Source organism: Sorex fumeus, unplaced genomic scaffold, assembly GCF_029834395.1.
Source record: "Sorex fumeus unplaced genomic scaffold, SorFum_2.1 ptg000122l, whole genome shotgun sequence".
Taxonomy (NCBI): Eukaryota; Metazoa; Chordata; class Mammalia; order Eulipotyphla; family Soricidae; genus Sorex; species Sorex fumeus.
Genome location: NW_026606179.1, coordinates 37,713,336 through 37,975,362, shown reverse-complemented (window position 1 = coordinate 37,975,362; position 262,027 = coordinate 37,713,336). Strand labels below are relative to the sequence as shown.

At 47.4% G+C, this 262,027-nt stretch overlaps 4 protein-coding genes across 4 annotated transcripts; all 4 read right to left on the bottom strand.

Annotated features, from left to right (window-relative positions):
• Nucleotides 1-8,404: 8,404 nt before the first annotated feature.
• On the bottom strand, nt 8,405-56,567 carry SLC6A2 (solute carrier family 6 member 2). The gene is made up of 14 exons (XM_056136712.1): nt 56,288-56,567; nt 43,968-44,099; nt 39,875-40,112; nt 25,982-26,120; nt 17,887-18,021; nt 16,582-16,685; nt 15,298-15,422; nt 14,170-14,282; nt 11,948-12,076; nt 11,686-11,785; nt 9,831-9,931; nt 9,296-9,463; nt 8,953-9,024; nt 8,405-8,428 (listed from the first exon to the last, which is right to left on the bottom strand). The coding sequence occupies exons 1-14, from the start codon at nt 56,565-56,567 to the stop codon at nt 8,405-8,407; spliced, it is 1,860 nt and encodes a 619-aa protein (XP_055992687.1).
• A 53,764-nt stretch (nt 56,568-110,331) lies between these two features.
• LPCAT2 (lysophosphatidylcholine acyltransferase 2) lies at nt 110,332-195,905 on the bottom strand. Its single transcript, XM_056136593.1, has 14 exons — nt 195,729-195,905; nt 185,186-185,325; nt 183,031-183,248; nt 179,538-179,650; nt 176,662-176,722; nt 175,692-175,750; nt 174,258-174,292; nt 171,249-171,303; nt 157,281-157,363; nt 153,925-154,050; nt 152,320-152,473; nt 127,027-127,125; nt 121,180-121,318; nt 110,332-112,060 (listed from the first exon to the last, which is right to left on the bottom strand). The coding sequence occupies exons 1-14, from the start codon at nt 195,897-195,899 to the stop codon at nt 111,876-111,878; spliced, it is 1,638 nt and encodes a 545-aa protein (XP_055992568.1). The 5' UTR covers nt 195,900-195,905; the 3' UTR covers nt 110,332-111,875.
• CAPNS2 (calpain small subunit 2) lies at nt 136,244-137,011 on the bottom strand. The gene has a single exon (XM_056136594.1). The coding sequence runs from the start codon at nt 137,009-137,011 to the stop codon at nt 136,244-136,246; it is 768 nt and encodes a 255-aa protein (XP_055992569.1).
• A 2,410-nt stretch (nt 195,906-198,315) lies between the features above and the next one.
• Nucleotides 198,316-227,240, bottom strand: MMP2 (matrix metallopeptidase 2). Its single transcript, XM_056136346.1, has 13 exons — nt 227,046-227,240; nt 223,014-223,240; nt 221,756-221,904; nt 220,631-220,759; nt 220,284-220,457; nt 216,743-216,916; nt 215,294-215,467; nt 212,544-212,699; nt 211,048-211,189; nt 204,503-204,639; nt 203,838-203,997; nt 200,380-200,489; nt 198,316-198,919 (listed from the first exon to the last, which is right to left on the bottom strand). Exons 1-13 carry the CDS (start codon nt 227,181-227,183, stop codon nt 198,816-198,818), a joined length of 1,974 nt encoding a protein of 657 aa, XP_055992321.1. The 5' UTR covers nt 227,184-227,240; the 3' UTR covers nt 198,316-198,815.
• Between the last annotated feature and the right edge of the window lie 34,787 nt (nt 227,241-262,027).

The following is a 262,027-nucleotide window of genomic DNA, read 5'->3' as shown; positions in this document are numbered from 1 at the left end:
TAGTGTGCTCCGCCCAGGCTTTTCCAGCATAGGGCTGGGACTGTCCCCTCTGGCGTGTCCCTTGGGAAGGACTCAACAATGCCTCGTCTCCCCGAAGCACCCCAGTCTGTCCACCTCAGCGGCCCAGGAAATGCCCAGCCTGATCCAAGACCCCTGGCTCCTCCCCTTGTCCTTATTTCCTGAAGGCACTGTGCCCCCTGCTCATAGGGACACTCCACATTCCAGGAGGGCAGCCGGAGAGATAGTACAGGCCCTTGTCTTACCTGAAACTGACCCTGGTTCGATCCCCAGCATCCCCCTATGGTCCCTGCAGGCCCGCCAGGAGTGGCCCCTGAGCCAGAGCCAGGAGGACGCCCTGAGCACCACCAGTTGTGGTCCCCACATGGAAAAGAAATAAAACCCTTCTGTTCAAGACCCAAACAAAGAACTCTAGGAAAAATACTGGGGAAAATCACTGGGGCTTTCAAGACACAGCAGTGCCTTCAAGCAGTTGTGGGGACTCTGGGTGTGGTGTGTGGTGGTGGTGGTGGGGGGGGGTCACCTCTGCTGTTTGACTGCAACGCCACGTTCCTGAGTGCAACGCCAGAGTGCACAGCCGTATTCTCCCACACCGGAAGTCGTGTGATGGTCTGGTTTAGGGCTTGTCCTGGGCTCCGGCTTCACCACCTCGGCCCCTTGCTGACTGATGAGTCTCTGCTGCCCTCTTGTGGCCAGGGTCCACCTAGCCACGCTTGCTTCTGAGATGCAGCCAGGACCCTATCCCAGACCTGAGTCCCTATTCCAGGCCCTGCACCACGTGGCATTGATAAGCCGCAGTCCCGGACAGGCCAGGAATCCCCACATTCAGACTGGCCTCTTAGCCTTCTGCAGTTGCTAGATTGTGACCTAATGCAGGGACTGGCTGGGAAGGAGCCCCCCACCCCATCTTTTTTTTTTTTTTTTTTGCTCTCTCTCCTGCAAAGGGAGATTCAGTGTTTCCTGTGACTTCTCCAGCCTGAAAGACAGAACAAACCCAGTTTCTGGCACTTTTGAGGTTCAGGAAAATGCAGTTCTCACAGTATTTCTCTGCAAAGGTGTCGCCCTGGTGACACCTGGAAGCTGTCAGACGCCCGAGTGTTCTCTTACGCTCCTCCACAGAGTTCTATTTTCACCTTTCTCTGTCCATGCCCTGCCCCTGGGGGGTCTGGAAGCTGCACTCTGTAAGGGTCTGGACCAGTCCCTGCCATGGGCTTTGGCCACCAAATATGGCAGAAGCAACACGGGGCACCAGCTCTCAGCTTGGGCTTCTTGAGATTTGTTCCAGGCCTCTCACTCTCGTGAACAAATGTGACCAAGTCCAGGCCAGTCTGTTGGACAATGTGGCACCATGTGGCCGGGAGTTAATCCAAAGTAGATTATTGAAAACCTGCTACCCAGGGTGATGAGGCTCAGCCCGGCTGTGAGCACACAAGACGGACCAATCCAGGAGCTGAGCCTCGGCATCTGCAGAATCTTATGGGGATGGGGGTGGGGTGCTAGTTTGTTACACAGCATAGCTCATAGATACAGTGTATAACAGTCAAGTACACCTTGCCAGTCACAGCCGCCATCTAATCTAAAACTTTTCAGTGGGGGGAGGAAGGCAGAGGGACAAAGGGAGGGAGAGAAAGAGAAAGAGGGGGGAGAGAGGGGTGGGAGAGAGAGAGAGAGAGAGAGAGAGAGAGAGAGAGAGAGAGAGAGAGAGGTCAATGAGTTGAGCACTTGCTTTGCATGCAGGAAGCCTGAGTTCAATCCCCAGCACCACATGGTCCCCTGAATACTACTGGGAGCACAGAACCAGGAGTAGTCTTCAAGCACCACTGGGTATGGCCCAAATCTACATAAAAACCCAAATGTCTGACTTTTCTGTCTCTCCATAGATTCCAGAAGAAAGTTTCTTGTCCTGGGAGGACCCACACCTTCCAGATCTTACTCTCCTGAGCAGGTCTTCTGTCCGTCGCCCCCCCCCCCCCTCCCGCTGAACTCCTACAGATTGGGCAGCCCCGTCCCACTGTCATTGCCCCTGTTCTCTTGACCTGAGATTCCCCACTCAGGATTCAGCTCTAGGGCCCTGGGGATCCTCTCGAGTCTTGGCAGATGTTGAAGAGAGGGTGTCTGTGCAAGACCTCTACACAGGTGGCCTTGTTCCTCTCGTCTCAGCTGGCCATGTGCCCAGACACTGAAGAAATGGTGGCTGTGCCTTCTGTCCCCAAGTCGTTGGTACTTGAGAGGTTTCAACAAGTGGTGGTTGAGTTTATGACAGATTAGGGAAGGTGGGGGGTTTGGGTTTGGTTTTTGATTTTTTTAAAGGAGAGACAACTTTTAAAGAGATGGTGACTGGCCATGGGGTGCAGCCCGGGGGTGGGGGTAGAGTAGGGTGGGACACACACCTGCAGGGGTGATTGAAGCTAAGGGAGGGGGAAGGGAGGGGAAGGGGAGGGGAGGTGGCAAAGAGCCTGGGACCCCTCGGAGCTTGGACCCTCGTGGAGCTTGGACCCCCACAGAGCTTGAAACCTCCCACCCCATGGAGTTTGGATTTCCCCATGGAGCTTGGACCCTCACAGAGCTTGGACTCCTGTACAGCTTGGATGCACACAGACTTGGATCCACCCTCGGAGCTCCGAAGCCTGCAGCTGGCTCTTGGCACACGGCACCTCCCACCATTTCTCTCCTTCTTGGAACCAGGAGCTTCTGTGGCTTCCAGTTCCTTCCTGGTACCAAGTGGGACTCTGGCAATGAATGGATGAAAGAATCTACCCAGGATGTAACAACACAGAATCAACTGGATCTTTTCAACTAGACAACAATCGGTTTCACTCCCTGAGTTCACAGAAGAGTGGAGGGTTCAAATAGATCCAGGGGGTCCCACCAACTCCCCCTAGTCCTTCCTGCATCTCTGTTTGGCTGCAGGGTATATGTTGGCGCCCTCTGGTGGCCAATGAGATGTGATGTGTAAAGTTCTAGTAACAGAGTCACTAGCAGGCCAACAAGGTCTACTAATTAAATGCCTGGGGCCCCGGCCTTGTCCAAGGTGCTGATATCCTCTGGGTCTCTGCCCTGCGGTTCCAGGGCTGCTCACCCTGGGGTCACTCTATTCCCTTTCAACAACTCTAGAGACTCCTTGGTCACTGTTCCCTACTGGTTCCAGTTCCCAAAATGTCCCTCTACATTGTATTGCCCAGCAAACATCCCTAATCTTCCCTCCAACCCTTGTGGTCCATGGTGGGGCATGAGAAATGGCAGTTGTGGAGCATCCCCCTACGTTGGGGTCCCGGGAAGACCTCAAACATCAGTCCTACCCTCTCTCTCCTGCTCTTGATGGGGTGTTGATTGGAGACGGGTTCAGGATTCCAGGGTGACTACAGGGGACCTCTGGAAAGAGGTGGGCCAAGGACAGACACATAACGGGTCCTGGAAATGGGTAGTGTAGATTGTGTAGGGTGTGTCGACTTGTGGGATGTGTAATGTAGACTTCAGATGGTGAATAGACTAGGTTGGGTATGTAGTGTAGACTGGGTATGTTATATAGATTTATAGGGTGTGTAGTGTCGACTGGTTAGGGTATATAGTATTGGTATGAAGAGTGTACCGGCCGGAATAGTGTGTAGCGTAGACTGGGTATGGTGTGCAAACTGTGTACAATATATAGTGTAGACTGGGTAGGGTTGTAGATTGGGTAGGGTGTGTACTGATTCTGGGCAGGGGGTGTAGACTGGGAAGGGTGTGTAGACTAGGTAGGCTATGTAGACCATATAGGGTGTTTAGATTGTGTAGGGTGTATAGATGCATAGGGTGTGTAATGTGTTCTTGTAGGGTTTAGTAGAGACTTACAGTGTGTATATTGTAGACTGGGTAGGGGTGTAGATTGTGTAAGGTGCACAGTGTATATTTGTAAGGAGTATAGTATAGACTTGGTGAGGTGTATAGTATAAAGTGGGTAAGGTGCGTAGTGTAGACTCTGTAGGGTGTGTAGACTAGATAAGGCGTATAGTGTAGACTGGGTAGGTTGTGTAATGTAGGTGGGGTAGGGTGTGTAGTATAGACTGGGTAAGATGTTTAGTGTAGATTGAGTAGGGTGTATAGTGTGTAGTGTAGACTGGGTAGGGTGTCTAGTGAACACTGGGTAGGGTATGTAGTGTAGATTGAGACAGATATGTAGTGTGGACTGGGTAGTGTGTAGTGTAGACTGGGTAGGGTGTGCCCAGCTCCACTGTGCCCGAGTACTGAACCTTCAGACCTGCAGAGTTGGGCTGAGTCTTTCTGGGAGTGGCCCAGGCCCCCCCCCCGAGCACTGCTCAGAGGCCCCCACCACAAGACCCCTCTACGCCAACACCTTACCACAGGCAGGCCCAGTCCTCAGCAGGAAGGGCCTTCATGGTAGAGCATCCTCTCCCCAAACATGCACACAGCACCCAGCAGCAAACTCGGTGCAACAGCAGGCTCGGAGCCCCTGGAAATAGGCAGACGCAGGCAGACCCCGCACTGGGCATCTCAGCTCGAGGTCAACCCAATGACAGCCCATCTCAGAGCAAGACTCACAGACTCCCCTCCTCCAGCCTCCAGCGGACAGTCATAAGAGTGGGCCACCCGTGGGCCACTGTGGTCAGACACTCTTTGTCATCCACTGGTGGCTGATTGCAGACAGACCTATTAACCTCCCATCACTGGTTGGGAGCATCTGACCATTTGGCCCAAAGAACCCGACTCATGACACACGGCTCGGGGAGACCCTTTATTTTTCTGTACACAGATTGGTTTTCCATGAAGACAACAGCTTTTTAAAAGAAATCCACACCAGACACAGATACCAGCATGGCTTGGGAGCAGCCCGTGACCCAGAGGCGGTGCCCTTGAACTGTCCTTATGTACACGGAGGTGGAGGGGCTGGGGGAGGAGACAGGGACGCCCAATCAGTGTCCCCCGACTCCGGACTGTGGCAAGCCTGACAACCGGGCACACTCAGTGCCCCATCCACAGAACCGGGCATCCTGGGGGCAGACGAGAGAATGGCAACAAGGCACCCCGGGATCAAAAACCAAGACTGAACTTTCATTCTTACTACTCATTCTTCCTGGCTTAGATGGGAGCGGGGGAGGGGGGAATCAAAGTTCTGGTGACCAGAAATCTGACGTTCTTCTGCACGGGAGACTGAGGGCTTGACTTTGGCATGTCTTCTGCTGAAAGGTACATTTCCAGCCTTGTACAGGAGGTACAGGAGCACAAGAGCATTGTCCGGAAGAGGGTGAATTTACTTCTGATGGGCGGATCCTCTGAGTGATGGACAGACACAGTCCTTGCTGTGATGGACAAAGAATTCGGAAGCCCAGAGACTTGCAGTGTCTCACCACAGGACTCCCCTTCCCCACCCCACCCCCATCAGCACACAGCCCACCAGGATCTGTGTGTCTTAAGTGCTGTGCTGCTTCAGTGCACCCCACACCTTCTCTGTTCATCTCCATTCCAGGGTCCTTCAAGAAAACAAACTTACAAATGAAAGGCGCCTGGTGGGCTTCCTTTCTGAGAACTGACTTCTTTGGTAAGAAGGCTTCCTGTAGCCTCACGTCATGGCAGCCAGTGACTACCCCGACTTGGCAGGAACCCCCTGTGAGAATTAAGGCAGCTCGGGGGACTTTGATCTGGCAGGATATTGGCAAGAGCTGGCAGGGGCCCCATATTCTGTCTCCTTGGGTTTCCAGAAGCGTGAGGAACAGGGAGGCAGAATAGCTAAGTTGAATGTGCTGGTCAGAAATAGATTGGCACATAATGCTTAAAAAAATGGATAAAATATCAAACATCATATACTCAGAAGCACCCCGACCTTGGGTATTCTCTACCATAAAAAAAAAGTGAAATTATGACAGAGTTAAAACACACACATTTTCTCTCCTTAAAAGTGAATGCTGGGGGCTGGAGCAATAGCACAGAGGGTAGGGCGTTTGCCTTGTGCGTGGCCGACCCAGGTTCAATTCCCAGCATCCCATATGGTCCCCTGCGCTTTGCTAGGAGTAACTCCTGAGTGCAGAGCCAGGAGTAACCTTTGTGCATTGTCAGGTGTGACGCTCCCCCAAAAAAAGTGGATGCAAGGAGGGGGGAAGGACTCCCAGCAGCTCCGCCAGAGTCCCTGGGGATTCCTGGGTGCACCCCCCTCCCCCCGACTCCGGAGCCCCTGTCTGTGGCCAGGCAGCACCATTGCGTGATTCGGTGTGGGTGGGCTAGCATCACATCTCATACTTGCCTTGTCCCAGGACAGAAAAATCACCTGCACACGGGTATTTGTGTGTATGGGGGTGGGTAGGTGGGTTTTGAAAGAGGGAAATGCAGATGTGCAGATGGGGGGCGTGCCAGGACCCCCAGGCTCTTCTCAGGGTGCCTTCAGCCCCCAGCACCCACCCTCCGCCCAGACTGCTGTTCCAAGAAGCAGTCTTCTCTTGTAAAGGCAGCAGCGGGGGAGGCCAGCATGGAGGACCCCCTCCTCATCCTTCCTTCAGGCTCGGCTCTCCTACTGAGGCTTCGGGAGGAGACTTAGCCTGCAGGGAATTTCCATCTGCTCTGGGCTGAACTTTGAGGGACCCCACCTGGGGGTGCTGATGGGTCCCTTAGGAGCTGAGGGATCTTGAATGGGAATGAATGAAAGGCTGTGCCTTGGTCTTCTCCCCTGGGGATTACAGACACCGGCACACAGCCCCCCCCCCCCCTCCATGGTCCCAGGACCCCCAGGGAGAAAATGAGCTTTGCCTTGAGGATTTAGGTCACTTTTGGGGGCAGTTCCACACCCCCAGGGACAGTCATTCCTGCTCAGATCCCAGACCCCACCTTCTCGTTCCACTTCCTTTGTCCATTTCCAGATATGCCTTCTGGGCGGGGGGTGGGGGGGGGGAGGGCTCAGAGCCCCTGGGTCTGTCTCAGAGACAGAGCCCCTCTTTCTTTTCTCTAAAGAATTACCTAAGAACTCTGACTTGTAAGCCTCCGAGAGGAAATACCTCCCCGTTCCCCGCTGCTCCCCAGAGATTGCCCATGGAGAGGCGGGTCTCGGGGACACCCTCATTCTAGGCAGTTTTGAGGTTGTATATTCCGACGCCCTCAAAGGGAAGTGGCCTCTTGTTTTGCTAATTTTTTTGCCAAGATTCTTCCCCCACCATCAGCACAAGACCCTACGGGTCTAGATTCCCAACAAGGGCCCAAGACTCTGCAACTTGAAGCAGAAACCCCCAACCAAAACGACCCACTTTGCCAAACTAGCGCCCACACGGCTCCCAAGGAACAGAAACAAAGCACCAGCTTCCCCACCAGAGGGCGCCACCTGTAAGGTAAGAGAAAGGTGGTGGTGGTGGGGAATTCTCTAACTGGGTCCCACCTGTCTCACTAGGAATCGCGCTTTCATGAGGGGGTCCCCTGGGGCTGCTCAATGATTTCCCTGCCCACCAAGGTGCCACGGGGAGTCCAGGAGAAGACACCAGGCAGCTTGCAGAGCCATTTCTGGCCCTGTGAGCCCAGGGCGTCTGCCCTGTAGATGTCCCAGGGAGTTACTCTGTGGTGTCTAGACAGAAAAAACAGGACTGCCTGTTCCCCGGGGAACCCAGGGGCCCTGTGAGGCCAGCAGAGACCCCCCCACGGTGAAGGCAGCCTCCCCTCCACCGCCTCTCTGCCCAGGAGTCTCAGGAGCCAAGCATGGGGGCCTGGGGTGGTGGTCTCTGTGCCCCCCTGGCCTGGCAGGAGGAAGGTTTGCCTGTGCTTAAGGAGACCCAGCCTCATTCCACCTGTTCCACCCCCGCCTCTGGATCTTCTGGCCACCTGCAGAGGGAAGAATGTTCCAGAAGAGGTACAGATCAACCACAGTGAAAACCGTGATGTTTCCTGCTCACTTAAGGGACAAGTATCCCAGGTCCCCTGGTTGAGCTGGGTAGGTGCTTCCTGTCCCCAGGCCCAGCCTTGCTCATGAGGGGGTTTGGGTTGGGGGTTGTTGGACCCTCTCTCCGATTGGGGGCTCCGAAGGCTTCTTCTGGGGCCCAAAGTGCAAGCCCACGTGGTAGGAAAAGTCTGGCCAAGCTGAACTCTGTCAGCTGGCCCCCCACCACACACACACACACACACACACACACACACACACACACACACACACACACAGACCCCGAGTGGCTGATGCCTCCCCTAGACCCAAGAAGTTCGAGAGAACTTCCGGTTTCCGGTTCCCACCCCTCTTCCCTGTAAGCTTTCCCACCACACTCCCGGCCAGACAACAGAAGGTGACTAAGAACCACAAAACCAAGTGCAAGTAGGACAAGAGAAGGAGGGGTGGGAGAGGACATCTTCCAGGAGGGGACCCCGACAAGGCGTCCGTCCGGGGAGCGGCGGTGCAGGTACTTGTCGGGGGTCTCTGTGGGCGAGCTCAGATGGCCAGCCAGTGCTGTAGCTGCAGACAAAGGTGGGGTGCCCGTCAGGGGCTGTGGAGGAACAGGGGTACTGTAGGGACGGGAACCACCCTATCCCTCACCTGGCACCAGGACAGGCAGGGAATTCCTGGGGGATCCTACAGCAAAGCAACTTTCCCATCTGCAGCAGGACGGCTCCCTGGGACCCTCCACCCCCAACATCCCAATGTTGCTGGCAGCCTGACCAGAAATTGGGGTCCTGGCTTCATTCTGGGAGCTGGTGTGGCTGTGTGGGCACCAACCTCAGGGGGCAGTTATTTTGGGAAAGGGTGAAGCTGAGACCCACAAGGTCCTGTGGCATCCTCAGCCGGGTTGGGTGATACTTATTGGGGCATCCGAGGGGTCAGGGTGCAGAAGGGAGGGCGAGTACCTGTCTCTCTCTCCCTCACCCCTGCCATACATGCATCTCTGCCCTGGGCTTTCTTGGGTGCTGTCCTGGGCACTGGGCATAGCCAGAAGCCCCCTCCCCCCTCCCCACTTCATACACCTGGACATCCCCGCTCACCTGAAACTGTCTGATGTCGCGCTGGGCCACCAGGTGGTGCTCGTTCTCTGGCGTGACACCGTAGGCCAACCTCTGTGAGTGAGAGAGGGAGGGAGGAGCCCCCCCACCCACCCCAGGCTGCTCAGTGATACCCTGATACCACCAGCCCCCGAATATATTCCTCTAATGTGAGAACCATGGCTTGGCGGCGGGAGGGGGAGGGCGGCAAAGAGGTGGACTGGCCTAGTGGCCCGTGTGCCCCGCTCCCCACAACACACACCCCTGCTACAGGCTTGACTCAGGAGGACGCCCCTCCTGCCCTCTCCCGCCCTTACAGCAAACCCCCCACCCCATTCCAGCTCACCTCCCAGACGGAGCCCCGAAGGGTGAGGAACTTGTACACGATGTAGGTGGGCACCAGCGCCATGGAGGACAGCGCCACGCCCCAGCCCACCCAGTTGGCCCAGGGCGGGAAGACATAATCATCGTAGGTGAGCGGCTTGGAGTTGATGATGCTCACCACCACCACGAACTGGGGGAGGGGAGGGGGGCAGAGCAGGCGTCAGAGAAGGGGTGCAGGGGGGGTGGTCAGGAGGAGGGGGGAGGGGGGCGGTGGGGGAGGGAGGAAGGGGAGCAAAGGAGACTAAGACAGCAGCCAGGAGAGGTGGTGAGCTCGGCTGGCTGAAGGGTCAGCACACAGTCCGGGGTTCCCGTGGCAGAAGCCCAGCGCGGGGCAATCAGAACCCCCAGAACCTCCTCACTTGAGGTGTAAACAAACCCACTCTATGTGCACCCTGGGCACAGCATCTCCTTCCCAGGACCCCTCCCCCTCATGCTGGGTCCAGCCCCCACAGGACACCCCCCACGCCCCCGGTCCGCCTGACGCCCACCCAACGCACCAGGAGGAAGGCAGGGCTGACGAACTTCCAGCACAGTCTCCAGTACAGGCCGGGCCTGAACCCCATCATCTGCTGGATGTCACTGCTGAACCTGTCCACACCTGCACACATACACACAGGTCCAGCACTGAGGTTCCCCCCCCCCCAGCCTCCCGGAGACCCCCAGAGTTCGTCTCAGGGGCATCTGCCCCAGGCTGCACCCAGGGATCTGGCTCCAAGCTCATGACCCCTTCTTTTATGAAAAGCAAGTTCCTTGTTGACTTGATTTCCATAGCATTAGTTGGCAAGAATGAACATTTGCTTTAGGGTTCACCAAAGTGTCACTATCCTTCTACCAGGTCCAGGGGACCCTCCTCGTCCTCAGCACCCCCTGCATGGTCTGGTTCGGGGGGGGGGGGTGGTAATTAAACACTGTCCGGTAGCCCACACAAGTTAGGCCAACTTGTACCTAACTCTTTCTCTTAGCAGCAGAGTATAGGGGTTCAGTAGAGTAAGGGGCCAAGGAGGGGCCCATTTCCACCCACAGGACCCCAATAAGGCTAATTTGAAGACACACATGCCCACCTCAGTTCATTCTCTACAAACAGGCCTCTCTGGGGCTGGAGCGGCTGTACAGTGGGTAGGACACTCGCCTCACCTGCTGTCTCACCCCAATCCCAGCACCGTGTCTGCCCCCACTCATCTCTTCCAGGAGAGCCACCTCATCCCCGAGCCAGGAATAGACCCCGAGTACACAGCGGGCACGCTCCTGGCATGGGTCAGGGTGATGGCTCCCAGCCCACGAGGGCAGACAGGATGTGGGCAGAGGGACAGTCCCATCACCACACTCACCCGCTTGGCACTCTCGGGCGTCATACCCAGAAGGAACTGCAGGATGAGCTCATCCTGCAGTTCCCCTGGAGTTTGAGCCCCACAGTACACGTGTTGTGGTGTGAGCCCGTCCCGAGCAATATCTGTGACTCTCTGAAGCATGGTCTGCCGCTTCTGTGGAAGTCCAGCAGAACTGGGCATCTTGGCACCATTGTTTTTGACTTGCTTTGTTCTATGGGGGAGGGTGCCGGGGCTCCTCCCAGAACTCTTGTTGCAGTTCAGTGCCCGGGTCTGAGGGGCCGGAGGTGCAGGGGCATAGCCGGGCCACCCTCGTGGCACTCACAGATCCTCCAGGACCACACGGGGCTATGTCCGGGGGACTGTGGGGCACAGTGTGTGCTTTAGCCCTGTGCTCTCTCTGCTGTTCTTAGAACTCCACCACCCGTGAAAGGGCTTGGAGCACTGTAACATTCCCTTCTTTAAAAAAAAAAACCTGTTTAGGTGTTTTTGGGCCACACCAGGCTCAGAGCTCAGGGGGACGTATGTGCAGCCGAGGGCTGAACCAGGCTCAACTGTGTGCAAGGCAAGTGCCTTAACCCCCTTACTAATTCTTCTGTCTACAGTTTTTATGGGCCAGAGCAATAGCACAGCGGTAGGGCGTTTGCCTTGCACGCAGCTAACCCGGCTGAGCCGGGTTCGATTCCTCCACCCCTCTCGGAGAGCCCGGCAAGCTACCGAGAGTATCTCACCTGCATGGCAAAGCCTGGCAAGCTACCCGTGAATTATTCTATATGCCAGACACAGTAACAACAAGTCTCACAGTGGAGATGTTACTGGGCCCGCTGATGAACAATGAGAGGACAGTGCTATAGTGCGTGCAGTGCTACAGTTTTTACAGCTGAGCCTGAAAGCTCTGTCCAAGGATTCCATGCAGAGCTGAGCTCTAGGCGAGCTGATTCTGAGCGTCGGCTGCTCCCTCCCTTCCCTTCCCTTCTCCAGTGGAAGGCTCCAGCCTTCTCCCGTGGTAGGTGGCGCCCAGACCTACCATAGAACCACGAAACGCCGACGGCCTCCATGAGCACAGCAAAGAGAATGGACGTCCCCGCCGCGAAGGTGTCCAGCAGCGTCAGCACGTAGATCCCACCCTGGCCAGGGACAGGGGATGCTTGAGACACCCTCTCCTCCCCAGAGCCAGAAGGGACCACCACTGATCCCCCCCTTCATTCACAGGGTCCGACTGACTTCCTTTGGCTCCCCCTGAGCTCCTAGCCCAACCCAGGTGACCCCTAAAACTACCCCCTCCTCACCTTGGTTATGCAAAACAGGGCCAGGAGGAAGGTGCCAAAGGTGACCCCGAAGGTGAAGAGTTTCCGGTGCCTCTTCAGAACCTGGAAGTCGTCGGCCAGGCCGGTGATGACCGCCTCCATGCCTCCCATCTGCAGGGACCCGGGTGGGGGTAGGGGTGCAGGAGTGAGGGTGCCCCGGTCTCGGGCCTGGCTCCCCAGACTCACATGTGACCACTCACTCGTGTCTGCAGAAGTTGGGGTATCAGGGGCTTCCCTCCTCTCCTCTCCCCAGTCCCCAAGGGACTCAGCAGCCACCCACAAGGGCCCGTGGGTGCTGCTTTCCTGCTTCCTGTCCTTGTCCCTTGGCCTGAGTGGGCATGGTGAGCCCCTGGAGAGCCACGGGGCCTGAGTGCACCCCAAATGTAGGTGATGGACTAGGGCTTCCTGGAGGAGCAGCCAGAGTGAGGCCTACAGAAGCTGCTGACAGGGGCTGGGGCTGCTTCTTGGAGTACCGGGAAAGGAGACGTCCACACCCCCAGGCACCTGGGCTCCAATACCAGGTGGTCCCTAGGATGGCCACGGCCTCCTCTGAATAACGTTCTTGTGCTTGTTTAAAGTGACACCCAGGCCTGTGAGGGTGGGAGACAGCTGCAGCCACTGCTGTCACCTGTGTTCTCAGGCAGCCTCCAGCCAGGAGTCCTCCCTGCCTGCCAGTCCGAACACCTACCGGGGACCCAGAAGGACCAGGACAGGTGCCCTGTTTGAAGGTCCTGCCTTCACAGCCTCGCAGGATTGGCAGAGGCGAGTCTCTAGTTGGACACAGGAGTAGAAGCCAAAAGTCTAAAACACCATGATGTGGGGGCCAAAGAGGGGAGCACCAGGGACTGAGTGCGCACTATGCCCCCGAGGGGTACTCAGGGACCCAGTGCTCATCCTGGGGGAGTGCTGATCAGTGCCAGGGCCTGGAGATTTGGTGTTTCCTGGGCCCCGTGATGCTGGAGATTGCCTGGGCCACTTTGGTGATGCTCAGGGGCCTCTAGGGTTGCACCCCGATGATGCTCAGGGAACCACATGGTGCTGGGAATTCAACAGGATTGTTCTGTTGAAAAACGACACCGTAACCACTTCTTACCTCTGCAGACCTAGGACTGTCCTCCATGGAAATAGCACCCGGGTCCTACAAGGCCCTGATGGGAACTTCAGACTGAGTAGCATGCATGCATGTTTGCATGTGCACACGTGCTCATGGATGTCTATGTGCTTACACACACATGCATATTGCATATCACTATCACTATTACTATCACCTCGTTGTTCATGGATTTGCTCGAGCGGGCCCAGGAATGTCTCCATTCGTCCCTGTCACGTGTTAGTATAGCCCGATGACATACTGGGGGCTCTTTCAGGGTCAGGGAATGAGAACCATCACTGTTACTCTTTTTGGCATATTGAGTACACCATGGGTAGCTTGCCAGGCTCTGCCATGAGGGTGGGATACTCTCGGTAGCTTGCTGGGCTCTCCGAGAAGGAGAGCAGCCTCTAATTACCTCTATAGGTGTTCCCAATCAGGATATGTATGTGGGCATATGTATGTGGGCATGATACTCTCAGTAGCCTGGCGGGTTCTCTGAGAGCGAGAACTAGAGAATAAGAGGTCTTATTATATATATCAATAAATATTGCATATGTATAATATGTAGAATATTATATATAATAATAATATATAATAATATATATCACGAGCGATAGCACAGCGGGAAGGGTGTTTGCCTTGCACGCAGCCAACCCGGCTTACCTGAGTTCGATTCCTCCACCTCTCTCAGAGAGCCCGGCAAGCTATCGAGAGTATCTCGCCCACACAGCAAAGCCTGGCAAGCTCCCCGTGATGTATTCGATATGCCAAACACAGTAACAAGTCTCACAATGGAGATGTTACTGGGCCCGCTTGAGCAAATTGATGAAAAACGGGAGGACAGTGCTACAAATATTGCATATGTGCGGCATATTTTGTAGATGGATGTACGTGGGTGTTCACATGTTTGTGCGTGCATGCAAATATGTGCTCTATTTTGTGTGCATGTGTGCACTGGTGAATATGCATGTGTATGCATGTTGTATGCATCTGTGTATGTGTTTACATGTGCACACATAAGTGTGTCCATGTAAGTGCGTGTGTGTGTGTGTGTGTGTGTGTGTGTGTGTGTGGCGGGGTCTAGTCCTGACACGCAGAGCAAAGTCCTCACCGAGCTGTCGATCCCCAGGGCCAGGAGCATGATGAAGAACACAATAGCCCAGAACGTGGACCCTGACAGGGTGGAGATGGCTTCAGGGTACAGGATGAAGACCAGGCCGGCACCTGAGAGAAAGGACACGGGCTCGTCAGGGGCTGGGCTAGGGCTAGCCGCACACAGCCGGTGACTGAGGGACTGGGCCAGGGCTGACTGCACATAGTAGGTGACTGGGGAACTGGGCTGGGGGCTGGTGCTACATACAGTAGATGACTGGGAGCCTGGGCCGGGGGCTGGTGCTGCACGCAGTAGATGACTGGGGCTGCGTTTGGAGACCAACCTGCCCTGGGCCTGTCTATTTGCTCAGTTCCATGTGGGCAGTACAAAGCTGGGTCTGAGAGGACAGAGAACAGCAGACACCCTCAGGACGGTGCAGCCCAGAGAGCCTGTCCCTGGGAGCTGACGGGTGACCAGCTGCAGGGCACACCTCTGGCAGGACTCTCTTCTTCTGGAAGTGTGTGTCCCTCCTGTGAGGGGGAGCCCTTCTCAGCTCTCAGCTTTCTGGGACTGGGACTCTCTGAGCATATGGGAGTGGCAGGGGAGGCCCCGCCAAGAGGGGTGTGTTGAGGGAGGGGCGTGTTGGGGCATCGTCGCTCACTGGCAGGCAGGCGACTCTGGATCTCGGTCTGCCCCTCTCTGAAGTGGTGCCGGGCACACGGTCTTGCTGTGTTCTGAGCAATCCGTGCAGGGTCCGGGGGCCCAGCACTGCGGAAGGCAGTGTGGGGACTCCAGCATCCGCCCTGCACAGCCTGACTCCAAGGAAGTTCTCATGACCCACTTGGGACCCAGGAGCATGGCCAGAATCCCCCATGGACTGACTCAGAGAAACCCAGTAAGTGGGCAGTTTGGAGAGACCCCAGGCTATGTGCGGAAACCAGCTTCATGGTCAGCCTCATGGGAGGGCATGCCTCATGGCAGAGGAGAGGGGGGACCCCCCCTCTTCTTCCTTCCCTCCTCTTCCTCCTCTTCACCTACTTCTCTTTCCCCTCCTTCTTCCCCTCCCCCTTCTCCTCTCTCCCCTCCCCACCTCCCCTCCTCCCTTCCTCCTCCTTCAGCGCTGGTCTCACTGGTCTCCCTGCTCACCTTCGGTGGCCACGTCCTCAATGTTGACCTTGTGCTCGTGGGCCATGTAGCCAAGGATGGAGAAGATGGCAAAGCCAGAGATGAAACTGGTGACACAGTTGATGGTGCTGGTGAGCAGAGCATCCCTGGGGAAGAAGCACGGTGAGGTCCAGGCCCTGTTATTGGGGCCCTCTAGGGATCATCACATATACTCCCGTCTCTGCCTCCTCTTCCTGCTGCTGCCCCCACCCAGTGCCTCCATCACTGATCACTGCTCAGTGCCTGCGGGGACCAGGAACTCCCTGGTGTGGCATTGTGATAGAGTGTGGTATTGGCTGGTGTGGTAGAGCTGACACCCAGGCTCTCCTTCCTCCTCAGCCTTCCTGACACCCTCCCAGCTTTGGGTCCTTTTGCCTTCTCACCCAGTCATCAAGGACTTTGCTAAACTGCTCAACCTTGCTTTTAGAATGCTCTATGTGATGCCTCAACATGCATTTTTTTTTATATCACACCCACCAGTGCTCAGGACTTACTCCTGGCTCTGTGCTCAGGTATCACTTCTGATGGGGGTCAGAGAACCCTAGGGGACACCAGGGATTGAACCCAGGTTGACCACGTGCAAGGCAAGCACCCTCCCTGCTGTACTATCGCTCCAGCCCAACACACATTTGAGAAAGTACAGTGCCTTTCTCCCACTGTCTTCATACGCTGCTCACTCCTGTCAGTGCCCTCTCTAGCCCCCCAGGGCTCACCCCAAATGCGCCCCCATGACCCAGCAGAGAGATCACCCAGAGTCCTCAGCCTCCTTAGAATCTATCTCGTACCAAAGAAACTGGCAGTTCTTCCTGGAGCTTCTGAGAGAGACTGAGGGAGGAGGCCCAGTTGGTGCTGATGGTGGGAGCCTCCCTGCTCCCAGCCCACAGGAGGCAGCGAGACTTTGGGCTTTTGGAAACCCTGAGCTCCCACAACCAGTGGGCATCTGAGGGGCAAAGGTTCACAGTGAGCCTCTGTGCCAGTTCCACATCCAGGACCCCTGTGGGGCAGTGGCCTCAGCTTTCTGGTCTCCCCCTAACCCCAGTCTCTGGTGAGGAGGCGCCCTGACAGACGCATCCACGGGAGCAGTCACGAGCCTTGAGTTCCTCGGAAGCCCAGAACTCTCGCCTCTGCCCCATTTTACAGGATCAGAAAACACAAGGAGGAAAAAAAAAATGAACTTGTCCAACCCAGAGCATTCTCTCCCCTCCCCCACCTCTGGCCCCAGGAGCCAGCCCCAAGATTCAGAGCTTTCCAGAGCTCTAAGCTTACCTGTAGCAATTGTTGTCAAATTTGTTGTAACTGGCAAAGGCGATCAAGACGCCAAATCCAGCCCCCAAGGAGAAAAATATCTGTGTGGCGGCATCGATCCAGACCTGGGATGGGTAGACACAGCACTGACCATGACTGCCTGGTCCCCACAGCACAGGGTCATCCCTCCCTGCCTCATGCTAGGACAGTCAGGCGCCCCTGGGAGCTCTGGAACTAGGAAACAGCCCCCACTCCTGCCCGGATGTCTGGGACAGAACAAGGGCAGAGGGAGACTGAGTTGGCTCCAGATCTTATCTCCTGACTGCGGTGGTCAGGTGGTCAGGAGTCGCTCTCCTGGACCCACTCATTGGCTGCCCTGAGTTTTGAGGAACGCCAGGCTAAGAGGCACAGGATGAATGAAGTGAGTGGAGGAGGGTTGGGACCATCCCAGCAGTTTCAGTGACAGCATCTGTGGAAAGAAGGTGAGATTCCCCATTGCCTGCTCTGGCTGCAGACAATGGCAGCGGTTTGGAGTTCTACTGGGTCCATGGTGGGTACTGCGAGCACAGAGACTGAAGTCTGCACATTCAAGTCTGTCCTTCTCCGGCCTCTCGGCTTCCTGCTCTAGCCCTGGACCATTTCCTCTCCATTGCAGTTTCCTCAAATGTTTAGTGGGGGGTAATTTTAAGGACTGCATATTATTGCACAATTGTGCAGATCTTAGGCAACCCACAATTTTTGCCAAAAAGTGTGAGTACAATCATTACATAAGCATTCTAAAAGAAAAAAAAAAACAGTGTGGGGCCGGAGAGAGAATACAGTGGGTAAGCTCTAAGCTTACCTGTAGCAATTGTCTCACGTGACTTGAAACTATTCCATGTCCTGGGTCCCTCCAGGACAATCTCTGTTCCCCTCACCCCTGCTTGAGACTCTACTCCCAGTGTCCCCCAGGTCATGAGGTTTGCTGGAGGAGGCTGCCTGTGGGGGTCAGCAGGGCCATGTACCCCCCAGGGCTCAGATGCTGCTCCTGGTGTTGGCTGGTTTCTGGGGTGGTGCAAAAAGGCCAAGGTTACAGGGGCTGAGAGGGAAATTCAGCTAGTGGCTGTGGTGAATGGGGGTGGGAGGGTGGGGCATGGCCTGGAGTATGGGGCTCACTCTCCTTGAACAAGGATATTCAGTGGTCTCCCCACAATCACAGACACTAAAACTGAAAATCACGTGTTGGTGCCAAGCACAAAGGGCTTATACAGAGATGCCACCATGCCAGCCATGCCACCCAGGTGAGTTCCACCTGAACCCTCCGCCCGTGGCCGGGCCCGCACTGACCGTGGCCTCCTTGAGGCGATAGAAGTCTATGTGCAGGTAGGCGCTGATGCCGTTGGAGGCACCCGGCAGCGTGATGCCGTGGACCAGCAGGACGAAGAGCACGAGGTAAGGCAGTGTAGCTGTGATCCACACCACCTGTGGGGACAAAAGTTGGCATGAGGGCGGCTGCTTCACTCTGCGGGCTCCTGGGTGGTGGCAGGCACTCTCCAGGAGCCAGTCACACCTTCCCATATGGCACAAGCATGACCCATAACAGCTCCCAGCTGGGATGGGCCACAGCCCAGAGCAACTGGAAATGAGCCCAGTTAAGGCATTACCCACCCACCCCCGCCCTAGGGGGACAAAGAAGCCACCAAAGTGAAGGGCAGAAAGACAAAGACAAGGTTCTCACAGCACAGTGCCTATGGCCCTCTGGCCACGTTTCCTGATGGCATGACACTGCCCAGTAGAACCAAGAACAGCCCCTTTCCCGCCTTCCCAGCAAACCTCGGACTAGCTCTTCTCCCATGCTTAGAGGGCCAAGAGGTGCACGGTTGCAGCTGGTGCTCTGCCATCCTTCACCTCACTGGGGACAGGTATGGGGCAGAGACAATGGATTCTGAACACATTTGGGAAAAAATCACCCCAGGACCACAAAGAGACAGCCAGAGTTAGAACAGAGGAGGAGGACGGGGGCAGGAGACATCGTGTGGCTCTGCAGGAGCCTGCCCACCCGTTAAAACACTCTGGGGATTAAGGATAAGAATGTCCAGGTCCAGAGGCTTGAACGGTAGTGCAGTGGGAGGGCATTGGTCTTGCACACGGCTGACCCAGGTTTGGTCCCCGGCACTCCAGATGATCTCCAAGCACCTCCAGAAGTGACTCCTGAGTGCAGAACCAGGAGAAAGCCCTAAGCATCACCAGGTATGATCCCTCATACCTAAAAAGAATGTCCAAGTCCAGATTTTGTTCTTGGGAGCAACTTCACATCACTCGTGAAAGCTCCCTGATGATGTTAATTCATAGATGGGCTTGAGAATCACTGTGATGGTGGATGAGATCTTGCACAGAGACTCCCCAAGCACAACACTGGGGCAGGCCCAGGTGGCCTGTTCCCAAGGAAAACTCAACTCAAAGACACTTGCTGAAGTACTAGAGAAGCTCTGAACTCCCAGAGCTCAGGCACTACCCACCCCCAGAATTTTCACCAGATCGAGGAAGAGAAGAAAGTCCAGAGAAAGTTCTTTGGGAAATTCTGAAAAATCACAGGCTCCTTACAAAAACCAAGATGTGGAAAATAAAGTCATGACTGGGATTCTATTCTCTGCGTGTCTTTCTCCCTAGTCCATCAGCTCCTTGGCTGCAAGATTTCCATATTTCTCAAACTTGTCTCCCTAGTCTGTGGCACACCACACATGGTTGCCTTAAAATAATATTTATTGGATGAGTGGATGCATGACTGGAGAGTGGTACAGAAAGATGACTGGAAGGAGGGGTGGATGGATGATTGCATGCTTAGGAATGTAGTTGAGTCGACGGTGAATGGATGGTAGGTGGGTAAATGAATGAGTGGATGAGTGGGTTAATGATACCTCAGAGGGTTCATAAATGGCTTAGTTGGTCAAATAATGAATAAAAGAAGTGGCAAGTGAATGAAAGAACAAATGTAATTGAGTGCATCCGTCACAGTCCTGGCATCTGAAGGAATCAGGAGAGAAATCAGACTCCACTGTCTTGCGTTAACCAGCGATTCTTTCACTGAGCAATCTTTGCAAAAGTGTCCTCAGACATCTGTTTTCTCTGGTGGTGGGAGGCAGGGGGGGCAGAAACAAGGAAGACAAATAGCCAAAACAAGTGAGGAAGAGATGGAGCCTTGGCAAGTGAAGTCACCACATCTGGGGGTGGGGGGTGGGGGGGTGAGAGGAGGACTTACGGGATTTCTGGGTTTATCCTCCCAAACTCAGTTAGACAAATAGGTCTTTCTCCTTGGCAAGGCATGAAGAGGAGCCTGGGGACCTTCACGGGGGGTCCTAACTGCTCTGTTCCCCTACAACTCGTGTCAACAGCTGCGGTTCCATTGTTCATCCCTGAAGACTGGCTGAGCTCACACTCCATCCATCTCAAAACAACATCCCAAGTTCTGAGTCCAGGAGGCTCCTATAGGGTCTGGAAGAAGCCCCGAGTTGGCGATGCCTGAGGCTCTAACATGGATCCAATTTCCTCAGGGAACATGTTAGGACATGACTGAGCTCATCCCGAATGCAGTCAAACACCAAGAGAGAAGAGTTTACTCATGGGCACATATTCAAAGCTCAACCCTGTGAATTCAGCTGTTAGTTCTGGGAACTGGTGATGGAAGTGAGTTCAGTTGCTTCAAGTCTTGTTTGCAAAGAAAGGTTCCTGGGTCCCGGCACCCCAGCCTGTTTCTGCTCACACTAGACCTGGCCTCTCCACCCCATGCAGCTCTGCTCTCATATGTCTCACCGTGGTAGTGCATCTCTGGCCACTAGGACCCATTTTTGGTCATTCCTTGCGCACATGATGAAGGCAGCCACAAGAAGCCCAGGGAGGCAGACAGATAGGACAGTGGGCAAGGTACTTGTCTTGCATGCAACTGGCCTGGGTTCGATCCCAGGCAAGCCATATGGTCTTTTGAGCACGACCAGGAGTGATCCCCTGAGCTCAGAGCCAGGAATGAGCCCCAAGAACAGCTGGGTGGCGGCGTCACCCGAATGAAAACAAAGCCCAAACAAACAGCCCATGGGTTTTGCAAGTACCCTTAATCCCTAAGGGAAGTCATTAAACATTTTTTTTCATTGCCTCAAATCTAAATTCCTACCTACCTCTTATCCCTGTGGATTCTGGTTAGAATGTTTGTGGTTCTAGATGTCAAACTCAATCCAAAGGAATCAAATCACACAGAGGGAAACCTTAAGTCCAGAGAAGAAGAAACTTCCCAATGAAGAGAGTTCTCTAAAGATGGAAAAGTTGTCTAAAGAGGGGCTACGGGTTCCCTGATGCTGAAGATGAGGAAACTATGGCAGGGATAAGGGCTTCAGGCAGAGATTTGTTTGGATCAAGGAGAGCCCGGGTGCGAGCAACAGCGGCAGCAATGCTTGGGAATGTGTCTCCAGTGCCAACCCTATCTGGAATACTGAGTCACATCTCAGAGAAGGCTCCAGGCATTGGACTGTAACAAGCCCTGCTTGTGTTTCGATGGTACAGTAAAGAGGAGAAGCTCAGCCCTGTGTCACCGGATTCTCAACTCTAACAGGGAGATGGTGAATACTCATGTTCCCAATACAATCTCTGCTGATTCAGGACATACGATCCTCTGAACTGGGCTTCAAGACATTTATTCATAAAAAGCCCAACCATAGCATACGAGGTGCGGCAGATATAAGATACACTTTAAAAAACCACTAAAACACTGAGCTTTAGGCATTTGACCATGACTCATTGCAAATGATGCCACGCATTAGGATCCAGAGACTGACTGGACCAGCCTCAACTGATACACCAGTGGCAAGACTTGACCCGAATTACCAAAATTACCATATTTCACTGTATAATCATCTCCACCACATAATCAGTAAACACTGTTGGTGTTTTTGTTTTTTGTTTTTTTTTTGCAGTAATACTGGCAAACATTTTGTTAAAGCTTCACCTAAGGGTTGCATCCCACTTTTGGACTTAAAATTTGCCCTAAAAATTAGTGGCAAGTATTCAGTGAAACACAGTAACACTGAACTCAAATATAACCAACCTTCTTCTTTCTACTTAAATATTCTGCAGTTCGGGTTTTTTTTGAGTTGGTCCAGTTTTCTCTCTCCCCAATTCCAATAGTTTTGCCAGCACTGAAAAAGTTCTGTCTCTCCCCATCCCCTAAGCAGCTCAGAGCCTGGCCAGGAAGGAGAAGAGCCTGGAGGCTAGTCCTGGGCAGTTATAAGACTTGACTTAATTCTAGGCAGAGGGGGCCTTAGGGTCCCTGGAAGTTCCATCTCACATGCTAGCAGATTGGGTGGGAGCCTGGTCCACTCCTCCCTGTCCCATAGGAACTTGACAGAGTGGGAAAGCTCTGAGTAAGGAGCAGGACATTGGCAGGGGTGCTGCTAAAGGAACAAAGACCATTTCTGAGCAAACTCCAGCATCCAGTCCCATCAGGACATTCTTTTCTCCCTCCCCCTACAACCCTCATGTTGAGATGGTTCCCACTTTGTAGGTGAGGACAGTGAAGCTTAAGGTATTTCTTAAGCTGCAAGGGTACCAGGATTCCAACCCAGGTGGTCTGAACAAAGCACCATGTTCTTTTCTGGCCACACCCAGTGATGCTCAGAGCTTACCCTGACTCTGACTCAGGGATCACTCTGGGGGGTGGTGTCAGGGATCAAACTCGGGTCTGCTAAGGGCAAGGCAGATGCCCTACCCACTGTCCTATCGCTCCAGCCCAGAAAAACCATGCCTTTAATGGCTCACCTATTGAGTCTTTGTGGCTATGGTTCAAGTCCTAGCTATGCTAAGGACAATTGCAAACCCTGGTCCCTCTCCACCCCCCTAGGGTCCTCAGAGAAGGCCCCTGAGTACCGCCAGCAGCTCAAAATCAGATTACTGGCTGTACTATCCTTTTACAGGACTGTGGTTGCTACATGCTGGGAGCCAAGCATGCCCAGGTGGAGAGATGACAGAATTACTGGTGGGGGGAGGGACTGCATGTGGCCCTGTGTGTACACTGGCCCTCTCCCTCCACTGAATATGACTAACTCCTGGCTCTGGCATTCACCTTCTCTCCTGGTGTGCAAAATGAACAAGGACAGGAGGTGATCTGGGGTCCTCCTGCTCCCATAATCAGACCCCTTTTCTCACTGTCTCTAGTCAGGATCACATACCTTTCCCCTGATGCAGAGCCTGCATTTGCCAAGGGGCAAATATGAACATTTGCAACCCATTTTTTTTTAAGACCAGCTCTATGGCTAAGAAAGTCAAACTTGAGTTCCACATGCAATCTGGAAAGAAATCAACAATGCTCTCAGTTTTCTCTCTCTCTCTCTCTCTCTCTCTCTCTCTCTCTCTCTCTCTCTCTCTCTCTCTCTCTTTGTCACAACTGGTGATGTACAGAGGTTACTCCTGGCTCTTCACTCAGGAATTACTACTGGCGGTGCTCGGGGGACCATATAGGATGACGGGAATCGAACCCGGGTTGGCCATGTGCAGGCAAATGCCCTACCCACTGTGCCATCGTCCAGCCCCTGCTCTCAGTTTTCTCATGAGCCACTTCATAAAAGGAATTCAAGCCAGGGCACAGGAATGTCTGAAGCAATGATCCCCATTCTAGAAAGTTCCCTCTCAGAATTATTGGTAGCTCTTGCCTGCTCAGGCCAGAGCACAGGATGTGCCTGCTGTGAACTATCAGTTGATGCCTGTAAGGGGTCATAGTTCTCATTCCTGGTGTTCCTGCCTGGGGCGGGGATGGGGTGGGGGTGGGGGACTTTTCCTGCAACACTCTTGTCCCCACCCCTCAGGGGAGAAAACGATTTGTGCATTTGGCATTTGCACCAAAAGCTCGGGCTCTGCTCTGGCCAAGTCCCACACGAGATGGAACATCCCCTTTGTGAACAATGGTAAGGAACTTAATTTTGGGTGCAGTATGAGAAGCCTCATATTCATGTTAGTAGCAGCAGTAAAGGCAGTTCTGTTGAGTTATAGCTCCTGCCAAGGTCCAGAGTATTCTGCCCCGCCAAGCCCCCTCCCCCCCCCCCCCCCCGCCCCACCACACACGCACACCCGATGCCCAGAAAAGACCCACAGAGGTTGGTGAAAGTTCTCCCTGCGTGTCTCTATCTCCATGACTTAGCTCAGGCAGTTCCTTCCATGAAATGTCCTTCCCCTTCTACTTTCCTCTGTCCTCAGAAACCTCCCCAAGTGCCACATGGCAGATGCTCTCAGTTCAAAGAGGTTCCTTCTCCCACCAATGCCACATCTTGTGCCTTTTTTGACTGTGGTAGTGGTAGGAAGAACGTCGTATCTCATGTCAACCACATGTTAAAATATCCATAAACATATGAACCACGATGACTGAAATACAGATTCCCCCAAGACAGCTCCTCCTGGACCATGTGCAATGCACTCAGCTTTTAACTTTCCTATTTCATTTCTAAAAATTGTTGGTGACAAACTGCTCAAAAAACAAAAAACTTGAGGGACCAGAGTGATAGTACAGCGGCTAAGACACTTGCCTTGCATACAGCCAACATAGATTTGATCCATGGCACTCCAAAGGCTTCCCCAAGTCTGCCATGAGTGATCTCTGAGCACAAAGTCAGGAGAAAGCCCTGACCTCTGCCAGTTGTGACCCCCGATTCCTCCGCCCCTCTCGGAGAGCCCGGCAAGTTACCGAGAGTATTCGATATGCCAGACACAGTAACAACAAAGTCTCCAATGGAGACGTTACTGGGCCCGCTCGAGCAAAACAAAAATAAAACAAATAAAATTGAGTTGAATCCAAAAGAACATTTAAGGAAGGTCTTTAAACTGATTTACTCCCCTACTCTTCCTTTCTTCCTACCTTCCCTCCTTTCCTTATTCATTCTTTAGTGCACCTTGACTCAAGACCTATTGTGAGTCAGGAGCTGGGGTGATCTGCACTTAGTGTGGATTCTTCCTAGAGCAAACATTATGTCTCCAAGACGCCAAGAGGAGTTCTACTCCAAATTCTTCCTGGCACACGTCTTTCCCAAGGACGGCCTGGACCTCAACACTTCTTTAGTCAAGAGCATGACCAAAGATTCCAGGAGCACCAGAGAATACTGCAGTTCAATCTCACTTCCCCAAATCAGTGACCAAATGAGTGAAGATGCTCATATGTTCACACTTACCTGGTGATGGTATACAGCTGACTTGTGAACCCCAGTGAATCCATACTTGGCCACAAATGACTCTGGGCTTTGCCACAAGACTTACCTTGGCCAGCATGAGGATGAGTTCAGCAGCAAGCATGATGCAAGTAGAGACTAGAGTTGCTATTTGCACAATGGGGCTTGTCTGCTTGGAACCTGCTCTTAGAACTCAGCTGCCATGCTGCAAGAGGCCCAGCCATGGGGAGAGGTTATGTGGAAACCACCCAAATAGGCATCTATTGCTCCAGAGTGCACTCCCAGCCAACAGCTATGACAATGCACATAGGCTGTCATCTAGTTCCAGCTAGACCCCCCACCCCACAGGCCATACAATGTAGACTAGAAGAACCACCCAGAAAATTCCAGTTGGCCCACAAAATTATGAGTGGTCATAAATGTTATTTTAAATCATGGATTTAATATAGGAAATTTGCTCATGGTGCTAGCTAATCAAACCCTGGAAAGAATATTTCCCAACAATAACCTCTTTAATATTACCAAATTCTAGACAGACCCTGCAAGCGTACAGATGGTGGTAGTGGGGTTATCTTGATGCTACTAAGCCTAAGAATCAAAATAGACTATGATCTGAGTACATTCCACCCCAATGGGGCAATACTGCAAGGTCAGAAAGCCAACTCTCGCCAAGCTCTGCTAAGTCACCCAATTCTGAATCCCCCCAGCCCCCACCCAAGGACAACAAGAACTTAAAGGGTACTCAGCCTTGGATCAGAGGAAACACAAAGTCAAGAACCATCTACATCCTTTTAAAGAACTTTCACCTTAACTTTTAAATTCAGGAGAGGAAACCATGGGTTTTAGAAATGAAACATGATTCTATCCTAAAGGTAGACGCAATTATTGGCATAAAGTTTTAAAACTTTTTCAAACAGTTTAAGCATGTAAGACTTAGGAAGGATGTGTACACAGATTTCTGGGGCCCCAGAGCACCCCATTGGTGGTCTCTGCTCTGCAGGAAGAAAGCCTGAGGATCTCTGACCCACTTGCATCCCTCACTCTATAGCTGGAGAGATGGGCTTGGGGGAAAGAAAGGGAGCTACATTCAGGATCACCCCAGCTCCTCCGTAAGTGGGCATTCTGCAAGCCCAGCTTTTGTTCTTCCAGTTCCTTCCTTGTTCAACACCTGCTGGTTCTACAGCTAGAAAACTGATGCTTGTCCTTTGGGGCCAACCTCCCAACTGAACGAGGAGCAAAGATCTCACCTTCCCCGAGGTCTTCACTCCTTTCCAGAGGCTGAAGTAAAGAATGATGACAACCACCACGAGGCAGAGCAGGAGCTGCCACTGGGGCAGACCGATGTCGCGGATCCCAGCACTCTCGTGAAGGTGGAGCACACCGCGCCTGCATGAAGGAGAGGCGTCGGAACCGGAAGACAGCATCAGGGAGTGGGGCACGGGCCTTGGGCATAGGCCGGTCCCCCAAAGTGCACATTGATGTCACCTCAACCACCCTTTCTCTGCACCCCGTGGGTCTGCTCTGTACCACCCATCATCTGCGGAGACCCCCTTCAAAGCCTGTGTCTTGAACAGCACCACAAACGTCCAGTCTCCCAAGCATCTCGAGCGCTGCGTGTACCGGTCTAGGGGAAAGGATGGTAAAGCAGTGCTTTGCCCCCAAAGCACACCCACACAGGGTTTCTCAACTGGTTCTGTCCAGGACTCCTTTGGTAACTGTTTCCTTCCTTTGCACCCTTACCCCAACCTACTGGTTTGCCCCCTAGTCTTATACTGTGTCCCTCATATTCACAATTTCCACTTGTGGCCCCCTTGGTATATCCTGGGGGCCTCCAGGTGGTGCTTCTGGTTGAGAAATGCTGGTCTGGAGTGATGATTTCTGTGGGTGGGATCCTGGAACTGATGATGCGTGACTGTGCTGGGGAATGACTGGGAAAGGAAGCAGGAATCCTGGCATCTCACCTCCCAGAGGTCCACAAACTTATCTGGCCTGCTGACTCATTTTTAGAAAAGAAAAAAAAAACCCTCGCATTCTCATTCCTTCAAAGTGACATTATTTAAGTGAACAAACAGAAAACAATTCCCCTAAATTGTACCCGAGACCATTAGGGTTCTCTGGGATCATTCCAGCAGTCCCTGGGAGGTGGTGTGGACTTTGGCAAATGTTGCTCTGAAGGACAGATAGATAGATACACATAGAGCATGTGGCAACCAAGTGTTCTCTGGTGTATAATGGCCAGGTGACTGAGGGGAGGGATCCTGGGTCTAGAGACAGACAAGAGAGAATAACTCTCCTGTTTGGGAAGATCTCCTAAAGGTAAAGAGGTACAAATCTTGTGCTGTGGGTTTTTTAACCAATAGAAGTGCATGCACATGTTCATCCAAGGATGTGCTCCAGGATGCTTATAGCAGTGTTACCCAACATCATAACTCCAAATACAAAATACTCAATTACCCATGAGCAGGAGTGGGGAGGGATACTGAGATATGGAGAAAATGGAATATTTGACGATGATTTTTTTTCTACATGGATAGATTGTACATGACTATTAGAAAGGACTCAAGCCACAAAGACAACTTCCCAAAGGGTCCATTCATATAAAGAATAGACAGATCCAGGCTAAGAATGAGAAGTTGGGAAGGTAAGTTGGGGAGGGGTGAGGGGTAAAGTCCCACTCAGGGGGACTTCTGGGACACCAACCACATCTGTTTCTGGATCCGGCTCTACTGCCATGGCTGTGCTGTACATGGTATCCACTGAGATGCCCCTTAAGGCTATCTACTCTGTCCCTCTTCAAGAAAAGCAAATTGGCACCATGAGACTGTAAGGGTATCTTCCATCTATAATGCAGGACCAGCATACAGAACTGATTTGTAAACAAATCACTCAAGTGCTAACTCAAAGCGAATCAATCAACTAGGATCTGAGCAAAGCCAGGGCCCCACTCGAAAGCAGCTGATTCATCAACGCAGACTAGTTTTAGCTCAGAGTCATTTCAAAGGCCACAGGCATTGTTCTTCCTCTGAGGCCAGCTTTCACCCCCAAGGACAGGCCAATGGCGGCATTGCACAGATTGCAGCTGATATGCTGATGGATACTCAACTGTCTGTCTCTTCTCTCTCTCCCTCTTCCTTCTCTTTCCCCTCTAAGAGAAACATGCAAAAAGAAAATGATCTGGCACCCCAGCTGATTCTAGGGGGCAGCCAAAGGTAAGACTCACCAAACTCCAGGCCCATCCAAGGGCAGGTGGAGACAACATGAGGCTTCCAGAAACTTCCTCTACTCTCCTGGAAAAATTAAACTGGCATTCTGAATTCAGCCAGGAGGTTTGGACATGCTCCTAAAAAGTGGGTTAGAATGACTGTGGAAGGCTGGGTCTCTAGTCAGTCCATAAAATAATATCAGAGACAGGATTGCTCCTCTTACGGGGAGTGGACTACCTCTCCCTGCCACCGGCATCAGAAGTGTTGGACTTTGCTGAATACAGTGAGCCCCGTGGACACATCTGGGAACTTGGTAAGCAGAAGCGTCATCTGTTGCCTGACCAATGAAGAGTGGTGGCTCCCACCAACACAGGGTCTGTTTCACCCATTCATTCAGCTACTCAAGCTCAATATCTAACTTTGATATCTTTGAATTTGATTTAATATCAAATTTGATACTAACTAATGTGACTTCAATTAAAAAAATAAGTGAAGGTGGCCCAATGACACAAACTTCCAGTTACTAAGTTAATGAGGAGGATGTGATGGGTGCCAGGTTACGAGAGCCAACAGTCCCAGGCTGCCTGTTCCTAAGAGCTCACAAGTTCTTGTCACAAGACAAAACCAAGTGTCTGTGTGTGGTCAGGAGACTTCTGGAGGCAGGCACTTGTAATACACAGGGATGGGGAACGATCCTGTAGTACCTCTACCCTGAGACAAGTGTAACAACAACAACAACAACAAATCAAAGAACAAAATTGATGTCTTGCAAGAATGTGAGGAATCCAAAAGGCAGTAGGGTCACTGGAATCAGATGGCCTTGAGCTGACATCTTGGGGCCCTGTCATCAGTATCAGGGTGGCTGGAGTCATTCCACTGATTCCTCAGCTCTTTCTGTACATCACAAGGGAACTGGGCATGTATGGGGCTGGATACGGGGTCTGTGGGCAGATGGGTGAGGACTCTGGCCAGCCGAGGTCTCAGGCACTGGGACACTTGGAGGAACAATGATTCTCGTGGTACGACAAAGCTCAAAGCTCATGGGGATTCAATGATGAAAGGTGAGTTGGTGCTAGAACTCCAGCTGAGAGTCACTTCATGACCATTAAGACTGAGCTCCACTTAGGACTCCAGGAGGAAGCCTGGTGACTCTGTGGAGTGGGTGACATGGGGCTTCCCTGTATTCAGAGACCAGAGAGCTGGCAAAAAGTATGATATGATCCTGTGAGAGTAAAGGAGCACTAGGGTGGGTGGGAAAGGATCATTATGACTTACAAAGTCCCTCATCCTTATCCCGAGTTCCCCCTTCCTCAGACCCCTGGCTGATGCCGCAGCTTCAGACCCATCAGATGAAGGCAGACCCAGTAGTGTTGACCCTAAGGCATCTCTGCTCCTCGCTTCTGCCCCATGGCCTGTTTCAAATGACCCCGTATCCTCTTCTGGGGGTCATGGGGGATTCATGGAAAAGTTCTCCATCTCCTCCTCCCCCAGTCTTTTTCTGTAAATCCAGGGTCTGGACTGCCATAGAACGATCCATCAAAATCTTCATTCCCCAGTCCCCCAGACCTGAGGTTCCTTATCACCCCAAACAGCTGTTCTCCCTGCAGGACTGGGCTCAGGACAGCATCTGGCCTCCCAGGGACACTTGGCCAGGCCTGGGGACATTCTTGGTTGGCCCATGGATTGGGGAGGAGGAGGATGCTAACATCTACGGTCCAGGAATGCAGCTGACATGCACCCGGTGGCAGGTAGCCCCTCCCCCACATAGACAGATTCAGACCCAAATGTCAAAAATGCCAGGCGTGTGAGATCTTGGGTCAGAGGGCAGGAGCGTGTTTCAGATTCTGACGTGGTTCTCCGAGCTCCTTGGCCAAGTTCTCCCCCTGCCTGGGGCTCCCAGCTAGCAGCCAGGAGGCTGCTTATCGTCCTTAAGCCTGGAACGCTCTCATCCCTCTGAACCAGCCTGGAACTTTCTGTTCCTTCTGTCTAGAATACACTTCCCAGCCCAGGATGTCTGGTAAATTCCTCATCCCCTTGGTCAGGAGAGAGGTCCTGTGATCATGCCCTTGGTGGGACCCATCGAGAGAAATGACGAAGCCATGCGGGGAGGGTCTTACAGCAGGGAGGGGATCTGAATGGGTTGGGATCTGGAAACAGAAACAGGATTGCTAAGAGCCCTTCCAGGCTGAACCTTGTTCCCCTCACAGGTAGGGGGAGGAGGGGAGGGTGTGTCTGGTGATGTCACCCACCAGTTGTCCAGTTCGACTATTAAAGTGATAACACTTAGTGGGAGAGCATGTGCTTCGCTCTGGGTCCAAATCCCTACACCACCCCCAAAAGGGGGGGAGGGGAGTGGGAGGAGAAAAAAATTAACAACCACGAAAATAAAAAGGACTGAAGAGATAGTAGAGATAGTATAACAGGAAGGACACTGGCCTTGCATGCATCTGACCTGGTTCAGTCCCTGACACCCCGTATGGTCCTCTGAGCACTGCCAGAGTGGTCCCCGAGAGTCGAACAAAGAGTAAGCTCTGAGCACAACCAGGTGTGGCCCCAAACCAAATACAATGACAATCAAATAAAAAAAAAAGGCTTCAAACTCACTGAACTTACCCTGAAACTGGGTAACATGACACTCACATCCGAACCACAGTCACAATGTCCCCAGGGAACTGGGCATGTATGTGATAGCTCATCTGGGATGCAGGGACTGGTCTGAGCTCATAGTGCTGAGAAGACCCATCTCCAGAGCACAGTCCCCAGAAGAGAAGGTCTAGATGTCCCCACACAGCCTCACACGGCAGGGGCTGTGCTTGGGATGGGCTGCACAGGCATCTTCCAGCATTTGAAGGGCAGTGAATGGTCCCTGGGATGTGTATGGCCCAGGCTTTCCGGACACCAGAGGCCAAACAGGCCCAGTTCCTGCCTTGACATTGAAACTTAGAGTGTCAGTGAGGTAGGGAGGGGCGTGCTCTTCCTCACCAGGACTGGGGAGGGGTAGCAGCTCGTGCTTACAAAGGGTGCCCATTCACAGACCAAGCAACTGCCCGTCCAAGTTTCCTTGTGCCGCCAGCTGTTTGGCTTCAGGCCCGGAGCCCGGGGAGAATAGTGGTTTTGTTCCCTTGAATGATGGGTTCAATCCGTCTGCTTAAATGAGTACAAGATGGTAACAAACTGGCCAGCAGCTCTGCCACAAGAGAACAAGCCCCTGCCTCCTCAGACTCTGATGGGGGTCCTGCAAGTGGGATCCCCACTCAGGTTGGTGATGGGTTAAAAGCAGGAATAATCACATCAAAGGGCCATGGGTCCCTCAAAACAAAACCCAGAGGTTGGGTAAGAGTGATAGTACAGTGGGTAGACCGTTTGCCTTGCACATGGCTGACCTGGGTTCAATACCCAGCATCCCACAGTATCCTCCAAGCCCATCAGGAGTGATCTCTGAACACAGAGCCACGAGTGAGCTTTGAGCACTTCCAGGTGTGATCCACCCCCTTACCTTCCTACCTCCTGCAAAATAAACCCAGACGAAATCAATAAGCCTCAGGAGTCCCAAAAGCAGGGGCAAGGAGAGAAGGGAAATCATATGAGGGGTTGATATCTGCCACAGATGCCCCGGTCACCCGATCCAGACACAAGCTATGGGGCATTGGCAGGGCAAGAAGACCTGCTTGTGCCACAGGGGAGAGCCTTGGTCAGAGAAGCTGGATCCAGATCCGGCTTTTCGGCTCAACTATACCCAAGTCTCCAGGTGCCCCTCTGCAAAATGCGTATAATTTCTCACCTCCACCAATGGGAAGAAGAGGTGCATAATGTCTGGTTCTTGGTAATGATAACTTGAGATAAAGCAGGGAGAGCAGCCCACAGAGCGGCTAGAGATTAGGACGCATGTAAAGTCTGGGTTCAGTTTCCAACACTATGGTGTCCCCAGCTTTGCTGGGAGGTCCCCAAGCATTGCTGAGGCTAACCTGGTCGATCCCAGCAGCATGGCATTCTCAACCCTAGCACTGAGTGTTGTTAGACTGGTGCTGGGTCTCCTTAGCACTGCATGGAATAAAGTAGAACAGAGTGTGGAGAGAAGGGGAGAGGAAGGAAGGGGTGGGACGGGAGAGAGGAGGAAAGGAGAGCAGCAAGGAGGGGAGGAAAGAGGAGCTATAGGGTCAGAGTTATAGTACAGAGGGCAGGGTGCCCTGGATGGAATCCAGCTTCTATTCTCAGCATCCCATGTGGTCCTCACCCAGGAGTGATCCCTGAGTGCAGAGCCAGGAGTAAGTCCTGAGTACCACTGGATGTGGCCCGAAAACCAAAAAGAAAGAAAAAAGGGAAGTTGGGGGAGAAAGAAGGGGGGAGGGGGAGGTTGAGAAGAGGAGATAAGAGGAAGCTGCTCATATAAGCTCTGGGTTCTGCGCCCCACCTCCCTTCCTCCCCGGGCCGAGAATGTCATCTCTTGCCCCATTCTGCTCAGAGTTGAGCGAGAGGTGGGTTAGGGTGTTTAGGGTGTTACTAAAGTAACCAGGGCCTCGGAACCCCAGCTCACCCCCCAACTCCTGCTGAGGGGTCTTAATGGCCAGCAGGGACAGACCTGATGGTCATGACACTGTTAGAGGAGGAATCAAATAAGAACCAGACTGGAGACAAGACTATCATCTTCCACTGTATTTATAAGGACATAGATTGCCCAGAGCATGGAGAAGATGTCTGCTTTCCGTTTATGGCAAGATTCTTGTAATGGCGAGCGTGGGAACTGTGCTCTGGATGGGCAGCGCGCCTGCCCAGCTCCCAGTACCGTTTCCTGGACCAAACCTGTTCACTAACCAGGGAACCTCAAGCCACCCGACCCTGCACTTCTCACAGGCCCTGGGATTTTCCAAGGAGATACTCCTGGGAAGGGCAGAGAAGGCCTGAGAATTTCTCCAATGTAACTCTGCCTGCCAGCAAGATATGTGTGTGTATATGTGTGTGTGAGTGTGTGTATGTGTGAGTGTGTGTATTTGTGTGAGTGTGTGTATGTGTGTGAGTGTATTAGTGTGTGTATGTGTATGTCTGTGAGTGTGTGAGCGTAAGTTTTTGTATGTGTGCATGTGTGTATGTGTGTGTGAGTTTGTGTATGTGTGAGTGTGTGTATGTGTGTGAGTGTGTGAATGTGTGTATGTGTGTGTGTATGTGTAAGTATGTGTGAGTGTGTGTATGTGTATGTGTGAGTGTGTAGTGTGTGAGTGTATGTGTGAGTGTATAGTGAGCATGTATGTGTGAGTGTGTGTGAGTGTGTATGTGTGAGTGTGTGTGAGTTTGTGTATGTGTGAGTGTGTGAGTCTGTGTGAGTCTGTGTGAGTTCGTGTATGTGTGTGTGAGTCTGTATGTGTGAGTTTGTGCGTGTGCTTGTGTGAGTCTGTGTGTGAGTATGTGTATGTATGAGTGTGTGTATGTGTGTATGTGTGAGTGAGTGTGTGTGTGAGTGTGTGTATGTGTGAGTGTGTGTGTATGTGTGAGTGTGTGTATGTGTAAGTGTGTGTGTATGTGTTTGTAGGGCATCAAGGCTCCTGAGCAAGACTCAGCCAACTTGGGGGACTACCCTTGGGGATACTGAGCTAATGGGGTCAGACAGTTTATTGCTTGGGCCTGGCGATGTGGCACAACTCTGGGCCAGAGGTGCTGAGGGCCACCAGGATCATCCCATGCTGCTTGGGGAGCTCAGGGTGGACGGGTTCAAATGTCATCAGGCACACACCCCTGAGCCTGAGCTCTCTCTCCGGCCCCAGCAAGAAGCTTCTTCTGCTGAGTCTTCAGGGTGCGGCTTCCAAGACTCACCAGATGATTATAGTTGCTGTTCTGAACCCCCCACACATCCGCTACACCCAGACTGACAGTCTTAGGGTCTCTGAGCATCAGCTCAAGGTATCAGAAAGATCTTCAGGGGGACACGAACAGGTGGAGTGGGAGAGGGACAAGGGGACACGGTGGAAGGGAGCTGACCTAGGAGGGTGTGGTGTTGGATGTTTTTTGCATGAACCTCAACCATTATCTATATTGTAAATCATAGTGCTGAAAATAAAATTTTAAAAAGAGACAAAAATAAAAAAATAAAGTTCTTCAGGTGATTGCAACACACAGTCAAAAACTGAAGATCACGGGACTGAGAGCCTGGTTTGGAGTCAGCTTGCTGGGGTCCAAACCCACTTCAAATGCTGTTTCTGACTCAGGCCAAGTTGCTTCCGACCCATTTTCTCCTCCAGGGGCTTTGAGCACTGTGAGACCACCGGGTTGGCAGGACAAGATGGGTGAGAAAAGCACTTTGACTCTGGCCAATTGTGGGTGGAGAGTGTGGTTGGGCCCAGAGCAGCGTTTGTCCATCTCAGACCCTCAGAACAGAGTGTGCACTGAACACAGAGGGGAGGAGAGCCCCAGGGTCCCACTGCCTGTCCAGGTGGAATTCAGAGCAGAGAGAGCCAGACTCCTTCAGGACAGTGGGGAAGGAGAGGGTCCTGACCTCATACTCGGCGCCCGGGCTGTGCCAGCCACCTGGGCACCAGTCTGAGCTCCACCCACCACCAGGCAGGGCAGCCAGCCAGAGAGTCATGGTTCCATCTGCAAAGTGCATCTTCCATGGCAGCCTTCTTGCGTGTGCATGAAGGTTAAGGGTTCCAGAAACCTTGAGGAGGTATGAAACTTAAAATCATAATCATCTATGCAAAGAGACCAGATAGGCCAGTGGTTGGCTGTGCCCACCAGGGGGAAGAAGACAGGGAAGGCGCCAGGACTGAATCTCACATTATGTAACAGCAGGGTTGGAGAGACAGTACAGCAGGTAGGGCATTTGACTTATATATGGCTGATCTGTATTTCACCCTCCGGCATCCCATATGGTCCCCTGAGCAGCACCAGGAGTGATCCCTGAGCACAGAGCACAGAGCCCTGAGTACTGTCAAATATGGTTCAAAAACAAACAAACAAACAAACAACAACAAAACCTAACAGCATCAACTCAGTACCTTGGAGGGGAGGAATGGAAGTGGGCTACTGATGCAGTTAGAACTGGAAGACAACTGGGGATCCTTCCTACCCCCCCAAAAAATAAAACCCTACAAACACAGGAAACTCTACATACCTGCTGGGAGTCTAGAGGAAGCGGAGGTGGTGGCAGTGAGCATGCAAGCCAGGAACCTCGGTGTCATGTGAACGGTGGCCCTTTGAGGATAGTTCCTGGGCCCTGGACCCTTGGCCCTCTAGTTCCCAAGTCTGAAGAGGAAACTCATGTTTCTAAGCCACTTGGAAGAGAACGGAATCTCCCCGGCCCCATTGCATTGAAACAGCAGGTGCAAGTGGTCCTAATTTCTGGCTTATCCAACTCCTCCATAGACCCTGGGTTAGGGAATGCTTGGGGCAGAAGGAGATCCACCCACAGCTTTGGAGTTGGGGGTTTTGTCTTTTCTCATTCTTCAGAGCTGCACTGTCTTATGTAGGAGCCACCGGGCACAGGGGATGAACAAGGGGATAATTAAAATGAGAGACAGTGTGACAGTCAGTTCCTCTTCCTACTGGCCTGTCTCTCTCTCTCTCTCACCTGGTGTGTCCTCATGCACAGAACCTGACAGATGGAGGGTGTTTTGGGCACTGGGAAAGCTGACTCATGGTCTTCAAATTCTCCCACCTAGCCCAGCCAAATCTGGGTTGTGACCTGTTTGGGTACGCTTGTGAGATTCTGAGGGCGAAACTAACGCCATGACAAGCTGAAGCTAACATTAAGTCTCAACTAGGCCTCAGTCTCTGTTTCCCTGGAGCAGGACTTGCAGTTTCTGGTAAACTCCCAGTTGAGTAATTTGCCAAGATAAGAAATTGGGCTGACTGTCCTCGCCGGGACCCCTTGGAGGGGAGCAGGTTGAGCTTTCCTCCCCGCCCTGACCAGGGCTCCAGCAGCCAAAGACCTCCAGGACCAGCCACCACCATGCTGAGACCACTCTCCACACACATGAAGGTACTGGCAGAGGGACAAAGTCACACGGGTTCCGGGGCCGAGATCTCCAAGCCTACTCGGATTTGGGTCGAGCATCCTCCACCCAGGTCCTCCAAATTCCAGTAGGTGGGGGTCACACCCACCAACTGGCCTCCTGGCGCCGTGTAATCCCATCAACGGCCAAGACTCAGAGACTATAAAAACCAGCTCCCGGAACCGCGTGGCCGCATTCGCGGCCACGCGACATCTTATTATAACATCTTATTATCTCATTCCTACTTTGGACAAACTGCAGGCTACCGAATGTAACCTGCCCACACGGCAGAGTCTGGCAAACTCCCCGTGGCATACCCAATATGCCAAATACCAGTAACAATGATGGATCTCATTCTCCTAAAGAGCCTTGAATATAATCTCAGGGCTAGGATGAAGGAGACATTACTGGGACCTGCTCGGGGCAATCGACGAATAACAGGATGATTTGTGATTTGTGATTTTGTGAAGAAATTGAGCAGCTGGGTCTGGCCGGTCACGAAGGGTCACTGAACCCTCCTTAGAAACTGTTGCTAATCACTGCCTAATTGCTGATGCTAAAAATAGATCCTTATATAAATTGCTTCTTAACTCTGAATTCTATATAAACTGCTTGTGACTTGGAGTCAGGGTCCTTGTCAAGACTCCACTGTGTTGCATGAGACTTGGGCCCTAGCTTGAGCTAGCGCTGGCTTGGGCTAGTAATAAAGTTCCTTTGCTTTTGCATTATCATGTGTGAAACTTGGTCTCTCAATTGGGGATTTGAAACTTGGGCACAACAATTTAACAGTCTGTGTGTGTGTGTGTGTGTGTGTTAAGGTAAAATTAAAAAAAAAAGCGACCATGCAACAGAGACACAGGGCCCACCAGCCCAAAGTTACTTCCTCCCTGTCTGGGGTCACACCACACTCAGTGTGCCGGGGGTTTGCTCCCAAATCAGTGCTCCGGGATTGAATCCAGGACTCCTACGTGCTAAGCCCATGCTCTAGCTCTGTGCTCCATTGCCCAGGCTTCCTCTGCAGTGTTCTACAGGATAGTGTACCCGCTTCCTATGGTTCACAGGTTAACCCAGAACTATTTATCTGCTAAGACTGGGACAGGGGTATGGGATGCTACAATGAGTCTCACAGGGGACCTGGGGGAGAAAGACCAGAGATGCTCCATTCTGAGAAGACCACCACCAACAGACTGGAAACAAACAGACCATCATTCACTTTGAGATGCAAAAGGGCTGGGGATGTGGTGAAGTGGTGGCCATAGCCTTGCGTGCTCAAGGTCTTGGGTTCAAGGCCTTCTCTTTCACCTTCCCCTACTACTGCTACTACAGCGAGAGGCCCCAGGCCCCACTCATGTAGTTCCACAGTCATGGTTTCCTAAGAAAATGGAGTAGAGCCTGATGGGCTGCAAGGGGCTGCAACATAAATCAGGCCGCTGCTGGTCTCAAATCACAGGACAAACCAAATGCCCATGTCTGAGTCCCACCAAAAGGAGTGAGTGAGTGAGTGAGTGAGTGAGTGAGTGAGTGAGTGAGTGAGTGAACAATTAGGGAAGAAGGGACTCTTGTTCCTGTTGGTCAGAGGGATGGTGGGATAGAAATCACAATTACACAAACACTAGAGTGATCATCTTGACTGGCAAGAATCACCAAAGGGCATAAGGCTGTTACCCCAAAGTAGGATGAGATAGAGTGAGAAGGGAGATATTTCCATAATCTCAAGGAAGAACCCCTCTGCTAAGAAGATACTAATTACAAAGAGAACAATGTGACCTCTCCGCGGGAAGAACTGCCGACACACCTGAGCCAAGGGATCGAGTGTCGCAGGCCCAGGAACAAGACAGCATCATATCCCGGTGAGAATGGCAGGACCATGGGTGCCACCTCATCACTGCCAGATTCTTGATCTGCAATGTGTAAGCAGGATAAAACTAACGCCTCTGAGGTCTGCTGTACAGACACACTGACCAGGCTTTGTCAGTAGTCTCAAGACTATGACACTCAAGAGAAGATCACTGAAATCCCCACAATGGGAGAACAGGAAGGAGCCGTGATGGTTAATCCCCAGAGGACTCTCACCGGCAGAGAGACCTCAGCAGGAAATGGCCAAGTCCCAGTCTGAACAGACGAGTTAGCAGGCAGTAATGGCTCTTGCCCCGACTCCAGTCCCTGCACTGAGGTTAGGTAGATGCAGTGAGTCTTAGTGAAACCATGGAAGCCACCCAGATATCCTCCTAATGCAGCATTGCAGCCTCTAAGTGGTTTCCATAAGTAGAGGGGTTTGGTTGGGAGAGAGAAGGGACCACTCTGACAATCACGATCACGATCACAACCATCCTGTTGTTCGTCGATTGCCTCGAGCAGGCCCCAGTAACATCTCCTTCGTCCTAGCCCTGAGATTTTTTAAAAAGTGCCATATTCAAGGCTCTTTCAGGGTTAGGAGAATGAGCCCCATCATTGTTACTGGTACTTAGCATATTGGGTACACCACGGGGAGTTTGCCAGACTCTGCCGCGTGTGCAGGTTACATTCAGTAGCCTGCCATTTTGTCCAAAGTAAGAACTCTGACAATGATAGTTGGAAATGACCACACTGGACAAGAATTTAGTGCTGAGAGTAGGGTAAAGGGATGTGATAACTTGTCAGTACCTGTATTGGAAACCATAATGGAGAGAGAAAGAGATAGAGAGAGATTGAGAGAGAGAAATAGAGAGACAGAGGACCTGACATAGAGTAGAGGTAGGCTGGGGCAGGTGGTAGGGGATGGGGTGGTGGCAGGTGACTGGGGACATTGGTGGTGGGAAATATACACTGGTGAAGGGACAGGTGTTGGAAGATTGTATGACTGAAACCCAATCATGAGCAACTTTGTGACTGATTCTCACAGTGATTAAAATAATAATATTTTTGAAAAAGTTCCACCATAAATATATCTTTTGAAGCACGTTCTCTCTGCCACCATGCATCAATGCTCACCTTCCCACCTGTGGCCTAAAGTCTTCCTGTGCTGCCCTCAGTTGACCTGTATCCCCTTCCATTTTACTTACAATTCCTGACTCCTTTTCCCCCCAAATCCACAGAGTGACAGCCATGGGGTGGGCCCAACAACTGCTGTGCGATCAGACCCATTTGGTTTCAGCTCCACCAGTAAGCCCTTAGCTCCGCCTCTGGTTGACTTTATCAGCTCAACATCTCTCTCCTCTCATCCCAGGTCATCTGTGCTAAAATTCCTTGCCTTTCCACACCCCAACCTCTTCCCCCCTTGAACTTGAACATACCCAAGTTCAGCTTCTTACATTCCTGAAAATGTGGGATATTCTATTCCTCCTGAAAATGTGGTACTACCCCTTGTAAATTGTTCTTGCTTTCTTTTTTTCCCTTTTTCTTTCTTTTTCTTCTTTTTTTTTTGTTTTTTTTTTTTTTGGGCCATGACCAGTGATGCTCAGGGGTTACCCCTGACTCTACACTCAGGAATTACTCCTGGAGGTGCTTGGGGGACCATATGAGATGCTGGGAATTGAATCCAGGTTGGCCTCGTGCAAAGCAAATACCCTCCCCACTGTACTATCACTCCAGCCCTTGTTCTCGCTTTTTTTTTCTTTTTGGGTCACACCCAACGATGCACAGGGGTTACTCCTGGCTGTTCATGCACTCAGGAATTTCTCCTGGCGGTGCTCAGGGGACCATATGGGATGCTGGGAATTGAACCCGGGCTGGCCGCGTGCAAGGCAAACGCCCTACCCGCTGCGCTATTGCTCCAGTCCCATTCTTGCTTTCTTACTTGTTTGCCAGGGCCCTGCGCCTTATGCTCCGGCACCTGCATGACTTCCCCGATTGCCTGAATCCTCCATTCCTAGCCCCAGGTTAGGTCTGGGCAGGCTGCTCAACAGAACATTACAGTTGGGACTTGGGCTCAGGCTCTGCCTGACCCTTGTTTCTGCGAACACCGGGGGTGACTTACTCGTAAAACTCGGCAGCCGGAGTGAACTTGTACTTGGAGTACTTCGTGTGGTTGCCCAGCACGGAGGCATTGAGGAGCTTGGGGTCGGTGCAGTTGGGGCTGTTCCAGGCATGGCCGCAGTCAGTCCAAGGCAGGTTGAAGGTGAAGGAGGAGAAGAGGTAGTAGAGAGACCAGGCGATGATGACATTGTAATAGAAGCCCACGTAGATGGCGATGAGGATCACGGCATAGCCGACGCCTGGGGCCGGCACAGAATGGGCTCAGGACTGGCTGTCTCAAGCCCGGATCCCCAGGTTCCCTGAAGAGCTGCTTCCAACCAGAACAACAGACCCTCTACCTCCCTTGCTCTGTAGCAAACACCTTCATGTTATGTGCTCCTGAGGCACCCCACCTCTTTGCTATGGGAGGGAACGTCCTGGTTTTTAGGGCAGTCCTGGGTCTTGCAACATGGGTGTTATGAGAGACATCCGGTTATCTGGTCTGACCCCCACCCTTCGAGTACCTGTATCTGAATTCCTTGCTCAGGGGCAGAAAAACCAGTTATTTTGCAATGCAGGTTCCTATTAAGCTAAGCTAAATTAATTCTGGTGGTGGTCCATTTTGGGCCTGTCCCTCACAGGGAGCCCCTCTGCCCATTTGCTGCCAGGACTGAGTCCCTCCAGGGTGATAAGGCCAGAGATTGCCAACTTGCCCTGCAGGAAGACCAGCACCCTCTTCCGGCAAGGAAAAGCTGGATCAGGCACCAGTTCTGAGCACCCCAGTCCCCGTCGGGCAGGATGATATGGTATGCAGACACTCTCTGGTGGAATGGACTCCTTGCCCATAGAGGTACTGGCTTATGAGCTTGTCTCCCCACCCTGGCACTTCCTGGCATCACCTCCAAAAGAATTCCTTACTCTGATATCACTGTCGGTACCTATTTCTGGAGAACCCCAAAGTAGTACCCCAGTTGGGCCCTGGGTCCTCTGGTGCAAACTCCTCTGCCTAATGCATGGGGAGCCTCTTTGGGCAAGGTCTATGCCTGTGGCCTCCACTAGATGTAGCTCTAGTTTGCTCGGCCCTGTGTTAATGGAGCAAGAACAATTCTTGGTCGGTGAGGTCTGGGGGCAGCTTATCTTCTACTTCCTTGATGGAGGCATAAGCATATGGCCTGGATCAGGCCAGGCCACATTCTGTTTCCCCACAGCCAGTCATTGGCTGGGAGGTGGACATGATCATGGAAATAAAAACCCAGGACACTGTTTTTCTGGCACCTTTACTGAAAGATGAAGCTAGACAGAGTGCTATTGTTTTGCATTGACAAGGCTCGTAGGATATAATCATATTGTTACTGATGGTCACAACTGCTAGGAGCTGACTAGAAAGTGCCTGAGGTTGAGTCTAACAAAGAAATCAGAGCTGAGATGGAGAAACACTGAGAAAGTTGGAGCCTGGCGTGATGGTACAGCAGGTAGGGAGTTTTCCTTGTACACAGCTGATCCAGGTTTGATCCCTGGTACCTGAGATGGTCCCCTGAGAACTACCAGGAGGGATCCCTGAGCTTATAACCAGGAGTAATCCTTGAGCACAGCTGAGTGTGACTCAGAGCAAAACAACCCCAAAACCACATTGTGAAAGTATCCGCCTAATAGTCAAATACCTGGCTCCAGATGGCCCTGGCTCTTATCACTAAGTAAGAAGAAAAAAAGTAAAGTAAGAAGCCCTACTTTCTTTTTTCTGGATGAAAACTGCTTTAAACGGGACCTCTGGAAAGTAAAGCAAAAATTTCTACTAGCACACATGTCTTAGAAGCCCTGGGACCAGCTTGTTTCTGCTCTAAGACGGAGCACACAGGAAGTGTTCAGGGAGCAAGGGCCAGCTGAGAGGAGTCTCGTGGGAGTTCCCAGTCCTCTGACTGGTACTCGGAGACACTCATTCTTACCCCACACCCTTCTCACAGCTGCAGTGGGGTGGAAGCAGTGGTTGCCATGGTCACTTTGTCCCGCTATGCCCCGAGTTCCATGGGGAAGCAGTCTCTTTTTGTTGCTGAGCTGTGAGGAGTGAGTACTGTTGTGCTCAGGATCGAGGCAGCTTTCTGGCTGGGCTCCATTTTCCCTCTATATGCTGGGGAATGAAAGCTGGGAGCTCCTGACCTGTACTTCCAAGTACTGGCCCGAGGGAGAATGCCCACTCCTTCCTCAGGCAGTAGAGCTTGGACTGGAGCCCAAGAGACCACCCTTTCAGGCTGCAGCTGTTCCTGACACACCAGATGCTTCCTGGGGAGCTGAATTTTGTTTGTTTTTTGCGTGTTTAAGGGCCACACCCAGCAGTGTTCAGAACTTACTCCTGGCTCTGTGCTCAGGGATCCCTCCTGATGGTTTCAAGGGATGTGGTGCCGGGGATCGAACTTGAATTGGCTGCATGCAAGATAAGTCCCTCCCCCTGGTACTATCTCTCGGGCCCAAACAATTGCTAGTCTTGTTTCTTTATTTTGAAAGGGGCCAACCCAGAGTGTTGAGCAAGGATTTGGGGGGGGGGCAGCACAAATTCTCTCCTAGCAGTGCCCAGAATCAAACTTGGTGACTCATGGGTGCTAGACACATGCTTTCTACTTGAGCCTCAGCTGTTGGTGAACACTGAGCACACCTGATCCTACAAATACCTTCGAACACCACGAGGAAGCTGGTCTACCGCACCCCCCATCTTTTTTGCTTTTTTGGAAACAGGATACAGTTTTATTTTATTTCGTGGAATTGGGAGCCACCCCCAGGGCTGCTCAGGGGCTGCCCCTGGCTCTGTACTCAGGAAGGACACCTGGCTGCACTCGGGGAAACTGTATGTGGTGTCACGGATGCGAATCAGCCTCTTGCAGCCTCAGCGGTTGCTGCCTGGTGAGCATCACATCTCCTGTCCTAGCAATCTGGTCCCTCAGAACTCTCCTTTGTAGCAGATTCCCCAGAGACAACACAAAAGTCTCTCATTAAAAAATAACTTGGGAGGCTGGAGCGATAGCGCATCTGGTAGGGCTTTTGCCTTGTAAGCGGCTGACCCAGGTTTGATTCCCAACATGGTCCTCTGAGCACCACCAGGAGTAATTCCTGAGTGCAGAGCCAGGAGTAACCCCTCTGCATCGCCGGGTGTGACCCAAAAAGCAATAATAATAATAATAATAATAATAATAATAATAATAGGTAAAGGTAAAGGCCCTCCCGTTGTTCATCGATTTGCTCGAGCGGGCCCAGTAACGTCTCCATTGGAGACTTTGTTGTTACTGTGTCTAGCATCGTTCGCCTTACAAGCGGCCAACATGGCCGACCCGAGTTTGATTCCTCCGCCCCTCTCGGAGAGCCCGGCAAGCTACCAAGAGTATTCGATATGCCAAACACAGTAACAACAAAGTCTCCAGTGGAGACGTTACTGGGCCCGCTCGAGCAAATTGACGATCAACGGGAGGGCCTCAGGGCTGGAGCGATAGCACAGCGGGTAGGGCGTTCGCCTTACACGCGGCCAACATGGCCGACCCGAGTTCAATTCCTCCGCCCCTCTCGGAGAGCCCGGCAAGCTACCGAGAGTATTCGATATGCTAATAATAATAATAATAATAATAATATTTTGGGGGCCTCCTGAGTGGTACACAGTGGGCCCGAGTGCCACTCCTGGCAATACTCGGCAATAGAACAGCATTCCTCAGGAGAGTTCAAAGGGGCTGCTGGCCCCGGCAATGTTGGGGATTTCCCTGTCCCCCTGGCAGAGACTAAGGGCCTCCAGGACTCTGTAAACCTGTATTTTTTTTCTTTTTTTTTGTGGAGGTTCCCAGTGATATTTGGCCAGTTGAGTGAGATGGTTCAACACTCAGGCCCAGCAATGCAGTGTTACTTGGGCCAAGCTGTCCTGGCCACGATGCAAGGCAAGGGCTTAATCCCGAGGCCCTGTACAGTCCTTTGAGTAACGTCCCCAACCTAAACCCAGAAGGGTTTTATCCTCAGTCTGTGGCCGGGTGCTAATCTACTGGTATGAAAGAAATGAAAACCACTGCTTGAAACATCTGATTGTCTCTCCCCGCCTCCCCCCGCCCCGACCCATCTCCCCCACCACTCCCGCACACACACTTTACCTTTGAAGAATGGACAGATCTTCCACACCGTGGCTGCCCCCTCCCGGTTGTACTGGCCCAGCGCCAGCTCCATGTAGAACAGAGGCATACCCGCGATGATGAGGAAGAGGGTGTACGGGATGAGGAAGGCCCCTGGAAGACACACAGGCAGAGTGTGAGTCCCCAGAAGCCTGACCGGCATCTGCCAGGGCCACCCAGCCACACTCGCATGCCTGCTGTGCCTCAGTGGGGGTGGCAGGAGGTAGATCGTTGTGCCGGGTAATGATCCCCACTGTCAGAAGAGAAATTACCGCTGTGATCACAGCTGCAGTCCTGAGGGTTTGCGATGGAATTAGGAATATCTTGGCTCATCTAAGTTGAAAAAGATTTGCTTCTTTTGGTTTGTTCTGGGTTTTGTTAAGGTTTTTTTTGAGGGGCCATACCCAGTGGTGCTCAAGGGGTTAATCCTGGCTCTTTGCTCAGGGATCACTCCTGGTGGGCCCGGGGGACCTATAGGGTGCTGGGAATCGAACCCAGGTTGGCAGTGTACAAAGAAAGCACCCTATCCGCTGCACTCTCTCTCCAGGTCCTGAACAGATTTGTTTTTTGGAGGATCCTCTAGTCTCTGATACACAAGCTCACAGCTCTATAACCTGTGGAGAGGTGGAAGGAGAAATGCTGCAGAATTTAGCACAGCGGTAGGGCATTTGCCTTGCGCGCAGCCAGCCTGGCCAAGCCGGGTTCGATTCCTCCGCCCCTCTTGGAGAGTCTGGCAAGCTACCCAGAGTATTCAATATGCCAGACACAGTAACAAGAAGTTTCACAATGGAGACGTTACTGGGCCTGCTCGAGCAAATCGATGAACAATGGGAGGGCAGCATACAGCGTACTATTCATTACACACAGAGGGCTGTCTTTCAGGGATCCTCATTCTCAGGCATACCCACCCCCCATACTCTCCCTTTGACAAGTGAGAAAACTGAATCCGGAATGAGAACACACCTCAAACCCTATAGAACTGAGCTTCTGATTTTGCTCTTACTGATATCATTGTAAGGTGATCTCCAAAATAGTCTCCCGGGATTCTTCTAGAATCTTCACTACAACTCACAGCCTTAACACGGAGATGGGGAGCCCCAGGGAAAAGTGAGGGCCTGGCAGGGAATCGTTACCATTTGCATCGCGGGTGAGTGACAGGAACTGGGATCCAGCCCAAGACGCCCAGCCAGGGCTCACCCAGTTCCAAGCTGAAGGGAAACCCTGCAGCTAATTGGCTGGAAATGCAAGTCCCTGGGCAAGGGAGATGCCCACCTGGAATGCCACAGAAACTAGAGGGGGCCCTTGGCAACTGGTGGTCATGCATCCCTGGGAGCTAGCCTGGCGTGACTAGATTCATCTCTGGGTTCTAGAGAATTCTCTGCTTATGAACTGCAAAGTTACCAGGAGACTCGCAGAGACGCATGAAACATCAGCGCAGGTGACCAGTGTGGTCAGAGCGGAAGATCAGTTCCTTTCATCTGATGCGTGGGCGGTGTCTGGTCAGAGTCACACTCTTCTTGCCTCTGCCTTTGACCCGGATATGGTTCCCATGGAAACCCACACTCTGGGAACTCCCCTCCACTCCACCCCCACCCCTGCAGTGTGGAAACTGAAGCCAGTGAAGAATTGCATGACAGCAACATTCCCGCTGTGCCCTGGGCCTTTTCCGTGCAGTCTCATCTACCTACTCAGCCACAGAGTTGCACCATTCCATTTGACAGATGTGAAAACTGAGGCTTGTGGAATCCCAGACCTCTTAGGAGAAGGCATAAAGCCTTGGGCCTTATGCTCCGAGACTTAGTCTCTCTGTGGCAGGTGATCAGTAGGGTGGGAACAGGAAGGAAAGCACGGGAAAGTGAGAACACCCCTGGACCCTGAGCACTGGTGCCTGGGATCCAGGCAACCTGCTCAGAAGCCATATTTCAGAGGAAGAAATTGGGGCTTGAAGACATGCAGAGACTTGCCAGCTCACCCCGGCTGACACTGGGGACTGGAATTTGTACCCAGGTCTGCTGGTGCCAGAGCCCTCGAGCCGTCCCCAGCACACCTCAAGCTGTTTCCAGCACACCGCAGCTTCCAAAATGTTCTAACCCCAGATATAGGACATGAGTTGGGAGACAGTCTGATGGGGGAGGGTGTTCTGTAACATGCTGAGTCACTTGACCTTAAGTCATAGGTAAGTCCTCCTCCAGGCTGAACTTCTTTGAAGTGACCCCTTGCCAACCTCTCTGCTCCCCTATTTACTCCTTGCTGCCCAGATCTACGCACATCCCATGCCGAGCCCAGATCTGGAGCAGGTGATGGGACTAATGTGAATGAGACCAGCACAGCAGGTGGAGGGGAGGCTGGGAGAGGTGAAAGCAGCAAGTCCCGTTAAAGAGCCATTGTGATAGACACACACTAAGCTTTCACGCAATCCCTCACTCAAAGCCATCCGGGAGAGACAATCACCGCTATTCCTGTTTCACGGATGAGAAACCGAGGCTTAGGAAGTTTAAGGTACCAATCCTGTTCAAACTAGTAAAGATGTCGCTTGGCTTCAAACCCTGGACCTGTCTCCATCCTCCTCCTCTGGCCACCTGCCATTTACTCGCCCTTGGAGGCTTGGAACCAGGAGAAATAGACCTCTCCCTGGTTTCCTAAGCTGGAGGACTGGAATAATGATCTATGAGACAATGGGGAAGAAGAGGGCTGGCATCAGTGCTTCGATCTTGGCCCTCTGATCGCCAGAGGCTACACAATGTTCTTTTCTGCAAAGAAGGGAAAGGACAATGTGGGCCCATTAACTGGCTGCGTCACTCTGAACGGAGCTTTCTCAACGCCAAGTTTGGCATGGCACTTGCCAACAAATAGGTAAGGGGGCCACCCAGGCTGAGGGTCCACCCCTCATGCACAGCCTGGGAGGCACAGTGAAGGGAGAGAAGGTGGTGTTGGGCCGCAGTGCCCAGGTGCTTCTGGGTGTGGGCCAGCCTGTGCTTCCAGTGGAAAACTTTCCCAGAAAAACCAAGAAAGACACTATAACTAAGCAGAAATGGAGAGAGCTGCCCAGTGGGCAGAGACTTATCTGAGGTCAGTGGAGGATGTGCTCTCAGAAGCAGCCTTGCAGCAGCTTCCAAGAAACTAAGGCTGGAACTTCCAGCAGTTATAGCCCCACCACGCCCAGAACTTCACCTCCCATGGCCCTGTGACATCTTCCTGTGTGCAGTCTCAACCCATCAACCACCCTCCCACAGGGCTGGAGATCTGAGATCTTAGGGCCTGTGACCCCAGAATACTCTCATGGTTTTGGAACATTCTACCTATGTGAGTACATGTAGGTAGCTGAAACGCAGGCAGGGCAATAACTCCTGAGGTTCTCAACTCCTAAGTCCCCAGCACAAAGACAGGTACACACATGCATGCTGGCATATACCCCTGCTAAGGTTCACCCACATACCTGGGTATATCCCCCACACACTCGAGGGACACAGCTTTCAACTGTGAAAGGCACTTTGAATGGGCAATTTTTTTTAAAGGCAGCTGGGCCTCCCCCTCCCAAGTTCAAAACATACTGCCAGACAGCCCACCGTTACTGGCTACTACACTGGCCCCAAGAGGGTTCTGGAATCCTCTGTGGCAAATGCCAAGTTGCTCTTGGTGCCGAGTTGTGAGTGGAGGGTACGGAGCAGATCCATGCAGACAGGAGCTCAGGAGAGAGGGGAGCAAGTCTGGAAACAGCACTGAGCAGAGGGGAATTGCGAGGAGGGGGATGGAGTGCGATCACTGCAGGGAGAAAAGGGTTCCCTAGGATCTGGTGACATCAGCTCTATTTGTAGAGGACAGGAGTCCCCAAACCATGGCTTCTTACCATGCCTTAATATGTAACAGGAGGCCCTTGGCGCCTGGGCCCACAGCTCAGTAAGGGGCTGTCTGCCCACTTCTTCCACTGAGCCTAAAAAACTTTGAGTAAAGCCCAAGCCAGCCAGACTTACCTTTCTCCCCTCACACCTTGTGGGCACTCAACAGAAGACAAGGATACTCCCCACAGCCCACTGGGAGTGGGGTCAAAGATCTGTACCCTCTTGTCTTCTTAGAGATGACTGACCAGACCTGAGATTTGCTTAAAAGGCTGAGTACAGGCCGTATGCAGGAGACTTGGATTCGATCTTTGTTACCATATGGTCCCCTGAGCTTTGCTGGGAGTAGCCCCTGAACACTGCCAGGTGTGGCCCCTAAATAAACAGACTGAAAGAAGACGGGCCAGGCTCCAGTTGGTAAAGGAACTTACCCTGTGAGCCTGTCTAGGCTCCCAGACCTCTGTCATGAGCTTGTTACAAAGTTCAAATATGATCCTGCACCCTTCAGAGCTCCATCTGGAACATGGACCCCCTGTTTGCTCCCAACTTGCTTCTTTCTGACCTCAGCTGCCCTGTCTATTCACCAGACTCCTTTGGGCCCAAAGAAGCTGGGAGGAAGGAGCAGGTTGGAGGCCCACACAGGTCTCAGAGGAGTTGGGGTGTTTGGACAGGGAGTTCCAGAGTCTAGAGACTTGGGGTGGGGGTGGGAGGCACCCCCTGCATTCTCCTGGCCCTGTGAGAGAGGGAGGAAGGCAGTGTGGAGGTCTCCAAAGCTCAGACCCTAGGCAGACCCCAGAGACCTTACAAAATTAACATATTTGGTCCTGACACAGAACTCCTAAAACCCCTTGTCACTTCCCGGGTGATGGAAGTGTCTTGGGTCCCAATGACCTGTGAACCTGTGGTGAGTTCTGGAGATGGGTGCTTCCAAGTTCATCACCATGAAAGGCCCAGCTGTGATGAGAAGCTGGCAGCCCCATGATTGGGCGAGGGAAGAAGGATGGGAGATTGAGTTAATATTGATTAGATGCTAAAAATAAAAAAATCTCCAATGGCGACAGAGATGTGGATCATGGAAGGATGTTATAGACACATAATGAATGTTATGTAGCTGCGAGCAATGATGAAATCATGCAGTTCCCAGCAACCTGGACTAGAGCATAAGAGGTTAAGTGAAGCCAGTGACAGAAGGGTAAATACCAGATAACCTCATTAATCTATGGTGTGCAGAGTAACAGGGTGAGGGAATACGGGGTATCAATGGGAGGATTCCTAGGTCACTCTTGACCCCGTAGTATAGAAATGAGAGCAAGGGAAGGAAAGAAATCAAGGGGTGGAGTAAGAAGAGGCAGATGGGGCAGTAACAGGGGTAGAGTCCAGGGTCCCGGGCACTGTCATGGTGTTACATGTATTTATCTAAATCTCAGAATCAGCAGTGCGGAAAACACGAGCTCCAAATTACAAACAGCCAAACCTAAAACAGTGCTGGTCATGAAGGGCAGGCTTGGGGATGGGAGGGAATCTGAGGACATTGGTGGGAAGAATTTGGCCCTTGATGGTGGGACTAGTGCTGGCACATTGCACTCCTGGAACTCAACTATAAACAACTTTGCAAATCACATTTACACAAAAAAAATCCATTTAGCAATTCTCCAGAGAGATAGCACTTGCCTTGCCCACAGCCAACCTGAGTTTGATCCCCAGAATTCCATATGGTCCTCGGAGCCCCACCAGGAGTGATTTCTGAGTGCAGAGCCAGGAGTAAGCCCTGAGCACAGCCAGTTGTGGCCCAAAAGCCTCCAAAAAGAGAAGGTTGGGAGAATCTCTGGGGTGTGAACACAGGAGGGTCACCTAGCCCAGCCCCAGGGGCAGAAGCTCCTGGGTGGGTTCAGAAGACTAGACCCTCAAGCCCCTCATCTGACCATTCATCTGTTCCCTCTACAAAGTCTAGCTGCTGTGTTTGAGTGCTGCCTTCACCACACCCCTTTCTCCCCCTGCAGCCTTCACCTCTAAACCCCTGCATTTTCCCTGTCCTTAGTGCTCCAACCGAGCCAGTCTTCTCCATGGCCATCCTTCATGCCCTAGCAACCAGGCATCACGGCATTGCCAGCTAAGCTGCTGCAGGAAAACCCTCCAGTTCCTCCTGTTCCTCCAATAAAACTAGTTTGTCCAGCAGATGCTCCACCACAGACACAGCAGCTGGCCAGGAGGTGCCCTCTCACAGGTCCTGCACCCCAAGTCTGATCTTCTCCTGGGCTCCTCCATGACCCTGGGGGCCTTATTGTCTTCAAGGTGCTGGCATCTCAGCCCAGGTACTGCCCTCCCCATCTTCAGACCTTGCCTGGCACTGTCCAGGCTGGAATAATCTAGACACTCCCTGGACCACCCTTGCTGCTGTTCTGGGTGTGCACACAGGAGACAGTTGCTCCTGTGACCTCTCTCCTTCCCTGTGCGTTCCTCCAGCTAGCCTCCAACAGCCCCGGAGATGAAGCCCTGCCCCTTTAAAATGGGCAATGCAGGTGGAAGACAAGGGCATAAACTTCCTTATATGAAGGCTCTCCCTCTGCTGAGAACCTTCCGGGTCTGGATCTGATTTGGGGGGATTTTTTTTTGAGGAGGAGGCTCTTAAGCAGTGCTCAGGTGGCCTAAGGGTTTCCTGAGTGATTATCAGCCAACTGGCTTTGTGGTTTCTGACAAGGGCTTGAGGGCTAGAGCGATAGCACAGCAGTAGGGTGTTTGCCTTGCACGCAGCCAACATGGCCGACCCGAGTTCGATTCCTCCGCCCCTCTCGAAGAGCCTGGCAAGCTACCGAGAGTATCTCGCCCACACGGCAGAGCCTGGCAAGCTCCCAGTGATGTATTCGATATGCCAGACACAGTAACAACAAAGTCTCCAATGGAGACATTACTGGGCCCACTCGAGGGCCTTTACCTTTACCTTTACCAGTTCCTGTGATGTTGGGGATCTCCAGGGCTACCTGGTGGTGCAGATGGGGGAGGATCTCAAGGGCTGCATTTGGTGATGCCCAGGGGACCACTTGGTGTTGGGGATGAAACCCGGGTCAGAAATATTTGCATCTGGGGGCCTCCGGAAGGTGCTGGGTTCCCCTCTCCTCCATATTTTACTACAAAAGAGAGTCTCCAGAACTATGTCGTCGAGGAAATCATGGTTCATGAGGAAGAGAGCAGGATCTCCCCTCCTCTTTTGGAAGGGGATGCATCTAATCATCGACTCCAGCACAGAGAGAACATTGGGGGGTGTCTGCAACAGAGACTGAGCTCCCCACGGATGACAGGAATCGCCCTCTGCTCATCGCTGCATCCCTCACATATGACAGGCTCTTGGTAAATGGCTTTAGGATTAAATAAATGGATTCTAACAGTGACTCCCAGCGAAGATGCCACTGTGAAAAGCTCTGAGCCATTCCATACCACTTCACGAAGTGACAATCTTCCTCAGGTGGCTGGGTTTGGAGTCTCAGGCCATGATGTAAGATGCAGCCCTCAGAAATCCTATCTTGTTGGTAATAGACCCCAGATCTTTTCTGCTCAACCAAGCAAGGGACCAAGTCACAATAAAGGCCCCCAGCAAAGCCTCACTCTGTTCCAGCCAGAGACAGCAAACACCTCAGTCCAAGGCCCACCCAGCAGCCTGGGTCATGTGCATCTGAACTCCACAGTGTCAGACAGCAGGGACATGTGCCCCTGTGGTCAGACACCAAGTTTGCCAACACCTGCCACAGACATTTTGATCATGAGACTCTGAACTTCCATGAAGATGAACGGGAACCCCAACAGGTTCTGTCTTGGGCCAGAGAGAGCGCCCCAGGGCTGTGTGCTTAGCATGCAGGTGGCCCACTTCTATCCCCAGCACCACAGGGTTCCCCAAGCACCACCCAGTGTGAGCCCTGTATCAGAATTCCCTATCTCCTGCATGGGGATGTCATGCAGGAACGTGAATTTCCACTTTGCAGGTAAGGAAATGACATCAGGACAAGGCTCAATTCTCAGGATAGGGGCAGGAGGAATCCACAGACTCTTGACTCAGGGCTCCCAACATAGGATTTCTTAGGGCTGCATCTTACCTCCTGCCCTGAGACCCCAAATCCAGATACCCAAGGAAGACCACTACTGCAAACAGTGGTGTGGAAAGGCTCAAGGCTTTTTTTCACAGTGGCAACTTGCATGGGAGTCACTATTGGGAGTCATTTCTTTTATCCCAATGTATTACAACTTTGGCTTAATTCCCTGTCATCAGGTTCCTCTTAGAATCCTTTCCATGCTCTCCTAGGTCAGGACCCCGTTGGCTTCAGCCTGGCCTGCCATCAGACACTCCACAGCGAATCGGAGCAGCAACGTTTCTTGAACTCCAACTCAGGAACAGTCACTGCTTTGGGTCTTTGCCTGTGAAATGTCTCATGTCATGTCACCTCACAGAAACTGCATTGCTCACCTCTTTCACACAAGGAAATGGAGGCCTAGATAGGGGACCCAAACTGCCTGTGGCTGCAAGTCCGGGAAACGTAACTCTGGGACTCCACTGTGGGTCTGTCTTAGCCCCGAGGCCATGATGTTGCTCTGGAAGCTCAGGGCTGTCATCCAGACAGCCTCGAGCAGAAACTGAGGGGACTGCAAGCAACCTCTCTGTTGGCAGAGAGACATCTACCCATTCTGCCCCCTGAGACTGGCATAGCCCCAACTCATAACCACAGGTACAGAAAAAAAAATCTAGAACCTGAAAGAGGTCCCACTGCCTGGCACTGTCTCTTCCAAAAAAGATTTGTACCAGGCGCTGGAATTTCCCAGAGTAACTTACCTCCCCAGGAAGCCTCTTATCCCCACGTACCCCAGCAGCTGGCCCTCATGAAGATGTTCAGACAGGCTGCTCCAAATTCAGTGATTCATTCAGAGCCTGTGAGCCTGAGCCTGGGACTCAACTTCGGCACCTTAATTGTCTCATAACCCCCTGAAGATGGGGCCAGCATTTGAGCTGCCCAGGAGGATGGTGTTGGGCTGCAGCATCTTTTAGGACTTGGGTCTTTTCACTCCTTCAACCCATAGAAGCGTGTGGAATCCCTTTGGGATCAGGGTCATTTCTCGGGCATTAGAAATACAGAGGTCCAAAGCCCACCGTCTCCGTCCTCCACGTGCCCTCTCCTGCTCGGGAGACACTCAAAAGAGACCCAACAACTCAGATGGGCCATGTTCCAGCCAGCCACTGGAAGGTGGGATTTTGGGACAAGCCAGCTCCACCTTGCCCTAGGTAACTGCTATAGTACCTCCATACAGCAGGTGTCCGTGTATTTGTACAGGGTCCCAGGATAGCATCTGCATACAGTAGGTGCTCTGTTTATGTAGTCAGGGTCCCAGGATAACACCTGTATACAGCAGGCGCTCTGTGTATGTGGCCAGGGTCCCATGATTGCACTTGCATACAGTAGGTATGCAGGAACCCTAGTATCCAGGGTTCCAGGATAGCACCTGCATATAGCAAGTGCTCTGTGTATATGGTCAGGGTCCCAGGGTAGCACCTGCATAAAGTAGGTGCTCTATGTAAGTATTGAGGGTTCCAGGATGGCACCTGCTTACAGCAGGCACTCTGTATTTGTCCAGGGTCCCAGGATAGCATCTACATAGAACAGGTGCTTCGTGTAATGTAGCCAGGGTCCCAGCATAGCACCTGAACACAGTAGGTCCTCCTTGTATGTGGCCAGGGTCCCAGGATAGCAACTGCATACAGCAGGTGCTATGTTGATGGCCAGGGTCTGGGGAGACCACAGCCCAGAGTGCCTCTCAGCCCCAATTTTTCATTTAGAGGACATGTTTGACAGGCTCTTTGGGGTGCTTTTTGTCTCATCCAACCCTCACCATGTTCATCCTGGCATCACTTGGGCTGTTAAATGGGCGGGGGGGGGGGGGGTGCGTGCAGGCCAGGAGCCGTGCTGAGCCAGGCACTGCCCAGGAATAGGATAGGTCTGGGGGTCATCTCAGTCTCCTCCCTGCCTTCCATCTTAGTGGGGCTCAGAGGCAAGCTGTGTCTTGCTGGGATGAAATGGACTTTTGGTGCCTCTCACTATGCCAGGTCAACCCCTGCCAGCCAACTTTCCCATGTCTGGGGCCACCCTCAGGATAAGGGAAGGCCTGGTCTCGGCAAGCTATGTCCCAGCAGGTGCAAGCATGTTCCCAAGGGTGGCTGTGAGTTAGCATGGGGGGGCACCTTAGACATGGAGGTGTGAAAGGGGGTTGCCCTGCCCCATGGCACTAGCTGCAGACATGCTCACCCAAAGGGGAAATTTACTGGTATCGCATCCCACCCTGTGCCTGGCATTCTAGGGCATCACACCCAGTGGCAACTTCCTCTTCACCTTATCTCCCCCAGCCAGCCCGCACTCCTGCCTCAGAGACAGTCCCAAATGCTCCCCACCAGCTGCTCCTCGGTTCTTACCACATCCCCTCCTCTCTACCTTCCCTGAACAGCCCCTCTGAGGTCTTGAGGGGGAGCATTGGCCCCAAGACACCACACCTCACCCTACTGGCAGGAGAAATAGTGGCAGCCTCTGTTCCCCAGGGCCAGACACCATCAGCGTCCACCCTCATCGACCCCTCGGGTGAGCCCCGCCATGTCCCCTTAACAGGCGACAAAGTGGAGACTGATCGCATTGTCCAATGTCACACTCTGGAAGCTGGAGGACAGGGAGCCCGAGCCCAGACCCTTAACCACAAGGCACTGACCCCTCCACACCTCTGAGGCTCCCCTCTTCTGTGGAGACTACAGAGGGCTCTCTGCTCCTCCTGGAGGTAACCTTGGGTTTTTGAGAATTTGAACATTTTCACCCCTTTTTTTCAACCCATAGAAGTGTGTGGAATCTCTTTGGGATCAGGGTCATTTCTTGGGCATTAGAAATACAGAGGTCCAAGGTCTACAGTCTCTGCCCTCCACATGCCCTCTCTTGCTCGGGAGACACTCAAAAGAGACCCAACAACTCGGATGGGCCACGTTCCAGTCAGCCACTGGAAGGTGGGATCTGGGGACAAACCAGTTCCACCTTGCTCTAGGTAACTTCTATAGCACCTGCATACAGCAGGTACTCCGTGTATGTGTCCAGGGTCCCAGGATACACTGGGTGTATACACTAGGTGTTCTGTGTATGTGGCCAGGGTCCCAGGATAGCACCTGCATACAGCAGGTGCTATGTTGATGGCCAGGGTCTGGGGAGCCTTTCAGCACTAAATATTCACCTAGTGGACAAGTCTGACAGGCTGTTTGGGGTGCTTTTCATTTCATCACCACCTCATGACAATGGGGTGTTTTGCGATGGCCACTGGAGGGGACCACACACCCGAACAGGGGCTGTGGTAGCTCATCCTCAGAGGTCACTGCGGTCGAACCTAGCATGGATCCTACATTGCACAGAACCAAGTATATAATCAAACACTGCGGGTTATGTATCAACTCTCCTGCTGCGTAGTGACACAGTTTTAGGGGTCCCTGAGGGTGTGCACAGCGTCCCTCAGTGTGGTTTTCCTTCCTGAGCCTTCTGTCAGCTGAAAACACACATAATCTGCATCCCAAGTTCCCTGCAGCCACAGGTCCTGACCAGAGGTTCTCTGGAGGAGCAGGTGAGACAGTCCCACCTCTCTGTTATCCCTTCCTGTGTGACACCCCAAACAAGTGTCCAGCCCAGGGACAGACCAAGGTGAGGAAGCAACAGCAGGTTCCTAGGGCACCAGCTCCCACCTCTCTCCTCACCTCACTCTCCCCCTCCTGAGTCAGTGCCCTAGACAGGAGGGTCCCCATGGAAAGAGAAAAGTTTCCAGAATGGCCCCCTCCTCTCACTTGCCAACTTCTGCCTCCAAGTCATTCTCCCGCTGGGGAAATGCAGGGTACCCCAAACTTATTCCAGCACAGGGAAAAGACTGGGATGTTTTGGGAACTCTGGAAGTAAAAGCCCTTGGTTAGGAGCGAGGGTCCTCACACCCAATCTTCTACGCTGCCTGCCACCCCGGATTCTCTCTTTCCTCCGCTTCCGGTTCCTCCAACCGCAGGGAACCCAATTGCTCTGCTTTTTGGGGTGGAGGGCCCCTATCCCAGTCCTATAGGAGAGCTGAATTGGGGGTCACTGTGTACCTGATTGGCTCATGCCAAGGCCATTTCTGGTTCCCTTCAAATCTTCAACTCCCTTCCTCTATCATAACTGTGGATACTCCCCCAGCCTGTCATCCCCTAAACGTGCCCGGGATCCCCTAAACGTTCCTCTAGGCCCTTGCGGTGATGCCTCTATTTCCCCCTTCCATTGGGACGCCAACCCCAACTCCGCGCGACCCCCACAGTCCTCTCCTGAGCTCCAGATTGACCGGCCAGCAGCTTCTGCTGATGCCTGCAGGACCGCAGCTCCTCTCCTGGCCACCGTGGAGCACAGGTGACTTCCCAAGTCCAACCTCCACCCAGCCCGACCCTGGGCTCACCTCCACCATTCTTGTAGCAGAGGTAAGGGAAGCGCCAGACATTGGCCAGGTCCACGGAGAAGCCGACCACCGACAGTAGGAAGTCTATCTTCTTGCTCCAGGTCTCCCGGGGCTGCGCGTCGTCGCCGCGGGACGCCAGGAGGCACTGGACGCCGTTGCGCTCTTTCACCACCAGCAACTCCGCCGCCGCTGCCTTGCGCGCCCGCACGGGCTGCTCGGAGTCCGGGGCCGCCCCGCCGTTCTCGGGCTGCACCTGCGGGTTCATCCGTGCCAGCAGCATGGGTGCGGCTGGCCACGCGGGACGTCAGCGGGACTGTGAGCGCGCCGAGGCTCTGTGCTGAGAAAAGGCGACACGGGTGGTCAGCGGGACATTCGGGCCCTTGCGCGCGCCTTCGAGACCTCCCGGGAGCGCAGACGACACCGCGGTCCGTGCGCGCCGGGTTCCCAGAACCGGGCGCGCGTCGGTCAGGGAAATTTGCAACGAGAAGTGATGTTTTCCGGGGACTGGGGCGCAACTCAGAGGTGGAGACCGCCCCTGCCCGCCCTCTGGGTCCGGGTAAAGACCCCGCGGGGCTTCCCTCCTTCGCCCTCTCCCTCTGCCCCAGAAGGAACGGCGGGGTGTGGACACGCCCAGGCTGAGGGTTCCCGGGACAGCTTGCAGCCGCCTCCCCTCGGCTTGGGTCTGCGCCACCTCCAGCGGCTCCAGGAGCCTCCCCGACACTTCAGCCTCTCGGCTCTGCCAAACTCCGACGCTATTCAGTACCGCGCGCCTCCTCCGGAGCCTCCCCGGACACCTAAGCCGGGCCCCGTGCGCAGGGCGCACTCACTTGTCCGGCCGTGCGTCCCTCCTGTCCCGGACCCGCCCGGCCTCGGCAGCGGTGGGGCGCGGACTGGGGCTGGACTCCACCGCGTGGCGCTCGGGCGCGGCCCGCGGAGCGCTGGAGACTGCCGGGGGGCTGCCGGCGAGGGCGGGCTGGCTGCTTCTGGCCGCGTCGGGCGGGGGCCAGGCTGGTAATGTAGCCTGCGCCCCAGGTAACGCGCCGATTGCATTAACCCCGCGCCGGGCCCGCTCCGTCTGGAGCCTGTTAGCGCTAATGGAGACTGACAGCGCGGCCGGGATGGGCAGTGGCTGGGACGAGGCGCGGGCTCGGGGGGCGGCGGGCGCTGCGCTCCGGGAGACACAGGGAACTCGGCCCTCGATCCCTTTCCAGCAGCACACCTCGGGGCACTCCGGCTCTGACCTCCGACCAGGGGGAAGGAGTGGGACACCCCGAGCTAGGGTCTGTGTCACCGGGACTTAGAAGAGGACAGGAAAGGACCAGAGCATCAGCTGGTCCCCCCCCCCCCCGCCCCTCCCCACCTTCCCTACCCCGAGTTGCTGCATCCACAGAACAGGAATGCCCAGTACCTCGGTGCCTAGCAGGAAGAAGGCCGGCCGGCCAAGGGGCTTATTTGGTGGATTTGCACTGGCGTGGGGGATGAAAGGTCACAACCCAGCATTTACTTCTGCAGCTTTGGGAGAAGGGGGTGGGGGGATGGGGCCATACCCATCAGTGCTCAGAGCTTACTCCTGCCTCTGTGCTCAGGGATCACTCCTGGCCTAGCTCTTGAAGACCCTTTGTAATGCTGGAGATCGAACCCAGTGAACTTTGTGCAAGGCAAGCTCCTTGCCCACAGAACCATCTCTCTACTGTACCTCTACAGCTTCTCATTTGGCTGGTAAAGTTCTGGGCTTGTCTGAGAACAATAACTTCTTCACTCATTCGTGCATTCCTGTCTGGGTTCCTATGTACCAGGCACTATTCTTGGCTCTGTCTCTGCTGTTGAAGGGATAATCACGCAAAAAAAAAAAAGAAGACGAAGAAGAAGAAAAGAAAAGAAAGGAGAGGAAGATAAAAAAGAAAAAGAAAAAAGGAAAGAAAGAAAGAAAGAAAGAAAGAAAGAACTGACATGAGATAGCAGACAATCTGTCTGGGGGTGGTCAGAGGCATCCACACTAAGTTATTACAGGGAATATATATGAAAAGGAAAGAACTGCTATGGGAGACAAGATTTGGTAAGGAAATGGGGCAGAGGGGGCCGGTTGGCAGAGTCAGGTTGTGTTAAGGGAATTTGAGAAGGCAACAATTAAACAAGGAGTGGTTCATTTGGAGTTGCCATTAATTCCTCCTTCCACTCACTCACTGACCTCTTTATTCAACCCTCTTCATTCCTCCTTCATTCACTCCTTCATTCCTCTTCAACCCTCACTCATTCATCCCATAGGCGTGTCCGTGTCTGCCTTAGACCTGAACAGTGCTGGTGGATGGAGTTCTGAAGCAAGTTCCTTCCTTCAGGGAGCACCTGGTCCAGAAAGGGGTGTCCATCAGAATCAAAAGTGCTAGGATTGGCTGAGTCCATAGGGGAGGGAGAGTGGGGTGGAGCTAGACGAGTCCATCAGATTTGCTCTTCCAAGCCCATGTTCTCCCTTGAACGCATATCTGGCTTTGCTTGTCTCTATTTGTCTCGATGTCTCTTTGCTTGCCGGGCTTTTTCCACTCTGGAGAAGCCTGTGTTCTCTGTTCTCTCTTGAACATTTATTTTCTCTTCCTCGCCCCTCAATGTCTTTATTTTTTAAATTAAATAACCATAAATTACAAAGTTACACAGATATTCATTATTGCATTTCAGGTTTATAATGTTCCAATGCCAATCTCTTCACCAGTGTCCACACCCCCCATCCCGCCCCAATGACAGGCACTTTCCCCGTTCCCCATTGTCCTAATGTTCCTTTCCCTAACTAAGACTCCCCCTTCCCATAGCCCCACCCCACTCCAGTGGCAAGCTTCTTACTAAGGACCAATTCTCTTGCTCATCATTTTTATTGCCGTTGGCATTTGACATTTCCCTAGGAAGTTCCCATGTAGCCCACATATGAGAGAGATCATTCTGTGTCTGGGCTGGAGCGATAGCACAGCAGGTAGGGCATTTGCCTTGCACACAGCCAACATGGTTGACTCGAGTTCAATTCCTCTGCCCCTCTCAGAGAGCCCGGCAAGCTACCAAGAGTATCTTGCCTGCACAGCAAAGCCTGGCAAGCTACCCGTGACGTATTCGATATGCCAAACACAGTAACAAGTCTCACAATGTTACTGGGCCCGCTCAAGCAAATCGATGAACAACAGGAGGACCATGACTGTGACCATTCTGTGTCTGTCCCTCTCATTGCCTAACTTCACTCAACAGGATGCTCTCCAGATCCAACCATAGAGCACAAATTACATGACTTTTTATTTTCTTCTGGCCCCATAGTATTCCATTTTGTATATATACCATAGTTTTTTTTTCCTAGTCATCTGTTCTTACTTCCCTCACATCTTTCTAAGTAACTTTCATTCAGTAAGAACTATCTTGCTTCCCTGTCACTGTCACTGTCCTCCCATTGTTCATCGATTTGCTCGAGCGGGCCCAGTAACGTCTCCATTGGAGACTTTGTTGTTATTGTGTTTGGCATATCGAATACATCATGGGTAGCTTGCCGGGCTTCCCTAAAAATAAACAAATAAGGCCAGGATGGCGAGGGAGAAGGGGTGATCCAAGATGGATTCATAGGGGTGGGTAAGAGTTTGGAACCCCCCCCAACCACACACACACACACACACACACACATACTGGCCTTTATGCTCTTTCAATATCCCCAGTATCCCTGATTCAACCCTCCAGTCCTACCCCGCAGAACTTTACAAGTGCTCTTCTCTCTGAGTGGTCCAATCTTACTTCTCTGGTCCCTTCCTGAACATTTGAATATAAGTCAACACACACTCGACTTTGTTGTGTCTGTTTGTTTATGATTCACTCCTGGTGCCCTGTGAGCTCCATGAGGGCATAGAACTTGGCAGTACTGTGCCCGCCCAAGATCCTGGATCCTCCCTCCCAGGGCATCAAAGAGTATGTGAAACAAATGAGCTCTTGACGGTATATGGGATATTGAAGAGAACTTCAAGGATTAACAGGACCAAATGTCCTCCATTATTAAGTGGGCATGAGAGGTCTCCCCTGGACTTCTGGGGTGATGATTGGAGAGAGAGCTCAAGGGTATCCAGAATCCCAGATGTTCACATCTCAGGACTTTGTCTTGCTTGAGACTCAGGGATTTTCTTGACCAAGCACAAGGAAAACAGGAACACAACCAGGATCCCATTTGTTTAGGATGGAGTGTTTAGGGACCAATCACAGGTTGGAAGCAACAAAACAAGAATGAGAACCCACATGACCAGGTTCCTCACCCCTAGATTCTGGATGGATTCCTCACCCCCTGGTAGTCATGTCCCCCTCTGACCTGCTACCCCCTGCCCTGCCCATGCCGGGAAATTCCACCTCTCAATATCCTGAGAATCCCCCACTTATGGGCAAGCCGGCTCCTGGCTGATGGTCGTTTCCAGTATCTTTCCAGCCCCATGATATTCACCAGCTGCAGGAGCTCTTTCTAAAACTCACATCTGATCACCTCCCTCTCCTGCCCGAAACTCCTCAGAGAGACAACAACACATCCGTGTGATTGAATTAACTCTGGGTGGAGGTAATGTTATTTTCTTCCTTATACTTTTCTGTATCTGCCAACTTTTCTACAATGAACACTTGATATTTATGCAATCAGAAGGAGATAACCCGCAATTTCTTAAAATCCTCCAATCTTTCCCAGATAATATCTAAACATCTCGGAGGCAAGAGAGACAAGATACTGCCTGTCTACTTAACCACATTTCTTGCTTTTCTGATTCTCTCCTCTTAGACAAACCCTTTGCCATCTCCAAAATAAACTTCATTTTCTATAAATTGGGGGAGAATGCACAACTATCAGCATTACCCCAATACCAGGCGCTTTTTACACTTTTTTATGGATTTTTAAATCTACTTTTTGCATCTTTCTCATGTCTACCGAGAAACCTCCTAGGCAGCCTTCAAAAGCTCATGTATGTCACCTTCACTAAAAAGAAATCTTATTGGGGCTGGAGCGATAGCACAACGGGTAGGGCGTTTGCCTTGCACGCAGCCGACCTGGGTTTGATTCCCAGTATCCCATATGGTCCTCTGAGTACCACCAGGAGTAACTCCTGAGTGCAGAGCCAGGAGTAACCCCTGTGCTTTGCCAGGTGTGACCCAAAAAGCAAAAAAAAAAAAAAAAAAAAAAAAAAAAAGAAAGAAAGAAATCTTCTCTGACAATCCCCTCACTTCACAGGCTAGATTCTCCTTCTAAGGAGGTTGCATGTATTTGTCTAGCCATGACCATGCCTTCCACACCACCACCTGGATTAACATTTGGTCCTGTTAATCCTTGAAGTTCTCTTCAATATCCCATATACCGACAATATCTACTATCTTGTTACATAACTGTGGCTTCTTCTTCTTCTTCCTTTTTTTTTCTTTTCGGGTCATACCCAGCGATGCTGAGGGGTTACTCTTAGCTCTGCACTCAGGAATTACTCCTGGCGGTGCTTGGGGGACCCTATAGAATTCCAGGGATTGAACCCAGGTCAGGCACGTGCAAGGCGAACGCCCTACCCGCTGTACTATTGTTCCATCCCCAGCTGTGGAAAATAAGTATTAGATGCATCCTCACTAATGAACTCAGTTTGGGGTATTTGATTAAGAGTTTGGGTATTAAAGGGAATGCCCTGCCACAGAGGCAGGGTGGGATGAGGGGATGGGGGGGTGGGAGGGATACTGGGACCCGTGGTGGTGGAAAATTGGCACTGGTGGAGGGATGGGTATTTGATCATTTTATAATTGAAATCCAAGCACAAAAATTTGTAAGTTTACAACTGTACCTCATGGTGTTTCACAACTGTACCTCATGGTGTTTCACTAATGAAATTTTTTTTTAATTATATTAAAAAAAGAGTTTGGGTACTGATTAGGACTGTTCATCTCATATTTTTACAGAATCACACCCTGAAATGAAGGTTCAAATTCATTGATAAGGGAGGTGTGGTATGTGGGGTGGGGAGGTGGGTGAATCCTGGGGGCATAGGGGACCTGAGGCAGGAGAGAGACAGGGACCTGAGGGGTAGTAAGGAGCAGCTACCTGGTGCTTGGTCTTGCTGGGAACCCTGGGGACACTGTCCAAAGAACCCTCAAAGCAGTTCTGTTCTTGGACCAGAAAACCAAAATATTATCCCTAGAGGCTGCTCAGGGGTGTTGCCAGGATAAAAGTCTTCTCACAAAGTCCCAGGTAGTGGAAGCCTGGTGGGTGTAAGGACAGGAGCTGTGATTGACAGCAGTGTGGGCGGGAACTGCCAGTGTCTACTACAGGAAGGGAGAGAGGGGGTTGCAGCTGGGATGACCCTCTTCCCTCCCCCCTTACACAGATGTGTAGGCTACCAGATCAATCACTAAGTCCTCAGAGTTCCATCTTATGTTTCTGACATTTCTGGGGGACCAGGGGGACCAACTAGAGTAGGCTAGAGGGGAAGGCTTCCCCCTCTCTGGTTCAGGCTCCAAGAGTCATGGGGCCATGTGGCTTCACTCTAGGCCCTGTGTCCTGGCCCTCCAAGGGCCTGAGGGCAAGTGGATAGGGCGGTGGCTGGAGCATTAGCAGAGTTAATGGGATTGCTGGGAGGCATCACTTCCATTTACCATGGCCTTGGTGACACAGGCCATGGGCACCAGTCCAGCTTGTCCTTCTCCTTGCAGACATCAAGACCCTGACACAGAGGCTGCACTGGAGGACACTTGGAACACAAGGAGTTGAAGTGTCCTAAGGATTATTTCAGAACAAATCGCCCCCCCCACCCCAACACGCATGCACACACACACAAACTCAAACCCACATACACATACGGCTGACAGGAGAACTGAGGCCAGAGAGGAGGGCTTCCTGTATGTGTATTCCCACCCTCACTCATTCCCCCTCTCCCACCCTTCTCTTCCTTCTTTTCTCCTTCCTTCCCTCCTCTTTCCCTCCCTTCTTACCTCGTTCTTTTTCCTTCTTCCCTTCTTACTTCTCTCTCCCTCCCCTCTCTTTCCTTTCTTCCCCTTTTCCTTGCTCTTTTTCTCTTCCTTCCTTATCTCCTTCCCTCCCTCCTTCTTTTCTTGCTCCTTCCCACCTTTCTTCCTTCCCCTTTGCTTTTTCTTTCTTCTTTCCTTCTTTTCCTCTTTTCTCTTGCTTACCTCTTCCCTCCTTCCTTTTTTTCTTCTTTTCTCCTTCCATTCTCCTACCTTTCTTTCTTCCTTCTCTTTTTTTTATTTTTGCTTTGTTTTACTTGTTTGTTTTCAGTTCACAGATAATAGAGCTGCATCTTTGAGGCTGACCTGCCTTGAGATCCTTGGTCATTAGTGTAATTGTGTTGCGGGCTGGAGGGATAGCACAGCGGTAGGGCGTTCGCCTTACAAGTGGCCAACATGGCCGACCCGAGTTTGATTCCTCCGCCCCTCTCGGAGAGCCCGGCAAGCTACCGAGAGTATTCTATATGCCAGACACAGTAACAACAAAGTCTCCAATGGAGACGTTACTGGGCCCGCTCGAGCAAATCGACGATCAACGGGAGGGCCTTTACCTTTACCTTTACCTTTACCTTTACCTTTAAAAATAGCATAAAGTCCCTCTCCCACCAAAACCTGAAATCATCTTCTTTTAGAATATTCTTCAACTAAAGACATCCTCACCCATCCTGGGTTCTTGAGGCTTTTAACCCACCTCTGCGTGGCTTAGCTCTCAAATTTTTCTCTACTGAGGTCTTATACCAACTGACCAACAGCACCCGCAGGGACTGCAAGGATTGGTGGACAAGCCTGTATTGGTCAGTCTAAAAAAGAATTCCAATGCACATCCCATTCTATCAATCACTAAAAGATCTCAGATACAAGACTCAAGTTGGGAACCAGGGACTAAAAAAAGCAAGTAAAACACCTGAACACTCTGGATAAGAAATGCATACTGAAACTAGGTAAAGGACCAAACATGATAACCTCTCAGTACCTATATTGCAAATGATAATGCCCAAAGGGTGGAGGGGGGAGAGGAGAAGTCCCTGGAGGGAGTGGAGGTGGGTGGCAGGTGGCAAGAGGAATACTGGGACATTGGTGATAGGAAATGAACATGTGGAGAGATGAGTGATGGAATATTGTATGACTGAAACCCGTTCATGAACAGCTTTGTAACTGTGTATTTCATGATGACCCAATTAAAAAGTTTAAAAAAAATCCTGAACTCACAAAGGTCAGGTATCTGGCCACTAATGAACTACACATATATGTCCCTTCTCTGCCTGGACCAACCTACAGACAAGCCATCTCCAACAGAGCTCATCAAAGGCACCTTGACCTCTCCATCCTGACTTTTCCAAAACCTGCTTCTCCAAGGCTGACTCCCTGATTTGGATGGTGTCATCCTTCTAGTTTTATCTGATCAAAAAGTTGGAACTCAGCCATATCTCCTTTGCATGTATTCTCACAATCAGTCATGCTACAAAATCTGTTGCCTCTAAATCAGATCCACTTTCCTCACCTCCATGGTGACGGCTCTATTCCAGGCTATGACTGACCTCACTGGGACCAGTGGCAATTTCTGGTGGTTTCTGTCCTTCATAACCCTGGATTTAGACTCCTCAGAGCCACCAGAAAGACCTTTGGGAAAAGAATTCAGAACCTACTACTCTCTCTCCCTTTATCGCCTCTTTGAGTAGAAACTCCAAAGAACTTCCATGACCAGTCTGAATGAATAAGCAAATGAATCACTTGTTATGCTTGCCAACAGGGCCAGCAGAGCCTATGGCCCTTGTGGGAACCAAGGTAAGATAGGGAGAGAGATGCTTGGGATCAGGAGTAAATGGTGGGATGGCAGGAAGAGCACTGTGCTGGGAGTTTAAAGCCTTGGGTCCTGACACTTACTCCACTGCTTTCAGGCTTAGTGGTGATGGTCAAGTCCATCAGCAATGGAGAGACCAATGAATGGACCATGTGGAGAATAAAGAAGGACCAAGGGGAGGTAAGTCAGAGATGACTGTGAAGGGAGAAAGGAAGGGAATTGTTCTCCACAAAGGGACTGAGTCTCCTGGAGGGAAAGGGGTATTTTCCCCCTTAAAGGCGTCCTTTGAGCTTAAGGTGTCATATGGATTCTGTGTGGGACTCACACCTAGATGAGGTCTCTCCCCAGGACAGAGAGGGATGGGGTCAGCAGTCCAGCATGAGCCATGGCACACATTTCTGTCGACTTGGGGACTAAGAGCAGGTCAGGACTCAGGAACTCTCAAACCCAGGTATAGTTGGATGGGGCACAGGGCTTTCTTGAGACGGTGCACTAAAGTGGGGAATCTTCTAGAAACATGAACCTGCACACAGAATTTCTAAAGTTAGCCTGAATATTGTCAATCAGAAAAAAACATATTCAGATTGCAGTTAAAAAAGTAATATAAAAATGTAATATATTACTATATATACCTACATAGTAACATATTACAGATTATATAGTAACAGATTACAGTTTAAAAAGTAATACAAAAAAGTAATATATAAAAAAGTAATATATTACTATATACACCTATACAGAACCTACTCTCCATAAATTATTGTGTTTAAGTAAAGTTTTAAACATTAAAAAAGTTATAAAAAAAAAACCTTACCCTCCACCCCCGGAAGAGGAATTATTTCCAGTACCCTACTGGAAGTGTTTCCAGTACCCTACCATGCTGGGGTTTTCCCTTCCCTCCCCTCAGCATGTCTCAGCTCCCCTTTCCTCCTCTCCAAGGTACCCATTATCCTGAACTTAGAAAGCACTCATCTCTTTGTTTCTCTTTGCATTGTGATCACCTACAAATAAACATTAGTTCCCCCTTAACCCTGGGTAATACAGACTGAGGCCTCCAATGGATGCCTGATGCCATCGGTAGCCTCTCACCCTCTGGTAGGATGTCTCAGTTAAAAGTCGTTGAGATGTTTGGAGACTTCCCTTTGAACAATATGAAATATAATGATACCAGGCCCTCTAATAGTTACCCTTTTCTCAAGGTTGACTGGGATTTTTAAAAAATCTCATCATTGTGGGGCTGGAGGATAGCACAGCGGGTAGGGCCTTGCATGCGGCCAACCCGGGTTTGAATCCCAGCATCCCATACGGTCCTCTGAACACCTCCAGGAGTAATTCCTGAGTGCAGAGCCAAGAGTAATCCCTGTGCATCACCGGGTGTGACCCCAAAAAGCAAAAAAATAACCTCATCATTGTTTTAGTGAAACAATATTAAGCCAAAGGTTATTATGAAAGAACTTGTTGGCAATACTCTATTTTTGCCTACCCATCTATGCTGATGATCAAGTTTGAATCACAAATTAGACATAATAAAAATATTAACAGCAATAATTAGCAATAAAACAGAACAAGTAGAACAATATACTTCAATGTAAGTTAGGTGGATGTAACCTTTCTCTCTTTCTCTCTGTCTCTGTATCTCTCTCTCTCTCTCTCTCTCTCTCTCTCAATATCCCATTGTATGTGGTTGGGACTCTGGTTGACTGTGGATAGCAGAAACCACAGAAAGTGGAGCCACGGATAAGGGTTGCCCACTGTGTCTGAGTAGCACAGTATTTCTTGTCCTTTAACTTTACATAGAAGGGTTTATATTACAAATATGGTCCTGTGGCTTCTTTGGCTGAATATAATATTTTTGACTTTCATCCATGATGGTGGAATTAGCTGCTCATCACTCATTTTCATTGCACAAATTCATTCTATTATATGAACAACCACAAATAATCTATTCATTCAACTGTGGAAAGACATTGGATTGTTTATGAGTTTTAAATTATTTCAAATAATACTGCCAATAAACTTTTAAAATGATTTCAAATAATACTGCCAATAAACTTTTACTTGGACACCTTTAATGTGCATGTTCAAGAATTTCTTGAGGTCCTGTATGTAGGTATACATTTATGGGGCTTTGGGGGGTATTGTAGGGGTTCAGCTTTATCAAGTAATAAAAAAAAATTAATTTCTGTAGTCGCCATCAATGGAAACTCCCATTAGCAGTGTTATTTCTTTTGCCAGTATTTTAAGTATGCTTTTAATATACATTTCCCTGATTTCTAATGCCTTTCTGAGTATTTTCATGTGCTTTGGGTCATTTATGTTCCTTTTTATTTAGTGAAATGAAGACATACCAATTTTCTATTAATTTCTTAGTCTTTTTTTATGGATTTTCCTATGGCTCAGTTCTTAGCATATTCTAGATCAAAGTCTTTGTAGTTCAGTTGCAAACATCTTTTCCTCATTACAAATCTCCTTTCTCTATATGATGAGGTGACAGTTTTACTCTTTATTTTCATCTTTAATGCACAAAAAGTTGATTTTGTATAGAGTTGAGGTAGGGATTCCATTTCCTTTTTTTTCCATACAAATAACAATTTAAAAAGTTGTCTTGGCACATTTAGTAGCCATATTTTTTTTTTGCTCTGATTGGAAGAAAATGCTCTAGCCAAACCAACTTTACCTTAGGGTTTGATTCTGGGCTTTTGTTTCTGCTCCACTGGTCTGTTTGTTTTTGCTTGAGCAATACCTCATTGTCTTATTAACATTCTTTTCTAAGTACAAACTTTCAATTATGAGATGAATACATTCTGGAGATCTAAAGTACAGCTTGTTGACTACCATTAACAATACCATATTGTATATTTCAAATTTGCTAAAACAGTAGATTTTATCTGTCCTCTCAACTACTCTCACACAAAGGTAACTGTGTGAGTTGATAGATGTATTCATCAATTTAGTTGTGCTAGTCATATAATGTATTATATACATATGTAAATCACAACATTTTCCACTTTAAATATATATACAGTTTTATTTGTTAGTTATACCCCAATAAGCCCTGAATAAACTTACTTTCTAATAATGTTTCCTAAGTGATAGGGCAGTGATATACAGATTATTTTCTTTAGCAATATTCTTGCATCTAAATTTCAGAATCAGATTGCTGAATTCCTTTTTTTTTTCTTTAAAAAAATCCCTTTGGAATTTTAATTGTGATTGCATTGAGTTAATAGGTCAATTTGGGAGGAATTGGAATTTTTATAGTATTCTGTCTTCCCATTCAAGAACACAGTACATATTTCCATGTATTTATTGTCTTTTCTATACATAGAATTTTATTTTTATTGGTGTTTTGGGCTACACCCTGCAATTCTCAGGGGATATTCTTTGCTCTGCACTTAGAATTTACTCCTGGAGGTGCTTGGAAGACCTTATGGGATGCTGGGGATCAAACTAGGGTCAGCCCCCTGCAAGGCAAGTGACCTACTCACAGTAGTATCCCTCCAAACCCCTACACAACATTTTATATAGTGTTAGAGGTGATTTTCAGATTTCTGAATGAAATCCATAGTGAATCCCTTACAAATGGTGGTGGTTAGCCTCAGTGCTCTCTTTTCTTTTTCGTTTTGTATTTTGGGCTAACCTGGTGGTGCCCAGGAATTACTCCTTGATCTGTGCTCAGGTATTACTCCGAGTATTGCTCAAGGGATCACATGGGGTGCTAGGGCAGGGTGCAAGCTAAATGTCCTACCTGCTGTATATCATTCCCGCCTTTTCTCTCTCTCTTTTTTCCATTAGAAAACACTTTCCAGTGGATTCACCACTCAGATGCGTTAAGGGAGTCCTCCACCTTCTTGCTCACCCCACAGCCCCCACTGGGACTGAGTCCTAGGAAACTCACCAAGTTAAACTTTTCTGCAATTTTGAGAAACAACATGATGTTATGGCTAGAAGCAGAGATTTTAGAGCCACACTGCTGGACTCTGATTCCTGGTTTCACTACTTACAGTCTGGGCCATGTTCTTCCACTGCACCGTGTCCCCATTTCTTCACCTCTAGGTGGATAAACTGGTGATGAGAACATGGATACAGAGTCCCTGAGAAAAGTAAGTGAATGACTAGCTGGCAAGTGCTTAGAACAGCAGCTGTCGAGTACACGTGTTCCGTCCTCTAGTTGATTCAAACAATACCATTTCTCTATGTAGGAAACAGGGATCTTGTCCAGAATAGTGTCAGGTTCACCTAAATTTGAATCCCAAGGCTGGGGTTAAAATAACAAATGAGAAGCAACACAAGCAATGGGTGTTTGCCTTGCATACAGTCGAGCTGAGTTTGATTCCCAGCACCCCATAAGTTTCCCTCGAGCCCGCCAGGAATGATTCCTGAGCACAGAGTCAGGAATAATCCCTGAGCACTGTCAGGTGCGGCCCCCCCCAAACAAAAACAAACATAAAAATAGAGGTTGGAACATCAAGTTTGACAAAGCCTGTTTCACCTTCACATGCTGGGAGCCTTTGCTTCTAAGCCTTAGTGTTCCCCTGTGTGAAATGGGGGTAGCATACCTGTTGGGGAGCCGCTTACCCTGATTCTGCTGTGCCTGAAGCAGGCAAGTCCTCACAGGTTACTACTTCTTCCTTTGACCTCTCTGCCTCCCTCCCTGCTCATGCCAAACTAGTCAACCTTTCAAGTGCTGATTCCAGGTGTCCACCCCAGAAACAAGGGAACAGTGGATCCAAGCAGGAACTGGAAAGGGGCATGGTTGTGGCATGCTTGCTTCCTGCTTACATCTGAAACCCCTAATGGTGCCTACGGTTTCCTTCCCTGGCCCCAGACTTGATGGTCGCCCTAGCAATTCCTGGTCTCTTCTCCCAACCCCAGGACCTTCCTTCCTCAGCTACTGCTGCTACATCTTCCTTCTGCTCCCACCACTTAGCAAAAAACCCTCAGCTTCTAGGCTGAGCTGTCCTTCCCCAGGGCGGCATGAATGGGTGTGCTCCAGGGAATGGAAGGGAGAGATGCTGCATCCTGCTTTCCGGCCAGGGGGCTGTTTGGGGCTCCCACGGTCAGTCATAAAGTCCCAGAGCAACAGCGATGCGGCCAAAACTGCTCCAAAACTGCTGAGGTGCCTGTCACAAAATGTGAGCACAGGCTGGGCTGTGGATGTTGCCCTGGCCAGAGCTGGTCCTCCTACTTGTGCTCAAGAACCTGGGTCTCATCCAAGTAATAGCAGTGGTCGCACTGGAAACCTCCAGCCCATGAAGCCTGCCTCCTCTCCTGTTCCCTCTCCTCTGGTCCCCTAATCCCCCACAGACTGGAGTTGTCAACCAGGAAAGGCAGACTGGGGGTTACAGGGGCAGGGAGGGCTGGGGATAGTGACTTTCTGCCCCTTTTCTGGCAAATACTGTCTCTGTCCCCTCCCCAGCTTCTTAGGCGAGCTCTGACGGTAACGGGACCAGCAGGCACAGTGCCCATAGCAGACATTTGCTCTGCATTTGGCAATCCATCCGCCTACCCAGCTCAGAGGTCCTTGCCCTGGGCTAAGTATTCTTGCTTGCAACATTCCTAATTGTCACCAAGTTGCACAGATTAGAGTGAATGTTGAGCAGGTTAGATGTCACGCCCAGGGTGAGATTTGAACCCAGCCAAGGCTGGAGACAGTCTAACTGCTCAGTCCTGGCCTCTCAGTCGCTGCCCAGTTGGTCCTCGCCTGCTTCTCCCTCCTCCCCCCAAAACTTTCTGCTCCCCGTCCTGGGGGTGCCAGAGATCCTGGGGGCTGTGACTGATGGATTTCAGACCTGTCCCCTGAGGCCTGTTTGCAGCCACCCTCTTCTCTGCCCTTTCTCCTGCCCTCCTCCACCCTCCCACCACCTCTGGGAGGGGCCCCAAGTCTTGTTTCTCTTCTCTTTCTATTTCCTCCTCTCCTTCCCTCCATCTTGTCCATCTATCCAGAGTTCACACACACACACACACACACACACACACACACACCCCATACATCCCTCCCACTCACATCCTCCCCACAGCACACATGCACACCTCCAAATATATCACATGTACACACACACACACACACCACACATAGCACACCTTTCCCACACACATCATACACGGGCTCCACACCCCGCCCCTTCGCCCACAGGACTCTCCCAACCCTACACACACCCCTTTACATCTCCAGGGCGGGTGACGGGCAGACAGGTGCGCAGGGAGGCTTAGGTGAGCAGCAGGAGGATGTGCGGGATGGGGGGAGGAGCCCAGGGAGGCTGCTCCGAGGATACAGGGTGAGGCCGCCCTGCCATTCTGAGGGACACGAGCCGCAACACCCTCAGATTCCATGTAGCTGTTTTGCTGTCTACAGGGCCTCTGATAGATACTGGATCTCAGTGAAAGTCAGTTAGACAGCGGCTCCCGCCATGATATAATGCTCATTTATGGCATGGGGTGTGAGGAGAGGTGGCAGAGAGAAGTGTGTATTCCTCCGACAAGGGGTTGATATCAAGGATATACAAAGTACTGGCTGAACTCCACAAGAAGAAAACATCCAACCCCATCAAAAAATGGGGAGATGAAATGAATAGAAGCTTTCTCAAAGAAGAAATCCGAATGGCTAAAAGGCACATGAGAAAATGCTCCACGTCATTAATCATCAGGGAGATGCAGATCAAAACCACAATGAGATATCGTTTAACACCACAGAGACTGGCCCACATCCACAAGAACAAAAGCAACCGGTGCTGGTGCGGATGTGGCAAGAAAGGGACCCTCCTTCACTGCTGGTGGGAATGCCAACTGGTTCAGCCCTTTTGGAAAACAGTATGGACGATTCTCAAAAAATTAGAAATTGAGCTCCCATTTGACCCAGCTATACCACTCCTGGGAATATATCCCAGAGAGGCAAAAAGTATAGTCGAAATGACATCTGCAATTGTTTGTTCATTGCAGCACTCTTTACAATAGCCAGAATCTGGAAAAAAACCTGAGTGCCCGAGAACATATGATTGGTTAAAGAAACTTTGGTACATTTACACAATAGAGTACTATGTAGCTGTTAGAAAAGATGAAGTCATGAAATTTACATACAAGTGGTACTATATGGAAAGTATCATGTTAAGCGAAATGAGTCAGAAAGAGAGGGATAGACATAGAAAGATTGCATTCATCTGGGGAACATAAAGTAACAAAATAGGAGACACCCAAGAATGGCCGAGATTAGTACCAGGAATTTTACTCCATGGCTTAGAGGCCAGTCACACATGCTAGGGGAAAAGGGAGCTCAGATAGAGAAGGGAGCACCAAATAAAGGGTGTTGGGAGGATCCTCCCAGGATGGGAGAAGCATGCTGAAAGTAGACTATAGACCAAACATGATTGCCACTCAATGCCTCTTTTGCAAACCACAACACCCAAAAGGAGAGAGAGAACAAAAGGGAATGCCCTGCCACAGAGGCAGGGTGAGATAGGGGGAATGGGGGGTGGGAGGAATACTGGGATCTGTGGTGGTGGGTGATGGGCACTGGTGGAGGGATGGGTATTTGATCATTGTATAATTGAAACCCAAGCACAAAAATTTGTAAGTCTACAACTGTACCTCATGGCATCTCACTAATAAAAACTAAAAATTTTTTTTTAATTAAAAAAAATAATTTAGTGTCCGTTTTCCACCAATGGGCACTGGTGGAGGGATGGGTGTTTGGTCATTGTACAATTGAAACCCAAGCACAAAAATTTGTAAATCTACAACTGTACCTCATGGTGTTTCACTAACAAAAATTTTTAAAAAATGTAAATAAAAAAAAGAGAGAAGTGTGTATGTGTGTGCGTGTGTGTGTGTATGTGTGTGTGTGTGTGTGTGTGTGTGTTGGGGGGGTGGGGGTCTCCAAGGGATGCCTGCAGTGACCAGCTGCTTCACAGGTGCTGTGTCTGGCTCTGTCCTAGTCCCTGCCTTCTATGTGAGGGCCAGTCCCTCCTTGGGGTGGTTTGCCCACAGCGCCCCAGGCAGTCCTGGAGCCTGGGGAAGAGGCTGCAGGAGTGGGAGAGGGTGCCCAGACTTCCCACACTGTGATGACTGCTAGCCTCGTGCTCATCATGATATCGCCTCGTTTCTTCCATTTCTCCCATTCAGACAGACCTCTCCCCAACCCAGCCTGACTCCCCTCAGCTTTCCTGCCATGAAAACAGTCCTGTCCAAGCTTATCGATCCACCTAGGCCCTCTTTCTCTTTTCAGAGGGAGATGTGATCCAGTGGGACCCCTGGGAACTTGCTTTCTTTAAGCAGGTAGAACTCCTGTACCCTTAAAATGTACACTTAAAATGAACAGTCATGTAAGGAATACCTAGCTCCTTCGGAAACACAAACATTAGAAATACAAAGCCCCAAGTGCATCTCTCTCCCTCCGCGCTCCCTCTGCCAAGTCATTACCCGGTGCTCATGCGGATTCCTGAGCAGTTCTCTAACTTCACTAACTAGCTGGACAAGAGATGTAGAGGGATAGATTTCTAAAGTTAGATTTCCAAAGTTATATATATATATTTTTTTGCTTTTTGGGCCACACCCAGTGATGTTCAGGGGTTACTCCTGGTTCTGCACTCAGGAATTACCCCTGGGGGTGCTCAGGGGACCATATGGGATGCTGGGAATCAAACCCCGATTGGCCGTGTGCAAGGCAAACATCCCACCTGCTGTGCTATCGCTCCAGCCCCAAAGTTATATATTTTTAAATTATGTGTATGCATCATAAAATGCATTGTATGTGTGCTTATTGTGGAATTAAAATATATACCTATTATATGTGTGTATATATTCATATGTATGTGCTGGGTCTTAGCACACAGAAAGTATATGTGACTTGGTGTGTTTTTGTGTGTCTGTTTTATTGTTTCGTTTTGTGTGTTACTGGGAATCTAACCAAAGTCTCACGCTTGCAAAACATGCACTTTCACCACTGAGACATATCCCCAGGTCCAACTCCAGCCATTTAAAAAAAATAAACAGGGCTGGAGTGATAGTACAGTGGATAGGACATTTGCTTGCAATTGGCCAACTTGCATTGGATCCCTGGCATCCCATATGGTCCCCTGAGCACCACCAGGAGTAACTCCTGAGTGTAGAGCCAGGAAAAAGCCCTGAATATCAAGTGTGACCCCAAAAGTGGAAACAAACAAAAAAAGAGAACAAGGTTCCTAGAACCGAGGACCAACTGTTGAAACTGCTGTGATCAGCAGTAGTAGATTTTTTAATGGACTAGCAAGAACTTTCTCGGAACTGACTCTGGTCCTGGGAGGATCCTATGGTTGAAAATCATCACCCCAAACGTCCTCCTGCTTCTCCCAGCCAGCATCTCCTCTTCCACCCCATTGGGGACCCCATTCTGACCGCTAAGAGCATAGCTTGGTTTTGCCTGTCTAAACAAGAGAAAGGATCATTTTGCACACTTTTCAAGTTTATGTGAACAGCTATCATTCTGCATGTACTGTTCTGCAAATGTTCTTGAGAGTTTTCCATGTTGATACTTGGGCTTCCTTTTTCAAACAAATGTATCTAATTAGAAGAATGGATTGACTTAAAGGGAAGTAGGGAGTGCAGATGGGGACAAGGTGAAGGTGGAGTACAGTACTGCACCTTCGCTAAGAAATACGGGGCTACCTCCCTACTCTCACCCCTTGCCCCCTTATATAGTGTGGACTCCGAGGGCAGAGAGGGTCAGGGATGACTCTCACAGGGCACTATTAATTTCGGGTACAGCAGGGGTGGGGAACCTCAACCCCTAACATCTGAGGTCAGACGTTTTTCTGCTAAGTCATGTTGGCAGGAAATATCCCTTCCACCCCAAGCCCAGCTACAGATTTCAATTCTTTTCCTAGCCAACACCCCTTAGTTCACCCCGGATGGTAGGAAGTTAACGGTTCATTGGGAGAGCGAAGCCCAGGGTTGGGATAAGGGGTGGTATGAGGGGGGACCAGACAGCTATCCAGTCTTCAAAGTTATGACAAGTCTTCCACTTGGCAGGCCACTTTGGTGACCTATATTTTAATATGTGCTATTAGATTATTGCTAATGAGACATCTTAGGGATAAAAGAATTATGCTCGCTGCCCGGGCTGTGGTAAAAGTACAATTGAATTAAGGGCTGAAATCGTTTAGGACTCTGCTAGACAACGTGTCCCGCAGGCTGGGCCTGAATGGAGATATTAAGCTTTGGAAATTACACAGGAAAAAGAAGTATAATTGATCTAAGGTAACTTCACTTGTCTAAATTAAATAATGTGATTGTTACAGGCAGAAGGATGGAAAAGGCTCACTATCTGCAAACAAAGTTATAAGTAAAAGCCCTGAGGACCTGACTTTTCCCTGATGAGCTGGACACCCTCCCCGGCCCCCAGCTCTCAGAGGCCATGGTCCTCAGCAGGCTATGAGGCTGACTGTGCACTCAGGGGCAGTGACCAGCTGGGATGACCTCCCACCCTGCTGCCCCATGCTGGCCAGCCTGCCACCCAGCGAGCCCTTCCCACTGGTGTGCAGAGGGACGCTAGCATGTCAGCGGCACCTGAGCCTGGGCTGTGGTAGCCCCAGGCAGGGAGAGTGACTGAGGTTCCTGCGACTTGCACTGCGTGTGCCTGACCCCTGCACTGATTGTGAGGGACAGTGGCTGCCCGGCTCAGGCCGCAGGGTCACAATGTTTGCATTCTCCACTGTCACCCACTGCTTCCAGGTTATCCCGGAGCACTGTGAATCCCAATGGATGGATGGATGGATGGATGGATGGATGGATGGATGGACGGATGGATGGATGGATGATGCTGTTTGCATTGCCCTGTCTCCCAGGCCAGGAAGCTCCTGCAAAGGCAGAGGAGTGGAGACTTCTCCTGGACTCCAGCTCCTCCTGCTCTGCCTGACCTGGGGCTCCCTTCCCTCTCCGGCTCAGTCTGTCCTACCTCAGACAGCAAAGTTGGCTGCTGGGAAGTGTGGCTGGGGAGCTCCCATCCACCATGGGTCCTCAATACTTTGTTTTAGGTGTTCCTCTACTTATTCTAAAAGTCAACTAGAGTATGTAGATGAAAGGGACCTTCTCCTTCTACCCTTTCTGTTTTTTTTCTGCCTCCTTCCCTCCCTCTCTCCCTCTTATCACCTTCTCTTTTGTTTTCCTTCCCTCCCTCCCTCCCTCCTTCCCTCCCTTCCTTTTTGCCCTTTTCCCTCCTTCCCTCCCCCAACCCTCCACTTCTCAAGACCATTCCCTTGCATCTACTCTGAATCTAGAACACCTCTAGAACAGGACTAGAGCACTGGAAACAACCTGCAGGTGAGGTTCCTGTTTAAACTCAGGCAAGTGGAAACAAATATTTCAGGCACGGAACTCAGACAGCAGCAGGCACTGCTAAGTCCTCGAGGAAAGTACCCCAGCGAGGGTTTCACATAGAGACTGTGGGGGCCCTTACTCGGCACCTAGGGAGGCCGTCTCTGTCTCCCAGGCCTCCAGTGGAGGGGGAGGAAGAGGAGCCTGGCCTCAGACAACAGGAGGACCAGGGAGAGAGCACTGGGAAGGTGACGAGGAGGTGAGGGGGCTTGTGGAGGAACAGCTGGAAGCCCACTGAGGCCTTGTCACAGGGAACAGCACAGGGGTGCTCTGTTTTCTGCAGACCCTGCCTGTGAGCATGAGCTGCGGGGAGCAGAAACCTGGACAGAAGGTTTTGGAGTCACTGAAGAGGTGAGGTCTCTCCCCCATGGCCAAAGGGGAGGGTGGAAGCCTAGCAGAAGGTGGTTGTGCAAATGAGACTAAAGCACACCCCCAAAGAGCCAATGGGGCATTTTCTGATTCTGAAAAGAGAGAAACCCTCTCAGGGCCAGAGCAGTAGTATAGCAGGCAGGGCACTTGCCTTGCATGCAACTGACGTGGGTTCGATCCCCAGCACTGCATATAGTCTGCCCCTGTGCCACCCCTTGCCACCCCTGTGTGCTTGCAGGAGTGATCCCTGAGTGCAGAGACAGGAGGAAGCCCTGAGCACTGCTGAGTATGGCCCCAAAACCAGGGTGGGTGCGGGAGAGAGAGAGAGAGAGAGAGAGAGAGAGAGAGAGAGAGAGAGAGAGAGAGAGAGAGAGAGAGAGAGACACTCTTGAGAAGCAGTATTGTCTTGAGTTCTTCACAGAGGGTATTGGCCAGACAAACCAGGCTGAAGGACCTGCATCGGGGTCACTGTTCCCCGGATGGAGAGGCTCCGAGCTGAGCTCTCATCACTCCTCCACCTCACTCAGCTGGCACAGTGTGGGGTGCAGGAGCCCTCTCTGCTCCTTGCAAGCCTGTTACTGGGTGGGGGCTTCCACTAGGCTCATTGCCAGACAGGATGATATTTTCTTGCCATAAGGGCTCTGTGCTGACATCAACAGCATGAACTCACCCTTGCAGAACCCAGAGGTGTCCTCATGCCTTAGCCTCTACCACTCTTTGCCCACTGATGGGTTTCCCACTAATAGGGTGGATGAATTGACTCCTCAAGTTCACTTCTGACATCTAATCCTTCCCACCTGGTGGACTGATGGCAAAAAAATGGACCCCTCCATAACAAATGGTGAGTGCCTCAGCCTCTCCAATGGTGCCTGGGCATAGGAGGCATCCAGTGACCAGACAGGAATGAAATAAGAAAGTGGGGGGCAGAGGCTTGGTCTGGCCACTGCAAAGGATTCACATATCAGTGTGGAATTACCTTCCCCCACCTGAATTTACCTGTTATTTTGGTCACTTGGGGGACTTTGCACAGCTTTTATTACTTTCTAACCACATGATTTTTAAAAAAAAAATGATTTCACCCCTGCTACCTTTAGATTTTGGAATGAGCTTAGTGACTCAGCCATTTGATTTCTAGTTAATTCTGGGCTCCTGCACCCTCTTTGCCCATCCTCCTTCCTGTCTTTCAGACTCCTGGATTGTTCCTTAACCCTTGCCAGGCAGCAGTCACAAAGGCAGCTAGGGTCAAGGACTTTTAGCAACATTTGCTCCCAGAGCAGCCAGTTTCTGGGGTTACCTTCTGCTCCCCAAGGACCTGAGCTGAGTGCACCGCATCCCATCTGCAGGGTGGAATTCTTACCTGTTTGCCACTCTTTCTAAAAGACCAAGTGAGAGCCCCAATTAGGGTAAAGAACATCACCAGCGTCAAGCTAAATCACCACATTTCTAGGACACTGAGTTCAGGCAGACCTGCCCTTCTGCCCACCATCCCATCTCAAACAACGACCATTGGACATGACTTCCAAACCCCAGTGCTTACAATAATTCACCACATAATGTGTTTCTCTTCTTTTCAGCCCTAAAATGGGTTTGTATATATTTTTGGAAAAGTCTCACACAATAAGGATAAGATGGGGGGGGGAAAGGGATAAAAGTCTGTGATAATGGGGGCCGGAGTTCAACAGGTAGAGTGCTGGCCTTGCATGTGACCGACCCAGATTTGGTCCCTGGCATTCCATATGGGCCCCTGAACCCACCAGGAGTGATTCCTGGGCACAGAGCCAGAAGTAAGACCTGAGCACTGCCGAGTAAGGCCCGAAAATCAAAACCAAAACCAGATGAAAAGAAAGTCCGTGATGATGATGCAGTGGAATGTGATGCTATCACCAAAGCCCCCACCCGATTAGGGAGTTCTTCTGTCAGATCCATCTGTGGCTTCTACCTACTGGCCCCAAATCACACAAAAGGAGTGTGATTCTCTCTCTCCTTCTACCTCACAAGCCCACTGACATTGAAGGTAGGAGCAACTTCTCTCTCACTCCCCCATCCACCCTACCTTGGGTTTTTCTCTTCTCTGAGCCAATCTTCCACCCTCCAGTGCCTTGAAATGGGTCTTACGAGACTGATTCCGAATCATAGTGCCTGGAGTCGCCTTTGGAATTCAGCAGCTGCCAGGGATATCAAAGCTAATTACTTAAGAGGCCATGGGGACACAGGTCTTTCTGCCTCTGCCATTGACTTTCTCAGGTTTCCTTGATCCGGTTTGTATCGATTGTGTCCCAGGGAAAGGCAAACATTCGCACCACTTCACCACCCCGAAATCTGCCCCTGGATAGGCCTAACCATTTACTATCACTCAGGAGAGAATCCAGTGGGGGTGAAGATCGCTGACAACGGGGAGCGGGGGTGGGTGTTATTGCATAGCCAGCTGCCAGGGTAGTGGAAGAAGGCACCTCTCCCACATGGAGGTATCAGCCCCCCAATGCCTTCTGAGCCAGCTTGAGGCCCCTGGTGTTTTATCCGGCTCACTCAATGCCTTTCGAGCCAGGACCCCTCCCTTTAAAACCTGGGTCTGGGATCTGGAGAGATAGTACAGTGAGTAGGGTGTGTGCCTTGCATGTGGCTGACCCAGGTTCAATCCTCAGCACCAAATCCGATTCCTGACCAGAGAGCCAGGAGTAAGCTCTGAGCACAGCTGGGTGTAGCCCCCAAACAAAATTTTGCTTTACCTACTCTTTTTATAAAAAATAAATTGTTTATTTCTTTAATTTGGGGCCACACCTGGCAGTGCTCAAGGCTAACAAACACTCCGACTAGGGCTAGCGGGACCAGATGTGGTATGGGGAATGAACCCAGGTCAGCCGTGCGCAAGGCAAATGCCCTACCCACTGTACTATCTCTCCAGCTCCCTAATTACTCTTTAAAAACAAACCAACCTGATCTGGCTTCTCATCAGTTATCGGAGCTGAGTCTCAGAGGGCATGAGGTCTCCAGCTCTCCAGACCCTACTTCTCATTAGCTTTGCTCTCTTGCCTTTCAGTCAGGTCTCTGTCTTGCTTGAGAGTATGAACCCCTACCCTCAGTATTTCCCCCTCTTGGGCATTGCCCCAGGATTGGTTTTTTTGTCTGGGAAAGAGCCATTGTTTTGCCTCTCTCTGAGTACTGAATTTTCCATGTGAATCTCCCTCCCTGGTCATTGTGGTCCCTTTGGCTGAACTCCTACCTAGGGGAGTGTGGCAGGAATTTCTGGGCCACGTGAAACTCCTTGACCCTTCTGCATGTTGCCAGTGCCTCTGTCTAAGACACCCCATCCACTGCCACCCCATTGGCTGCTAAACCTGCCTCGGTTCTGTGTGACCAGCTTTGATGAATGCTCCTTTCTCTGTGCGCAGGCTGCCATGGCACCCTTCTTGGGGGCCTGCCACGTTGTCCTAGGTCTGCGTTTGCTTTTGCCCATCTCCCAGGTGGGAAACGAGAAAAAGCACAGCCTGGTTACTCAGTGGAATCTGACATCTCGTGTGTGATCTCAGAACTATGCGGGTAAAAGGGAAGAAGCGGCAATCTGATCAATGCCATGACCACAGCCACCCTTTAAAGGAGGTGCAAGTGCGTTCATATCCATGGGGGCCTTTAATACCAGCCACACTTAAACGAGGGCCAGCCAGGTTGGAGGAAGCAGAACAGGAGTTTCATGAAGCACTTCTCGGGTGTGTCCCTGATGGGTGTCCTGAGGGCAGGTCTGATGGCTGCAAAGTGATCCAGTCAGCACACCCGGCCAGTTCTCTCAGGGACTCAGGCCAGGACCGGTGGACATCATACTTCACCAAGTCCCAGTGCAGTCTGGAAAACCATGTCCCCCATCCCAGCAGAACCTTGGGATTACTTGGCAACGGGCAGCTTCTCCACTCACACACATGAGATGCCCCCAGGTGTATAGCCCTGAGGAGACAAACTCCAACTTGCCCCTTGTTTCTTGGAGCTCCTGGAGGAGGAAAGAATTTTGTGGAAGTGTGGCTGCCGTTGTTTGGAGAGTCAGCAGTGAGTTCTGTGAGCAGAGGCTGATGTGTGTGTGTGTGTGTGTGTGTGTTGTGTGGTGTGTGTGTGTATGTGTGTAGTGAGTGTGTGTATGTAATAAATCTAAGAGGAACTTCAGGTTTTTCTACTGTGGAGAAGTGAATTGAACTAAAACTCGGCAATGTCAGCTCAACCTTAGGGCTGGCCTGGCTGCTCTGTGAGCAAAGCCAAGGTCTGGGGCAGGAGGGCAGGGTATGTGGGGAAGGTCCTCATCATTATCCTAAGGCCTTTCTTTATAAGCCAGACCACTCTTTGCCCAATCTGGTCATTTTATTTTTGGTGAGAGGTGGGCTTCTAAGCAACACTCAGGAGGCTCAGGGGGCCTTTTTAGTGATTCGTGGACTAGTGGAGTGGTTCAATGTGACGACTGAGGATGCGGTGCTAATTTGATCTGGTGGTGCTGGGGATAACCCAGGCCACCCTGGAGTTGTTGGAGTTCTCTAGGGCTACCTCCAGGGCCACCCCCAGCAGTGCTCATCCTATCCTGAGTAATGGGCAGGGGACCAAGTGGTAGTGCTAAAGATTGAACCCCAGTTGGGCACCTGCCAGTCTTGCACTTTAACTCCTGAACTGTCTCTGGTTCCTGGGCCAGTTTAGTCTTAGAGACAGATGATGTGTCTTTTTCTCTTGAGGGAACCAGCAGAGAAGTGTGGGCACAGGAAGTCCCAGATGAGAGCCTTTAACCCAGGCGGTGTTTCCTCACCAGACCTCATCCTGGCAGGCGTAACTATTCTCCCCCACGCAGGGAAGATGCAGTTGCCTTCCCATCATCCTTTTTAGCTTTTGAATATTTGTTGATGACAGATGATTCCTCCAGAAACTTTTCTACTGGGCGGCCCCACACATCAAGCCAAGCACTTCCGGCCCCTCCCCTCTTCCTCCTGCTAGAAAGGGAAAGTAGAAGGATCTGAAGCCCCTCCCCATATAAAGGACTCCCAGACTTAGGGGTCACAGGGTTAAGGGAGGGGAGGGCATACCTGAAGAAAATGGTTGTTCCTGTCAGTCCCCTCAGGGTGGTTGGCGTTCAGCAGAGAAAGTGTTCTTCCTTCCCCACTGAGTTCCACAGAGGGTGAAGGGAATTATGTAAACTCACTCTAAGGGCAAGATGGCCCCCTTCATATCAGCACAGGGGCTGCCAGCCCCAGGGGATGGTGGCTTGTTGTGGGAGAGGAGCCTCAGGAGTGGGGAAATGTGGGGAACGGATCTGCCTGTCAGCTTCCGGCCAAGCCCAAGGCCTCAGAAAAACTTCTGTGAGGCACAACTTCTGGGTGAACAGATCCTCTCAGGGCTGTGGCCTCTCTCCACCCTTGGGCTAAGAGGCCTGGAGAAGGGGCCCCAGGCTTGTGAGTGAGGGAACCCTGAGGGAAGCCGTGACAGGTGACCAGTGGATGGATGACTGGATGAGGGAGTGTGTTGGGGATAGTGGAAGGATGGAGCGTCCAAATCTTTACAGAGACACAAGTTTTCAGTTCTCTCAGAAGAGACTCTTACCTGAGAGCAGAGTTCGCTTTCCGCGTCTATAAGGAAGATTGTGCCCAAGGCGGTTTTCTCTGTAAGGTGAGTCAGGAAGCTGGGGTGAAGAAAAAACACCTGCGAAGGCGATATTATCAGGGTGATGTGGTGAGTAGTGGGGTTTGGGGGGTGGGGGGACAGGACTGAGATCCTTGTGCAGGTAGCCCCCGTGAGGTTCCCTAAAGGAGGAAAAGAGGACATTTGTCCAGCAGCTCCCTCACCACCCCTGTCAGGGAGCTACCGCTCAGCACATCAACTTCCCTGAGCTTCTCTGAGTGTCCCCAACTCCCAGATCCCAGGAGACAGAGCAAGAAGCAGGAAGCTGGGCTGAGCCCCCAACCCCCAAGCCTTCAGAAAGGGGGTGTGTGTGCCTAGTGGAGGAGGATGAAAGCAGAAGGGAAGAGGTCACCCTGGAAAGCAGGGTGTAAATGGGTCTCTAGGTTGGGCATAACTGAGTGCAGTAAGGAGACGCTTTCTGTCCCAGTTCACAGTGTGTGTGTGTGTGTGTGTGTGTGTGTGTGTGTGTGTGTGTGTGTTGGGAACAATGCCCCTTCTCAACCTCAGGCCTGGCCTGGCTGCTTCAAGAGCAAGGGCGAGGTGTCTGGGTGGGGATGGTGTGGGGGAACAGGTCCTCATCATCCTAAGGCAGGGGCTGAGTGGGAGAAGATTCCGCTAGAGCTGGGCCTGGTCTCACCGGGAGGGTGAAGGATGAAGTTGCCATGGTGAGGAGTGAATGACCAAGACTATGCCTTGCATGAGTCTGGAAAATGAAATCTTGTTCAGGGAGATAAAAGGGAAGCAGAACTTGGCAATTGAGTCTTCTGGGTCAAGACCTTGCTAGGGGTCAGAGGTCATGAGTGGTGGGCTGAGTGGTGTGAGCTCTCTCTGAGTCTCTGATATATATATATATATATATATATATATATATATATATATATATACCAACCATTGGGACTTACCATCTTGGAGAAAGTTGAGAAGCTCCAATGGGGCCCTCAGCCTCCTTCCTGTCTGTCTCTTCCAGCACTTTTCTTGCCTCCATTCTCCTCTCCCCTCTACCGGCCATGCAGACTTCCTGTTCCTCCACTAAGGGCAACCCAATCTGTCTCTTGCTCTTCTTTCCCATTAGCTCCTCTGAGCCCATAGCCTAGTCAGATCCTGGGTCCCGGGCTCTGGGTCCATGGTCCACTTGTGCAGGGTGAGACCAATCACAGGTGTCAACCACAGGCCAGTAATGAACCCACCAGAGTATGCACTTGCAGATGACACAACCATGTCTTGCCCACACCCTACAGCACAGCACCAACAGCAGCCCATTTTGTGGGTTGATTGGGCATCTGGGCCTGACTGGACATTCTGCTGAGTGGGCAGCGGGATATGGGCAAGGATCTGTAAGTTAGCCGATTCATCCTGTACCTTACCCAAGGAGACCTCCAGATTCCAATCCTTCTCCAGCAAAGGCCTAAGACACCAGTCGCCTTGATGCTGTCTCTCTCTGTCCATTTGCACAACGATTGTGCCAGGGACAGCCTAGGCAAGAGTTCAGCTGCATTCAGAGATCCTCAGAAGAAAGTTACCAGACCACATCCATCCTCCTGATTCCCAGCACTCAGATGGTAAGACACTAGCTTTCCAGAAGTACTGCATTTGCAGGTCATGTTACTATTACCAGGTTAATTTTTTTTCTTACTTTCATTATTGATGTTTCTGTTTTTGTCTCTGTTTCTTTCACACACACACACACACACACACGTGCGTGCGCATGCGGGCACGCACACATACACACACTCGCGCGCACGCACACACACACACACACACACACACACACACACCACATACACCAGCTGGGTCCCAACTGGCTCACAAAGCTGTGGTTTTTCTTTGTTTTCACTTTTTTTTTTGTTTTTGAGCCACACCCAGCAGTGCACAGGGCTTACTCCTGGCTCTGAGCTCAAGGATCACTTCTTGGTGTGACTCAGGGGACCATACAGAGTGCCAGAGATTGAACCCAGGTTGCATGTGTGCAAAGCAAGTGCCTTGCCCACTGTACTATCTCCCTGCCCACTCCACTGTTTTTTTTTTCTGGGCTTTGGGTTTTTGTTCTTTTCCTTTTTTTACACAAAAGCTGTGATTGTGTGTAGATGACATAATATGGAAACTGAGTCCAAGGAAATGTTGGACCAGCAGCAAGTCAGAGGATGAATACAGGAGGAGCGTTCTCTCCTCTGGGTCTGATACACTTAAGGAAGCACAGAAGGTAGGATGGGAGGGCTGGAGCACTAGGACAAGTGTGTCCCCCAAAGCCCCCTTTGGAAAGTACAGAAGTCTCAGCCCCTCCATCCCACACCCTCTCCCCGCCCAAAAAATGTGCACTGGAGTCCAGTCCTGTAGTCTGATAATCAAGCTCTCTTGGAATAAACAAAGCTCTTCCTCCCCACCCCACCACCCTCAATCTCCCCTCTCCTCTCTCCTGTCTGGCTCCTCCCTCCCTGTGACCCAGGCTTCATCGCTGCCAAGGCACTGGGGTTGGGCAACTTTGGCAGGAATTCATCCATAAACGCACAGACAATGGCTGAGGAAGCGTGAGCCTTTGATGTGAGGGGTGTGGAGCAAAGGAGGCCCCCCCTCCAAGGTCATCTTCCCGTCCCTACCCTTAGGTGTGGCTCCGCGCCTGTCCAGAGAGCTCTCCTCTCTCTTGTCTGCTCTATTCTCTCCAAAGGCCTGGGCTTGGATAGGATTAGAGAGGCAGAGACAAGGAGGCGACAGGAAGCTGACCCAGGACTTAGGGCATGGAGATGTGTAGCTGAGGCTTCCCACAGCTATGGAACCTCAGGGCAACACTTCCTACTGAAGAGGGCTGCTGCTTCTTGGCGGTTCCCACTGAGGTCCAGAAAGATGGTTTCTTTTAGACAGTGCTTTGAGAATCGCTAAACACATACACCAATCCCTCAGCTTTGGGGCCTCATGACTTCAAAGCAAGAATGAAGACCAGGGCAGAGAGATAATACCGTGGGAAGGGGACTTGGCTTGCACATGGCAGGCCCAGGGTTGATCCCTGACTCCCCATATGGTCCCCTCAGCCTGCCATGAGTAATTCTTGAGTGCAGAGCCAGGAGTAGCCCCTGAGAAACACTGGGTATGATTTGAAAACAAAAAGAAAGAGAAAAAAGAAGAACAAAGACAAAGTGTAGGTATATTTGTGGCTTCCTTTTTTAAATTGCTGACCTTCAGTTTTCACTTAAAGATAGAGATCTTTTATGAGAATAAAAAACCAAAAAAAAATTGCAGAGCAAATATTTTACATAAATGTCAACATGCACATCTACTTCACAATTAAGCAAAATAAACTTTTAGGCACAAGTGAACTCAAAGTTTAGAAAACAAAATTAGCCTTCAAAAAAGAAAAAACCTGTCTGGAGAAACACAGAGCATACCAGTGAACCAATGATCTGGTTTCTTCTCTTCTGAGCCCTTTGTGGAATATGATGAAATGTTTCCCCCAACTGTTTTTCATTTGCCAAACTTGTTAGCAATGCCCATGACGCAGGCATTGCACGGCAGTGATGGGGAAAGAGGTCCTTTTGGCAGATTGAAGGCAGCCTTACCAGCAGGCAGGATCTCTATGACTGACAACCAAAACAAAGACCCAAACTGTCATTGGGGAATGTGCCAGTACTTCTCTTTTGGGAGGCAACTCTCGGTTGTGTATTCAGTTTCTGATTTGTCTAGATGTGCCATGCCAGAGTTGAGGAGTAAACCCAAGTTCAACTGATGTGGCAGGAAAGGAAAGATAAGATGTAAAGACAAAGCCCAGATGGTACAATGGGTTGGGGGCTAGTAAATAAGCGGAAATATATTTCAGTGCATGTCGAACCCATTTTCTGAGGCAATATGTGTTGTGATGGACATCAGCTGCATAAGAAATCCCATTTCACCCCCCAAACTTCTCTCTGTCCATTTTAGTGAGCTTTGTAAGTCCTTGGTCCTCCTCCAAGGCCCTACATCTGGAAATTACCCTGAATAGAGAGAGAAGTGATTATAAGGATTCTCAATCAGTGCTTTTCACAGGGTTGTGTTTACCTTGCCAAGGAACTTGGGGTTTTTTTCTAATAACTATGCTTAGCCCAGAGATTTTGCTTCAATTATGTCAATTTAATTGGGAGTGCCTTGTGGCTTAAAACATGGACAAGTAAAGTGATTAAATCCAAGAAATCTGGGGAAATATGCAAGTTTAAATGATGAATGTTTTCACTGTGGAAAACACTTTCTGTGTGTGAATGACCCCTTTTTCTGTCTCTCTGTATGTGTGTGTGTGTTTGTGTGTTTGTAATAAATCTAGGGAGAATGTCAGGTTTTTCTACTGTAGAGAAGTGAATTGAACTAAAACTCAGCAATGTCAACTCAAGCAGCTGGGCTAGAGAAGATTCTCTCTTTTTCCCTAAACCAGCTTCCCAAATCATTGCTCAGTCCTTCCACTTGAACCTCCTCCATCAGACCCATAAGCTTGATCCTTCTACTTGGCAAAGTATGTGCAGCCACTGATGAAGCTATGTTCTGGAAAGCCCAGTCTTAGAACAGAGGTTCTGGCCAAAAAGGAAACGAAGCTGTTCCTAGTCTAATCTTCTGTTCCTCGGGAGACCTCGTTTCCCATTCGAATCTGGAAGGACAGGGAAGGTTGCAGCTTGTGGCTCTCTCCCTTACTCACTTGATTGATGACAGGATAGGGCACCTAAGATTCTGGGTTTCAGATCACTGGTGTACTGGACACCCCTGCTGGATGATATGGCACAGACAGGAAGGACACCTCTTCCTCACACACCTTCAGGACCTCTGGGATAGGGTGAGAAGCTGTCTTAGTGGACTCAGGCATTGGTTTGATGAGAACTGACCAGAAAAGAGAAGATAATTCAAAGTGCTAGTTTCCTTTCTTACCTTTCATAGTGGTACAGAAAGCTTGGCAACCCAAACCCTGGGGAATTTGGCACAGAGGTGGGAGGGGAGGGGCAGAAATCAATCAAGACATAGATTCCTATGCTCTCAACAAGACTGTTTTCAGTATTAGATCCCTAAGCCCCTTGGATCTCTGCCTTGATCTTACCTAGTGACTGCAAGATTCTGTTCTCAGCGATTTTGCACCTTTTAGCAAAACATCCCAGGACCCTCTCCTGAGGCCAGATTTACTGAGCTAATGGTATTCCTGAAGCTCTCTTTGAATTCTAAACGACCCCTTTTTTCTGTCAGGATCCCAAAAGGAAACAGATGGTACAATCAAATTAGGATAGTTGGAGGAAGACTTCTCCTAGGATCTAAATCACAAAGATGCATGCAGGATACAGGGACTGTTTCTATGGTGTTGGCAGTGGAGGCTAATAACAGCCTTACACAGTCAGGGATGGAATTGTTGATGGGAATTCTGGGAGGATGCTTGCTGGAAAGCAGTCAGGGATGTAGCAGTGATCCTCAATAAAGGGATGGGGCCAGGCTGAGGAGACCCCTATAGGGAGGAAGCTGGAGTGATAAATGCTCTGGCTTCAGGCTCTTCCCTTCTCTGATCTCTTTCCCAGTCTCCACATTGGTTGACCCCAACAGATCACAGGAAAGCAAGGCAAATAGATCTGACCTCATCAACTTCCCAGGGCTGAAGGTGGTCTGAGCATGAAGACAAAGTACCGCCAGGGAAATAATAATAATACAAAGAAGGGCTAACTGCATTCCCTGCATTCCCAGGATGCAGATGAGGCAGATGCAACAGCATTAGTGATTAGCTCTATGCTCATTAGCGATTCCCAGGTTCTTCAATTTTTTCAAAGAATGAAAATATTGAATAATAATGATGCTCAGGCTCAGAGTTGGAAAGGAGAAAAGTTTATTGGAAAGTAGATGAGAAAAGGAGTTCGCCAAGTCGGGAGGAACTTAGTAGAGGACTAAATTAAAAGACAGTTTTGTGGAGCCCCTTTTAAAGGCTCTCTGATCAATTGACTTTCTTATCAATTGACAAATGTTACAGAGGATGTCAGGAAGTGACAGAGAAAGGCTCTTCCTGTAGACCCTTTAAAGTGGAAATTGGGATCTTTACATTTCTTATCAATTGACAAACTTTACAGAGGATGTAAACAAGTGACTAGTTTGGCTTTCTAGCTATTTGCCTCAAGCACTGTCGGCTCCCTGGGAGTCTAAACTCTAGGGCAGAATTTTATGATACTGGGTAATTTCTAGAATCTTAAGACAGGACCTTAGGGATGTAGTATATGTTAAGTGGATGGGGGAGAGATGAACCTTCTTTCAAGAGAATATTGTGGCTTTCTCTCTCACTGGCAAGGGGAAACTGAGGTTGCCTCCTCCAGGAGGAATAAAGGAGACCAGAGGAAAGGGGAACGATATATTTTAGTGGGAAAACCTGTCAATCTAGAATTTTGTCTTCAGTGAAACTAGTGCTTTGATTAGTTTTATTTAAGATTAAATAAGGATAGTTTCTGATCAACAAAGGGAGAGTTTTTCTCAAATAGGACTGCATTATAAGATATTTTAATGAAGTTTTTCAAGCTGAGGAAGGAGAAATCTCACTAGATGGTGATTTAGATGTATAAGAAGAAATGAATAGGGCAGAAAGAGTAAATAAATAAATATAAGATTTATGTTAATTTCCCCTCTAAATCAGTTTTAGAATATAAATGACCTTTAAGGCAATCCAGATAGATATAACATATTTGACAGTGAAAATGCAAAAAAGCAGGAGGTGGAATAAATAGAACTGTAATGTTGAAAGTTCCTTTATCCAATATAAATTGCAATACAAAATAGTCTGTGATGGGTGGGAGGACTACTGGGATCATTGGTGGTGGAGAATGGGCACTGGTGGAGGGATGGGTACTCGATCATTGTATAACTGAAACCCAAGCACGAAAGTTTGTAAATCTACAACTGTACCTCACGGTGTTTCACTAATAAAAAAAAATTAAAAATAGTTTGTGATAAGGTGTATATTATGAGCCCTATAGCAGAAAAAATAATACATAAGAACAGAATAAAAAGTCCAAGAAAGAAATTCAAATAGTAAAAGTAAGTAAGTAAAGGCCCTCCCGTTGATCATCGATTTGCTCGAGCGGGCCCAGTAACGTCTCCGTTGGAGACTTTGTTGTTACTGTGTTTGGCATATCGAATACGTCATGGGGAGTTTGCCAGGCTCTAATTTGTCTTTAAAAAAACTGGGAAAAAAAGGTGGAAAGGAAAATACAGTAAAATGGTAGACCTAAATCTAATCATATCAATAATTGATGTAAATAAGATACATATACTAAATGTAAATAGGATACATATGCAAAAAAATCAGAGCATGTCTTACTGTATAAGAAAGTCACAAATACATATCTGCTCAAGAAATATTTTACGCAAAAATATGAAAAAAATTTTGGAAAATATATATTCTGCACTATATACCATGTAGTAAGCACTAGAAACTCTAGTAGCTATATTAGCATCATAAAAGATAGGCTTGGGGGCTGGAGTGTTAGCACAGTGGGTAGGGTGTTTGCCTTGCATGCAGCCGACCTGGGTTCGATTCCCAGCATCCCATATAGTCCCCCGAGCACTGCCAGGAGTAATTCCTGAGTGCATGAGCCAGGAATAACCCCTGTGCATTGCCGGGTGTGACCCAAAAAGTAAAAAAAAAAAAAAGATAGGCTTGGTGCTGGAAAGATAGTACAGCGGGTTGGATGTTTGCCTTGCCCGTGGCCAACCTAGGTTCAATTCCCATCCCATACGGTTCCTGAGCACTGGCAGAAATAATTCCTGAGTGCAAAGCCAGGATTAACCCCTGAGCATCGAAGGGTGTTACCCAAAAAAAGCCAGAGAGAGAAAGAGAGACTTAAAAAGGCATTATTAGATACAAAGGACATTGCATAAAAATAATAAAAAGGTATCATAAAGGCAATACACACAATTAAAATAGACATCATTAAAAATAAGAAATATAGAAGGTATTTCAATGTTTAAATATTCAATAATATACTTCTAAATAAACCATGAGTCAAAATTAAGGTCTATTAAAATTGAGGGAAAATTAAAATATTAGGGAATGAATCATAACGCAAAAACAAAATTTCTGGGAAGCAGTTCAAGTAATGCTCATGGGGGAAATTTATAGATTCCAATTAACTGTTCAGAAAGAAGAAAATCAAGTGAGTGATCATGGGCCTGGGGTCCTAGTTTAGTGGTACAATGCCTACCTTACAGGCACAAGGTTGTGTGCGGGCACCACAATCAAGAGCTGAGTGTGATGGGGCTGGAGCGATAGCACAGCGGGTAGGGCACTTGCCTTGCAAGCGGCTGACCCCAGGTTTGATTCCCAGCATCCCATGTGGTCCCCCGAGCACCACCAGGAGCAATTCCTAAGGGCAGAGTCAGGAGAAACCTCTGTGCATCGCCGGGTGTGACCAAAAAAAAAAAAAGCTGAGTGTGAGAGCAACACAGCTGAGTGTGTACAACCACTGGTCATCACCATGAGAACAAGAAAAGCAAAAGGGGAGAGGGAAACTTTAAAGACTGATGATTTAAGCATTCATGTTTAATAGCTAGAACAAATAACTGGACACTGTCCTCCTGTTGTTCATCGATTTGCTCGAGTGGGCCCAGTAACGTCTCCATTGTGAGACTTCATTGTTACTGTGTTTGGCATATCAAATACATCACAGGTAGCTTGCCAGGCTTTGCTATGTGGGCGAGATACTCTCGGTAGCTTGCCGGGCTCTCCCAGAGGGGCGGAGGAATCGAACTCGGGTCGGCCATGTTGGCTGCGTGCAAGGCAAACGCCCTACCTGCTGTGCTATCGCTCCATCCCAGAGCAAATAACAAAAACCAAAATTAAAATTAAAACAAAAAGAAACCAATGAGAACTCATACAAAAGTAAAATAAGTAAAATAAGCAACAGTAATGAAAAAGTCAAAAGTTTTTTTTTTTATGTAGGAGTACTGCTATTTATTTAGCCACTCATGATTAGCTGATTGAATTGGGCATGAACTCCATCTTACTTTTTTTTTTCATTTTTTATAATTTTATTTATTGGATAACCATGAGAGCAGTTACAAATCTTTCAGGTTTAAGTCTCGGTCATACGATGAAACACCCGTACCTTCACCAGTGCCCATTCTCCACCCCCCAAAACCCCAGTATACCCCCATCCTCTACCCTCCCCCTATCTGTGGGGCAGATGATTTCAACATTACTCTCTTTCTAAAAAGTTGATTCTTTGAAACAATAAAATAAATAATCCTATTAGTTTTACCTGTTAGTTTAAAAAAGCAAGATTGACAATAAAGGAGAATAAAGGAGAAAATGCAACTAATAAATGCTACGAATAAGGAAGAGTATGCTGAAGACTGTGGATAATCTTAAGACCTCAAAAGGATAACACAAGGATATCATAAAGAACTTTGTTGTAATAAATTCAACAATATATATATAAAATCAACAAATAAATTTCTTAAGACCCAACATAAAACAAAAAATTCCAATGCAACCAAATGCGAATGAGAATGTAGAACAATCAAGGTTTTTATCTATTGATGGTGTTACAGGTGAAGGGAGGGGGTCCCCAAATGAAGTAGGTCTCCTGGGTGCAAGTCATCTGGTTCTGAGTGTCTTGCCTAATGTTTCGTGGTTTGATAAAGTGGGGGGCAAGGGAGGGGAGTAAGTAACCTCAAAAGAGGGGGTGCTACTTCCTTCCTGCTCTGTGCACGAAAGTCACTGAGAAAGCCCTGGGAACATTAGGACTTGGTAAAATCAGCCAAAAGCTCCTGTACCCCACAAGTTCCACCAGTCAACCAATAAGCTGACCCAGGTGGAGAGGAGAGAGTCCCAACCAGCCATTTCTTTGGGGGGACTCATAGTCTCAGGGGGATACAGGTATTTGCTATTTGTAGGGAAGGAGTCAGCTCTGAGCTCTGCTCATGTTCCCCTGTTCATCCTTTACCCTTGCAAAAGAGAATTTCAGCAAAGACATGAATAGCAAAGCAAGATATCTTTATGCAGGAAACAGGGAGGGAGAAAAAGAGAAAGAAACCTCTTAGAGGTAGTCCCAAGTCAGAAGTGGAGATGCGGGTGAATTTCCACACAGAGAATGTGCCACATTTGCCTCTGCAAAGTTAGTTTCCTAAGGTTTTCCCAAGCTGCCCCTACTTGGTAGTTTCTAAGTAGATAAGAATCAGTTGCTCGGGTATTGAATGAAGGAAGGAAGAGCTTGGAACTTCCCTTGGCCTTCTTTCATGTTCTTATCTTTTCTTTCTTTTTTTTTCTTTTTTTTTTTTTTTTGCTGTGGGAACATCTCTCAAGGGATCCAGCCAATGCTAGCAGCCTTAGTTTCTCATCAACACGGCTCCCAAGGCTTCTCAAATGGGTTTTTGCATCTCAGTGGGTCTCTGGCATGCATGCTTCTGGGCTCCTTGGATTTGGAGACACGTTAACTTTTAAGAATCCACATCTTGGTTTTTGTTAATTCTGAAAAATTCATTGCCATTACCACTCCCTCCCTCCCCCCACCTGCCTTCAACAATGGGAATGCTAAATTGTATACCACAATATAGGAAAATGTTTGGCAGTTTCTTGTAATAAAACTAAAGCTACGTAGAGCTTTTGTGTGACCTAGCAATTTCATTCCTAGGAATTTGTTTGAGAGAACTCTTTTGTTTACAAAAAGATTTGTAAATGAATATTGAACTCATCTTTATTCAAAATGGTTAAAAATTCATTCCAGGGGCCGGAGAGATAGGGATTAGGGCACTTATCTTTTTATTTTTTTTTAAATTTTTATTACTGAAACACCGTGAGGTACAGTTGTAGACTTACAAATTTTTGTGCTTGGGTTTCAGTTATAAAATGATCCAGTACCCATCCCTCCACCAGTGCCCATTCTCCATCATTTACATTTTTTTTTTCAATTTTTGTTAGTGAAACACCATGAGGTATAGTTGTATATTTACAAATTTTTGTGCTTGGGTTTCAATTGTACAATGGTCAAACACCCATCCCTCCACCAGTGCCCATTTTCCATCACCACGGGTCCCAGTATCCCTCCCACCCCCCACCCCCCCATCCCACCCTACCTCTGTGGCTAGGGCACTTACGTTGCTTACTGATGACCCCTGTTTGATTCCTGATAGCACATAAGACTTCTGGGTACCACCAAGAGTGATTCTGAAGTACAGAGCCAGGAGTAAGCCCAGAGCAATGCCAGGAGTGATCCCCAAACCAAAAAACAAATCAACCTCAAAACAAATCTTAAGTAGTAACGTTCTTGTTGTTTTTGCACACCTGGCCATGCTCAGACCTTCCTCCTGGTTCTGTGCTCAGGGATCACTCCTGACAGGCTTGGATGATGACCATATGCCAGGGACCGAACCCAGGTCAACTGCATGCTAGGCAAATGCCTAATCCATTGTACGATCTCCCTGAACCCTTAAATGGTAAGGTTCTACTGTTTAAAATGTAGCCAAGTCCAAGTTAGGTGCTCACCTCTTGAAAGACAAGAGTTGATGAGTAATAATAATAATAATAAAAGACTTTACTTGAAGGGATAGGAAACGGAAAAGATGGTGAACACTTATTGTCTTCAAAAACTCATCATTTCAACATGGTCATGAGAAAGGAATTTTTAGAGGGAAAAAAAGGGAAAGAAAAGGAGAACAGTAGACTAGTGGGAGCCAGCATGAACAATAAAATCCCCTGATGTGCTGGTTCCTGGGGCACATGCCATCTCATCTAACAACTCAAACAAAGAAGTAAGCTGTGGGTGGGAGGGGGTGTGGCAGGGAAGCTAGACATAGCTGCTCTTATCGGTATTGATGTTTCTTTCAAAACTATGCCCTCAATTATTCATCAGCTGAAGAATGTATATAAAATTTAGGTATACTTTTACTGTAGAATCCTAATCTTCACTAGATTTTATCAACATAGATATAGTTAAATACATCATGCAAAAGAAACTGGACTCTAGGAGTGCATAATTTATGTACTTAAGGTATATGCTTTATAATTTCATTTACATGGATTTCTAGAACGAGCAAAGCTAATTTTCTTTCTTTTGGGGGGGGCACACTTGACAATGTTCAGGGTTACTCCTGGCTCTTATACTCAGAATCACTCCTCGTAGTGTTCAGGGAATGATATGGGATACTGAGGATCAAATTCCGGTTCAGCCATGGGCAAGGGAAGTGCCCTACTGACCGTACTATCTCTTCAGCCCTGCAACAGCTAATTTTCAGTGCTAAAAATTAAAACAATAGCCATCTGTGTGGTGATGGGGATACAAATATGATGATTTTTTATTTGATTTTTAAGTTTAGGGTTCATACTCAGAAGTACTAAGGCTCAGGAATTAGTCCTAGAGCTGCTCAAGCAATCATATTCAGTCCCAGGGATTGAACCAGGGTCAGCCATGAGCAAGACAAGCCCCTTACCTGATGGGTATTAGTGATGTATAAGATATTAATTGAACATTTGTGGCTTACATACGTGTATCCAGTTTGAGTTGTACACTTCAATGTACATATATTTTGCATTCAATAGCTCTAAAACACAGGGACAAAATTTCTTTTTTCAGATATTACATAATAGTTCTCTTTTTTTGTATTTATTAAGTTTGTCCTAAAACCCTTATATTGATGAACTGATCATTTTTTCATATCTGATCTAAGGCTATAAAATTTAAATTTTTCTATCTTGATATATTGAATGCATTAAATTTTTATTAACATCAAATACAAGGAAAATTAATATCAAATACGAATTTTATTGGAAATGCATCTTTTAATAAGATGGGTAAGATTGTTCTCCATTAGTATCCACTCATGATTATTATTCACTACAAGAAGGATTCAGTTTGTTATCCTTACTATTCCCATCCTATTTTTGTACAGATAGGCCCTGATGTGGTGTTTTTTAAAAAATCTATGTAAGAAATAGAAATGGAAATATTTGCTATAGAAAATGATTTAATTACTGGTAAGTTTTTTCCCATAAATTTATGCAAATCTAATAGTAAAGCATTACTTGTAAATGGTTCACTGGGGAATTGGTGGCTGTCCTTCAATTTTGTTGAAAGCATATGAGATATTTGGTATCTGATTATTTTTCTATTCACTTTCTCAATACCTATATTAGCATTTCAAGTAGCTTCTTTGTTCTATCCCAGAAAATTCTTACACCCGCGGGATACGATATGATCTTAAGATTCAGACTAGTTGAGAGAAGTGCCCTTTTTCTCTCAAAAAAAAGGGAATGTGAACATGGAAGAGGACTCCCTAAAATCAACGCAGATGAATTTTAAGAGGTCACTCTTCTCCTTTCTACCCCACCCAATTCAGATTTCTGTTAGTCCCATAAAGAAGAACTTCGTGCTGAAAGAAATACACTTTCTCTATTGTCTGACTGACTTCTCCACTTCTTTACTGACATAGAGAGGATTTTCTCTGCAGATATGAGTTACGGTGTTCCTTCACATATCCCAAACTACCCCAGGATTTTCCTTGGAGTAAGCTCTTCCGGTGCATAATTTAATCAGCTGACTTCTCCACTTTGCTTCCCTTGAGGTTAGGGACTATTTGTCTTTCAGGTCACTAGATTCTTGTCTCCAGATCAAGACCTGGCAATAATCTGTGCTCAAGACAGGTATTTTTGTAAGTTAATTTGAATGAGGAAGGCCAGCTGAGTAGAGATCTTTTTATCCATGTTTGTTATTATCCCAAGATCTATTTCTCTACTCACATCATTATTGTTGTTTTGGGTCCCCCCCACACCCCCCCCGGAAGGGCTCAGGGCTTACTGTATCTGGTTCTGGGCTCAGTGATCACTCCTGGAAATGCGTGAGGAATTGTATGTAGTGTGGAATTTGAATCTGGGTGAAGTGTATGCAAGGTAAATGGGTTACTCACTGAGCCACCTCTTTGGCCTTCTCACGTCTTTTTTAATATGAGTTAATTTAAGATCTTTAGAAGATTTAACATCTGATGTGGCTAGTTTCCCATATAAAACATACAGCAGTTGAGAGAGAGGAGAGAGAGAGAAGGAGAGAGAGGGGGAGGGAGAGAGAGGGAGGCAGGGAGAGAGAGAGAGAGAGAGAGAGAGAGCGCTCAGTGGGCTGAGAGCATGCTTTGCATGTAGGAGACCAGGGTTCAATTGCAGAACACCACTGGACACCTTGTGCTACCTTGAAGCCACCTTAACTCATGAGATCCAAGCCAGGAGTAGCTCCTGAGCACTGCTGGGGGCGATCCAAATGTGCCATTAATCAATATTCTTTTCTTTAAGAACTGCTGTTTAGGAGCTGGAACGATAGTTCAGGGAGTAGGGCATTTGCCTTGCACACAGCCAACCTGGGTTCGATTCCCAGCATCCCATATGGTCCCCTGAGCACTGCCAGGAGTAATTCCTGAGTGCAAAGCCAGGAGTAACCCCTGTGCATCACTGGGTGTAACCCAAAAAGCAAAAAAAAAAAAACCCCGGCTGCTTGGCTCTCTGTGTGTATGTGGAGGAAGGGTGGTTGGGACATACTCAGTGGTCCTTCCTTCTGGCCCTGTGCTCAGGGATCACTCCTGGCAGGCTCAGGGAACCATAGAGGGTGCCAAAAATTGAACCCAGGGCAACCACATGCAAGGCAAACACTCTACCCACGGTACTATATCTTCAGCACCTTATATTATGTTTATATCTTGCATTTTTCTTCTCCCATTTCTGATTTTCCCCATTTTCCTGTGTTGGTGAGAATCTCCACTATATTGGTTACTAGAAGCTGGGGCAGCAGGACTTCTTCCCTTCTCTGGCTTTAAAGGAACACCTTCATAATTAACGTGCTATTTGCTAGAGAATTCTGTTTTAAAAGTTTTAAAAGTTTCTTTCTATTCCATAATGATCAATATGAGTAAGTACAAGATAGAAAACGTCTGTTCTGAATCTTCTGTGGTTACATGTGAATTTTGTTTCTAATGTATTCCCAGGTAAGCAGAATAATGACCCCATACTGCCAAAATGAGGAGCTTATGTCCTAATTTCTGGAATCAGTGAGTATGTTGGTAAACAGGAATAAGTTTGCAAGTGAGATAAAAAATAAATAAATTCAAATTAGTAAGTTATCCTGGATTCCTGCTGTACCATTTAAAGAGAAAGAGGCTATCAAAATATTGTATAAGAAATGAGGGAGTAGAGGGTTAGTACAGCAAGTAGGGCACTTGTCTTTCATGTCGCCAACCTGGATCTAATCCCTGTACACCATGTGGTACCTCGAGCACCACCGGGAATGATCCCTGAGCACAGAGACTGGAGTGAAACCTGGAACACAGAAACAAGAGTAAATCCTGAGCTCTGACCAGGCATGGTCCAAAATCTGCTTCCCCATTCAAATACCTGACCCCAGTTTGATCCCCAACATCACATATGGTGTCTTTGGAGCAGGGCCAGGAGTGATTTCTGAGGACAGAACCAAGGGTAAGCCTTGAGAACCATTGGTGTGACCCTAAACCAAGAAAGTAAAAAGAAAAAGAGAAGCTGGGAGCTAGTGGAGCAGGTAGGACACTTGCCTCACAGGAAGAAAGAAGGAAGGAAAGAAAGAGAGATAAGGAAGGAAGGAAGGAAGGAAGGAAGGAAGGAAAGAAGGAAGGAAGGAAGACCCTTGAGTAGAGAGCAGGTGTTGACCCCTCAGCACCACTGAGTATGACCCAACCTCCAATCCTCTCATGGGAAACACCACAAAGAAAAGGAAATGGAGGGAGTCAGAGACCACAAACCACAGAGTGCTGACACCTTCTAGAAGCTGCCAAAGGCAAGAGAAATTCTCCCCTAAAGTTTCCACAGGTAAGACATTCAGCCTCACTGGCACCTTGATTTTAGGTCAATGAGACCCAGAGACCTCTGGAAGTCAGTAAGTTTGTATTGTTAAAGCCATTAAGTTTAAGGCAATTTGTTATAAATTCAACAGGAAGGAAATGCTATGTGAATCTAATTGCATAAAAATATTTTCCAGGGGATGATAGATAGTACAGCAGGTAAGGTGCTTGCTTGCCTTGCATACGGCTGACAACCCATATGGAAATGCAGAGCTCGCCAGGAATGATCCCTGAGAGAGAGCCAGGAGTCAGCCCTGAGCACAGCTGGCCCAAAAATAACAGAAAAAAATTTTTCCCCTAATATTAAATACCCTCCTTAAATTCTTGGACTAAATTCAGGTTAATTATTTAATTTTTAAAATTTTTTCATACATTATGAGATTGGATTTGGTAACTTCTCCATGCTTTTACATAAAGCAGAAAATATTACTGATTAATCTCATATTGCCCTGTTGGATTTTGGTATCAAGGTTATTTTTCTGTTAACATGAATAATATCAATAATGAAGTCTGTAACCCTTCCTCCATATATTGCATTGGTAGAGTTCACAAGTTTGAAGTGGTGTATTCCCCATTATGATCTTATCTTAGTAAAATATGTTGTTTTGATGTGCTTAGAATTTTAAATGTATGAATTTCTTTTCCTAAATATCTGATACTGTGGCTGCAGAGATAGTACAGGGGTTAAGGTGCTTGCCTTGCATGCGACTGAACTAGGTTTGATCCCTGGCATCCCATATGGTGCCCCAAACCCACCAGGAATAATTCTTGTATGGAGACAGGAGTAACCCCTGAGGACTGCCACGTGTAGCCCCAAAGCAAAAATAAATAAAAAAGAATAAATATGTGATGCTAATTCTACTAAACTACATTTTGGTCAATCTTTCTCTGGTCAAACTTCATGTTATCTCTATATTTAATAATATTTATTCTTTTTGTTCTGTTTTTGTTTGGGGGATACACCCTGCTGTGCTCAGAGATCACTTGAGGAGGGCTCAGGAAACCATCTGGCATGCTGGAATCAAGCCTAGGTCGGCCCCGTGCAAGGCAATTGCCCTACCTGCTATACTACAGGATTCAGCATGAGAATATCTATTCTTAATTATTGGACAGAGCATTCTATATTGTCTTAAATCAACCTTGTTAATTGACTTGTTCAAATATTTTACATTGCTACTAATTTCTCATTCCGGTTTTATCTATACCGAGAGAAGTATGTTAAAGTCTTCCCCTGTGATTTTGAATTTTTTAACATTTCCTTTTATTCATTCGTTGTTATTTGTATGTATTCAATGTTTTATCTTTAAGATTGAAATTACTAATCTTTATCTTCCCAATGGATTATACCTTTCATCTTTAAATAATAGCATTTACTCTTCCTAAAGCTTTTATGTTACATGTTGAGCAGAATTTTTTTATATTTTAGTTAAATTATAAAATTGTATATAAAAATATAGCACTGTAGCAATGTCGTCCTTTTGTTCATGGATTTGCTCAAGCAGGCCCAGTAACGTCTCCATTGTGAGACTTGTTACTGTTTTTGGCATATCGAATATGCCATGGGGAGCATGCCAAGCTCTGCCGTGTGGGCAGGATACTCTTAGCTTGCCAGGCTCTCCCAGAGGGAAGAGAAATTGAACCTGGGTCAGCTGGGTGCAAGGCAAACACCCTACCCGCTATGCTATCTTAGTTTTAATTTTTTTTATATTTCTAAATTTTTTTTAGCATAGCCAGGCCACTCCTGGCTGTGCTCAGGGCTACTTCCAACTTGGTGCTCAGAGGCCACTTTGGATGGTGTAGGCGTCCGTTTGGTACCAGGGATTGAAATGAAACCTGCATGTAAAGTATGTGTTCTAATTAATTAAGTTATCTTCATGTTCTAACATCATTTTTCTTCTAGTATTTGCATTGTGTATTCTTCTTTCTTTTAATAGTTACATTTTTAACTGGATGATAAGGTGGATAGCATTGAATTATTAATTTATAAATTTATATACCATACATTTGAATATTTGCTCGAGCGGGCCCAGTAACGTCTCCATTGGAGACTTTGTTGTTACTGTGTCTGGCATATCGAATACTCTCGGTAGCTTGCCGGGCTCTCCAAGAGGGGCGGAGGAATCGAACTCGGGTCGGCCATGTTGGCCGCTTGTAAGGCGAACGCCCTACCCGCTGTGCTATATAAATTTTATAATTTCTTAAATATAAATTCATAAACTTATCTATATAATTTTGATTGCAACTTAATTCAGATTTGTTCCCACTAGATTATTTGTATGCTATTTATCTTCTTTTCCATGGTTTTACATCTTTTATTTTTTTGTGGTTCTTTTAAATAAAAATAATTGCAATAGTTTGCATACTTTTACTTCTATTTTTTATTTTGTGTTTGTCTTCCAAACATTTTCACACAAATGATTAATAGAGCCTAGAGGCTGAGCATTTGGCTAATGTGGCATGCCTTCCATGAGTAAAGCCCAGGGTTTGATCCCCAGCACGTCATGGCTGTCTGGCATTATGGAGAGTGGGCCCATGCCCTCAAATACTGCCCAGAGGTGGCTCCCACAATAATAAACATGATAATGTAAACATTTCCATCTTGCTCCTTACCCATGTTTCAATGGATCATCTCCTTCACTTTTTTCTCCTTGTCTTTCTTCTTTTTCCTCTTCTATTGTTATTTATGACTGGAGCGATAGCACAGCGGGTAGAGCGTTTGCCTTGCACACGGCCAACCTGGGTTTGATTCCTCTGTCCTTCTTGGAGAGCACAGCAAGCTACCAAGAGTATCCCACCTGCGGAGCAAAGCCTGGCAAGCTCCCCGTGGAGTATTCTATATGCCAAAAACAGTAACAACAAGTCTCACAATGGAGACGTTGCTGGTGCCTGCTCGAGCAAATCAATGAACAATGGGAGGACAGTGCTACTATAGTTATTTATGAATTATTTACCTTTCATAATTTATTTTTCATTAATTAATTTTCTGGCTGGAGCGATAGCACAGTGGGTAAGGCGTTTGCCTTGCATGCGGCTGACATGGCTGACCCTGGTTCGATTCCTCCGCCCCTCAAGGGAGCCCAGCAAGCTACCGAGAGTATCTTGCCTGCTTGGCAAAGCCTGGAAAGCTCCCCGTGACGTGTTCAATATGCTAAAAACAGTAACAACAAGTCTCACAATTTGTTGTGAGATGTTACTGGTGCCCGCTTGAGCAAATCGATGAATTAATTTTCATCCATTTTCTCAATGTCAATCCTTTCTGGGTTCATTTTTCTCTTCCTAGTAACATATGCTTTAAATTTTTTTGGAATAATTCTGCATGTTACAAACATTGGCTTCATTGTAGGTAAATTGGTTTTATTCTCAATACCTAAAATTTGGCAGAATATAAACCTTGAGGCTGACATTTGTTTACAATGAGCTTTTTGAAGAGAAGCTTCCATTGTTTTTTTTTTGTTTGTTTGTTTCTGTGATTGCTATTGGCCAATCTGTGAGTTTAATAGTAAGACCTTGGGAATTAGAATGAAACATAATTCTTCCAAATTGCTTTAAATATCTTTGTCTTTGGTTTCTGTAGTTCAGCATGCTGAAGTTACAAGTTAGAAAATGAAGTTTCATTTTTCAAATCTTCCTTGAGATTCATTATGATTCTGAATCCAAAGGGCTCTTATATATCAACACTGGAATATTATTTATCTAATATTCCAATACTGCCTGTGTCTTTCCTCTCTACTTTTTCAATTCCAATAGAATGTATGACACTTATTTTAATTCTTCAATATTTTTAATGATCTTGTATATTTCTCTCCTTGCCTCTGAATGCTTGTATTTTCTTTCTGGATAATGTCTTCAAATTTAATATTTATTTAATTTTTAAAATTGCACCAATATTTTCTGTTTTGCTCATCTAGTACTGTACATTACTTTCTAAAATCTCTATTTCTAAAAGCTTTTCCAAATGTACTTGGTCTTTTATATGATATGTTCAATTTCTTGCATATTCATCCTTTATTTCTTAAAAAAAACTTAAAGTTTTATTTAAAATTTTACATTTAAAGCTCAATCCAAAGACTTTGGAATCTTTCCCTGCTGCTAGTGATTTATGCTGATTCTTTCTTTTTCTCTTTGCATATTTTGTAATTTTAGAGCTTTGGTTTGGTTGGGCTTTGCTTGGTAATCCAGTGCAAGTTAAATTGAAGCTGTATCTCTCCAGGGAAGATCTGCCTTTTGTTCTATAAAGAATACCGGGAAATTTCTTCATTCTCAGCTTTCTTAATTCTAATCATATTAGAAGTCTAAATGTCAAACCTCAAACTCACAAGCCAATTCTATGTTTTAAAACTTTGGGGGAGATGGTTGAAGAGTTTCAGGATACTCTCACTTCTCCTGTTGACGGAATGTTTATTACTGTGACTAGTCTTTGTGCATAAATTAAATTAAAATGGGAAATATATTTCATAAATCTATTTTCAAACATGGTTAATAGATAATTGTTGTTCATCGATTTGCTCGAGCAGGCCCAGTAACATCTCCATTTTGAGGCTAGTTGTTACTGTGTTTGGCATATCGAATACGTCACAGGTAGCTTGCCAGGCTTTGCCGAGCGAGGGAGATACTCCCGGTAGCTTGCCGGGCTCTCCGAGAGGGGCGGAGGAATTGAACCCAGCTTGGCCGGGCTGGCTGCACACAAGGCAAATGCCCTACTGCTATGCTAGATAATTGTAATCCCTTAAAAGAAGACAATGAAATGAGACGAACCAGTGTCTTCGCTGGCATTTTGTCTAGAGAATGTTCTGGATTGTTTCAATGGGTTAGGAAAAACCGAAACAGAGTGCAGCCATTTCACTTAACCAAACAGAAAGAAGTGTGGACTTCAGTATTGAAAAAAAGAGCAGGGAAGGGTTGCTCAGAGGTAGAGCTACAGAAATTTCTAAAGCAAACCTCTTTAGTCTTTGGTTTCCTTTTGTAATGAATAGAATTGTTTCCCCCTCCTCTCTCTTTCTCCTCTAAATACACATGCTGAAGTCCTAACTTTTTGTGTGAATTTGCAGATAAGATCTTCAGGGAGGTGATTAAATGAGTTGTAGGATAAGGTTCCAAGGCAATAGGACTGGGTCCTTAGAATCAAAGGCCAAAGACACTGAAGCTCTCTCCTTCATCCTTCCTCTGCTTCCTACCCATTCCCGCCTCCCCCCACACACTCATACAATTTGGTGGAACTGTTTGAACTCTGAATTCTCCAGCGGAGAGAAATGTTGAACGGCTTTAAGGATGCTCAAAAGATTCCAGAAAGGGCCTGAGAGATAGTACTGGGCTTAAGTCTCTTGCCTTGTTCTCAGCTGACTAGGTTTGATCCCTTGCACTGCATAGTGTCCCTTGAGCCCATAGGGATTGATCTTTGAGTGCAGAACCAGGACCTGAGCCCCGCTGTGTGTTGTCCCCAAACAAAACCCAAAACAATACCCTCCAATACACACATAACACACACACAAAAAAAAAACCAAAACTAACAAAAAAGATACCCAAAAGACCACATTTTAGACATAAGACTAATATAGTACTAGTCTATAGACTAATATAGTCTTTCTAACTAAACTTAAACAAGTTTTATAAGGACTAGATTGATATACAAATTAATTGCCTGGAAAAACAAAAATGGTGATGTTGGAATACTGTATGACTGAAATCCAATCATGAACAACTTTGTAAGGGTTTATTTCACAGTATTCAATAAAAAAGTTTAAAAAATGGTTCTATTGTCTGCCGAAATGAACACTGGTTTACTTGTTTAATTAGTTCACTGTTAGATGTATTTGACTCAAGTGAAATGGGCATTTGCATTATTATAAACCTTATTTCCATGTGTTGACAGGTTCATTGCTGCTAAACAATGTTTACGGTCCTCCCAGTTTCAGTCACACAGTTGTCCATATTTTCAGTAAATGAGCAAGTTTCTCTAAATAAACACACGTTAGTAAAATGGAAAACAAAAACAAAAACAAAAACAGATTCTCTACTAAGGATGTTAGTCAAATAGGCATACTCAAAGAAGCATATATTATAACTTCAATATAAAGCAATGTTCATTATAAAAATAATTTTTATGCATTTGTAGGTATGGCAGGTTGTATACAAATATATGTAGAAGAAAATATGATCCATTATTAGGAGATAAATTTACCAATACAAATAGGCCCAGGAAATGGGAAACAAAATCTTTGAAGCTCATGTAAAGCCAGATAATCTTTGGGTTTGAATTCTAGTCCTGACACTCAATTATGTAATTGAGCAAGAGATGAACCCTCTCTAAGCTTTATGTTCTGTTTGAGATTTTAGGATCGCAGTCCCAGAAATTCAAGTTTCTTGTAAAGATGTCCTGTATTCTAGTACAATAAAAAGCACAAGAGAATGACAACGACAACTAGTATTTATTCATAGATCAAATACTGAGTACTCCTTTTTAAAGCTAGGAATAACAGACCATAAAGAAACAAATAATTTTCAATATACTTAAGAATAATAAGTGTAATGGGATTGATGGTGTTGAATCAGCATGGATTAGGTGATGGGACACTGCTGTTTGATAAATTTGATTTAAAATCAGAAGGAGGTAAACGATGTTCTAAAACTGAATTAGCTGCAATGACTCACAATTCTGGGAATATACTAAGAAAAGCTGCATTGTACACTTTAAAATGGGTGGATCACAGGGTGTCTAAAATGGTATTTTGAAGAAGTTGTTTGCTTTTTTCACCTGAGTGAAGCTGAGGACACCAGGTGAAAATCTCTGGCAAAGAAGCAGTAGCGGAACTAGGGTTCTGAAGCTGGGTTTAAATAAGTTGGAGGAAAACAATCAGTGTCAGCCATGATAAATATTGGAATTTTATCCAAAGTTCCAGTCATCAGCCAGGCCTGCGTTTTGAGATTTCACTGGAGACATTCTACCTGGTTTTTGTTTCCATCACTCTGCCTTTTTAATGACCAGAGGATTTAAAGGTTGGCAACAGCAATAGCTTAGAAAACAGCAAGGGAGAGGCTCCACAACCATCTGAATACTTCAATTTTGACTTTGTCCACAGTTCCCTTAAACGCTGTTGATCTTCTACCTTACTTGGATAGCAGAGATGTGATGGGCAGGTCACAGCGGGGGTGGATCCAGGTGAAATCACATCCAGGCTCTCCTGCTATCCCCAAAGGAAAAAACATGATGGGCATATTCTGGCATTCACCTGACTTTTCCTTTAGCCATTTGGGGGCTTTTCAGCTAACCCACCCTGCATTGCAAAGAAGAGGGCTAGTCATAGCCCTGGATCTAGACTGTGGATCACTCACCAGGATCTAGACTGGCACTCATTGACTTTATATTTTTATTTGGTTTTGGAGCCATACCCAGTGGTGCTCAGGGCTTGCTCCTGGCTCTGCGGTCAGGGATCACTCCTGGGGTGCCAGGGATCAAATCCAGATTGGCCACATGCAAGGCAAGCACCCTACTCACTGTATTATCTGTCATTTTTTTTTTTGGCTTTTTGGATCCTATCTAGGGATGCTCAGGGGTTATTCCTTGCTTTGCACTCAGGAATTACTCCTGGTGGTACTCAGGGGACCATATGGGATGCCAAGGATCGAACCCGGGTCAACCACTTGCAAGGCAAATGCCCTACCTACTGTACTATGGCTCCAGCCCCCTGCACTATCTTTCTATCTGCTCAATGATCTTTTAATCTCACCCATTTCTTAGGGCCAGTAGGAAGCAATGGGCTTTCTCTTGCACTTAAGAACTAAGTTGCGGTAGATGTGACAACTCAGGGGTCAGAATCTCTGACACCACAAGATACCCCTACTCCCAGCACCACAGAGTAGTGGCCCCAGATACCACCAAGCTTGGCCCTGGAGACGCTCAGCATTACTCACTCCACAGAGTACCATCTGACCCATCTCTGGGAGTGGGCACAGGCTCCCCTGAGCACTACACAGGAATTCCAAGCTCCCACGGAGAAATGTATTGAACTAAGTCAATATGTAATATTTAGAATCTATTCATGGAAGAATGTATGACATACTTTAGATCTATACATTCTACAAATCATGTAGCTTCATATAAATGATTATAGAAGTCATGTACATACATATTTCTTGAATCAGGCAAAATTGAGCTCAATTCTAATCACTGCCTCTTAACAATGATTAAGGAACAGGCCTCAGTTTTATTCTGTTAAACCAGGGACAACAATAACTGTGTTTCATTGAGTATTTAAATGAGTCGAAGCCTCCACTATTATTGTTTTTCCATCCATGTTTTTTTTTAAGGTTTGTGAGCAAAAGCCTTAAAAACTTTGCTGATCGATATCTGGTATTTATATGTTAATTAGAGTTAGTACATCTCCATCTCGATCTGTTGTTCCCTTAACAAACGATTAGTGTCCATCCCTATCTCTAATCACTTACCTTACATCCCTATCTCTAAGTAATCTCTTATATAAGTCTACTTTCCTTTAAAATAAACATGCTGGGGATATGGTACCACCAGCAGGTCAACCTGTACCTATGGGGCAAGTGCATCAGCAGCCTGATGGTGCCTTTAGGCTTCCAGATACCACAAAAATTGCTGCTGTGCCTTTGGCCAGACCCCAACAACTTGTGGCCAAGTTTACCAATAAATTAAATAGCCAAAAGTTAGGTATGTGGGAGACATACCCACAAACCACCTTCGGCTCAGCTATGTAAGCTCAACACAGGCAGGGAAACGGTTGGAATGGGGGTGTGTGAGAGGGGTGGTGGTAGTAATACAAGGGATTTTGGCGTGGAAAATGTGCACTGGTGAAGGGATGGGTGTTTGATGACTGTATGATTGAAGCTCAAACATGAAAGACTTGTAACTGTATCTCATGGTGAATCAAAAAAATGGGGGGGGGGGAAATAATAATAAAATAATGAAATAAAATTTACATTCAGAATAGAAAAAAAAAGTAATGTGGAGATCGGCCAGATCACATGGCTGCTTCTCCTAAAAGGGAACATAACACAAGGCCCCCATAACCATGTCACCCGCCTGCACCAGGTTGTTCCACATGAGGCGCCTCAGAGTGGGGTGGGTGAGAGCCCTCCCCGCCCCATGGGACTCAGCTCCGGCAGCCAAAACCTCCACAACCCAACAGTCGCCATGCTCAAGGCTGCTCCCCATGTGCTCTGGCTGAGCCTCATGCATGCATGAAGGCCTACAGAACCCAGGTAATGTGAAACTTTGTGACCTTGGACTCTGGGCTCAATGGGAGTGGAGATCCTCTGCCTGCTTTCCCCATTATCTGGTGACCCAGGGTTCACCCCCATAATCCACCTCTTGCTGGTGTCAGATAATCTCATCATAGGCCACCATCCAGATTACACGGCTGCTTCTCCTGAAAGGGAGCATAACATGAGGCCCCCATAACCATACCACCGGACCCTGCACCAGACTGTTTCACACAGAGAGCTCCAGAGGGAAGTAGGTGAGAGCCCTCCCCACCCGAGGGGACCCAGCTCCAGCAGCCAAAAACCTCCACAACCCAACTGCTGCCACGCTCAAGGCCACTCCCCACGTGCTTGGGCCAAGCTTCACATATGAGTAAACATATTCCTGGACTGCGAGGCTGTGAAAGTGGCCACACGGCATAACATAAAACACTTTCTACTCATTCTCCATAATTACCACACCACATTTGATGGGGTTCAGCTAGTAGGCAACAAATCATAGGGGCAAATATACATATATACATATTTTCAGATATAACATATATATATATATCAAAGCTCATATCACCCAAACTTTAACAACGTTAGTGATATCCTATAGAAGGTCTTAATGGCTCCTGACAAAATAGAACAATCTTCACACTGTTTCCTATATGAACATTTTTTTGTAAGTGTGTTCAGCAGTTCTTCATAACAGACAATACAAAATATATTATTGTGGTTGTGTTTTGGGACAGAGATTGGGGCTTGGGATGGAAACATCCCAAATTTGGTGGTGGGAAGGTGTAAGGGTGGTGGGACTAGTGTTTGAATATTGAATGTAATCAAACATTGTGAACTAACTTATAAAACTAAACAATTAAAAAAAAAGTAATGTGGAGGTCATGCACAATTCAATCAGCTTAATCAATGGCTGAATAAATAGCAGTGCTCTTACATTATAAAAAATAAATAAAATAAACATATTAACCACTTAGCATGAAACCAAAATAAAAGTCATCATTTAAGGTAACAATTTGTTTTTTTTTGCTGTATAAAATTAGTTTAAAATAATTTTTCACAATTACCTTTAGTGAATTTTTATCTTTGAATTTATAAATTATAGGCACTTTGGCAAATCATAAATTGTAAATATAGACCACTCTAGGATGTTGAGCTGTATACTTGTAATAGTTCCAAAGTGAAAAATCAAACTCACATGTTCAATACTAGAAGAGAGATTAGGTATGTTATTATAGCTATATGTGTATTAGGTACATTTCAAAATAGATCTACAGAGAATTTTCATGACACTGGAAATGTTACAAGTGAAGAGTAGGATAAAATACCATATATAATGTTATCTCAATAATGTGTGAATATCTAGAAAAGAGGGTGAAATAAAGTGTTGAACTTTATAATAGTTATTTGGGGTGGTGTGAGCAAATATGGTTTTTGGCCTCCCCCAATTTATCCTTTACTTTTGTAAAGGATATTTTGTAAATATTTTATAATGTTCAAAGGATATTTTGTAAATATTTTATAATGCTCATATACTCTTTTATCACGGTCATGGTCCTCCCGTTATTCATTGATTTGCTCGAGCGGGCCCAGTAACATCTCCATCGTGAGACTTGTTGTTACTGTGTTTGGCATATCGAATACGTCACGGGTAGCTTGCCAGGCTTTGTCGGCGGGCTAGATACTTTCGGTATCTTGCCGGGCTCTCCAAGAGGGGCGGAGGAATCGAACTCGGGTCAGCCATGTTGGCTGCGTGCAAGGCAAACGCCTTACCCGCTCTGCCATAGCTCCAGTTCGTACTCTTTTATAAGAATGATAAAACTGTTAGGTTCACATGTTAGAAAAAAAATACAGCAAGCTAGGAATCAAAATGTAATGGAGAACATTTGTTTCAACATGATGGATGGTCGTTACATAAACACTTGAGGTCTGTAAGGAGAGAAGAACACCTGGAAATAAGGGTTACATTAAACAGAAGAAGGTTTAACACACTTTAACACAAATTTTAGAAGTTCATCCAAGTGAACAAAAAAGGAAAACTGATCGCAAATATGCCTAGGGAATGTTTCCTCATAGGTATCATTTTATTCTCTTCAGCGACTATTGTATATGGGATGACTTTTGTAAAGGGAACCCATCTGTTCCAACACAGCCAAGGGCGCTCTCTTTAATAAAGCATCTATTATTGCCATTTCAAAGTCTGAAAGGGGAGTTTCCAAGTCTGGAAATCCACTCTCCATATCACTGAGAATTATGGAAGCAGATAGACCACATACCTTTGAAAAGTGAGGTGGTCCCTTCTCAATACCCATTCTAGGCACTGCTCACTCCCAACTATCTGTCTTCACAATGGTAGTGGAACAAAGATTTAAATATACATTATGACAGCTGCTTAGCCTATCAGCATTTACTATATCATTATTCTTCAACAGAACTGTTGTGATGGAAATTTTTATGGCTCAACGGTTTTTGGATTTGGGATTTCTCATTCTAAAGGGAAAACTGTTTTAAAAACTATTGTGTAAAAACTTCAAGTGTGTCGAACTGATTTAATGAAATTTAATTCCTTACTTTAATTCCTAAGGATGAGAAAGACTCTGAAGGGAATCTCTGTTAAGATCTCAGGAGAGTAGAAACTTCACCTATGGTCACACTGATGCTCAGGGCATGTCCCCCTTCCATCAAGGCAACTTCTTGACAAATATTAACTATTGCCACTTTGGCTAAAATTTAAGTTTTTCATTAGAGTAAAATAATGTCTGACATTTCATAAGGCTTAAATACAAACAAGAATGATTAATCACATCCCAAAATATGCAAACTTATATTCAAACCATCATATTAAAAAGGCATATTACATTTTTCACAAAATGGCAAAGCCAGAATTTTTTAATTGATAGGAACTTCATGGAGCCAGTCTGTTTACTCAGGAACATAACAAGATAGAAAATATTACACTGGTGGACATGGAATAGAAAAATGTAAAATCTTTAAAACCAGCTAAACAATGAAATCACTTTCAAGAGTTTCACAGAAGTTTTAAATTTACAATGTTACTTTTTTCATGATGACCATAATTTTTAAAATGTAACTTTAATATGATTTTTAAAATCATGGTACCAGAGTATGACATACATTCAACTGCATATGACAGAGGTTATTTAAAACATGTACTTTTCCAGTTGCAAAAGTAATTGCATTTAGTTCCTTCAATGCTTTGTCTAAGTGGCCTTAAATAGAAGCAAAAACAATTTTACACACTTAAGGATGAAATGCTTAATAAGTAAACAACTATACAAAGACATATTTCTTATAAAATTAGAATGCTATTGCTCACTATATAAAATGAGTTTGTAATCATGACTTGATCAAGTATAAATTCCAGCATCTCTCATAAGCCTTAACTTCATAATGGCTTTATAAAACTAGTCTGGAGGTGAATTACCGATGTATTCAGAAACATACCCAAGATAAAGAGTTTGAATTCAAAGACTGACTTCAGGCTATTTTTATGGTTGGACAACTATCAACCAACTATTTCTGTACATAGTATTCACCTGCTTGTTCTTTCAGCATTTCATACATAAACGATGTACAATAAACATGACAACCAACAAAATGGCACTGAGGAAACTTATCACTTAGTCTAAAGGAAACATGTCACTCTCGAACTCCTACCTGGGGGTTAAATATGTTTAAATTCAATTTACAAAGTGTATTTGGGATTCCCTGGCTTTTGGTTATAACTTTGGTATCTTTGCATTTTCCCTGTAGATGTTTCAGACAAGCTCTGAAACCCCCACTTGAATGACAAAAGTATGTTAATTATAAAATATTATATGACTAGAGCAAATCTGATTCATTAGTAGACAACTAATGCTACACTCTGACAACTGCTCCCTGGCTCAAATTAAACCAAACTTGTGGCAAACAATTCATCTTCTTATTAAGCAATCAATATTGAATTGCTTTCAATAAGGCAATTCCTACTTAGCCTTTGGTCATAGCAGTTATCTTTAAGACAAAGTTCTACATATCCAGATCAGGATAAAAGGGTAGGCTTTCCTTAAGGGATTAGAGATTAATATTAATTTATTTCCTTAGACGAAAGTAGACTACAAAATATTTATATTCTTTACAGTGTGAAGTAAGTCACACTTTTTCATTCATTGGCTATGCAAATCAAACTGGACAATTCATGTTTAGTACCAGTAAACCAATCAACACAGTATAATAGAACAGAAAAGAAATATTGCTTAATATATACGTGAATGGAGGCATTTTAATAAGGAAACACAAGCTTTTTTCAGCATCATTTCAGCAACAATCACATCTGAAATACTATCAATGAAGTCTTTCCCAAGTTAAGTGTAGGCGACTGCCAATTTTCCTTCATGGGCGTATTTGTTTTCAGTCATCCTTTTTGTCCGAGGTGCTCTCGTCATGATTTTCAGGACTGACTTTATTACTTGCGAACAAGGGAGCTGCCTGAACTTCTTTTGGTAATGAGAACACATGGCACGTCTGGAGGTCTAAGTATGTTGTAAATATCTTGGCATATTCTGGATGCTTTAGGGCGAAACTTTTAAATTCCTCTAGAAAATGAGAAAAAAAAATCAGTAAATTGAGGAGCAGCTTCTTTTGGCATTGACATCAACGGCCATAAAATTTCTGCAGAATTTGATCACTTAACTCTCATAAATTACTGCAACACTTTGGAAGAGAGTGCTTTTCCCTGTTCTCATAAAGCTGGAGGTATACACACTCTAAGACCCAGTCACTCTATTCCAAGGGCTACACCCTAAAGAAATAGGCAAAGTTGTGTCTGAAAACATGTGGGGCAGTGTTCAGAGCAACAATAAAAGGCCCTCCCGTTGATCGTCGATTTGCTCGAGCGGGCCCAGTAATGTCTCCAATGGAGACTTTGTTGTTACTGTGTCTGGCATATCGAATACTCTCAGTAGCTTGCCGGGCTCTCCGAGAGGGGCGGAGGAATCGAACTCCGGTCGGCCATGTTGGCCGCTTGTAAGGCGAACGCCCTACCCGCTGTGCTATCGCTCCAGCCCATGGCGACCACCCACAAAGGGTGCCATGTTTGTGGAACATTATGCCCTACGGACATAAAAATAAAAAATAGCCTTGTGATAACTGTAGCACTGTAGCACTGTCCTCCCGTTTTTCATCGATTTGCTCGAGAGGGTACCAGTAACGTCTCCATTGTGAGACTAGTTGTTACTGTTTTTGGCATATCAAATACGCCCCTGGGAGCTTGCCAGGCTCTGCCGTGAGGGCAGGGTACTCTCGGTAGCTTGTTGTACTATCCGAGAGGGACGGAGGAATCGAACCCAGGTCGGCCTCGTGCGAGGCAAACGCCCTACCCACTGTGCTATTGCTCCAGCCCAATCACTCTAGTAAGATGTAAAATTAATAAACTGAAAAGGGGCATAGGGGAGATGGAATAAATTCCATGCCAGCAAAAGGTCTGAATAAAATGATTCATTGCTAACTTCCACATAAAAGAATTCCTCAGTGAGGGTGCCGGAGAGAATGTACAGCATATAAGGTTGTGATAACAATACAGATAAAATCTGAGAATGTAATACTGAATAAAAATGAGAAGACATGAAAGTATATATGCAGATTCTTTCATACATACTCATACATATGCACATATGTATGAGGCCATTCTATCCAGTTCAATTTTTTTTTTTTTTGGATGGGACGGGGAAGGACACAGCTGGCAGTGCTCAGGACTTACTCCTGGCTCTGCACTCAGGGATTACTCCGGTGGAGCTTAAGGGGGCCATACGGAATGCCAGAGATTGAACCCAAGTTAGCTGCATCCAAGGCAAGCTCCCTACCGCTGCACTATCATTCTGGGCCTTAAATTCAAATCTTAAGCAAAATAAAAATGTACATTTAAAAATGTGTTCTTTAGCGGTGAAATGTGAAAGAAAAGAGAAAATTCCTTTTGAAGTCAGGCCAGCAGCACCTTCTTTTGAGAGCAGGGTAGGGCCTGAGGGGACTGCACAAGGGGTTCTGAAGTTCTAGAAAAGCTGTGTGTGTGTGTGTGTGTGTGTGTGTGTGTGTGTGTGTGTGTGTGTGTGTGTTAGGGGTATTCTTTATTCTTAAGTAGTTCTCAGGGAGTGTGGGGACATTCCTGGGAATACCTGGTCACTCAGGCTGGCAGTTCAATGCTGGGGTTGGCTGCTCAGGTCCAGAAGGCCGGGCCACTAGGACCAGGGACAGAACATGGGTCCTCAAACCCACAAAGCATGTGCCTCTGACCCCTGAGCACTTCCCCTGCCTAAAATTCCATTTGTTGTTTTTTGGGGGGTGGGGGGGAAGGGTGCATGAGAGGGCTGTGCTCAGGACTTACTCCTGGTTCTGAACTCTGGGATCACTCCTGGTGGGACTTGGGGAACCATAAGTGGTGCTGGGGATCGAACCTGTCTCAGCCGTGTGCAATGCAAGCATCTTACCTCCTGAACTCTCCCTCTCGTCCCTAAAGATCCATTTGTTGCCCAAAGTGGTTGCTACATATGTCATATTTATAAAACTTCACCATGCTCTGTTTTTTTTTATATTTTGAATATTTTTTGTAATAAAAATTATTTAAAAATTTCAATCACCCAGGGCTTTCTAGAACTGGCTTTTGAGATATAGTATAGTATAGAAACCTAAAGCCTTAAAAGTCAAACCTGGTCACGGTCACGGTCCTCCCGTTGTTCATTGATTTGCTCGAGCAGGCCCAGTAGCGTCTCCATCGTGAGACTTATTGTTACTGTGTTCGGCATATCGAATACGTCACGGGTAGCTTGCCAGGCTCTGCTGTCCGGGCGAGATACTCTTGGTAGCTTGCCAGGCTCTCCAAGAGGGGCGGAGGAATCGAACTCGGGTCAGCCATGGTGGCTGCGTGCAAGGCAAACACCCTACCCACTGTGCTATCGCTCCAGCCCAAAAGTCAAACCTGGACTGAGATAATATAGGTACTTGCTTAGCATGCAGCTAAGACTGTTTTGATCCATGTCACTGCATATAGTTGCTCAAGCACCACCAGGAACGATCCCTGAGCACAGAGCTAGACTTAAGCCCTGAGTACTGCTAGGAGTGGCCAAACCCTACCCTCAATGGCCCCCCTCCTTCCGCCCAATAAAGCTGAGATGCTGCTTGCTGGTGGCGAAGGCCAGTGTTACCCATCAGAGAGCCAGCATCTCATGGAGGTCTATGTGGCAGGCAGATCTTGACTACTCCAGTATCCTAGATTTAGGAATTGAGGTAGAGGTAGAGGTAATGTGATCATGACATGTTTACCATCCATATATGAACCTCAACCTCAGGAACCTGCACCTTTGGAAATAGAATGCTCCCCTCAATTGTGGATGTTCTCTAGCTTCTCCTGTTTTGGATGGTGCAAACTGTACTTAGCATATATAGCAAAGGGAGCAGTTTTAACTCTGCTTGCTACTTGACTCTCTAATCCAATGTCTTTGGAGAACCAAGATCTGTCTACTTTATGGACATTTGATACCGGATGGCTACCGAGGTCAGAAGCAGATCTTCATGCTGAGGAAGTCGCTGGACTGTGAGCAAATCATTCTTTTAAACTTGATCACTTGATCACTTGACATCCTGTTACTCACTGATTTGCTCGCACGAGCGCCAGTAACGTCTCCATTTGTTCCTCCAGCATGCTAGTGTAGCCCAATGGACTCTGTTCATTCTAGGAACACGAAGAGCCTCAAACCAATTGTTTAGGGTCTTGACGAAGAAGTCTGACCATCTTGTAGGTGGGCAGCCATGCAGTCTTTTGACGTCCCGTGGAATACAGTCGGTAATGGCTCTAGTCCAGAGGTCATCTCCAAATCTCATCATGCGTCCAGCCCATCTGATTTTCGATGCCTTGGCAAATGAGACAGCATCCCTGATTTTTGACCATCGACAGAGGTCGGAACTCTGGATTCTTTCTCTCATTTGAGTGAAACGTGATACTCCAAGCATAGCTTTTTCGATTTCTCTTTGGGAGACCTGACTAGCGTTCTCATCCCGTAGGGCCCAGGTCTCTGAGGCATAAATTAATGCAGGAAGAACAATGGAATCAAAGAGATGTACCCAGAGCCTGCCATCTGAGCCTGCCTTCCGTCTATGAAAGGTTCTTCATCCTCTTAGCTATTTCTTTGACTCTCTTGAAGGCGTTCCAAGCTGCTCTCTCCCTCCTGCACAACTCAAATGCCAGGTCATTCGTCATGTTGACTTCTCGACCTAGGTACACATAACTGTTGCATTTGGAGATGGTCATTCCATTGAGAGTGAATGGAACATCAGGAACGAGGTTTTACATAAACATTGTCTTCATGAGATTCAGCTGGAGTCCAACCTTTCCACACTCATGGTTGAAGTCGGCCAGCATTTGTGCCACTTTGCTAATGTTTGGTGTTACTAGAATGATGTCATCAGCAAAGCAAAGGCTGTGTAGTTGCCTACTGTCTATCTTCACTACCACTCCTTTCCATGTCAGTCATCACATGACGTTCTCGAGGGTGGCACTGAAGAGTTTTGGTGAAATGGTATCACCCTGCTGAACCCCTCTCTTGACATCAATGATTACTTCTTTGTAGAATGGTGAGATCCTGGTAGTGAATCTGTAATACAGCTCATGGAGGATCCTGATGTATTGAGTTTGAATGCACCGATTGGCTAGGGCTTCAATGACCACTTTCGTCTATACAGAATCAAAGGCCTTCTTTAGATCAATGAACATTAGACAAAGCGGCATCTTGAACTCCTGAGAAACCTCAATGAGCTTGGTTATCATGTGGATATGGTCAATCGTGCTGAATCCTTTGCAGAACCTGACTTGCTCGCATGGTTGACCTTCATCTAGTGTTCTGCCAATCCTATTCAGGATGACTTGAGTTGAACAGCTTGTAGATGACAGATAATAGGCAGATCGGGTGATAGTTGCCAATGTCATGGATGTCTCCCTTTTTGTACAGTAGTACAGTCCTGATGGTTTTCCATTGGGATGGAATCTTGCATTCAGACAGGTAGCATGTGAAGAGCTGAGCCAGTGTATTGATGAGTACTGATGGCAGGTTCTTCAGGTATTCAGGTCTGACCTTGTCTGGGCTAGGTGCTATTTGTTTCTTTACGGACAAAATGGCGTGTGGGATTTCAGAAGGGAGAACATTGGGAACAATATATCCATCCTGTGGAATTTGGTATGTGGGCAGGTGGACGTGGGTATCAAAGAGATCTGAGTAGAAGTCATGGATAATCTTCTCTATTGCCCTTTTAAGATGTGTTAGATCCATCAGGATGTCGGAGGGCAGTCATCTTGGTCTTGTAGTTGGCGAAGGACAGGTGGGCGTTGCGAATGCTTTTCCCAACTTCTGCCACATCTACCAGTACTGCTGCTCTTCTCTCTTTGAGGTCTTCCTTTATCACTTCTCTGCACTGCTTTGCGAGCTCAGATGTTCGTTTGCGGTTGCCTGAGGCATGTGCCAAGCCACGCTGGCAAATGAGCTCAAGAGTTTTCTAAGACAGGAGTTTTTTTGTGGCTATCTCTCTCTTGGCGTTCCTCGCATAATCATGGAGGTACTGAACCAGTCGATCGTATGTCTTGTCAATGTTGTCAGTGACGGCATCTTCCCATGTTGAAACAATAGTGCCAAAGAGCTCCCAGTTGGTTGTTGTTCTGGGAGTTCTCTTCTTAAACTTTGCAGCCCTTTCTCCCCGTTCTGTGAAGTAGAATTTTGCATGAAGGAGATGGTGGTCCGATCCCGTTTGGAATTCTGGGACAACAGCAACATTGGTCAGGCAAAACTGTTGATTGAATATAATGTGGTCAATTTCACTGTGGAACTGTCCACTGGGAGACTCGGGAGACTCCCATGTCCAACATTTAGATTCTGCCTTCTGGAACTGAGTTACCATGGATGGTCTTGGTCGACATGATGAACTCAGGTAGTCTTTCACCCTGTTTGTTCCATTCTAGGCCAAGGGTACCGATGTGGAGTTCTTCAGCTGATCTTCTCAATCCTATCTTGGCATTAAAATCACCAACAACGATCTTGTAGAAGGTGTGGTCTTCTTTATAGAACTTCTCCAGCTCCATGTAGAACTTCTCAATTTCTCCTTCATCATAATTAGATGTTGGTGCATAGACAACGAAGATAGAAACTGCCGGCAGTGAGCCACATCTATTCAAGTGTAATTGTCCGATTTGGGCATCATATGCATCAGATGCATCTATCGAGGAACTGACGGTACAAGCGTGAAAGATCAAGTATGACATCATTGGTCTGACCGAGACAAGAGGGCATCATGCCGTTTTCGACACTGGAGAAGAACTGTTCCTCGGAACATGTGACAAAAGAGGCAATGGTGGTGTCGGTGTCCTTGTCAACATGAATTTGGCCATGAGCATTGATTTATTCGAATGCCTAACAACCCGAATCGGACAATTACACTCATCTCTTTGCAACTAAAAACTTTAATTTCAAGACTCATGCTCTACTCCCAAGAACAGTCTCTATTCTCTGGAGAAGTCAGAGGCACTAAACACAACTAACTCATTTTTAACAAAATCCTGTGAATGAACTTGAAGTTGAATTTGGTTGTTAATTTGGCTAATTTCCAGCCAAGGACAAAAACAGTTGAAATGACCACTTTTGTGTGTGTATGTGTGTGTGGAGGGGGATTTGGCCACGCCAGATGATACGTAAGGCTTACTCCTGACTCTGCATTCAAGGATCACTGCTAGTGAGGTTCTGAGAACCATATGGGTTGCTAGGGATCTAACCCATAATATTTTTAATATTATTTTTTAATATTATGGGATTTGATCCCCATCACTCCATAAATGGTCAGTTGTGTACAAGGCAACTGTCTTACCCTCTGTTACCTTTCTGACCCCTAAATGAACACATTTAAATGAAGGGTCTAAATGAAGGGTCTCATTCTCCTAACTCTGAAAGAGCCTTGAATATGGCACTTTTCAAAAAAATCTCAGGGCTGGGACGAAGGAGATGTTACTGAGGCCTACTCAAGGCAATCGACGAATAACAGGATGGTTGTGTGATTGTGTGTGAAATGAGCACATTTAAGCAATTGAGATAGTGACATTCATGATGCTCTTTAATACTTATTCTTTTATGAAATTATAGTTAAATACTTTAAAAATTCATGCATGCGTGAGACAGTATGTGTATGTGTGCAAAGAGAATTTGCTTAAGTGGGGAAAAGAAGATGATTCTGGGAACTCTCAAAAGAAAAATACTAAATTCCAAAAACACTCTTAGTTGGTAGGAAAGGTGCAGTAACTGTACGCCAAAAGTATAAATACAATACTATGTAGTCATGCCATTTCAATATTAAAAAATATTTTTAAACCACAAAGTGCCCTAAGATATTATAAAAATAGGGCCAGAGAGGGGCTGAAGAGATAGTGCCCTAAGATATAAAAATAGGGTCAGACAGGGGCCGAAGAGATAGTGCATTGGTTGGGGTACAACAACAGCTTCAATCCTAGCATTTCTTAGTGTCCCCCCTGAGCACAGAGCCAAGTGTGCCCCCCGCCCCAAAGGAAGACCAAAATGGGTCTAAGGAGATAGTATGGGTTAAGGTACATGCCCTGAATGTGGCTGACCGTAGTTTGGTCCACAACAGACAGGAATGACCCCTGGGCACAGAGCCATGTATAAGTACTGAGCAATGCTGGCCATGGCCCAAAAATAAACAAAGAAAATATTAAAATGACAGAGAGATATAGGTGGTAAGGCACCTGCCTTGCACACAGCCAGTCCCAATTCAATTCCCGAGCACTGCCAGGAGTGACCCCTGAACACCAAGTAAGGTTGAGCAATGCTGAATGTGGCTCCAAATAAAATGACTAGAAAAATTATGAGGATATTGTCATCAATGATAGTGTGAATTTCCATTAAAACAATTATTCTAAGTTGTCTTCCAGCACAATAAAGAGTCTTATTTATGAAAGGGAAATTGTCAGAGAATATGGTATGCGTGGAGTTTATGACTCATAAGTATGTACTTTCCAAATTTGTTCCTTCTTACTTAAAAGAAAATTAACTCAATGGAGTAAATGCCTGAGGCAGTTATCAAAACCATAGAAAGAACAGCAAAATTACCAGTAACTAAAAACAGAAAATAAGAGAAACTGTGATCTCATACCCTGGCTCCATGAATTCTAGCAAGCTGATACTCTTTGAAGACCATCAGGAAAAATCGTTCAAATTCCCCTCCAGTGGAAAGCAAAATACCAGAGGAGAAGGGCTGAACAGGCATGAATGGCAATATCCAAACTCAATAGAGGAAACAGCCACGGAGGACTTCCGGCTGACATGGGGCTCAAAGGACCACGGTGGGTGACAGCTGGGGATGGACATGGGGCCCAGTGGGAATTGCATGGATTCCAGCTACTGAGAAGAAGGCTGGTCATGGGTGAATGTACCTCACTACCTGACTATAAGGTTACCCTCCACCTTGGCCCCGACCTCCACAGGACCTGGGACTGTAAAGGTCCCTGAAGAGGTAAGCCGACAGACACGAACAGATAATCTTGCTTCCATCCTCACTGTAGCTGTCTCGGGTCACAGTCCTCCCCTGTGGCTGTGACTCAGTCTTGTTAATTCTCTCACTTGCTTGGCCCCATAGGCAATGGAGAGGAAAGAGATTCCAGGAAGGGCGGCAGATTAGAGAGAGAAGTGAGCCACCGACCAAGGTATGGAGGTCAGCAGCACTGGCAGCAAAGTCAGACTGTTTTGGCTTTGGATTCCTGGCTCTGAAACCCTCTAGCTAGACGAACTTGTGTGAGTTAAATTCTCTGCATCTCAGTTAAATAAGAATGAGGAAGACTGATTAAAGAGACTGACTATAATGATTGAGTTTATATAGCACTGTAGCACTGTCCTCCCGTTGTTCATTGATTTGCTCGAGTGGGCACCAGTAACATTTCCATTGTGAGACTTGTTGTTACTGTTTTTGGCATATAGAATACGCCACGGGGAGCTTGTCAGGCTCTGCCATGTGGGCGGGATACTCTTAGTACCTTGTCAGGCTCTCCGAGAGGGACGGAGGAATCGAACCTGGGTCAGCCGCATGCAAGGCAAAGGCCCTACCTGCTGTGATAACCCAGGCATCTCCCGCAAGGCCACAAATCAGTGTCCCGTCTTCCTTAAAGGCTGGAGCCACCTCCACAAGGGGAGGCTCTGAGTTTATATATATACACACACACACACACATATATATACATATATATAGAGAGAGCTTTATATATGTATTTTGAAGAGTACTCAGCATAATGTAAGTCCCAATTAACTGTGGTTAAAACCACTAACATCATCATTATTATTACTGTCATTATCTCTATTAATATTGTTTTTATTATTAATATAAGCAGTAGGGTGTTTGCCTTGCACACAGCCAACATGGCCGACCCGAGTTCGCTTCCTCCACCCCTCTCGGAGAGCCCGGTAAGCTCCCTGTGATGTATTCGATATGCCAGACACAGTAACAACAAAGTCTCCAATGGAGACGTTACTGGGCCCGCTCGAGCAAATCGATGATCAACGGGAGGGCCTTTCTTTCTTCTTCATTAATATAAGCAGTGTGGGAAACAGCACCCTACTATGAAGGTCTATTCAGTCTATATGTGCTCCTTAAAAACAGAATCAGGAGCCAACCTGCTACTCACCGTAGGATACCGTAGAATCCCCCTGAGCTATTTCCTTGAAGAGCCCAGAAACATCCAGGTCAGGAACTCCAAGGGAAGCCTGCAGTATAGTGGAGAATTCTTCCTCTGATATTAAGCCGTCTTCATCCATATCGAAGAGCTGAAGGAAAAAGAAAAAGTGTTCAAACCAGCTCCATCAGAGAAAGAGTGAAACGTCATAGTCTTGGAAAATAATTGGGTCAGCCGGGATGACTGCATGCAAGGCAAACACCCTATCCGATGTGGTATTGCTTCAGCCCAATTAAATATATACATATAGATAGACAGACAGACAAACAGATAGATAAGAAAGATATAGGAGTGGGGAGCACACCCAATGGTGCTCAGGACTTACTCCTGATTCTGTGCTCTGGGATCACCCTGGCAGGTTCCAGGGACTACCTGGTGTGCCAGGGATTGAATATGGGTTGGCTGCATGCAAGGCAATCACACTACCTGTGGTACTAATGCTCCAGCCCCAGGGGAAAAAATTTTAAAAATGCAAATACATATTCACCAGAATCCAGGGATTTGCACGTAACGAAGGGAGGGTCTTTGCTGCCCTCACACTATATACCATGCAGTGCTGGAAAGAGAACAGATATTCCTGGAATAAGACAAGGTCTTATAACCCGGGGCACAGGTGCAGAAAGATGGAAGTAGGAATGAAACCATGTTGGAGATATAATGCCTCAACCACCCCTGTGAAATTCTAATCGAAGGCCAAGTAGTGAGAATGTAGGTCAAGTAGTGAGAGTTGTAGATGAGTGAATGCTTAGAGGCAGAGTGTGGCAGATGGATTTGGGCAGAAGGCAGACAAGATCGAGAGGCTGGAAAACCCATGAAGAGTCAGATGGACAAGTGGAAAGACAAAAAAGGGACAGGAATAATATGGAAGCAAAGACCAGGTCTGCACATCAGTTATAAATAAAGGACGGTGGAGCGTTTCTAGTTTGGGCCACTGAATAAAAAGTGGGTTCCATCTCCAGGAACGGGAGAACAGGAGCTCAGGAGATAAAAAGTTAGAGTCAGGTAGCCCAAATTTGAGTGAGAGGTGCCAGAAAGAAGGAAGCAACTCAGCACCTCAGATCAGGAGGGTGATACAGCTTGAACTATGAACCCGGATAAGAACTGGAACTATAGTGTATGGGCATTCATCTATAGAGGATGTGTGGAAAAGGCAGGCAAATCCCCGGGAACAGCAAGAAGGGGTGTGTGGAAGGAAGAGGAACGGGCAGAGTTTCAGAAAAGTGGTATCTGAGATGGGGAACAGAGACGTGCATGCATCTTGGAACTCAGGGGAGGGCGTTCAGCAAACACAGCGGGACCAGTCAGCAGTGAAATGCCATAAGAAGGTCAAGCAAGAAGCAGAGTCTCGCTGGTTCTGGTAGCTGGGAGATGTTGGCAACATCCACAAACTAAGTTTTGGGAACTGGAAGTCAGATGAAGGGGAATCAAAGAATGGCTGGGGAGGAGGAGGTCAGCGACAAGACCAGGCTTAGGAGAAATGATGGGGAAGGACAGGGTATGAGACAGCACAGGGGTTAGGGTGTACACATCTGACCTGGGTTTGATTCCTGGCACCACACAGCCTCTTAAGCAGTACTAAATGTGGCCCTGGGGTCTACCTACCCACAGCACTGCCAGGTTTGCCCTGGTGGTTCCCAGCACTGCAGGGCCTGAGCAGCACCACATTCTTGAGCCTTATCACTGCACCACTGGCCCGGCTGGTGGTGTTATGTATTAAATGGAGTATGTCTGTCTCATACTACTGCCTGTTCCCTTCTACCTGTAAACATATTCAATTCCTTCCTTCCTAAGGACAGCCTCCATTTGTGCTTACTACCTTTATTGCCTTTCCTTTGTCCATAATTTCTTCCTGAATACAACTTCTGGGAAAAAAAAAAGAAATTATGGACAAAGGCAGTAGTATGAGACAGACAGAAAGGCAGCAGCGAAACAGGATAATGGATAAGTATACAAATCCAAAATCTTTTCCTAACAATTACACTTTTTTATGACATAAGCTCTTACCTATTATTTTTTCATTAAAATTTTTTTTCTCCCACTCCGTCCTCTTACTCTTCAGGTAACAGTTCTGTTATCAATATCTATTTCTATTTTTTTCTCTTGTTCATTCATTTTTCATTCTTTTTGTACACACACAGGTGAAGTCATCAAAGTCTTTTTCCACTTGATGTATTCTGTTTTGCATAATTCCCTCAAGTTCTTTATGGTTTATTGTGAATGGCAAATTTTCCTCTTTTCTGGTAGTTGAATAGTATGCCAGTATAGATGAAATATACAATAAAATATTCCACATCTTTATCAAGTCATTCATCAACAGGCACCTCAATTGCTGCCAAATCTTAGCTTTGTATTGCAATAAAGACTGCTGTGGGCACAACTTTTGGGGCTAATGTATTCATATTCTTTGGGTAAATACCCCAAAAGTAGTATTACTGTATCTAACAGCAGCTTTATCATTAGCTTCTTAAAAAAACCTCATTGGCATTTTCCAAAATTCTTGCATGAATATCCATTCCCATAAGCACTTTTTCTGGACAGACACTGATCAGAAATGTAGACCTCACTTTACGAGGAGAAAGCTGTGCCGCCAGGCAGTTGGGTCAGTCACCTTCTAGGTCACATAACTTGTGAGTGACAGAGCTGGCAAGCAAACTTCAGCAGATAATATCTAGAGCTCTGGCTCTTAAAGTTTCAACCTCTGTTCAAACTGATCAGAAGTGGAGGGGGGGAAAAAGCATGAACTAAGTAAGGTATGACAAAAGGAACAATAAGCAAACATGGACTAACATTTCCACTGCCCACAGGGATGGGAGGAGGATAAACATCAGGGAACTGATGGGTTTGCTGCCCCCAGCAGGGAACAAGCTGACTCTGAGTCCATTTTCTACCACTCAGCCCTTGAGGGGAGAAAAGAAGTGAAAAAGAAGAAGGGAACTGGCAGTTGCTCTCACCAGCAGACAACCCCAGGCCTCTTGTTGGGCCCTGAATATCAGTCAGTGTGCCAGGCTAGGTCACCCCGTTCTGGACTCTGGGCTCTGGTAAAATCTCCCACTGGGAAGCATCCTGAGTCCCTGCTTCCTCTAGTCTGCACTCTGCCTCCTTAGGGAGCCAGGGGCCTCACTTCTTTAAAGCTCCCTTCACGTATCCACACTGAACCCTGACTTCCTTTGTCCTTTGTCACAGCTCCCCCAGATCGTGCCCCTAGAAGACACCCTCCTATCTTCTTCCCTCACTGATTCATTACTCCCAATACATTCCCAGCAGCCATGTGCCAGGATCTCCGGTCAATTCTGTGATCTGTGTTCTGGGAAAAAGCATAACACCCCGTTTTCTTTAAGAATGGGGAATGGAGGGCTCCTCATTGCCTAGAATCCCCTGGGACTCTTAAATCGAAACATCCTGTCTGGCCAGCACATGGCCCAGGACCATTTGGCCCCATCTGGAATGTGCGTGAAGAACAGAGTTGAAGCTTGCTCAGTCTAACTGCGCTGCCCGAGGGGAGAGTGTGGGCAACGCCTGCAGTTGGAGGTCTAGAAATGCCAGAACCCAGTCTTCCCTGGAGCCCACTGCATAGCTGCCAGCTCACCCTCTGCCACAGACTGCCCCTGGCATCCAACTGGAGGACTCTGACTAATCTGCTTCTACCTCTAAAGGTCACTGTGGCAATGAAAGGAGATCAAAGGCAGGAAGGAGACAGCACTATGCTCCAGGCCTCCTAAAAAAATAAAAGGAGGTGACTGGATCCTCGGAATCCCAAATCCTCCTGCTCCAATGGAAGTGTGCGTCACACAGTTTCAACAGCACAGCACACCTGACCAGAAAGTCTAGGAAGTACCTAACATGAGCCTGACCTGGCCTTACTGGAAAGAAAGAGCTAATGATAGTTTTGGTTCTTCCTTGCTTCTCCCCCAAACCAAAGTCTAGGCTAGATAAAAATCTCACAACTTCTCTCAAAACAATAATTACAGTGATGAGGGACTAAATTCTCTATCAGGCCTTTCATTGGTAAACCGAAAGTGACCATTTGTCCCCACTGAACCTATAATTACACATGCAGTCCCAAGACAGAAACAGAAAGATCTGGGTCGGAATAAGTGAGCGATGTGTGTAATTTTAGGGTTTGTGATGAATAAGTTTGTAAAAGCCAAAAGTTTTAAACTTGGAGGAAATCTCTGGCCCCTGCTTTAGGACCATCTGCTAAGAATCAGGTCTTTCGATTCTTCAGGTTGAGCAGTTAACTCCACGGAAACCAATCTGAAACAAAACGAAGACTTGGGGACTCCTCTGCTACCAACAGGATAGGGTGACACCCTAGGAAGTCCGCAGTGGTCTTTGGGAAGTTGTGAACATATTCTTGGAAGAAGAGAGCCTTTCTGGATCATGGAGAGAAACAAACATGCTGGGGTCTGGCAGGAATGTGAGGAAAAAAACAGGATAATAAGAGCAGAAATGGGATTCAAGAAAAGTCCTCACTTGTTATGCCAGATGGAGACAAAGACCAGCAAGTGGCACAGAAGGACCCAGCAATATACACAGTCTGCTGCAAGCAAACGATGGGCCTTTTCCCCACATTTCTACCAGCTCATTGGTAGAAATTTTAGTGCATCATCAAATTAAAAAAATCAATAAATTTAAGTTATCTTTAGGTGACAAAAATCCAAGCCTACTGGGTGAATTCAATACATTCTAATATAACCAAACTATTGCTAATACTTCTAAACATTTTCACATTTTGATCTTGAAATGTCTTCTATGTCATGAGTATTACTATCTCCATTTTCCTTTTACTTTTGATTGAGATTCTGTGATTGACACCTTCTAGTTCCTTCCATGTGAACACTTCCTCCGCCAAGCATTCATCCACTAATGATGGGAACATGCCACTGAAATATCCACTAGGTGAAGCCCTTTCCATGGCAGGAGAATGGATAAGATGAAGCACGTTTCAGCATCTCCCACAAAATGCGTTCCATCAGAAAAATACCACTTGAAATATCTCTGACATGCAGAGTGAAAAATGAAGGGCAGAGTAGAACTGCTGGTACAGTGAATTAAGATGCATCTTTGAGGGGGATGTTCATTTGTAAACCTCACTTTGCTGCTCTTAAAATGGAGGGTCTGAAAATAAATCGTGTTTTTGTTTGTTTCTTTTTCGTTTGGGGCCACATCTGGTGGTGCTTAGGGCTTACTCCTGGCTTTGCACTCAAGGATCATTTTTTTTTTGCTTTTAGGGTCACACTTGGCGATGCTCAGGAGTTACTCCTGGCTTTGCACTCAGGAATGACTCCTAGAGTGCTCAGGTGACCATATGGGATACCAGGGATTGAACCCAGGTAGGCAAATGCCCTACCTGCTTTGCCCTATCGCTTCAACCCTCAGAGATCACCCTTAGTGGAGCTCAGGGGGTCATTCTATACAGTGCCAAGGACTGAACTCCATATGAGACAAGTGCCTTACCCTCTATACTATCTCTCCTGCCCTAAGAAATACTGATTTAAGGTAATGTGTAGGATCACTTGCTCTTCAATCTTGATGCTGGGAACTAGGCTGCTTTTCCAAGACATCTTTTTTTCTTCCCTTTTCTTTTTTATTCTTTTCTCTTTTTTTTCTATTTGCTTAAACGGATGCTTGTGTTTTCCTGGGCTTCGGCAGCAATCGCCTTAATCACATTACTCTGTGGATGTGTCACAGCGGATCTATAAACACGCTTAATAGATTTAAGGGTTTTCAAATAATATGTTTAGAGTCAACACTCGTTTGCCAGGCAGACTGCAATGCTCTCAGTGGGGTTGACAGTACCTTAAATGCCACCTGGATGATCTCCTCTGTGTTGGCGGGGTTGCACAGGACAGCTAGGCCGATCACATACTCGCGGAAGTCAATACTGCCATCACGGTTCTGGGGAAGGGAGGGAGGAATCGGTGAGCAGTACTCGTGCTGGATGACACTAATCATCGCCCACAAGGTGTAAGGCTGGTGAGCTGAAACTCAACTCAACCCCGCAGGGAGCTGACTCAGAAGCAAAGTTCTTCCTCAGGTGGAATGGTGGGCAAGGGGCCTACCCTTTCACATTTCAGACAGAAAACATAATACTTTTTGTGTTTGTTTTTGGGCCACAGCCGGCAGTGCTCAGGCCTTAGTCCTGACCCTGCGCTCAGGGATCACTCTTTGGTGGGGGCTCAGGGCACCCTTTACAGTGCTGGGGATTGAACCCAGGTTGGCAGCATGCAAGGCAAGTGCCCTACCTGCTCTACTATCACTCCAGCTCCCCCAGAAAACACATCTCTGATTAGAAATTTATGTCAGCACCATCACTGAAAGTGGCTCTGTCATGATAGCCAATACTTGTGGGTCAGCAAAAGTGACTGATCAACCTCCACAGGTAGAACAAGGAAGGGAAAGAAGGGCAGTATGAGGCAATGATTGCCCACCCGCCCTCCCTCCATCCATCCACCCATCCATCCTTCTATCGTTCTATCCACCCATCCATCCTTCTATCCTTCTTTTCTCCCTTGTAGTGGGAAGGGCGCTTGCCTTGCACGCAGCCAACATGGCCGACCCGAGTTCGATTCCTCTGCCCCTCTCAGAGAGCCCGGCAAGCTACCGAGAGTATCTCACCCGCACGGCAGAGCCTGGCAAGCTCCCCGTGACGTATTCGATATGCCAAACACAGTAACAACAAAGTCTCAAAATGGAGACGTTACTGGGCCCGCTCGAGAAAATCGATGAACAACAGGAGGACAGTGACAGTGACAGATAATCCAAGAGCATCTGGAAAAAACAATGAAGCCACACTGGTGGTCCTTCGTGATTATCAGGCCCCAGAAGATCCTATACCTCTAAGCCACAGAAAATAAAACTAAATTTGTACAAAATTCATATCTACAAACCTCAGGAGGTATCTTATGATAATAATATAAAACAGGAAGTTGATCATTCTAATCCATCCTGACCAAATGCAGTTTCCCCCACACAGTATTCACCTAGACAGGAAACACAGAGAGGAAGAAATAAGGAGAGAGAGAAAAAAAGAGAGTGAGAGACAGAGACACACACACACACACAGAAAGAGACAGAGAGAGAAAGGGAACATGGCAGAGGAAGAAAAGGCTGAAGGAAGATACAGGAGACAGAAAACTGAAGAGAAGAAAGAGCAAATGAGATGGCCACGATGGGAAGGGGTCTAGAGGGGTGGGGAGGCAGTGGCAAAAACTGAACAAACACTATGATTCTCACCCCATGGGTTAGAGGCAGCTGCAAAATCTTCAAGTAATAAATTCCAAGATAATCTATGAACTAGTAACAATAAAGTGGGTGCAGTACTTGACAGATGAACAAAAATGCCTGGCATTCATAGGTGTGAAATCTCTGCTTTGAAATATTGACACTGCAACCATCAAGAGTGTATTTATGGGGCTGGAGCGATAATACAGTGGGTAGGGCATTTGCCTTGCATGTGGCCGACCCGGGTTCGATTCCCAGCATCCTATATGGTCCCTCAAGCACCGCCAGGAGTAACTCCTGAGTGCAAAGCCAGGAGGTAACCCCTGTGCATTTCCAGGAGTGACCCAAAAATAAAAAAAAAAGAAGAGTGTGTTCGTGGTGTTCTATTCCCACTGCTACCACTGACATGTAGATTATAAAACTATACTCCCCTGTTCTCAGGCCCTCATCTTGCTTCTTGAGGTTCACTTTAAAACACCAAGGTGGGGCCAGAGGAATAGTACAGAGGTTAAGGTATATGCCTTGTGTGAGACTGATCCCAGTTTAATTCCCACACACGGTCTCCAGAGCACCCCCAGGAGTGATCCAGAACATAGAGCCAAGAGGAAGTCCTGAGCACTGCTAATATGGGCCCTCAAATTTCAGCCCCCCAAAAATAAAACACAAAGGCACATGTTCTTGACTGGGCCAAGGTGAAGGGGAGGTCATGAAATCCATGAAATGGGGTGAGTATCTTATATACACATTTCCTAGGGGAAAGAAGGGAGAAATGGAGCCACACAGAGTCGTGCTCAGGGAATACTCCAGGCTCAGTACTTGGACTTGAGACCATGCAGTGCTGGGGATTGGATCTGGGCCTCCAGCATGCAAAGCATATGCTCCAGGTCTTTGAGTTACCTTCCTGGTACTGAATATATAACTTTTATCATCTTGTCAAAGCAAACAAGACTTGAGAGGTGAAGAATCATTTTCATATGTATGTATATATGTGTGTGTGTGTGAGAGAGAGGGGGGGGGAGAGAGAGAGGGAGAGAGAGAGGGGAAGAGAGAGAGTGAGAGAGAGAGAGGGGAAGAGAGAGAGGGAGAGAGAGAGAGAGAAAGGGAGGGAAAGAAAGAAAATAGTGAACAAGGTCTTTGCCTTGTCTGCATTCAAGCTGAGTTTAATTCCCAGAACCACAAATAGTTCCCTGAGCACTGCCAGGAGAGATCCCTGAGCAGAGAGCCAGGAGTAAGCCCTGAACACCACTGGGTGTGACCCCAAAACCAAAAAAGAAGGATCCTTTTTAAGCAACCAGTTTGATGTGTTTTTGGCAAGGCATACTCCAGGGAAACCATCACCATTCATTTTGACACAATTTTAATCACCCCAGAAGCATCCAAGAAGGTGGAGTTTCCTTCTTGGGCCCCAAGCTTTCCATTTACTCTTCTCATACACTGTGAGCTGGTTTCCATCAGTCTCTGAGGGCGAGCAGCTTACTGAACAACAGATATCTTGCTGGACATTGGGGCATTTCCTCTGTCTCTGGCCGTCTCACTAACTACAAGGATGTCAGGAGTAAAAGCTCTGAAGATTAGCCATCAGAGTGAGCCCTGGGCACTGAACGTGTATGATTGGAAACACTCCTTTGGACTTATTAAATCTTCATTGTGAAACATCCAGTGTTTTAAGACTTCTGGACCCTGTGTGCAACAAAGGTACTATTATCCATTCTTCAGTGAAAGGGAAATGTGAACGACCCTTAGTACTACCACGGCTCACAAACAAACTCCATGTTCTGGAGTTCTGGACCCTGATTTTCATGAACAACCTTATATTGGAAGGGTTTTGACTGCCAAGAGAACGTTAAGAAAACTTGAGAAATTTGGAAACTATGAGAAATTACATTAATTTTCCTAACAATACAAAGAAGGGGATGTACCATGGAAGTTATTCTGAGAGATTTTATTACTGGAATAATAAAAATTATGTTATTGGGTTAGAGAGGTAATACAGGAATTTCGGCATTTGCCTGCACTTGAATGGTCCTGGTGCAATCCACAGTATTGCGTATGGTCTCCTGAGCACTGCCAGGGGTGATCCCTGAGCACAGAGCCAGGATAATCCCTGAGTACCACCATGTGGGGCCCAAACCACCCCACCTCCCTCTCAGTATTATATTGTTAGGGTTCGAAATTCAGAAAAATTGCATTTAGAACTGGAAGAAATCTCAGAAAACACACAATTTCATCTTTACTAAAGAATAAAAGAGAGATAATATTTAACTCATGATTGATTTATCTACTGTTACCTTATCTATAGTGAACATTTAGATACTCTAACCCCCAACCATTCCAACTTGAGCCACAGCGTAGTAAAATATTTTCCATTTTATACAAAAATCCACAGGATCAACAGGAAGTCTTGGCGACTCATTCACACATGGTGCATTTGCAATACCGGGAAGAGCTCCCAGTGCTTCCCGTGCATCTGATTCTCAGCTCTCAGCTCTTTCAGATGCCTCCAAAAATAAATTTCTTTAGCTTTTCTCTTTTCAAACTCAGGGTCTCATACATGTTAGGCATGAATTCTCTGGTCCCACTCAATGATAGATGCAGATACTTTTTTTTTTCAGTCCAGCAACTTGTTTAATTTCTTTTGGGAGGGTAGGCATACCCAGTAGTGCACAAAGGCTATTCTGCTGGAGATTGGAGACAGTCACATGCAAGATAAGCACCTTACCTCCTGTACTCTCTCCTTGGACCCCAGGATAGCAACTCTGGAGAGCTTTAAATATACTTTGCAATGGTAAACTTTCAAGGATAGGATTCTTGTCTTTTTCACTGAGTTATTTATACCATAATATCAACTCTACAAATGATCATCAGTGTCCTCAAAAATATCAGCATAGGGGCTGGGGTGATAGCACAGCAGGTAGGGCATTTGCCTTGCATACAGCTGACCTGGGTTCGATTCCCAGCATTCCATATGATCACCTGAGCACCGCAAGGAGTAATTCCTGAGTGCATGAGCCATGAGTAACCCCTGTGCATCGCCGGGTGAGACCCAAATAAAAAGAAAAAAAATCTGCATAAAATAGAATCCTTTAAGTAGTAGGCAACAGAAGAACAACTTTGAGCCTTTAAAGATTCTCTACACATGCAAATGGGTATTAATATTCAAAGAGTCAATGCTCAGTGATCCAACTGAGCCAGAGAAGAGGCATTCTATTTCCATCAATATTCTTACTTAGATAAATTTTCTGTCCAGGCATATAACTGTTTTATGAGTTTTCTAGGAATTCAATGGTTTTAAGTCACTTAGCATGGAAAGCAAATGTTTTCAGAAAATCCATGCTGAGAGCTTATTGAGATTGGAAAGCACATTCAGGGTGCTATGGGTGATCTCACAAAGAATTTCTAAGGTTCTACTATGGGTTCATTGCGCAATGCTACTATGATATTTCTGAGTGAGGTTGTTATTGAAATCAACTTTTAAATACATGGAGACCAGAGAGATGGTAGAATGGGTAGGGTGTGTGCCTTGTACAGAGCTGATTGGGATTTGTTCCCTGGAACCCTGTGTGGTACACCAAGCACCCTTGAGCACAGAATCAGGAGTAAGCCCTAAGCACTGCTGGGCATGGTTCAAAAACAAATTAAGGTATGCCTGAATTGCATTCCCCTCCCCCCACAAAGCGTTAAAAAATGACGTTGAACAACAAAACTGTCACCAGGACTCTGACAAAATGGAGGTTACTGGAGGGAAAGAAGGGGGCCATGGAAGGGACAGGCAGAGTTTGAGGTCCTTGAAAGTTCAGAGAAAGAATTCAAGGCCTGAGCAGTGACGATCTCACACACACACACACACACACACATGCACATGCACACGCACACGCACACACACACACAAAGGAATTTAAACTCTGGAAATACCGTGAGTTTAAACCAATTTTAAAAAAAAGTAATGATGCATAAGATCAAAACCTTTGAATATCTTCTGTTCTTAGGTACAACATACAGTTTTTTGCCCTGCATTTACAGGTTTTTAACTCAGTAGATTATATTAACACAAAGATGCCCTCTAAAGTCATATACAATATTTAAAATTTTAAAAATATAGATAGTAAGGCTGGAGAGATAGCAGAGTGGTTAAGGCACTTTCCTTATATTTGGCTAACCCTGATCTGATCCCTGGAATCACATATAGGTTCCCCAAGCAACTGCCAGGAATGATCCCTAAGTACAGAGCTGGCTGCACCCTTCCTCAAATATGTGTAGATGGTATGACCTTACATTTTTCAAATCACTGGGCATTATTTTTAATGTACTATCTTCATTTTACTACTTGATATTAAGAGCTCTTTTAAATAATAGGATGGAGTTTTGGACTCAAAGAACTTCATCTTAGATTATAATTGGTTTTCCATAGAGAAAGGTCAAAAATTTTTTTATCAAGTAATTTTTTTTAATTTGTTTAATGAATCACCATGAGATACAGTTACGGGTTTACAAACTTTCATGATTACATTTTAGTTATACAATGATCGAGTACCCATCCCTCCACCAGTGCCCATTCTTCACCACCAATGTTCCCAGTATCCCTACCACTCCCCTATCCTGACCCCCCTACCCCCCACCACCCCCTCGCCTTTATGGCAGGCACATTCCCTTTTACTCTCTCTCTCCTTTTGGGTGTTATTGTTCGCAATATGGGTATGAAGTGGCCATCATGTTCAGTCCATAGTCTACTTTCAGCACACATCTCCCAAGTAAAGAAAATATTCCTTTTTTACATTGAGAAGTGTGCCTTTAAAACATGAAATATTGGATGCCAACTAAGAAATTCAATCAACTGTCAGGCTGCTGATACTACAAAGTGCCAAAGATTTTGTTACTTGGAAAAATCCAGAGTTTTTACCGAATTTTCTAGTATCCTCTATAATGACTGGAGTTATTTGTACAAATCTGTTTTCCTCTCTTTTGGTTTTAGGTGCCCAGGCCTTATTTCTGACTCTATGCTTGGAGGACCATATATGGCCAATGTGGTGGTAGAGATCAAACATGGGTGGGCTACATATAAGGCAAATGCCTTATCTATTGTAGTATCTCTGTGGTGTTTAGGGACTAGTCCCTGTTTGGGATCTCTTGTGGAGGTGGTAAGAGGACCATGCAGTACTGGGGATCAAATATGGGCCTTCTGGAGAAATATCCTATTCTCCTGTCGTTCAACCTCTCTCTCTGGCCATATTTGTACAAACTGTATACAAATTTAGAAGAGAACAGAAAAGAAACACATGGAATCTTATGATATTTTGCCCCACGTATTCAGGAAGAGAAAGACAAACAGCAGTTAATTCCTGAATTTAAGGAACAAGACAAACACTTAATAACCACTCTCTAGCATAAAATAATTTTCTGAACTTTAATGCAATATTTAAAATAAAGTGGCGGGGGGGGGGCGGGAAAGTGAGGCCACACTGGCCATTCCACCGCCCTCATGTGGCAAGGTTAAATTATAAGCTTAATATCCCAAGACCTTAAAAGGCATCTTGGCAGACATCCCCCTTCCTGGCTCCATTCCTACAGCCAAGCCTAACATAACACTGGGTTTATTCTAAAACAGGGATGAGGATACTAATGTGCGGTTGCTGGCGGCTGCCTGGTTTTATATAACCACACCTGGTCCAAGTGGCACCCCAGACAAGCTTGAATTACAAGTCCCTTAGGAACGTGGACACGAGCTCGGAGCTTGGCTCTGCTCAGAATGATCTGCTGTGCAGTTTCACAAATCCCTTCTGACCACGACGGTGCTGAGGGCGAAGGCGGGTCACATGCTAACCTCGTCTAACTTCACTGGGAATTTCTAACAGGCAGCGCAGGGGTGTGAAGAGTGCACTGACATCATGACCAGAGTGACAGCTTTTCTCGAGGTGCCTCAAAAGAGGAGGAATTGATCCGCAAACACGATAAAGCAGCATGAAATACAGGGGGTGGCGTAGGGGTGGGGGGAGCAGTAAAAGCCCAAGAAGCCCCGAGGGGTAGAAACCAATTAAAGAGCAAGAAGGTGCGTGGGGTGCTTGCAAAAAGGCAGCATCTCTGGCCAAGTCTACCATACTGAACCACTGGAATCAGCATGTTGGGGTTCCAAGAGCCTCACGCCAGCCATGAAGCTAAGCCAAGGGCAGAGGGCCAGAAAGCCCTCTCTCTCTCTCTCTCTCTCTCCCCCTCTTCTCCCTCTCCCTCTCTCTTCCTGCTCCCCTCCGCTGGACTGTGGTGGCCGAGTCCCGGGATGCTATCATCCTTCTCTAGGTCCTGGCCAAGTCCCAGGATGCTATCATATTTCTCTAGGTCCTGGCCAACACTTTCTACCCTGCAGGACCTTTGTTACAGCAGAGATGGATTTGAAAAAACTTTAGAACTTTAACTTTAGAACAGGGTGGCTGTCAGCCTCCATATGAATCACCTGAAAGTTTTAAAAGTACTCTTCTCAGGGCATGTAGGAAACTTGGGTTTGATCCCCAGCACAATATGAGAAATTTATAATATTCATATATATATATTTCCATTTATATTAAAATATGTATATAGTTTAAAGTACACACATTTTACATATTTTTAAAATAAGTAATTTTCTTTTCTTTGGGTTCCACCTCTAAAGACATTTCTGAAAGTCTGGAGTCAGACTTAATCACCAGCATCCCCAAAGAGCTCAGCAGCCTGGTCTGAGAACTACAGCCACTGAGATGCAGCAATATTTATGTGTGTTTCTCTCTGTTGTTTTAGATGCCAAATGACTCATTATGATCTATGCACGTTTTTCTTTTCTTTTTTTCTCTGTTTACTTTTTTCCTGCCTGCAGTTTTCGAAGTGGAACAAAAGAATATTCCTTCCTTGCTCCAAGGCAGGGCAAGACATGACAAGCACTGGCTAACCTCAGCAGGGACATGCCTGGGTTTGTATGAAGCACATTTAGAAGTGAGCTTTCCGATTCATGAAGGCAGTCAACAACATTTTAGATTCTTGGTACACCCTTTTACGTTCCAGCGTCCTTACCATTTTTACCAAGACAGCAAAACAAAATTACCACAGGCTTATTTTACTAGAGAAATGGAACTAAAGAATGCTAGAACTTTCAAGAGCTTCCCACCATTAAAGACAAAAATTTAAAAGCCTTAGATGAAATTAATTTCTCATTTTATGAGCCTATTTCTATATAATTAAAAAAGGTTTCCAGGAAAGCACCTTTTTCCCTCTTCCTTCTCTCTCTCTCTCTCTTTCTCTCTCTCTCTCTCTCTCTCTCTGTCTCTCTGTCTCTGTCTCTCTTCCCCCCACACCCTATTTCTAATGGAAAGACCAGATGTGACATTAAGACACAAACAGATTTTGAAATTCCCCTCTCGCCTTGTAAAGGGAAAACCAGTTCTCCTAAGTACTTTCTTGACTGAACTCAAGGTTTCTTAGGAGCTTCGTATTCTTAGAACAGCTTTCCTATGCCTTGCATAGGACAGTTGCTCTAAGAACGCATTCAGTCACCAAATCAGCAGTGCCTTTTAAAACAAATTGAAATCTACTTTGTTGGAGCTGCACTCTGCCTCCCAGCACCACTCCCCTCCCCCCCACCCCATCATCCGGCAACCCAGCATCTCTCCAAAAGCTGCCATACAAACCACGCAGAACACGTTTTCATGAGCAATCTGTTTTAATGAAGCCATCAAGAGCAGCCCCGAGCTGAGAAGGACACAGGCTTGGGGCAGGGCTGGCCAGGAGGGAACGCCCTTGCCGTAGGAGGCCAGGTAAATGCTTCCTGCAGCTCTTAGGAATACATGGTCAGCTGCAGCCAGTCCTGGATGGACACTTGAATCAGGCCATCTGCGTCTCTGTCCAGAGACTTAAAGGCACGAAACATGGCATCAAGGCGGACCAGGCAGCTGATGAAGTTGTTGAAATCCATACTCCCATCCTCGTCGGTGTAGCGGAGGACAATCATCTGGTGCAACTGTTCGTTGAGCTGGAAGCCTGCGGCCTGCAGAGCCCCCCGCAGCTGGGAGCTCCTCAGGATGCCCGCGTGGTCCCTGTCGTGCTGCTTATACACGCACTGCCATTTCTTGATGTTGTTCCACAGGTACTTGAACTCCTCAAAGCCCAGCTTGCCTGTCGTGTCACTGTCCATGACAGAGACGATGCTCCGGCAGGTGTCCAGGCTGAAGCCGTCCGTCTTCAGATCCTTGTGCTTCGAGAGGATTTTGTTGAGGATATTCATCAGGTCGGTGGCGCCCACCTCCATGTCGGGGCCAGCCAGCTGTGCAAACTGCTGGCGGAAACGCCGGACCTCCTCGCTCTCGTTGGCCTCCACATTAGTGAAATGCTGCTGGACGGGAGGAGGTTCGGGGGTGTACTGCGCGGCTGCCGCCTCACTGATAAAGTTCACAATGCCCCCAACTAGCCCGCCGATGTTTCCTCCTCCTCCTCTTCCTCCTCCTCCTCCCCCTCCTCTTCTCTGACCACCTCCTCCAAGAAGGCCTCCTAGAGCTTCTCCAAGACCCCGGTCTGCTCCTTCCAATAAAGCCTTTGCCAGAAACATGCTTCGGATGAACCAGCAAGTGTGAAAGCCGCTGCAATCTTTGGGGTGGTATGGAGACAGCTGACAGGGCAGTCTGAGGCACACACATGTGGAAGAACTGGCTCTTCGGTACCTGTTTACCAGGAGCCCCACCCAGGGTGTGAGGTCTGGCCGCCTCCTCCTGCACGTGTATGAACTCCGCTAGGTCCTAACACCTGCCATTTTTCAGAGGGGTTAACTCAATTATTCAGAGGGGCTGGAGTGATAGCACAGGGAAGAAGGTGCACGCCTTGCAAGCAGCCAACCAGGTTTCCATTCCCAGCAGCCCATATGTGCCATGAGCCTGCTAAGAATACTGCCAGATGTGGCTGGGTATGACTCCCCCACCAAGCAAAATTTTTTCTAATTAAATTATTCATAGAGTCTATATGATGGATGAGAACTATTTCAAAGGCCTACATGGAACTATGCATTTCTGTAGATTGCTGATTTCTCAAGTTCTCTTTCTCAGCACCTAGAATTATGCATGCATTTTACTAATAGGAAAAGGTAAATGAACCCATCAATTACAAGAATTTCTCTTTTAAGAAATTCTTAGGGTAGAACGGAAGAATTCTTAGGCTGGAGAAAACTGGCACAAGGGTAAGGCATCTGCCTTGCCTGTGATGGATCTTTGGTTCAACCAGGGGTGTATGTCCCTGGTTCCACCAAGGAGTGACCCCTAAGCAGAGTCAGGGGTAAGCCCAGAGCACTACCAGGTATGGCCCAGGACCTACCCCCACAAATGGAAGAATTCTTGGGCATGGAAAAATGCCCAAAGCCCTACTCTTAGCAAAGATGCCAAAAATGTTTATTAAGATGTTTATTAGCAAAGATGTTTATTAAGAAAGGCTACAAAGGAGAGGTTTCAAGGCAGAGTCCCAGGGACCCGCCCAGAGAGATTCTTATTCTGTAGTTGGCTTTGGGGTTTTTATAATCTACAGTTTCAGAATTATTTTTTAAGTGTAACATTCATATAGAGAATGAAGCACAACTACCTAGTTCATAGGACTTGACACATTGTATATATTCACATCTAAAACCCAGATCAAGACATAGAGTACCACCAGCATCCACCAGACATACAAGCCCCTAATGGTGCTTTCTCTGGCTCTCCTCTCTCAGGGATAACTAGTCACCCATCATATGATACAACAGTCCATTTTGGTGCCTTAAATAACAGTGCATCCTTATTTGTCCTTTTTTTTTTTCTTTCTTTTTTATAATTTATTTATTTATTGAATCACTGTGGGAAAAGTTACAGAGCTTTCGGGTTTAGGTCTCAGTCATGTAGATACCAAACACATTTCCCTTTACCAATACTCATTTTTAACCCCGAACCCCAATAGACCCCCACCTCCCACCCCTCCCAATTCTTTGTGAGGCAGATGAGTTCTAGTTAATACTCTGTCTACTTTGACTAGATAGATTATTTCGATAGAAGATGCACAATTATTGTTTAGAGTTTACGACCCCCCCCCCCAATCAGACATGCTGAAACAGCGTTGTGAAATGATTTGCTTTCTACAACTTGGTTTAAGAATAAAATGAATTTTGAATTTCTGCTATTTTACTTATTGACCCTGGAAGAATTTCTATTAAAAGTTAGCTAGTTAAGAGATTGGTTTCTGTGCCCTGGAGTCGTGGCCGTGCCGGAGAGCCGCTCGTGGGGGGCAGCTGGCGACCTCGGTGGGGCGTGGGGGACGGCCCACAAAGCCCCCCTTCCCATGAGGTCCCCGCCGCTCCCCCGAGCCCGGCTCAAGCCTGCTTTCCACAAGGCTCCCGTGCGGCCGCCATCTTTCTTTCCAGAGAGGAGCGGGCGGGCTGGTCAACGCCCTTCCCCCTCCGGGCAGGCTTGGTGGCGCGGATCAACACAAGTCCATTTGCTTTTCTGCTCCAAGCGGCTGGTTCTCTGTGCTAAGTCCTTGTGCCTCCGGGGCCGTGGCCGTGCCGGAGAGCCGCTCGTGGGGGGCAGCTGGCGACCTCGGTGGGGCGTGGGGGACGGCCCACAAAGCCCTCCTTCCCATGAGGTCCCCGCCGCTTCCCCGAGTCCGGCTCAAACCCGCTTTCCACAAGGCTCCCGTGCGGCCGCCATCTTTTTATTTGTCCTTTTATGACTTAGAATACCATGTTCGAGTTTCCTCCATAGTATGGCATATGTTATCATTTATTTACTTTTTAAAAAATGAAGCAACATCATTGCATGTACATGCCAACTTTTGTTTATCAATTCATCCACGGCCAAATACTTGGGTTGCTCCCACCTTTTGTCTAAATGATGCCAAATAAATAAATAAAAGTGGGTGCAAATAAATTCCCCGCTTTCAATGTTTTTGAGTATCTACTCAGAAGCGGAACTGCTGAATCATACGGAAATGCTATTAAAAAATTTGAGACACCATCATACTATTTTCCTCACTGGATATAATATTACCAATTTTTACCAACAGTACATGAGAGTCCTAATATTTTACCTTCTTGCCAACACTTGTTATTTCCCCCCTTTTGGGTAGTAAAGTGGTAGTTGGATTTGTGTCTGTTTGTCTTTGTGCCAAACCAAATAATTTTGTTAACTGTAGATTTGGAGAAATCTTTGGAATGAGGAATTGTAAAACCTCCAGATTTGCTTCTTTGGTTAGACTGTTTTGACTATTTAGGATCCCTTAAGACTTGATATTAACTATAAAACAGATTTTCTCATTTCTGTAAAAACTCTTGCTAGAATTTTGATAAAAATTGTATGGAATCCTTAGACGGTTTTGCAGAGATTGGCATCTTAAAAGTATCAAATTCATTCTAATCAAGAACATTGGATAACTTTCCACTAATTTATGTCTCTAATTTCTTTCTGCAATGTTTTGTAGCTTTCAGTGTACTATGTTTTTTACCTTGTTGGTTAATTTTATTCCCGAGTATTTTATTCTTTTATTCTTTTTGATGCTCTAGAACCACAGTGTATAGAAACATTATTGGATTTTGTATGCTTATTTTAGACACTGAAACTTTAATTCATTAGTTTTTTGGTCCTAATGGTTGTTTGTGTGCATGTTTATGCATGTGTGAGCAAACATAATCTGTTGGGTTCTTTTTTGTTTTTAGATATAAGATCATTAAAAGCAACAATCTAACTTGTTCCTGTTCAATTCATAACTTTTTCATTCTCGTTTTATATAGACTCTTTTATGTAGACTCTTATAACAGTCTAACTGTTCTAGCAAGGAAACCCAATGTTATGCTAAATAAAAGTAGTGAAAGCTGGATTCCTTTTTCAGCATCAGATACTAGAGGAATGGTTTCCAGTCTTCAGGCTGTCAGCTTTTTACATATGGCCTTTTGGATGTTGACAAACTTTCCCTGTACCACTAACTTGAATGCTTTCTTCCTAAAAGGTGGTGAAGTTTGTAAAATGCTTCTACTGCATTAAGATAATCATATATTAACACCCCTCATTTATTGTGTTAATATGGTAAATTATATTAATTAATTTGCACACATTGAACCATTCCTGCATTCCAGGAATAAATTTCACTTAATTCTTATGTTAACTCTTCTTATATACTATTAAATTCTCTCCACTATTATTTTGTTCAGGATTTTCAGAATCAATATAAGAATATTTGTTGGTAGTTTTCTTATCACACAGGATTTTTTCCTAACTTTGGCTTTAGGATAATGCTGGTTTTATAAAATGTGTTATGAAGGATTCCCTCCTCTTCAAATCATATTGAAAGATTTTAACTTTGGTTACACTTTCTTACTAGTTATAAGCCTGTTCAATTTTTCTATTTATTTGTGATTCAGTATGAGAAGACTGTGTGTTTCTAGTATTTTGTCCTCTGATCTATGTTATTCTCTTTGTTGGAATGCAGTCACTCACAGTACTCGTATTTTTAATTTTCATCAATTTGATAGTAATGGTTTCTTATTGCTGGTTTTAAGTTTTGCCTTTTTTGTCCTCAAAATTTTATTTATGAGGTTTCGCTTGATGTTTTTAATAAGCATACTCAGAAGTCATTCTATGACAGATATTTCTAGGTAAATACTAAACCTACCTTTAATATTAGGTAGAGTCAAAAAATAGAAGTCCTCCAAAAGTCTTGGAACATTCCATTGATACATTCAAGGAAAGGTGACAAGATCATATTACTACATCATGACTTAACATACTAGGCCTCCATTGATAATAATAGTATTTCCCCTATCTACTTCATAATCATTCAATATCATTTATTATAAACCAGAACTTGATCTCAGTCTTTACCTTACAAAGTCAAATACATCAATGAGTGTTGTGCTCAAGAATCAAAGAAACCCTCCACAAAACTGACAGTAATTATAATCTGAAGAGTACATTCCCATTTCTTCTATTAATACTATTAATAATTTTATATAATGTCCTATGGCTTTTAAGTCTCATAAACTTACTCTGAAAAATACAAGTACACCCAATATCAGGGGAAACACTCAAAAGATACCTACTAAAGTACTATCAAACTACTATAGGTGATTGAAGGTGGCCCAGTGAATTCTGTTGAGGGAAAGGAAAGAAGAATAGTTACTTATAGAGGAGAAAATACATAAATCTGACTATAGGCTTAGAACACTACAAACAAAGGATATAAAGGGAGAGTAGAACAAAAACAAAGAGGAGTGAAATAATAAGAGACATTCTAGAGATGGAACATACTTCCCTGTTATGCGAGGACGCAGTCATGATGAGAGAGAAAGACAGATCAAAGAGGTCTGGAATGAAAAGGACTCTGCACCATCAGGAAGAGTCTTATCTCTCAGCCAGTGTGGGAGCTGCTCACAGCTCAGATGTGAAGTCAAAGGCCAATTAGATGTAAAATTACTTTGCAAACTATACCATGCTAGAATTAGATGATGGTTATTTAATTCTAGTTATTAAAGAAGGAATAGTCACTTGGGGACACTGCTCCACTTAGAACACAGACATTTTTCTTTCTGCCACGCCCCGTAGTTGAGGTAAAACTCTTCAACAACTGTTTATGACAAAATCACTCCAATAAATGGCCTCACAGGCACAACAGAGAGATTTTTGTGGACACCCAAGGCCATATGTTTTTCCTCACCACACAGAAAAAATACTCACAAAAAGGTTATCTTTCTTTTCAGGGACCGCATCTAGCCCCAGACAGATTAAAACCCATTCACATAAACTTCTTTGAGAAAATGACACAGACCTTGTCTTTATAATACTGGAAATTAACTTGGTAGCATCCACTGCCCTATAAAATGTGCATCTTTGTGTCCACGGGAAGTCTTATTCACCAAGGTTTAAAATCCAATCCCTCTCATTCACTTTCTGTGAAGATGGAGAGCATTTGGCTAACAGTTTCTCATAAAGCATCACAGAATAAAAGACTTATTAGATTAACAAGCTTTTTGTTCTCTTGACTACTTGATCCCCTACAGCCATTTATTGGAACATTAATAGCCACTGAGTTGCTGTCTGTTGCAGGAGGTCCTATCATCCAGATGAGAAAAAAATAAAAAGGGTAAAGAAGAAGGCAGTTCTGATGAAAAATTTAAACCCAATTTGATGGGGAAGAGATAGAAAACTCAAAAGCTTGAGAGCCCAGGAGATAGCCCAAAGGGCCAGGGTTCAAGACTTTCATGCTGGAGCCCCCAGATCCAATCCCTGACACTGCATGGTCCAACTATCATGAGTGATTCCTGAGCACTGTGCTGGTAATAGCTACTGAGTACCACAGGGTACTGCCCCCTCAAAAAGGTAAACAGTGGCATCAGGTGTTAGTAGCAGCATTACTCATAAAGGTCTCAATGTGGAAGCCACCCAGACTCACACAAAGGGAAGCCCTGTGATCCGATCTTTCAGTCTTGCACTGCCAGACCCCATCCCTCTGCCAGGCACTGGCTGGCCATATGTCACATCTCTCAAACCTCTAAACCCCAAACCATGCAGTTGCACTGGTGTCCAAACAGAGAAATTACTTCACTTATACTTGATATTGGGGCTGGAGCGACAGCACAGTGGTAGGGCATTTGCCTTGCACGCGGCCAGCCTGGCCGACCCGGGTTCGATTTCTCTGCCCCTCTCGGAGAGCCCAGCAAGCTACCAAGAGTATCTTGTCAGCACGGCAAAGTCTGGCAAGCTACCCATGACGTATTCGATGTGCCAAGCACAGTCACAACAAGTCTCACAATGGAGACGTTACTGGGCCCGATGGAGCAAATCAATGAACAACGGGAGGAATAGTGCGACAGTGCTACGGTGCTATACTTGATATTGGGGGAATGTTAGGGGAGGAGATTTCTATTTCACAAACTCTACACTGACTTATATGTCAGTTAACTTAAGGGAGTAACTAGCTGACAATTTGGAAGGAGCACACTCAAACAACATTGCACAATAAAGAAAATAACCTAAAAGTCCCACTGGTGAATAGAAAAATTTACAATAAAAATTTACAATAAAAAGGATGAATTTCTTATACACACTATGACCTGTACCAACTTTAAAAGTTATGCTAAATGAAAGAAGCCAGACCAGAGATGAGACCATATATTACATAAATTCACTTACATGAAATGTCCTGGCAAAGCAAATCTACAGTGATAGAAAGTCTCTATTGTAGACCTGGTCTATAAGAACACAGAAGAATTCTCAACTAAGTAGTGGGTGCTTAGATGAGGGGATAGGTATGCGATAGTAATGGACACTTAATGACACAGGACTCACAGAAATGTCACAAAACTCCTTTGGGGGACATCTGCACAACTTGGTAAATTTACCTTAAAAGTGTTTGAATCATAAGCCTGAAAAGAGGTGAATTGCACACCATGCAAAATGGGCCTCAAGAAGTTTCTTTTAAAAAAACCCCAAAAAACCTGGGGATATGGTGCCACCAGCAGGTCAATCTGTACCTGTGAGGCGAGTGCATCAGCAGCCTCATGGTGCCTTCAGACGTCCAGATACCCCAAAATTGCTGTTGTGCCTTTGGTCAGACCCCAAAAACTTGGGGCAAAGTTTACCAAGAAAGTAAACAGCCAAAAGTTAGGTATGTGGGAGACATACGCACAAACCACCTCCTGCTCAGCTATGTAATTGTAGGCAAGGCCTCTCTGGTTCCTGATCAAATTGCTTAACGGCCATGATCCCAGGGACTCAGAGATAAATCTCGGAACCCAGTGGATTTTGGCAGAAATTCGTCTGGTCCCTGCAATAGGTTACCGGCGCTGGGCCACCCCAGGTGGGAATAGGTTTCATACCGTGGCCTGTTCCCCCTGGCGGCTTGGTGGCTGCTATCCTCCAGAGGCCACTACATGGTCAGGTTTTGGTCTGCAGTGACAAGACACACGGGGGCCTCACAGGATGGGGGTGGAGCCGGCCCTTTCCTCCCCACCCCAATGAGACCCCAAGTTGCCGCCCACAAACGGCTTCTCTGGCTCCTGACCAAGCTGCTTAACGGCCATGATTCAAGAGACTCAGGAACAAATCTTGGAACCCAGCAGGTTTTGGCAGAAATCCCTCCAAATTTAATTGTTAAAATTTCGGAATTCCAAAATTGCGTGGCCACTACTGCAGCCACACGACATCATATGTTATTCATAACTAGCAACAGAAAATAAATTGTCTACTATTGCCTTTTTGGCAGATCTGAGTGTTGGGGTAAAATCCCAAATAATAATGGAGGGTCTGGTGTCTAAATATTGAATGTAATCAAAGTAGAGAGAGAGAGTAATGTGAAATCATCTGCCTGACAGGTAAGGGGAGGGTGTGGGATTGGGGGTATACTGGGGTTTTTGGTGGTGGAAAATGGGCACTGGTGAAGGGATGGGTGTTTCATTGTATGACTGAGACTTAAACCCGAAAGCTTTGTTACTGCTCTAATGGTGATTCAATAAATAAAATTATAAAAAAGGAAAAAAAAAGTAAGGTGGAGTTCATGCCCAATTCAATCAGCCTAATCAATGGCTGAATAAAAAGCAATACTCCTACATAAAAAAAAAAGAAAAAAAAACCTACAGAGCTAGTCTGTAGTAAAAATAACACTTAAGTCAGAAGTCTGCTTCCAGCTCCACAGTTAATCAGCTGAGCAGCCCAGAGCATGTAACTAACTTCCTCTTGGGCTAGCAGCCTGCTATGAAATGAGGAAGATAAGCAATTTGCCACTGAAGGTCTGGCTTAGCTCTGAAACCCTGAGTCTAGGTTTTTATGCGGCCACGAAGTGACAGCAAATGCATTCAGGCCCCACAGTTGGGAGACCTGTGCAGTTTCCTTCCGGGGTTCAAGTGGCTTGGGCAATATAGTAACTCAGTTCCACCTTATCTTGGGTTTGGTTCCACGACTTTTTAAAGACATGCTTACTTACATCTTATCCCCACTTGGACATACTGTCTGGTTTTCAAAAGTATTCCTGATTGAAGTCTGTCAAGTATTTGCTTGTCCAACTGGAATTCCAAGGTGGAGACTGAACCAGGTATAGAAAAATATGCAAGGGGCCAGTGTGAATAAAGCTTTTCTGTCCAAAGAGGCTTTAACCTAACTGTAACAGATCAGGCCAGACCTTACTGATTTATTGATGAGAATGTCAGGCTGGATGAAGTCAAAAGTCTTTCTAGAGACAATACAGATAATACTATTTCTCTTTATCATCTTTGAGCTGTCACTCTGTCATAGGAGAAAACTGAATTGGTTTGACACAATTTGTTTTTATAAAACCCTCTACTTCCGTATGCTTTTGGAAGAGGTTGATAATTGTTCCCTTGTTCTAGTGGAAAAAAATAAAGGTCAAGTTTACATTGGTGTATTCTCCCTTCTGTGTCTGCTAAGCGTTGCTGAGGTTATACCTGGCACTAAGAAGCCAAAAATAAAGTCTCTAATGCTCAAATGCTCAAGCTTAAATTAACAGTACTCAGTAAAAAAAAAACACACTATGAAAATATGAGGGAGCTAAATTATGAACTGGAGAGCAAAATAGTCAGGTATTCAGAATCATAAAAATTTCAGGACTGGATGGGAAAGTTCATGAGGCCTACTGTTTCTCAAGCTGATGAAAACTAAGAACACAAATCAGACTTTGGCAAGGACTGGAGTGAAGGACTGCAGTCAGGGCATAGGTTGTTCATTTCTAAGACATTCCATCACTGATTTCAGGGGGTTCCTCTGAATCCTCGGCAGATTGCCTCTTTTCAGAGCCTCCCGTCAAATGAGTAGTGGGGTTTCATTCAGAATCACCAGTGACACTGGTCTCTGATTCCTCACCTGGTATTTGGCATGAGCTCTTACTTTTGGCCAATACCACTGCACAAACCCCTCCCCCCCGAAGTTTACATAGATAGTGATTTTTTTCCAGTAAAAATATTTGCAATCCATTATGATTCTTTCCCATTTCTGTTTTCTGACACTCACTCAACTCTTGTGGGCATCACTAAGGACTTTGTTGGAATTGTTGATAGGAAAAGTGCACATGCTTTTATACCTTGGCCATTCAGCAATTCTGGCTATTGCAAATAATAATCTTAGTCTGGGTTTCTTTTCTTTTCTTTTTTTAAAAATCTTATTCACATCATGTGGAATGAATGTGTTTCTTTATCCCACGCTCTTCCTGCTCTTCTTGTCATCCCTGTTTTTGGTCTTAGTTCAAATGTCAAAGGCATGAATACCCATAATAACAACTCCTTGCTTGCATTTTCTTCTTTGAGAAGGTAGGTGCCATCAAATACAGATTTGATGTTCATGTTGAGCGATTGGTTCACATTCTTAGTTGTTCTGAATAGCTTTCCTGAGTGGGCTGGATGATCTTTCCTATGCAGGTGTTCGAATTTTCCTGAAAGTTTGGGACTGAGTGTTTAATATTGACGATGTAACTTGTTACCAAAAGTCTTCTGACCCCTTAAGCACAGCTTTGCTGTCACAGAGTGTATATGCTGCCTTAGTGACTGCATCTAGCAATAGATGGCAAGAGAGCCTCAAAGCTGACCTGTGTACTAAAATAGCTGGCTCTGCCTCAGAGTTCTAGAAGCTACTACTGGCAGAGCAGCACCCAGCTATGCTCCATGCCCAGTGCTGCCAGTGGAGGCTGTCATGATGATGTTCCTCTGGCCACTGCTAACTGCACAAATGACCATAAAAATGGGCCATAGTTGGTTCTAAATTAAGACACAGCCATTTCGTAATCCCATGAAGGTCATTAAATTCTTTACCAGTGTCCTAGTAAAATACCTAGTCACTAAAATGGAATAAAGAATATAGAAAGTGTTAAGAAGCCTTTCAGCAATTTCTTTCCTTCTGCCTTCTTTTCTTTCTTTCTTTCTTTCTTTCTTTCTTTCTTTCTTTCTTTCTTTCTTTCTTTCTTCTTTTTTTACTCATTATCAAACCATGTCTTCAGCATGTAGCACACGCACTTTACCACTGAGCACAGAAGCCACTGTTCTATTTCTTTGCTCTACAGTGCCAGGGATGAAATCCTGAGCCTCAGTTGTGCAAAGCAAGAACTGGACTACTGAGTCACAGCCTGGCCAGTCACTGTTTGAACACTGTGTTAGCCTTTGACTCTAACATGCCTGGATGTTCAATTATTCCCAATTAACCTCTGATCCAGGAACTTCAACATCCACACCGGAAACTAAAAAAGTCAAGTTGAATGTAAAGATGGAAAGAGCCTCCTGTCTCTTTTTTTATTATTATTACCTTTTTTCAAAGAGGTGTGACCTCTCTAAAGGAAAGGATCCCAAACTAGAGAACTAGGCCATGCTTTGGATCATGAATGCCACACTTGTGTTAGACTTTCAAATTAGATATCATCAAATAGCTGGGACTCTAAAATTCTGAAAAGTTGGGATGCTTAGAAGGAATGAATAGACCATGTAATTTTTAGGAAAGTTGATATGAATACCATTATTGCAGCCGTTGTGTACTACCCAAGAATGTATGTGGGAAGGCTATGTATGTGGCAATTCAGAGAGAGCACAACTTTCCCTGATCCCCAGAACACCAATCACAACTGCATCGGACTTGGGAAAAGGAACATCAGGGAGGGGAAAAGGAAGACCAAGTGGGCAAGGAACATGGGAGGGTCTATGGGAGCCGCCTTCTCTGCAGAACTTTATAACGAGGAAAGAGCAACGGGAACACTCCGTCCTTTCTCTTTCCCATCCTTCCTCCCCAGCCCCCACCCCTCATTAAGCATTGAATTTAGCCAGATAAGCTCTTCTGAAACAAACTATGAAATCACTGGAATTCCTTGTCTTTCCCATCAGACATTCCCCTGCAAAATCTCTTTAACCTGGTGAGAAAACAAGCCTAGCATGAAAATGGGTATGTGTACGGGGTGTGGTAACATTTATTGCATCATTCAGTTCCCCAAAGCAAAGCACATCTTCACAGGCACAGACATGCAGGCAAGATAGGGGAGGAGGGGGCAGGGAGAGGAGAGAGCGAGAGAGCGAGTGAGAGAGAAAGAGAGAAAGAGAGAGAGAGAGAGAGAGAGAGAGAGAAGGGAGATAGGGAGAGGGAGAGGGAGAGGGAGAGGGAGAGGGAGAGGGAGAGGGAGAGGGAGAGGGAAAGGAAGGAGGAGGAGGAAGAGGAGGAGGAAGAGGAGGAGGATGCAAGAAGGAAAACAGGTTTAACGCATTAGCAATTAATTCTCCAGACTACTCTCTGCCTTGCAATATGTTGGAGAAGAAAAGAAGAGTGCTCCTGGGAATATACCCCAGAGAGGCAAAAATGTGTAGTCGAAGTGACATCTGCACTTGTTTGTTCATTGCAGCACTCTTTACAATAGCCAGAAACTGGAAGAAACCTGAATGCCCAAGAACAGATGACTGGTTAAAGAAACTTTGGTACATCTACACAATGGAGTACTATGTAGCTCTTAGAAAAGGTGAAGTCATGAAATTTACATACAAGTGGTACAATATGGAAAGTATCATGCTAAGCGAAATGAGTCAGAAAGAGAGGGATAGACATAGAAAAATTGCATTCATCTGGGGGATATAAAGCAACAAAATATGAGATCAATACCTAAGAATAGCTGAGATCAACACCAGGAGGATTACTCCATAGCTCAGAGGCCAGCCGGATATTCTAGGGGAAAGGGCAGTTCAGATAGAGAAGGGAACACCAAATAAAGGGTGTTTGGAGGATCCTCCCAGGAGGGGAAATGCATGTTGAAAGTAGACTATGGACTGAACATGATTGCCACTCAAAGCCTCTTTTGCAGACCACAACACCCAAAAGGAGAGAGAGAACAAAGGGGAATGCCCTGCCACAGAGGCAGGGTGGGAGGGGGGGTGGGGGGAAATGGGCACTGGTGGAGGGATGGGTATTTGATCATTGTATGACCGAAACTCAAGCACAAAGATTTGTAAATCTACAACTGTACCTCATGGTGCTTCACTAATAAAAAAAAAAAGAAAGAAAAGAAGAGTGCTTTCACAGACCAGCACAGAGCTACAGCTGAACCCAGACAAAAAGGGAAGAAACTTCCCAGTTAGCATGTGAGCGTAAAGAAGCAGTCCCTGCAGAAAGGAGGCGCAAGGGGCTACAAAGGCTCCCTGAGCTCCAGACTGCCTGCAGGCCACTGCACTCCTGCTCAGAGTGAGTTAAGCAGGCTTGACTTGGGGGAACTGCAACCCCGGGCTTCTCTGCCCTTCCCCTTCACCATCTTCCCAGAGCTCAGGGTGCCATTGGAACACTGGGGCTGCCTGCAGGTGTCATCAGTCAAGACAGACCTGGCGTCAATGAAATTCTTTAGCTGCCACTTACGGCACTTTGACATCTGAAAGGCAGAGTCCCCTCTAGGGAGATTAACTGCATTTGAAAAATCCTGGTGAGCATGCTGAGTAAGATGCACTCTCAGTCTCCTCCCATGCAGGGGTCAGGACCCTCCTTTCCCTCTGCCATCTTGGTTTGTACTCCCCCTGCCAGGAGACTTCCTGGCACAAGTTCATATATCACTTGTATAGATTCTAGAGCCACACTGGAAACTGCTAATCTCCCAGAAAAATAGTATAGTGAGAGACGTTCCTCTCATTTCCCAACTTGCAGTTAGAGTCTACTGTTTGCTTCTCTTCTGGTCTAAATCTTCATTATGTTCTAGAGTTGCCCCACCAAGGAGTCATGATCATAGGCAGGGTGCCTGAAAGGCCCACACCGGGCACCGTTTGAAAGTTTATCTATGAGGTCACAGGATAAGTCAGGGGAACATGACCACTCAGGGCAAGGAGAACAGTGGGGTTAGTCTTGTTCTGACTTTTGTCATCAATCTATTTTGTTTCTTTCAAAAACATCTTTTCCTACCCCAGTGGCTAAAAGAGAAGGGAAACTTCCATGAGGGAGTCAGGATGAAAGAGGCCCAGCTTAGTCACTCTTTCTGATTATAGAGTCTCTGAATAAAGCACGACAAACTACTTCTGCAAAATACCAGGGGCAGGAGGGCCGGTGGGGAGATTGAGAACCTGACCAATAACCAGACAGGCATGAAATGAAGATGACAGGACCTCATCATTCAGTTGTTCAAAGTAAAAAGGAACTAGCAACTTAAAGAGTTCCTTATCAATTTAAAAAATAACCCTGCAAGAATGAATGCAAAATAAAGTCACTTTCAGGTAAAGGAAAAGAAAGACATCACAAGTCAACATTTCATTTCAGCCAAGTGAAATGAAAATCTACATTTTGGGTCAGGGATACAACTGAGGGGTCAAGTACTTGCCCTGCATGAGTGAACACCACAAAAACTAAATATAAGTAAATTTAAAAAAAAAACCAATACATATATTTCCACAAATACCTGTCACAAATGCTTTGAAAAGTTATATTCCTAATCACTTTTGTTCCTTACTTCAAACTGTAAGGAACAAAAATTCTGCCTTACATGGGGAGAGGATAAGCCAAGTACATCCATTCATACAGTGAAATATTAAGAACAAAAGCAGCACCCCAAACAGCGAAATATTAAGAACAAAAGCAGCACCCCAAACACAGTGTGTGGCCCAATCAATAATATACATGCAACCACAGGGCAGAATGTCACATGCTTTGTGTGAGGTGAAGGAAGCCCGACTCAGGAGACATGCTCTCTGAATCTACCTGTGCGGAATCTGAAAAGGCAAAACTGCAGGAATGAGAAACAGATTAGGAATTCTGGAGGTTAAGTGGAAAAAGTCCTGACGGACATACAGAGGGCTCCAAGGAAAATGTTTTCACAACTGTTGTATGTAGTTTATCTTGTTTATGGTAGAAGTTACAGGCCTCTGTGTTTGTTACAACTCAAAATATTGTAACAGAAAGTGTTTTACTATAAATTACACATATTAAAAATAGCAAACTTGAAACGGTGATACATTTTTGGAAACTTTAAGATAATTCAATGCTCTAACTACCAAAAGCACATATTAATAAGTAAAAACAGTATACCCACAAATATAGTTTCACACATTTTAATGGAAACTTTGTATAAAATGTTGAAACTAAGACACATTTGGTAATTTCGAAAATCTACAGGCCTTTTAGAACAGAATAGCATCACTTATGTTGTCAATTTGTAATTTTTTGACATAAAATTTTCAAATTCTTGCCAGTTTCATAAACATTTCTAATTCCACATCACAAGCATGGCTATATAACCACAGTATTTATTTCTGACCTGGTAATTAAAATAGGTACTATCATAACCATTACTCCTCCTCCTCCTCTGACTACTACTACCACTACTTTTCCCACTGTCATCCACTACCATCCACTTCCCACTATTACTACCACTACAGTACTCTTCTACTGTTACAGTACTACTACTCCGACCAGTACCAACAGTACTATCACTACCACTATCCCTACTCCTATATCACAACTTCTACCCTCCTACTTCCTCTCCTACTACTTCTATTACTATATCACTTCTATTACAGCTACTACCAATACTACTACCACTGCTACTGTGAGAAAACAAAATCATGCAGTTAAATCATGATTCAGTCTTTTTAAAATTAAATTAATTTTTAAATGTCTTTTAGTTTTGGGGCCATACCCAGCAGTGCTCAGGACTTATTCCTGACTCTGTTTCTGGCTCTACTCATGGTGGGACTCTGGGGACCATATGTGGTGCCAGGAATTGAACCTGGGTCAGCCTTGTGCAAGGCAAACCCCTACCTGCTGTATTATCACTCCAGTCCCAAACCATGGCTCAGTCTTGCTTCTTCTAACACTGACCCAGTACGTTTTCCTAATGTCTGTCATGCCATTATGCTCCTTTACTTATGAGGATTGGCAAAGTAAAAATGTTAAAGAACAAATTTTAACATACCCGGTCAAAAAGTGAAAAAAGTTGTCTCAAGACATCTGAAACAGGCAACTTTAAATACTCAGCAAACTCTTCAATACCGATTCTTCCTCCTTTGGATGAACTTGCAATAGCTGCGTATTCATCCAAGTGCTTCCGAATGCTATCCCAGTCTAATCTAGACAAAGCAAGAATTATACGTGCATGCTATTAGCTCTTTACAACCCTCAAAGACATTTCATAAACACTGCTTTATTAGTTTGTCTGAAGGAAAGTGTTTAAGTGATAAATCTGAAAGTATGTATTTAAATCAGAAAGTAGAAAGACATCTAATTTATGAAAAGATAGGAGTATAAATGTAATTATCCTAACCACCTGAGGGAAAGAAGAGTAACTGAGAAGGGAAATGCAGTGAACTGTTAATAACTAGGAGAAGAAAATAAGAAAGTGCATTTGAATGAGCCATAACCAAGTCAACAATACTCATGGAGTGGTTTAAATCTTGTTTTCAAGGGGGTAATGAATTCCCATTTCACAAAATGCTGTGACAGGGAAGTTGTTCTTAGACTATCTGTGCTTCCCTAGGGGCTGGGGGATTGGTTAGTGGTTAGGATGCTTGCCAAGCACATGGTCAACCCAGGTTCAATCCCCAGCACTCTATAGAGTTCCCCAAACACTCCAGGAGAAATCCCTGAGCATGGGGATCCAAAAAGGAAGACTTGTACTTCCCCCAATATCAGTAATGAAAAATCAGGGTGATAAAACACTGGAAAATATATTGTAATGTGCATCCTATTCTGTCTTTGTCTTGGAGAATTAAACAGGTGACTTAACACAAACTTGTTCTGGATTTAATCTCAGTGCTATCTAAACTTTCCACGTTGGAGTGAATATTGCCAACACGACATAAAAACTTAATATTTTCCTTGCAGAAATAACCTACCTGTAATAATGACATAAATAATATTTATTATATACTTTACTAAAATTTTATGTTTGAATGTTGAACTTTTCTTTAGCAACTGCTTCTGCAGCACCTTCTGGGAGGGTATCAAAGTCTCCATGGAGATAATCAATAAATTCTGCAAATTCCTACTAAGTTTGGAAGCTGAATAAACAGTATGTAATATTACACCTTTCATATTGTATAATTCAAAGGGAATGTCCAGAAGGCACAAAGGAGTATACATATATATATTTTTAAAAGTATAAGCCCAGAATAAAAAGCTAAGATATTTAAAATTCAATGATAGACTTGCTTACTCGACAAGTCAACTCATATTTCACACAAGTAGTTCATCTAATAATGCTGTGATTGCTTTCTTGTAAGAGGCAGCAAGATAAACAACATGGAGTCAATTCTGAACAGGGAGATAGAGCCACTCTGACTCACGTAAACCACCTCCGGCTCTCCTCCAGGGACCACAACACACATTTCTGCATTAACTCTACTTGAAAATGCGAAACTAGATGACTTAGATGGGAGATAAATCTACAACCCTCATTTCTCTCATAAACATCTTACAGCTTCTAGAGCAGAGCAGTAACAAAGCCAGAGGAAAGTTACATAAAGGATTTCCGATTTCTTTGGAAAAACCTGAAAGCTTAGGGAATTTAATATACACTTACTTTAGTTTCCGGCTAATTTTGGTAAATTCTACCAATCCAGCTTCCATAGGCAATGTAAGCTGTCCTGCTGAAATCATCAATCTGCAATCTTCATAGGTATGATCCGTGACTGGAATTCCCAGCGCTCTAAAAAGAATTAGAAAGCACACTAATATCCTATTTTTTTTTTAAAGGAAGACTTTTATCTTCATTAGTCATGAACTGGACAATACACAACAATAAATGAAAATATATTTACTTATTTTTAAGCCAGCAACTTTGTTTTGGAGGATTATTGTTTTGGTTTGGTTTGGTTTGGGGGCCACACCCAGTCATGGTCAGGGCTTACTCCTGGCTTTGCACTAAGGGATCACTCCTAGTGGGTTCAGAGAATCATATGGGGTACTGGGGATCAAATGGGCTGGAGCGATAGCACAGTGGGTAGGGCATTTGCCTTGTACACAGCCGACCCAGGTTCAATTCCTCCTCCCCTCTCGGGGCTTGCCGGGCTACCGAGAGTATCTCGCCTACATGGCAAAGCCTGGCAAGCTACTTGTGATGTATCCAATATGCCAAACACAACAACAACAAGTCTCACAATGAGACGTTATTGGGCCCGCTCCAGCAAATCGATGAACAATGGGATGACAGTGACAGTGACAGTGACTGGGGATCAAACCTGGGTCAATGACATGCAAGGCAAACTCCCTACCCGCTGTATTACCATTCTGGCCTCTAAGTCAGTAACTGTTTTTGGTTTTGTTTTTAATAGCCAAAGGGACATATTTCCTTGCTTCCAGACTTACTGTGACCAAAGTGAATCCCCTTATGTTTGCATGCCTCTGTCAGCGGATGTGTGTGTGGGTGTTTGTGTTTGTGTGTGTAACTGTCATAGTCATAATGGCCTGGGTTCAAAAGCTCTTAACCTAAGCCTTACTTTTTCCTTCTGCCATGGGCACTATTGCTCTCCACACTCCACAGGGTTACTGAAAGGGCAAAGAATGCCTGGGGAAGGACTTTAAATAGATAAAGGGCATCTGTGCAAACGCATAAGCAATCCATCCAAACTACAATCCCACTGCACGTTTTCATCCACTCAAACTGGAGTTCACTTTCTTACCTGATGGCCATCTAAACATGCAATGAGAACTGGTAACAAGGTGACATTTCTTTCAAGCCTAAACCTCCTCTGTCTTCGGAGAAACACCAGGACTCTTATTACCTTGTTCCTCCTCAGAAATAGGAACTCAACTTGGAAATAATCCTATGAATAAGAATTTTTAAAAACCTGGGTGTAGTTGGAATGATGTACGCAAGAAATCATCATTACTAGCATTGTAAAGGTAAATATAGTATCTCAATAAAGAGAAAATTTTAAAAAATTAAGTTAGGGGCTGGGGCCATAGTATAGTGGGTAGGGTATTTGCCTTGCATGTGGCTAACCTGGGTTTGATTCCTGGCACCTCATATGGTCCCTCAAACCTATCAGGCATGATCCCTGTGTGCAGAGCCAGGAGGAAGTCCTGAGCACATTGGGTATGATACACCACCCCCACAAAAAATTAAAAAAATTAAAAACACAAGCCCAATAAAAATCATCTAAGACATAAAATAATTTCCTGAAGATTTCTTTTCATTCCATTTCTTGTTCACTGATATTCCAAGGAAACCATCACAGTGAATGCTCAGTCTTGGAGGGATAAGCCCAGGCTTGTGAAACACGGAGGTTTTTCCTCTTATCAGTGGCCTTTATGCCTCCTACGTCAGAAACAGAAATGGGCTAAACAGTTTCCAACTGTTTGTAGGTACTTATCAGGAAGCCCAACTATCAGTTATGAATTCTCTCGGTCCCTAATGTTGCCTTTATCCTAACTTTTGGAGCTAAACTGCTACAAAAGCATGAAGAGAGGAACAACAGAAAAGCCGGTTTTGTAGTTGGTCCAGAAACTAGATAAACCAAACTCTCCTGGGACACACAGTAACAGAAGGCTGTTTGGGGCTAAACATGTCAATAATGGAGTTATTCTGCTATGAAATAGTAATACGAATACATATGTGTGTTCATATGTGACATTATCCATATATACTAATCTGATTATATATGTGTGTATATAGATTTTATACACACACATATACACACACTCACGTACCTATGTTCAGCTGTGACTCTCAATTCAAAGTTCCCATTAAGTTTTTGTTCTGTTAAAAATGTTTCAAAATTCTACCTTAAATCAGTGTTCTTCAACCTTTTTCATCCCACAGAATAGTATCTGGCCTGCATCCCAGTCCATGGACCAGCAGTTACAACCACAGTGATAGATCAGGAGTTTCCAACCTTTTCACACCTTGCAGACTGGCATCTACAATAGTGTTAGCACTCATGGTTTTGATAGCTAAAGCTACTGCTCCTTACCACCACTAAAGCGTCTAATACCCTCCACCAATGTCCATATCTTACTTCAGTCCACCTCTTCTTTCCTCCCAGCTGCTCCCGTTGAGTTTTCAACATTGGGGACCTAGAAGCTCCACAGCTACTGGGAATGACTGGGAGGCAGTATGCAAGGATCAGGTACCTGATGCCTGGGTAGTGCAACAGTAGAACATACATCCTTTGATGATGGGACATGAGAAATAATCTACCAGAATAGTGGCCAGCTCAAACTCACTCACGTGCCAGGAAATATCTGCCTTTCATTTCAAAGTTCCTAAGTCTTAAATCTCTCGCCCTCTCTTAATGGAGATACTCTGCCCCTTCTCCTTGCATACAATGAGTTTCCTTGCAGATCTGGGGGTGAAATGCTCAGCCTGAGACAGCTCTACAGAAGTAAGGCAAGTAGAAGGTCTCTGGCCATGGCAGAGACCCAAGAACTGGGTTCAAACCCCAGCAAGACTTTGATAGTACCAGGCCTGTTGGTAGTCTGCCCTGTGGAAGATACTGGCTAGTCCCCCTGGCTACTATACCCCTTTGTCTGTGCAAAGACACATTTCCATTAGTCTGGGGTGGCAGCAAGGGAAAATATTGACCATAGATTGTCTTATTGATCCAAGTTCCTGGATACATTATTTTACTTACCAAAATGAGCTGAGGAATGAGGCCCTCAGGAAAAAGAAACATTTAAAAAATTATATTAGGGGGTGAGGAATATGCCTCGAGTTGCATGCCTTGCATGGGCAAGGGTGGAGGGGCATGACTTTGATGCCCAGAAATGCACTCCCACCCTAATACCACAAGGTATAGTTAGTGAACTCTGGGAGAAGGCTGGTGGGAGCACTGCCAGAAATGCACCCACATACCCTAAAAATCTCCAACCACATGAGATGCCATTACAAACAATGCTAAAACTACTTACTGCTTACGATTCTGCATAAATACTTACTCAGCCATTAAAGCCCGAACTTTACCAGCAAAAAGGACAGGATCGCTTTTTTCTTCATCGTTGGGTACTTGAACAGGCATAAACTGAAAGACAAATACATCTGTCTCGAGCAATCCTTAGACTTCACGCATTAAGGGATCAACAAATTCATTGATAAATGATAAATCTATTAGATCCTGTGTCTTTCTAGCCCAGGGCTCCCTGATGAAACCTGCATATAACGCAACACTGGGCGTGGGCCCGAGAATCCTGGGAGAATCCTGGAGTGCAGCCCTGAGCTTCCCTGGGCAGGTATGAGCACGCCCTCTAGCTTTTCTGAACCAGCCCTCTCCCCAGCGCTAAAGAGCGGGTCTGGACCCCAGGGCTCTAAGCACATTATATGATCCCACAGGTCATGCAAGGAACTCATTTGAGCAGACTGGGGTTGTCAGTGCCAGGATCTAGGAGGCTGAAGGAGAAGTTCAAGGGAGAAGAGTATATTGTTCAATGTGCCCCTTAGGAATAAGCAAAATAAGCGATATGGATAATAGGAACAAATTTTTAAATAATCTTATCTTTTTAAGGGGGGTGGGGAATACACTCAGCAATGCTCAGAGCTTACTCCTAGCTCTGCACTCTGGAATTACTCCTGATGGGATTCAGGGGACCACACAAGATGCTGAGGATTGAACCTGGGTTGAAGGTTGCAAGGAAAGAGCCCAACATGCAAGGCAAGAGCCCAACCTGTTATACTATAACTCTGGCCCCCAAATCATCTTATTTTTAAAAAGACTGAGAAAGAGGGCGTGTGGGGTGGGTGGATTTGAGGAAGTGACCATAAATGGAACCTGTGGAGCTGGAGCAGCTGAGATCTTACTCCCAGGACTTCCTTTTTATCATTCCCACTCCTTTGTGTGAAAGTGTCCTTAGTCGCCAAGCATCTGTTAGAGTTGATCTTCTCTAGACATTCCTACACCCACTGTATTTGTATCATCTGATCAAACATTGGCATTTCCTCTGTGTTTTGTATTATCCTTAGTATTGGCTTTCTAGCTTTTTCCTAATACTCTATCCTGTTTTGTCATTTATAACTATACTCATTTCTCCAGTGAATATTCAGTGAGGCTTCATCTGTATGCACTGCACTTTAAATACATTTTATTTATCTAACATCCCACGGTCTGGGTGGGGTGCTTCAGTCATCACATATTTGAACCACCTACACTATAGTAGCGAGATCAACAGAGCACTATTCCTGCAGTAAAAAAAAGATCTGCAACTTAATAGAATAACCAGAACAAGAGAGAGCTCTGTATCATTACCCTTCCAATTATAGAGAGGGCTTAAAAGCCTAGTTAATTTGCTTAAAAATCATACAAGTCACCAGGATTCAGGCCAAGATCTGTCAGATTCTAAAACTTTGTCCTCACTGACCTAGCTTAATAAGAAGAAGAAAAGGAAGAATTGGAAATGATTATTTTGGCCAAGGGATAGAAGAAAATATGGAAAGAAGTATCAGTCAAAGAGCTAACATTTGATCTTGGCATTTAAAGGATGCACAGGATGCCACCAATAGCAACTATTTCTTGAATTAGAACTATGAAGTATCTACCATTTTAGGTGCTTATTATACATCATTTCTCTTCCACCTGATTTTAGTCATAAAGAATTGGGGTGCAGAAAGATGAAATGACTCACTCATGGGATCATGACTAATTTTCACTCAACAAGTTTCATCATGGAACCTCTTTGTGCCAGATGTTGCACTTGTGCCTTGGAGAGGGGACGGTGAAGCTGTCTCCTATGATGAGTTCTCTGGGCAGAGGCAAGAAATGTAGGGTACAAGATGACCAAGCCTCCCCAGTAAGGCACAGTGTCCACCAGACACTGTAGGTTGGGTAATCCACAGTAAGGGCTCTGCAGGGATGACGCTCCCAGCAGTTCCTGAGCAAGTTCTTCCACTTCTACTTGGTAAAGGGAAACCATGGCTCAAAGAGATGCAACAATCTATCTAAGATCACACACAAGTGGCGGGGCCATGATGTGTAAGAGAATGAAAGCTCTGGGTCCCTGACGCCCACTGGGGACGCCTGGGGGCCTATTTTCAAGCATCACATCAAGGAGGCAAGGGCCCTGAAGACTCTAAGACAGGGCTATGAAGGGAGGGAGTGACCTGGTCAGGTCCTGCTTCTGAGCAGGCCCCCTCAGGAATAAGGGGCGGGTAAGTCAGGAGAGAAAAAAGCACAAGCAAGGGGCTTCCTCTGATTTTTTCGCACTGTGGTTGCCAGTGAGAGAAAAAAGCCGGGGAGAGAGGAAGCAAGACACAGTGGACACTGTGGGGCCAAGTGTGGGAAGGAGCAGAGAATGAGGCTCACCCTGTCCTGTGCTTTCCACATTCCCTGGGCTGCTTGTTCTCCTCTCCCAGGCTTGCTTCTGTCTGCACCTGACCTACTCAGTGCCTCAACTCAGTCCTGTGGTTCTTAGCAAGTTCATTTAGCCTTTCTGGGCCTCCGTTTCCCCTTTTGTCAGATTAAAAAAAAAAACCCTGTGTATTCTTCGTACTTCTTTCCAACTGGAATTCTACAGCTTTTCACTTTGCACCCAGTTATTCCTTCAGATTCTAAAAATAAAGTGAGCCACCAGAGGTCTCCACATCCCTTACCTATCCAGAGCTTTAATTGTTTCTCAAATGGCCCTCCATTCCTTCTAGGAAAATCTTACATGCTTACTGTGAAACGTAAGGGAGAGAACTGCACAATAAAATTTGGGCCAGAGAGACAGTATAAGGGTTAGGGGGTTTGCCTTCCTTGAAGCTGACTCAGGTTCAATACCTGACGCCATATATGGTCTGCTGTGTGCAGAGCCAGAGTAAGGCCTGCACACCACCAGGAATCTGCCTGAGCACAGAGCCCAATAAGCCCTCTGCGTGTGACTCAAAAACACAAAACAAAACTGAACAAAACCAAAATAAAACCGATGTTCATACATCTGCTAAAATTAATACAGTTTTAAAGATTGTACTATATATAATGCTTCACTTAAAAATCTGGGGGTGGTGTCTCCCAAGCAGTGTTTACGAGGTTTAGGGGCCCCTCCTGGGGTTTCTTGATCAATGTGAGCATCCAAGGAGGCACTGCTTCTTGGGTGCCCATGATACTCAATTACCCTGGTCGAGCTGAACACCTCTAGGGCTGTACCCAGCAATGCTTGAGGGACCATGTGGTGCTAGGGATTGAATTGGTTAGTTGCATGCAAACCCTGCACCTACACCCTCTACTATCTCTCCAACACTCATAATTCTACATTTTCAAAATAATTAATTTGGATAGACAGCTAGTACAGAGGGTAGGATGCTTGTCTTGCACGCAGCTAGCTGATTGGGGTTCGAACCCCAGCAACCTATATAGTCCCCTGAGCCTACCAGGAGTGATTCCTGAGTGCAGAGCCAGGAGTAACCTCTGAGCATCGCCAGGCAGGTGTGGCCCCAAACAAACAAACAAACAAACAAAGTAATCGATCATTTATAATACATTGTATTATAAATTTTTTATAGGTCATAAAATCACATGATGAAAAGCCTGAAAAGTAAATCACTGCTCCACCAAACAGAACACAGGGAATTGTGGATTTGCTTCTTTCTCATTCAGGTCAGAGTCTCCACGAAAATGAATTTTTAATAACTCTCATATTGGCATGGCATTTTATTCTTGAGGAGAAAAACTCCAATGAGAATGCAAAATAATTAAAAGCCCGGATTTGACCCATGACTCTTGAGAAGCAATTCTCCGGAAATTCTAATAAAAAGCTCCCTCTCCCCGGACAAGATCTTGTTCTCTCTCTCTCAGACACACACACACATTCACATTTTGTATAGAGACATTCATGGCGGAGGGCATACACATCCCCTTTGTTTGGGATGGAAGATAGGCCAAAAGCAAGGGGCAGAACGGGATAGCCATTAGCTGTCTTCTAACACACTTAAAATACCTCAAAGACATCCTTTCCCACCTTTGTCTTCTCTCATCACCTGATGGCCCATCAAACCGTCGGGAGTTATGGTCCCAAACCTGGACAGAGCCACTTGTTTTGTTTTTTCTTGCTGTAGGTTTTATTATTATTATTATTATTATTATTATTATTATTATTATTTGGGCTGAAGTGATAGCACAGCAGTAGGGCGTTTGCCTTGCACGCAGCCAACATGGCCGGCCCGAGTTCGATTCCCCCGCTCCTCTCGGAGAGCCCGGCAAGCTACTGAGAGTATCTCACCTGCACGGCAGAGCCTGGCAAGCTACCGGTGATGTATTTGATATGCCAAACACAGTAACAACAAAGTCTCCAATGGAGACGTTACTGGGCCCGCTCGAGCAAATCAATGAACAATGGGAGGACAGTGACATTATTATTATTATTATTATTATTATTATTATTATTATTATTTAATTTTCATTAGTGAAACACCATGAGGTACAGTTGTAGACTTACAAATTTTTGTGCTTGGGATTCAATTATACAATGACCAATACCCATCCCTCCAGCAATGCCCATTCTCCACCACCACTGATCCCAGTATCCCTCCCACCCCCCATCTCCCCCATCCCACCCTGCCTCTGTGGCAGGGCATTCCCTTAGGGATAGAGCCACTTGTGCCATCTGTACCTCGGCCATTCAAACCAATATAACTCATCTCCTCTGCTAAGTTCTTCAGTGGCTTCTCCCCTGGTTCTACTTTGGTCACAAAACCTCACAGTGAACCACACGACTGACCATCCCTCATCCCTTCCTCTCCTGCAGTATCTGCCTGTCTCCCCTGGTTTAGAGCCACACAATACAAATGGCCCTCCCACCACCTAGAAATATCCCTTCTGCCACAGTCCTGGTGCCCATCACAAACCTGGGGTCACCTTCCCGAATCCTGCCTTCCCGCTCCATTGGAGCTCAGAGAAAAGCCTGAACACCTCGCAGGTGGCACTGCCACAGACTCCCCTGCATTTCCACTGGTCCTTAAAGCTGCTTGGCAGTGCTGGTCCTCTTTAATACTGAGTCCTAAGGACTGCCTCTGAATATTAAAAGATTTCTCTATGTGTCTGGTTTCGCCAAAAATCTTTCCTCTCTCTTCAATCTAGGCAGATGTGCCAAAATATACCATCTCAGTGGAGAGTCTGTTTGGAAACTCACTGCGACCTAGCTGCTTGGCTGTTTCAGCTCGGCCACTCTTGTGTTTCACTATTTCCTACCTGGCCTGTGCTATTTAGGAAGCCTTCTCTGAACTGCCACTCATGTCGGAGTTCAAAGGCAGGGCCCTCAAAAGAAACCCAGCTGTAAACGTCCCCTCCTAGGAAGTTCCAACAAACAGGTTGGGTAGACTCTCCAAGAGGTTAAGGAAAACAGGAAGTAAATATCACTCCCAAATGTACTTTACCACAAACTATATCTCCCAACTATTCTTTTTCTTCTTTTTTTTTTTTTTGGCTTTTTGGGTCACACCTGGCAATGCACAGGGGTTACTCCTGGCTCTGCACTCAGGAATTATCCCTGGTGGTGCTCAGGGGACCATATGGGATGCTGGGAATCGAACCTGGGTTGGCCGCGTGCAAGGCAAACGCCCTACCCGCTGTGCTATTGCTCCAGCCCTCCCCCAACTATTCTTCTGAGGTTCTATTCACCCTCCCAAAAATCCTCCCCCCATTCCCTAAGCACTGTATAATTCCCTTCTCTCTCCCCTATTAGGACTCAAGTCTCTTGCTTTGGGGGCGGGGGTAGGGAGTGGTATTCACTTCTATTTTCCTTTGCTGATCTGTTGCACATAATTTTAAAAATGGACTAACTGGTTTACCTTTCTCCTGCTAAGCTGCTTGCTATACTGGCTTATTTTAGGGACCATGTATTGAGCCTCGGGGGTCCAAGGCAGTTGACCCCGCATACCCCCATACTCAGCCCACGTGGATTTTTCAGCACTTTTCCCCACTGCATAGAAGACTGGGTGTACATCTCCATTCCTTACCCATCCATCCCTATCCAGTATCATCACCCCTTTAGCAAGCTGGCCTACACCATCCTGCCCAAGTGAAGTGGACACTAACTGCCCTGTTTTCCACACCAATAGCTCCTGTCTGTGCTTTTTGTCCCCGCATCTGTGGTCTCCGCTTAGGCCTCATAAAGTCAGACTCCAGAGAGTCACCTGTCCTCAGCCCTATGATCCCTGAGGCAGAGATAGTCTTTCTCAGAAAGACTTGCTATTAGCACAACCAGAAGACATCAGTCTTCTAGACCTTATCAAGTACATTCCTTTCCATGAAATAAATATATTACAAGGAGGAAGACTAATGAATGATGATGCAATGTGCAATCTCTTCTTTTTTCAAGGAACAGAAAATAATATCAACAGGCTAGTCTTAGCAATGGTGTAGCTCTAAGTCTTCCTGTGATTCTTCTTTTTAGTCCTCAAAAAAGAAGAAAGGTAGATACAAGCACAGTTGCTTCTTCCTTCCCCAGAGAACAGAAAAGTCTTATGATCAGGGAAATGAAAGTCAATGCTTAGTCAACACAAACCACAAGCCAGCACCAAGGAATCATTAAATTCTCATAACCTTATAGAGAAGTTTAAGGAACCTTCTTAACCACATACAGATAAAAAGGAGCAGAACCGGAAAGAAAACCCCAGCTGATATCATTCTGATACTACTCTATTCCTCTTCAACTACTTAGTACTACCAGAATTTAAGAAGACATATGTTTTGTTAGGTCAAGTATGCATGCGATGTGTATATGTTTGTATGTATGTGGTTTGTATGTGATGAAGGATTTCTAACAGGTCTGGCCTATTCTCTAATTTATTTATTTTGGGGCCTCCCAGGTAGTGCTTAAAAGTGCCCAGGGGTCCCACTTAGGGATTCCCAGACAACTGGGCTGGTAGTTCAGTGCTAGGTCTGAGTACATGGTGTTGCTCAGGTCCTGGAGTGCTACGGATTACCTAGGTCAACCCTGTGCTACCCGGGGGTCTACATCACCACACCTGGCAGTGCTCAGGGCCTCCATGGCTATACCCAGCAATGCTCAGGGAACCATCTGATGTAAGCGGTCAAACCAGGGTTAGCTGCATGCAAGTCATGTGCTTTAATCCCTATATTCTCTTACTGATCCTTAAAATGCTCATGTTTAGATTTAAAACTCTAAGGTTTTAGACTGTTTGGGTATTTAAATAAAGTATATGTATAGATTTAGGTCTTCCATAAGTTATTAGCTCTCTGGAGATTTTTCACTTGATCACTTGACTTCCTGTTAATCATCGATTTGCTCGAGCCGTCATCAGTAACATCTCCATTAGTCCCTGTCATGTGCTAGTGTAGCCCAATGGCGTCTGTTCGTTCTAGGAACACGAAGAGCCTCAACTTGATCATTCAGGGTCTTGACGAAGAAGTCTGACCATCCTGTAGGTGCGTGGCCACACGGTCTTTTGACATACCATGGAATCCAGTCGGTAATGGCTCTAGTCCAGCGGTCGATTCCAAATCTCATTACGTCTACAGCCCATCTGATTTTCAATGCCTTGGCAAATGAGACAGTGTCCCTGATTCGTGACCATTGATGGAGGTTGGAAGTCCGGATTCTTTCTCTCATTTGACTGAAATGTGATACTCCAAGCATAGCTCTTTTGATTCCTCTTTGGGAGACCTGAATAGAGTTCTCATCCTGTTTTCGTAGGGCCAGGTCTCTAGGCATATGTTAATGCAGGAAGAACAGTGGAATCAAAGAGATGTGCCCAGAGCCAGAGGTTCTTCATCCTCTTAGCTATTTCTTCAACGCTCTTGAAGGCGTTCCAAGCTGCTCTCTTCCTCCTGCGCAACTCAGATACCAGGTCATTTTTCATGTTGACTTCTCGATCGAGGTACACATAACTGTTACATTCGGAGATGGTCGTTCCATTGAGAGCGAATGGAATGTCAGGAACAAGATTGTTTCTCATAAACATTGTCTTTGTGAGATTCAGCTGAAGTCCGATCTTTCCACACTCACGGTCAAAGTCGGCCAGTATTTGTGCCACTTGGCTAATATTTGGTGTTATTAGAACAATGTCATCAACAAAGTGGAGGTGGTGTAGTTGTCGGCTATCTATCTTCACTCCCATTCCTTCCCATTCCAGTTGTCGCATGACGTTCTCAAAAGTGGCACTGAAGAGTTTCGGTGAAATGGTATCACCCTGCCGAACCCCTCTCTTGACATGGATGATCACTTCTTTGTAGAATGGTGAGATCCTGGTAGTGAATCTGTAATACAGCTCACAGAAGATCCTGATATATTGAGTATGAATGCCCTGATTGGCTAGGGCTTCGATGACCACTTCAGTCTCAATATAATCGAAGGCCTTCTTTAAATCAATGAACGTTAGACAGAGCGGCATCTTGAACTCACGAGAAACCTCAATGAGCTTGGTTATCAATAAGCTGGAGATTTTTAGAGTGATATAAATTTATAGGTATTGAGCATCATACTGATTATTAATTATAATCTTTTCATAAACATAAATTTTAATTTTTAATGAAAAAGTTATTTATAATTAAAGAACTTACCACCAAAAAATAATTTGCTGACCTAATTAATGCCAGTCACTATTAGCTCACTATGAGCATTTCCAAGTTTTCCAAAGGAAAAAAGTGTGTCTTTATAAGCAAAGGGCTGGAGCAATAGCACAGTGGTAGGGTGTTTGCCTTGCACGCAGCCAACATGGCCGACCCGAGTTCGATTCCTCCGCCCCTCTCGGAGAGCCCGGCAAGCTACCAAGAGTATCTCGCCCGCACGGCAGAGCCTGGCAAGCCACCCATGATGTATTTGATATGCCAAACACAGTAACAACAAAGTCTCCAATGGAGACGTTACTGGGCCCGCTTGAGCAAATCGATGATCAACGGGAGGGCCTTTACTTTACTTTACTTTACTATAAGCAAATCACTTTCTTTTTCTTTTCTTTTTTTAAAAATTTTATTGAATCACCATGAGATAGTTACGAGCTTTCATGTTTGGGTTACAATCACACAATGATCAAACACCCCTCCCTCCACCAGAGCACATTCCCCACCACCAATATCCCTGGTATACCCTGCCCTTCCCCACCCTCCCCCTGCCTCCACAGCAGACATGATTTCCCATAGTCTCTCTCTACTTTTGGGCATTATGGTTTATAATACAGACCCTGAGAGGTTATCATGTTTGGTCCTTTATCTACTTTATGCACACATCTCCCATCCCGACCAATTCCTCCAGCCATCATTTTCTTAGTGATCCCTTCTCTATTCCATCTGCCTTCTCCCCTTAAGCAAATCATTTTCATGCCATCTATGCTATAAGATAATCATTTGAAGTCAATGAGCTTTGCATTCAAACTGAGGTGGATTCTATGAAGAAGGATGCCATAAGGTAAGGGTGAGCAAGAGTAAGAAATCCTCCAGCTATAACCCAGTCCCCAGGGGCTGCACATAGCAAAATCTGGCATGGCTCACTTTCTCTCTCATGAGGTAAACTAGCAATATCTTGGTTTATGTCATGCTTGGGGATGTTTCCTCCAAGCTATTTTATTCTCTATGGCCCTAAGCCCTGTGCTTACAAGGGCATGCTTGTACAGTGACTGGTTGATACAAGTGAGCACTAAGAGGTGCTGGAAGTACACTCATTAGGCCACTTTATGATGCCAAGTCTACCTTTCAGTAGAGGCATCACTCCACAAGGATACTGAAGATCAGTCACAGAAGGTCTGGGGCTTGGAACTGACTCACAACATTTTTAAAGATCCAAAAATCAATAAACGAGTCGCTTTTCAAAAACAAGTCTCAGTGGTGGGGAAACAGGAAAGAAAGGAGGAGGAAGAGGTATGGGAGAATACTTCTAAATATGACTTTCTTTAGATTGTAGATACATTGATTTTAATAATCAATGAGACAGATGCTCATCATGAATGAGGGAGACCAGTAAACACAAACGGTCTAGCTATGAGCAGCCTAAGATGACCTCACATGAGCAGAGTCCAAATACCCAGCAGTTCTCAGGGCTTAGTCTTGGCTCTGTGCCCAGGGATCACTCCTGGCAAGGCTTGGGGGACCATATGCAGTTCCTGGGATTGAAACTGAGGTTGGCTATGTTAAAGGCAAGACCCTCTCTCTCCAGCCTTCCAAGTTCATTTTTAAGACCTTAAAACTCAAAATTTGTGTTATGAAGGATGTTGGAAAGGCCCATTTCAGATTCAAAACTACACATTCTTGAATAACATGCTCTGAATCAGGTTCACCTAATTAATATCCAGAAGTATGTTCTACAATCATATGTTGTCACTGTAACCATCCTCCCGTTGTTCATCAATTTGCTCGAGCGGGCCCAGTAACATTATGAGACTTGTTACTGTGTTTGGCATATCGAATACATCATGGGTATGCACAGGCTTTGCTGTGCAGGCAAGATACTCTCGGTAGCTTGCCGGGCACTCTGAGAGAGCGGAGGAATCGAACTCGGGTCGGCCATGTTGGCTGCATGAAAGGCAAATGCCCTACCTTCTGTGCTATTGCTCCAGCCCACAATCATATGTTACAAATAATAATTAAGGGTTCCATCAATTTTTAAAGGAAAACAGAAAAGAGAAGAGGATGCTTTTGAAGATGCAGGACAATGATGAGTGGGTCCACTCGGCATGCCACTGGTTCTTCTGAGCTGCCTGCCCAGCATGGGCCTCCCCTCAGGCCTGCTGAGAACTTGGGCCCTCAGGTGGGAATGGAACTTCAGATCCCAGGGATTTGGGCCCAGCGGTTTGCAGGTTACCTCCAAACAATATGGAATTAAAATTCAAAAAGGAAAATGTTAAGCCCCACTCATAGGTGGGGCTAGACTGATGGTACAGCAGGTACTTGCCTCGCATACAGCTGACCTGGATTCAATTCCTGGCATCCCATATAGTCCTCTCAGCTAGGAGTGATTCCTGAGGGCACAGCCAGGAATAACCCTAGAATGCCAGGTGTGACCCCAAAACAAAACAAATCAACAACAACCTCCTCCCCCATGCCCCGCCCATCAAAGGCTCATGGGTTAAAAGAGTTTTGGTGGGGCTAGAGCAATAGCACAGCAGGTAGGGTGTTTGCCTTGCACGCGGCTGACCTGGGTTTGACCTGGGTTTGATTCCCAGCATCCCATATGGTCCCCCGAACACCGCCAAGAATAATTGCTGAGTACATGAGCCAGAAATAACCCCTGTGCAGTGCCGGTGTGACCCAAAAAGGGAAAAAAAAGTAGCTTTGAAGACAGAGGATAAAGCTTATGGAGGATACTTGCCTTGCTTGTGTGAAGCCTGAGTTTGATTTCTGATATTGCTAAAATGAACAGATGAAAACAGAAAGCTATGAAAAGTAGCTTCAAGCACCTAAAATATAATCAAAACCTAAAGGCGAATTTGAAGTCCACAAATTCTGATTCTCTTGCTGCTCCCCACAGCCCCAGCACATCAATGCTCGACCGAGTCAGCTATTTGGAACTGGCAGCTGTTTCACACTAGTTGGGAGCCATTTGTGGAGTTCCAGAACAAAGGAGTCATTCTTCTCGGTGCCAGAAAACCATCCAAACAGCTCTAAGAACCAGCTGGAGAATAAAAATATTGTAATTTTTTTTTCAAAATGAAAAAGTAAAGAAAGCTGTGACACAGAAAGGAAATGTGGTAATAGTTGTCAGAGGGGGAGAAATTAAATAAGAAAAATCTTTGGTGCTCTGCTATATGGTAGTCTTATCACTGGCATGTGCTAGATTTAAAAACAAACATAGTTCTAGATGCTTTTCCACATCTGTTGCTGAAGAGGGGAAATCTGGAGGAAAGGAGAAGAGGGGTTTATACTGGATTTGCAAATATGCAGAGAAGACATAAATTGGCCATTTGAAGTGTGCTACTCTCTTTTTAAAGAAAGAAAACAAAGTTAGACTATCTGAGCAGCTATTAAGGAAGGAGGTGCCATGCTCAAAGTACCTGGAAATAATTTGATATAGTTTCCTGAAATACTGTCTTTTCAACACATTTTCAGGAAATTCCCAGACCAAAAAAAAAAAAAAAAGGTTCTATTGTCAAAATACTTCAGTAAAATGGAGATGTGGAGATGTTTTGCAAGGAGAAACCAAACTTGATTCACTTCCTCCCACCTTACCACTTCCTAAACTGACCGAGAACAGAGTAATCGTTTCTCTACTCATCGAAGTACAGACCAAGAACGAGGTGTTCGTTTCGAGAGAGGGGCTAGGCTGGTGGGGGAAGGTGACACATGAGCAAACACCAGAACTTCGAAGGCAGGCAGACAATATGCAAGTCTCAAAACAACCCTTCACTAAAGCCAAACTGAATTTGAAATAGAATAGTTTAGTGTAACTAACACCTAAAGGACTCAGGGATCTAACAGAGGAAAGGGGTATCTGCTTGGGACTTCCCCCTACGGTCCTGCATTTCGACCATGGGCCCTCGCTGTCCAACTCCAATTACCAAGATTAACTCTAGACTTCCACCCTACAATCCTCACAGACTCCAGTACTTTGGGATCCACCATTTTTTTCTTTTTGTGGGGGGAGGGAGTTGTTTGTTTGGGGTCATACCTGGCAGTGCTCGGGGATTACTCCTGGATCATTTGAAGATCACTTCTGGAGAGGCTTGGAGGACCATGTGAGGTGCCAGGGCTTGAACGGAAATTGGCTGAACCCAAAGTGCCTTGCCCACTGTATTTGATCTCTTGGCCCCTACCATGCTGAATCTCTTCAGAGGTAACCAGAGGCTATCACTAAGTCCAGTTAGACTGGAACTAAGCTTCAGTTTAACCAATTCTTAACAATTTGGTCAGAATTTTTTTTTAATGTAGGAGTACTGCTATTTATTCAGCCACTGATTAGCTGATTGAATTGGGCATGAACTCTACCTTGCCTTTTTTTCTTTTCATTTTTTATAATTTTATTTATTGAATCACTGTGAGATCAGTCACAAAGCTTTCAGGTTTAAGTCTCGGTCATACAATGAAACAACCATACCTTCACCAGTGCCCATTCTCTACCCCCCAAAACCCCAGTGTACTCCCATCCCACACTCTCCCCCTACCTGTGGGACAGATGATTTCCACATTACCCTCTCTCCCTACTTTGATTACATTCAATATTTTGACACCAGACCCACCATTATTATTTGGAATTCTACCCCAACACTCAGATCTTCTGAAAAGGCAACAGTAGACAATTTGTTTTCTATTGCTGGTTATGAATAACATATGATGTTGCGTGGCTGCAGTAGTGGCTGCACGATTTTGAAATTCCGAAATTTTAACAATTAAATCTGGAGGGATTTCTGCCAAAACCTGCTGGGTTCCGAGATTTGTTCCTGAGTCTCTTGGATCATGGCCGTTGAACAGCTTATCCAGAATTTTCAGGATAATCTGATTCCATCCCACTAGGACTACCATTATTTTTTTCTAGCTCTTGCCTGCCAGTCACTCTAACTCACACAGAAAGGCAGTTCTTGGAGGAATCTCTGAGCTGCCTCCCGCACTGTCTACATGATGCGGAAGGTGGATTCTGACCTCTAGGCCTTCTCCCACCACCCTGAGGAGCAGCCCTCAGTTCTCACATAGTGTCTTCTCCAGGGAACTGAGGGTGGTCATTATGGCTACAACAACTTTCGTGAGGACAGAAGGATCTCACACCCCTTGGCAGAGATCAGCATGGAAAGGAAGACGAAGAGAGGATGGCACAAATCTGGCTGGTCAGGAAGTGATGCGCTGAAAGTTCCCAGAAAGGAGAGAGGCTTCCTAACACTGATCTGAGGCCTAGATTTAAGAGTCTGTGTTGAAATACACAGTTGCCTATAAAGGCCACCAGGGCTTATGTAAAGGGGGCTTACTTCTTCTTATTTTTGTTCATCATGTCTCTCTAGAACAGAAATTCAAAACAAAAGGCAAGGTCAAATCTCCAAGGCCACAATGTTGAATGACTTACCTCAACTTCCACCCTGGTGAAAGGCTGACAGAAAGTAAGGATGCAAAGTTGAAGGCTGAGGAGAGAAGAAAGAAGGTGGTACTTAGAGAGTATACAAATGCTCCCCCCTCCCCAATTCATTAGCCCCCTCTTCATTCCCTTCTTCACACACAATACCCGCTAGCTCACTTCTGACTATTCTGCATTGTAAACACAGTCGTAACATTTCTGGGCTTAGGCAAAAGTCTACTCACCAAATGCAATATTAAATATATACCTCATAGTGCTCCTGCTTACAAAGAAGTACATGTTCTATTTATGGGACAATGTTTCTGAAAAGTTTCAAATTTCAAAATGATTCTATTGTTCAGTCTCCTCAAAGAAAACTTTTGAAAGAGATGCTCCTACTAGCAACTTTCTGGTACATAGGAACTGAGTAAATAGATTTTACTGATTTCAAATAACAAACTAAAAATTGTTCATCCATGTCTCTGTTCTCAACTCTTCCATCTGAAATGGAACCTTTTACTATCAATCCCAAGCAAACAAAGCCAATTCACATGATTTACCTTAATTTTGTATTGACTTAAATCAAAGCTTTGGGATTCATTATTTGAATATTCTGCGCAGAAAACTGTGACTGGTGAAAAATATTTATGTGATAAGATATGGTCTCATTCGATTGAACTGTTCACATATTCAAATAACCAAACACTTTTTAGAACAGTTCTTCCCCCTTTTTATGCCATGTAGGTTGCATCTCCCTTATGTCACCTATGTTTGGTATAAAATGTCTTTCTTAGAATCTGAACCTAAGGTAGCACTTGGGGGAGGAGAGATAGAGAAAACTGTTTTAGAAGTAACTGACATAGTGCTGAAAATAATACAAAGTCTATCTGAGGATAAATGTGAGAGGGGGAGTTAACAGTCATTACTGTAATGTGGCATTTCAACAAAAGAAAAGTTGTGCCTTTTGAAGGTTTGGTGTTTATAAGTCCTAATTTTTTTTTTAGAAAAATTGACTGTGCTTGCTTTCTTTTTTGAATTCTCTCCGTTTTTTCCTTGCTTTTTTTACACATATCCCAAATTAGAAGTTGGATTAACTAAGTCACTTTATTTTTCTAGTCATGTTCCTTCTTCCAGAAAAGCCTCCCATTTGATCTTCCTGTCTACCCAAATGACTACAAAACCAAAAAAAGTAAATCCGAAGTAACTATGTCCAAAAGGAACTTAATCTGCAAAAGCCCCAAGAATTACATAGCTCAGGAAATATAAATACACAACCTGCATAATTTCTTAGGCCATGTTAAAAAGTGCTTTTTTTAAAGAGAAATAAGTTAGTAAAAAAAAAAAAGCACTTTTTAACATAGCCTAAGAAATTAATTTTCCTTTATATGAAAGCTGAAAACCAGGAATCCAAGATCAGTCTTGATATGAAATATGTGTTTTAGCCAAATGAATAAACTAATTTCCCAGAGAGTTAAAGATCACAGCCTGACAAGGTATCTTGTATTATTTTCATTCTTTATTTCTGGTGTCCTTTACTTGCCTTCAACTAACCCAGACCCGAAACATAGCAGGGAAAGAATACATCTGTTAGGTGTTAATGCTTATGACCACATGTAGCTGACCCCCATCAGTTCCTTATTCTGATTAACACTGATTATTTCAAAACAATTTGCATACACACGCGCACATGTGCACACACATGCACACACACACACGCGTGCACGCGCACACACCAAAACCCATACACACTGGAGAAAACAAGCATGCAGTAGTTTTTTTTTATAACTGACTTTTAGAAGGTGTTTAAACCCTTAAAGGTATCTAAAGGCAAATGATTTTGTTTAAATATTTCCATAAGGCCCTCCCGTTGATCGTCGATTTGCTCGAGCGGACCCAGTAACGTCTCCATTGGAGACTTTGTTGTTACTGTGTTTGGCATATCGAATACGTCACAGGGAGCTTGCCAGGCTCTGCCGTGCGGGCGAGATACTCTCGGTAGCTTGCCGGGCTCTCCGAGAGGGGCGGAGGAATTGAACTCGGGTCGGCCGTGTTGGCCGCTTGTAAGGCGAACGTCCTACCGCTGTGCTATGTCACTTATTCGTGAGCAAGGTCATTTGAGCTTTGTATGTAATATTATCAAGACACTTTTGGGGATAGGGAAGTGGCTTAGTAATAGAGCAGTTGCCTTGCAATGTGTGATGCCTTGGGTTCAATCCTGGGCTTCACGTGTTGTGTTCAACACACACACACACACACACACACACACACACACACACACACCACATTCACTCACTCACTACTGGGTACGTCCCTGAGAAAAGTTCTGAAGTCCAGGTGACTTCATGACTCTCATCAAACTACAAATAGGCTCAGGCTCAGAAAAGGAACAAAATAATACATCACCTTAGTAAGACAAAGTAAGACTCTACATGTTCTGTCCTTTATAAAGGCCCATTTTACATCCACTTGCTTGATAATGAAATTAAATTTCTCCATCCTCTCCTAAATATTTATAGAAATTGCTGATCCCTATTCTTTTTAAATCCAAAAACAGAACTGAAAGCTGGGCTATTTTCTCAGATTAAATCAGACACATCACAGCTATATCAGGCCCCAGGATTCTACCATTCTTGACTGCAAACACCAATGTGGTAAGCCAGCAACTCAGACATGGGCGCTGAGACTGAAGGAAAAGTGAAGTATGATGCAAACTAAGTTATCGGAAATGTTTCTTAAAAATTGGTAGACACATGTGCTCTGGACTATGAAATCAAGAATTGGGATAGAAATACCCAAGACCAGATAGTATGTGTCGATAGTCTATTACCAGATTGACAACTAGAATTCTACACCTGGGATAAGCATAATTCAAAATTATGCTTTCTACAGTTTTGGCAGTCACAAGTTTGAAATACATAATTTGAAATGTTTACTTTCACAAAGTGAGGCTTTAAAAAAATTAAAAGAAGTAATAAGTTCTCCTTTGCTTTCCAAAAATAAAACTTATATAACTAGACTTACAACGTATATCCTTGCCATGTCCAAGTCACTGTGTCCTACAACAAAAGCATTGTAACTGTTAATCCGAGGAAAAACACCAACTGAAACAACAATTTTATTAAAATATTGATATTAACTTACTTTTTTGTGAATAAGAGGTAACATGTTAAAATAAGCAGGTTAAAATAACCTATCCATGAGCTCTTGAAGCTCCCCAGCCAAAGAGGTCTGCTTGCTTTGCAATAATCTATCTTTTGTACAGAACCAGTAATTCTTAATTTTGTTCTGGTGGGATCTGCAGATGGACCCAAAGCTTCAAAGAAACAAGGGCCCTCCCACTGAGCAGACAGCACTCTGCATTCTGACCTTTTTATTAGTATATTTATTTTTGGCTTGGAGTCATACTCAACAGTACTTGGGGGCTACTCTTAACTCTGCACTTAGGGGTTACTTCTGGTGACACTCAGAAAAACAAGTAAATCAAACCAGAGATCAAACCAAGTTGGCTGCATGCAAGATAAGCACCTTAACCCCTGCACTATCTCTCTGCACCCTCTTGTTCCAAATTTTTAAAGAGCTATAATACAGTTTTTTACTCTTAATATAAATGTAACAGAGTAATGTCCCTACAAAACCCAATGAACATTAGCTCTCAAATTATGTAGTGAAAAAGATAAAAGTTAGATTTTTTTCTTAATGCAAGATGTCCAAAGATGAGAAACCATCTACTGAAAAGAAAGTAGACTAGATCATAACTCTTAATTGTACATAACAATTAATAATTATATCTTGCCTTTTAATGTGAATTTTCTGGTAAAAGATGTTCCATTTAGGACCAAAATATCTCTCCAAAAACCTTATTTCAGGAAAAACAGTGTCTCAATAAGTATGCAGAAGACCACAATGAATTTTGTGGAACAGAAGAGACAATTTCCTGGGCAAAGGTGACCATTCTATAGGATAAAAGTCTTTTCAAATATCTTTTTAAGTTAATTATCAAAAGTCTCACAATTAATAATAACTGAGCATGTCATTTAGCATCGCTGCTATCCCCAATTTGTCATCGTGTCATCTTGCTACTTCAATTCCTTTCCACCAAAGATGACCACTGATTTTGAAAAACTTTCCTTCTAGGCTTAATGCAAATCAGAAACTTAGCCAGTTTAGGAGATGGCATCTAGAATCATATACCATTCTAATGACGATGGAGAGGAAACTGAAAAATAACTTACAGAAGCTTCATAATAGCAAAAGCAACATGAAATAAATAACAGAACTGTCAAATCTGTGCCTGCCTTGCAAGCTTTTAAAAACTAAATATTGCAAGTTTAATCATCAACTCCCACCATATATGTATTCCTAACATTGATTTTATTATAAAAAGGGATCTGAGAGAATGTATGCTACTTGAAATAGTTGAGATTCTTCTTCTAATAAAAGAAATACCATGCTTACCAGCTTATTTGGGTATCTGAGAAGGATGGGCTGTACCGGAACTCCTGGAATGAAGGCTCCTGAAACCACATCAAAATCATGTATGACTTCAGGTAAACACAATTCTTATAATAAAATAATTAGTAATAAATGGTATAGTCATATTAAATGCCTTAGAATACACATGAAAGAAGCTATTTGCAAAAAAAGACCAAAAAAACCTTTTTGCTAAAAGTTAGTAAATCTTAAGCAGTTGATATCATTTAAAATTGATATCATTTTAAAATTCAAAATTAAGTAAGCAGAGTGATGTGGTAGCTTTCACTTAAATAATATACTCATTTTTTCATTTGTTTTCATTTTCCAAATACCTAATTCAACAGGATTTTGAAAAACATTAAGATCAATATGAAAGAAATATCTACTGAAACCAAATGTATGAAGCAAGAACAAGCACACTTGCAAGAAGTGAGTTCTGAGTTTGGCTCTGAACAGTATAGCAGGCAAGATCAAATATTTTAAAGTTTTAGCAATCAGTATATAATGTACAACCTCATATTTTTTTAGAGAGTGACCATGACGTCAAAGATAGAGTCTTCAAAAATAGAATCATGGTCATTGACACAGGTTTTCTACTTGATGAGCCCAGGATCTCTGTGCTCTGGGTTCCAACACACACACACACACACACACACACACACACACAAATACACACATGCACACCCTCTCTCACATATGCTCACAATACTATCACATGCTCATACATACACACACTTAAACCTCTACACATAAAATACTTTACTCCAAGGAAGAAAGGGTATGACTCGGAAGGAAAGGAGTGAATCTATGGATTCACAACCTTAAACACATTTTATTGGAAAAGAAAGTAACGCTCAGTACAAACCTAAGAGGTATTTTGCGTATTAATGTCAAAAAATTTGAGAGCACTTCCATACGACTTTGCAACAATGCATAATTTAATTTGTCTTACCTGGTTTAAAAGTAATCAAACAGGAACGATTAGTACAAGTACCTTCTGGGAAAACTAGTATCTTGGGAGAAAAGAAATAGATTAAAATTTCAGTCTAACTAATAGATGACCTCTTTACTCACTTTCTTATGACTTCTCATTTAGTTCCCAATTATTAAAGGTAAGGTAAAGGCCCTCCCGTTGATCATCGATTTGCTCGAGCGGGCCCAGTAACGTCTCCATTGGAGACTTTGTTGTTACTGTGTCTGGCATATCGCCTACAAGTGGCCAACATGGCCAACCCGAGTTCGATTCCTCTGCCCCTCTCGGAGAGCCCGGCAAGCTACCGAGAGTATTCGATATGCCAGACACAGTATTCCCAATTATTAAAAAATAAAAATAAAATAAAAAGCCGATAATTGATTCTAACGAAAGCTAGAAATAGATTACCTAATTTTACTCTAAAAGTGTAGTCTGATCACTAAAATAGATAATGGATTAAAGCTTTGACTAGAGAATATACTTTACAAATGTTTCTTAATAATTATTATAAGGATAAAAATAAACATAAAAGATAGATCTGAAATCATGCTCTAAGCGCATATTAGATAATATTGAAGTATTTTTTCTACTTCTATATAGAGATCCTTTCTTGTTTGTTTCTGTTTTTCTATCAATGGTTTTCATTTCTATGACATACAATAGAAACATACTGAGGAAATAGAAGAAATACTTATAATATGCATCATATGTACTTGAACTAGTTATATCTGAAGTACCACTTACTATATTTTTAGTTTTGGCATACTTCTTTATGCATTCCACATTAAAAAATATGCACTACATGTATTTTCCCCATTAACCAAATAAAAATTAGCAGCTTGATTTTTTATTTGAAGTTTCTATAATTTAGCAATGTATACATTGCTAAATACCTAAAATTAAAATTGACAATTTCTACCTTCAAAATAGCCAGTGATGTGGGGCTGGAGCGATAGTACAGCAGGGTGTTTGCCTTACATGAGGCTGACCCGGGTTCTATCCCTGGCATCCCATATGGTCCTCAGCACTGCCAGGAGCAATTCCTGAATGCAGAGCCAGGAGTAACCCCTGAGCATTGCTGGGTGTAATCCAAAATAATAATAAAAATAATAATAAAGCAAAAAATAGCCAATGATGTGCATTTTATAAGAAAATGAAAATATTACCAGGCTGGTCAGAAACAATTACCCTTTACTTCTAAAGTAAAAATTATGAACAGGTAAAATTCTACCCTCCAACAAAAAACAAAAAACAATGGGCTTCTTATGACAAAAGAATTCACTATTGAGTCTAATTCACTGTCACTGTCACTGTCACTGTGCTCCCGTTGTTCATCGATTTGCTTGAGCAGGCTCAGTAATGTCTCTACTGTGACAATTGTTACTGTGTTTGGCATATTGAATACGAGCAGAAATCCTACAGCTACACTATTCCCCATGAACCAACACAGAATAAATCATAACCTCTTGGGGCTGGCAGGGGCATGAAAAGTCATCTCCTATCTCTAATGAGGAATTCTTTCTACAATATCCCCCCCAAGTGGTTGACTCGTCAATGCCTGAAAATTCCAGGCAAGAATTCCAAAAGATACCCTTCTACCTCTGGAGAAAAAGCTACTGAGATGAACAAAATGAGCTGAACCAGATCTAACTGTTCACTTTCACCTACAAGCACTATATAAATTCCTTGGAACCAAGAGAAAAATCAACCCTTTATTCCCAATATTTGATCTTCTAAGGTTTTTTCTTTTCTTTTTAAACATCATTCTCACATGCCTTGATTGCTAAGAGTGACTAGTTGGTCAACAACCCTTGGCATTTTATTTATTTTTGTTTCATGGTTACACCCAGTGGTACTCAGCGCTTACTCCTAGCTCTCAGCTCGATCATTTCTGGCAAGCTTGGGGAACCATGTGCAGTGCCAGGGATTGAACCCAGGGTCAGATGAATGTGAAAACAGAGCTCTGGCAGACTCTCTCCAGCCCTCCTTTCCCTTTAGAAAGGAAATCTAGGCTGCAGCAATTGTTCAGTGGGTAGGATGTTTGTCCTTGTACATGGCAGACCCAGGTTTGATGCCAGGTTTGATGGTCCCCTGAGCCCACCAGAAGTGATCCCTGAGTGTAGAATCAGGAGTAATCCCTGAGCACAGCTGGGTGTGGTCCAAAAACAAATAGGAAAAAAAAGAACAAATAAAAAAAAAACAAGAAAAGGAAATCCAGAGGAAGTGGTTGGTGGAGGGACAACTGTTTCTTGAAGGAGCTCGATAGATAAACTCTCATATACTTATTCCATGAAAATCCCTGCCTGATTCTCCTCACTAAAGGTTAAAGATCTCAACCACTTTTTTCCTTAAACCCACCATATGGTTGACATAACTGAGTTTCAGGGCCTCATCCTTAAAGCAGTCAATAAATTCAGAGGCAAGGAATGGTTTTACCTGACATGAAGCAAAAACTGCTTTGAATAATTTGGAGATGTCAGAGAGAATGACAGAGCCAGAACGGGGTCTGTCGAGCATGCAGTTTGCATGTGTGAGGCCCTGAATTCAATCCTCAGCACTCTGTAACCTCCCCAGTCCTCCCCCCAAAAACAGCACCCAAAGTGGTATTTGCTGACTCCTGAGAACTATGGCAGCCCCAAAACAATGTAAGAAAATTTTTTAATGAATGACATATTTAAGTCCAAGAAGTAGCTCATGAGGAAGAAGACATCTTTAAATTCATTCATTTCTTCTGCTTCCATTAAGCAAAAGCCATCTATCATGGGTGTCCTCAGATTTTGCTGAGATGCCAACAACAAGTTTAGAAGGTACAAAAATTAACTCTCAATACATTTCAATAAACACCTGCATATTACCTGGGGCCATTCCCCTCCTGATGTGGCTCGCTTAATTATTTCATTTATCGTGTTTTTTCGTGAATCTGGATCTATCCGGGACACCAACACTGGCTGAATAGCCTGCAACAATCCTTTAGAACAAACAAAAGAGTTATAACCAAGTCATCATATTGGCCAAAGCAACCGACAGATGACAATGGATAAATTACAGAACAAATTCTCTAGAAAAATTGAGATGAAAGTCATTTTTTGAAAAGCCTCCAATTCAGAGCTTATTAGAACTTGGCTCCCAGTGATGTTCCAAAAAGAGTAGTGCATATTTATTTACACCTAAAAAATAATCACCACTTTAACAGAAGTCAGCAGCAAGAATATGAAAAGACATAATGTGGGGCTGGAGTGAGCACAGCGGGTAGGGCATTTGCCTTGCATGCAGCCAACCCAGGTTCGATTCCCAGAATCCCATATGGTCCCCTGAGCACCGCCAGGAGTAATTTCTGAGTGCAGAGCCAGGAGTAACCCTTGTGCATTGCTGGGTGTTACCAAAAAAAAAAAAATAGACAAGACATAGTGTGTAACCCAAGTGTGCAGGCACCAGAACTAACAGTGCAAGCAGCAAATCCTGGGTGTGTGTGTGTGTGTGTGTGTGTGTGTGTGTGTGGATGTGGATGTGACTTGTAACACCTGGTCATTATGACAACAAACAACAATGCAATTTTCTCTTTCATGGCATTCTCCCTCAGTTGACAATGAGTCTACGGCCATACCACCCTGAATGCGCCCGATCTCGTCTGATCTCGGAAGCTAAGCAGGGTCGGGCCTGGTTAGTACTTAGTACTTGGATGGGAGACAATGAACTCTGGGAAAAGACTGCAAGGCTATCTTGTTTTATTTTAAGAATATCCTGAAAATGAATCGTGAATTCTGATTAAAGGGCAATTATTATAATTATAATTTACTAAAACTCCATTGTGATGCATTTAAAAAATTTTTAGGCAAATTCTTTCTTAAACAAATCAGGGGTGTCAAAAAAAAAAGAGTCTTTCATAGCCGAATAATAAAGTTGCAAAGATCCTCTTATTTCTCCCATGTCCCCAGGCGATCAGACGACGCTCATGCCCTCTCTGTCACTGCTCATACTGGCAATAACCTGGGACATTGGAGACCAGTTACTTAGAAACTAATCCCCTAGGGAGAGACCAAAGCACCGGGTGGGAAAAAACATTTCACTTGCTTCATTATTTTTTATGGCAGGAAGCACTTACTGTTCCACATCATCATTTTCAAAGAGTTACACATTGTTCCCTTGTGGAGATTCTCGGGTAATAATGAAGAAAACCAAGTTAGGAGAAAAAAGACTTAGTGTGTTTATCAACCCTAAGATCCCAGAGAGACATTTCTGAAATAGTATGGATCGGATGTTTTTCATGAATTCTCTAGTTAGATCCTCTCTTGCTTAGACAAACCAACAAACAAAAATCAACCATGCATGGTATTAAAAGCTTGTCTCTCCAGCTCTGTATAAGAAAAGAAACACTACTTGAAAAGATACATGTACCACTGGATTCTTTCAAGCATTATCCACAATAATCCAGGTATGAAACAACCAAAGTAGCCGGTGAATGCCCAAGGAACTGGCAGGTACCACCTGGTACTTTGCCAGTGACACATGATAAATGTATACCGTCTGGACATTTACACAATGACAATTTCCTAGTAACACTATTCTCAGAATGGATCCTTACAGTTAAACAATGAAAGACTCTACTCTGTATGTGTGTGTGAGTGTGTGTGTGTGAGTGTGTGTTGTGTGCACGCATGCATGTGTGCATGCATACATACACGCATGTCCATAAGCACACAAAGATACATTTGGGCATAGAAAATGATGAAATCTTGTCATCTGTGAAAAGATAAATGGGCTTGAAAGGAATAAAAGAAAGTGAAATAAGTCAGGAAAAAATACTATAGAATTTCACTTATTGCAAAATTCTAAAAAAAAATCTCTAAAACACATAAAAGTGAAACTTATAAAGAGAAGAGAATGGTGGTTACAAAAGGGAAGAATAAAATGGGGGTAAAGAGCAAGAAGGAATATCCCAGAAGTACATTTTACATGCTGACAGATGCTAATTAAAATGACTCCAAGCATTTCATAATTAGTACAAGTATCAAATCATTAAGTGGTACATTCGAAATAAATATAATCATATATGTTACCTATTACTTTATTTCTAAATATATACACACATATACATACATAAATATATATAAACAAAACTTGGGGGCCAGGTAGTACAGGGATTAAAGTGCTTGCCTTGCATACAGTTGATCCTGGTTTGAACCCCATACTCCAAATAATACCTGAACACTGCTGTGTGTGGTGCAAAAACAAATCTACAGATAAACAAGCCAAAAACGGTGATAGTATAGAGCTGAAGCCTTAATACAGTGGGTAAGGAGCTTGTTTTGCATGTGGCCAACCCAGGATTAATCCCCAAAATCACATTTGTCCCAAATGGTTCCCCAAGACCTGCCAGAAGTAATTCCTGAGTGCAGAGCCAGGAGTAACCCCCAAGCATTGCTGGGTGGGGCCCAGAACAAAACAAAACAATAGAAAGTAGTAATAGTACAGTGTTAAAATATGATTTTTAAGAATTATAAAGGGTGACCACCAAGATAGTACAGTGGGTAAGATACATGCCTTGTACACAGTTAACCTGGGTTCAATCCCTGGCACCCCATATGGTACCCCAAGCACCAACAGGAATGATTCCTGAGTGCAGAGCCAGGAGTGAGCCATGAGCACTGAGAGGTATGCCCCAAAGATCAACAAAAAGTTTAAGTTTCATTTAAAAAATAACAAATATTAAGGCAACAGAAAGAGAGAATAATTATTTTCCCAAATTCATTTTTTGATATAGTACCTCGCTGAAGGAAGGAAAGCATGAAGCACTCTGTTAATTTTAAAACTATTAAAATATCTACTAATAAGGGAGCTGGAGTCACAGTGGGTAAGATACATGCCTTGTACACAGTTAACCTGGGTTCAATCCCTGGCACCCCATATGGTACCCCAAGCACCAACAGGAATGATTCCTGAGTGCAGAGCCAGGAGTGAGCCATGAGCACTGATGGGTATGCCCCAAACATCAACAAAAAGTTTAAGTTTCATTTAAAAAATAACAAATTATAAGGCAACAGAAAGGGAGAATAATTATTTTCCCAAATTCATTTTTTGATATAGCAGGTAGGTCATTCACCCTGCAAAAGACTGACCAGGGTTTGTTCAATCCTTGGCATCCCATACAGTCCCAAAACCCATCAGAAGAGATTCCTGAGTGCAGAGCCAGGAGTAAGCCCTGAATATCACCAGGTGTGGACCCCAAACAAATAATAAAATAAAAATTTAAAAATTATTTTTAAAAAAGTCTACCTATAAGCTATATATGACACTTCCCACTTAAAGCAGGGGCATAAAAATCCTGCATGTGCTCTTAACAGTACTTACTGCCAATCAGAGGCACCTGCATGTTCTCACTTCGAGTCACCATGGAAGGCAGCCCAGCTACCACACAAGCGATTCCGTCAAAGAATGTCGAATGAGGAGCCACGACAAAAATTGGTGCTTCCGCGGCGCTGGCCATCTTGCCTTTCACGGACACCATGAACCCCATGACAAAGAACAAGGCGTGAGCCAGAAACTTCAGAACAGGCAGGGTCACTGTCCTTTGGAAAGAAGCATTGCAAAGAGAGAATTAGCCTTGCTAAGTGCTAACAGGAAGGCTCTACCCTAAAACACATCGCAAGACCCAAACATGTTTGAACGCTGAATTGAAAAATATGAGCTAAGAAGAACAGCTTTTAGCTGTGTGGAGCTTTTTAGCTGTGTGGAGCTTTTCTGTCAGGCACAATATACATGATATATATATATATGTATATATATACATATATATATAGCCCAGGACCCATGCTGGTATTAACAGGGGTTACTTACTTTCATCTCTGTTTTATAGATTTAAACACTTCTTAAACATAGGGGCCACACCCAGTTGTGCTCCAGGGCTGGGGCCACTCCTAGCCATGATCAGCCTATTAGTGCAACACTTGGAAGCCATCAGGGCCACACTGGCAGTTTGGGGGGTACATGAGGGATATACTGATTGGTGTGGGGCAGGGATGGAGGGCTGAGGACCACCCAGGATCAGCGGGAACAGACTTCGAGCCTGACAGATATTAGGTAAGTAACTACTCTACCACTTAGCTCTCTCTACAGCCCTACATGATTTCTTGATTCAGACTATTCATCCAACATGTTTTGTTTCTCATTTGATTGCCATGGTTAATAGAAAACTGAAAGGAATAGATGAATCATGAGAAACATCCCCTGTGGCTTTTTTTTTTTAACAACAGACAAAAACTTGAGGTCTAAAATCAAAGAGGAGGATTTGTAAAGACTGCGGTGTTGTTAGTTTCACTTCACACCAACCTGTACTCAATACTGATATTTGCTCATTCATTGTAACAGAGGTCCCCAAACTTATCTGGCCTACTGCCTGCCTCCTTTCTTGAGAAAAGATAATGAACAAAAACACTCTGTGTGTGGCCCCCAACCCCTTGGAAATCTACCTTCTTTAAGAGAACAGACATAAAACACCACCATCTGCACCCAAGGCTACAATGGCCCCCTGGATCATTTCCATGGCCCCCAGAGGATGGTACCCACCACTTCAGGAAACACTGCATCTATACATGAAGTCAGCAGAAAATTTTGTATTTCTTAGTTTCTAGAATGGTATTTCCCAAAAAGTTTTGGAGTATGAGCTGGATGTAAGGAATAGCCCTATGTGCTCATTACAGTGCCCTGACATCCTTCTCCAGATTTCTGCAGAATCCATACAAGAATCTTCGCTTTCAGGACAGACAGATTATAAATCAGCTCTTCCCAACAGGAACAGACTTTTACCAACAACATTAACTCATGGCTAGCTTCTTCCTTCATGCTAATTAGGTTGAGAAACAATTCCATTCTGCTTCAATACTGGTGATTCCTAAAACTAGGATTTATAAAAAAATTGCTATTAGTAATAATGACAACATAACTGTTCCACTTATTATATCACTGCTTAAAATATATAGTTACTATTGGAGGACAACAGCAAATGTGAAAAATGAGGAAGAGCAAAAAGAAAGTCAGGAGTTTTTCAGTGCCAATGTTTTAGGCATACTAATTTGGTATTTCAGAACCTGGAACCAATCACTTTTTGCCGGTAACTCGGAAAATAAAATATTTTGCTATCAGAAAATTAAACTTTGGAAGGTGGGTATTGGGTGGTGCTCAGGAGGGACCCCTAGTGGTACTCAGAGCCCATATGAGTACAAGAGCTCAAACCCAGGTCAGCAGCATGCAGGGCAAGTATATGGTCTCCTGGACTCTCTTTCTTTCACCTTCTGGACCAGAAAATTACAACCTTAACAGGAAATTCAAAATTTCTGGAGCAGTCATTTCTACATTTGATAAATTAAGAATTTCATCTGAGAAACAAAAATAAATTATTAAAGTTAAGTAGAGAGTAGTCAGAGAAAACTTGTTCACTGACTAAACCATAATAAACTCCTCCTCTTCATCTTGATTTGCCTAGTGCTTAAGTATAATTATTTCTTACCTCCTCCAACCAGTTAGCGGGTGGGTCAGCTTTTCAGGACAACATGCTGTGGGGATTGCAGCAAAGGGCCATGCCAGCACTAGAATGAATGCAATCAAGAAGGCACGAATTGGAAGCAGGATAATTCCAAGAAAGAAAATCTGGAAATCAAAGTTGATAAAAATGGATGCATGGACATTTTATTTTAATGCTGTAGTTATAGACACATGGAAGAGGAAAATTTTACGCTATTCATGCATGAACCCAAGGAAGAAATGAACACAAGACCCTGTCAGAAAAGGATCTAAGCACAAAAAAAAAAAAAAAGACTTGGCTGATATCACAAAGCTCCTTATTGACATGAAGATACCAGCCCTGCAATTGTGTTAATTAAGCCACATTCAAGTGTGGGCTATTGTTGGGGTCATTGGCATCAACATGCTAAGCAAAGAAAACCAGTACTAGAAGGCAACTTTAGCTGCATATCTGAAAACAGATCGAGCATGCTGGCAGAACAAAGAACGTGCATTCAACTTGGCCATTAGAAAAGCTTCCTGGAAGAGCTGAAGCCTAAAAAGTCTTAAAAGATCAGCAGAAAGTAGCAAGGTAAGACGGAGAATTTTCCCTTTGAGAACCATAAGTAAGAGCATTAGTTAAGGCATTCGAGCATGAAGACCAACGTGCATTAATTTTATAGACTGACTAGGCACTTGGAATGAAGGAATTTTTTTAAAAAAAGATTTATTTATGTTATTGATTTCCCATTTAATTTATTACAGTGAGGGAACGACTCAACAGTATTTCAATCTTTGGAAAATTTTTCGAAGCTTTTTATAGTCCAGCATTTGCTTTACTATTACCATCTTGATGCCAGGGATTGAATTTAAGATTTCCTTCCTACATGCAAGGCAGGCACCTGACCACTGAGCTACATGCCCCTATAATCTGATTTATTGAGTAAGAGGGAAATTGTCTGCCATAGAGGCAGGGAGAGGGGTGGGATCGGGTGGGGGGAGAGATACTGGAGACACTGGTGGTGGAAAATATGCACTGATGGAGGAATGGGTGTCCTATCATTGTATGACTGAAACTCCGACATGAAAGTTTTGTAACTGTAGCTCACAGTGATTCAATAAAAAAAAAAATAAGAAGAAAGAAAAAGAAAAATCATCTGCTCTTGGTTTTTTGTTTGTTTGTTTGGGGGCCACACCTGGCAATGCTCAGGTCATATTCCTGGCTCTGCACTCAGGAATAACGCCTGGTGGTGCTTGGGGGACCATATGGGATGCCAGGGATCAAACCTGGGCCGGTCACGTGCAAAGGCCTTATCCACTGTACTATCTCTCCAACCCCACATTTGTTCTATTTTTGGTTAAGTATTCTCCTCTTCTTAGAAAGAATGCTGCAGTTATGGAGGAAAATGCAAACCTGGATATATTTAGTCCAGTGGGCTTATCAGTTCTGAGAACAGTATATTAGTAGCTCCTATTAAGTTTCCACTCTTTCTTTAGCCCTCTCAATTTTACCTTTATGTCTTCTGAAATTAAATGAACTAAGGGCTGCTAAGTTTCCTAATGAACCGACCCTTTTGTTTTTTCACAAATAGCCTCTCTTTATATCAGGTATTATAATTCCTGGAAGTTTATTTTTCTGATATTAATATGGTCACATAAACTTTTTATTCTTTTTGATGGCGGGGGGGGGTCACACCCAGAGATACTCAGGGATTACTCCTGGCTCATACACTCAGGAATTACTCCTGGCGGTGCTCGGGGGACCATATGGGATGCTAATAATTGAACCTGGGTTGACCACGTCCAAGGCAAACTCCCTACCTGCTGTGCTATCACTCCAGCCCCTAAAATTTTTCATACTACATTCATGGCACATTTTTTTCCACTTGTATATTTATTGTTTCCCCCATTTTTATTTAGGCCTCATGTATTTATCTTTGACATGCATGTGGTACAGATAATCTATAACAAAATTTGTTATTCTGCTCAATCTGAAAACATCTGCTGTAAAACTAGAATGGTTAGTTCCTTTTAACATGCTGCAATTCTAATGATATATTTGGGTATAAGTCTATTATTGGTTTACTATTTCTTTTCTATATAGTTCATTCACTTTTTTCTCTTTGTTTTCTTTGGGTCCATTAATCTATTTTTTAAGTATTCCTTTAAATTCTTCTCTGGCTCCTTGCCATACATTTTTGTAATTTTAGTGAGCATTTCCTCTGAAAATTACCAGGAGTTTACTTAACACATCAAAATCTACCGAAAATTAACACTGTGCCATGCCATATAAAGTGTTAGAAATATGGTACAACTCCATATCCCCCATTCTTTTAGTATTTCCATCATGCTTTTTTACACCAACCCAGGTTTAAACCTCAGAAGTTAATGTTATTATTTGTGTATTAAATGATAACTTTTGGCTGGAGGGATAGCACAGTGGGTAAGGCATTTGCCTTTCACACGACTGACCCGGGTTCGATTCCCAGCATCCTATATGGTCCCCCAAGCATCGCCAAGAGTAATTCCTGAGTGCAGAGCCAGGAGTAACCCCTGAGTATTGCCGGGTGTGACCCCAAAAGAAAAATAAATAAATAAAATAACATTTTAGCTCTTTGACAAAAAAAAAGGTTATTTCCCTCCATATCTGAATTCTAATGTTCTCCACTTCCTCCTATACATTTGTGTCTGAATCTTGCATCATTTTCTTACAGTCTAAAGAACTTCCTTTAGCATTTCTTACATGCAGTCCTGAGAAACAAATTCCTTCTTCTCCCATTTAGCTGAGGATGTCTTCATTTCCTTCCTTTCTGAAGAGTATTTTCTTTGAATAGAGAATTCTGTATTGACAGTTGGAATGTCTAGAATGTTGGTGAACTTGGAGAGTTCACTATATATTTTTGTACACTATACCTGTATCCTGAACAATCGGTTTGGGGCTCTTCGTGTTCCTAGAACGAACAGACGCCATTGGGCTACACTAGCATGTGACAAGGACAAATGGAGACTTTACTGGCGCCCGCTCAAGCAAATCCATGATTAACGGGAAGTCAAGTGATCAAGTGATCAAGTGATACCTATATCAGACACACAACTTACATTCTTTCCTTCTATTGGTTGGATTTTCAATCTCTTGTACTTTGAAACACAAGGGTTTTCAGTTTGATGAAGTCTTAGCTATTTATCTGGCTGCTTGTGTTAATGACTTTCCAAGGGCCTAGTGCCTATAACCCAAATCATAAATATTTACAGCTGTGTTCTTTTGTAAGCATTTTAACCATTACATTTAGGGCTATGATCCATTCATTAATTTTTGTGTATGAGATGTGACACAAGGAACCTTCTCTTGCCCTCACTTCAATTCTAGGAGCGCATGTTGAAAACACAAGTCTTTCCTCCACAGTATTGTCTTGGTAACATTGTCAAAATTCATGTATTACTTCCAGATACTTTAAGTTTGATTAAGTTTGACTGAGTTATATATCTATTTTTATACCTATACAAAAGTCCTAATTATTGTAGTTATTTATAATAAGTTCTGAAGTTGAGAAATATGAATCCCTCAATCTTGTGTTTCTCAACATTCTTTTGCTATTTGGTATCCCTCATGTTTCCACATGATTTTAGAGTCAGCTTGCTAATCTCTCTCTTTCACACTTGTTAATTAAAAACTGGGGAGATGGTTGCAAAAACATCATCTGAGAATTTGAAAAGAGTCACACTAAACCTGTAGAACAGTTTGCAGAATGAGGCCATTTTAATAGTATCTCCCAATACAAGAACATGGAATGTCTTTCCAATTAATTTAGGTCTTCTTTACATTTTATCGATGATGTTTTGAAGCTTTATATTCAAATCTTGTGTTTCTTTTGTTAAATTTGTTCCAATGTGCTTTTTTTCTTTCTTATGCTCTTGTCAACTGAAATTCTTTTCATTTAATTTTCATACTGTTCACTATTTATGAAAAGAAACACAAGTGATTTGTCTATATTGTTCTTATATTCTGTAACCCTGTTAGACTTGTTAACTAACGTTTTTGTCAGGTCTGCCTGATTTTCTTTATTTAAAATATCAGGACATTTGATAATAATTTTATTCCTTCCATTTTAATGCAGAAGACTTTTTCTTGCCTAATTCTCTTGCTGTAACCTCCAGTACAATGTTAAAAGGAAGTAGTGAGTGAACTTTCTTGTTTGGTTCTTTTTTTTTCTTTTTTTTGGGTCACACCTGGCGATGCACAGGGGTTACTCCTGGCTCTGCACTCAGGAATTACTCCTGGCGGTGCTCGGGGAACCGTATGAGATGCTGGGAATCAAACCTGAGTTAGCTGCATGCAAGGCAAACACCTTACCCATTGTGTTAACGCTGCACTCCTCTTGTTTGGTTCTTTATCTTAGGGAGAACGCTTTCTCTTCTACTATTATCTACTTTCTTCTTTTTCATAGATGCCCTTTATCAGATTGCACAAGTTCCTTTATTCCGATGTTCTTAAGTGGTTTTATTTTTAGTCACGAAAGTATACTTTTTCTGTCTATTGAGATGATCATGTATTTTAATGACTGTGGATAATTTTATGCATACATATTTTTATAATTTTTGTTATTGTGCTATATTCCATTTACCTTTTTCTATGCTGAACTAAAATTACATTCACGTAACAAATCCCATTTTGTAATGGTATAATAATTACCTTTTAATAATTTTTATGAGTCAGTAATTCCAATTTGTTAGCATTCTGTCAAGAATATTTGCACTTAAGATTCATTAGGAAGATTGATCCATAGCTTCTTTTTCTTTGACATACTTCTCTGGTTTCGGTATCATGGTAGTATTGGCTTCATAGAATGAATTCATAAAGTATGGGCACCAGTTCTTCGATCATTTCCTTTTTTTAAGGTAGAAAGCTATGTTATTGATTTCAGGTCTTTCACACTTGTTAATTAAAAACTGGGGATATGGGTTGGAAGATAACTCAGAGATCAGCAACACATGCCTTGCATCACAGGGCCCCAAGTTTGATCCTAGCATCACAGGGCCCCGTGAGCATCACTGGGCATGGCCCTGGAGCCCCCCCACCCCATGCCACTTGACCAAAGCAGCACTTTGGCCCGAGCATCTGGCCCAGCTAGTCAAACATCCCTGGGAGTGACCCCCCCTCCATATCCTTTTAATTACTGCTTGAGAGGCCCCAACGTTGTTTTACTAGTAATTCAGGGCTACACCCAGTGGTGGCTGGAAGTCACCAGGGTCACCTGTGGTGGCTGGAAGCACCAGACCCAGTAGTACACTGAGTCTATCAGAAATACCTCAGCAGTGCTCAGGGTACCAAGCAATGCTGGAGGTCAAACCCAGAGAGTAGCATATGCAAGGCATCTGCTGTATCACTTTAAATCACATCCCTGGCCTTTCTTCATTAAAAAAAAATTATATGGACATTTTATAACTATAGATTTTCCTCTATGTTTCCAATTCCTTTTTGTAAATGGTGTCTTCATTATCAGTCATCACCTAGATTTTACTAGTTTTATGATTTTTTTTTCTTGCATGATTGGTTACTTGGGAATTTTTAATTTAATTTTCACATATCTGTGAATTTCCCAAATTTTCTTTAGGTATTGATATCTAACTTCAATCCAATATTATGGAACATATGTAGATTATTGCCAGAGCGATAGCACAGCGGGTAGAGCGTCTGCCTTGCACGCAGCCAACATGGCCGACCCGAGTTCGATTCCTCCGCCCCTATCGGAGAGCCCGGCAAGCTACCGAGAGTATTCGATATGCCAGACACAGTAACAACAAAGTCTCCAATGGAGACGTTACTGGGCCTGCTCGAGCAAATCGATAATCAACGGGAGGGCCTTTACTTTTACTTTTATGTAGATTATTGTAATCCTTTTTCATTTTTTGAGTTTTGTTTTATAACCTAGTAGTGATCTCTCTTAGAGAATGTTCTACAGACATTTGAGAAGAACGTGTTTCCTACTATTATTAGGTATAATGCTCTACATATGTTTGTTAGGGCCAATGGGTTAGTTGCTCAAGTTTCTTGTTTCCTTGTTGAGATTTTTTGTCTTATTGTTCTATCACAAATGAAAGTAGGGAATTGAAGCCACTTTTCATTCTTGAATTGTATACTTTTTCACTTCAGTATGTTACAGCTTTGTGTATTTGGAAGGGTCTGTTGTCAGGAGCACATATATTTATAATCGATAAACACACTTGACAAATTAACCCTTTTGTTATTAGGAAACATTTTTCCATTATCCCTGATAATTTCTGCCTTAAGATCTATTTTATCTGATATCAATTATGAGTTATTATTTGCATAGAATTATCTTTCTTTTATTCTTTTACATTCAACTATTGGTTTTCTGAATAATCTAAAGCATGCCTCTTTAGAGAGCATATAGCTGGATTATGTATTTTAGCTATTTGGTTAATATCTGCCTGTAAATTAGAGTGTTTAATCCATTTACATCTGATATACTTCGTTATAAGATGAACAAGGCTTCCCCACCACCACCACATATCTCTGTATGATTTTATTTCCAAGCGCCTCCATTCCTACTTTCTTACGTGCTAAATAGATATGTTATGGTGTTCTATTTTGATTTCCCTGCCACTAGCAAAGCACAAGTCTCAATTCATATATTTGTTCACCCCAGACTTATACTGCTTTGTTATAGATACATTAAGATGCTTTTATCAGTATTCTAGCTCTTTGTGTAGATTATTGTTCTCTCTAGTGTCCTTTCATTTTAGTCTGAAGGACTGAACTATTTCAGGAATTTCAACAAGTGCTACTGACATATTCTCTGATTTTGTTAATTTTCCTTTCATTCTCTAAGGATAATTTCTCTGGATGTTATTGGATCAGTTTCCTCCTTTCAGCGCTTTGACCATAACCTTCTCCTGACTTCTCACATCCAGAATCCTGATGAACAATCAGACAAATAATCTTACTAAGGATCACTTACACATGATGGTTGTTTCTACCTTTATGTTTCCACGAGTCTCTCTTTGGCTTTCAATTGTTTGTGATGCATACAGATAACTGAGTTTAGTGTACCTGGTATTCATTGAGATTTTCAAATGTGTAGATTATATGCTTTCTTTTAAACAAAATCTGGCAAATTTTTAGTTTTCTTTAATATTCATTTTGTCTTCTTTTCCTTTGCCTTGCACGCGGCTGACCCAGGTTTGATTCTTCCATCCCTTTCAGAGAGCCCGGCAAGCTACTGAGAGTATCCCGTCCTCGGCAGAGCCTGGCAAGCTCCCTGTGATATATTTGATATGACAAAAACAGTAACAAGTCTCACAATGGAGACGTCACTGGTGTCTGCTTGAGCAAATCGATGAACAACGGGAGGACAGTGCTATAGTGCTATAGTGCTACAGTGGTCCTTTTCCTCATTCTGTTTGAGTTTGGACTCCAATTATGTTTCTATCAGTTTGTGTCTCTGAGTTTCTGAGACTCAGTTCATTTGCTTTCTTACTATTTCTCAGACCAAAGAATTCCAGTCGACATCCATTCAAGCTAGCTGATTTAGTATTTACTAAAACAGGGAATTAATATATTTTCATATTCATTTAGCTTTTTAATTAAAGGTAAACTTTAGATAAGCATAGTTCTTAGTTTTAACTGATCTATTTCCCAGGCAGAGATCAGCTCTCTGTTTGGTACGTAAAAAACACTAAACAAATATTTTTGGTTTGATAAATGATAACACAGCTACAACCAAAAACCCATTTTAACTCCACATTTTATTAAGGAAATGAAAATTAGGCTACTTTTCCCAAACCATGTAGTAGCAGACCCTGAAATAATCAAAAATGAAAAAAGAAAGTGGCAAAATTAAACCCTATAATTAAAGGCAAACATGGCAATAATCCTTAATTGAGATACTGGTCATCAATCAAGACTAATTACTACTTTTTAAATTAAATTATGCATAAAGTATTTCTAACTTTTAAACCAGATAATAAAAATATTTTCAATCAGAGTTTATTTAACTCTTCCCTAGATAACTCAAGTGACTGAAATCTCTGGTCTCTTTATATGGACTTATGGGTATATAGAGATTTAAAAAATATATTCTGACCATATTGAGTTCTATTAATCTATGTAGTAAAATTTAAGAATATGTAATTTGTAGACAAAAGGAGCATAGCTGTCAATATTGTGATCAGCAAATAATATTCTTAGTATGTTGTTTCACTTAATTTTAAGTTTCCATTGATATTTTACTATTCCAATTTAATAGATGAAGAAAGTGAAGTTCAGAGATGTTAAATGTCATATAAATTTATGCAACTAGTAAATGGTGGTCTAAATGGGTTTTCTGACTAAGGCGATATTTCCATTACACAACCACATGTTTAGGTTTAACCTAAAGCTCTCTTTAAATAATAATGGGCTATGCTAATAAAAAATTAAGATTTGGGGTCATACAGTGAATTTGCCTTGCACATGGCTGACCCGGGTTCAATCCCCAGCACCCCACATGTTTCCCTGGGCTCTATCAGGAGTGATCCCTGAGCACACCAAGTGTGCCCCCCTGCAAAAAATAAATTTTTACTGTACAATTTTACTCTATATGCAATATACTTATAAATATGATAAATAGGCCACTTTGGTTCACCTTCCAAAATATAAAACCAAAGAGATGAGCATACTTTAAGCATGACTGATTTGATTAAATCAAAGTAAAATTAATCTTAAATGGTAGTGTTTCGAAGTTTCAGAAGTTTTAGGATGCAAAGGGAACATGCATCTGTTTAAAGGCATAAAGATCAAGTTTCTAAATACTTAGTTCCTTTCCAAAGCCTGTTACTCGGTTCCTTATCTTCCTCTTCCTCTTCCTCTCCCACTTTTCTCTGTTGCCAGATAGATACCCATCTACCATCACGCTTATCGGTTCCTCTAGATGCTTTGCCAGCACTTCCCTCTACTATAGTGGGCAACATTATCAGCACATACAGTAATATAGTGGACAATGCTATCAGCACATACAATATGCTATGTGGAAAATTACACTATTTCCAATCCAAAGTAAAGAAAAGTGTGAGGAACTGGAAAGCATTAAAATCATTTGTTTTTCTGGCAGAACACAATGGACTGATGCTATTTTGGATCTTGGACTTGTTTCGTGGTCACTAACCTCACCAAAAAGGAAGTCAAAGTGTTGCTACAGTAAAAGCAGCTCTTAGCAAGAGAAAGGGAAAAGAAACTTCCTTTTTGCAGACAGCCATTTCTGAACAGCAGAAGACAGCTGTAGTCAGAAGTGCTTGGTGGAGACGATTGGGCCCCTCAAACTCCCTGCCACCTGAAGCAGACTCATCCTTACACCTGTTCCTTGGTGCCCCCCCCCCCCAGCTTGAGGGTCCCACCCTTCTCATTCCAGACCTGCAGCTCTCCCTTCCCATTCCGAATGGCCCCTCTCCTCCACCAAGGCAAAGAAGCTCTCTGGGGTGGAAGGCAGGCTGGTTTCCCCCAACCCCCTCGCACACTCAGACAGTGGTTAAAGTTGGGAGATCCTGTCCCCTCTCTCCTTAGCTGCGGTCCTCTCAGCCCCACCCCAGCCCACCCGCTCTTGGCACCTTCTTTTCTCACTCTCCTACCCCCCAGAGCATCCTCCAAGACTCTCCCCACCCTCAGTTCTCAGACTCACATCATGCCCCGGGCACCACCCCTCTCAGAGCCCCATCTCTTCCTTACCCAGGTTGGTACCCTCCCGGCCAGGTCCTCCTGAGCCTTCAGACACCCCCACCCTCGAGCTAGACACAGCCTCCTCAAAAGAGCTGCCCCTGGGCAGGTCACTCCCCTCATCTGGTGCCCCTGAGCTCTCAGGCCCACACCTGTCATCTAAGCTACCTCCTCCCTCAGACCAGCCCCTCTCCTGCATGTGCCTCTCTCCAATCCACACCAGGCACTTGGATCTGCCGGCCGGGTGGGAATACCACCTTTCATAGGGCTCTACATCTATCTCCCGGTCGGACCCGCGCCCTCACTTAGATGCGCCTCCCTCATCAGACCCGTGCCCTCCCCTGGTTCTGCCTCCGCAGTCAGACCCGCGCCCACACCCGGTTGCGTCTCCCCCGCCCAGACCCGCGCCCTCATCTGGCTCTGCCTCCCCGTCGGACCCGCGCCCTTTCCTGGTTCTGCCTTCAGGGTGCCCGCGCCCTCACCTGGATGCGACTCACCGGTCGGACCCGCACCCTGCCCTGACTATGCCTCCGCGGTCGGACCCGCGCCCTCACCTGGATGCGACTCACCGGTCGGACCCGCGCCCTCCCCTAGCTCTGCCTCCCTGGCCGGACTACCACCTTTCATAGGGCTCTACCTCCCGGTCGAACCCGCATCTCACCTGGATGCGCCTCCCCCGTCGGACCCGCGCCCTGCCCTGCTCTGCCTCCCCGAATCGGACCCGCATCTCACCTGGATGCGCCTCCCCCGTCGGACCCGCGCCCTACCCTGGCTCTGCCTCCCCGAATCGGACCCGCATCTCACCTGGATGCGCCTCCCCCCGTCGGACCCGCGCCCTCACCTGGATGCGCCTCGCCGCGCCCACCCGCGTCTCCTGCACGAAGGGGTTGGGCACGGGCGGCGGGAAGAAGGACGCTTGGCGGGGTACCATGGGCGGCCGTGGCCCCGCGTTCCCGACGCCCGCGCCCGGCACGGTGGCCGCCACCGCCGCCGCCTCGGCGCACCGGCTCATGGTGGCGCGGACCAGGCTCAGGACCGAAGGCAGCAGCCGGGGACCGAGACGGGTCGGACGGAGCGCGCCCGAGTCCCAGCCCGAGGTGCGCGGCGGCGCCTCTGCGCACGCGCCGGTTACCTTCGGGCCTCGCCCCGCCCCCGGCCGGACCACACCCACGCCTGGCCACGCCCCCTTAGGTGACACGCTCGGCTTCTAGACAAGCAGCTCCGCCCCTCCGAGGTCACTTTCTACCTGGGCAAGAGCCAGGGGGAGTTTAGACAAAAGATCGGCTTCCAGCTGATGCTGGCCAAACCACTGTCTCCAGGAACAGCAGTTGCCTCCTGTGAAAGGGGAGTAACTGAGCCCAGATAAATAACCTGCATGCCACAAACCTACTGGCAAGCCTTGGATGGTTTGAGTTCATGTGCCCAGGGCGGGTTTTGTTTATGTGTTTGATTTCTGGCTGGCATATGTTTTTGCTTTGCTTAAAGCAGTTTGAGTTGGATGTTGGTCAGTAACAGCAGACAGTCTTCAGTGAATACAGAAATTGGTCTGTTCCACTGAGAACACTGACAGTGGAGAAGTGACCCCCTAAAGGAAAATGAAACTGCTTCTGCTGGGACGCAGGAGAAGCAAAAAAAAAAAATGAGTGCCTTCCGTGCTAGATGAAGAAGAAACTAGCCTCCGAAGGTGAAATGACTTGGGCTGTGATTCTCTTTCATCTCGAGGATATTCCTGGTCTGTCTGGACTTGTAGGAGGGGTGGATTGAGAGAGAATGATTTTTCCAGCTTCAAGGGCTGAAAGTCTGGACGGAGATGGCCTGTTCATGGCAGGCTGTAGGCTGTGATGAGATTCTGCATCCAGAACCTTTCCATGGAGCCCACTGTCAAAGTTCAGAATCTTTCGGACATGCCCAGTCAGGTGACCTTGAGTTACGCACTTCATCTTTCTGACCTCATTTCCTCCTGGAGGAATGGGAACAGATTCAGTCCTATCCCACAAGGTTGTAGAAGGAAAGGATGCATGTGCCGTGTGCAAGGAAAAGAACTTGAGAAATCTTGGCAGGTCTAATGGACAGCTGGATTTTCTAAGAACCCTAAGGAGAAGCATGTCACAGTCATGATGTAACATTTGTGCCTCCCAAGTCTTGGGGGATCTTCAAGAAGGTGGATTTTTTTGACTCTTTACCCCAAGAGCCGTGCGGGCTCGCCCTCCAGGACTCTCCAGAAGCTGAGCCACTGTGCTGGCCCCAAAGATGAATGTGGCTCTGGGCTCCCCCAGAGCCCCTACAGAAAATCCTTCCCACCAGCTCCCTGCAATATGCCTGAAGCAAGTCTATGCAGGCTAGGCGAACTCGAGGAAGCCTCTGAAATAAGTACAGCCCCAGAACTATATATAGGAAAGAATCTGCAATAAGCAACGGTTGGGAAGGAGGGGTGAAGAGTTGGAGAATGCCCTATTGCAAAGCTGTGTTTGGAAAGCAAACACGCACTTCTCCCCTAGCTTTGTTTGCTCAGGGTGATGTGGGGAGGAAGGTTGTGGGTCACTTGGAGACTGAGTGGCATTGCCACCTAGTAGCCTTGGTACCTGGGAATTCCTTTCCTCCTGGTCTCAGCTCCTTCACCTAGCTATGTGGCTAAGCCCTAAGAGCTGGAGAGATCCAGCGGCTGGAGTAGTGTCAATTTCATTTGACCAATGTTTTTCTGTTTGTTTTCTTAAGGTAGATTTCCAGGGGGGTTAGGGACCGCTGTTTCTACTCCTGAAAAGGGGGCAGTCAGGCAAATAAGTCTGGGAACCTCTGCTTAGATTAAATGATGCATTTCAAATACCTGGGCCATCGGAAGCACTCTTTATTATTGTCACTGCTCCCTGCTGTTGGCAGGAGCATTAAAGCTGATAGTACGGTTGATGAAGGAACTGAGCCCCAAAGAGGAAGGAAGCCTGGAACTGGACACAGCAATGACAGCAAGAGAGTCTCTGGTTCCAGGGCTGCCCGGGGTGCTGGAGCTCTGAGACTCATTCACCCCATGGCCTCCTGCTTATTTCCTTTGGCAGTTATAATCTTTCCATCAGTGGCCACCTGTGTCCAGCAGGGAGCCATGATTTTGGACTTTGGAAGTGTCTCCTTTCCCTCCCGACCCTGGCCCTGCTCTGGGCTGATCCTCTGCAGCCCCGGATGGCGTGGACAGTGTGGCTCAAACCCTGTGTGTCTATTCGCACTTAACGGCACTTCCCGGATGGGGGAAGGGAAGGAGGGTTAGCAGGAGAGGTGGGAGGGGGGAGGGGCACAGGATGCTGTGGCCTCACTTCCCTCCGGCCAGTGGAGGAAGGGGGGGGGGAGAAGGGGGCAGACTGGAAAGAGGAGAGAGGGGGGTGGGGTGGGGGACTGAGACTGAATGCTGCAGTGACTTCAAACCGAGTCCTTCTGTGAGGAAATTGCATTTAAAGTGGAAATGTTTTCAAAATCCAACGGAAAGGGCAAAGTGCACAGGAAGCAAAATAGCAAGTGGAGGTGCAGTCTCAGCCCTCTCTAACTGGCCCGGTCAGGCCAGGCTGTCGGGCCACCAGTGGCCCCTGGAAAGGGTTTCTGTCAGCTCTGCGGGTGCTGTGAGCCTCAGAGGTGTAGAGGGAGCAGAGGGCTGAAGGGTCACAGCACCAGGCAGCCCCAAACAGGGCTGCAATGAGAAGACCCATCCTTGGAGAGGGTGAGTCCCAGGTGATGGGGCGGGGAGGGTTGGGGAATCAAGGAGGGGCGTGGGTATCTGGGAGAACCTTTCCTTGGACACAGAGCAGAGCCACTCTGGAATGTTAAACTTCCAGGCGCTGCTAGTTAACTACAGAGCTGAAGGCTGCCCAGCCCATCTGGGTCTTTCCGGATGCTCAGGGCCTGGTGCAGAAGGAGATGAGGCAGCAGGGCCAGGAGCTGAGTCAACTCAGCAGCCAAGCCAGTCGGATTTGATGTTTCCCAACTTCACAGTCTTGAGACTTTGGTTCTCCAGCTTCAGGTAAATCGTGTCCTTGAAGAAGTAGGTGTGACCTGGCAGGAGAAAGGAGAGAGGCTGTGACTGCCCCATCCTCAGATACAACAGCTCGTGGAAGGTTCAGGGAACTAGGCACGTCTACCTGCCCCCAAAGACCCCTCTCAGAGGCTGAAGAAAGGGAAATGGGGAGGGAGGTAAGCTCTGCATCTCTCTTTAAGACCAACCTCTCAGGACTTGGGTGAGGATTCACTTAGATCTCACACACTCATTAGGCTAAATAACAGTACCAAACAAAGCTTATTTCCCACAAACCAGAGGTGACAAGGGAGGTTTCTAAGAGTAAGGTTTATTTGGCACATATGAATTGCTTTGTTTTAGAAGTCACCACCCAAGTAAAGAGGTGGGAAAGTCACATGAACATACAGACTCTGACTTGGTTTGAAAGCAACTAGACTATCAGGGCTTGAGCAGAAACTTTTTCAAAGGACTAGTACATGCAGGATACCCAGGTTCGATCCCCAGCACTGCCAAAAGCAATCTCCAAGTACTGAACTGGCAATAGCCTCTTGGCATCAGTGGGTATGGTCCAAATCACTACTTAAAAAAAAAGTGGCAGCATAAGCAATCTGACTGGGCCAGCCAGCAATCATCAGAAGCAGAAAAACCACTGTCCTTTGATGGCCCACGGGATCTCTGGTTCCACCAACCTCATCCCTCCTTAGGATTTGCCTGGTCTGCCACATTCCAACCAGGCTCCAGTCTGGGACCCAGTTGGTGAAGCACTGTGTGACCTTTGACCTCTATGCTCTCCGTCAGTTCTCTAGACCCCCAAGCACATAGTAGGAGTTCAACAGATCACACTGAACCTAGCACCCCCTGCACACTCTGCTTCTTCCCAGTCCCGTAAAACCATTTGCCACAGTTAACAGCTCAAACACAACGTGGTGAAATTTCATTAGAACCTCCACGAGAGCGCCAAACCGGAATCGTCACCGGTTTGAAAGACTTGCTCAGGCCGCCCCCTCGGGAATAGGATTCCCAACTGCATATTCTATTGCCACCGGGGGTGTTTTTATTGCACAAGGGACCAGGGCACCAACAAGGCATGACCGAGTTTGCCCTGTCCCAGACAGGGTCATCTTCCCGTGTGGAGGAGGAAGTTCGAGGCCAAGCACCTGGACCCAACCCCAGAGTGAATTCAGGACATGGAACCCACGTTCTTGGTCCCAGGCAGGCTGCCCCCCCCCTCCGTGGCTCCAGGCCCTGCAGCTGTGAGGGGCCTTTCTGGGTCTTACTGCCTGGAGCTGGCTGAGTGAGCAGAGGTCAGGGGGCTGGACGCCTTCCCAGCACTGGGCTGAAGGGGCCGGTTTGTTTTCTCAGGCGCCCAGCGCTTCCTGTGTGATGAGTGTGTGTGTGTGTGTGTGTGTGTGTGTGTGTGTGTGTGTGTGTGTGTACAGAAGCTGGCCAGACTGGGGTCTAGAAGTCCTAGAAAGCAGAGGGAGGCTGGGGCACTCACCACTGCCCTGCACGTCCACCACAGCATCCAGGTTGTCGAAGATGGCGTACCAAGCATCTGCAATGAGCTTGGGGAAACCAGGATCCATCTTCTTCTTCACCTCATTGTACCTGCAAGAATGCAGACATGGTGAGCCAGGGGGACCCTCCTGAGGCTTACGCTCCCCGCACCCCCGCACCCCTGCACTTTCCCCCCACTTCGGCTGGGAGCAGAGGTCAGCTCCTCAGGGAGGCAGCTGGCAGTAGATGGGGTAACAGGAAGACCTAGATTGGAATCCAGTGACACTGGTTATTCATTATGTGACCTTGGGCTAGTCTATCAAGTGTGACCTTTTGATGTCCCGTATGGATGATCTCAAAAACTCCCAGCATATCACCTTTGTCACATAGACGTGATTTGGATGGCCTCGAAATGTCACCTCTGGGAGTCCTATAAAAGCGATTTCTGGTGCTATTCTTGCACTGTGTTGACTTCTCACAAACATTCTCATTCAGTCGGATGACAACCCTGTTAAGTGCCATTACTGTGATTCTCATGTTACAACCCAGAGGCTTACAAGGACACCCGGGACCAGAGACACAGTATAGGGGAATAGGGGATTCATTTGTCTTACATGAAGCCATCCCCTGTTTGATCCCTTGTACCACATATGGTCCCCTAAGCACAGAGTCCTGAGTATAACCAGTCATAGCCCCAAATCCCTCTCCTGCAAATAAAGGGGTATTGGGCTTCTGTGTGGGACCCCAGCCCTGAAGTGGGCTTGTGTCTGAGTGAATGGACATACTAAATGAAATAACATGGATTTCCCCTCCCCGCCCCTGATACCATGTAGGGTTGGGAAAGGTTAGGTCCCTGACAAGTTCTGATCCCTACTGCATTATGGGAAGCACTGGACCAGGAGTCTAGGGATGCAGTCCTGACCCATCAATCTTTCTCTTGGGGACTTGGACAAATTGCTCCCTCCTCATTGGTCCAGCCTGGCCCAAAGACAGCTTGCTGGGACACTGGGTCTCAGTCCAATTGGTCACCTCCCCTGACCTCTGCCCATCTCCAGCTACCCAGACACTCCACTCTCCTGCATCCCACCTTCAATTTCCACAAATAACTGGAGTATTAACTGGTGTGTATGCTTCTGGGCTAGCAGGGCCTCTGTCTTTTCATTTGATGGGAAGCCTTTGCTCTGTTATCTCGCTAGCTGTTTGGGCTAGCCTGCCTTGAGGGCCATGTGGTGCCAGGGACAGAACTCAGGGCACACACAGAAGTGCACATTCCACCTCCTCAGGTTATCTGCCCAGAACCGTGCTGAAGAATGTTCTAAACATGAACCTTAGTCTGCGCCCTCTCCACGTACTCACCTCCTAAGCATCTTTCTCTACAGGAGGAAAGCAAGTCATTAATTCTGCCCACAATCCAGCAAGGTACTGTCAATGGCCTGAAAATGTGTGTGTGTGTATCTGTGTGTTCGTGTGCGTATGAGTATGTCTGTATAAGTGAGTGTGTCTCTTCGTATATATCTGTGTGTGTCTTTGAGTGTGTGTCTCCCTTGTCTCTGCATGAGTATGTTTGTGTGTCTCTATAAGTTTGGACGTGGCTGAGCGTGGCAATGTGTGAGTGAATATGTCTGTATGTATCAGTGTGAGTGTGCATATCTGTATGTAAGTGTGTCTGTCGGTATGTCTGTGTACGTATGTTTCTCTGTGTGAACGTGTCTCTACGTGTCTGTTTCGGTGTGTATACGACTGTGTGTGTCCCTATGTGTGTCTGTGTGTGTTTATGAGTATGCCTGTGTTTTTGTGTGTCTGTGTGTGTCAGTGTATATGTCTGTGTGTGAATGTGTGTATCTATGTAAGTCTGTGAGTGTCTGTGTTTGTGTGTCTGTTTATGTGTTAGCGTGTGTGTCTATATGTGTCTATGTGTGTGCGTGTGTGTGTCTGCATCCCTCATTCACCCATAGACATTACTGTCCCCCATATATGCACCATCATGGGAATTGGAGGTTGCTCCCTAGATTCAAAACACCCAGATTCAAAGTCCTTGAGTTTGAGGTCCATTCACCGGCTGTCAGCACTCCGAGGTCTGTGCCTCTCACTGTCTAGGATCCAGAGTCCTGGCGATGGGCAACCATGCCGGAGCCAGCCCGCTGTGCGTGGGAGCACCTGGCACTCCGGGGCCTGTGGGCGGCCAGCCCGCTCCATGCTGCTGACTCCCTGTTTTCTTTCTCGAGCCTTGAGATATCAATCAGCTTAAGTGGCTAAGAATCTTAGCAATAGGTCTGGAATTCCAGCCCAACGCGGGCAGCCCGGGACATAAACAGCTTCTGAATGTGGGGCAGTTGGGGGCGGGGTGGCGGGAGGAGGCGAGGGGGGCCAGAGAGGCCTTGTGAGGGAAGCAGGAATGTTCCAGAGCTGGCCAAGGAGGGCTTTGGCAGAGGCAGTCACAGAAGAAACAGCAGGACACCAGGAGGGAGGGCTGAAGAGACCCCCCCCATTAGAAAACCCCTTAGTGAGAGTGGGGGGAGGAGTAGGGAGAACACCCTGCCCCCCACCCCAGTTGGAATCCTGGCTGTGCGTCACAGGCCTGCATCTGCGTGAGGCTGCTAAGTTAGCGCCTTGCTCCAGGAACACAGAGGAAGGGAGGGGTGAGCTCGCAGCCCGCCAGCCCCCTCCCCCACCACGCACCCTCCCAGTCTCTAGTCCTGTCCTGGGCATCAGTCAATGCTTCCAAGCAGGCCTCCAGGCCCGCAGACATCTGCGAGAGGGCCCCCGGGGGCACTGTGCGCCTCCCATAGTTGTCGGCATATTCCATCCAGCCCCTACATCCTCTGCCACCATTGCTGTCTCAGGACCACCGAGCAGATAAGTGGAGGCCCACGGAGTCCCTGAAGGCAAATTTCACCCTGTCCGCCCGCATTTGCCAACAGCTTGATGTGAAGTTGGATTCTCCACCGCTCCCAACTCACTTTCTCCTCTGAAATGGCCACACTATTATTATTTTAGCATCAGCATTTCTACCGTCATCATCATGGCAATGATCTTTAATTATGTATGTATTTATTTATTTATTTGATTTTTGGGTCACACCCAGTGATGCACAGGGGTTACTCCTGACGGTGCTCGGGGGACCATATGAAATGCTGGGAATCGAACCTGCGTCACCCACGTGCAAGGCTAATCCCCTACACACTGTACTATCACTCCAGCCCCATGTCAATGATCTTTAATTTTGGTCTTCTGACCAGTAGTGAGACCCCCTTAGAGGAGCCACAAATCACACAGGCAGGGTTTCAATCCATGTGTAAGAGTGGAGAAGAGGTTCCAACTAGCCACATGCATAGGGCCATCCATCTGTTTCTCAGTAGGCAAAAGCCCAAGGCCTGCAACCTCTGAACTTCAACCTGGAAGGACACAGCCCCCGGACTCCACTCCCTGCAGGCTCAACCTCCCACTGCACTCCCTTACCTCCAGAACTTGTCTCCAGCGAAGATGTAAGTCTTCTTATTCTTGCTCCAGTTAAAGGCAGCATCCACGCGCTGGACCTCAGGGGGCAACCCCAGGCTGCTCAGGGGCTTAGGGTACCCTCGCTCCAGGGTGCTGGCTGAATAGACCCAGTACTGGTCCCCTGGGGAGGATGCCAAGGTAGGGTGTGTGAGTGAGTATAATAGCCCCAGGTCTGCCTGTACCTCCCCTGGGGTCATTCCTAACAGGGACAGAAGTGCAGGTGCCCGGCTCCGTCCAGAGGCCAGCATCACAGCTTGTTACTGTGTTTGGCATATCGATTACGTCACAGGGAGCTTGCCAGGCTTTGCCATGTGAGCAAGAGACTCTCAGTAGCTTGCCAGGCTCTCTGAGAGGAATAGAGGAATCAAACCCAGGTCGGCCGGGTCTGCTACGTGCAAGGCAAATGCCCTACCCACTGTTGCTATTGCTCCAGCCCAAATAAATAAAAATTTTTTAAAAATAAAAGGCACAAGGAGGAAATGTCACTTTGTGGCTCTATGCTCTGAACCCATCTCCCAGGAAGAATCCCACACTTGACCACGGAAAGAATGGCCCAAGATGAACGGGACCACCACAGAGACACAGGGGATGTCTGGAGCCTCAGGACAGCGCCCCTTCCCACACACCTGCAAAGAACACCGCCTTCTCCTCCTGAGGGGCCTCGTACACGGCATCGATCTTTTCCGGGAGCTCAGGCCAGAAGGTGGCTACAAGCAGCGGTCCCATGGGCTTCTCACCTGGAGTCACGGTCCGCCAAATGAACCTAGAGGCCGAGAGGGTGACACAGAAAACCATGCCTGAGTCTCTGCAGTGGCCACCAGGCCCACCTGGAAGCAGCCAGCAGATGTACTAGTGGAAGGCTGGACAGTGGGGCTGTGCCCCCTGCACAAGATGCCAGGGTTGAGGGGCTACCTTTGGGCTGTGCCTCCTGCCCCCTCCTCCAGAAAGCCTTCCCTAACTACCTCTATCCAACCTGCAATCCAACTCCTTTGAGTGCCACAAAATTATCTACACTGAACGCCTAGATCAGTTTTTAATTCTTAAAAACAGGATTTCAGGGGCTGGAGAGATAGCACAGCGGGTAGGGCATTTGCCTTGCACGTGGCCAACCCGAGTTCGATTCCCAGCATCCCATATGGTCCCTTGAGCACCACCAGGAGTAATTCCTGAGTGCAGAGCCAGGAGTAACTCCTGTGCATCGCCAGGTGTGACCCAAAAAAGTAAAAACAAAAAAGAAAAAAAAACCCAGGATTTCACTATTATATGTTATTTAAGATCTTCAAATAAAATTTTATTATAAAAGAGATCCGTGGGATTTGATGGGATGTAAAGTAGACGGCAACCAATCTCAATTAATAAAATATAAACACACCAGGCTTAACGTGTAACAACTTGTTAGTAATCTCTTCTACAAGGGCCTAATGGCTCCATGGTGAGATACAACAATACGCCGACACTTCCTCCGAAGGAAATATTTTTAAAGTTATTTTTAGTGAATTATAACAAGCGATATAAAATAAATTATCCAAGGCCGGCTAAAGGGGCAGGCTTGAGGGGTGGTTGGGAAAATTGGAAATAATGGTAGTGGGAAGGTGCAATGGTGGTGGGATTGGTGTTGGAATACTGAATGTAATAAATCATGAACAACTTTATAAAAAATAAATTTTAAGAGGTCTGCGGGGCTAGAGAGTGTGCAAAGATCCAGCTCACAAGTTCTGCATGCAGGAAGCCCTGGTTCTGATTCCTGAGACCACCTGGTCCCTCAACCATTGCCAGGAGTGAGTCGCAAACAATTCAGAGGTGGACCCTGAGTATTACCAGGTGTTACCCCTCCCATAAAAACCAAAAAATTAGAAAATAAAATCTTTTATTTTTTAAAAAATAAAAGATCTGGTGATCTGAATCTGTCTTTGAAAGCTTAATTCATATTTTAACATGAGTTTTATTGAGATAACATTGATTTATAGCATTATCTAAGTTTCAGACATGTGACATTTTAATTTGACATCTGCTACTGCTACATTAAGATCCCCACCCAAAGTCTGGTTTCACCCATCACCATGTAATCCACCCCCTTAGCTGAATATGATTCATCCCCAACCTCCTTCCATTCTGTTCATGTATTTCTCCAACTAGATTAAGAACCAATAGGGTCAGGGACTGTAAGCATACAAGACAGTTTTCTGTTTGGGTTTGGTTTGGGGGCCACACTTGGCAGTGCTCAGGCCTACTCCCGGCTCTCTGCTCAGGGTTCACTCCTGGCAGGACTCTGAAGACCACAAGCGGTGCTGGTGATAGAATCCAGGTAGGCTGCAAGGTAAGCACCCTACCTACTGTACTATATGTCTGGCACAGAAGAACAATTTCAGAAGTGAAATGGAAGGCAAGAACTCTCAGTGACCAAGGGGCTACTAAGTGACAAACACTCCCTGTTCTCTAAACAACGGGACTCCTACAGCAAGCTCATAGGCACCCCACATCTGTTATCCATTTCCCTATCACCTTTCTCCACAGAACCCCACACTCAAGATTCATCCTTCCCCACTGGGGGAACACCATCCCCACTGGTATGGGTTTAGGCTCCTGATTCTCAAAATGTGATGTGCAGGACTGGCATCACCGAGGAAGGATTAGCAATATGAGTGATTTGAGTCTCACCTGATAGCTGCAGATCTGACGCTGTGTTCTAACATACCATCCTAATGACTTGGTGCATGCCAAAGTCAGAGGAACACTGGCCAAGCCTATCAGAGCTCAGCGTTCCCGGCAATTGTCCTATGACTAGTGTTGGCACAGTAAGATGAACAAACCTGGTCTTTCCACCTGGAAATCTATCTCTCTCCTGCTATATTTGGTCTCGGAAGCCTATAGCTCCAACTGCCAATGGCAAGCGCTGGGGAACCATGAGGGATCTAGCCTTAGGGTTAACGCAAAGGAGGGCAATAGACACAAAAATCTACGAGTCGCTCATCAATGGAGGGACCCCTATTCTTTTTTTTTTATTAATGAATGAACTTTTACTAATCCAAAACCATAACACTATACACTGTTTTTCTAAATATTCAGATTAGAGATTGAGTCTAATACAAATAGTTATGTTTTTTAATTTTTATTTTTTAAGCAATTTTTATCATTTAATGAATAGTTTCCTTGAAGCTATATCCTCCCTAAGATATTTATTTATTTATTTATTTTTTATTAGTGAGACACCATGAGGTACAGTTGTAGACTTACAAATTTTGTGCTTGGGTTTCAATTATGCAATGATCAAATACCCATCCCTCCATCAGTGCTCATTTCCTACCACCATGAATCCCAGTATCCCTCCCACCCCCCCATCCACCCCATCCCACCCTGCCTCTGTGGCAGGGCATTCCTCTCTGTTATCTCTCTCCTTTTGGGTGTTGTGGTTTGCAAAAGAGGCATTGAGTGGCAATCATGTTTGGTCCATAGTCCACTTTCAGCTTGCTTCTCCCATCCTGGGAGGATCCTCCCAACAGCCTTTATTTGGTGCTCCCTTCTCTATCTGAGATCCCCTCTCCCCCAGCATGTGTGGCTGACTTCCAAGCCATGGAGCAAAATTCCTGGTACTAATCTCGGCCACTCTTGGGTGTTAGTCTCCTATTTTGTTACTTTATGTTCCCCAGATGAATGCAATCTTTCTTTGTCTATCCCTCTCTTTCTGACTCATTTCGCTTAACATTATACTTTCCATGTAGATCCACTTGTATGCAAATTTTATGACTTCTTTTCTAAAAGCTACATAGTACTCCATTGTGAAGATCTACCAAAGTTTCTTTAACCAGTCATCTGTTCTTGGGCACTCAGGTTTTTTCTAGATTCCGGCTATTGTAAAGAGTGCTGCAATGAACAAACAAGTGCAGATGTCACTTTGACTGTACTTTTTTGCCTCCCTGGGATATATTCCCAGGAGTGGTATTGCTGGGTCAAATGGGTGTTCAATTTCTAATTTTTTGAGAATCATCCATACTGTTTTCCAAAAGGGCTGAACCAGTCGGCATTCCCACCGGGACCCCTATTCTTGAATGAGAGATTTCTCTCCCATGTTCATACCGATTTGAGTTGGGGGGGGGATTCTCTGTTAATTGCAGCCAAGATATTCTGCACAGGAAGGTATCATCCTCCTTATTCCACTCAGAGGCACTGCAGCATAACCAGGATTCCAAGCCAGATCTGAATCCAAAGTCTGAGTTGTGTCATCCTATAGAACGCAGGATGCTGAACTCATCGCTCCAGGCCCTAGAACCTCACGCCAACTCTTGTACATGGCGGACACTTAAAATATTTACTGATTGACTGAACGAGCCCATCAACTTCCCTTTGCAAGAAAGTGGGATCTCTCCGGTCAGGGATGGAGCTAGTCTGGCTAGACTCCTCACCTTTTCCTAGGTCCGAGGTTCTGACATCTGTTTATGTGGGCAGGCCCTCCTCGGTAGGAAGTGCTCTAGACCAAGTCATTGGCGGGGAATGGGATCCCCCTGCCCCGTTCTTGCCTTTGTCCCATCCAGGCAGCACTGCCATCTCATCACACTTCATCTGGGGACTCAGGGCCTGATGGGTACCTACTTTGTGCCGCTGTGCCCCACTCCTCTCCATCCAGGGAGCATTTCCCCTCTCACAGAGGGCAGAGCCTTAGCTCCCAGGACCTAGCCCTGCACCCAGAGCAGAGAAGGGCCTGCCCACGGTCATGGCACATCTCTCATTCCTGCCCAACTCTCTGTCTATTCCTCTGACTACACCCAGAACTTTCACATTTCTCTGGCTTCACTCCTACAGTTCCCCAGTCTCAGGCAGCCCTTTCCCAGGTCTGCTTCGTTATCTTAGTTTTGGGTTTTAGGCCACACTGGCAGCATTCATGGGCTACTCCTTGCTCAGTGCTCCAGGGCCACACCTTACGGGGTTTGGGAGGCATGTAGGGCTGGGCACATGTGCTTCAATCCTTTGCTTTGTCTTCCTGGTATCACTGCTTCTCCTTTAAGGCCAGACTCAAGGGCTGCCTCATCCCTGGAGCCTTTCCTGACTCAACCGTGTGCCAGAGCATCTGCCATTACTTCTCTTTCATTCTGTTCATGGTCTGGTCACTTATCAAGGCCTCTGCTTTCCAAATGAGACAGGGAGGCTCAAGCTGTCATGTGTGTCCAAATCATCGGGGATATCCACTAAAATGTGGAATCGAGGAGTTACTCCTAGAGAGCCCAGCCCCAATGTTCCCCCTCTCCCTCACTGCACCTCTGGACTAGGATTATGACTGTACTCGTGAGTCATTCCAGTGCTCCTCACAGCAGGTGGTTCTGGCCACTTTGGGAAACACTGCTTCAGCCAGAGGCTGGGCACTCTGTGTCAGGAACTGTTCTAAGCCCAAACTCATGTGTCTCTTACAACAATCCTATGAGATAGGTTAGGATGTGAGTCCTATTTAACAATAGGCACAAAATAAGACAAATAGTTAACTTGCTCATGACTATGCAACCAGTAAGCATGACTCCTTGGATTCTAATTCCTGGTTCCAGATCCCATTCTGTCCCAGGTTCTATAAATAGATGGGTGGATGGAAGGATGAGTAGATGCGTGGTAGGATGGGTGAATACATGAATGGGTAGAATGGGTGGAGGAATAAATATGTGAATGGCTGGATGGACAAATGGATGATGAGTGGATGGATGGATAAGTGGATGGATGATGGATGGTGAATTGATGAATGGATGAGTGGACAGATGGATGGATGAATGGATGGATGAGTGGATGTATGAATGGATGGATAGGTAGACAGAATTATGGGTGGATAGATGGATGGAAGGACGATGAATGGATGGATGAATAAGTGGATGTATGAATGATGAGTGGATGGATATGAGAGTATAGATGGCTGGCTGGATGGTTGCCATGATGAATAGGTTGGTAAAGAAAAATGGCTGAGGGCAGATAATGGGTGAATGAGATAATTCCCAAAGAGATGAAGGGATGAATGGTTGCATCAATGTGTATGTGTACAGAGATAACAGATGGACCTTTCCATGAAGTTTTAGAATTTGCCTACCATTCGCTGGGCAGTAGGATCAGTCTGAGTCCTTGGTTATCGATGAGAGGCCTTTGTCCATAGAACTAAGGACACTGTCTCTCTCTACTCTGTAGGTCCCTTGTTCCCACACTATAAAATGGGCCATTTGAAGTTAAGGCCATTCTAGCTGGTCTGTAGGAACCTGGAGTCTCAGTCCCATGTTTTCCTGATCCTGACTTTAGGATCACAGAAACCAAGTGCTTCTGTGCCAAAAACCCCTAGGAAAAAAAGTGTGATATCAGAAGGTTTTAAGTGTGTTGTGTAGCCTGCAGGAGGCCCAGATTTGATTCCTTGTATGCCCCTGAGCATACCCTGAGCAACCCAAGCGGGCGTAGCCTCAGAGGACTGCTGAGGGTGGCCTGAAAACAAAGCCCTAGAACTGGGTGGTTTGATGTGCTGGCTTCTGGCTTGAGCTGTTCCATCATCAGCCATGAGCAGCCCACAAGGGAAAGATGGGGAGAGAGAGAGAGAGAGAGGGAGAGAGACAGAGAGAGAAGAGACAGAGAGAAGAGATGAGAGAAACAAAGAGAGACAGAGGAGAAGAGAGAGGAGACAGGAGAAAGAGACAGAGAGGAGAAGAGAGAGACAGAAAGAGGAGAGAGAGACAGAGAAGAGAGGAGAGACAGAGATATAGAAGAGAGGAGAGAGAGGAGAGATGAGAGAAGAGGTAGGAGAGGGAGAGACAGAGAGAGGAGAGGAGAGAGAGATGGAGAGATGAGAGAGACAGAGACAAAGAAGAGACAAGAGAGGAGAAACAAGAGAGAAGAGAGAGGAGAGAGGAGACTGACATAGAAGAGAGGAGAGAGAGGAGAGATAAGAGAGAAAAGTAAGGAGAGAGAGAGAGAGAGCACTCAAACTAGAACCCAAAGCTGAGACACACACACACACACACACCCCAACTCACAGACTGGTCAGGACAAGGAATCTCTGTTGCATGGAGCAACACAGAGCCCCACAGTGTTCCGGTATGTGGTAAAATCCATCTAACACAGGGGGATTCCTGGAGGCTCCCAGTCTAAGCCCATACATGGGGGATGGGGGACACCAGCATAGGGGGAGGGGAGCAGAAGCAAGTACCACTGCAGCACTCACCGGTCCTTGAAGAAGAAGATCTCACCACGGATCTGCGAGATGCCATCGAAGACAATGTCCTGTGTGCAGATCTCAGGAGTGACTGGGCCCAGCGTGGGGGTGGGGCCGGTGCCCGTGTCGATGTCAGTGTCAGGGGAGGCACCTGGGAAGGACACTGAGTCAGACTCCCCGGCTCTAGCAGTTTCCCCCACAGGATCACACCTCTAGGAACCCAGGGTTTGGAGACACAGTTACCCTAGCCCCTGTGGGCAGATGGGCAAGCAAACGTGTGGACTGAGTGAGGAGAGCCAAGGGGCCAGGGCCCTAGCCCCACGCTGGCATCATATCGATGCCCTGCACTGCCACCGCCTCCATCGTCAGCGACAGCCTAAAGGGTGGCAGCAACACCCTGCCACCCTTTGGCTGTAGATCAAGAAATGGAGCTGTGGGGCATGGCCAAGGACGGTGGGAGCCCCAAGAGGTTGTGGGACATGCCCAAGGTTGCAAACCCAAGATTCAGATCAGTAGAGTTAGAGAGAGAGAGAGAGAGAGAGAGAGAGAGAGAGAGAGAGAGAAGAGAGAAGAGAGGGATGGAGAAGAGAAAGCAGGGAGGGATGGAGAGAGGAGAGAGAGGAAGGAGGAATGGAGAGAGGAGAGAGAGATGGGAGGGATGGAGAGAAGAGAGAGAAGGAAGGGATGGAGAGAGGAGAAAGAGAAGAAAGGAATGGAGAGAGAAGAGAAGATGGTGGGATGGAAAGAGAAGAGAGGAAGAAAGGAGGGAAAGGACAGAGGAGAGAGAGGAGGGAGGGATGAAGAGAGAGGAGAGAGGAGGGAGGGATGAGGAGAGAGGAGAGAGAGAAGAGAGGGATTAAGAGAGAGGAGGGAGGAATGGGGGAGAGGAGAGAGAGGATGAAGGATTAAGAGAGGAGAGAAGGTCACCTGAGGGTCCAGAATTAGGGTGGAGGGTGCAAGGATTCATCTTTCCACCCCTCTCAACAAGCAGGCAGGGCTTAGCCATGGGGAAACCAACTCAGAGAGAACAATATGCTCCCCACTCCCTTCAGATGCCCCTTGATGTATGCTGCATGGGATATAAAACATGGGCTCCCGGGACCAACCCTCGGGGTCCCTCTGCCTGCTAAGGTCCATTCTGAACCCCCGCTGATATCAGCAACAGCCGGGTGATCACAAGGGACCGGGGTTGCCACCCACTGAGCGACTGTCCTGCTGTCTGAATACAGCGCAGCCCAGGGCAGGTAACCTAAAGCCAGGCAAGCTGCCCGTGTTGGGCCTCTCAAGACTGGGGGCTGCTGCACCCGCCTCGCCGTGGGGCTCCGGGAGCAGAGAGGGGCGTAGATCTCGGGGGTGACCTGGGAAAGGAAGGGGCTTTCCTAGGGTGACCCCTGCAGTGTGGTTCTAAGTGCCCCAAGCAGATCAGCCCTAGTGCTGGTTAGAGGTCAGATGCTCCCTGCCAGGGCTGCTGCCCACCCTGACACCGGCCCCAAGTGGAGACTCACCATAGAGCTCCTGGATGCCCTTGATGTCATCCTGGGACAGGCGGAAGTTCTTGGTGAAGGTGTAAATGGGGGCCATCAGGGCGCCAGGGTCCTGGGAGTGCTCCAGCCCCATTGCATGGCCAAACTCGTGCGCTGCCACCAGGAACAGACTGTACCCTGAGGCCGCAGGCAGCGGAGGGCAGCAGAGAGATCAGAGATCGGGGGCGAGAAGAGAGATGAAGATCCTGTTTCTATCCCCTCCCCACCTCATCCTCCCCCCTACACAACACACCGGAAGCGAGACACACTGAGTTTTCCTTCTCTAAGGCTTCTGGGATCAACAGAACAGACTGTGTCCACTGCTTTTAAGTAGGGACTGTCCAAGACCCTAGCCCTTCCCCAACTCCAGGCTGTGTTAGATGACAAGTCAAATAAAACAAACACACTGTCCACCCATTGTTCATCGATTTGCTCGAGCGGGCCCAGTAACGTCTCCATTTTGAGACTTGTTGTTACTGTGTTTGGCATATCGAATACGTCACGGGTAGCTTGTCAGGCTTTGCCGGGCTCTCTGAGAGTGGGGGAGGAATCGAACCCGGCTCAGCCGGGCTGGCTGTGCGCAAGGCAAAGGCCCTACCGCTGTGCTATCACTCCAACCCAAATTGGTCACTGTCACTGTCCTCCCATTGTTCATTGGTTTGCTCGAGCAGGCCCAGTAACATTGTGAGACTTGTTACTGTTTGGCATATTAAATACGTCACGGGTAGCTTGCCAGGCTTTGCCGTGCAGGCGAGATACTCTCAGTAGCTTGCTGGGATCTCCGAGAGGGGTGGAGGAATCGAACTTGGGTTGGCCATGTTGGCTGCATGCAAGGCAAAGCCCTACCCACTGTGCTATCGCTCCGGTCATCCAGATGACAAGTAGCTTCTGCAAATGCCCTGCTTCAATTCCCACTTTCTAAAGATGGGACTTTCTGGGGCCGGATAGATAGTACAATGGGTAGGATGCTTGCCTAGCCTTGTTTGGGTTTCATTCCCAGCACCCCAAGTGGTCCCACAAGCCCAGCCAGGAGTGATCCCTTAGCACAGAGCCAGGAGTCAACCCGGAGCACTGCTGGGTATGACCCCCTCCCCCAAACCAGAAAAAACTCCCTTAAATCTAAAAAATGGGACTTTCTGCCTTTCTGTGCTTCTCTACGAAGACTGTGGGGGGGAGGGGAAGCCAAACCTACTCTGCTGTAACTGTGACCCAGGCACGCCGGTCAAGGGTGCCACCATTTCTGCCCAAGGAAAGCAGGAAAAACCACTCCTGCTTGGAGGAAGAAACAGCCCAAGCGCAGCCACAGAGGGCAGCAAACTCTTGTCACACACAGTGCGGCTTAACTGTGCCCCCCTGAAAGTTGACCCAAAGTCCATCCTCGGGTGTCAGAGACCTTATTTGGAAGCTGGGTCCTTACAGCTGTGATGCAGATGTCAGCTCAAGTGAGGCTGGCACAGGGTGAGCCCGCCTCCCAAGTGACTCACAAGACCGAAGAAGGGACGCCACCCAGAGAGGGACACAGGAGGCCACACGCCCAAGTTAACGGCGGAAGTGAGGCCTGGCTGTGCAGTCTTAAAGCAGCACCCCTGCACTCTTTCTTTCTTTTTTTTGGGAGGGTCACACCCGGCGATGCTCAGGGGTTAGTCCTGGCTCTGCACTCAGGAATTACTCCTGTTGGTGCTCGGGGGACCATATGAGATGCTGGGAATCGAACCCGGGTTGGCCGTGTGCAAGGCAAATGCCCTATCCACTGTGCTATTGCTCCAGCCCCCACCCCCCGCACCCTATTTCACACGTGGGGCCTCCGATGGCAGATGTGGACTTCTCTGTGGCTTAAGTCACCTGTGGCACTCAATGAGGGTAGCTCATGGAACTATTAAACCCCCCCCACACACACACATACACTCACTCACACACACATACACACACACACACACACACACACCAGCCACAGTTTAGGGGTGCCACTGGCTCTGGGGCCTTTAGCCACTCAGAAGATCCAGCTCCAGGCAGAGGCCGGCACAGAGCAGAGAAGACCAGGACGAGGGGATGACGGCACCTTTGGTCAGCTCTGAGGGTATCTTTCCTCATGCCCCAATCACCACAGGGGCAAAGAGGCGAGAACCGAATTCTGACTGCTCAGCCCCAGCCTCTGCCCACAGTCCGGCATACAGGAATGGACACAAGGCCCTAAGCACTCAGCTCGCTGCACTGGACGCAGGTCACTGCAGGTCACTGCAGCCCCCACAGCTGCTTTGTCAGCCTGCTCTGACAAAGCCACCAATTCACCTGGACAGAGGCTCTAGCCAGAGGGAGCAACCTCCTGGGCACTCCTATCCCTGCACCAGCACTGAGACATTGACAGGAGCATAACAGCTCTATAGGGAGCAGGTGGAAGTGGACTGGGCTGCCTCTCCTCCAATGGGCAGGCTCTCTGCTCCCCCCTGGGCCAGTGGATAAAGGATGAGAGGTGCCTCTTGTGGAGACCTTGTTTCTGCCCAGTGGGCAAGTCAGAAGCAGGAAGCAGGAACCAGTTCCACCAGAGATGGAGGTGGTGTGTGTCCAGGATGCTGAAGGGGTGCCCACTTGGAGGTGGGCGGGGCATCTGCTGTGGGCGGGGCTAGTGGGAGGAGCCTCAGTTGATGGGCAGAGCCTTCAGATGTCTCCTGCTCGCGTTTCTGCTCTCAGGAGGGGCATGGGAGCCCCGTGTCTCTGCCTGTGCCCACTATTACCTTGGTCAGGGCAGAAGCCCCACTTGCGGTCCTCATCATAGCTGGTCGTGGTGGAGCACCATAGCTTTCCATCACTGCGGCCCGCGCTGGTGCAGCTCTGGTGCTTGTTGCCCAGGAAGGTGAAGGGGAAGACGCAGGGGGCACCTTCTGAGTTCCCGCCCACGGTGGACATGGCTGTGGGGTGAAGGACACAGGTCAGGGTGAGGGGAGACAGACATCCAAAGACCACACTCCATCCCAGGCACTGACCGTGAGGTACAGACATGTCTCAGTTCCCGCAGGGAAGCTGGAAGAACTGGACGTCACCCAATTTACAGAGTGGGGAGGCCAGGCTTAAGGAAGCCAGAACAAAGATTATTAACCAGTGTAGAGGCTGGGCTTCAAATCCTGGCACCCACAGTCTGACTTTTCTTGTAGCTGCCCATGAATGGGGCTCCACAGTCAGGCCAATGGGAGCTGGAGAGAGCTCATGGGAACAGGGCAGTGAGCTGGTATGTAGGGACTGACAATGTCATCCGCCAATGTCATCTGGCAGGAGCAAGGATGCAGGAAGTACCTTTAGTTGGAGGAAGGGGTGCATGGGAGTAGAAAGGAAAATGGAAGGAAGAAAGAAAGGAAGGAAGGAAGGAAGGAAGGAAGGAAGGAAGGAAGGGAGGGAGGGAGGGAGGGAGGGGAGGGAGGGAGGGAGGGAGGGGAGGGAGGGAGGGAGGGAGGGAGGGAGGGAGGGAAGGGAAGGAGGGAGGGAGGGAGGGAGGGAAGGAAGAAGGGAAGGAAGGAGGGAGGGAGGGAAGGGAGGAAGAAGGGAAGGAAGGAGGGAGGGAGGGAAGGGAGGGAGGGAAGGAAGGAAGGAAAGAGAGAAGGAGGGAGAGAGAGAGGGAGGGAAGGGAGGGAAGGAGGTAAGGAGGGAGGGAAGGAAGGAAGGAGAGAAGGAGGGAGAGAGGGAGGGAAGGAGGGAAGGAAGAAAGGAGGGAGGAAGGGAGGGAGGGAGGGAGGGAGGGAGGAAGGAGGGAGGGAGGGAAGGAAGAAGGGAGGGAGGGAGGGAGGGAGGGAGGAAGGAAGGAAGGAAGGAAGGAAGGAAGGAAGGAAGGAAGGAAGGACACTGGCACACACGTGCTGCATGCTCGAGGCTCAGGTTTGACCCCCAGCACTGCCAGGATCACTCCCCAAGCAGAGCCGGAGTAACCCCTGAACAGCACCAGGTGTGGAATAAAGGAAAGGAAGAAGTAGGGAGGAGACTTGGAGCCAGACAGATGGAGCAAGCAAGGCTCATCTGAGGCCGAGCGGGCACAGGTTGGGTCATTCAGAACATGCCCTGAGGGCCTGCCCTGGGCCTCACTGGTGCTCAGAGTCTTGCATCTGCTTTGATCCGGGTACCCGCTGCCAACTGTGAGGACGTGCCCCGTGGGCCTGCCCTGGGGAGGTGGGGGCGGAGAGGAGGACACACAGCACCTGTCTCCGGGCAGAAGCCGTACTTCTTGTCGCGGTCGTAGTCCTCAGTGGTGCCGCACCAGCGGTAGCCATCAGAGCGGCCCTCTGTGGTGCAGCTGTTGTAGGACGTTCCCTCAAAGAGGAATGGGAACTTGCAGGGCTGCCCATCGGCGTTGCCACCCATGGTGAAGAGGGCTGGGATAGGTGAGAGACGGGGTGCGAAGGTGAGATACCACCCCAGGAGTCGCCCAGCTGCCCACCCAGGGGCCTGACTCCAATACGAAACTGTGTTTGATTTTAGTCGGGAAACTCTGCTGCTCTGAGCTCCCAGGGGCCAACCCCATCCCTCCCCCGGGGAAATCTGGGGTCTTCGGGACTAGTTCCCAGCATTGCAATGGGGAGCACCAGGCCTAGAGCAGAACGCAAAACGTGGACTCTGAACCCGGTCTCGGCCTCAAGGCCATTGTCCACTCTGTTGGTTGGCACCCACACGGTCAGCTAAATATGTCATCTCTGGGCAGCTTGGGGACAAGAGTCTCTCCATGCACAAGTGAGGAAACTGAGGCACTGAGAAGGTTCCAGAATGCTTCCAGGCACACACAAGGGCCAAGTAAGTGAGGGCTAGACCTGACAATTCAGAGCTCATTCATCACATCCAGTCACACAGACACACACAGACCACACAGACCGCACATCTGTGCACGCGGGCATGTCCACACATGCTCACACAGGGACAACGCGTCCCTTCTAAACCCTGCTGGGAAGAGAGAGGAGGGGAGGCGGGAGGAGGGAGGGAGAAGGCACCGCTCTATTCCAGAACCTTCTAGAGGCTCTCATTCCGATCTCTCGAAGACAAGGGCCATGATGGCGAGTTGGGGAGGGGGGAGGGGATCCAGGGTCTGGGGCTCATCTGTGTTGAATTCTTCCCCTGCCCCCCACCCCAAGCCTTCAGCCACCCCCAAAGCTACAGAATGGTGTGGGTCTGGGATTGCCAAGGAGCAAAACCGCAAGTGCGTAACAAGGACCATCTGTGTGCAACCGCGCCAGCAGTGACCTCACCAGCCCCCATTAACCCCGCCATGGCCAGGATGGAGCCAGGGGCCCCAGCCCCCCACTGAAGGCTCAGTGTGGGGGGGAGCTCTTCCTCCCCATCAAGAGACACACAGGAGTGGGGAGAGGCAGCATGCTAAGCTGTGAGGCCAGTCTCCATCTCAGGGCACCCGCCAGCAGCCTCTGTCCCATCCGGGAAGCACCCCGTCCTCCCAGATCCTGCCCCTCAATAAGGTCGGAGACGTAGACACTGATTCATCACCAGGAGACACAGAGTCACGGGAGCCTCATGCCAGGACATCCCAACCCGTGCACGAGGCATTTTTTGTATCTGACTGAAGATTAAGCAAGAAGGGGGAGGGGGGCACACTGTCCAACACAGGGGACTGTCCCTAATCTCACATGTCTGAACTCCAGCTGTCTCTACGTCTGATAGCAAGGGTCTCTGTTGTAACCGCAGGACTTGACTCATCAGAGGGACCACCTCGGTCCCCACGGAAGAATGCAAGAGACTGACAATTTTCACCTAAGCAGGCCTGGCGTGGGCTGCAGTTTGTTTATTTGTTGGTAGGGATGGGCGTTTGTTTTTCCTTTTTCTGTGGTGATGGTTTTGTACAAAACATCTTATTCAGTGGAACTGCTTTTTCTTTTGTTTTGTGGGTTCTTTTTTTTTTTTGGTAAGATTTTTTGAATAACCATAAGTCTTGTGTGCTGTTCCACCACCCCCATGCTCATTTACTTCCTAATAGACTGTTCAGTTGGTTTAAAAACTACTGATTCTTGAGAGAGGGGAGGGTTCAAAGGATGGGAGCACAGGGTTTGCAGGCAGGAGGCCCGGGTTTGACCCCAGCACCAAGTGGTGCTCCAAATATGAAGCCAGAAGGAGCCCCTGAGTCCGACTGAGTATGGCCCCAAAGAGAGAAATAAATCAATGAAATAATATAATAACTGTTGGTTTTTTTCTTTTTTAAATAAAAAACAGCCCTTACAGCTCTGCTCTGCCAGTAAACATGTGGGCAGAAAGAACCCTCATCAGCTCTTTGTTCCCCTCCTGGGGCCAAAGTGCTTGGTGCAGCGTGTTCCACTATGGGGGGTGGGAGGGAGAGAATCAGAGACCCGCCACCAGGCCACCCAAAAGATGCAGGGAGACCAAAATGTGTTTATGGGATGGGGAATTAAAACTAGGAAAATCTTTGGATGTTCCCTCACTTCAAAGCCCCAACCTTCTGCATTTTCAGAATCATCTAATACGATGGCACCTATGAGTAGGAAGTTATTCCTACCGGAAGTTATACCCCATCTATAATGCTTTCTATCAAGGGCGTTTTTTAGGGGGGGGTGTCACACCCAGAGTGCTCAGAGGCCCTTTCAGTCTCTGTGCTCACACGTGGTCCTTGGCCGTGCTGGGGATCTGAACCATGCTCAGAGCAGCGACGCCAGCAACCTTACCTCCTGCACTCTCTCCAGCCCTGACCAAAGTACTTTCCCGGGGCGCAAGAGACAGGACAGTGGGAAGGGAACTTCCTTTACGCATGGGTGACCTGGGTTCAATACCTGGCACCCCATATGGTTCCCTGAGCTCCACCAGGAGTGCCTTAGTGCCACTGTACATGGCCCCAAAACAAACTAAAAGACTGAATATACCTTTACTGACTTTTCAAGTTTTTTCTTTTAAGGAAATTTTTACCTTAAAGTTTCTGAAAATGTTATATTCCAAAGCGAGACAAAGATGTACTGAGTCAAGCCTAGGGTTCTGCCAAGAAGAAGAGGTAGATCTCTCTCTCTCTCTCTCTCTCTCACACACACACACACATACACACACACACACACACGCTCTTGTACACATTCACAGACATGCTCTCACACTCATGCTCTCACACAACCACACATACATACTCACTCGCATACTCACACACTCATACCAACACACACATACACATGCTCACTCACACACTCACATACATACACTCACACACATGCTCACTCACACTCACACACACTCACACATACATGTTCACTCACATATATGCTCACTCACACACACATACCCATGCTCACACATACATATCACACACAAACACACTCACACAAAGACGCTCACATACTCTCACACATGCTCACTCATACACATACACACTCACGCACTACTCATTCACAGACACTCATGCATACACACACCCCTCACACACACTCACAGCCAGGAGCAGTAGCAAGTGCTGACAGTCCCGGCTCATGTCCCCCAGCGGGCCTTCATGTCTGAGTCCTCCTGTCAGCCCTGCTTCAGATCCAAACGCCCAGTTCCAGGGAGAGAGCGGCTCGGAGCTCACTCTAGCGTCTAGAAATGGATTAGTCTCAGGCCTGACTTGTGCACATCTACGTGAACAGCGTATGGGCGAGGGTGCAAGGTGGGTGAGGGGACTGAGGGTTGTCCTCTGGGGGCCGCTGGCAGTACCAGTGTGGAGTGTGGAATATGGCAGGAAGGGGGCGGGCAGACTGGGAAGGGGGCACTCACCTTCGTGGGGGCAGAAGCCGTACTTGCCGTCCTTGTCGAAGTTGTAGGTGGTGGAGCACCACAGGAAGCCGTCGCTGCGGCCCGTGTCCGTGCAGCTGTTGTATTCCTTGCCGTTGAACAAGAAGGGGAACTTGCAGTACTCCCCATCAGCGTTCCCATACTTCACCCGCACCACTGCAGGTGAGATGGGACCATGGTTGCAAGATGCCCTCCAGGCTGGCACCCCTGCTGAGGGACCACCCTCCCTCCCCCAGTGATGGAGCCTTGAGACCACGGGAGCCTCGTTCCTCAGTTCCCCGTGGTAGTAGCAGGTGGAGACTGGGGGTTGTGGGCAGTCACTGTCTCACCTTGCCCTTCTCCCAGGGTCCACAGCTCGTCATCGTCAAAGTGGGAGTCACCCCCAACTCCAGAGCCGGGGGCAAAGGCGTGAGCCAGGAGCCCATCCTTGCCGTCGAAGGGGTACCCGTCTCCATGCTCTGAAACACACACGGCACCCGGCGTCCACCTTCCACATGGGTGCTCAAATTCATCTTCCACGCGGTGCTCAGCGTCCACCTTCCACTTGTTCCCACCCCGGCTCATGGGGTTATCCAAGACTGGGAGTGCCGCGGAGAGCTGGGACCTTGGTGGTCAGCACCTCGCTCAGGTCTATACAGTGCCCAGCACTGGGACTGCCAACTTCACTGTTGGTATGACCGCCAGAGTCGGTCTGCCAACCCACATGCCCGCACAGCCAGCGGCCTTGCCCCTCCCCCAACTACCCCCATCTCCCTTCTGTCTGTTCCGCCCTCTTCACCACATCACCGAAGAGCTCAGTACCCTGACACAACTGCTCATCTATCTACCTGCCACTCAGCAACTCCTCACCCTCATCACTGGCTGTCAACCATGCCAACACCTCCTGCCCTCATCTCTCGGTCTACACCGCCTGCCTTCAACTCGGCAATGGTCTGCGTTCACACCACCACCTCACTTGACCCCAGAATCAAGGGCCTTCCTCTCTTGTCTACACCACTCCCCTGTATGGAAACACAACCCCCCACCACATGCCCCCGCATCTGGGATTCCTCGATGTCTACCCTCTTTACCCACTAAAGCTGTGATCTGGGGAATGTTCTTCAGGCTATTCTACTCTTCAGGTTCAAATGTGGCCAACATCACTGAAGATGCAACGCCGTGTCATTGAAACTAAGGCAACGGGTTGGGGCCCTTCGCGCCCAGGAGCTTCCTGAGACGGCCCAGGACGGCCACGTGCTCCCAGCTCATGAAGCTCCAGTGCGTCATCTGACATTCATCAATGACTGTAATTACTGTGTCTGCTTCTTCAGCACCACCACTGCTGTCTATAGTTTCTCCTCCCCACCTAAGATGCTCTCAGCAGCATCTCTCTCCCCGCCCTCCCCCGGCCCCATAATGCCTCTCTAATGTCTGTGTCGGCCCCGCCCCCCTGACCCGGGCCCCCCTCGGCCTACCCCAGCGGCCAAAGTTGATCATGATGTCAGCCTCTCCATCGTGGATCCGAGAGAAGCGAAGTGGGGTCACGTTACTCCACACCTGGAAAGCACGTGCGAAAGCGTCGTCCACGGTCTCCGGGTCGAGATCAGGTGTGTAACCAATGATCCTAGAGGCGGGGGGGGGGGGGGGAGAAGCAGGGGGCGTGGGCATGTGCGTGCAAAGGAAGGTGGGTGCACCTAGGCCTCGACGGGTGTGGGTGCTGAGCGAGTAAGAGCTTGTGGCCTTGTATGCACAGACCTACGCCTGACACCAGAGCCTCGACGAGAGCAGCCCATGGAAGGCCCACATCAGCCGGCCCCCTCTGGCCCTTGGAACCTCATCCTCGCCCTGGATGGGGTGGGGGGTCAGAGGCATCCCCGGTATAAGAAGAAGAGCCACCGGGCAGAAATCTCACCCGTGAAATTCAGCACCAGACCTACAGAACAGAACCCTCAGCCCACTGGCAACACCATGTTCCAAAATAACGTGGCACGTACAACGTCAAAGAAAATGCAGGGAAGAACCAATGAGCCGCAACTCCGGGCCAGGAACACGATGGACACCTGCTTCCCTCTCCCTCTGCTCGTCATTGACGGTGAGTTTCACCTCCAGCCAGCCCCACGAGGGAGGTATTCTCCGCTCGGCAGACAGGAAAGCCAAGGTTCAGGACAACAGGGAGAAATTCGTCCCTGTGTACCCCCCAACTCCACCAATCTCACACTTTTCTATCGTGGGAGGTTCAAGTTCTGATCTCCCTGACTCCAATTCCTCAGAACTTGCCTACGAGCGCCTTAAGATGCCGAGCCCTGGGGCTGGAGTGATCACCCAGTGGGGAGGGCACTTCCCTGCACCAGGAAGACCTGGCTTCCATCTCCAGCACCCCATAGGCACCCCTGAGCACTGCCAGGAATGATCCCTGAGCACAGAGCCAGGAGTAAGCCCTGAGCACAGGACTCCCAACAAAATATAAAAGGATGGAGAGGTTAGGACAGAGGTAGGTGCTTGCTTCATGTGCTACCAATTCCCAACTGATCCGTAACACCCATACAGTGCACTGAGCCCCACCAGGAGTGACCCCTGAGCACAGGGCCAGGCGGAGCCACTAAGCAGTGCCAGGTGTGGCCCAGCCCTTTTTTCCCTCCCCCAAAGATGCAAACGCTTGTACACAGGTGAGGAGACGTCAGGGCCCAGGTGCCCTGTGACCCCCCCGTCCCCCGTCCCCACCGCCCTGGGCACCTGTATGTGATCTGGTTCTTGTCCCACTTGGGTTTCCGGGGGAAGAAGTTGTAGTTAGCCACATCGGGGTTGCCACAGCGCGGCTTCCGCATGGTCTCGATGGTGTTCTGGTCCAGGTCGCCCGTCTGGGGCAGCCCAAAGAACTTCTGCATCTTCTTCAGCGTGTCCTTCAGCACAAACAGGTTGCAGCGGTTCTTGGGGCAGCCGTAGTAGGTGTTCAGGTATTTCTGGAAGAAACGAGCACCCGAGGGGAGCAGCCCCGTCAGGCTGGAGCAGAACCGGGCAAAGCCGACACCCAGCTCAGTCTGCAATGCACACGGGGCATGCTCCGGGGGTCTCTCGAACCCACTGTTCCCTGCCGCAACAGGCCTCCTGGTTGGTGCCAGGAAGCAGGCTTCCGCGTGTTGGGTGTGGGTTAGCCAATGTTCCCAGTGACCTTCTGATGTGGACCAGACACCAGCTTCCACAGCGCAGAGGAAGGAACTAGAGCCCAGAAAGGTTAGGAAACTGGCCAAGAGAAAGAAAGAGGGGTGGGGGGGTGGGGGGGGGAGAGAGAGAGAGAGAGAGAGAGGAGAGAGAAGGGGAGAGAGAGAATAGGGGGAGAAAAAGAGAGGGAGAGGAAGGGAGAGAGGGGGAAAGAGGAGAGCAAGAAAGAGAGGAGAGGAGAGAAAGGGAGAGAGGGAGAGGGAGGGAGAAAGAGAGAGGGAAAGAGAGGGAGAGAAAGAGAGAGGGATAGAGAGGAGAGGGAGAGAGGGAGAAAGGAGAGACAGGGAGGGAGAGAGGGAAAGAGAGGGAAGGAGAGAGAGGGAGAGAGGGAAAGAGAGAGAAAGAGAGAAGGGAAGAGAGGGAGAGAGGGAGAGAAGGAAAGTGTGTATGGTAGAGGCAGGTTAGGGGAGATTAGGGTGGTGGAAGGGAAACTGGGGTCATTGGTGGTGGGAAATGTACACTGGTGGAGAGGTGGGTGTTGGATCATTGTATGACTGAAACTCGATCATGAACTGCTTTGTAACTGTGTATCTCATGATAACTCAATTTTTAAAAAAAATTAAAAATAAAAATAAATAACTAATAAAATATAGATGGAAACAAATTTTAAAAAGAAAGAAACTGACCAAGTCCAGTTTCTTCTGTCTGGGGACAGAGTGAGGGTGGGAGTCCCAGCACCTCTGTTACCTCCGTCACCCTCTGAATCCATCTCCCTGCTGGTGACAAAAGGGTGATTTTTCTGTTCTTCATTTTATAAGTACATTATTGTTTGGGGGATGCCCTGGTGCTCCTCCAGGGTAAGTCTCGGCTCCATGCTTGAGACTATTCCTGAGGGTGCTCAGGGGCCTATGAGGTTCGCATGGAAGCCTGCTCAACCTGACCTCTCTCTCTAGTCCTTTGCGGGGGGGACTTCCAAGCAGTGCTCAGGAGTCCTGGGGCCACTAGGCCTTCGGGGCTGGACAGCTCCATGTGATGGGCCTGAGACTGTCCTGGTGTTTGGGCTCTGCGGTGGGTGTCAGGGACCCCAGAGACCCCCAGAGATCCACACAGCAGCCACCCCGCCCACCTGTCTCCCCCTTTTCTTACAAGGAGACTCAAGGGTTATATGCAGCTGCCGGCAGGCTGGATTTGAACCCTCTGCCTGCCATTTCCGAGGAGACAATCGTCCTGTCTTTCAGGAGTGTCCAGAGGCCATGGCAGAAAGGCCAGGGTAGAGGGTCAGTGATAATCGCCCTTGGCCATTCAACAAACGCTCCCTGGCACTTGTGTGGGCCAAGCCTTGTGTGAGGGCCAAGGGTATGTGGGCGAACAAGGCCTGTTTCTAGTCTCTGGGGCTCAGTTCCTGGTGCAGGGGGCTGAACAAGGGCCGATTCCAGCACAAAGGCTACAGCGCGGGCAGGGCAGTGACCAAGCCCTGAGTTCTGGTTCCCCAGTACCCCCACCCCCAGGCCCCGCCAGGCTGATTCTGGAGGCCCCAGAGCACTGCTGGGCCCCAACCCTGGCCAGGGTCTGTGCATTGAACCATCCAGGCAGGTTGCCTGAGTGACACCGGAAGTGGCTCAAGGAGAGGAGATGAAGGCAGAAAGGGAGGGTGGAGAAGGAGAGAGGAGACTGAGGGTGATGGAAGGGAGAGGGGGAGGGGAGAAGGGGAGGCAATGGAAGGGAGAAGGGGCGGGGAGGAGAGGATGACATGGGGGAGGCAAGAAGGAAGGAGAAAGGGGAGTATAGGGAGGGGGAGGGAAGAGAAGGTGGAGGAGGGAGAGAGGGAGGGAGGGAGGGAGGGAGGGAGAGAGGGAGGGAGGAGTGAGAGAAAGAAGGAGGAAGGGCTGGGGAGGGGGAGGGAGAGTGAGTGGGGGAGGGGAGAAAAGGGGAGGAGAGAGGAAGGGAGGGTAAGAGCCAGATGGGAGGTCTAGGGGAGGGAAGGGAAGGGTGAGGTAGAGGAGAGGAAGGAGAGAAAAAGGGCCCCAAGGACTCCTACTCTTTAGGGGGAGTCTGGAGACTGGGGTCTGGAGGAGGGGCCAGGCTGTTAATAATAATAATAGACCCAGGTGCTCTAGAATTGCAGATATTCTGGTCTGGTCACCGGCAGGAGACCCCAGCTGCGACAGGCCTCTCTGCGACCTCTCTGAGGTCCCCAGGGCTCTCAGAGTGGAAGATGGCCCCATGCCAGGGACACGGAGAGCAGTACCTTTGGGGCAGGTGCACCCGGCTGACCCTCCCTCACCAAGTCTACCGATCAGCACCCAGTCTGCAGCCAGCAGTCAAGCCCAGAGCTGAGTTCCCCAGGCCCCACTGTACGCCCTCCCCCAGTGCAACATGGGCCGCCCCCCCCCTCCCCGTAGAAGAAGGCGGTAGCTCATCGGCCTCACCCTTTCACCCCCAGGGGGGAGAGGTTCGGGTCTCCCCACCTAACTCCCCAGGGGTCCCTAGGCCTTGATGACAGGAAGGGGGAGGGGAGGAGCTCTTCCCGGGGCTCTCAGCATGGAAGGGGGCCCTGGAAAGTCTGGGGGTCCTGGTTAAAGAAGAGTCTTCCTAGAGGGACTGAAAAGATACAGGGGTTTGGCGCCTTGCGGACCTGGGGTCCGCGCCCAGGCGCTCTGGGGAAGGGGCAGCGTCTGGCTGGCGCGTCGCTGTGGCCAGGGCGTCGGGCCCGCACGGGCAGGGGCGCTCGTAAATCGCTTAAGCCCGAGCTGGACTCGGCGCCAGGAGGGAGCGCGCCGCCCCCGCCCCACGCGCCCGCTCCCCCCCGCCGCGTCCCTCCCGAGCTCCCGACCCCTTGACAGAAATTCCAGGAAACTTGCCAAGAGTGCAAGCTTTGACCCTCCTGACCAGCTGGAGCCACTAGACAGGAAAAGGTGCGCTGTCCTCCCGCCCACGGAGTAGCCAGAAGGTACCCGCGAGCGCTCCCGACGTGTGCCAAAGCTCCCCGGCTTTTGCCAAGCCCCACCTTGCCCCGAGCTCCGTTCCTCGACGATGCAAACGCGTAACCGGATCGTGTGCCAACGGATCCCAAGTGGCCCCCAAGAGGCTTAAAAAGGAGCCCCCGACGTCTGCAAAAGAGCCCCCCCACCCCCCGCGTAGAGCCAAGAACCTTGCCAAGGGCCAGGCTAGCCTCCCCCAGATGTATCCAAAGTTGTGGACCAAGTAAGTCCGCGCGCTGGTGCCGTATCCCGGGACTCCCAGACAAAGTCCTCTTTATTGACAAAAGGGCCCTTCCCCCTCCGCTGCAGGACTCTCGCCTCCCTCGCCCTGCGCTGGGCCCCCCCAAAGTTGTCAAGTGCTTTAGCCAAGTGCCTCTCCACTGGAGCGCAGCGGCCCAGGGCCACCCGGGAGGGAGAGATCGGGGTAGCGCGCGCCCCCCCGCCGGAGCTGCCCAGGAGAGCCCCTCCCCCGCGCCGGGTGCCCACTGCAGGAATGAGGGGAGGGATCGGGGTGGGCTGGAAAGGTGGAGGGGAGATCTCCCCCTCCCCACCATCCGGAGCCAAGTTCAGACCCAACTTCTCCTGAACGTGGCTCGCGGCAGCGGCCGCCGGACTCCGCACTCACCACGGCCAACTCTTTGTCCGTTTTGGGGGCGACATCCCCGGGGAACTTGATGATGGGCGCGGGGGGCGCGGGGGCGCGGCCCAACAGGCAGCCGAGGATGCAGAGCGCCCGCAGGGGGCCGGCCAGCGCCGCGGTCATTGCGCGCCGGGGCCCCGCTTGGGCAAGGTTGGCTGGGTGCGTGCCGCTCGCTGGGTCCCCGCCGGGCTGGCGCCTGTCGGCCGCCGCGCTGCGCTCCCAGGGGCTCCGCGGGGGCTCAGCGGCTCATGGCCCGTCGCCGTCTGCTCGCGCCCGGGCTGGCCCCTTTGTATGCGCCGAGCCCCAGATGCGCAGCCTCCAGCCACCGCCGGAGGAAGTCTGCAGGCGGCGGAAACCAAGGGCGGGCGCCCCCCAGATGTGGCCGGCTGGGCTGGGAGGACGCGGGCAGCGCGGGGGGAGGGGGCGCGCCCGCCCCGCCCTCCTCCTCCTCTTCCTCCCCCCTCCTCCCGGTTCTCGGCTCTCTCCCTTTTTTCTCCGCCTCTTTCGCCGCCGCCGCAGCTGCTCCAGCGCGTGACCTCGGGACCCTCCTCTCCCGACGCGCAAGCCCCAGCTCCCCTGCGGGGGAAACATCTGGCGCGACCCCTCGAGACGCTTGACTTGCGGAGGTTGGAGGGCAGCCCCCGGCTCTTGGAGGGCGGCCCGGGGCCAGGATTCCCTGCACTCCGGGGGACTTGGGGCAGAGATGACCAGAAACAGATTGTTGACTCTGAGGGACGTCGAAAAAAAGGCTGTTTAGATGGAAGGGGGGATGGACAGATGGAGAGATGGAAAGATGGAGATGGGACAGCTATGGAGGGGCGCCTGCTCCCATCTTCCTCCTTCCTCCCTTCCATCCCCGTTTCCTCCTTCTTCTTTTCATCCTGCCATCCTCCTTTCCTTTCTTCCTTTCATGCTTCCTTCCTTCCATCCTTCATTCCTCCTTTCTTCCATCTCCTTCCCCCTCCCTCCCTCTCTCCCTCCCTCCCTCTCTCCCTCCCTCCTTTCCTTCCTTCCTTTCTAAAATGCTTATAAATTTGGTCTCAGGCTGTGCACACCAGACCCTCCATGCCCACCAGGACACACAGCTGCAGAGTCTGTCCCCTGAGGAATGTCTTTTTCACTGAGTTGGCCTGAGACCTGGAACTCCTGCGGGCTGTTAAAAAAAAAAAAAGCCTGAACTCAGCTCCTAAGTTAAAACAAATGGTCCAGGAAGGGACCTGGAAGAAGGGAGCCAGAGGTTAAACTTGAGCGGGGGAGCTGAGGGTGCACAGAGCTAGGGAGAAAAGGCCAGATGTGCTGGCAGGGGTGCGGGTGGGTGCTTTGGGCTCACTCTGTGGTGAGAATTAGCTGGGAGCAACTGGGAAGGAGGAGATTGGTTTGAGGCGGGGAGGGTGAGCGCCTCCGCAGTACTGGAGGGAGGAGGGGGGGACCTTGCTGGTCACGTGTGGAGTCTGCCCTTTGTCTGCTGCTAAGTCCAGGGGACCTCAGGCTTGCCTGGTGGGCACGTGCTGGAAGTGGCTCGTGAAAGGGGTCCCGGGGGGCACATGGGCTCTCTCCCCACCCCACCCCCACACACAGGAGAGCAAAGTAGCTGGTTACCCTAGGGGAGTGAGTCTGAGGTCAGTGGGGTGGGGGTGCCTCCCAGCTCCTTCCCCCTTGGCCACAGGCCACGTCCTGTGGATGGTCCGAGAGCCAAGTTCTAGAGCCAAAAGCTGCTGCGAGTGAAAATGGAAAAAGTTGTCTCACTAAGGCCAAGCTGCAGACTCGTGGCCTGTGGGCTGAATCCAGCCTCAGCAACGTTTTGAAACTTGGGAAACTTCAGGTCCAAATCAGACTTTCTGGCCTGGGGTTTTTGTTAGTCCCCAAAGATGTGGCCATACCGGGTACCCACTTCCCTGCAGCACCCCTGAGCTGGCGCTGACCACAGTTGTCTCCTGCAGAGGGCTGGGCTGGGCTGAGAACCTCCACATTGCCCTATGCCTGTCACATGATCGCATGACCCTGAGCGTTTCCCAAAGTCTTTGGGACCCTAACCAAGACCGCCCCAGGGCTGCCCTGGCAGAGGACACTTTGCCGTACAACCTAGCTGTCACCTTAATGCTCTGGACATTCCCAGGGGTTCTGGGTGGGGGCAAGATGCCCACAGAGAGAGAGACAGTGAAGGAGGAGTAGCTGTTGATAAGAAACAACTGGGGTCAGTGCCCAGCGGGGTGGTGGCTGTACCTGGGGCTGAGTAAAGCCACGAGTGGCGTGTCCAGTGCAGATGGGCTCATGAGCAACTGAGATGCATCCCAGGGTCCTGGTGCACCCCTATAGCTCACACGGTCCTAAGAGACCCACGTTAGCAGGAGCTGGAAAACCAAAGACTGGAGACTTTACACAGGAAAAACAAGCTGCTGAGATTTTGGGGGCATTTTTTTTTCTGCAGAAGGGGTGGTGTGATGCAGAATTATGCACCCCCACCCCCCAAAAGGAAAATGATGTTCTTCATTTTCTTCTTCCCCTCTGCACCTGTGAACGTTTGCTCCGCACCAAATCACGGCCCTGGACAGACCCTGTCGGGACTTCTCAGGAGGGGAGTTTGTGTCCAGAGGCACCAAACCCAGATGGGGTGCACTAACCAGTACCAGAACAATGTCGAATGCCCGAAGCAGGAACTCCAAACCTCTCCCTTTCCTGAGTCTGCTTTAGTGGGGGGCTCTCAGGGCTCGGCCTTCTCATTCCAGAACATTCTGGAAATGCTTGGGTTGGCCAGGATTCCCTTCCACTGAGCATCTCCCTCATCGACCCTTCCTCTCTGCCTCCTTCTCTTGCCTTTGGTACATGCTGACCCTCAGAAGTCGCCCCTGGAAGCTGCTCACAGCAGCAGCAGATACTTGGCCCTGGGGATGCCAGAGAAGAAGCCGTTTGTCTGCCCTCCAGCTGCCCTCTCTGGCCTGCCTCTTCTGCCGTGGCCCTCATGATGCTGTGCTAGGGTAATCACAGACTGGGCCACTTGAATGTAGAATTTTGTTGTCTCCATCATGGAGGTTGGCACTGCTTAGCACAGGCTGGCACTACCTGGAACCATACGGCATAGATTGATAGCTCTTGGCAGAGCCTGGTACTTTCTTGACACAAATTGGCACCATTTGGCACAGATGACACCACCTGGCACAGGATGTAAAGTTGGTACCTCATGGTAAAGATTGGCACCATCTGCCACAGACTGGCTTTACTTGGAAGAAACTGGCAGAGCTTGACACAGATTGGCATGGTTTGGCACCACATGAGACCGTCTGGTTCAGGCTGATACTGACTGACAAGGCTAGCACTGCCTGACACCACGTAGCCTGTATGGCAAGGCTGGCATCACCTGGCACAGATGTGCATCACCTGGCGCTGTGGCACAGATTAGCATGAGTTGGCAATACTGGCACCAGCTGGCACTGCATGGCATCACTTTTCATGTAGCACACTTGGCACTGCTTGGCACCTCTTAGCGTAGACCAAACCAACTTGGAAAATACTGGCATTGACTGGCACACTGGGCATCACTGGCACTGCCTGGCACAGAATGGAATGGATTGGCACCATCTGGCACTCCTGGAAGAGGTTGATACAGATTGGCAGCACTGACATTGACTGACACCATATGGCACCGGCTGGCTCGGTCTGGCACAGATTGGCACGGACTAGCCCAGACTGACAGCGTCTTGTACTGATTGAGGCAGCTGGGCACAACTAGTCACAGACTGCCACCACTAGGCAGAGCCTATACGACTGGCACTGGCAGAGACTGTCACAGCCTCACATCACTTGGCAGATGCTGGCACTTCTTGGTGCCATGTGGCAAGACTGTCACTATTTGGTACCAACTGGCTTGGGTCAGCATTACCTAGTATTCTGGCATCATCTGGAACAGATTGCCACATGACCTGGAGCAGACTGAAAATAAAGAATATTGAAGGTAATTGGGAGCCACCGGGAAGCAGAGGAGACGAGAACCTTCTGAGGGAGCCTCTGCGCCCACCCATTCCCCTGCCCGCCTTGATTTTGAACTGCTTGAGAATCCATAGCTAGTGACTTCCTCCTCCTGACTGGTGACAGTCAGAAGCAGCTGCCCTAGACTTTAATACAACCCCAATATTTGACAGAAATTTCTGCCATCGTCATTCACTCATCCAAACATTTGCAAGGACTTTCCTGAACACTGCCCCAGGTGCCCGGGTCCAGGGGCACCAAGGTGGCATTTAACCTGATAAAGAAGCTGAGAATCCCAGGATAGAGCATGCAGAAGGAGCTGGCAACCCTTGAAACAGATCAACACTGCTTGGCACAGGCTGGCATTGGAGAAATAGCATAGTGGGTAAGGTGCTTGCCTTACACGTGGCTTACCTGGGTTCAATCCCTGGCACCCCATATGGTCCCCCAAGCATTGCCCGGAATAAACCTTGAGCACTGGAAGAAGAAGGAGGAAAAGGAGAAGGAGGAAGAGAAGAATTGCAAGAGGGGCTGTTCAGGTGCGGTCTATCCTCCAACTTTTGGCAATTGCCCCTGAATTTTCCTCCCCCAGCTGTTTAGTTTACAAGGTTTGTGGGAATGAATGACTTCCCTCGGGCTTCAGGGTGGGTGAGACCCACCTGTGGCCGAAGGCAGAACCCTGTGGGGCCACTGGCGTCCTGGTTCAGGGCGGGCTTCTGGCTCCTTGCAATGTGTGGGCTTTAATTTTGGGATGTGTTGCTTTGAGGGTAAGGTAGCAGAGACTTAATCACTTAATCACTTAACTTCCCGTTAGTCGTCGATTTGCTCAAGCGGGCGCCAGTAACGTCTCCATTTGTCCCTGTCGCGTGCTAGTGTAGCCCAATGGCATCTGTTCGCTCCGGGAACATGAAGGGCCTCAAACCGATCGTTCATGATCTTGACAAAGAAGTCTGACTATCTGGTAGGTGGGCGGCCACGCGGTCTTTTGACATCCCGTGGAATCCAGTCAGTAACAGCTCTAGTCCAGCGGTCGTCTTTAAATCTCATTACGTGACCAGCCCATCTGATTTTTGACACCTTGGCAAATGAGACAGCGTCCCTGATTCTTGATCGTCGACGGATGTCGGAACTCCGGATTCTTTCTCTCATTTGAGTGAAACGATGCATAGCTCTTTTTATTCTTCTTTGGGAGACCTGAATAAGTGATTAAGTGATTATTTAGTTAGCTACTTTATTGGATCACTGTGAGATCACGGTCACGGTCCTCCCGTTATTCATCGATTTGCTCGAGCGGGCCCAGTAACGTCTCCATCATGAGTCTTGTTGTTACTGTGTTTGGCATATTGAATATGTCACTGGGAGCTTGCCAGGCTTTGCCGTGCGGGCGAGATAATCTCCGTAGCTTGCCGGGCTCTCCAAGAGGGGCGGAGGAATCGAACCCAGCTAGGCCGGGCTGGCTGCGCGCAAGGAAAACACCCTACCGCTGTGCTATCACTCCAGCCCACTGTGAGATAGACCCTTACAAAGCTCTTCATGATTAGGTTTCAGTCATTCAGTGTTCCAACACCCATCCCTCCACCAGTGCACATTTCCCAGCACCAGTGTCCCCAGGTTCCCTCCCATCAATCATCACCCCCCACCACCAACAGCCTGCCTCTGTAACAGGAACTTTTCTTTTCTCCCTCCTTCCTTCCCTCCCTCCCTCCCGCCCTCCTTCCCTTCTTTCCTCCCTCCCTCCCTTCCTTTCTCCCTTCCTCCCTCCTTCTCTCTCTCTCTCTCTCTCTCTCTCTCTCTCTCTCTCTCTCTCTCTCTCTCCCCATCCCCCCTTCTGCCTTCTCTCCTTTGGGGCATCGTAGTTTGCAATACAGATACTAAAAGGTTATCTGGTATATTCTTCTACCTACTTTTAAGCCCAGTTCTTATCCAACATGATCATTTCCAGCTATTGCTGTCATCCTGGTCGCTTCTCTATCTTACCTACCCTCCGCCCCACAAGACTTGTGGTTGGTTCTAACCATTGACCAGTCCTCCTAGCCCCTGTTTTCCCTGGCTGAGAACCACAATTCTTAAGATTGTTTAGTTTAGTCTTTTTGTCATGAGCAGCTTCCAATAATAATAAGGGAACTCAGAAGAACTAGGGTCTTTTTTTTCTTTTCTTCATTTAAAAAAAAAAACACTATGATTTACAAAGTTGTTCATAGTTGAGTTTTATCCTTCATTTTTTAAAAATAAAACACTATGATTGATTTACAAAGTTGTTCATAGTTGAGTTTTATACACAACAACGTTCTAACACTGATTCCTCCACCGGGGTTGACTTCCCTCCCCCAGCGTCTCCAGCTCCCCTCAATGTCCCCTCTTGACAGGCTCCCCTGTGGCTTGTCATCCTCTCTTCCCCAACTGCACTCACTTCTTTCCCTTCTCCTCCTTATACTCTGGGGCCAAGGGTGACCTCAGCACCCCCTTTAGACCTTTGCCTTCCCTGATCTGGTTACTCTAAACACCACATATCAGAGATAACACCCCGTGTTTATCCTTCCTATTCTGGCTTTCTTAATACTCTACTTTTTTTATTTTTCTTCATAAACCACGCCTGGTGGCACTCAGGGTTTGCTTGCTCCTGACTCTGAGCTCAGGAATCACACCTGGCAGTGCTCAGGGGACTGTCCTGGGTGCACGGGATGGAACCCAGAGTGGCTGTGTGCAGGGCAGGCCCCCTGCTTGCTGGTTCAGAGGAACTGGACTCTAAAAGCTTCCCGCCCACGGCCACCAGTGAGACCTGAACCCTGTCTGCACCCCACTGAGGCTGAGACACACGTTCTCTCCCACGTCTCTCATCGTAGAGTGAGATGTGAACGTGCAGAGGGTAGGGAAGAGAGCCCACCGTCCACTAGCCTGTGTGAACCCAGCTGCCCACAGACTAGGCCAGCGTCGTCAGTAGGGATAGTTCCCACCTTTGCTAACTCACCCTCGACCCCAAACCTCGCAGCAGGTCCCCTCGGCTAGGGGAGCCCACATCCACCCTCCTTTGGGGCATCCTTCCATAAATTTGTTTACTTTCCATAAATGCTGTCTCCTACTCGAATTCTTTCTCCTACGCGCCACGGCCCCGGTGTCCAGGTTAAGATCTCTACTCCCCCGTCCTTCCACTAAAAGAAGGAAATCTTACTCCAACTCAAGTTTCACGGCTCCTGAGTCCTATGGTCCTGGTGGAGGAGAGGGGGATGGGGAGCGGGGGGCACAGGGCCAAGTGCCCAGTCTGTGGGGATGCTCAGGCCGAGGGCAGCCTGAGAGCTGTCTCAGGGACTGGCAGGGGCAGGCTCTCCCCTCTGCATCCACTTTAGTTCCTGCGACCTACCCCAGATCAGCCCTCTGGGAACAGGCATTTGAGTAGCAACCCTCAGTTTCAGGGCCACCTGGAAACACCTGGGCATGCAAGAGTGCTAACACACACACACACACACACACACACACACACACACACACACACCATAGAGAGGCAGTCCAGAATCCTTTGCAGAGCCAGCCCCAGCCCTGTCTGGGTTGAGGGGCAGCAAATCCTTCCCCCATGCCCAGCCTCTGAGTCCCAGACTTGGCAACTCAGCAGACCCGGATCTGCCTTCAAACTCTCATTGAGTTAACTCACTCTTAGAATCAGCCTCTGTTCTAATATTTTCATGTGATGGCTGTGGACGAGTCTGACATGACCAGGCAGGACCATTCCCCAGCGGTCAGGGAACAGATGGCCACGCCAGGTGAGGGCAGGTCAAAGGCGACGCAGTGACAGAGATTAAACCCAGAGCAGGCAGACAGGTGGGGGGGCGGTGCAGGAGTTTCAGCACTGGCCAACCAACCCCGGCCCAGAGGGGTGGCGAACGTGTTTGCCTGTGAGTGCATATGTGTGCCGGTGTGTATGTGGGGAGATCTCAGGCTGTGTAAGAAGAAGGCACCTTGAATGAAATGGGCAACCCCAGATGCCTGGGAAAGGAGCCAGGAGTAAACACTGGGTCTCACTCTCATTCTTTTCTGGGCTCGGACCCCCAAGCCAAGGCCAGAGAGGAAGACGATTCAGTAGCCCGATGGGCAGTGAAGCGCCATCCAGAGGTACAAAGGGGGCTTGACTGTCCCCCTGGCTTCCTCTCCCTGGGCTCTGGCCCTTCTGTTCCTGAAAGATGGAGTTCGCAGGGAGCCACCTGGCCGGTGCAGGTGGCCACTGGCATCTTTCAAGAGGGAATTTGCAAAGATTCTGTGAGCTTGACCCCTCACTGTTGCCGGGCCTATAGGCTCCGACTTACCTTTTGGTCTGAGGGCCACACCAAGGGGTGCTCAGGGCTTTTCCTGGCTCCCAGGGGGCTCAGGGGAATTGGGTGTTGAACCCAGTTCAGCTGTGTGCAAAGTCAGTATCTTCTCTGCAGAAATAATGTGGAGGACATTTTGAGTCTGTCTTCCCAAAAGCGATGAGGAGAAGGAATGAGGCCTTTGGAGCAAGAGGCCGCCTTTCAGAGGAGCTCAGGGACCACCCGAACCAGAGGAAAGGTGACTGGCCCACACCGCGGGGTGACACAGGCCCTCGCCAGACAGCTCCTAGGGTCTGGCTGTCCTGGGACAGGCCTCCTGCCTTTCCTTAAGCCCCCACCCTGTTTGGTCCCCAAACTCACCTGCAGTTTTTCAAGAAATAGGTAAGATAGAAATTTCCATCCCTTTGGCGCTGCTGTAAATATTCCCTGAAACAAACTTTCAGGGACCTTCACTGCGCCCTTGCTGTGTGTCTTCAAGCCCCACACACGAAAGATCATTCTCTGTCCCTTTCTTGCTGCTGATGTGACTCAGCCTGGTCCTCCCGGGCCATCAGTGTTGCCACCAATGGCATGATGTTCTTTCTTAAAGGTGAGCTCTTGGGGGATCTGACCCCCACAGCTGAGTAGGGGGGAAGTTAGGAGGGAGAGGTGCCAGGGTCCTTGGGGGAGGTGGGCATATGGGTAAAGGGTGTGGTGTTGAAACTGTGCATGAGAAATCAGTTTTGTAAATCACAGATTCTTAATCACTGTCACTGTCACTGTCCTGTTGTTCATCGATTTGCTCGAGCTGGCCCAGTATTGTCTCTACTGTGAGACTTGTTGTTACTGTGTTTGGCAGATCGAATGGTCATGGGTAGCTTGCCAGACTGCTGTGTGGGCAAGATACTCTTGGTAGCTTGCTGGGCTCTCCGAGAGGGGTGGAGGAATAGAATCCTGTCAGTCGGGCTGACTGTGCTCAAGGCAAATGCCCTACCCGCTGTGCTATCGCTCCAGCCCAGATTCTTAATCAATTAAAACAATTTTTTGGGGGGTAATGCTGAGGGAAGGGGCATCCGTGGTCTTTGTGGATTCAGATGTCCTCTACTCTTCTTGCGGAAACTGGGCTGATCGCAATTGCTTTGGACGTATCACTTCACTTTCAGCGAGCAGGGGCCCGGCTGGGAAGGTGACCCAGTCCCCAGGCTGTGTGAGTGACCTCAGGGGTCCAGATTCCCTCCCTGGAGGTGGACAAAAACTGGCATGGAGCTCCAGCTCGCTGGGTTTTCCCACCTCGGGGATATGTCTACCACCAAGAACCCTTTGCAAGAGGCCACGCCCAGCTGCCACCTGGCCACCAATTTCCTGCTTCCTCTCTGCACTGGGGGACCTACTCCTCCAGCTGCAGCCGCTGCCTGCACTGTGGGGATTGCTCCAATGACAGTGCTCTCCCTGGCTTGGGCCAAGCCAGGCCTCAGGCCTCCATGTCTCCATGCCTCCATCCTCCCTATCTGGGCATCGTTTTTGTTTGTTTGTTTGTTTTGCTTTTTGTGTCACACCCAGTGATGCTCAGGGTTCACTCCCGGCCCTACACTCAGGATTTACTCCTGGCGGTGTTGGGGGACCATATGGGATGCCGGGGATTGAACCCTGGTTGGCCACATGCAAGGAAAACGCCCTCCCCACTGTACTATTGCTCCGCCCCTCCCCCACCCCCATCTGGGCATCTTTGATGGTTCTTTCCAGACTCACAGCAGGCTGGTTGGGGCTGGGGCAGGACCCCTTCTGCGCTCTACCCAGCTTCCTGGCATCAGTGTGCCCCCCTACTTAGTACCTCACTGCAGAACCTGTGTGCCAGGCTTTCCCTCCTGCAGCACCCACACAGGGCAGGGTTGGGGGTCCCTGTTCCCGGGGACCCACTACGATCCCTTAGATCAGCCTTCACGTAAGTGGGGAGCCTCCCCGGAGTCCTAGGAAGGCCAAGCCTGGTCAGAGATTCTGAGGGGAGCAGAGAGAGGAAGAGCAGTCAAGCTGAACCAGAGACTCACCAGACCCCTGCGCCGGGCTGAGCAGCTGAGTGGTGCCCACGGCGTTCCTCTGCCCCAGGTGCTGCTCTGTGCCTGTGATCCGGAGCACTGGTCAATGCAAGGCGGGAACAGGCCGTGCTGGGCAGCCGGACAGTCCAATGCCTCTAGGACATCAGAGTCCTTGCACCCAAGCCCCACGCACATGGCTTCCCTGGGGAGATGGGGAGACTGAAGCATGGAGAAGGACCCACCCCGGAAACAAAGGGGAGAACACAGCACATCAGCCCACACTCTGGAGGGGGATCATGACAGCCGCCTTCACTCACGACCCCCTCTTGGGCGCCCCAATGTCTCAGGGAAGTTCTCAGAGATCAGAGAAGCTAAGCACTTTTTCTTCCTCAACCTTTTCCTTCTTCCTCCTTTTTTTCCTTCTCCTGTTTTTCCTTTTCATTTTTCTTTCTCCTCCTTCTTCCTTCATCTTCCTCCTCCTTCTTCCTTCTCCTTCTCTTCTTCCTCCTTCCTTCTCATTCTTTCTTCTTCTTCTTCTTCTTCTTCTTCTTCTTCTTCTTCTTCTTCTTCTTTTCTTCTTCTTCCTTCTTCTCTTCTTCCTCTTTCCTTCTCATTCTCCTTCTTCTTCTTTTTCTTCTTCTTCTTCTTCCTTCTCCTTCTCTTCTTCCTCCTTCCTTCTCATTCTCCTTCTTCTTCTTCTTCTTCTTCTTCTTCTTCTTCTTCTTCTTCTCCTCCTCTTCTTCTTCTTCTTCTTCTTCTTCTTCTCCTCTTCTTCCTCCTTCCTTCTCATTCTCTTTCTTCTTCTTCTTCTTCTTCTTCTCTTCTTCTTCTTCTCTTCTTCTTCTCCTTCTCTTCTTCCTCCTTCCTTCTCATTCTCTTTCTTCTTCTTCTCCTCCTCCTCCTTCTTCTTTTTCTTCTTCTTCTTCTCCTTCTCCTCCTCCTTCTCTTCCTCTCTTTCTTCTTCTTCTTCTTCTTCTTCTTCTTCTTCTTCTTCTTCTTCTTCTCCTCCTCCTCCTCCTCCTCTTTCTCCTCCTTCTCCTCCTCTCCTCCTCCTCCTCTTCTTCTTCCTCTCTTCTTCTTCTTCTTCTTCTTCTTCTTCTTCTTCTTCTTCTTCTTCTTCTTCTTCTTCCTTCTCTTCTTCCTCCTTCCTTCTCATTCTCTTTCTTCTTCTTCTTCTTCTTCTTCTTCTTCTTCTTCTTCTCTTCTTCCTTCTCCTTCTCTTCTTCCTCCTTCCTCCTTCCTTCTCATTCTCTTTCTTCTTCTTCTTCTTCTTCTTCTTCTTCTTCTTCTTCTTCTTCTTCTTCTTCTTCTTCTTCTTCTTCTTCTTCTTCTTCTCCTCCTCCTCTTCCTCCTCCTCTTTCTCCTCCTCCTCCATATCCTCCTCCTCCTTCTCCTCTTCCTCTCCTCCTCCTCCTCCTCCTCCTCCTCCTCCTCCTTCTTCTTCTTCTTCTTCTTCTTCTTCTTCTTCTTCTTCTTCTTCTTCTTCTTCCTCTTCTTCTTCCTTTCCTTTCCTTTTCCTTTTTTTTTTTATAATTAGACAAATATAGAGCCTGGTAGCACCAGGGGTTAAATCCTGGTCTTTTTCTTTGTTTGTTTGGGGGCTCCACCTGGCTGTACTCAGATCTTACTTCCGACTCTATACTCAGGTATCACCCCTGGAAATGCCTGGGGTTGCGGGGATCTGAGCAGGCTCTACCGCATGCATGGACCCTTCGTGCTGTGCTCTAGCTCTGGCCCTTGCTCGCTGGCCTTCTGCTCTCGGCCAGTACAGCTCCACTCTGCTGCCTCAGAACTCAGGCCCTAGGGCTCTTTGTCTTGAGTGCAACCGCACTTGAGACCAAGCAGTCAGGTGTGGAGGATGCTGGCTGCCTGAGTGGCCGCTAGGGGATTTTGCTTCAGGGGGTTTCTCTTCTTTCTCGTCCTGGGTGCCATCAAGCAGGTAGTGCTGAGAACAGTTGGTGCCTATGAAACTGTGTTTGGCACTTAATCGTTGATCACTCATGATAAACGTGTTCCTCCAAAGATCTCATCAAACGGTTGTGCATGTGTGTGTGTATATGGGACGGAGTGTGTGAGAGAGTATGTGTGCTTGCGCATGTGTGCGTGTGTGCGTATGCATGTGAGTGCGTGTGTATGTGTGTGTGTGCAAGTATGTGGTATGTCTTCAAGGGAGAGTAAGTCTTTATTGAGCACCTAGTGAATTTAAGAATTTTTTCCTGCCATCAGTTCTGATAGGGATCAGTGGGTTGGATGAAATACAATTGGACCTACCCTGGCCTCAAAACTCGTCCTTGGGGGCTAGATCCCACGTCAACTCAGGGTGCATAGACCCCTGATTCTGTAAGGTGGGGCTCTCGGGGTAGGCGAGGAACCGGAACGAAATGAAGCTCTTTCTGCATACGGGCTGCGCCATCTGGTGGCTACTTTCGGCGCAGCAGCCACAGGACTTGGCGCCTCCCGGGCAGACCATGTTCTGGGTTCGTGGCTCCATCTTGTGGTGAGAATGTGAAACCACACCCAGTTTCAGCCGCCGACTTGGGAAAGGATTTTTCAGACGCAAAGTTGGAGAAAATGCTAAGGCCGCGCGCGAGACTCCACTGTAGAGAGATTGAATTCGAATTGGGGCAGGATGGAGGCGGCAGGGTAGCATCCCTCGAGGCTACACTTCATATAAAACCCACAGATGATTCTTTAACTCTGAGCAAGTTCAATTTTGGAGAAATGCCAGCTAATGAGTCTTCCGCCTCTCTGAGCAGGTCTCTCCACCCACCCGGTCATGCTATCGCCACCCACTGGGCACAGCTGGAATGGTCAGGTCCACTTTTTCACTTTGCATTCCCCCCCCCCCCAGGGATGAATTTGATGCTAAGAACAAATGCTGGGTCGCCTATCTGCTCCATCCAATGGAATCTCTCCAGCCCTCCTTTCCAGTGTGAGAAATTAGCTCAGCCCCCAGAGAGCCTGACCAGCAGGTCAGGTGCCTGCCCTGCCCCCAGGCCTGGGGCACTGTCCCCCCACTCTGGGCAGGATGTGGGGGAATCTGGCCAGTGACAGATCTGAGGGTCGTGGGGTGAGAGGTGGAGCCCGATGTTCCCAGACCCCCAGGGACCTCCTGCCATGGATTCTGAAGCAGCAGGACCCAGACAGGATAGCAAAGAGCCAGCTGGTGCCCTCCACCCCGGGCCCCTTCCCGAATCAGGCCGGGGAGTTGTTTTAAAAGCAGGTCTGGTCAATCCCTTCCAAGGAGGTACCAGCACTCCTTTCTCCCCAAGTGCGGGGGCTGGCCTCCATTTTGGTAGGGGGGCAGGGGCACACCTGTAGGTGCTCAGGGCTAATTCTGGACTCTGTGCTCAGGGCTCACCCCTCGAAGGGCTCAGGGGACCATATGGGATGCTGCGGATGAAACCCAGGTCGGTCTGTTGCATCTCCATCCCGTCTCTGATTTCAGGGTTCTGATCCCATAGGGCCATGTCCAGTCCATCAGGGCCTGACCTGGGTGCAGACGCTGCAATGGGAAGTGGTGGAGGGGGCCTTCTGGAGCGAGGGTTCAGGCACGACTGGACTGGAGGGGTCCAAAGGCGCCAGGGGATTCTACTGTTCATGACCCCTCCTGGGAAGACAGGAGACAGGTCTGACTGTGAAGCTCTGAGGTGAGTAGAACTTCTTCCTGTAGACGCGACGAGCCAGCAGTGGTGGTCCTGAGGAAAGAGGTCGCCTCTGGGGGTCAGGCAGGTAGGAGATGGGGGCCAGACAGGCCGGGATGGCAGCGTGAGGGAAGTCTTTGGGTCTCCCCACCCCATTGCAGATCCAGAGCCCACAGTGTTTTCTGGTGCACACTAGAGTCTCTTCTCCCTGCAGAGTGGGAAAGGGATTCCTCATCCCTGTCCCACCCCATTCCCTCTGCCCAGCTCAGGGTAGAGCCGGGGTCTCCCCAGGTGTGGAGGGAACAGGGACCAGGCCCCCTGGAGCCCACGATTCTCTCCTGCCCTTTCCGTGGATGGCCCTGGGGCGCGTGGAAGTAGGACCATCTTGTGGCGTCCAGTGGGGACAAACACTTGACACCCCAAGGAGCCGAGACTCGGGGCTGCCCCCCCAGCAAGCTGGCTTCTGGGCCCTCACTGCCTCTGCGGATGGCCCTGAAGGGGCACCTGGGTCTGCTTCCTCTCAAGCACAGACCCTCTTGTGGCCTGTCTGTTTCCTGTCTCTTACTGCCTGGCCCCCAGAGGTGACCCCGGCCCCCAGGACCACCACCTCTGGCTCTTCCACGTCTTTGGGAAGAAGCTTCACTGCTCTCAGCTCTTCACTGTCCCATCTTGGCCTCTACTTCCGCACTCCTCCTCCCTCTTCCTCGAGTCTGCACACAGTAGGCAGCTTCTCTGTGCACCTCCGAGGCTCTCCCTCCTGCCTGGAGAACGGGTCCAAGGCCCAGTCTGTAAAGTCTTGCTCCATGCTATGGAACTTCGCCTTCCTCTATCCTTAGCCTTCAGGCTGCTTCCCAGAGGCACAACAATTCTCAAGCCTGGAGATAGTAAAGTGATTAGAGCGCCTGGCCCAGGCTCCATTGCTGGCCCCGGGCCCCAAGCATTATGGGGCATGGCTCTAGTGGGGGCCCAGTATCCCTGGCACTGCAGGGTCCCAGCAGCATCTCATTCTGGGGTTCTGAATGAAACTGTGGGTCTGATCGGCTGAGAATCACCAGTGGGGCCTCTAGACCTTCTGAGTACCACTTGGATGCCCACCCCTGTCACAGCCCTGACCTCCCCAAACAATGCCACCCTGAGCATTAGGGTACTTCCCCCAACTTCCCAGGTAAAGGTGTGTCCTGGCTGGGCAGGATGGAAGGCTGCAGGGAGGAGGCAGACATTGGGGAGCAAACTATGCCCAAATTTTGGCCCCTTCCCCATCAACACAGTGATCCTGCAGAGTTGCTTGGTGAGTTTACCGCACCTCAGTTTCCCCCATCTGTAGAATAAAGTCACAGTATAGTTACCCCTAGGGTGACTCGCAGAGGTATCATGGACTGTGCCTGGAACAAAGTAGGTGCTCAATAAAGCGAGGAAGCATTGAGCTTGGGGCTGACCTGCCCCAGCCCACCTTCCCCACCTGTGCCCCACAGAACCTCTCCGTTTCCTTCCTGACATCAGCTCACCTACTTTCTGACACCCCCCACCCTGCCGCCAACCTCTTCATCACCCCAGGAGCACGGGAGAAAAGGACACTCCTGCCCCAAAGTACTTGAACTAATCGCTACTGGGAGATCAGAAGGCAAAGATTAGAGGTCTGTCTGCCTCACGAATAAATTAACAGAGTGGCAGCTTCTGGTGCAAAACAGAATTCTTGTCCAAAGGATTAGGCAGACTCAAATCTGCTAAAATATGGCTGTGCGTGCGTGCGTGTGCGTGTGTGTGTGTGTGTGTGTGGGCATGTGTGTGTGTATTTTTAAAGCAAAGCTGCAATAATCATACATTTACAACTAATAAATTGGTCCTTTAATTCCACTGCCATAAGCCTTTGAAATATAATCTGTCGTTCCAGACTTATAGAACATGATTTTTCATAATTATAATTCTCCAGCACACATTACTACTTATAATTAAATTCACTTTTAAGAATCCAAAGCATTTTGGGGTGGATTATCTGTTCGTTCAATGTCATGGCGGTAAAAATTAATGTGTAATCCGTAGAATGAATTTCACTAGGTCTCATGTGAAAAACACCCACTGTTATTGATCAAAAGCTGGGAAACCAGAAACGAGGAATAAAATACCCCTGATTTCTCAGCAACAGGCTCAGGCGCAGGCAGAGAGAACTAGACTGTCCACTCCCACCTGCCCCTGCCCAGAGGAGCAGCTGGCCCCAGGAAGGAGAAATGAGGCAGTAAAAGATACACAGATTTAAAACTGTGGCCACTTTCTGATGGAGAAGATGCAGAGCCATACATTTTACAAAGCAGCTGAGGGCCAGAGAGAGAGTACAGTGGGTTGGGCACTTGCCTTGCCAACCTGGGTTCAATCTCCAAGCATCACACGGGTGTGGATAGAAATCTGGGTGTGGAAATATATATATATAAATATATCAATCACTTGATCACACTTGACTTCCCGTTAATCGTCGATTTGCTCGAGCGGGCGCCAGTAACGTCTCCATTTGTCCCTGTCGCGTGCTAGTGTAGCCCAATGGCGTCTGTTCGTTCTAGAAACACAAAGAGCCTCAAACCGATTGTTCAGGATTTTGATGAAGAAGTCCGACTATCTGGTAGGTGGGCGGCCACGCAGTCTTTTGACATCCAGTGGAATCCAGTCGGTAATGGATCTAGTCCAGCGGTCGTCTCCCATCTGATTTTCGAGGCCTTGGCAAACGAGACAGCGTCCCTGATTCTTGATCGTTGATGGAGGTCGGAACTCCGGATTCTTTCTCTCATTTGAGTGAAACGTGATACTCCAAGCATAGCTCTTTTGATTCCTCTTTGGGAGACCTGAATAGCATTCTCATCCTGTTTGCGTAGGGCCCGGGTCTCTGAGGCGTATGTTAATGCAGGAAGAACAGTGAGAAGGATGAGGAAGGAGAGGCTGATAAAATCTCACATATATATATATATCACTTGTATCACTGTATCACTTGTTGTTTCGTTGTTCATTGATTTACTCAAGCTGGTGCCAGTAACATCTCCATTCATCCCTGTCAGGTGCTAGTGTAGCCCAATGTCGTACTGGGGGCTCTTTCAGGATCAGGGGAATGAGACCGATTATTGTTACTGTTTTTGGCATATTGAATGCGTCATGGGTATCTTGCCAGACTCTGCCATGTGGGCGGGATACTCTTGGTAGCTTGCCAGGCTCTCCAAGAGGGAGAAACTACATACATCGCTCTCTTCCAAGAGCTTTGTTTTATAGTCTCTGGATCTTGGCTGTAATCTCATATGTGTATACATACACATATATGCATATATATGCAGTCTCATATATATATATATTTGGGGTTCTTGCTCTTTGCAGGGCTAGGTCATGGATCTGGATGTGAATATCATCATGATAGAGGTATGGAAACAAACATGAGCTTGGACATGGATGTGAATACAGATCTACTCTCAGCTGAAGACCTATCAAAGGGAAAGAATGAGAACTACAGAAAACAGAGATCTCGGCCTCTGGGAAGCAGACTCAGAGGTCGGAGTAGCGGTCTGAGATGGCCGCCTTGAGAGTGGCTTGGAGGCCAGCCGCACACACTAGGGGAAAAGACAGCTCAGATAGAGAAGGGAGCACCAAATAAAGGGTGTTGGGAGGATCCTCCCAGGATGGGAGAAGCATGCTGAAAGTAGACTATAGACCAAACATGATTGTCACCCATTCTCTCTTTTGCAAACCACAACACCCCAAAGGAGAGAGAGAACAAAAGGGAATGCCCTGCCACAGAGGAAGGGTGAGATGGGGGGATGGGGGGTGGGAGGGATACTGGGATTAGCGGTGGTGAAGAATGGGCACTGGTGGAAGGATGGGTACTTGATCATTGTATAACTGAAACCCAAGCACAAAAATTTTTAAGTCTACAACTGTACCTCATGGTGTTTCACTAATACAAATTTTAAAAAAAGACTCACCTGTAAAGGCTGGAGAGATCGTGCAGTGGGAGGGCATTGACCGTGCATGCAGATGACCTGAGTTTAATCCCTGGATTCCATTTGGTTCCCCGAGCCCCACCAGGAGTGATCTCTGAGCACAGATGTAGGAGTGAGCCCTGAGTACCAAAAAAAAAAAAAAAAAGAGGGAAAACTCACTTGTAAGTCTGGGGCAGCCTTCTTTCTCTGGGCATCCATGTCTGATGACACTGCTCAAGTCCGGGCTGATCATCCACCCTGCTGGGTTGTGCCCACTCCTCATGCCTTGACACGGGGAAATGGTTCTTCAAAGAGGGTTCTTCAAGACTCAGTGGTTCTTCAGGACTCAGGTTCCTTCCTCCCCACCAGCCTGCATGGCCCCCGAGTGTGTTCCTTTGCAGGAGGTCCCTGCTGAAGGGACCGGCAAAGTCAGCGAGAGTCCCAGCCCCCCAGAGCCTGCCCCACTGACAGATGCGTTTGGGCCTGAACCTGGGGGTGACTTGTGGGTGCGGCAGTGACTTCCGGAAGTCTGAGGGCATGTGTGTGCCTCAGCGTGCATGCATATGCATATATCTGTGCATGCAAACATGTGTCTGCAGAGTGTCTGTATGTGTGTGAGTGGATGTGTACCTGTCTATGTATTAGATGCGATAGAATGTCCATCTGTTTCTGCCCCTGACTTTTGCTTGACAGCAGATGTAGGACGGGAGACTGAGTATATGTGTGCATGTATGTGCCTGTTTGTAGTTATGTCTGTGTGTACAGGTGTGTGGGTATCTGTTACCTGAGCCAATGTGTGTCTGAGTCTTTGCATCCGCATGTATACACATGCCTATGGGGTGTGTGTGTGTGTGTGTGTGTGTGTGTGTGTGTGTGTGTGTGAAGACAGGGACAATGATAAAAGAGGACCAGCCCTCAGGCAAGCCCCTTCTCTTCCTAAGTCCTCAGCAAAATGATTTTCCTCCCAATGGGTCTGTTCACAGATGAAAGCATGTTGCCCATCCTCTGTGTTGTCTGTGCTCAGCACTTCATAGAGTGTGAGACACCTTAGGGACCAGCATCAGGAGTTCAGCAGGAGATGATTAGGTCTGGTGTTTCCCCCAGGCTTGCACACCCGAAACAAGGAAGGTTACCACCTGCAGAGCAAGGGTCTGCATTGCTCAAGGTAGTGAGAGACAACCCCCCTCCTGCCCCCACTGCCATACCTCAGGACAGGAAGGTGCCCGGAGAAAAAAACCTCTCAGCAGGAGCTCTTTGACTGCAGCCTGGTGGGCACGTCTTATAGAAGATGACAGATGCCACTTTGGGTTAAAAGCACAATTTCAGCAATGGTTCTTTAAGGCCTCTCTTCGGAGGGGGGGATGCTCCAAGCAGGCCTCCTGGTTTGGGCAGGTGTGGACAGCACGCAGAAGGATGGGCAACTGGTGAACCCAGGCCTGAGGTCTGATGAGGTTGATTGAGAACTGGCCCAGAAATGGCCACTATGGCAATTAAAAGGCTCCTCAAAGATTCTCCAGCTTTTTCTATGAGAAAAGAGTAGCCCGAGGAAGAGAGAGCAGTAGCACAAGGTCAGATAAAATGTAGAAGCCAAGAGAGGACTGATGAAAAAATTTTGGCTTTTGATTCCTGATGGGCTGGAGCGATAGCACAGCGGGTAGAGTGTTTGCCTTGCAAGCGGCCAACATGGCTGACCCAAGTTCAACTCCTCTGCCCCTCTCAGAGAGCCTGGCAAGCTACCAAGAGTATCTCGCCCTCATGGCAAAGCCTGGCAAGCTCCCCGTGATGTATTCGATATGCCAAACACAGTAACAATTGTCACAATGGAGATGTTACTGGGCCCGCTCGAGCAAATCGATGAACAACGGGAGGATGGTGACAGTGACAGTTGATTCCTGACCTGTGGTTAAAACATATATGTGTGTGAGCATGTGCATGTGTGTATGTGTGTGTGTGTGTGTGTGTGTGTGTGTGTGTGTGAGAGAGAGAGAGAGAGAGTGTCTACCATAGAGACAGGTTGTGGGGTGGTTGGGGGGAGGGAAACTGGGGATAGTGGTGGTGGGAAATGTACGGTGGTGGAAGAATGGGTGTTAGAACACTGTATGACTGAAACCCAACCATGAACAGCTTTGGAACTGTGTGTCTCACAGTGATTCAATTAAAAAAAACTATATATGCGCACAATATATTTTTTTAATTTTTATTAATGAAACACCATGAGGTACAGTTGTAGACTTAAAAATTTTTGTTGTTGGGTTTCAGTTATACAATGATCGAGTACCCATCCCTCCACCAGTGCCCATTCTCCACCACCACTGATCCCAGTATCCCTCCCACCCCCACTCCCCCATCCCTCCAATCCCACCATGACTCTGTGGCAGGGCATTCCCTTTTGCTCTCTCTCTCCTTTTGGGTGCTGTGGTTTGCAAAAGAGGAATTGAGTGGCAATCATGTTTGGTCTATAGTCTACTTTCAGCATGCATCTCCCATCCTGGGTGGATCTTCCCAACACCCTTTATTTGGTGCTCCCTTCTCTATCTGAGCTGCCTTTCCCCCTAGCAGCACACTATATTGTTTTTAAATTATAACTGGCTGCCTCACTCTCAAGGACCAAGATTGGGCCTTAGTGGTATAGATTGCAGTCGGAGTCATAAGTAAATATTCAGTGGAGCATGCATAGAGAAATGAAGAGAGGAATGGAATGGACAGATGGGTAGATGGAGACGTCCAAGTATGGATGGGTGGGCAGGTGGATGGATAGACAGGATGGCTGGCTGGCTAAGTCAAAGGATGGATTTACAGATGAATGAATGGATGTGTGGATAAGTTCAAGGATGGATGATGGATGGATGGATTGATGGATGGATGGACAGATGGAAGGATGGACAGATGGATGGATGGACAAAGCTGGAAAGATGGATGGATGGAAAGATATATGGAAGATGGATGGATGGAAAGATGGATGGGTGGGTGATGGATAAGTCAATGGATGGATGGATTGATACTTAAATTAAAGGAAGGGTCAAGGTTGAGGTGTCAGTCTTCTCTTAGCACTGAAATCCAGAGTTCATCCAAGAATTCATTTTATTTTGAAAACAGAGTTGATTCACCCCAAACATGTAATAAGTAACCAATAAAGAGTCAAAAGATTTTTCATTTAAAAAAATACCTATTGCTGGATTTTCTTAAAAACAGTAACAGAAGACACGCTTGACATCATCTTGCATCTCCCATGTTACCAGCCTAGCAGTGAGAAGCACCTGCCCCTTTGAGGGAGAATAACTCAAGTTTGCCTCAGTCCCCACCATTCCCTCTTACCCTATGGCTTCCACACACTTTCAGTCACGTGGTCTATCCAACCCCATGGTCATCTGCCTTCCTGATTCCCACATAAAAGACAATCCTGCTCCACTTCTCCAGCTCTGGGTGAGAGAGGCCAGCTGCAGCCAGACTGAGGCTGGTGCTTTTTCTTCCCTCAACCCAAACACACCGGCCTCACCCTCTGTGCTTCCCCGGGTCAGCAGTTTTAGCGTGTAGGTCTAAGTGGTGCTGACCTCTGCCTTTCTAACCCAGCAGCATGGGGTACAGAGATGCCACAGGCAGCCTTGGTGACCTGCCACCATCCTCTAGGTTCCCATGGGGGAGAGCAAGGGTCTGGGAAGGGGCTCTTGTGGCAGAGAAGAAGGTGACTGCAGGGTCTATGCCTTTGGGACAGGCAGGCCAGATTGGGGAAGGAACAGCCCGCCAGCCGGAAGTTAAAAGGGAATGCTTTCTGAGAATGTCCCCGATGCATTTTTGTATTTCATTGACATTTTAATTAAGACTGGAGCACTCTTTGGGGAGCTCTGCTCTGAAGTTGAAATCACTTTAATATGCTGCCCTTGCATAAAGCCGGAGATGAATAGAAGCCTGGGGTCCTCGTCTGTTTCATGGTACTTAGCGATTCTTTCTCACAAAGCGTTATGAGGTTAAGACGCTTTATGAGTTTCCATTGGCTAAGGGTGGCCATATCAAATTAGAATTTTGCTCAGTGCATTCTGCTCTAAGAAGATTAAAGGGCGCACAGGTCTGCCCCGGGAAATTAAGCAGTGAGGTGGCACCCAGTGGAGGGGGTGATGTGGGACAATGGCTGGAGAGGCACGCTTGTCCGAGTGCTCTGGAAACGGAATAAGCTGCCCACATATCCACGGGTGCTAGAAATTGTATCTCCCACAAGAACTACCTCAGTGCTCATGTTGCAAAGTTTTGTTGGCAGAGCCGCAGTCTATTATGTCTTGTTTCAATACCATTCCCTGTTCCTGTTTATGGCTGAAACCCAAATACCACCAAAGAGGGGTGAGGCGAAGCTCGCCACATGCTTTCACTTGCCACATCAGTTCGATGCCATGCTTCAGTGGATGCATGCACGCCACCCTCCTTCTTTATCAAATTGCTTCATCTGGATCATTTAAATTGCGTGCAAAAAATGGCTTCTGTAAGCACAACAGTCTCCGTCTGAGATCATTCTAGAGCTTTGATACCCTGGATTTCACATGGTCCCCACTTATAATGGTTCCACGTGGGATGGCAACATGCAATGCGCGTGCAATAAAAACTATACTTCAGATTTTAAGTGTTTTTTGGTTTGGGAGCCACATTTGGTAGTGTTCAAGGGTTATTCCTGGCTCTGCACACAGGGCCTACTCCTGGAAGTGCTCAGGGGAGCATGTGGAGTGCCGGGGATGGAAGCTGGGTTGGCTACATGCAAGACAAGCACCACACCTGCTGTATTCTCTCTCTCCATAGTGCAGACTTAATGGTGCATCTTTCTAGCCTGGGGAGACACAGTCTCACACTGTCTTGTGAGATTGTGCTGGGCTGAGCCCCAGCTTCAGTCATCACACAGCCATCATGGTGAACAACGGGTGCTCTGCAAGGTCTCTGGGGATCTTCTTATTGGAGCATCCTCACCATCCAGAGATGAACTTCAGTTCATGGTCCCCAGCCCTGTTTGCTCCTGCTGTGCTTCCTCCATGGGCTTTCATGTGGCCCTCTCAAACACCCGTTCTAGTTTTTCCTTCCAGTAGAGTCAACTAACATACCCAACACTTCAGCAGAACTAGGTGGAGCCCATACAAGGCAGGTCAAACTAAGCTTCCGTGTTCGGTAGTTTGATGTTCTAAATGCGTCTTCGACTTGTGGTATTTTGAGAACAGATGTAGCAGAATACCATCCCATCATCGGTGCAGAGAGATGTGTAAGTGAAGGATGCTAAATACAGTTGCTACCAAGGATTGGGATTTTAAAGAACTTGGGATGGGTTTTTTTGGGGGGGAAGCCTTACTTAATAAATATCTTTGGAATAACTGGGTATTCACCTGGAAAATGTAATGCTAGACTTTTACTTTACATCTTACAACAACACAGGCTCCGTATAACTCCCTGCCTTTATTCTTACAATAAAATATAAAAGAATGTGAAAGGAAAATATGGGGGGAGTTTGAGAATAACTGTAAATGGGTAAGAGTTTTCAAAAGATAATCAGGGGCTGAAGCGATAGTACAGTGGGTAGTGCATTTGTGTTGTACGTGGCCGACCTTGGTTCACTCCCTGGCATCCCATATGGTCCCCCAAGCACTTCCAGGAGTAATTCCTGAGTGTCAAACCACGAGTAACCCATGAGCATTGTTGGGTGTGACCCAAAAAGCAAAAAAAAAATATCAAAGATAATCAGACACCAGAAACCAGAAGAAAAACATGAATCAATGTATATGGAAGGTGGTTTTTTTTAATGAAAATATTTTAATGCTTACACTCAAGTTAAAAACAACTGAAATATAGGAAAGTATCTACAGCTCATAACATACAAATATGAATTTGTTGCATCTAATTAGAGTGTCTGTAAATAAATAAGAAAGAGCCATACCAAAGAGGAAGATGTTATACAGCTAGAACTGGTCCATTTAAGACCAAGGAGCATGGTTTTTTATTGACTGGAAGGCAAATATCCTAGTTTTGATAATATATTGTTTGGAACTGGTTCTGGAATCCAAGTCTTGTCAACTAACATACCCAACATGAAGGCTCCATGCTTTGCCTTCTCTGGATAGATCCATGAGAAACTAAAGTCTTTGTCTCAAAGGAGAGAAACTGGGTAGCAGGTGAAAGTGTAAGAGAGACTTTTCATCCTTGAAAAAGTCCAGTCTCATGCCTGGATTATTCCCAGGGAGAGGGAGCGCCTCCTTCTCTCTCCGCAGCTCCACTTGAGGCTTCAAACTCTTTTCCATTAACTGTTGCCAACATAGTTTCCAGCCCAACAAGAAGAATTTCCTCGTCAACAGTAGTTTAATCCCTGAGGTCTGTTGTCCATTCTCCTGTGTCCTTTGCTCTCCAAGCCCCTCACAGCCTCAGACCTGAGAGAAAGAAGGAAGAAAGAGCAGGCGAGAGAGGAAATGTCCGTGCCTCACCGAAGGGTGGGCCTGGAAGAGTCACGTACTTCCCAAGGCTGCCACAGGTAAGACCTGAACGCTGGTCTTCCCAGCTGCGAAGAAGACCAGTGGGTGGGCTCAGGGGACAGTGCACGGAGCCAGGGGCTGGTGGGAGGACACGGTTTACAGTTCCGCTTTGGAATCTATTTCCTATCCAGAGAAACAGAGTGAAATTCCACCAAGGAATTGAACTGAGTTCCCTGTAAACTGGGAAGCCCTTGGCCAGGACTGAGATGAATTATGGATGGGAGGCAAAGCAAAGACAAAATAAGACAAAAGGGGCTGAAGTGATAGGACAATGGGCTGGGTGCTTGCTTTCTACATGGCAGACTGGGGTTCGATCCCTGGCATCCCATAGGGATCCCGATCCCCATCAGAGGGAATCTCTGAACGCAGAGCCTGGAATAAGTCCAGAACGTAACTGAGTAATTCCCCACCTGCCCCCCCCCCCCCAAGAGGGAGGTAGGAGTCCAAAAGAAGGGTCAGTGCATGTGGAAGTGAAGAGACACAGAGAGTAGAGTGTGGGAATGGGCTGGAATACGTGCAGGCAGGGCCCATTTGCTTGGATGTTGGTGCATGGGTTTTGGGGTGCTCGTGGGCCTTCAAAGGTTTGGCTTTCCTCATAGCTCAATGGGGAGCAGAAGAAAGTGGAGGACTGGGAATAGGCCAGGATTGGGCCACACCCAGCATCCATCACCGGCCATGAACTCTCTTGTGTGTGGTCTTGGCCAGCTCTGCTCCACTCTGAGTCTGTCCAGAGAAATGAGGTCAGTCACGTCCCTGAGGTAACATACATCTCCCCACCCCCTCTTCGTCACCCTCATGGTCCCCCGAAGTCCAGCTGGAACTAGAACTGGACCAGGAAGAAATACAGCCTCGGCACTAGTGGACCTGTAACCAATGACCTTGGCCACTAGGCTTGGCTTTGGGATGAACAAGAACGATGCCCAGTGACTTGTGTCCTGGTGTCTGGGCAGGGCTGCTGAACCCACAGAACTTGACCCCAGAAATGAGGTGTGGGGGTAGTGTGAGGGGGAGGCACTTGGCCACCATGGGGCAAGTGTTACTTGGATACTGAGGCGGCACACCCCAAAAGGAAGCAGAGTCAGGAGAATGGGTGTCCTGGGCACTGGGGGGGATCCCAGTGCTCTTGTTTGACTCTGGAGCGTCCCCATGGAAATGGGGACTCATGGCCAGGTCCCAGGGCTTAGTGAGCCCCGGGTGTCCAGCAGGAAGCAGGTGGATAAGAACCCAGACCAGGCATGACTGACCCCTTTCCCACCTCTGCAAGCTCCAGTGCTCCTAGCTAGAAGGACGCGCTAGCCTGGGTGTGGATGTGTCAGTAGCAGATGGACTGTTCCCCAGAGCCACAGGCATACCAGGGAATAAATGGTGGGGATGGCATTGTGTCAGCTCTTAAAATCGGGAAACTTCCAAATACCGAACTCTATGCAGCCCCCAAGAGTTTCAGGTCAGGGGGCTGGAGCCATAATATAGAGGGTAGGGCACTGGCGTTGCACGCAGCCCACCTGGGTTCCATCCCCAACATCCCATAAGGTCCTCCGAGCTTACCACCAGTGATTCCTGAGTGCAAAGCCAGGAGTAACCCCTGAGCATCACTGGGTGTGACCCCTACCCCTCAAAATTTCAGGTCAGGATGGGGGGCAGTCTCGTGGTGGCCTCAACTCCAGGTTTTCCCATGCAATTCTACTTCTCTGGGTTCCTGTGGCCAGGGCTATGTCACTCAGCATCCTTAGGGAGACAGATGTCTGGCTCTGAGCTATCTGCGTGCCCGAGAGGCCCTGTTCTCTGCCCTCTGAACTGCCTGGCCTCTCTCACAGGAGCAGTAGTGCCTGGAGCTTCCCTCACCTGAGAGGTGGTAGGGACTCTGGGCTGTCCGCAGAGCCTGAATGTCAATCCCGGATGCATCTGTCTCTCCCAGGCCCATCGCTGAAGCCCAGAGGCTTGGAAGTAGAAATGACAGACTCAGGGTGTCCTGCTCAGGCTGCTGTCACCTGGTCGTGGATGAATGGGATCTGTGTCCCTTTCAGTGGAGGCAGCAGCTGGGTGCACAGACCCTGGGGCATACCCATAGCCACCTCCTTAGGAAGCAACATCCCTGAGGGTCTCCTCATCCACCCTAGGCCCCTCCAGAGCTTCTCTTTGTGTGGTCTCTGTGTCAGCTTACACCAGACGTTGCAGCTGTGACCTCATCTAACTAGAAAAGTGGAGGGTGAGGGAGATTGGGGAGTTGGGATGAAGAAAGCCAAAAGGAAGAGGAGCATTGTCCAACATGCTGGCCTCCCCCGGGTTTGGGTGCCCCTTGTCTCTCCACGGGTGTCCACTGTGCGCATGGGAACAAGTTCAAGGACATGCAGTAGGTTTGGAATAAGAGTCATTTAAGGCTCTGACCTTGAATGTCACTGACTCTGGTTCAATCCGCCAGGAGGGATCCCTGAGCCAAGAGGCAGGAGGAAGTCCTGAGCACCTCTCTCTCTCTCTCTCTCTTTCTCTCTCTCTCTCTCTTTCTGTTGGACCATGTGATACTGGGGCTGGAGCCCAGGTTCCCATGGTCATTCAGTCCCATAAGCGTCTCCCTCCTGATGAACCCTGACAGCTGAGCTCAGCCACCTTTTAACATGAACTCCTGTGCCCCCCTTTGGGTGGTGGCACATGCCAGAATAAAGATGTTGACACCCTCTTGAACCCTCTTTCTGGCCAGTGGGTGGGTATCTGGCCTGGGTTTGGGGTCTTTGTTCTGTCACACCCCTCAATCTATGATTATGCTCTATTTTTGGACTAGGAGAAGTGAGCCCAGCTCCATCAAGGCAGAGGACTCATGCCATATCCATCGCATGCCACAAAAGCTACATGAAAAAAAATAGATTTTAGGTTGGAGGAAGAAATCAATGGAAGAGGCAAGGCAAGGTTGCATATGTCTCCGGCCCCGGCAATGCAGTCCACTCGGGAGGCACCTTGGTTGTCTTCTACCGGGCATCCGGTGAGCACACAGGAGCCGTTAGTTCTCCTAGGAGGACTCAGTGATTAAATTATCAGAAACCGAGCTAAAAAGCCGGCTGCCTGCAGAGCCCCTTGTGCCTCCTGCTTATGAAGTGGCTGTTTTATCTCGGAAGCTTTAGTTTAAATGTCCAACACCTCTTATTAATGAAAGTAATAAGCTGTTGTTTATTATATGTCATAATGGGGAATATGACTATTTAATATAAGTCTGACATTTAAATTCCACTTAGTTCTGAGACGTGGACTCTATCCAGGCGGAGCTCTTTACCCTGGAGTAAAAACTCCCCGGCTTTGCATTTGAAAGCATTGAAGTTTTCAAAGTAATCAGGTTCTTCTTCTTTTTCTTTTTTTTTTTTCCAGAGGAACCAAATTGTGAAGACATCTGTTCTGTTATTAATTTCACATAAATCTTAAGCTCCTCAAGGCCAGAAATGAGGCTTCATTCACGTCGAATTAATGAAACATGATTGTAAGTCTCTTGCATGGAAGGGCTGTCACAAAGCTGTGAGCTGCTTATAAGCACAGAGTAATCTTAGCAAATGGCAGGGGACAGCTCTGGAAATCCGCCCGCCCCGCCCCCGCCCCCCACCCCACGAAAACAATATCTGAAAATATCACAACACTAACGATATCCTGAAAGATTAATAGCAGATGAGAATTTCTGGGAAGTGAATCAGGCTTTCTCGGGAAAGGATACAAACACCCCGGGAAAAGCAGATTGCACCACGTAAGAGCTTTTCAGATACAGTTTCATTAGGCCCACGTGGTTCAAGGGAGGGTCTAAAAGGAGGGGTCCTGGGATGGGTGGCAGAGGTGTCTTTGGGAAGAAGATTGGGAAGACTTCCTATGGGTTCAAAGTGCTGTGCGGCTGGAAGCCTGAAGTGGCCAAAGTTGTGGAGTGTGTGTGTGTGTGCATGTTTGTGTGTGTGGGTATGTGTGTGACTGTGTATGTGAACGAGTGAATGAACATGTGTGCATAGATATGAGTGAATTTGGACAGGAATGAGTGTAAAAATGTGGGTGCTGATTTGACTTGTATGCGTGTGTACGGAATGCTGTGTATGTGTAGGAATATGGGTAGGTTTGTCTGTGAGTGGGGTTGTGTATGCGTCTGAGAATATGTGAATAGAAGGTGTGTCTGTGGTACACTGAGAGACTACACACACACACACACATACACACATACACACACACACACACACACACACACACACACACACTGGCTCACAGAGTGGAGACTCTCAGGACAGGCACGAAGCCTTGGAGCTGAATCTTCAGAGCACCTCTGCACAGTCTTGCCTGAGCTATTCTTGAAAGGAAATGGCTTCTGGGATTTTGAGTGTGGGGGGCATGTTTTTTTGTCAAATAACTAAACTTGCCAGTGGAAAGATTGTCTGGAGGGAGGCAAGGTAGGGAAAGTCTGAGATTTCTTAATCAAACTTCCAAGTGTTATTTTTGGTCTTCCGCTGAGCTGGGACCCCAAAAAAAGGAATCTGCATATGATATTTACATCTCAAATCTTCAGAGTCTCATTAGCTTTGATGTTTATTTATTTATTTATTTGCAAAAAGGAATTTAAATCAAACAGAGGGGCACAAAAGCGAAACCTTTGAATGCAGTGCAAAATTAATTAAAACAGGCGGCTGATGAGTAGAGTGAGAAACAATAGAACTCAGAGAAAAGACAATGAAATTAATTAGACGCTGTTGGGAAAAATCCTTGTATAGTGATCATCCATCGGTAATTAATCAGTCACAAATATTGTTATTGGGAGAAAATGCCAGAATTGGGACCCCTGTCTTTCTAGAAGTTTCTTTTTTCACTTCCCTAGACTCTGATCTTTCCTATCAAGCCAATGAATAATTAGAGGCTGTGCTTGTTGTGTTTTTGAAGGCAATGGTCTAGACTATACCGGTAGCTGGTTAGCTTTTACCACCTGTCGCCAAAGTAACATTTAGGTGGAGTGAATTTAAAGGACAACAGACAACGATATATCCAAATACAAGGCTGACTGAACTCTAGTGGCTGGGTAGCATCAACCCGAGGGGACACCAATTTGTGCAAATGAATCAAGACAGGCTGAGCTATGTTTTTTGCCCCTTCATATTGGGGGCTTTGCTTTGACCATGCATGCTTTGTAGATGTGTGAAAAAAATTTTTTCCTACATCGAGTTGAAAAACCCTTGACCAGTAATGTAAGAAAATCTTAGTTTTGCTTAGCATAAGGTGCTTGTGTCTGTGGCGTATGTGTGGCGTGGAGGGCCAGTCATTTCTTGTCAAGCGGTCTTTTGAGTAAAATCATCAGTATTCGTAGTATCTTGCCCTTCTGTATTATGCAAGAACACAAATGTACAACTGTCACCGTGGGCCATTGAATGAATAGTCAGCTTGTGGCAACGGGTCAAAGATGGGCAAGTATGTCTCTGGCAATTCCATGGGCTCCTCTCAGATTCTCCTTGACCTGGAGGACTGGAGAACTCCCTGGAGAAGGCTTGGTTTGGTTTTCAGGGCTGTCCATGGAGCAGCTGGCTGGGGAAACGTTTCCATTGTTCAGGCAGTGTGGATGTACCATGGTTGGGGCTGAACATCCGCTCTGATTTTCAGTATCCCCATTCTGCAGAAGACAAAGATGAGTCTCTAGGAGGCCAAGTCACCTCCGCAAGACCAATCCACTAGCAGGGAGAGGCCTGAGCTGGAAGCTGCTCTAAGTTCACAGTCACAGCAGCTGTGCTGACCCTGGAGAAGTTTCTCGGCTGCCCTCGATGTGTCCCAGACTGACCTCATCCCGTGCTTCCTTACAGAGATCCCAAGAAGATGCTCTAGAATCTGGCGTGAAGAGAGATGGGGCAGATTCAGCAAATAAAATGTCCGGATGCTCTATGAAATTTGAATTTCAGATAAACACGTATCAAGCTTTTGTGTATATTTTTAGTGTATTTGCATGGAACAAACTGAAACAAGAACTTTTTCATTGTTTGTGTGACATTCGAATGGAACTGGATAGCTTGCATTTTCTCTGGCAACGCTACATGTGGACTGGTGTGGAGACGCAGGGATTCCCAGGCCTCTCTATTTGCAGAAACTGTTCTTTTGCTGGAAACCTCCTTTGCGAAGCGCAGGGGTGGCAGCTGCAAAAAGAACATCCTATGCTCCCCGCCCCCACCCCCCACTCCCTATGACTCCTTGAGTCAAAGGTCATGAAATACCAGGGCCAGGCCCCACCTCTTCCTGTCCTCCCTCCACAAGAAGGCAGAACCCACAGCTTGGTGGCTTGGCTTTGAAGCCGGGAACATGGGCCACGAGGCATGTCCTCCTCCCCGAAGCACATGGAAACCATTCGCTCCCAGAAGGCTTTTCTGGTGAGGCTGCTGCCAGTCGTGGGGTTTTTCAGCTGCAGTTATAATTTCTGTATCCCCCACCCCGACTCAGATGGTATTTATTAGCACACATTGCTTTTGAAAGGAAAACGGTCTCTTAATTAAAGGTTGGCGGTCCAAAGCTGTTTTCAGATGAGAAAAATGAAACAACTACTGTGGCCAGACGGGCGGCACACTGCGTGTCCCCTCCTGTTAGAGAACAGCTCTGGAAACACCACCACGTTTCTGGCCACCCCCATCTTCCTCCATGAGCTTTGTCGCCAACAAAATAGAAGAGAGCTAACAGGAACAGAGCTCAGAGCAGAAAAAAAAAAAAAAACCTGTGGCCTGGTTTTTAATCCCTCCCTTTCTTTCTCAGGGTGCACACACACAGACACACACACACACAGACACACACACATGCACACACACACATGCATGCACACACACGTGCACAGTGTTAGGGGCTGAGGGAGCGAAGGAGAATTGGTGTCCAGACTAGCCAACTAGTCCACACCAATTGCACTATCTGACCTCAGCTCCAGCTGTGAACCCTGACCAGTTTGGTAGAGAATATGGGTTCTATGGAGGCTAGAGCCCTAAACCTATGCAGTGGACAAAACGCATCCTCATGCAGGTAAACAGAGATAGCAAGCTGTTTCCTCCTCCTCCTCCTCCTCCTTCTCCTCCTCCTCCTCCTCCTCCTCCTCCTCCTCCTCCTTCCTTTGTCTTCTTCCTCTTCCTCTTCTTTTTCTTCTCCTTCTTCCTTCTTCTTTCTTCTCCTCCTCTTCTTCATCTTCTTTCTCCTCCTCTTTCTCCTCTTCTTCCTCCTCTTCCTCCTCCTCCTTCTCTTCTTTTTTCTTCTTTGTCTTCTTCCTCTTTCTCTTCTTTTTCTTCTTCTTCTCTGTTTTCTTCCTCCTTCTCTTCTTTTTCTTCTCCTTCCTCCTCCTTCTCCTTCCTCCTCCTTCTCCTTCCTCCTCCTTCTCCTCCTCCTCCTCCTCCTCCTCCTCCTCCTCCTCCTCCTCCTCCTCTTCTTCTTCTTCTTCTTCTTCTTCTTCTTCTTCTTCTTCTTCTTCTTCTTCTTCTTCTTCTTCTTCCTCCTCCATCTTCCTCCTCTCCCTCTTCCTCCTCCTCCTTCTTATTTTCCACCTCCATCTCCTCCTCATTATTTTTCTTCATTTTTTGGGATCTCTTCCTCTTCTTTCTCTTCCTTTTCCTTCTCCTCCTACTTCTTATTCTCCACCATTTTCTCCTCCTCTTTCTTTTTCTTCAATTTTGGGGCCATTTTTCTCAGGATTTACTCCTAACTCAGGGATCACTCCTGGAGGAGGTTGGGGGACCATATGGTCTGATGTGAATTGAACCAAGGTCAGCCATATACAAGAAAAGTGCCTTCCTCACTGCATTATTGCTCCAGGCCTAGTGTCTAACTGCCATCAGTGAGAATAGCCTCCAGTCCTCTGATTCACAGCCCACACTGTACCACATGGCAAGGGACTTTTGTGCCTTTGCTATCAGCAGAAATTATAGACATTTAATATCACCTTAAGGTGGTTATAGGCTCCCTTGAAACCAGCCTATTAGTATCCAAAAATTATAAGATCTGTTATACCCACATCTGGGTTGGAGCGATAGCACAGCGGGTAGGGCATTTGCCTTGCACATGGCCAACCCGGCTTCGATTCCTCCGTCCCTCTCTGAGAGCCCAACAAGCTACTGAAAGTATCCTGCTCGCATGGCAGAGCCTGGCAAGCTCCCTGTGGCGTATTTGATATGCCAAAAACAGTAACAACAAGTTTCACAATGGAGATGTTACTGGTGCCCGCTAGAGCAAATCTATGAACAACGGGAGGACAGTGCTACATGCAGTGCTATACCAACACTAGCTATACCAACACTAGCAACATATAAAGAATCACCGAAGTGAGGGCTGGAGCTCAGGGTTTGGGGCGCATGCCTGCAAGTGCAGTTTCCAGCACTGCTTGCCAACAACCCCTCAGCGTTCCCAAATGCAGCCCAGGCTACACCCCAGCACTGCTGGGCCTGAGTAGTGCTGGGTCCCATCAAGCAGTGAACGGTCTGGTCTAATTGTCCAAGTGGCCCGTGGGCTTCCAAGGGCAATGGTGGGTGAGTGGGGTCGCAAAAAGGAAATAAATAAAAATGTTGGGATGGTTGAATTTCTGCTATATATTTTACTCAATTAAAAAGTCCTTAAAATACTTGCCACTGCTAGAGGGGACCAGTTAGGACAATGGAGGGACCACTATGACAACGATAGTTGGAAATAACCACTCTGGACAAGAATTGAGAACTGAGAGTAGTTCATGGTAACCTGTTAGTACCCGTATTGCAAACCATAATGCCCAGCTGGGGGTGGGGAGGGGGGGCAGGAGATGAACGATAAAAGATGGGGGTAGTTTAATTAAAAATAAGTAAATAAAAAGATTCTTGGTGGCAGGAGAGACAGTATGGTGGGTAAGGTGCTTGCCTTGCACATGGCTGACCTGGGTTCAATCCCTGGCACCCCACATAGTCCCTTGAATGCCGCCAGGAATGATCCCTGAATACAGTCAGAAGTAAATCCTGAGTGCTGTGGATATGGCCCCAAACACCTCAAAATTTATATGTATGTAAATTTTGAGGTGTTTGGGGGGATGGGCTGGACATGTAATGCAATTTAGAGATGACCGCTGGACTAGAGCTGTTACCAACTGGATTCCACGGGACGTCAAAAGGATGCGTGGCCGCCCACCTACGATATGGTCAGACTTCTTCGTCAAAACCCTGAACAAATGGTTTGAGGCTCTTTGTGTTCCTGGAGCGAGCAGATGCCATTGGGCTACACTAGCATGCAACAGGGATGAATGGAGACATTACTGGTGCCTTCGCGAGAGAATTGATGATCAACGGGATGACAAGTGATACAAGTGATATAAGTAAATATATATATATGTATATATATATGTGTGTGTGTGTGTATGCCTATATATAGATAGATAGATAGATATAAGACCCATGATATTTTCATATCACAGCTTTAAAGAAAGCCCTTGATCCTATGAGAGGAATTTCTTGCCTCTTTAGAGGCGATCCTGCCACAAACAAGTCTAAGATCCTGACTCTAGGCAAGTCATCCCTCCTCCCGCCAGAGCACCTCTCCAAGCCTGCTCTCGCTCGCTGCATGATACTTCTTCCCTCTGTGCCCTGGCATTGGTGGCCCCCATTCTGACCCCAAATTCACCCAGGGAGATGTGTATTCTCTCTGAATATATCTCTAGACCCTAGGCGGGTTCTGCCGGAAGCCATAGGCCTTGCTGTCTGTTTGAAGAAAGGGTTATTTGGGGAAGCGTTCTAGCCATGTTAGTACCAAGCTGAGACTCGCTTGTGGGTGCGGTAGGAAAATGCAGTGTCGGAGACAGTTGTGCTAACCGCTCTCCTCACGCACTGCTGACGTACACCGTAAGGCCACTTCCTCCCACCCACCTCACCCCACCCCATTTTGCAAAGCCTCACATAACCTCAGCGAACTAACAGACCAGTGAGGTTAAAATGACCAGGAGTAGCATTTTTGCTGATGATGGGGGCTGAAATAGAGGAACTTGAATGGTCTGTCCCAGTTATTTCTGGATCAAACTTTCTCCTGTTGGATTATTTCCTCCTGGAGGCTGAGGACTGCCTTGGAGCACCACTTCCTCCTGGAGAAACCTGCTTTGGACCTCTCACAGGAAGATGAGGGAGGGATAGATCCTCAGCATTGGAAGGGACAATGAGTTTGTCCCACAGGATTCTGGCACCAGCTTCAGTGCTAGGCCAAGATCCTGATCAGGCCAGAGTTAGGAGGACTTTGCTTTCTTGCTCAGTCTGTGCCCTGGGGAGGTGTGGGAGAGGGTCTGAACTGGGCACATGTATCATTTCTCTGGACCTTTGGGTACCTGTTGCTTCAATGCCAACATGGTACTAACCAGCACATATTAAACCATTTGATGTGGATTATGCCAATAATTCCTTGGCACCCATGATTTCCAATGAAGACCTAATTTTAGCCAAGGTTGAATGCTACTGAAACTTAGTTACGTACGTGTATTCTTAATACTTTTTTTCCTTTACAGAGACCTACTTTTAGAACTTAAAATTCACACTCTTACAGTGAATTTTGGTTTTCTTCTTCTTTTTTATTATTTACAGTGAGATGACAAGTTATTCATAATTGAATTTCAGGCATACATTGTTCATTGTTTCAACACTGATCCCTTCATCAG

What these genes read in the sequence shown, in the direction of transcription:
- SLC6A2 (XM_056136712.1), bottom strand. Translation starts at nt 56,567, where the DNA reads ATGCTGCTGGCACGGATGAACCCGCAGGTGCAGCCCGAGAACGGCGGG. An exon ending in CTGCTACAAGAATGGTGGAG is followed by an intron (nt 44,100 to 56,287) that starts GTGAGCCCAGGG and finishes TGTGTCTTCCAG; the next exon opens with GGGCCTTCCTCATCCCGTAC. An exon ending in GATCTGTCCATTCTTCAAAG is followed by an intron (nt 40,113 to 43,967) that starts GTAAAGTGTGTG and finishes TGCCGGCCCCAG; the next exon opens with GCGTCGGCTATGCCGTGATC.
- CAPNS2 (XM_056136594.1), bottom strand. Translation starts at nt 137,011, where the DNA reads ATGTTTCTGGCAAAGGCTTTATTGGAAGGAGCAGACCGGGGTCTTGGA.
- LPCAT2 (XM_056136593.1), bottom strand. Translation starts at nt 195,899, where the DNA reads ATGAGCCGGTGCGCCGAGGCGGCGGCGGTGGCGGCCACCGTGCCGGGC. An exon ending in CAGGAGGGGAATGGCCCCAG is followed by an intron (nt 176,723 to 179,537) that starts GTAATATGCAGG and finishes TTTTCTCCCAAG; the next exon opens with ATACTAGTTTTCCCAGAAGG. An exon ending in TTTGATTACTTTTAAACCAG is followed by an intron (nt 175,751 to 176,661) that starts GTAAGACAAATT and finishes ATGTGGTTTCAG; the next exon opens with GAGCCTTCATTCCAGGAGTT.
- MMP2 (XM_056136346.1), bottom strand. Translation starts at nt 227,183, where the DNA reads ATGACCGCGGCGCTGGCCGGCCCCCTGCGGGCGCTCTGCATCCTCGGC. An exon ending in ATCTTCTTCTTCAAGGACCG is followed by an intron (nt 204,640 to 211,047) that starts GTGAGTGCTGCA and finishes CTCGGCCTCTAG; the next exon opens with GTTCATTTGGCGGACCGTGA. An exon ending in GGTGGACGTGCAGGGCAGTG is followed by an intron (nt 198,920 to 200,379) that starts GTGAGTGCCCCA and finishes TTCTCCTGCCAG; the next exon opens with GTCACACCTACTTCTTCAAG.